The sequence below is a fragment of the Phalacrocorax aristotelis genome, chromosome 1 (assembly GCF_949628215.1).
Source record: "Phalacrocorax aristotelis chromosome 1, bGulAri2.1, whole genome shotgun sequence".
NCBI classification, from domain to species: domain Eukaryota; kingdom Metazoa; phylum Chordata; class Aves; order Suliformes; family Phalacrocoracidae; genus Phalacrocorax; species Phalacrocorax aristotelis.
In genome coordinates, this window is record NC_134276.1 from 172,141,401 (window position 1) to 172,395,502 (window position 254,102).

The following is a 254,102-nucleotide window of genomic DNA, read 5'->3' on the forward strand; positions in this document are numbered from 1 at the left end:
AACTGCTCCATCATGGGTCCTGCACAGGCTGCAGTGGACACTTGCTCTGGTGCCTGGAGCACCTTCACCTCTTCCTCCTCCTCTTCCTCTGATCTCTGCTATTTCTCTCTTTATGTTACCTCCTCACCTCTCTGTCCAGCAATTCTTCCTTTTCTCAATGTTTTCTGAGAGATGCCCTCCAGCTTCGCTGATGGGCTCAACTGTGGCCGGCAGTGGGTTCAGCACGGGGCGGTCCCTGGCCTCCTCCCACAGAGGCCTCCCCTGCAGCTCCCTGCTGCCAACACCTTGATGTCTACACACAACAAAGTTGTCAACAAGGGAAGGACGTAAAATCCAATGGCTGCTACTAGAGTTTGAGAATCAGCACTATGACATTAAAATTTTATCTATGGTAACAATATCAACCAAGTGTTCTCATCTAAGCAAGTGCCAACTACCAATCAACCACTGCTTCCACCCAGAACTCGTAATTGTTTACACCATTTAATTGTAACCTCTTCGAAATCTGAAAAATAAAAAACATATTTTTATGGAAGGCAAAGTCAGAAATTAAGTTTAGTTTCTGAAATTGGATGCAAATCCCACTTTAAGGTTTGTAAATATTGCAGGTTCAGGTGATTTTGACTGATCAACACTTTACTGTAAATATCACTTATCTTGAAAAAGTCACATAGTTTCAATTTCTGCATTTTAATATCTTTCACAAAACTTTCTGCTGAGAATTTGGCATACTGTTTAAAATACATGTAGAGAAATTCAAACATAAACATTTTATGACAGTTAAAATATTTGCCTGCATATTTGGAATATATCAACAACATTGTGTTATGCTGCCTTTGAGTACTGAAATATGATAACGCAGTCTTGATGTCCTTAATCATGGTAACACTGTTTTATAAATATGGTGATAAATATTAAAACGTATGTAATGCACATATGGAAAACATAGACTTTTTGAGAGATGCAGGGTCATTGCTTTGCAAATCATGAACCTTAAAGAGAAACATCACTTAGAAGAGACAAAAAAGAGAAGAATCTGGGAGCAGAGTCAAGCATTTATGACAGATCCATATAGGAATGGTGGAAGATTTAGGCACCTAGCTGTCATTTTATATGCCTAAATCTAAAGGTTACAACTTCAACAAACTATCTAAGATGAATCCTAAACCAAGAGGTACTTGTGTCTTCAACTTTAAAGTATTCCAGGTGTGGAGAACTCTCCTGGGCATGTCCTTAAAGGTCAACTTCTCCCTGGGTTTCAGCAACACAAAGCATAGCTCACAGCTAAAACTTTCAGGATTTGCAAACTCCTTTGCAAAAGGTGCATCTGAATTTTCAGAGCATGTGAAAACCTCACACAGGTGGGATTATCACTGGGCTCTGCTTTTTATAAGATCAGTCTTAGCTCCTTCTTCTACCTGAAAAACTATAAATTTTACCTCAACACTATTCTTGCAAAAAGCCATTGGAAATTTTAGGGGGAGGTGTCCTTCTGTTACCTTCTGTTGAAATCAGAAGCTTAAGAAATCACCATGCAAGCGAAAAAAGAGAGCAAATATGAGTGGGAATTACTTTTATCATCTGATAAGTAGACTCTCATCTGAAAAAGTTCACATCCTGTTTCAGCAATATTTGCCCAATTCTTTCATTAAGTATTTATGGGAGCAAAAACTGGAGTCCTATCTTGAAATACTTCAGGTAGCAGGCCTTTGATGGCCTTGAGCTGAATGATAGCTCTGTCATGTCTCCTAATGATGCTTTCCATCCTAAAGAAAGGTTCCTCTGCTTCAGATGTTAAAGTCTTGTGCCAGGAGCTGGAAAGCCACTTCTCACCTCCTATGATCCAGGCAAGGTAAAACTCATTGGGAAGGTAAAACTCTTAGGGAAGAACAAACAGTATAGAGAGGATGGTTTCTAATTCTATCTTCAAAAACCTTATTTGTATTATTTATTTAGAAAGGTGGAAGGACAATACAGCTTTATGTATCTGCAAAATAAGGCAGGAGATAAGTGATGGGTGGGATCTTTACTTAAAATTCCCAAAAAAAAGGAAAATGATACATTGTCACTATTAAAACTAACAAGAAATCTGTTGTGTTCTGTGACATATGCAAAATCAATCTGTTCTATATGAATAACATTAAAAAACAAATGAGTCACCTAGAAGCATATAGAATCACAGAATCATAGAATCATTAAGGTTGGAAAAGACCTTTAAGATCATCAAGTCCAACCATCAACTCAACACCACCATACCTCCTAACCCACGCCCAGAAGTGCCACCTCTACAGGTTTCTTGAACACCTCCAGGAATAGTGACTCCACCACCTCTCTGGGCAGCCTGGTCCAATGCCTGACCACTCTTTCAGTAAAGAAATTTTTCCTAATATCCAAACTAAACGGTCCCTGACACAGCTTGCGGCCATTTCCTCTTGTCCTTTCACTAGTAACTTGGGAGAAGAGACCAACACCCACCTCACTACAACCCCCTCTCAGGTAGTTGTAGAGAGCGATAAGGTTCAATAAGGCTAAGGAGAAGGATATAGTTCTTTCCTTTCCACTAAGCTTTCCATATTCAGTATATGAACTTTTTTCATGTGTTGGGCAATCAAAGAGAAAGCTGCGTGTAAAGGATCTCCTCATGAGATACTTCTGCAGTGATGAAGGAATCAAGTATTGTTTTCTTATTCCCCCTGAACTTTGCAGAAGGGCAGCTGATAACGAGCAAACCAGATCCAGCTGATAAACATTGCTTCTCATTCCTCCAGAATTCACAGGGAAAAATATATAACTTGTGGTTAATTCACTTCTACCATGGTTCTCCTACTACCAATATATTTGCAACCAGAGTACGTTGATAGTAAAAGCTAGAGACTGACAACACTTCTGTAGTAAACACTGAATGGAAGAAGTCTTTGAGTATGAATCACATATGAAACAGCATTAGCACAGGCAAATAATGCACACACTTACGTGGAAAAATACATTGGCCAGTACATGGAAACTACTTGAAGGCTGCAAGCAGACTAATGAAGAGAAGACTGTAGCTGAGAAAGACAATGGAGTCTGTATAATAATAAAGAGGACTAGTGCATGACAGTCAGGTAGCTGAATAGGGGGAAGATATCCACTGGGAAGTGAATATGGAAGCTTTGTTCAGGATGAGAACTAAAAGTGAGGAAACTGAGAGGAAGTCCTAAACCTGGTGGCCTACAAGAATTATTTTACATAGCTGTTTGTGCCAATCATTATACATAAAATTATGGACAATTTCTGCTTCAAGGAGTCACAAGCTGAACATTCAGGAAAATGAATGACACTAGATCATTTTTATACAAACCCATACCATCTTACAAAAACAAGGAAGACAAATTAAAAGCACTAATTTTTTGGTCAGCCAAATCTTTGCATGAGAGGACTCTAATACTCTATCAAGGCTATATAAAAGGAGCATATAAGTTGCCATACAACAAATTTGCAAACATTGGTGAAGCAGAGATGATAGGTGACAACCAGCTTGCATATTAACAAAAGAAAGGCGAAGATGTGTAAAGCCTTGAAGAGTTACAACAAACTTTATTTTGCTTTGACATACTACAGAAATGTAACAGAACTATTTTACAGAAAAACAAAGAGCTCTAAATTCAAACTGGAAAGTAGCAGCAACACTTTATATATGCATATTGGATGCCAAAGAGGAATGGAGGTGGAGAAGTTAAAATAAATAAAATGTCTTCTGTAGCAAGCCATTGCAGTTTATAGAATTCTTGCCTCTGACAACTTCCCAAGGTCCCTCAGCTGAATATTTACACATAGAATAAATGGAAAAATAACACTTTTTATCCTAGGCTATGGTTTCCAGAAAAATCAGTAAAACTGAAGTACAATAGAAACGTAATTACCCCATTCATCCAAAGGACTAAATTTAAGACAGCAAAATATAATCTCTACAAATATCCTAATGAATTTTCAGGCAGAGCAGGTTAATTTCAGGATCAATTAGTGATTTTAGAGAAATTTTGAGACATAGCAGAATACCTTTCACTAAGTATCACCCATCTTGTATGCTTCCTGCCTGGTGCAAAAATGGAGAGAGGGACAGATTTGTTTTTGTTTCATTTAAGGCAGATAGTAAACAATGTTTTCTTCTTAAAAAAAAGATAAATCTCTTCCCAGGGTAATAAAAATTCTCTGTGAACTCTGATCTTCCTCTTAAAGAGTGTAAACAGATGCATACTTATAAAAAATGTGAGTCAAGATAAATAAGTTACACAGTAGTACTCAATCACTTGTTCTTGGCTATGATCTTTTCCTTTTTCTGTAAGTTGTATATTTTCATATGCAAGTATTTCAAGTATACTGGGTCCAGGGCCCAAGGTCCTGTCTCTGTTCTTCCTTATAACTCTGGAAATCAGAGAGGAAATGTGATTATAAAACTAGGAAAATTAACATCAGAACTGGGACCCTCATCTCCATCTTAGACTCAGAAACACCTAGCATACACTGAAAGAGAGAGGTGCATGAATAATAGCTATAAGAAGTAGACAAGTGGCCTTTCCTCTTTTCTCAGCCTAATAGCAAGACCTTGAGAGCTTGACCTACCGATGAATAAGTCATAAATCTGCTAAGCAGCTATGAATATATGCAGTATAGTGCCTTCGAAGGACTTGGGAAATTCTTTTCATTGTTCTGACCTCAAGAGGGTCAGTATTCTTATCTCCTGGCAATGAAACATAGTTGAGACTGTTGTCTTGTTTTTGAACATTAAAGAGATTCTATGATGAAACAGGCAAGAGCTGGACAGCATAGATTTCTCCTGAGCTAAAATATGTATCAAGCTCTTGGCTATTCACACAAGACTTATAAATGATGGAGGCTCTATGCTTTCTGAAAACTTTGGGAAATTTAATGGATTGAAGGACTCCACATATAGTCTCTTAAAGCTTCTATATATTGGAAGAAAGAGCTCCTCCTCACAGTCATCAACCCTAACTTTGATATCTAAAGCAGTATCAACAAAAAGTGCAATAAAACATTATCACTATACACAGGTTTATGACTGTAGACTTTGAGGTAAGTAGTAGCTTCACTTCGTTTGTTTGGATAGATGGCATAGGAAAAGTGAATATAAAAGGGTAGTGAATGTTTGGTCAGTTCCCTTCTACAAATGTTCCATGATTCCCATTTTGGAGACAGAGAAGCAATTATAACACTACCAGTTCTGCTGGCAAGACTAAGGTTGATACAGATGAGAAAGTATGTCCTAAGAGTCATGGTGAAAGCTTTCTTATTGATGATATGTAGCTTATATATCAAGTGAGTCTTTCTTCCACCATGCAGCCCCTCTCTTGGGTTGACACATAGTCTTCTCTTCCCACACAACAGGGCTGTCTCTGAGCCACTGAATGTCCTTATTTTTCTGCCTTATGATTATTGGACAGAACAAAAAGATACAGGCCATTGTGCTTTTGTACCCATTGAAACATTGCTCCCACTTAAAAAGTATATGTGGCACAGGCTTGGGAGGAGGAGGATTAAAATTCCTACCTGCCGTTTAAGAATCCTATTAAAGGAAGAAAAGGTATTAGTAGAAATGGGAGTATGAGCTCCCATTGGTCCAAACAACTTTGTAAAAAGCTATTGACTCTTCATATTCTTCTTCCAACACTGGAAGTAAAATAGACACACACTGAACTGCTTTTGTTATTCTGCTAGTGTTCTGATAGGTAGATGCCATTCAATTTCTTATTAGATACTATCTTCCATATGGGTGTTGCTTACACAAAAAAAAATATAATAATGCCGATTTGAAGTATAAATATGGTTTTTGATACATATGTTAAACATCAAATGGAGTTTTAATTTGGGTAGTGATCAGCGGCTTTTGCCAAGAATGAGAAAGCAAGGTGGGTGGACATATTTCTATACAGCCTCTAGGGAGGGAAGTAACCCTATGCTATCCCAGTGTTTCTAGGTACATCTGTGATATCTCTCAGCACCCTATATTTCAGGAAGTCAGCCTGTTTGTGAAGTTATTGTAAGGTAGCAGTGGGCATAAGTAAAACACTGCTAATATAGTACTTGGCCAAAAGTAGCCTCCCCTGTAGGAGTTTGTTTATAAATTGCTTTGGTCCACTTGACAAGGTCAAATCCATTCTCTTAATGATGAATCTCATCTGTTCTGGTGCAGAAAGAAATGTTTTCTTTCACTTCTACGTGTGGTAAGAGCTCATTCATCTCTGTATGTTCTAAAGGGAAATCTAGCTACATCAGAGAGAGAAGGAGTATTCAGAGGGCAACTGATGGCCAGGAAGATATATTGAATTCACTTTCCTGGGACAGACATTCAAATGGTAACAAGTGATAGAAAACAGCTCTATATTTCAGCATGATGTGTGTTCTCTCTCTTATGATTAAACCCCCTGTGGGCCATCTGCATTTAATGGGTTAGAACTACTTTGTAGCTGCAGTTTTTTCCTTCCATGGCTCTTATTTATTTGAGAGGAGACCAAACTGCACTCTTAAAAGTGCAGCATGTAGGAAACAGTGCCAAAAGAATGAGAACGAAAAGGCAAATTTATGGGCCAGTGTTGTTTTAAGCATTTAGCAGTATAAATAGGAAGTGTAGATAAATGTGGACATATAAGTGACTCTCTGTTTATCTCAGTTACATCATTTGCCTAAACTCCAGAAGAGAACTAGCCCAATTAGTTTATATAAGTGTTAATGCTCTGCCTCTGGACTTGCAATTCAGCATGTGTGTAGAACTGTTTTCAAACTAAAACTAACACTCCTTCTTAGAACAGGTCTCCCTAAAAAGAAAAAGCATTGCTAAGTTTATCCTTCTCTCTCTGACCCTTTTAAAAAAAAATCAGACACAAATATGGAAACTACTGTAGTAAATTAGATATAAAACACTCATTTAATAAAGTTTGGTATTTTAAGAACAGTAGAATGGACTACCTAACAATAAACCATTAACATAAACTAAGTAATGTTGTTCCAGGACAATTCAATTTAGCATAATAAATCTATTATGTATTTATTAGGGATCATATTCTGCTCCCAAGTGCCATCACTAGCACGTTTCCCGTTCACTTCAATTAACTTCAACAGGGAGATTTTTGGGTAAAGTCAAGGAAATTTCATCTCTCTGCCAACATTGAGTTTTCTGGCTCTAAATATTCAATAAACTCCCAGCCAATGAGTGTATTTTCCTCTCTTCTCATTGTATATATTACTTAAGCATTTGCTGAATAATACTCACTAACTTAGATGTCTATTCCAGAACTTTTTCTAAAAGGCTCCCAAAATCATTCAGTATTTTATTTACTTTTTGTGTTCAAGTAACATCTGACAGATTTTTCCATATGTAAATATGCATTTCATTATATATTAAAATGTTTATAAAGACTAATGAGAAAATCATTTTTAGTACTCTAGAAGCTGAGTTGTTCCCTTAGTATCACTTTGAAAGAAAAATGCAAAGAACATGTTTTGTATTGTCATTTTCACAGTTAAAGATCTCAGCTGGTTTCCATTTTTAATGATTAAAGCAAAATCATTTGAGTAAATACACCTGAGTAAATACACTCTTATACAGATTGAGATACTTCTGTCTCTCTTTAAGGACACTGTTTAACAAAGCTTTCATTTTAACTGTGCCCTTCTCTTTCTCAGAAGGGCAAAAACATTGTGAAAGTGCTAACTAGGACCTTATTCCACCTACAAGCAGTTTGTTAATCATAATCAGACTGGATTTAACAAAAAAAAAGAGTTTTGGTTTTTAACAAAAAAAGGATTTAACCTTCCTAGTTGTCCCTCTCCATACCAGTAAATTGCTCATTCACAGAGCAGTTTTGGGAGCAGGAGTCTAACCTTTTGCAACTACTGGATTATAGCAGAAGACTTGGCCCAGCTGTAATGATAGTGGAACTATACTGAACTGTGGTTGGTATGCACACATGGGTATTCTCACAGGAATACAAGGCAGGGAGGATCAGGTCTATTTCAATTATTTTTAATAATTAAAGTATGCAGCGACCATCATTGCCTCAGCTTCTGAGAGATGAAGGGGACAGCTGTTAATTTATGGAGGATTGTTGTAGTTAGAATTATGGCATGGAAAAGCACTCATGTAAGAGCATGTTGTGAGCCATCAAGTTCCACTGTCTAAACGAGTCAGGAAGTATAATTTTTGCCTTGATCCTATAACCTATATCCATCTAAATGAGCTTTTTTTATGCTAACATCATTGATTTTGCTCAGTATTATTGCCACTACACTGATGGATTTATTAGTCTAGCCTACTGCTTATTCCTAAGGGAATAATCATTGTTATGAAGATGGGCAGCATGAGCTAAGATGAAGTTTTGACCTGTAGAGTGTGAGGCCTCACAACAGCCCTTATTCTTTGAGAAGTTAATAAAATTTGAAGACTCACCAATTTGGGGGTTTTTTTCATATATTGAATAATCACTGACATCTTGTGTGGACTGCATTTAAACAAACAGATTTCGTTAGGAACTATGTAATTTTTATATTGTTATTTAAATAGACCAAAAACAACTCACAGAAACAGGTCAATGTCTCAAATACATTTTATGTGAGAGTGTCGTGATATGTTCCTTCATTTGCATGCCACAGCTCTACCGGATTTAATAAATTTGTGGTGCAAAGAAGAATGACCATGCTTCAGGAATTTGGTAGACTCACCTATCCAACTGTCACTGTGCTTTAATGGTCTGCCCTCATGCTGCCTTAAAAATGCAGGGGAAGAAAACCTGAAATTCATTATTAAAAAATGTAGACACTGGATGCTTCTTCCCAAAATTATTCTTTGATTTGCCAGTATGCTTTTATTGCCAGTGATAGTCATACACCTACCAGTCCTGCCCCTTCAAGACTTACTTTTTGGGTTCTTTATATCCCACCTTAAATCCATACTGTTCTTGCAAATAGAGATAGGAGAGGTGGCAATAAAATAATTCTTATTCTCACAGGTCCTGGTGAGATTTAGGTGGGGGAATTTAGGCAAGAGAGGGAAGGAATGGATGCCTTGGCTTGACGTTTCCTCCTTACTCCAGCACTGCACCCTGACTCTCCTCCCAGAAGGTTATTCTGCCATTCGCAGCCACCATACCCCCTTATTCACTGTACCCTCCTTCTTTCATACCCGCATGTCACTTTTAGCACTTGCCCAGCCTGCTGCTTCTTTTACACAATTCAAATCTAAAATATATTCTTACAACTTTACATTCTGGATGTTTACTTAATAAGTTTGCTTACACCACAGGTATTTTGTATGATAATTCACCAGTGTACCACAGCTGGTTTGTGTTGCACTGGCAATACAAAGCAGCTGTAAACCTAGTTAAACTAGATATATACTTCAGCTTCTTTGGGCTACTCAAAAGTGGTATAAAATAAATGGGTACTGAGCTTTGGGTAAATCACAATGTCTTACTATCATTCTGATGCCTGCCAAATCTGAAAAGATCACTGTAGAGGGATAAGAAGGGTGTATTCTTGAGATGAGTGGGTCATTCGTTAATTGAGTATGAAAGAACTGGGGGAAAAAATCACTGCCTTGTCACAGAAAGAACTTCCCCTGGAAACATCTTGAATTTTAACAGTATAGGTGTTTTAAATGAATTCTAACTCTGATCAGCCTGATTTAACTCTGATTAATAATTAATTTAATTAATTTAATCAATAAATTATTAATTCATCCTTGTAATTTTGAAAACACTGTAATATTTTATTCTGTGCAAACTAAGATCATTTACTTCTATCGTGTTAAAGTATCTCAGTATTAAATGCACAGTATTGGTAGTATTTGTTAAATTATGTATTTCAAGGCCTTACCTTAAAGTTCACAGTCAAAGTAAAATGCTTTTAACATATTGAACTGGATTTTTTCAACACTTGACAGTGTAAAATATTACGACTGTGAAGAAGTGAAGTGAGAAATATAGTTCATTTCAGCTTATTCTCAACAACAACAGATGCCTTCATTGATATGTTCCTCTGGTATGTAACTGTTGATTAAACTGTAGGTAGAAATCAGTTGTGTCAAACTCTTCTATCTTTACGGTAAGGAGACTGGGTCTTTAACTGCTAAACGCACTGTTGTCCATCACTCACGGAAGTCTTTAGAAATCTTGAAGAGGATTTTTAATTTTCATAGATAAAGTTATGTCTGTTCAAAAAGTTGTTCAAATACAGGCTTAACATTTTCAAATTGTTGATCAATCAATCATAAGAGAAAAAACAACCCAGTGTTATGTCATCACAAATTCTTCACAGCAATAATTACAACAATATTTCACTTTCTCTTTTAACAGGATAGGGACTCTTTGCCCAGAAGTTCTATAAATTTACTTCTAGACATTGCATGATGATCACATATCTCAAACATTAGTTAAAGTACTTGGCAGGAAGGCTATGTAAATCACCTTCTTTTGTTTATAGTGCATTTGCCACATGTTGAAGAGGCATCGAAAAGATTAGTTGCTCGTGCTAAGAAATCATTAAGTGGATAAAATCAAAGCACAAGAACACAAGTCCTGTCAAATGTGGGAGTATAGTCCAGTGGAAAATAAAATCATTTACCTTGAATAGAAACTTGCTTAAATTATTTGCATATACTGAAATGCTTTTTTCCTAGAATTTTCTTTTAAAGAGAGAACCCTACAAATAGCCCTGTTGGTTCTATTTGCACTATTTGTGGAATAAGGAGTTACTCATCTTGGTTAAAAAATCTGAGTCTGGCCTTAAGCCAGCATGGGCCAGATTCTGCCATCCCTACCAGAGCTGAATAGTACCTTAAGCTGCGCCTGATTATGAACCGATTACTCATGTTGTGCTGAGCAGCCCTTTTGCATGAATGGGGCCATTGTGAATAAACATTTACAAGTGATTCACAATTTGGCCTATGTGAGTAGTCTCACTCACATCAATGCGTCTACTCATGGAGTAAAGCCCTACTAAATAAAAGTGGCAGAATGTGACCCTGTTGTAATACTTGACATCTAACACGAAGATACTTTTTCATTAGCTAAATGAAACACTGCAACCAGCAGACTATCATTCATTCTTTGAGACGAGGCTGATGCAAGAGCATGACAAGCTTAATGCGGGCCTGCAACTTATCACACCTCAGGTTTAATGAAGGGTTGAATACCTGTTTGTCTAATGCAAAGTTATGCTAGCAACATGTAACAAATAATTTCCATTGCTAAAATTGAGGATGAAGAATTAATTAGAACTGTATCCCTTTCACTTAATTAAAATCAGCAGGAAGATGACATAGTCTTTTATTTTCCCCTTTGAATTTGGAGGCTTCAAGCATCTAAAAATGTTGCAATGTTTTGAGAATGGATGTTCATTCTCCCCAAGTATTCTGTCACTGCAATAAATTCCTATGAATTGTTTAATTTTACTCTTGACGTAAAAAGCCTTGTAAAAATGAAATTTCTTCTGGATTTCAGAAGACAATAATAGCAAATTCTGCTATCAAACTAAATAAGTAAACTGAAAGAGAGACAACAATAAAAATGTCTTCAAGTATGCCAGCTAAGCTTTTTCTTCTTTATCCACTAATGATGGTCTAATAAAAATTATCTGGAAATCACTTTGGCATGTTCTAAATGTTATACCTTAAAAATTATTATGTGGAAATTATAAAAATAAAAAAAAAAAAAAACACTTTAGAACTGGAAACTGTTTGACCTGCTAAAAAATCCCTTGTACTTCCATCACTTTCATCCTTCTGTGTGTGGCACAATTGTCCATATAAAACTAGTATCTTTACCTGTACTAATAAAATTCTCTTTTTGCTTTAAATCTTTACGTTCATTTTACTGCTGTCTAAACAGACCATAAAAAAGCAAAAGATAAATTCTAGCCAGAATACTCTTTCCCAGTTCCTCGGGCCAAAGTTGAAGTTAATTTTTAGAAGGAGAATAAAATTAGGAAACCACAAATTGGAGTATACGTATGTGTTAAACTTTAAGCTTATTACTAGTGGCAAATAGGACAACCTTCCTCTCAATAAGTTGTGTATGAATATGTTGTAAAATTCCCATTTTCAGCTGATCCTAATAGTTTCAAAGTTAACCTTGTTTACTCCACTGAAAAGTTACAGAATGGACCCATTTCCTATTTTTGTTTTCAAGTTTAGCATCCTGAGTGGGAGCAGAGACAGTTTGGGGATTCCTGTGAGTTTGTTTTTGTGAGTATTTGCAGTCCTGCAGTTGTTGTGACGAAATGTGCTTCCCTGATCTTCCCTTCTCCCCCCATCTGCCCTGTGTTCCTCACTAACAGCCAGAGAGAAAAGCAAGAAGGAGCAGGGGGTGCCCAGAGAGTTGTATCCTGTTCTAATCACAGCCATGCAAGTCCTTCTTTATTTCAATTAATTTACTTTGCCTTTATGAACCTGAGAGACTGACTGTTGCTTTCAAAGAGGCTGACATTTCACTCATCTGAAGGAGCTTGGAATGTGACAGGGGAAAGGGAGGAGAAGTAAATCAAAGCAGATAGCAATTCTCCAGATGTAAAGTATTTTTCTTCTCCTCTATTTTTTTTTCCACCAGAAATGTCAGAAAGTCTGCTGACATTTTAATTCCTTTGTGATAGGCTGGGAGCTGAGAGCCAAATCCTGCTGCCACTGCAGACGAAAAGATTTTTCCTATCGACTATAAAACTAGTCTTACACTCTGAAAAAAATACAAACAAAATTAAAAAAAAAAAAAAAAAGAAAAAAAAAACAAATAAGCAAAGTATCAACAAGTTGTAACTAAAACTAAATTAAAAGTACTCTTATAACATCTTGAGATCAGTTACAGACTGAAACTGGCAAGCCTTGTTGGACTTTTTTCTTTTCAATTTGACCATAGTATGACAAAAAAGAATTAGTAAAACTGACTGACTGGATTGGAAGTAAGACTTTGCTACTACTGTGGTTTTTTCCTAAATCTGGATTCTGTTGAAAGTGTTGCAGTACTATTCCACGCTGTCTTCTAGTCACCTAAGTTTTAAGACACCCTATCTGCAACCTTATGTTGACTTACATAATCTGTGCAAATCTTTGAAAACTCTGTTAAACACTGTAATCCTGCTTTTAGTGATATGTTTGGCAAAAAAAAAAAAATCTCATTATCTTTAACAGGAATATACTCAAGTTCATAAAATAAAGGAGAACCTTCTATTCTCATTTCATTAGTTGTGCATTGATGTAACTCCAACTAGCTCAACATGCATTTAGCAAAACAGCAGAGCTGGCTCAGAGCAGCAGCACAGTGCTGAGGGACTTAGGTCTACAAATTCCACCTACAACATGAATGATCGTATATTTCCTTCTCTGCGTGGTGTGCTTAGAGATTTACTTCATGGGTTTAGTATAATAAATTTATTTGCCTTTACAGAGTTGTTCCCTTATGAAGTATTAATTTGTAAAGCATGGATTTTGTATACAGGACTGCCAAAAACCAATGGAGTAGACGTATTTGCTTAATAGTTTTATTCTTTTTTGCAGGTTTTATAATCATATTTCATCAACTGGTACAACAAAACATATTTCTATATAAAAACCAAAACAAAGCCCTCTTGTTGAGCTTGATGCATGGTAAATCTATTTGGTTTATTCTTGTTTTATTGTTAAATATTATATTGCATTTGTTTAAGCAGACATCATGTATATTGTGACTTCTAGCATTCCACACACAGCAGCTTATTGTTGTGTCCTTTAAATATAGGAAATAAAAATGTTTTCAGTTTGCTATTAAAAAAAAAAAAAAAAAGGAAATTAAGAAAGGGTACTGCTATATTACATGGCCCAGGAAATATTGGCAGCATGCTCTTTGGCTTTCATCCGTAGAACTGCAATGCTGGAGGACCTCCTTTCAAATTCCGGCTTTGTTTCAAAAGCGTGTCCATTGGTTGCCCCAGAAAGTAAAGAGTCAGTGAAAAAATTATTGAGGGGCACGTGGCTGAACTGATTCTGGTGGTTTGAAAAGCCTGTGTAGCCAGAATCTGTCCGGGGTGAATGGGAATAAGGTGTCATACAGGAGGACGTATCTCGTGGTAGCATGCAGGAAGTAACCACAGAACCGCTAGCTGCATTCCCTGCCCACAGATTGTTCTGAATCTGGAACATATAAAATGAATAAGATTAAATTTAGATAGGTCATCTTTTGTTTTCTGCAATGCTTGGTTTGCTCTACTTAACACATCCACTATTAGTTCTCTAAAACAAGCAACAAGTACTTTAACAGCTCTCTGCAATCATAATAGAAAATACCACGAAGACATTACAGGACTCAAAAACCTGGGTCATTCACTTAAGAGCAAGGGCTGCTGAATCATTCCTTGCTCTGTCATTCGTTTGCTCTGTGGCTCTGTCTTGAGCGTTTACCATTGAACCTCAGGATGCCATCAGCCCAGCCAGTCAGTAAAATTAGTGGAAGCACACAACTGACTTCAAAGAAAAGGTGACAATATTGTAGCTGTTTTCACCATAAAAGCTTCTCCTCATCAGAATTCTTTCTTAATGTAATGGTAGGAAACAGTGCAAAAGGGTAAACAAAACAAACCAGGATTTCTCAAGAGACATAGCCCAACAAGTTTTTGCAAAATTAAATATTGAGAAGCCTTGCATAGTTACTTTAAAACAAGTTAATCCATTAAATACAAGCATGGTTGATAATACATCCAAGAGTTTTTCCTACAGTTGTTTCAAAGATGGTTTTAAGACAAAAATTCTTTTAATGATATTTTTATATGAAATTATACTTGAGGGCATTTCTGCTTCAGCTTTCAGCCTTAACTGGCTGCACTGTGCGTCCCTGGAAAACGTTGCATGACAGACTAGGAGACAAACTTTGTGGTTACCAGCAATGTCTGCTGAAGATCTGGAGTAACCATGTATTCAAGCTTTGATGTGTAATGCCTTCTATACTTGGCAGTCACTTAAAGCTTCATTCTGAGTCTCAGGCCTTCTCCTATCGTGTATGTATAAATGCTATTTATGGATAGGTATTTTTCACTTATTTGTTACTAGATGAACAGATGGAAAGATTTTCAAGGCCTAACACAAGTCAGCTCCTGTCATTATCTCAGACTGTACATTCCTTCATTCCTGCTCTATTTACTTTGCTTTACTCAAACTTCACACTCAGCAGCTGTCCTTCCATCTTTTCAAACTCTCTACTGTTTATATCTCTCTATGAGTACTATTGGATATAATTTCTGACATACTCTGACTTCCTTGGTCATTTCTCACTTGTATTCACCATTATACAACATAGAGCTTTATATTTCTTCTCTGCCTTTACTTACATCTCTTTCCTGAATGCTGATTTCTAAAAAAAATATTTACAAATATCATGATACAAGACATTTGTAGCCCTCATTCACAGTACAGAACTTCTCAGACAGTAACTGTATCTTTTTCTTTTTGTTTTACTTTGCTAAATTTGTCTTCATCCTAAAAATCCGTTGTCTGTTCAGTATATCATTGCTCTGATACACTGGGATTGAGCCCACATGTCTTTGTTCTCTGCTGTACGTTGGAGTAATTGCAATTACTCTTCAGTTAGCACTGCAAAGTGAATTCCCACTTCAAACTTAATTTTGCCTTCACGTTCCAAACCCATAGACAAAAGAATTTTGGCTTTAAGATATGTAGGTTATCTCTCTAGTTGAGTGATCTTTTTCTGCCAAATTAGAGGTCAGGGGAAGTAATGAATTATGACAGACACACTCATACACACAGAGAGAGGGAAAACATGTTTCTAATGCTGAGTTGTTTTTCTCTTGTTGTCCTATTACTTTGCAACAGCACATACCCACCAAACCACCAACAAGCTAAAGAGATAAATTATGGTTCACTGAACTCATCTAGCTGAGACCTAGTGCAGATAGCAAGGATGAGATAGAGTCTTATTTTAAAAGTTAATATTTTGAACAGCTGTTTTAGCAGAGGTCATCAGGAGCTGACAAACTAATTTGGGCCCCTTGTCAATTCCAGCAGCAAAAAGGAACCAGCAAATGCTCCATTTTGTTTTCCTGCAGAAGGCTGGGGAAAAGTCACAGTAGCAAGATGTCTCCCCAAACTCTTGGTCTGCCCAGCTCCTTGTTCACACAGCCATGCATACACACAGGCACACACACACTTCCACAGCCAGTCATGTGAATGAGCTTGCCTTTACACACACGCACACATATACACAGCTAGCTGGACAAATCTCAGGTATCTGCTTCTGCATATCTCAGGTGGTCTGCTGAGAGGTAATGGAGTGAATAAGGTGCCTGGGGAAGGACATCAAGGATTTTTCCTCCTTCTTGTGAGCCTACTGAGATCTACAGGAAGAAATATAGTCTAGCGAAAGTTTCAGAACTTTCCAGTTCCCATCCTTCCCTCCTCCTTTCAGCAGTTTTAGAAAACTCTCAAACATCAGCCCATGGGAAACCCTCTGCAGCTTGTCACGATCCTCAGCTGCCTTGTTACTCCTTAATTAGCCCACCTGAGACAGTTTTGTCTTAAAATCAGACAAACTTTTTTTGATCTTCAGAGGGCAGGTGGCTTATCTGGGAATTAAAGGACATATCTTATCTGGACCTATTTGAACTATTTTCTTACTTACAAAAGTTTGTTGCATTCAGCCACACAGAACATTCCTAAACAGAGCAGTACCTCTCTTATGGCTCAGGATTCTGAGTGTCCTATTGCCTGGACGGTTTCTCAGATCCCAGTACAGATTTACAGAATATGACAAGAAGGAAACAAGGGACCCTGGAAGAGCTGGAAAGTGTGGTAGGTAAGCATACAGCAACTGGGAAGTCACCCACTAAGACTCATAAGGCTTGCTGCCTTCTCAGGCTTCATGAGTTTGGAGACACATAGCATGTGATTAGAATGCAGAGGAGATTATTAAAAGCTGAAAGCCTATGAGATCCAGATAATATCTCCACTTTTTCTGAAAGCCCAAACTGCACACAGTCTGCCTCAATCATGAATGGGGAAAATCAGAAACCCAGTCATCCATATAAAAATCATGGCCTTTTTTTTCTTTTGTTCTAGACTAGACACCCTAGTGTCTAGGGACACTAGACACTTTTAATTGTATTTCATTGCATTTCATGGTTACATATATATTTCTTGCAGCAGCAGTGACAGATTAAGCAACTGATGGGGTTTTCTTTCCCTTTCTGCCTACAAAACAAGCCACCCATTCCTATTTCCATGCTGTTCCACTTCAGCTTGTTTTGCTGGTACAACTCTTTACTGAACTGAATCAGGGAGCTGATAAAGCTAAAAAAGAATCCAGGAAAAAGTAATATATATATACACACACACATACATATATTTCAAGCACATGCACACAAAAATCCCTTTCTTTTTTTATGGTATTTCCAGGCCAAATTGTTAGTCTCAGAACCTTTGCAACAGGATGAATTTGCCCAGGGAGAGACTAGTTCATCTATGCAGATTCTAATGCAGAACTAATTCTGAAGGAGCTCATCACCCCTGAAGCTAACTCCCACACAACAAAGTCTCATTTATCTGACTTACTAAGATGTCTTTCTAAGAAACAGTATGCCAAATGCTGCAGTCACCCAGGCTGCACAGATATAATTATGGGAAGAATTTTCCAAAAAAATCTGCTTAAATAGGAACATGCACGAGTTTACCTTTAATACAGTCATGATGGGAAGACTTCAAAAGGTTCAGAGGCTCAGTTTGAGAGTGCCCAATGACCTATGTGGTCTGGACGTATCACAAAATCGCTCTTTACTTCTGTATTTCTAGTAGTTTCATTTGCAGTAAACTAAGTTTAGTACCACCAATTTTCCTGATATTTTTATCCTAGACAAATCTGTTTCAATTTAGCTTCAGTGAGATTGCACAGGTGTAAATGAGAACTGAATTCAGCTGCAAATCTTAAAATACACCGATGTCTTGTTAAAGGAATACGTGAACAAGCTATTCATTCCCAAAACTTTCAAAGGGGTGCCCTAGGTTTCTTCCTTAGAGGAATTCCTTAGAGGAATTGGATTCCTTAGAGGAAGGAATCCAAATTAGGAAACTTCACTTCAGAAATGCCACAAGATGCTAGGAAAGCTTTACATCTTCTCTCATGAGGCAGTTACACTTTTCAAAAGAATGTTTCAGTCATATCAATTTTCTGCTCATTTTAGTTGGTTGAGTGACCTCACTTCTGATATTAGATTTTCATTTCTTAGCAGGGATTTACAACATAAATATCTTATAGTGAAATTTACGTGCAGAAGCTATTCCTGTATTAAAAATAAATACAGTAATGTTTTACAATAAGTCAAAATTATCAGACCTTCTTCTGGTATGTTGGAAGGAAAGGGGACATTATGTACATGAATTTAAAGAAAATATTTTTCCTCTTAAACTCTTGTGTGATCCATGAACTATATAAAAGCCAATTCAGAGTCTGTGAATGAGGCTATACATACAGCACATCTCTGGTTTCTGTTAACATCACAAACAACTTGAGCTTTGCTCTTGTGGTTACCATGAAATTACCAGAGCCCTTCAATATATTTACCTACTGTATGTTTTATACACACACACACCCCCCCTTCCCGATAGAAGAAGAAGAAAAAAAAACCGTAGGATTTCACAGCCGTGACAAGAACATAACTGGAGAGTTATGGTTGTTAACATGGTTATGATATCATTTCCTAAGCATATGACCTTCTGCTTGACACTGCAGAGGAAAATTAGACTGTAATGAGGTAATTGGTCATCCCACTTGGTGTCATTGCTTTTTTTCTGTTAAAATTTCAAGTTCCTGGAGCTTCAGCCTTTTTACACAGGACCTGGAGAAATCATATAAACTCAAATCTCCAAATTTTCTGAGAGTTGTACTATCACTTACCCAGTTTTGGTTCTCTCATCACCAAATGTCTTGTCTCACGCTACTTGAGCCACCTGCCTATCCAGACTGGAGTCTGTTTCCAACAGGCACACCTAAAAGCACACACAGCTTCTATTTGAGTGCACATGTGTTCTAGTGCTTCACATGGGAAACAGAATGTTAATCTCTTTGAAGACCTCTAGATATGAAGTGACAAGTTATTATTACCGTTGTTATTATTATTATATTACATATGTTATGTTATGTTATGTTATATGTTGTTATAAATACTCTAGTAAGTAATTAGAAGCTGCACGTTGAGGATTTTCCTGGGCATTGCAAGGGACACAACAGTGGCACTAGCTGAAGAGTTAAAAATGAATCTAATCAGAGAACACATGTGAATGTCAAAGAGATTGATTTGATAAATTTTCATCACTCCTCTTTCAGTGAAGCAACAATCCTTGCACTGCCGGAAAACATGAAACCTGTGCTTGCACAAGGAGCTACTTCAGGCAGATTAAACGCAATAACTCTTAAATTGCTCAAAACTGCTAGTTTACAATTCATTATCTGTAGGCTGTTCCTAGTCCATCAGCATAGCTAATTTGGGCTGTCACTTGCCACACTACTTTTTTTTTCTTGGGAGTCTCTTAAGAACGTCCGAAGTATGGGCAGAAATTTACCTGTACTTCCCAAGTTTGCAGATATGTATATTCTCAGAATAATTTAAACTGAAAAGGACCTCCGGGATTATTATTCCAAACCCTTGCTTACAGCTAACTTTGAATTTAGATCAGGTTTCTCAAGCCCCATCCAGTCAAGTTTTGAGTAGCTCCAGCTACAGAGATTCAATAACTTCTATGAGCAACTTGTTCCAAGGCTTTACCACTCTCATTCTATTTTTTCCTTTATAACTAGACAGAATACTTCTTGATGTAACTAGTTATCATTTTATAGGAGCTATTGGACCTAATGAACATGTGAAGATCATCTGTACTGTATGGAGTTCAGGTACATATAGGAGAGCTGCAGCACACCATTTTCAGGTATGTCCATAAATGCAAGTTGGCCCTTGGTATTGAAAGGCTTAATGCTACAGCTCTAAAATATATGATGGACCCATTCAGTCACATTTAGGCCTTACATAAGGTGAACAAAATAAAAACCTGTTCATTTGATCCCATGCTCAAGACGTTTGCTAAGGTGCAAAGTAACACAGGATTTGAAAAGTCATCAAGCTCTCATTCTTGTACAGGATGTTATGTGGATAAACTGTAACTTCTCCCTGCTGCAATCTCAGGGCCAGTTATGGTAAAAATTAATTATATTTCACATTTATGATACAGTAAAGACAAAATTTCATTCTTTGAAAAATACTATTGAAAAGAACTTTCTAACTCAGAAAAAAATGGATTTTCCTTATAATTAAGCCCCAGCTAAAGTCACTCACAGAATTAAAGAAATACACGTTTCACAAAAAAAAAAAAAAAAAAGTTGAAACCGCAAGGAGGACCACAGTGAGTGATGGTTTAGAACCAAGAAAAAAATAAAAGCACAGTGCACAAACTACTTCGTATGGAACAGACACCACCCAAAAAGATTAGAAGTGTTATTCTTGTTGGAAGATCAGCCACAGCAGTGCAACAGTCAGCACATATGCAGCAAGCAACATACCATCCAGGTGGTGGCCCAGCCTGAGCTCCATGCTGTCACAGCTAGACAGCATAAGTATATGATAAAACTTCTTTGAAGCTAGCTCAGATATGTCTACCACATCTACTCCTACTTAATCAGTATCCCCATAGCCTTAATGAACTATTGTGATTAACTGTCATTTATATGTCTACTACAGTTAAAAGAATTTTTAAGTCATATAACATGTGGTGTCTAATATATGCCATATGAAAGATTTAATTGGAGCATGTAACTTTGATTATTGCTAATGAGAATTACCCATATGTACTAAGGCTAGAGCAGAACTGTAATCTTGATCCAAGGACTTAGTACATAACACATGTATACTGATACCACTTCTACACTCTTTGATTGCCAAAACAAATCATGTGATGCCATGCTATTCAACATATTTCATTTGATTTATCAGTCCGGTGGATGGAATGTAAACTTCAGCCTCTTCCTTCTTCTATTTTTGAGATTTCAACATTCTCCCTTCTTCCCATACCTTCTATATTACTCCATTTCCCATACCTTTGAAATGCTTTTTTCTCATCAGGATTCCCACCTGAACTAGGCTCGGTTCTTCCACAAAAAAAAAAAAAACAAAAAACAAAAAACACCGGCGTTTTCAAGCAAATAAGAGAAGCAAATAATACATTTCACACTTGGTAATAAGAGGGAAAGTATAACGGTGTGACAGGATAAACCCTTTCAAAAGAACTTAGAAGAACAATGTCAACAAATGAACTAGACTCAAAGGACAAGCAAGAAGAAAAGATGCAAAGTATGGAAAGAGACTAGGTGGGGGAAAAACGTTGCCCCTTATATCCGCTTTTCAAGGATACAATTTAATGTTTATTTACATACTGATGCACTTACATTTGCAAAGATGACATCTTTATAATCTGACTCAAACAGGGAAAGCTAGAGCTCTATGTGATAATATCGTAAGCTTTTGATGAAATTTCACTCCCATGTGTGTAAATAAGGAGGGGATAAAAATGAAAGTTTGCTTCAGGTTTTTTGGTCCCTTGTTACTTCTCATACTTAAACATTAAATCTGACAAGTTCAAGTACCCTCTGACACAGTAGCCTTCTCACTAAGCATAGGACAGTAAAGGTAGTCAAGTAAAGACCAATAATGTAAGAGAAGAGCAAGGCTAAGCAACCTTTTTATTGTTCCTCTTTCAACACATAATATACAGATCCATCTAAGATAATTATAGATGTCTGCAGCTGAACCAGGCACCAGAGAGAAAAATACACTTTTAGAGATCATCTTACCTATTTCATACTTTATACTTTACGAAGAGAAAACTTAATTGACCAGATTTTTACCATCTTTAAAGGGAACCCATCTCTGGCATAAAATACCTTTGTTTAAGTTTCCTAAACACAAGTGTCTAATATCTATCTGACCACCAGGTGCCTCCTTTGAAGGGTGCATGTTTCTTGTATGCCCTGTCCATCAGCACAATAACAGTGTCTCAGATATCCCAAGACATCTTAAATAACACCGTGTTTAGATGACTGAATCAAGTACTGCTTGTTCACTAACATTTCCTTAGGTGAGTTGAAGTAAAGGTCTCCATGAAGTGAATCTGCACTCATTTCCTCACTCGTGTTAGGATGCTGCCTCTGAGCTTTCGTATCAACAGCAGAATACTGCTGGCTAATGAGGCGCAAGGTGCCTGGGATAAGAGTTTTAACCAGTGAATTTTTGTTTCTGAGTGCACTTAAGACGACTTATGTGTTGCATCTGCAAGAGAAACTTGAAGCTTAAGTACTGAAACTAATGAAACTGAAACCTTTTACTAAAATGAATGACAAGTACGATACAAAAGGTTTTCCCAGAAAAAATCTGATTTTCAGCATAATGTTGTCAGAAGTTAAATATTTCATCTGAGTGAAAACTACTCTATCATATTTTTAATGTTAAAACCTAGAAAAAACCATGTGAATAACAGATGATTATCCTGGAATATTGTACTAACTGTCCTGCTCTGCAGTCCAGGTGTTTCCAATATAATTAATGGAAGATATAGTGTGCAGAATTTGGAGATACTTAACTTCTTGGCAGTCAGCTGAGCAACTATACTGCACAATAGTAATACCTAAAGTCAACACACTAAAAATAATTAAGGTTAGACTGAATTAACAAAGCAAACAATTATGGTCTAGAAAGAAAAGAACCTAAATTGCTTACTATTTTGAAGATAAAGATGTGCAATTTAATTGCAAATCTAGACTGGATTATAGAAATGCGGGTTGGACCAGGCCACCTCCAGATGTCTGTTCCAACCTCAACCATCCTCAAATTCAAAGCCAACCTCCTATCTGAAATAAGTTGAGAAGATCATTTCCTCACAGCAAAACCTTTCAGGTTTATATTGTCACACAAGGCATAGCAACATCATGTTCTTAATTTGTATTTGATGAAGATAATTGGTAAAGAGACTAAGCAGGGGTCTCCACACCCTCTGTTGACTGCAGAAGAGACTGGTGTTTCTGCTGGAATGCAAGTGGGCTGTCTGTTTTGGGAACGTATCCATGGTGGGACTCAGAACAGAAATCTTCAAACTGCAAATTCATATAATTCACACCAGAAATTCACATTTGTTCCTGTTCCTTCTGTCACACAGCAGTAAATATCTCAGCTTGATTTTATCCTTTTTCAACATCATCCTATATTTTTTGCTAGCAACAGAGAGTCTGTTTTCCCCCATGTTAATAAAGGCTTCATAAACAAGCTGTAGTGATCTGTGTTTCACAGTGCCCAAGAAAAACTAGTTACTCAAAAGTATGGCAAAGCCTGTCTAATATTTAGCGATGTCAGTGTCACAGTAAGAGTGTTTGTACACAGGGAAAAAAAAACAAAGGAAAGTGGGGGGGGATAAAAAGGATGTGTTGTTTCCTTTCTTGCATTAACTGTACTGAAATAATGGAATTGTTCTGGGAAATCAACCTATAACACTAAAACCAAACATGCAGAACACAATTTTAAATATCTCTTTCTGCTTGAACTGTGGGATAGATTAATGAGTTTATAGCAAGTCATGTGCTGTATATTTGTTTTCCATAAGAGAGGCACTTATAAATAGACATCTAGTTCAAAAGATTTGAATGCAGTGATGCTAGCAACCATTATGTTTTTAATACAGATTTTCGTTGTCTCAAGCATTCTCACTGGAAATGTTACGTATATGATACACACATGGTTTTACTCAAGGTGAGGATTTAAGAATGTGAAACTATGAAGAATTACTACCAGGTTAGTAAGAACATGAACTTATATTGGCTGTTCTGTGATAATTGCCTGGATACCTATTCATATTCCAGTGTGCAGCGAAGCAGCCACCTTCTTCACTGAGGAGTGAGTTGCCTTGGTTTTGTCATGTAGCCCAACTACGCATGCGAGCACTCGGCTGAAACAGCCACTGTAAAGTGGACTCACACCTTCATTCAGCTCCTTGTTCCTGTTCACGAAGCACAGTACGGTGCAATGCAGCCTTCTCATGCAGGTGACCAGACTCAATTACATATTTGTGCCTGTCTGTTTACCTGCAGTTTGTTAGTGCATGGTTGTAGGCTGGTACTACATATTTATGTTTATGCATGAGTATACATTTTATATTTCTACACGGTTTAGAGAAGCATTATTTAAGATTATGGTACCCACATTTCCATTTCAATCTCCTGTTCTTAAAAGCTTATAAACTAACGATAGAAAGTTTTGCCAGGCTGAAACTTAGTTGTGTCATCAGCCTAGGAAAGATGTTTTTTAACAAATTCGTAAGTGGAAATGCAGTGCATTCACTAACCATTTTAATAATCTGAAAGAACAGAACAAATATTTCACTGGGTTTAGATTTGTATGGATGATATTCTCATATCATTCAAAAGTGGTTTGTTTTTTAAAAAAATATTAATTTTATGACAACAATTTTAAGTGCTTACCAAAGGCTTGCATTATTCCATTACCTTATGCTAATGAAAATTCTGACAACTGGGAAAATTTGTGGATGAAGTCCTACTGAAAATACAAGATGAGCTTTGAGACACAAAATTTAGCCTAGAGAACTGAGTTAGGGATACAAAGCCCAAAGCTTAAATGCTATCCTTTGTATCATCTGTTGTGATGTTATAGATAAGTCAGAAAGGCCTTCAAAAGATTCTTGAACACCTTGAGTGAGAACTGTGCGTGACTGTGCATCTATGTCTTTGCAACTCTGCCTAGGAGTGCCTGAGGTCTTTTTGCACACCTCCAGCCAGGTAGGTCTCAAACAAGTATTGTGTCCTGCTACTTAAACACAGAGTGTATCATGCAGCAGTTTCTGATGTAATTTGGACTAATGCACTATTACGTTATGATTAAAAAAAAAAAAAACAAAAAACAAAAAAAAAAAGGCAGACTGATAAGTGTACCAGATGTGAAATGTTGAACCCAAATTCTGAGCTGCTGGAACACAAAACATCTCTGGCTCAGGCACCAAATCTAGTAACATGCGACCTCCTCAGAGGTAAAGCACTTTAAGCTGGGCAGATGACATATGGGCCCAAGGCCTCTGGTGCAAAACAAATCTCATACAGCCAATGCAGAGCATGACCAAAGCAAGCCCATGCAGAATTGGAGTATTTTCCTAAGTCTGGCAGAGACCCTGCTACCTAATGAAGAAGAGCACCAGGACACCAGCAGTGAAAGGACTCTACCACAGGGACCCATACAAGATTTTTGCTTTGTATAGTGCTTTTTCTTTTATTTTATTGTGTGGTAAAAGCAATGGGAAGCTAGAGACATGAAAAACAATGGTTTCAGAACAAAAGTATTCAATGTACTGAAACAAGCAAGCAGAAAAACAATAGCAGAGAGTGAGGCAAGGCAGCAAACCAAAGGACTGGAGAACAGAAACAGAAGATTCTGATCTTATTACACAGTAATACCTTTCTATATACTAATGGAGAACTGAAAAAGAAAAAAGAAGAAAGAACAAACTACTATTGCCTGAGAGCTCCTGCCTCCCTCCCCCACCCATATACATTCAATTCTGATTGTATGTAGCCATAATACGGTTTCATGCTAGTAGCAGTCTTGTATTCAATGGTCTATTGAGGTCCATAAAGAAATTCTGCATGATTAATACATCAGAAGGAAGATGCCTAGGGATCACATAGTTTATGCCTCACCTTACCGACACATACAAAACTAGAGCTGTTAAGACAGTTGTGCCTGTGAATATAAATATCCCAGAAGTGAAATTCTGGTCATATTACATAAAATTACATAGATCCTGTCAATCTCAATGGGTCTAGATGTCATTCAGAATTTGTGTATGGACCCAGAAGTGATTCAAATCCCCACATAATTTTATGCACAGAAAAGATTTCACTGCACAACCACATTGCCAGCCATTCTCAGTACATAACTTCTGCGAAACTCTGCAGCTCCTAAGATTGTTCTTTAAATATTACTTGTATTTTTAGAGTTAATTATTCATATTGGATGTCAGAACTGTTTTTCACAGTGGCAGGTCCTGTTGATGTGTCTAAAGAACACAGAAAGCTAAACACAGGAAAGTCGTCGTGCATCTTCTGTGCATGTGTGTGCCTGAGGATGGAAGAGAATGTAAATGTAGAACCCAGGTACTGCTTGGTCTTTACCATACCTGAGGGTAGCTGTCAGTCCTTGGAAGAACAGATATATCATAGGTCGCAGCAAAATGGCTCTTAGCTTGCTGGATCTGACCATAACGTTCTCTTTTCCTCCATTTCGCTCTTCGATTCTGGAACCAAACCTATAGTAAATGAGGAAACAGTCATCAAGGTAAACTCAATTACATACTGTGCAAAGAGTCTTAGGAAAAAGCCAAGAGATTTTGGACAGTAGCTTTGAAAACTTCTGTTTATCTAAGAAAGGGAAGTTCTCTGTCTGAGGAATAATTTCTTGCAGTTTCAATATTCTCAGTGTCAGACCTGCTGAAGTTATTTCTGGCTATTTTTAAATTATATGCTATTTCCCTTCTACTGCCTTAAAAAAAAAAAAAAAGAGGCAGAGGAAAGATCAGTTTGTCAGGCAGTGCTACTTTTGACAGAGTTCAGTTCTGTAGAGGAAATCACCCAGCACCAGCAAGAAAAATTGTAAAGAAACTTTCTCTTAATTTCATGCCCACTCATTTGATATGACTACCTACGATCTGCCTCCTATAGGTATACATAACCTTTATCAAGTGCAGTACTGAAAAGGCAGGAGAAGCTGGCACCAGGACAGTAGTCTGTGCTGCAAAGTTTCTGTAAGGAAGGTTTATAGGGCAGGAAGACAATAAAAAATCATGAGATCACAGACAGTTTTAAAACTATTGTGGCATTTTTTCACATTTATGTTAGGAAATATATATGGTTCTGACAATGGAAAACTAAAGAATGGCACTTTACGTTTAGACTATGAAATAATTTAGACCTGAAACAATGCCTCTTGTCAGCTAAAAGCTACTTTCTTTATGTTTAAATAACCTTTGGACTGTTCTGTAATATTTTCAGTGTCAGGTGTGATCTTAAAACCTATTATATACACATTTCTTGCTGTGACTGATATCTGCCATTGTCCTGCGCCTCCAAAAACAATTTTTCTTTCAAACAGTTTAGTTTGGACTGGCTAAGACTTATCCTGATGCATTAAAGGAATTGCTGAGAAAAGTAACTGTTTCTTTATAAAAGTAATATTATCCAACTAAGTCTTTGTTGATCAGGTATGAGTAAACTCATTCTTTTTTAAAGACACATTTTTAAAGAAGTCACACTATTAACACAACCTTTCTTTTTTTTTATGGAAACAATATCATCGGTCAGTCTTCCTGCTAAATGGATCATGAATCCATTTGGATCGATACATATATTAATAATTTTTTAGTGTATATGAACATTGACTGTGAATCCCATTTTGAGGGATATTTTCTGCTCCCTGATGGTGGGATATTTAAAATAATGCTGTTTGTTTTATAATTCAGTTTTTGCCTTGACCTTTGGAGAACTCAACTGTCTTTTGATGCTGCTTAAGCAACCAGGGCATAGTTTTGCTCATTTTGATTCCCAAGGACATGTTGCATATTTAGTATGTACAATCTTTTAAAATGTACTCAGCAATCAAAGCAAGGCCCACGCGTGTAACTGCTGAGTATATATTGTTAGGGACCTTGTTGGTAAATTTGTATTATTTATGATGCCTGAGGCTCAGCAAAAAGAAAAGAAAAGGAAAAAAAAATTCTCCTGTCTCCACAGGAGGCATCAAGAACACGCTAAGGGAATTTAGTAATGAGGCTCTTTCATTGAAAAAAGACCCTGACAATCTCCTTAAAATGGGTGCCAATTACTTCACTGACATGCAGCAGGAAAGAGAACAACTTAGATAAATTAGGTTCAGGTTGGCTCTCTCTGCATGGATGCAGGACAAATATTAAATTTCTTGATGAAATGGCGGTAAAGGGAAATGTGGGTAAGGTATCCAGCTGATCATTCTGCTAAACTAAATCAAACAATTTGCTTGAATTTATAGTAACTAAATGAGGAAAAAAGCACACGTTTTTATTTTTCCTTTGACAATCCCCCAAAATGTTTCTGTTTACATCACTTTACTAGAAACTGACTCTTGGCAGAGATAAAGTAACCATTTGCCCCCACAAAGCAGCGTAAAAATCTGCTGCTTGTTATCCTTCCATTGCCAGATGCTTGCCTCTAATGATGTAAGGCCTTTTAAATTGCTTAATCTTGTGATGGAATACTATTGCTACTCTGGATAAAAATGATCACCATTTCCCTTCATATTTAGCATATGAGAAATGCGAAGATCAGTTATCTTTTAAGAAAGGGGAGAATATGTTTAAATAAAATAGAAATAGTTATTCTGTGAAAGTCTGGTGAAGACATATATGTTTTCACATTCACCCTCTTATTTTTAATACCTTTACCATATGAAGCCTCTAAAACTTAGAAAAAAAAAAAGTGATAAGAAGTCAGTTCACACACTTTAGCCCAATTCTCCCCTCCCTGTTCTGAATATGAATTTATTCTTGGAGTAGTTCCCATTATTCCAGAATTATGCGATTGTAAGAACAGCATTTTAACATTATGCAAGGCTTTTTTTTTTTTTTAAGTCAAGACTAAATCCTAACAAATGGAAGTCATACTTGGAAAACTACCAAATTCAGAGGGAGAGGCATGGCACAGACCCTGAAGAGTTAAAAGCCACTGAACTAAATTCCATGGGCATCACCGATATCGTATCGATGTAACTGACACAAAATTTTGGATTCTATTTTCCGATGACAACTGTGAATATGCTGTCTGGTTGAATAGACATGAAAAGAACACTTCTGTATAAAATTAATTAGCTGAGCTCGTTTCTGAAAGTGATCCTGGTTTAATTTCAGTTGTATGCATGTGCACCGACGTCTATTTCTCTATATGCATGTGTGAGCATGTGTTTAATTACAAGTTGTGAAGTTGTTATCATATTCAAGTCACTAAATTAAAAAAATTAATCCCAGTCTGTAAGAATCAACAGGACTGTTATTCCCTATACTGAAATGATGAGCATTACCAGAGTGGGGAAGATCTCTCAAAGCAGGATAAACTCACAGAATGCAGCTCACACCCTTTTCTAAGGGAAGATGTCTGAACAGGGGAAGGGCTGCGGTTCCTGGATATTTAGCTTCTTTTCTCACCATTACACATCCAAAGCCATAAATATTGTTGAGATTACTGTGTGAGCACATACTGAATGAATCAACTTTGTACGCAGTTAGGATACTCAAATACTGCACTAAGTGGTCAACAGTATGTTCCGTTCCAAAAAATTATAATAACATTATCCATCGGTTACGCGCATTTTAAAAAACAGCAAATGGACTTCCCAATTTTGTGATTTTTGAGCTCATTCTGTACAACAGAGATGAAAGGATTATGTCCTTGCTGTACACAGACATGAACACTCACACGCACGCGCGTGTGTGTGTATACATATATATTTATACAGATCCATGTATGTGCAGTTTCCCTGAATACTCTTTGGATCTAAACAAGGAATCTGGTGACTTTTTAGACTGTACTTTTAATGCCGTAACACACACAGAATCCTCTGAGGGCGAGTTCTGCATTGTCATCAGTCTGAATTACATGCAACACATCTCTTTAATGGGATCTTTACGCGTAACACTTTCTGTATTCACCACCTGGAATTCTGACAGTAAAACAGGACTACCAGAGATCAAGACGGCTTTACTATTGATGTTGTTTTCTCATCCTTTAAACAAGTTTCTAGAACAGCAATACACGCTATTTAAAAGACTAACAAGTTATTTTAGTACTGCAGCATAGCAGCTCATATCCATAAAGAAGTAAAGCAAAAGGAGCTATTTACTTTAGCTTTATGGGCTTTTGTACAGTCCCCAGGAGTGTCATTTACCGGTTCCTACAATGCACAACTTGTCGTATAAACGCCAAAGTTTGGTTCCTACCTGGACTCTGGCCTCAGTGAGCTCTGTTCTCAGAGCTAGCTGTTCTCTTACATAGACATCAGGGTAGTGAGTTTTCTGGAACACTTTCTCCAGTTCCTCCAGCTGCAAACTGGTGAAAGTGGTTCTGTGTCTCCTCTTCTTACTGCTGGAGACATTGCTGTCACACTTATCACCAAGTTCATCCAGTTCCCCCTTCTCCTGCATCCCTTTCACCGGAGACATCCTGAGATTGTTGCAATTGTCCATTGGCCTGCTCAGCTCCGTGTGAAGAGGCTGTCCTTCCACTTTAGTAATCCCATAGTTCACTGTACAGAAGGTGGGGGAGGGAAATAACTGGTTAAAGGGGGGGGTTTAGATTCAAGGGTTCATATAAAACAGTTTCACAAGGAAACAGATTCTATGTGGCTGCATATTTCTATACGAGATCGCGGAAGAGGAATCTTTAACATTAACCACAAACAGAGTAAAAGTACTAAGCCACATTGAATTTTAACTGAGAATTGTATCTGAAAATATAATGTAAAGCCTTTCAGTGCAAGGAGCTGCATGAGAATACTTAAATATTTTTACTCTGCCACTAAAGTAATTAATAATCCATGAAATCAGCTTCAACTAGAGTTGCACAGATAAGGAATCTTAGCCCAAAACAGATTTCTGTCTAAGACAAGTGACAAAAAGCTACTGACAAACGTGCCCTTAAACTTGGAAGTAGATTTTAAAAGCTTTATTTCTATGAAAATACAAAATAACTGTAAAGTAACCCAAACAGTTGTAAAATGACAAATCAAGAGGCAAATGAAATAAAAAATTAACTTCAATTTATAAACTAAAAAGATTCCATACACCTTCTCTTGGATTTGTAAAGTGGAATTGTTTCTAATTAAATTTGTTATGGTTACAAAATACAGCGAGTTTCTGCAAAATGTTAACTCGTTAGAAGAGATCATTTCATATACTTTGTATAAGGATTGCAGGAACTATTTGTCTTTAGGTGAAGTCTGAGCGGTAGAGATAAGAAAAATTCCTCTGTAGCTTCTTAATGAGAAATGAAAACTTTTCCTATTTTTTCTATTTTTACACATCTCAAATCACCGAAAAAGTCATGCGATATGTCACAAGATTTGTAAGGGCTTTTTTTTTTCTCTCAGAGACAGGCAAAAAAATTGTAAAACTTTACTGGAATTAAAATCTACAGAGGTGGCACGTAACATACCATAAGAATCTTGCTTTGGGATTTTTCTCTCACTATCGGTAATTTATTTTCTTTCAGTCCGAGCTGATTTTAACCAAACACAATTTTTAGATACTTACCATCAATACATGCATAGATAGGAAATGCCCCAAAGCCCCCAAGGCACACATTAAATGAGCTAATTAAGAAAAACTTCGATGTATAAATCAATTTTCGGCATTTTGTTTTTAAGTTGCACTTGTAGAAATCTGTCATTATTTCTTACAAACTGTTTCGTACAGAAAGGGCGCTCTCAAAAAAAAAAAAAAACTTCAATGCCTATATGAAATTACAAAAATGTAAGATATTGTTAGTCTCATTATTGCAGCTGGTCTTCTTAACCATATTTTCCGATTCTGCTAGGAAAATATTTTGTAAATTATTTTCTCTGTACATGATTTATGTCATGTTGGAGTCACGGGTAAAATTTTAACTGTTTATAAAATAAAGTATTCCACGTTTTCCTTGCCGACCAGCTAGGGAAAAAAATAATATATATCTGCTATTTAACACGGTGGTTTGAATTACCCGAGTCGCTTTCGGTCGGCGCGAAGAATCGCTGTTGCGCCCTATTCGGTAACGCAGCAAACACCCGCCCCGCCGCCCCGGCAGCGCGTTATCGGGAAGAGCCAGCCGTGACCGGGCGACCTGCCCTTCCCGCCCCGCACGGCCACCGCGCCGCCGAGCGCCGGCCCTGCCTCCCCGCCGCCCGAGGGCTTCGCCGGGTGAAACACCCGCCGCCCGCAGCGGCGGGACGCGGCCCTCGGCGCCGCCGGGAGCGGCCGGGGCCGGCCCGGGGGGCGCCGCGGCCGGGGGGCGCCGGGCCGGGGGCGGGGGGCGCGGGGGGGTGGGGGGGGGCCGCGGCCGAGCCCTCCCGCACCTCCGGGCCCCGCTCCGACACGGCGCGTCCGCCGCGGCCCTTCCCGCTCCGCTTCGCCGCCGCCGGCCCGTCGGTGCCGCCGGCGGGCCCTGCCTGCCCGCTCGGCGCTGCGCTCCCGGGTGGCGGCGGCGAGGCGAGGCGAGGCCAGGCGAGGCGAGGGAGCCGGCCCGGGGCTGCGGCGAGGGCGGCGGCCGGGGGGCAGCGCCGCAGGGGAGGGAGCCCTTCGGAGGAGGTGATCGTCTTTTCCCGGCGGTGCTGCTGTTGCTGCTGTCGTTATCACCGTTACCATTATCACCTACTAGTACCTGACAGCCCCTCGCATGCCAGCACCCGAAGGCTGCGCAGCTGCCTTTGGTCTCCCCGGGCAGGAGGAGCCCTGGCCTCCCCCGTACATCTCCAAGGATGGCGAAGCGCAGGAGCGAGCGTAACCCCGGGATGGCGACTCACCGTTGTTGTCCTGGCAGGGTGATGTCCTCTCCAGCCTCACATGATGCTCAGCCCTTTGCAGAGGGTTGAAGGCCTGCACACATTTGCTGCCTGGCGTTTTGCTATAAAAGGACTCATTGTCCAAAGTTTCCATAACGTGCTCCAAAGTGCCTCCTGCTCCCATGTAAAAGTCACTGTTCTTGCTCGGCTGGCTCTTCAGGGCAAACTTCTCGCTCAGAAAATCCATAATCATCTAAGGCTGCTTGAGAGCCTCTTCCCTAGACAGAGGCTGGACTGTGAGCAGGGGAGGGAGGGAGAGGGTGAGTGGATGGGAGGGAAGGAAGGAGGGAGGGAAAGACGTTCAGAGCTCAGCGAGCTGTTTTGTCTCTGAGCCTTTGATTTGTCTTGTCTTGAAAGGGGGAACCCGAAGTTGCTTTTATATCTTGAAGCTCAGCAGGGCTCCTTATGCAACCTCCCATTTCTAATGAATATGAAAATAGGCAAGCAGTGTAACTCCACCCCAGGTCCCCCAAGACCTAATCCCAACACAGGAGGGAGTTCCAGGCCCATTTTCGACAGACAGATCCCTTTCAGACAGACAGACACACACAGGCGTGCGAGGAGGGTGAGGGGAGGCAGGCAGGGAGGGAAGACACATGAAAAGGACATTTCCCCTCTGCAACCTATTCACATTTCTCCAGGGATCCTGGAAAAAGGGTAATCCCTCCCTTCCCTCCTTCTCCCCCCAGCTCCCCGAGAGCTTAGAGCAAGGTAGTTTCAGGGGCACATTCCCTCAAGTAAAGGATCTTCTTTAATTAATTTGACTGATACCTCAGAAGCTGCAGTCCTGTTCTCTGAAGCTGTAAAATTAAGAACCGGTGTTCCTTCTTTATTAAAACAGCTCAGAAGTTGGGTCCTAGAATTAAAGAAAGAAATGTTATAGGCGGTTGATTGTGTAGAGGGAATGGAAAATAGAGGAACATAAAACTAGAAATCTCTCGCATCAGAAACCGGCCTAAAAGAGAATTTGGCTGCTATCAAACAGACCTCCGGTCTGCCTCTGCGCGCCTCTGTGTGTGTGTGCAAAGCGGTTAGAACGGGTCCTTTGTTTTAAATCTCCTGAAATATTATCACTACCGACTTGAAAAAAAAATAAAGTTTCTAAATGAAAGTATTAAAACAGAGTCTTAGGTAATAAAAAGAAAAAGAAATGAGCCATATATGCACGCATTCCTATGGATATTGAAAAAGCGGGTGGTTTCACCCAAAGTGTGTCCTTTGAAGTGTTGAATTCCTTGGTCCTTTCGCACATAGACAGGCTTTAAAACGCAGGCAAGAGAGAGATGGGGAACTATTCAGAAAATGCCCAAATTATGGAAGAGCCGCTCCCTGCTCCCCGGTGAAAGGAGGGCTCCTTGGAGTAAAGGCAAACCGAGTCTGCGATGAATTCAGATTAGTATCTCAGCATCGTGGGCCCGAGCTTGTCTGTTCGATCAAGGCTCTTTTAGAAATCAGTTCAGCGGGCCCTTCCCCCATGTGGTGGGAGAAGAAGTGGAGCTTTAATGAGCGGTTGAAATATAGGTGCGGTAACGGCCAGCCGGGACTGCTGAACGTCTTAGGGGCCTTTCCTGTGAACCCAGCCAAAGGTGAAGACAAGGCCGGTTCAGGTCCAGCGCGTTTCCCAGCGAGCAGCTCCCCTCCTTCTTCACCTGGTCTCTAGTTCGATATTTCCCTGGAGAAAGGGGCAGCGAAGGGAGGGATGCTTGTGTCAGCTACAGCCGCGTAGCTGCGGGCATCACCCGACACGGGCACACGCTCAACCTGCCCTGCCCTGACATCCCGCAGAGCCGGGCTGACATCTCCGCGTCTCCGTTACCCGCCCCCGGCACCGGCCTGCGGCTGCGGCTGCGGGAGGTGCGGGCCCGGAAAGGCTGCGGGCGGTGCGGGAAGGTTGCGGGCGGTGCGGACCCGGGAAGGCTGCCCCGGCGTAGCCCGCTGCCGCCCCGCGGGGATGCTCAGCCCCGCCACCCCGCAGAGGTGGCGCTCGGGGTCTCGGGGTTGGCTGGGGATCTTTACGGGGACGGGCGTGCTGCTTCGCCCGCCTGTGGAGAGGGAGAGGGGGAAGCGGTTCCGGTGAGCTCCCGGGAGGAGGGGAAGGGGCGCGGAGGGCGAGCGGCGGGCACCGCTGTGCGCGGCCGGCTGCGACGGGGGTCAGCCCGCTGCCTCGCCCGGGCGGGGGCAGGACCCGGCCCCGGGAGCCGCTCCAGGGGCCGTTCCCGTCCCTGGATTTTTCCTGAAGAAGCGGCACGTTTCCTCCTTATACTTTTTGGAGCAACGCCCGCTCCAGACCCGGGGAAATAGATCCTCTCCCTGCTCCCCGCCCCCGCCGCCCGCATCTCCGTGTGCTGGCGTTTCGGCAGCTTGTTTATAACTATGCCTTAAAAGCACTAAATGCCTTGGGGGAAGGAAAAAAAGAGGAGGGAAAAAAATGAGGTCTCGGTGTCTTTTAAATGAAAGACACATGCAACGTTGTTGCAGCCTGCAATCCACTTTCATCCCAATAAATGTCCCTCTTTAAAGGCAGCTAGTAAACTCCGGGGGAGCCGAGGACAAGGAGCATCTCATGTGCCCGTAAAAACCCGAGAGCTCCCAGCAGCAGCAGGGCTTTTTCGAGAGAGGCTGTCGGAAGCGCGGGTGCCCGCCCGCGGGGACACGCGTGTCCCGCTGGCGGCAACGAGCCGCCTCGGCGGCGACGGGGCTCGCTCCCTGCCGGGCCGCCTCGGGCGGCCGCGCACCCCAGCAGCGCTCGGCTCCTCTCCCTCCCTCCCTCCATCCCTCCCTCCTTCCATCCTTCCCTCCCTGCATCCCTCCCGGGCGGAGCGGAGCGGGCCACCCCGGCGGCTGCGGCTAACCCGCCGTGCCGTGGAAGCGCCGGCCTCGGCTGGGGAGCAGCATCGGGACTGGCTGCCGCGTCCTCCGTGCACTCCCCCTCCCCTCCACCACCACCCCTTTCCCCGCTCGGCTGAGGAAAAAAGCCCCCTCCCGCCGCATCTGCACCCCACCGGCGATTCCACTCGCTTCGCGCCCCGTCTTTGCAAGGCGCTCCCCGACGAGGTTAGCGGCGTGGCTTATAGAGGCGCTCACGATATTTGAGTATTAAAGGTAGAGCGCGACACAAATTATAACCGGATCTTAAAATCCGTCCTTCCTCCCCGTGAAAATAAATAAATATATAAATAAATAAAGTCAGAGTGCTTCCACATCATCGTTAGCCCCAGGGGCCAAATTCTGCTCTCCTTTACCTCTGCGCAACCCAGCTGACTTCAAAGGGAAGGAGAGATGTAACCTAGGGGAGAATTGGCGCCACGTATGGCATTCGTTCTCCTTAAAAGCTTGAAAACAGAAAGCTGACTTCAGCGGGCCAGAACTATTTAAAAGGGGTTGGACAGATCCCGGGGGAGAAGGCGGCAAAGGGGAAAAAAAAAAATCCTGTGCTGAGGTGAGACAGCTTTGAAAAGCATCTTTCTTCAGGGAGCGATTCCCTCCGCCAGGCAGCCCGGTTATTAAGAGCCGCGTGCAGATGTGCCGCTGTGTTTCCAGAGATGGAGTATCTCCTAAACCTTCTGTGAGAGGGTGTTATGTGTGATGGCGAGACGTTTCGTGGCCAGAGGTGGTGTGAAGGAGCTCGCCCCCGCCGTGCATAGGAGCCCCTCGGGGGAAGCCTGTCCCCCGAGATGAGCCGGGGGCGCGCACGGCGGGGGGCTTCCCCGCCCGGGCACCCGCGGGGCTGTCCTGCGGGGAAGGCGGGTCGCTTTCCTCCCGCCGCCCTCGCATTCCTTCCCTAACCGAGATCAGAAGCTCGGGAAGCTACGGAAGCTACACACCCGAGCGCAGGGATGAGGATCCCGCATAAACTGCAAGCGCCTCGCTGCCGAAAAGGGAACAGATTTCGGAAAAGGAGTGCGGGAGCGCGGTGCCGGACCCGCAGGGTGCGGGACACGCCGCCCAGGAGGGGGTGGTGGCTGCGGGGCCCCCGCTGGTGCTGCCGCCGCTGCTCCGGGCGGCGGCTTCCAGCGCTACTGCATGTCTGAGGGACCTCCTCAGCTGCTCTCCTCGCGCTCTTGCGTTTGCTTAAATAAAGTGAGAACGGCATCACTACGGGCGAGGATCCCCCTTCCAAGTGCCCGCGGATCTCCATCCCCCCGTGCCTCCTCCCCATTTCTAATACCGGCTTTTAACTACGGATGTCAGGACACAGAGATGGTATTTTAATGTTTTAATCCATTTTACACCCCCACGTCTCTCTCCCCCAGAAAAGTTGCAACACGATATTTATTTAGGGACTGAATGGGAAGAAATCAGCGCTACCTGGGACTGGGCTAAACGAATTTTGGGGGTGTTATTCGCTTCCTTCCACATACACACCCTCCAGTTACCCGGGACAATGGAAGGGGAAGCTAGGAGGATGAGAGCGGGGTGTCCCCGCGGGGGACAGCCCCCGCGGCGAGGGGCGGCTGAGAGCTGGCCGTAGGGGAAGAAGAGGGGAGATTCCCTTGAATGGGATCAGGTGCCCCAACAGCCGCGGGGAGAAGGGTCCCTGAAATACGAAGAGAACTGGGTATCTGGTAAAACAGGTGCTCAGACGGTTCTGTATTTCCCCGAGCCGTCTGTTCTCTTTGCTGAGGCTTTACTTAATTGCTCGTTTCACGTTCAGACCCAGAGGTTTGACTGCATTAGGTCGGTTCGGGAGGCAGGCTGCGGGGAGACCCTCCGAGAGAGGAGCGCCCCGGTCTCCGTCGCCCGGTCCTGGGAGCGACCGACCTGATCTGCCCAGGCGAGAGGTGTAAAAAGACTCCCCGCCACCCGCTCCACATCTCCCTCCCAGCTGAACGTGGCAAACTGCAAATTACAGATTCAAAATCTAGCTTGGCTGAGTTATAATTTTCCAGACATCCTGTTTGTGAGAAGAATCATGTGAAGTATTCTTACTGCCAGCAAAAAAAATGTGCACTACATCTCAATGAATACTGAAAGAAGTTGAGGTTTGGGGGCTGTTATATTCCCCCCCCCCCCCCCCAAGTATGTTAAGCATCGTTATCCTAATGCCTAAAAGTAACGATTGTGCTTCGGATCTCCGCAGCCAGGCTGCCAAAAGGTCCCGATCCAAGCGTCGTTTAACGAATTTCTTCCTAAAGGGCAGTTTTTGTTCACCTCAGAAAACAAACAAAAATCGCTTCTGGTGTAGGTGGGTAGCCTTCAGATTTTCCGCTCGGAGTGGAAGTGTTTAATTGACATTGTGTGACTTTACCAAAAGCCTGGGATCTGTATTTTCAGAGATCAGTGAAAGTGCAGGAGCAAACCGACCCTTCTTCTGCTCGGCGATTTAATGTTAATTCTGCGTGGGCAGAGGGGGAGAACCTGAGCCTCGCTCATCTCCTAAGAGTGCGCTCAGGGAAAGTGATGTGTCGTTTCTCATTACGCTGGGCCCGAGCCTGGAGCCTCTCCCAGCCAGACTCGAGGTTCAGACGCTCCCATATTTTGTCCGCAAACCGGCCAAAACGTTAATGACAGGAATCATCTCCCGGTTCCTGCAGTTTGGCGCTTTGACAGCCCCTCAGCTGTTTGGGAGGGTTCCTGTACGACACCTGCACAGATAAAATGAAGATTTCATATGCCTCAAAGGCACATTCAGGAGGAAGACAAGGGACTGGTGGATGGGGAGGTTCCCGCGTCCCTCTCCGCCCGTTAGGAAAGCGGGGCTGCTGTCAGAGCGGGACGAACCTCGACAGTTTTCTTCTTGCAACAGTTAATGACGCTTCTTAAACCGTTTAATGTTTCTTTCAACACAAAATGGAATGAGATAATATTTAGTGTGTGGATTTAATCTTAGCCCCATAGGAAATCTCAGCAGAGATGCTCTATAAAAGCACTAATCCCTTATCTTGATCTAGTTCACATTATAATGAATCCTACTTACATATGTGCTATAAAAACAAATCCTACAAGAATTTAATCTATGCTTTACCGAGCTGCTATTGTAGCCCTTTATCAAGTTTAGAAAGGATTTGAAAGTCGGGCCGCGGGACTCAAAGCCCCGTGCCGTTTGGCACCGTCAGGAAGAAGAGATCTCCTAAAGATGCTTCTTGGAGCCGATATTTTTTTTTTTCCTTTTTCCGCGCTTCGTGTAAGACTAGGATCCACCCGGGATCACCGGAGAGACAGGCGCAGCCTTCCTCTGCCTCCAGCAGCCGAGGACGGCGCGGCTCCTAGGGGAGGCGTCCGTCCCACCCGCTTTCACGGTGGGACAAACCTGCCGGCGGAACCAGCCGAGCCGGGCTTGTGCTCCAGCGGCTGGATCTTCCCTTTGAAACCCAAATCCTGGCCCCGCCCGCTCCGCCGTGCTTTCCGACAAATTATAGAGATACACTCAAGGCAAAATGCAAACACGGCTCTTCACATCGAAGGAATGAAAAATCTTTAGGAGAAAAACCAAACGTAAAAAAAAGCTCACTCATAGGTTATGCAGTATGTCACGGGCGAACATTTGCTTCTCCCCCCCTCCCCGGGAGTTTAATTCCAAGAAGAGGGTGGGTGTCCCCCAAAGGAGCTGATTAAGACTTGGGGTCTTTTTTACCGACGACGCCTTCTCGCTGCCCCATCGCCACCCGACCGAGAGCTGGCTGTAGGGCACCGAGCAGCAGCGCACCTCTGCAAACGAGCACACCAAAAGAAAAGTCCCCCCTTCGCAAGTTGCGCCGTCTTCCCTGCTGGCAGTTTGATTAATATTGGGACAATCCCGAAAATATACGGGCTACATTACCGGAGCGACCCCGAGGCTCTGAATGTATCGAGGGGCCTGGAGAGTGTGTGGGGAGCTGCCTTGTCATCTCAGATGAATTGATTTCTTCTAAGGCATGAAATATGGGTCGACATTCTGGTTTCTAAGCACGAAGCTGAAGGAAGGTGTGAGACAGAAGGGACAGGGGCTAAGAAATAGATCCCTGTTCAAGTTGGAGGCACTAACAAACGGATGCATTGAGCTGCTTTGACAGGGACTGCTGGTTTTCAAGACTAGCTCGTTTCAAAGAACCGTTGCTTTTTCTTTCTTCTTTTTTTTTTTTTTTTTTTTTTTAATGCGATGTGTGCTAGATCCCATTAAAAATGTGCAATTCAGCGATGCCGAAAGCCACAGAGCAATTTTATTCCGGTCTTTGAGCACCCGGCTCTGTACAGTCTCAGCCTTATTTTGTCCTTTGCTGAGAGCTGCCTATATCTTTTCAAACGCTAGGTGCATTAAGGAGCATCTATCCCCGAGTCTTTAGGCTCCCTGCCCTTCTTACCAGAAACGGCCAGATGAATACAAAAAAGGACTTAGTGGTTAACCGATATGCTGCTAATATTTCATCCACGGGCCTCCTCCTCCTCCTCCTCCCCTTTTAAAACTTCAGCTCTTGGAAAAACAACATATTTTAAGCTTTCCACACAAATATTGATATTGGCAAATAAAGTCAGCCCCCAGCCTATGGTTAGAGACAGTCTTCTTTTTGTTTCTACCCCGGGCAATCAAAATTAATCCACTGTATTACAAATTGCCTCGGAATATTTCACTTTTCCTGACAAAACGCGTACCTGGCATATGTCACCGCCAGAGAGCTTTTCCCTAGCCCGTCTGTGGGGTGGCTGTTTCCAGAGGGAGGGTATCGGGCAGCGATGGGCGGCGGCGAGGGGGGACATCACCCAGCAGGAAAGTCACTTATTTGTGTCTGGGTTTGAGCCGGGGCAAGGCGGGGGGACGCTACCAAGGGGTCAGGCAACGCGGCGGAGGGCTAAGCCTGAAGGATCTCCTCGCCTCCCGCTCGCAGAGCCGGAGGTACCCGCCGGGAGAGGGTCGGGGCGGCCGCGCCTCCCTCTGCAGCGGGGACGGGTCCTGCCCCCGCCGCCACGGTCGGGCCCGGCGGGAGCGCAGCAACCCCCGGGCAGCGCCGGCGGCTAAAACCGAGCGAAAACGGCCCCGACCCGACGGGGCTGCACAAAACGCAGCTCTTTGCCATGGGCCTTTTTTTTTTTGTTATTTATTTTATTTTATTTTTTAAGGCTAAAGGCGCAGATAAATCAACGGGGCCGTGATGGAGAATGAAGCTCGTAGAATGGGAAGCGACCGTACGGAAGGATTTCTCACACCCACCCAGAGGCACAGACGCCCCTGTGCTCCCTCGGAGCGGGGCACAGCCCCGCCGCGCCCGTGGGCCGACACGGGCTCCCGCGGCGCGGAGCCCCCGCCCCGCCCCCGCCGCCGCCGCTCCCACAGAAGCCGCGAGTTAAGAATAAACTGCGACGGACGAGAAAAAAGCCACCAGAAACTACCACTTATGGAGACTGCGTGGTCTATGCATTCGCTTCTTCTCCCTCCTGCCGCTCGCCCAGCCGTGCTTCCCCCACCCCGCGGCACGCCTTCTTTTCTCACATTAAGGAAATTGTCGCTTAAAGGAAAATTGCTGCAGAACGGCATTAAACCGCGCGAATGACAACATATTAGGCAAATTAGAGCCAAGTTTATGGCTGACTTGTGTTTTTGCAATGAGTAACCTCTCGAACCTCCTACACGTGGTGACGGTGGCAGAAAACATGCAATTTTGAAGGGACGGCTCTCACCTAATGACCGAAATGTAGCAGGGAAATAAAGCTTATTTTATTTTTTTTTTACTCCCTCCTTTTCAGACGTGGCTCACAAGCACAGAAAATTAGGCTAATTTGAAATAGAGGCATTTATCTTCATTAGAATTTTAACTAAATAGCTGTAGCGACCTAAAAGGCTGTCTTGTACCTCAGGGTACCGGCTGTGGCTCAGCTGACTAACTGGTGCCGCCTATTTGCCTTCGGGCTTGAAGTAATGCTTCACGGAAAAAAAAAAAACAAAACAAACCCCAAACCCCCAAAAAGCTAACTTCTGGTTTCTTTGTCTAAGAGAAATTTAACAAATGCAAGCGCTAGGAATAAAGAGAACCCGACCCTCAGCCGTTAACAAACATATTTTTATCCCTTCTTAACTTTATGAAATTGGCATTGGTTGTTACCAATATAAAATGCTCTTATCTGCTTATTGTTAGAGATATCAATTGCATTTCAGCCAGAAGTAATTTTGCATTTACCTGGGTATTTGGGCTTCTTCAGTGTTTGGTGCAAAAAAATAACCAGTATGTAAACGGCAATCAATCAACTAAGAAAAGGTTGCTAACTCCAGACAACTCTATCTACCATTCAAGTGAAGACCAGGAGAGGAACAAGTGCTAGTTAGCAGCTTGTTATGTGCTAACCTGCTGTATCAGCACCTATGTCACCAGAATAATGGGGAAAGTCCATCTGTGCTCATGAAGAACAATCCGTTTGTCCAGCTGCATTGTAGGTAACAGTGCAGTTCATAATGTCATTTATTTAAACTTCCAGTCCTTGTGAGAATGGCCATTCTGGGGCAGTTACACAATAATTCTGCTAAAAATCTCTTTGCAAACCCAGTCCCTGTCCATCGGCCATTGTGGAACTTCATGAGCATCCCTCCAGTAGGGATTTTGGTGCTAACAAGCCCTCACCACAACTAGGCACCCAGCAAGTGCCTTGAGGGTGGACCCAAGGAGATGGGGTCAGCACTTTCCCTGTCCACCATCTACCTTAAAAACCAGGGAAGCAGGTCTCCACAAGACCCAACAGTTGCTTTAGACTGATCTATATTGTTACTTGCAGGCCATACCTATGTCTCTTTCTGCCTCTGTGTGAGATGAAAGAGGTGTCCCGTTCCTACTTAACCACAGCTACATCCATGACAAGCTGGCATCCCACTTTCATACATATATATCGCATAAGCTCTTACAAGTGCTGCAGTAGTTCATTGCAGGCCAAGATTTCCATTCTCTAAGACCTTATGAAATGACAAAATCAGCAGTGGCTGAGATTTGACTGGTTTCCACAGACTACTAGGCAAAACTCCTGTGCTTTTCACAACTCCTATAAAAATAAAATTAGTTAATTTTTCACTTATGACTATAAAAAGGAACAAAAAAAAAGCAACAAAGTTTGCGGGTGTAAGTTGCTTTTTTTCAGCTAGTACAGCTAAGTACAAACAGCTTGCATCTCAGATGTGGTATCAGGCTACTCGATCTTTTATAATATGGGTGAATTCCTTTCCTGTCTTTTTGGGGCCATGTGGTAACAGCTACTTTTCATACGTGTTTTTCTCATCACAGAAAAGTATCTTAAGATATCGCAGTGTCCCAGGATATTAGCCTGGCTTCCATTAACGCTAACAGAAGCAACTTCAGTGTGCATCATGGAAAGACTGCACCTCCATAAATATACATTGCCACTGTCATGATGATATGACACTAAAATCAAAAGGATAATAATCCAGTATATTCCTCATGGCGTGTACAGCATTTGTAGTGGAAGACCAAGCAGCAGTTCTGCACCCATGTGTCTGAGGCCAAATTTGGATGCCACCAGTGGCACATTTTTAAAAACTGTAAACAATACATACAGCGGACATTCTTTTAATGAATGCATGTTTGATTATTAATAATTAATTGTAATGATTTACTAAGTCAAAATGTGACACCAACTCACCCTGCATCACAGGAATGTCTATCCTATAGATGCATTGTCTCCCTGCTATTTAAAGGTCTCTTAAAACAAGAAATACATTTGAGCAATAATCTTTTGAGTCAGCATGGTTACTGTTTAAGAGTCTCTAAACAGGTAAGCAGGAAAATCTGCCCATTATTCAGTGAGAAACATTTCCGCACAGTATTTGGGCATTCAGGTGTGGGTTACCTGAGTACCATTAACACCTCGTTGTCATTCAGAATATGCATTTTGGGGAGTATCTTTTCTGTTGCAACAGGTAATGATGCTCCTAATGCCATCGTTCAAATGACAGAGGATTTAAACAACTACTGTGCAGACATTCAGGTAAGTTGCACAGAAAAAGACACCCCAGGGATCCGTTCAGGAGAGCTCACAGAAAGCTTTTCAATTTGATTTGGTAAATGACACCCATCAAAGGATCAATGCATTAAATGCACCTCGGTTGTTTCATACTTAATTTTGTATGAATGCTCTTCTACGTTTCTGAGACTCGAGCTTCATACATGAAAGGAAGATTTTTTAAAGAGTTTATTCACCTGAAGTCCCTCCTCCTTCGTGTTAAAGGATCTGCAAGGACCAGAGAAAAGTGCCGAGGAGATGATGCTAGTGAGCTGCGAAGAGGTCTGGAGCACTGCAAAGGCAGTAGCACGTCTAGAAACATGCAGTTTCTGGGATTTGTGGTGCAGGTTTTGCTGGGCCGTCACTGTGACTCACATCTGCTCTGACATCAGAACAGATTGCCAGAGAAACTTACTTTTAAGAATATGTTCCTGTCCTAAATGGGAATTGCTGTATCAGGGAGTAGGGGCGGAGGGGAGAAAGAAAAGAAGGAAAAATTAAAAAAAAAAAGAAAACAAAAAAAAAAAAAAGAGAGAGAAGGAAAAGAAAATCCGAGAAAGACACAAAGGAAGCATGAAGCAGCTTTCTGCTGCACAGAATAGGGCTTGAAAAATTTACGTCGTAAATATATCACCACGTGCAGCATTCGTGTTACCTCTGACCTTGCATACTGTAAGGTGTGACTGTGAACAGCAGGCATTTGCCCAGATTTAGGGTTGCTTCACCTTATTCCTGAAAGCCATAAAGGTCTTTCTGCTAGCTGGAACAGAAATCACACCTTGCACTTTTATCCATATTTGACCAGACACGCTGTACTTTCAGCACTGCAATTTGTGAAAAATGTGCTGGGTACAATAATAAGACATAATCCTATTACATATTGCAATGTTATATAATGAAAACAGCCACATATTTTGGCATACTTTATAATTTAATTTCAGTTTGGTATGCTACTTAACCTATGCATGACAATATCAACTTATGGAATAGCAGTCTAAGCATATTATGAACATGAGAAAGCATGTCAGCAAATATTGTCACTCCAATTTGTAGTTTAGTAAATCGTATGTTAAAAAGCTACTATTTTCTCTTTGCAAAATGACTTTAAAAATGTGGCCAAACCATTTTATTTAGGCTTGGAAGTATTTCTCATTCAGAAATACCTGGAAAGAAGGAGAGGTCAGGTATGACGAGTTTGATACAGCAGGTCTTTTTTAGATACAGAGGTAGATATAGAAAGATTTATGAAATCTGAAATACAAGTGTCTAATTTACAGTGGTGGTGATGTGCAGTGTACTATGGACATTATAGACAAATAGAGGGGATAATCTGCAAGAAGCGTTAAAATGTGAACTGCTTGATTTTGCATTTTGACCTCCAGTTAACACCCGTAACAGTGTTGTATCTATTTACTGACCACACTGACACGTATAGCGCAGACATTTTTAACTAATAAAATTTTTCCTACAAAACTTACATTCTTGATGATACATTTGAAACCACAGAAGCTCCAAGAAGTCTTTGGGGGTGACATTTAAAAGTCATTATATAGCAGATTTGGAAATTCAGTTTAACATTTACTACATACGTTGGGAAACTAACTAGATAACATAAGCACCTACTGACATTTTATACCCTTCTGACAACATTTCTACAGCTAGGCTGAGAAACCTTCACTGATCATCTTTCCTCAGAAAGGTAAAGAAATCTTTGTGAAGTAGGCTGCTGCTGGCTTTTCAAAAGTAAACGGGTAATGAAAAACAGCACGCCGATTCAAACGAGCAAGGTTATTTACTGGACGTTTTCCATGAGATCAATCATCCTTTAATCTGAAAATGTGTATGTGAATGAGTATTCACAAAAATGGAGATAACTGCTTTCAATCCATAGTCATATATGTATGTTAGCATAAAAAGCACCTCACGAAACAAGGTCGTATGTAATTTAAATCCATTTTAAAAACAGCCACAACATAATAATTTATATTCTTCACTGACTGAAGTTTCAAGCCCCATTACCCTCCCCACCTCTCTCTCAGTCTGTAGGGGGTTGAGGCTTCACAATATTGGACAGAAACAGATGAGGAAAATACCAAAGACAGACTTCTCTAGATCCAATTAGCAACTTCTACCCTCAAAGTGGAAAACATTAAAATAATGTTAGGCTTTGAAATCAAGGAACATTTTCAGTCCTTCATGTTGATGGATAAAGCATTTGCTAGAAGTAATGAGTTAGATACCCGTGAATAGCTGAGATAGTATTTCTTTTCTTTCTCTAAATCTCTTTGCACCACAAAACTTTTACACATGGGTCTGAAGGAGTCTGGCTACACGAACAACTGAAGTTGTGTTAAGAGTCGTGTCATGTAGATGTAATGTTACATTAACCCAGAACAAAATGAGAACTTAGTAAATTTACTTTTTTCCTTAACCCTCTAGGAAAATTTTAGAAGTCCTTGAAAGTATAAAACTATAACAGGTTGCTTTATCATATTATGATCATAATTCAGGATGAAAGCCCTAGAGGACTTCTCATATTACTTAAAAAAAAGATAAGTGCATCCTCACCATTTGTAGGTTGCTGCTGATTTTTGCTACTTCAGTAAAATATTCTAAACAGACTTCTCTACGAATGGCATCGCTGGCTGTCACAGCTCACAGCACGGTTTGCAAGCATATATTTTATTTGTGAGAAAATGAGAATTCAGTGTTTTGATATGTGACATACATCACATGAGCGTGAACCGTTACTACATTTGCATATCCCAACCAGTTCTTATAAGCAAGCCTAAACTTACTCACCGTACAACCAGCCTTGTAGGGCTAATCAGTTCCGCATTCTACACCACAGGAACGTATAAGCAATTGAAAACACAAACTATGATAACTTACTGACAGGTATAGAATACTTTGACCCAAAAAAAAAACCAACCCCAAACCACTGTAACCATGTATAATAAAATAACTCAAATGTAGTTAACCAAAACTGTTTATATTGGTAATAAATGAGAATCCAAAAATTTATATTCACAGGCTTAAAAAGAAGCAGCTCTCCATATGCTCTTCATATTTGATTAAATCAGCTAGTTAAATTATCTCCAATATTCAACTAATATTTTTAAGCTTTTGCCTTTTTTTGCCTGCTCCCCATCCTCCGCTGAGCTGCACTGGATGGTCTCGAAACGATATCCGTTCTTTATGAGATGGACCCAAACATGATTTTTCTGGAGAAGACATATTCTTTTCTAAACAATAAACAGACATGTGAAATTAAAAAAACAAACAAACAAAACTCCCTAAATTTCACTGATTCATATTCTTTTTAAGATAATAATATACATTAATATGTCTAATCTGATGGCACACAACTTTTATAATTATGTACTGCTTGCTGTTCTAAAAGCAATAGAAGAATTTTCACAAGGTAGTACTTCTTAAAAAACAAACTTCTTATCAAAATAGACAGTAAAATTATTACATAAAATTATAATATTTTTTAAAGTGCCACTATCTGTTCATTTTGAACATATTTTAAACACATAGAGAGATAAGCAATGCTTTTGACAGAGAAACTGTTAATGTCATTCATCCGTCAACTGGGTGAAGAACTAGTTCAGAAGATATACTAATTAACAAGTTATTGTTTTAGTATGGTAGATCAAATAAAAGAGAGATTTCTTTTTTTTTCAAAGCCTAGGAATACTTAAACTTTGGTGCTGAATGGTGCCACAGCAAGTTTAAGCACACAGAGTAATACGTGGAATAATCACTTTCGTTGTCATGCATACAGATTCTTGAGTAATTTAGACAATAGTTTCTACAAAATACTTAAGACAATTATTTAAATAAAACAACCAGTAGACCTGACCAAAGGTATGATGTTTACTTTAACACTTAACAAACCAACATTTTACAGACGAAAATTTCTTTCTTAGACATCTGTAAGGAAGAAAGCATCTATGGCAGACAGCTCAAACTTTGCAAGAGAACGATATGATGTTCACAGTACAGGAGTTTTACCTATATACATATATATACACACACACAAAATTAGCTTGCTATCTTAGCTTATCGAATAAATATTTTACAAACATCTTTTTGCTACTTATCAAAGGAAGATTACTAACAACATATTTTTAGTAAGTATTTTTGATATTTTAACTTTTTAGTACTTTTTAATAGCAAAATTAAATTTCTCACAAGAAATATTCCCAAGGAAATAAAAAAAAAAGAGCTTAGATCATAGGACTGAATAGAATTCTATCTACTAATATATACAATGTAACTATAAATTTCCAATAGTAAGAACTTATATTTTTTCTCAGGGATGCTTTTCTGTAGTCTGCTAGATCTAAACATCAGGAGCTCTTCCCAGCCTACAGTTCCCTTTTTAACAAGGTTTTAAATTACTGCGAATATATCTTACTAAATAGTTCTCTCTTTTTGTAGTCAAGAGCTTTCAAATATTTTTAATGTAATCTCCATTTGTTTTCTTATGGCTCTACAGATGTTATAAATTGTTTGGTTGTTTTTTTTTTTTTTTCTTAAAATGTATAACTTACTCTAGGTCTGCTTGACAAAGGTTTACAATACTAATGTCTTGCATTTAGAGTATTCCCAGTTTCCTTGCCTTTGGATATTTTCAACACCTCAAAATGGTAGCAGGTATCTCTGGTGCAGAAAGGCTTTTGTTAAGGAGCAAAGAATAAAGTTATTTAGTCAAGTAGTAAAGTTTCCATTAATTCTTTTGACTGGCAACCATAATGTATTCACTAAAGGCTGAAACCCTCAAATTAGTAAATTAAGTGGCTAATGCAGTGAAACTTCAAAATAAATCTAACATGGTAATAACATTTAAAAAAATTGCATCCCTTCTTTAATTTAAAGAGAAAGTTTCTGAAGTTGCAAATGTTAAACAACAAAAAGAATTAAGATTGTAATATGTTCTTTGTTAAAAAAAAGGGGGTGGAATAGCCATGGCATATTTGGACTAGAAAAGAAGTTTGGGGCTAAATTACGCTAAGACTGATTTTCCTATGCACTCATCTTCAAGGTCATATCAGTGATAAAGGTAAACTAGACATACCAGTTATATATTTCTATATTTTGACAAATCAAATATTTTTTGTTACATTATTTTTAAAACAGAATAAATACAAATGCCAGAACAAAAACCATGATTAATACATGTGAAAATTAGTTTTAAAGTGATAGAGTCAATGTAGCAAAACAGGAAGTCACCTGCATCCTAATTGCCTAATCTGGAATATTTCTGGGCTAACAATCTCAGTTGTTTATGGACCTGTCTGTAGTGCTAAATATTATTTTCATGATGGATTTCAGAAATCTGTAAATGTAGGCATTCTGGCTTTCCACTTATAACTATATGCAATTCATTGGAAGGAATATATTGTCCTTCCATTAGTATGAAATGTATATTATTATTCCATTAAAAAATCCCCCAAGACTTGCTATAATTTGCTACAAGAAACTTGTGAAAAGTCTTCATAAATTACTAATATATCTTTTTATTTTGGCAGAATAACAGCTGTATCTGTCATAGCACAAATTGTGCTTGTCTAAACTTCAGAGTCAAAAGTTCACAATTATATTTTTTATTTTTAATTGTAACTGATTTGTGCATTGTTTGGAGGATAGAGTAGTCGAATATTTTGTGAGTAAAATGTAATAATTTATTAATCTTGAGCGCATATAAGCTGTCTGACAAAACAACGTTTCAAATGTCTGTGAGCATTATAGCTCAGGATTTGTAGATCCTCAGTAATAGAGTAGGATAACTTCTTCAGCCTGAAGGTATTTTCGCAAAATCCCAAATACTTTAAAGGTGTAGACTGTGTGCTCCCTTGAATGCAGGTTTAACAAATCAGAGGCTATCTCAAAGTCTGACAGTCACAGCTCTCTTTCTTTATCTAGCCTGAAACGCTGGTTAGATGTCCTAGACCTAGACAAATTGAATCAAAGCATAAACTACTCTGTATTCTTTCTTTCCATCCTTCACACAGTTCTCAGCACTTTCTGCCAAGTAAAATAAAACCATTGTAAGGAATGACCAACTAATCTAGATTGAAATATCTACAAGACAGGTTTGTTGTAAATCACCAGAAATCACTCCCTTTGTATCTCCCGTCTTCCCAACTTTGAAGTGGGCATAATAATGCTTGCTCTTCTGATAAGGACTTTTGATATCTACTAACTGGTACTAAAAGATGGGTATTATTATCAGCGCTGGTGTTTCAGTTATCGGTCTAACTGGAGTGATGAAAGACAGAACTGGCATGTATATCCAACCGCCTATTCCCCAAAGAAGAATTCTCAAACACAGGTATGAATCAGACTGGCATATAAACACGGTGAAGTTTGCTTACTCCTATTCATACTATACCTAATTCTCAGATGTTACGCTCACAGACTACTAGTGACTTAAATATTAATTATGATTGAAAAATTGTGTCATAAAGCAAAGAAACACCTAATTTACAATGAAGATATTAGTCAAATATGAGAAAGGTTTTTATTGCTGCTCTTTCTCCTAGAGTTTAGTGCAAGAACAAACAGAAAGAAAAATGAAAATATAGGAATGGAATACATTGCAAGTATGGGACTTACCTGATTTATTATACACGTGCCCACAAATTACTATGCTTATTTTAAATTCATGTTGTTTGCAATTTCAGTGAAAATCTAGGTATGAACACTCTTGTGGTCAATTAAGAGCAGCTTTGCTCTTAAGTACGAAGAAAGCATCTAGGTAGAGTCTTGCAAGAAGTGAAAATATTACATATAAATTAAAACTAAAACTCAGTTATTTTGTTGTCAATACCTGTGTTTACAACAGGTTTTCTGATTCTATATTACTCAAACAGGCAATTTTTTCCTTCAGAAATATTCAATAAAGACAGCTCCATTAGCAAATGGTTAGAATTTTGTCTAGGTCGAGGGTATGAGGGAGACAAGAGAGTCTGGTAGGAGATAACAATGTCACTTTGAATGAAGAGACTGAACCTAGAAACGTCCCTTAAAAATACAGCCTTGTTTTTCTAAACAAGCAAGCAAACAAACAAACAAACAAACAAACAACAACAACAAATATTAAAATGAATAGGTAACTGAATACTTATTATATTTGTTTTACTTGTATTTGTTGTCTTTACTTAGGTTTATTGTTCTTTACTACTTCTACTTGGACGTAAGTACATTTATACCTGCTCAGGTTGTGCAATTTTACTGCTTTATAAAATCTTTCAATTTAAGAAAAGGGGAGAAAATAATAAAAAGTGGGGAGGATACTTAGTTTAACGTACAGAAGAATAAAGCAAAGATTCACCAGAAAGCAACGATAGATAGCAAATGAAAATATTTTGCGTTTTCAAAATGTTCTACCAAGCATACAGCTGAAGTGCTGCAAGGTCACATACTCAGGTATTATGAAGAGATTAAAAATCTCTGTGAGATCCTTTAACAGTTCTTTAGGGTGTACTTTATTTGAAAGTCTTACTCAGTAGGTTTTTCTGAGAGAGCTTACAGCTTTCTCTTACAGCATTACTAATGATGTGAACAGTTTTTACAGCAAGCTTGGATTTGCAATTTTTCCCTAAACTGCAACGTGTCTTGCAAATGAACGGTTCATGTATTAGCATATATGAGTGAACAAAATTACTATTATCAGAACTTTTTGATTGGTAAGATAAAAGGTGACATTTAAAGCTGTATTTTGCTATGAATATTAAGAGATCTGTAAGGCATATCTTTCATTAGTGTGCACACATACACACCTAGGCATGCACATGTGTACTTGTGATTTATGAATACTTGTAAGCATGATCATAATACTTTCTTTTCATGTTATGTTCCATAGTGTATTTGTAGCAGGCTTTACCCAAAGACAACAACCGAAAGATTCATATTGTTTGAAGCCCATAGACAAGTATCTTTGTTAAATATAAATTAGAACTATTACATTGGTTTTACTCTACAGAGTACTGATATTTTTGACAACAACAACAATAATAATAATGATAATAATATCATCTACCATTACTGGTACTAGAATTAAATAGAACCTGGCAAGTGTGTTAAATATAATTTAACATGATATACAGTTATTCTAATACCCGTTCATATGGGAGCAAAATCTTAGCCAAGAAAAGCAATTTAATTTCTCCTATCCCAAACTAGGCTTTGGAAGACAGGCTGTAACAGTTATTTACTGTACATTCATTTAATTGTAATATTTGACTATATGAAGCTCCAGGATAGTCTGAGAGATTTCCAGGTGCCTTTATATATCAAATAACCATTTCTTTTGAGAATGTGCTGAAAGCTTGTCTTGGGTTAAGTTAACATGCTTCTATTTCTAAGCAGTCATATTTCTGTTGTTTAATCTGTTCTCTGCTATCGATTTGTTCTGGTCTTTTTTTGTTAAGGCCTGGGTTTTTTAACAAATGTCAAGGTTTACATATCCTCTGTTTTGATAAGTAATGCAATATGTAAAACGCTTTGAATGAAATTCTTGGTGTCCAAGAAGAAAAGCTTTGTTAAACAGGTTATGATAGAAATTTTATGATGTAGAGTAGACGTCATAGGGCATTTATCGATCCACCTAACATTGTGTGTCTGGAGATAGAATTAATTTCAAAGTCCTTACCATATTGTATTACTTAAGAGCAAATACAGCATAAGAAGGCATGGAGAAAAAACTTCAACATTTTAATGAAAGTGACCAGAACGAATCCTTAGCAGCAAAGCGTTTACATCAATTTAAGCTCTGTAGAGAAGCTAAGTTCAGCAGGTCTGTGAAAAAGATAAATGCTACAATCTCAGAAAAGTTACTTTTTAATATTGTTTTAATATTGTTACTTATGCCAATACCAGTCAGATTAAAAAAAAAAACATTTTTAGTTGAATTGTTTACATAAAAAAAAATATATTTCTTAAATTGCAATTTTAAATTCTATTTTAGTATTTCACACCTATATTTGAATAGCATTGAGAAGCCTCAGGAGCATCTTATACAAAATCCCACATAATGTGTAAAGATAGATCTCCTTTCCATATGGAGTTTTGAAGATAAAAGCAAATAATTAATTTTGACTTGACCTGAAGTTGGTAAGACTAGAGACTAATCTTAAAATTGTACAGAAACAATGAACTCTAATATCTTTATCAAACATTGATGCTGTTCTAACCACATTATGCTGACAATTACATACTTGAATAATCTGAACTCTAAAATGTGACTCGTTCACATGAAGGAATTCACATAGATAAGCAGTTAAAAGAATAATTTATAAACATTTATTAATATCCATTCTATACACTTAAATAACATAATAAGCATAACGCTACAAAAACGTTCCTGTGAAACATAATATTTTCCTAACTATAGACAGGACTTCTAGCACCATTGGCTATTAAAGCCCCATATTTCTTTTGGTTATTAGTTCCTTATCTATTTCCTTAAATTTGACCATTTAGGATGAAATTTTACATACTGAGCATCTGCCTTTGGCCAGAGTTTTCTGAAAGGTCTGTCACTTCTAAGAAAATATGTGAAGTATTTATGTTGCCCTTTGCAGAGGGGACTTGAAGTCGGCCAAGTAACAGAGACTTGCTTTTAGGATCTGCCCAAATTTGGATCAAGCATATACAAATTGAAGTTTCTACATCATTGGAAGAGAAGTTCTTGATTTTTTTTGGCTACATTTCCTAAAATATCAGTCAGCATGGAAACACACTTAACCATGATGTTACACAGAGTTAAGCAAGACTATTCCTAAAAATAATGTTGAAGATCATGCTAGGTCAGGGAACTTAAGAGCCTGCTTGTTTTGTGCTCTGTGTGGCAGATGGAGCCTAGCTATAGGAACCATGGAGAGGATAAGAACTAAGAACCAAAACTCCTATAGGAAAGGGACTGAGAGAAGAGGCAGAGGGCTGGAATTAAAACCTGAGAGGAATGAGACTTACTTGGAGTTAAGGTGAGAGAAACTAAGGATAACTTCGTAAACAATACCCTGACACAGCAGGCACAAGAGACTGGAATGAACTGACAAACGGACATTGAGAGCAGCGAGAAAATGTTGGGAAAATGAAAGTTGTGAATTGGCAAAGGGGAACTGAGAATAAAGAAGACAGATTAAGGGGTACTAGATGTACCCTAACTCTCAGAACTTACATAATTAAAAAAAGTGAAAATACAGGTGATGATAAGAAGGATACAGAGAATAAGTAGATTAAGAGATTGGACTGAAGGTCTGCCTAAATAGTACACTAAATCATGCTAAATTTGGAGGACATTTAAACTAGGAGATGATGAATCTGAGGAATACTGGCAAAGAGCAGCTGTATACAAAAGGGAATAGAGAGACAGAGAGAGGAAAAACTTAATCAGACAAGGATCTGTGGAAACCAACATAAGAGTCAATGGCAACTGTGGAAAGGAAGTCCAAGAGTAGGTGGGAGAGGAAGCTTATGCTGGAATAAGAAGCTGAAGGAGCAGAAACATGAATCATTCCTAGTAAAAGAGAGGATTAGGGAACACAAGTGTGGAAAAATTAGCAATGAAAAAGAGACAAATTAGAAGGAAAAAATCAAGAAAAGAAAGATTGCCTTGGGGAAAAAAATCTTAAACATATCTTTGCCACCCAGTGCAACATCTCTGTAGTAGCCCAACATTCATTAGTGGGTCTTTCTGTGCAATGACTTGAGAAATATTTTTGAAGCTACTTGACAAATATCGCACAGTAAAGGAAACTTAAATTTGCTGTTATTTACTCATACCATATGACAGAAATCCTTGTGGTGGGTTTAATGGTTCCAAGATTCCAAGTGGGTACCTAAGTTACATGTAAGTCAGTGTCTTTGAATGGATTTCATCTTTTATTTTAAGCTGGTTTCTCTTTCAAAAAAATAAACAACACCCCCCAAGAATGCCCAAACCCTTCTAAAAGACTATCAGTGTGTAAAATTAAGTACTTAAAATTTAGAAATGCCTCTGTGTATCTGTTATACACAGTTCTTGAATTATTTGCATAACTCAAAACCCAGATGATGAAATTGCATCAGATAGTGTAAAATTTTTGTCCCTAGCCTGCTAAACTTAATGCAAGCAAGTTCTAAGTGCCTTTTAAAATCTGCATTTAGGTAATTTTTTAAATATCCAACATCAAAGTGAATTAAGCAGCATCTTGTAAATTATTGTTCTTTAGTCCGTTCAAAAAGATTATGTATGTGCTGTTTGATAGTTAACTAATACATAGAAAAATATATATGCACCTCCATAATAATTTCAAGTGGTTAGGAAAGCAGTATCTTTCAGCTGTGTTTAACAAATAGAAAAAAGTTCTGACCCTTCAGAATATGTCAAATTTGCATGCACGAGTATTCTCATTATGCAAAATGATATACAAGTACTTTCCTGGTCCCGATTTTTTTTCTGAGGCATATTTTGTATTCTGGTAAGATGCACATAGGTATCTGTGTGGAAAAAAATATTATGTTGAAAGGATGTTCAAAACAGTATTCATGCTTTTCTACTAGGTATCAAAACCTGGTAAATTTTAATTACTTCGGAACTGTATAACTCTTCCTCATCCATTTTATGCCTTCATTTTTTGAGCACAAAAATATTAATATTATGGAATCATGACATTATCTTTTTTTTGGACAACATGCTTGTCCACTAATATTCGTGTGGTCATATAACCAGATGTGGCTTACAGAAGAGACAGCTTAATTCCTAAAATTGTGGCAGAAGTTGTGATTTCTAAGGTAAATTGGGTTCACCAATATACTGACAATAAAAAGTAATTTGTACTGTAAAGATCCTCTATAAATTTACAGCATTTCTACATATTTCTAAGGAGAAAGCATAAATTTTGCCATTATCTTCTAGGAAATCTACTAAGCAGGTAAATGACAAGAAATTGAAAGGACTACTACGGAAGTACTACCGTATTTGATTCCACGTTTCTAAGATGTTTCTGACTCAGTTTCTATAACATGGCAAACTTCTAATTCAGACTGCATATGCAAAAAAAAAAGAAAAAAGGAAAGAAAAAAACCCCCACTAGAAACCCCTCGGTAAAATATGAGTAAAGGCATGAAAAGAGAGCTTAAAAATTAGATGTTTACTGCACACAGCGAGTTTACAAATCCTAAATGAAAGACAGCAGTTGTAGAGCTAGAATACATAGGCAATACTAACGGTAAGGAGAAAGGAGCAGAAAAGCAGGAATTTTTAAGAAAGTGAAGCTGTACCATACACTGCTAAAACAAAGTTGAAGACTTTCTAAAGGACTCTCATTATCAAAAGAAAGGAAGGCAAAAAAAATCAAGGTGGGTTTTTTTGTCAAGAGGAAAAATAAGAATTGAGAGAAAGATGTAAAAAGGGAAGTGGAATAAAAGGGTTTTTTTCTTTGAGATTGAAGTCTTTCCACTATAAGAAAGGAATTATTAAACTTCACTAATTTAATATCACTCAGCAACAGAATGGTAAAGTTTGAATTTATCTGAGAAATGATAAATGTTTTGTGGTGGACATAGTATTTATGGGCCATTTTTTAAATTAGGGGTCATTAATGAATTACAAGATTCAGGTCTAAATTTTTTTCTATCTTTTCCTGGAAAGCAGTGTTTTACTGATGTTAGGGGCTCCCTGAAAGACTAGAATTCAGAGAAGAGAAGAATTAAGAAGTCTAGGCAGTATTTTAAATCACAAATAGAGGCACAGCTCCCATTGCATTCCACTTTCAAATTCTGGTGCTTCTGGAAATTGCTGTCAAAAGATTGCAGTTAACAAGACAACAACTACAATGAAAATAAAGTTCAAGATTTGCAGGGAAAAGAAAAACACAAAATTATGATGATAGGTAGACAATGTAAATATGTAGGAGACTCATTTAAAGGCCCAACACTGTTTGGCCAGAACCAGGTTAGGATGATAGAATGGTGTTGATGATTGTCAGCCTACTCACATACTGGACATTAGTATAAACAAATTCATTCTGTCTAGATATGTATAAAAAAATAATGACTTAACTTTTAATTCGTGCAAAATATTTCTATGACCATCTTGTATGTTAGTGTTGACTACACTATCAGTGTTCAGGAAAGCATTAAAAAAATATAACCAGCAATTAACACCAATATTTATGGAGTTAATAGAAATAGCAATGAGTGTAGGGCTGATACCTGAATCCTGCATAACTCTGACTGTATGCCACTAACCATCATGGCCCATTTAGCTGTATTACAGAGAAATTATACATCAGTGAAAAAGAACTTTTTCTGTCAGTTTTTACAAAAGCAAGGTAAGTTTATATGAATTTGAAAGGCAGAAAATATAATCAGTAAAAGGTCATTCTAACACACCTGTTTTTGCAACTTATTGGCACTAGGTATGACAGAGATTAAGATCTTGGCAGTGGTCAGTCAAGAATGGACAAAAAAAAAAAATCACCCAAAAAACCACCTCAAGAAATAGAAAAGAAAAATTGGTTACCAGGGATCATAAAGAAATAACTATGATTTCTGGTAGGAATATAAAGTAATATGTTCGTACTGTCCATCAATAGAGGCAAGGTCCTAAATTAGACAGGTAACTAATTAGTCTAACTGAACAATTGCTACTCTTTCTTTAGGAGATATATATATATTTAATACTGGGTGAATTTAATGCACAGTCAATTTTCCCTTTGAGCATATAACATGGCACCACATCAAATACATTAAGTACACAAATGTTTTCCTTAAACTGAGATATACTATGTCCACAGCATTTCCTTTATTCCTTAATTCATTTTGTTTTGTCAAGGAACAGAATTAAGTTTAGGATTAACCTACCCCATCCATCTTTCTTAGAAAAAAAGAGTAAAACTGGGTGATAAAAACCTTAAAATTCTTTAACCAACTATTCTAAGAACCTACCTTTGGAAAATAAGATCTGCAAAAAGTACATCGAAGTTGAGCAGTTTCCAAAAAATATTTCTGAAAATCTTGACTTAGCCTTTATAAAAAGCCTCTGAATTAAAGGATAATGACTTTGAAGCATTCTATGTTTTGTCTTTATAAAAACATGATCATTCACATACAGTCATGTCCCTGCAGTATATAAAATGCATTTTATTTCAGTATCAAATATATTTGAGGATTTTTTTGGAGTAAATGTATCTAAAAATCATTTATTCTGCTTTTTTAGTTCTCACTTTTCAGCCTGGAGGTTCTCAACAATTGATTAATGCAATTTCTGAATTATAAATTATATATAAGAAACACATATGATACACCCAACTAATATGTCTGATATGTACTAACATCTCTCACAGTTGTATAGCAGTCTGCCAAAGACTTCCTATGAATAATTAAATTTCTGAGTAACAGTCAGGATTATGGATGTTGCAAAGTGAACTTAGTAACATTTTATTAACTAAAGCTTGTCAAACCATTGAGGCTGAATTTTCCTGGAAAAATGGTACAAGAACTCGATTTAACAATTTATTCAAATGGCAGCACGTCTAAGGTCACAGCATCTTTTCTAAGCTCTTCTGTAATACAAGCGCAGGCTAACTCAAAAGGAATGCACCTACTAAATCACTAAAATAGTTTCTAGGCTTCTTCATTAAATATTTCAGAAAGCAAAACCAAAGGAGACAATACAATAGGAAAGTATTTTATAATGAATAGACTATAAATAAAGGCTAATTTCTAAGGTTTTTAGATTAAGGATACCACAGGGCTAATAATGTATTTTCCATCATTGAAAAGCAACAGCCTTCGGGAAACAGATTTAATATAATAAACATGTTTATACACTGCATATAAATTGTACAAAGCTAATAGTAATGTCTTGTTTTATATACAATATACATTAAAATTGAATGTATCATCACTGTCTAATTCCTCAAATACACGATCAAAAAATTTATATAGTTGCACATTCAGAAACATATGTAGAAAGATGTAAGATCTGGGCTTTTTTTTCCCCTTAGTTCCTGGGCTACTGAAAGGAAAATGAATATGTAATTGTGCTGTAGTAGAGGTGTATTTTATGAAAATACATATATATTACCACATTGTAAACTGTCTCTGTCTCATGACTCTGTCAGTTGATTTTTATTTCCTGCTCCTTTCCTAGTCTCTTCTTTTTGAAGGAATAATACAATGACACTGTTTTTCTTTACTATTCCCAAGCTCCTAACATAGGCAAGTTCTACATGCCTGTCTTTGTCGAAAGAGTTTATGCTTATCTATTTCTCTGGATGGCGATATAGTGTAGGTTACAATCTAGACAGCAGTTATACATTAATATGAATGCAGTGTACACTATTTAACTCAATTATTCAAGATATGCATACATTCTATTCTGAATATGTTAATATAATGATAATTTTGCCATTGACATCAGTAGCTTAGACTTGCCTCTCCTAAACTGAGGATCTTGGCAGTTAGTAATCTCATCTAATTTAAATGGTAGGGCTTCATCACTAGCCAATGGAGAGAAACAGGAAAACTCATGATACAATTAATTTCTTTCTAAGATGGCAGGCAGAGAGAAAAAATCATATTATTTCTCCATGGATGCAGTTAACTTCAACTAGGATGATAAATTTTATCTAATCTAATTTTAGGAATGTAAATCAAGTGAATAAGCATGGACAAATTGTATTCACCGTTATTTTTTGCCTGTGGTGGACTAATATGATGTAAATAAATCTTTATTCTAAAGCTTTTACTAAGTATGCCAGAAAAATAGAGTATATCAAGTATTTTTACATGTTTTGCTTGAATTTTGTTTCTCATTAAAAGTAAAAAGTCAGTATATATGAAAACATAATCAAAAAAGCAAATCCAGCAATTACTTATAATTTATGAAACAACCTGATTTCTATTTTGACATAAAGCATTTCAAGAAACTTCACTACTTAAAAAGTTTTAGGAATTTCAATAATTTTGCCAAAGTTATTTAATACTGTTTATATTTTCTGTAACATACATTTTTGGGGTTTGGAGTTTCATTTCTTCGGAAAAGACATACACAAATGACAAAATATACTATGTCATATTATTAGAAATACATTAACGTTTTCTTCAGTTATATTACGCAAAACATGAAACTTAAATGCTATCATTTTATGACTTTCAAGTATTATTTTTTCATTTTTTCCAAATCTACATTCTTTTGTTATTTTCTATGATATTAGAGAGGTAAAATATCAGGCTATAAAAGGATCCTCTGCCACCGAGCTATAGTAAGTTCAGTAGGATGCATATACTATAGCATAACTGGTAATCAAGATGACAGAAATCTGTGACTTGATTAGGATATGTGTTCTGGTATTCAGTTAACAAAACATATATTTTTCAAACCTCTTGGAAAAAAAATTAAGGAGAACGTTAAAAAAACCCACTCTGTTTTCTAATTTAGATAAAAGAAAATCTTTTAAGAACTCGATCATCAGAAGACCTAGCATACGTCACTGGGAACTTCCCAAGGGTTAAAATCACAAGAGGACAGCCTATTGATATTAATGACGCAGTTTTTATACAGAACTGTAGACAATGTATGAAAAGGTTTTAGGTAAGAAAGAAACAGAAAGATAAGTAGCATGTGTAATTAGGGATTCCAAGCATGCTCAGTGCCACCTAGCATTTTAAAGTGATCTTTAAAACTGATATTGAAAAAACCCATAACTTACTTGAAGATCTTGCTGAGTGTCTGTGTGGCTGCTTATTTTTTTCTCTGTTCTCAGTCAAAGCACTTCCACTGGCCATGGAAACAAGGTCTAAATCCGTGTCTTCTCTGCTTACAGGACTTGCCTGGAAGCAGTGGGAGAGAATGTACACAATCATGAAACAAAATATAACATTTTCTGAATGCAGCTCACATTACCCCAAATAAACAAACAGGGTCTGTCAAACAACCTTCTTCGAAATGATACCACAATCCTTTATTGTTGCCTAGGCTGAACAAATGCACTATGTCAAAGCATTTCTGTAAATAAGAGCCGATTTTAAAATTGTGGTTTGTGATCTGAGTCAGTGCAACAACAAAAGAAAACATTTTAGTACAGTAATTTTGAAGAAAATCAATCTTGCAGACGGCTGATGAAACCTTAAACAGCTTAAGATCATTTACTGACCAGTCTATAATTTAAGTTACAGTTGAATGTCAGAGATGTCATATTGGATTATTTTCTGCAATATTTATGTTTTATCCAGGACACGTATCAGTTCAATCAGTCAAGGGCCCAGCAAGTAATTTAATCTTTTAGAGTTTTGCTAATTAACCATAACCATCAGACAGCATTTTAATTATACTTTAGGTAAGAGTATTATATTAATTATAAACTTCTAACATCCAGTGGTGGTACATTTTGGCATGAGGCAATGTACCTGCACATAAATATCGCAAAATAGAAATGAAAATCATAATTCATTTTAGCAATGGGTCCTTGTTTTGGGAACATGTAGGGCAAAGGTTAAAAATACTGACCTGGACGATACCACACGCTGTAAATGGTGGATTGTTAGTTTTGCAGAAATTATTCACATTTACTCAACAAGAACTCCCTTTCCTTGAAAGGAAAGCTATTCAACGTCAAAAGCAGCTATCTAACACTGTTGACTAGATACGGAGGGCCAGTAACAATGATGGAGAAAAATCAGACACTGCAGAAGAGCAATCTACAATCCTCAGTGTAGAGCCGGTCAGCTGGAAGTACTGAACATTAGGACATACTTAAATTTTCTAGTCTCTGGACATGCAGAATAAGTCATTCCTCTACCTGGGTTGAAAAGCCCCAAATCCTTTTAGAAGCTAGGTGTCTAAGCGAGTAGAGTCCATTTAAAAAAAGAAAAAACCAAACCAAACCAACCAACCAACCAAACAACAAAAAAGGGAAGACTCTGCTAGTGGTAATGTCACCAAACTTATGCATAATGTCATAGCAGCCAGACTGCTCGATCAGCGATAGAAAGACTGGGTCTCAACTCCTTCCTCGGGGGGTTGAAGCCTGCAGTTCCCTTTTTCTCAGGAAAATGCCATTACTATAACATTGTAGGCTATTCTGGAGGAGACGATCTCCAGACTTCCTGTTCAAACCAGCTCACTGTACCAAGAGCAGCACTGCACCAATGCAGACAGGCTTTGTAGTCCAGTCTAACTTAGAGAACTCAGATGAAATGGAGACCTGTTTCATTTCTTTGTCTTTACCCAGTCACTGTTTAATGTAAAATTCATTAAAAAGTTCATGCATTTTCAAACCAACAACTCCAAAGATACAGAGATTTTAAGCTCTTCCTTAGTGACTGTGTAGCCTTTGTGCAGCACAGAAAGTTTATCCCTTGTTTTCTGATGCTCGTCTTTTATATATTTAATGACCATGATTTTAAAGTGTGGCTTTGCACAGGTAGCAGACTGTATTATTGCTGTTAACGTCAATATTTTATTTTCTTTTCCATAGCAGTGTCAAGAAACTTTGAAAAGAGTAACAGTTCTATCCTGCCAACTCTTTTTATTTTTGGCCTTAATATTTACAGTCACTTTAAGCTTGTGGCAGCTCCATGTGTTCAAAATCTTTAAGTATAAAGCTTTTAGTCTTTCCTTAGTAGAAATAATGCAATCATTGTGATGCTCAGAGAGATTCAAACCAATGGAATTGATCATTCTTACTTTCATCTAACCTATTTCAACACACAGCAGAATTTTTCTAATGTCCCAGTTCCCAGAGACCAAGGAGGCCACAGTATTTTAAGCAACTAACCTTTCCACGAAATTTTTATCTAATCCCTGTCATCATAGAATCTGGGGCTTCATAATCTTGTGGACAACAATGTTCAGTGTTATATGCTAGATTTCAATAGGGCTGTCTGGTGCTGTGATATAAAATATTTGTTATTTTCTTTCAAATAAAGATAAGTATTTTCACCCAATTACAGTCAGAGTAATATATAAGGTTGTATTAATCACTGGAGCAAATTTAATTTCAGGTTTGTAAAGAACCTGATTGAAAGTCCTCTGAAGCTAATTAAACCCGTCCCTTTTACATTTATAGCTTAGAGCCAAAAATTTGGAAGAAATTTAAGATACTGGTACACTTTTTCACCGAGTGCACTATTGGACCTCCATCTGTAGCAATCACCGTACTTAACTCTTCAGACTTTTTGCCCTTTAGTTTTATTACTACAAACCTTTTTTTTCTGATTAATTGGAAATTAATTTCAATGAGGAGGAATCTTTGCCTTCAATACAGTTCTGCATCTGAATATTTGTCTATTCCTATGTTAAATTATCAAGATATTATGTAACCTTCTGAGGTAAAAAGTGTTTTTAAATTCAATGATTTGGAGATACTGATTAACAGTGAAGTAGTTAGTTCACTATTAATCTACTACTTCACTAGTAGTAAGAATACATAAACACTTATGTACTAGCAGTAGTAAGCAAAATCATCAAAATGATGAAGATTAACATAATATGGTCTTAGATTTACTGCAGGTTACTACATAGGGTATATTCTGCAATGAGAAGGGCTAAGATGTTATTGTTAATATGCAACCATTGAAATACCATTTTGTATCCATGAAAAAGAATGTATTAAATTCTTGGAATGTGCACAAATACCAGTTAGAAAATTATACTAATCTAGTACTTTCAGAATGCAGGTTTATGTAACACATACAAATTAGGGACACTATTACACACCAGGAAGCTTTATGATTGAGCATATGACATACGAATAAACTACTGGAAATATCTAGGAATGCTTTCTTCTTGTAATTATATATATATATATTTTTAATAATTTATATTTTTTTCTTTCAGTTTACCAGAACTTCTCCTGCTTTTCCATAATGGTCGCAGGTAAGTGTTACCTTCATTCTTGTCATGATTTCATAGCTTTTAACTGAGTTTCTGTGCAAAAGCATGAGGAATATGCTCACGTTTCACATTTCAACCTTTAAATGTTAAGAGAACCCATATAAATTTTAAAAACATAATTCTCCAGCCACCTATGTGTACAAACCACATCATTATTTCATTGCCTATATAATACTGCTTTCTGCACTAGAGATACATTTTATTCCTTTTTCTATTTTTTGACCTTCTATTGAATTTTCCTCTGTATTTCATTCATGTGGAACAGCTGTGTAATTACGTGGCACAGGCTGTGACAAGCCCATAACATTGCCAGTTATGTGGGCACACCACATAATACTGTTGTGGGATTGCAGCAGTATTTTGTGGACAGAACTGCTTACTGCAAATAAGATACAATCTACCTATGTGCGCATATGCTTACCAATAATTACATAATGTGTAATTTAGATAACATTATTAGATTATGATTTTGCTCAAATTAAAGCAATTACTGTTTTAGACTTTACTTAACAAATAACTATTAGTGCTGCTGCAACCACAACCCATCACAACAGTCGCCTCGTTCATGATTTCAGGCACTAAACTGTAACAGCAACCTAAGAATTGGACATACCCCACACCAGAGAAAAATCTTAGAAAAAATCTGACTTAAAGAAAATAGTAATAGCAACGTCTAAGTCTTAAAGGCATTATTTCAACAGTGAATTTTAGAGGAATTTGTGGAAGCATTTCCAAAGCACGCACATTGCATAGGTGGTGAAGCTAAGGAAGATAGAGGTTAGAAAGGGCCAAGACTGCTCAGAGTACAGTATGAGGCATATGACACATCATCTAACTGGGAAATACTTTTTAATGTAACATTTGGTATAGTTTGTAAGTTTTTGTGCCATTTTTTTAAACCCCCACATAATTATATCAACAAGAATATTGCTAATTTGGCAATAAAATGTAAAGAGTGTGTGCGTATAGTATAAATTGACGTGTAGGCATCATAACACTGCTGTCTATCAGAGGAACTTTTGGGTATCTCTGACATCGAGTCTTTTCATTTTGTGCATCTTCAGATTGTTGAATCGCTCATGTTCTCCCTCCTGCCAACCTACAGAACTACTCATTTCAGAAAATACAATTTTTTTTAAATGCTGCAAAGAAAAGAATGAATCATGAAAAGAGTAGAGGGCATTTTATGATGCAAAAAAACTCTAGGAAAGAAATTGTAGGGATAAGTCTGATTTTATACACTGTTTTTAATAATGTCACCATATTAATACACTAGTCCAACTTACTGTATTTTAATAACTGACACTGTGGGCATATTAGAGTGATTTAGGTATGTGACTTACAGAAATTAAGAACATTTAAACTTGTGTGATTGACAAGAATACATGTTTTCAGTCAATAATGCAAATAGTGCTAAACCATACTTAATTTTTTGAAAACATTTTTTTAAAGGTTGACTTATAAGCTTTAAAAAACACACAGTAGCATTTGATGTCTTAAAAACGAGTATCACATTATGAAACTCGAACCCTATGCACACACATTGGTTTGTGTGCTCAAATGCTTTCTTCTGATCTCCACCAATGGGCAACTTGATTGCCAAATAGAGACAACATTAGAGAACTCTATCCAATCAAATAAATCTCCTGGTTGTTTTTACACCAAGTATGCATTTGAAAACACCATCAAGGCATAACTGAATTCTGCAAAATCCCACAAGGAAACAAGTTCTTACCACAAGTTGTACTTGTCTACAGTCACGTATCGCAGGATCTATCTCAGGCAAGAAATGAGAGCTGGGAAAAATGTAGAATAGAAATTTCAATAAATCCCACTGTACTGGGTTCACTAAAATACCTACACAGAATCTGTTCCTTGAAACACTCCTGCTTAGGTCAAAATGATACTATTTAAAGTAATTACATGGTTAAGATGTATCAGAGTAAGTAATATTAACTGATACTGTTAAAGTATCAGAGTAATTAATATTAAAATATTTGTACTTAAAATCAAGAAATTGTTAACAATATTCCTATGATATAATTCTAATTTAAAAGTATAAATGTCAAGAAATGCAACCATGTATGAATTTTTGCAGGTACTGACATAAATTATAGCCAAACCAGTTGTCACATTACTTTACGTAGGAATAAAACTGCTTTCAGTTACACGAATGTACCAGCTGTTCTAAACAGTCTAACAGTGATGTACCAATGGAGATCAGCGGGACTTTTGCCACATTCAAAAATGGTATCATACCTTAACAAATGTCAGTACAAATACTAGTGCATCACACACACCTGCAGAGGTAACATAATAATGTTTAAAAAAATTATTTTAGAAATTTCCATGTCTTCTTACTTTCAAACATCATTACATGTTCTGTTCCAGTGTTTTCATTCAAATTAAAAGTCATGACAGTTATCTTAAACAAACACTTGGATTTTCACTATTACAGAACATGACTGATAGACAAATATTTTCTAAGGAATATGTGCTGCATATACTTCCTACAGTCATTCACATAATTTAGAAATGTGGAGTATTTTTCCATACAAAACATATCAATACGCAGTCCATTTCATTACAAATTAATTACATTTTTAATGAAAAAAAAGTTAAAATGCTTACACTAAATTCATTGCTTGCCTACTGACACCTTGTTTGGTTTTATTAGAGGTGCTTGGCATTGCATCTACTAATGACTTCACTAACATATCAATGGTTTAGATTGAATTTATGACCAAAATATACTTACTATGTCTTCATGTTATTTTAAGGAATGAGATTAACTTTTTCTTTAACTGTATTGATATTTTACCTGTTTAATAACCAAAATTAAATATAGAAGGAACATATTTACAACATTTTACTAAAGTATACTATGAAGATGTAAAAGATGGGTTTATGTTTTGAAGAGAAGCTATAAATTCATACTATCTAGTTAAAAAGTGTTTTTTTTTGCTTCCTTAATCAAATCTAACAATATAGGTAATGTTACAGTTTATCTAATTACATAAAACCATAACATATAACAATAAAATTATAAAATACATGACGAATAAGCACGTTTTTCTGTACTCTTTACAATGTAAAAAACACTGCATTGCTAGCAAAAAGCTATGTAGATATTTATCATAAGATTCTGCATTGTGTATCATTTCATTATCACTGTGGAAGAAGTATCTGCACAATGACTACTAAACTAATTCTAAAGGGTACCATGTTTGGCACCTGGAAATACGGTGTACTGCCTCCTAGCTACAAAGTCATGTTTGTTTTAGAACTATTAACCTAGGTTTCACTTTACAAGAAAAATCTAAAATTTAAAAAATCTAATTTAAAGGCAATGACCTCACCACTTTATATTTTTGGAACTGGCTGCTTCATAATCCAAAAGCTGGGTATGAAGCCATCGGTATGTAAAGTCTTCTCTCCTTTGTAATTTCTCATCTAAAGTAGTATCCAGCTGAGAAAATTCTTGTTTTTTACCTGAGAAGGAAAAAAGATACTCCTGTCTTTCATTATTATTTTAAAATATATATATTTTTTTAAGATTCCTCAGATAAACTTTGAGCATATTGCCTTTTACAAAACAAAAATGTAATTACTTCCTTTTCTTGCAGAGTCCAACTACCTTGAATTTCTTCAGATATATTTGAGAAATACTTTTAAATTGATTTTGAATTTTATGGTTTATTTTATCTTTTGGGATTAAATATTGGCCTTCTGAATAAATTTGTTTTTATTGGGCAATAAGATTCTCCTTTATTCTGAAATATATATGGAAATATATATCATACATAAATTGCTTGTCATAGCATCTGTGAATGTTGCTTATTGTACTATCTCTATGCTTAAAAATACACATTAATATATATTTATAATTCTGTTAACTAATCTATAAGGTAAAAAAAAAATCACCTTATATGCAGGGTAGACACATGGCAACATTATTCCTCTGTTCTACCCTTTACTGATATGATTTAAGACACTTTAACAACACTTTCTGATATTGGATTTCAAAACAATCACATACATAAATGAAATAATTTTTCACAAATTACTACCTACTTTTGGATCACAAAAGACACCCAAAGACAGAGAATAAAATAGTGACACTATGAAAAAAAGCTGTACAATTCTGGAGATCCTTCAGTTTTTGGGACCATCCTGGTGAATACCAGATATATTTTGAAGCATAAGGAAGAAGATGGCAGAATTGGAAGAGCCTGCAGAGGAAGCATCATTGTTGCATGGGGACATTAATGGATTAGAATAACTATTTATTTTCTGTCCTTATACATGAACTTTATAGGTTATGTCTTTTTGGCACCTTTGACTCAGGGCTTTTACGAGACATCAGAAAACTTTTTTTTTTTTTTAACAAAAGTACTTTGTTTTTCTCTTTAATCTCATTTCAGATGACATTGAGTTATTTTCCCTCTTGCTGATTATTCCTTTTTTCCTTTCAAAGATTCTTCTTTCTCTCAGTGATAAGTAAATTCAGCAGCTATTAGAAGTTGCGTAGTAAACTGTAGGAGCATACCTTTCCTTTTGCACCTGAAACAGCAATGAACATAGGGCACTCCACTTTGTATTAAGTCAATTTGCCCAATATGAATGATTTAACTACTAATGACCGTAAAGGGTGGGAGGAAGGGGGAATATCAGAACTGCCTTAGAGGTGGTTTCCTCATATTTTAAGCTTTAGTTTTCATTCATGGTTTGACAACATAAACTGAAGTTACAGGATGCTCACCAACTCACCTTTGTAAGAGGCTTGCTACATTACCTGTAGTATTTTTTAAACTTTTCCTTCTGTAAAAAATATAACTTGCTTTGCATAAGCTGCAAAATGTTGTTGCTCACTTGCATTTTACCTGGCTTTACATTGAGCTCACTGCTTTCACCTTTTAGCTCTAAGGGAATATTGTTAAAGTGTGATAGTATCTTATTTCATAGTCTGAAATACGAATGTCTTTTGGTTGTGCTCTCCATTTACCTTGGTACAGAGATTATTCAAACTGAATCCATTCCCTAGCCTAATGTGTTCAATTGACAAATCCATAATTAAACTATTAATATTAGGCAAGGTCCTGGTCCAGAATATGAAGTCATACATGTCTTGCTAGTGACTCACAGACTAGAAGTTAGGCAGAAGAATTCATCCTCAGTTGATGTAAAGAACCCTCATTTACCTCCTAAGGAAGACAGAAAATGAAAAGCTTGGATTGAGAGTCACTGTATCTACCCAGGTGAGGCTGTGAGGGCAGACTAAAAAGATCAAGCAGTGAATTGCTCAATCAGCCCCAAATATTAAAATTCTATAAAGAGTCCTAGTTGCAGAGTTAATCACCTTCGTTCGTCAAAGTGGGGGCCATTTCTTCTTTTTTAAGTTCGTGATATTGCCTTCCCCTGTTCCTCGTTCAGGAATAGGGCTTTCTGGCCTTCAAATTTTGAAAATCTATAGGTTCCAAGTCTGCAACTACACTGGTACCCATCTAGCTCTCCAGATGAAGAAGATGCTGATTTGTAACAGAAGGGAGAAACATTCTGCATGACTTCGTAAGAGCAGTCCTGGGGATTAAGCTTTCTGCTCTTCAGCATATATTCTCCAACAAGGAACAATTCCACAAGACATTATCTTCAGTTTTTTCTTATCCATATTTAGAGATAAATTGGTCCAGTATTACCATCTTTCTCAGGAGAATTATTTCTTCCCATTAAAAGGATCAGTATTATTTATGCATTTAGTAAAATGCTTTTTACCTTTTCCTCCATTAAAAGGAAGAACTATGTAGGGATTTAAAGCCAGTATTTAGAAGTTCATGTCTGAGTCTGTGTGTCAGTGATTGTCAAAAGACGACGTATATATAGTAAGCTATGATAAAGCTTACAAAAAAAAGAGAATACTTTTAACTTGGCAAGTTATTTTTCCAAAATGATTGTTAATAATCTGCCTTAGTTGCAGTTTGAATTTTTGACTGAATTATGTTTCAAACACAACTGGGTTTACTTAATGAAATTTTATTTTATTTTGATTTTTTCATTTATTTTCCATGCTAGTTATTGAAACATTATTGAAACAAGAATGTGACCAAGATAAAAGTGTACACACGATTTTTTTTTCTTAAAATGATATATGCTATTAATCAGCATATGCTTGTTCTATACCAGTGTTAATAGTGGCTTTTTTTCTCAAATGTTCAACAATTTGTTTAATAATGGTGCAGAAAACCGAATTCTATGTTCCTATTTGGAACGTACCCATGTTCTTACTTTTTAGTAGTAACAGCTCTCTTTTTTATTCTTACAAAAAAAAATACTATGTTATGAATTAAAACACAGCATTATCACTTTTCTGTTCCACTTATGAACATCACGTGTTTGAGGATATGGTGTACCCATATCATTAACATGCATTTGCTTGATAGCTTTCTTAAATTAGGGCTCTGGGTTCTTAAAAACCTGGACCTGATTTTGTAGTACTAACACTCACAAATTCCACAGAAGTTCCAAAAAGCTGCAAGCATTCTGCATCTTTGAAATGGATCAGACCTATAATCTTTAATTGTTAAACCCAGACAACTCTTAGAATATCAAAGAAAGAAGGAATACATCAAAGAAGGCATAACTCTGTCAAAACCCAAATTAATCACAGAGGTATTTAAAGTATCGTACCCTCATTAGATTATCACTTCTAAGCTTTCAATCTTTTTGACTTTTTTTTGCATGATACACACATTAATAATTTAAGATTAGAATAGTCGTACATTTGGCATCAATACAGTAATGATTTTTAGGTGTTGCCAGTTAATCAACCACACACAAACTGTGCACTTAGGCCAGATCCAATGTAGCTTTCAGGGGCACCTACTGCCATTTTTCTACAGCATTTGGGTATCCAAGCAGAGAGAACTTATTCCGAAGAGCCTGGGCACCTGAAATATGAACTATTCGTAATGCTGAACTCAACATTACAGGAAAATAACAAATTATTTTCTAGGTCCCCAAATCAATATGCAAACCCATAAGAACCTGAACTTTGGGATGCAGAAAAATGTCATCCTCTCTCTGACATATTTGTTTGCTGGGCATGCTCTGAGACAGTGCGACTCATGTTCACTTTCATATATGGATGTTACTTATGTAATTTAAATTAGATCTCTGCAAAATCCATTGAGTTAAAGGAGAACGGCTAAGAATCTGTGAACTACTTCTGGCGAAGTGCCCTGGGTTCTAGATAGTCCGCTTTCTTCTCGTAGTTTTTTCTTCAAGACGGATGCGTCTTGTGCCCTCAGCTGTAGCAGTCAGCTTTATAAAGAGGATTGAAACATACCCAAAGGGAATAGCTTGGCATGTGGAAGCTAGAGATTCAAATCTAACCAGGCTAAGGAGTACCTGAAACCTATGTTTCCCTCAGCCTACGGAGTACCTCATACCCATGTTCCCCAGTGCAAGGACAAGTGTTCTTAACAGCAAGCCAGTATACAAAAAGAAAAATGGTTACACAATGTCTGCATTCACAGTGATCTTTCAGATTCTGCATTTTAATTTTCAGTTTCTCTGCCCAGGAAACATTGATTGTGGTTGTTGTAAATCCCAGTTAGCTACTCAACTCTTTGTCAATTTATATGCAAGAGGATGCTGAGGAACCTGATTCAATGCTGTGATTTTTTTTTGTTTTAATGTATTTGTTGATGATGGGAAGATTAAAGTTCTAACTTTAATATGTCATATGTTTCTTGAAACAGAGTAATATGTGGAGAAGTCTGCACTGTATCCAACCTTTCACCAGCCTTAAATTTTGTGCTTAGAGGGTGATCTAGTTCACTTCAAAACTTGCTTCATACAGAGTAAAATACAAATAAAGTAAGGGGCTAAGAAAACTAAGACCTACAACGTGAAAAAGGGCTTGGAATTTCTTCAGCATTCTAAGTTTTCCTCCCTTAATATAAAAAATATGTGACCAGAGTTAATTTTCTCAATATGTATGCTGGAAATAGTGCTCTTAATATAGGAATTAAGTAGTTGAGCTTGGTATAAAATTCATATCTATTCTATTAATACAATGCAGTTTTTCTTATCTGTCAGTATTCTGGTATACATGACTGGTCAGCAATATATATATTATGAGGGTGTGTGTCTGTGTATGAGTGCAAAAACTATCAAAAGATTACTCTGAATTAAAATCAAAATTATATATACCCTGTGAGGATTTTTATAATTTCTTCTATGTCTTCTATAAAGTTATGTTATAGAATCATAGAATCATTTAGGTTGGAAAAGACCTTTAAGATCGAGTCCATGTTATAATACACAATAATACATAATCTTGAAATCTCAAACCTAAATCCAACTTTATCTCATTTTCTCCATGTGTTAGTCAACAAACGAAATGGCATTATTTCTGTCACAATCTGTATAATACACGCAGAACAGAAAGCAAGAACAACATGAGTAATAACATTGCTACCAAGGCAAAAAACTGAAGAATTTGGAAACAGTCAGGAAAATAACAATAATAAAAAAACCACTACAAACCCCCCCCTCCATCCCTAAAACCACCCAGAAATTTATAGCAGAATGTAAGAGAAATGAAAATAATTTATTCCTCTTACACGAAAAGCTTGACACATTTGTCAGAAATCTACCTTGTCAGAAGTCACTAAATACACCTAAGCATTATGTAGCAATCACCACATGCCCAAAATACTAGTTCTGGAAAAAGAATGGTATTTACAGAGGTCTTTAGCAAGCTCACAGGTATTCAGTAAATACATTTATACTAGCAATATATGTAAGACTTCCAGACAGTAGTATCACGTGGCAGTAATTGATACAGAGTCCTTTTCACTTAAAATTATAGTATCTCCAGGTAATGTTTTTTATCTATAACTCAGGTCTGGAATTTTCAGATGGTGAAACACAGACACTTCTACCTTAAAAACACAGAAACTTGTTTGTTACTTAAGCTATACTGTACAGATTAGTTAATTTTAGATGTTACTTCTTCATCTGAGTAACTTTTGACTAAATCAACCTACATCTCTAGGGCTAGAATGAATGAAAAAAAAATTTTAAAGCAATGACAGAGTGAGTTCACATCTGAATAAGAGATGAAACAGAATTTTTTCACAAGAATACCACATCAGGTTATGACATGCAAAATTTCTTGATGATTAAAAACGCATTATCAATTACATCACAGGGGTTTTGAACATGGGAGTGCAGGTAAACCCACAAAAGCACATCTTTCAAAAATTATAAAAGCAATTACTGAAAGGAAAAAATATTTCTGAGGTTTTTTCCTGAAACTTATGCCCTCTTTCCCTTTTAACCAGGTATTTCAGATTTTTTTCAGGTCTACTATAAATAAGGTCTACTATATTACTATTCCATCTGCAAACCTCCTCTTCTTCTCTAATCTCTTCATCTGCTATTGTAATCATCTGCTTTTTACCACAGGACTGTTCATGACCTCACCCTCACGCTCATTCTTCCTGCAACAAATTCAGGTAGTCACCACACTCTCTTAAGACCACAGTCTTTATTTTGGCTGTCCTTTTTCTCCCTGTTTTCATTTCTGGTTTTTGCTGGCTTTTACACTGTGCTCTATTTCTGGGTGATTAACACCAGTAATAAAGCTTCACCTACTTAGTTCATCCTGCTTCAGTGCTTACCACATTTCAGCCTGTGCTTTCTGCGGTATCTCTTTGATGTCTTTTTATTAGATTATGTAAAAGCTGAACGCTTCCATTGAGGTTCCTGAACCACTGAAACTGTACAAATTTCAGGTTCTGAATTAAAGGAAAACAGGATTTCATACTTGAGACTTCCCACACATTCTTTTCTATTTTGCTACTTGTTTCTGCCTCTGCAGAATACACCACCACTATTTATCAGTAGTAATTAGTATTTATCCCCAGCTTATTACTTATGCTCAATTTGTTCCTTTCCCCACACTGGGGCAAATCCAAGTCTGTCTTAATTTTCAATGGTGTACTTTTAAGACACCTCATTTAGAGTTATTTCTCTCTATTCATATCACAATAGTGTTGATGCAGTTCTCCCAGTATTTCCTGATTATTGGACCTCTTTCACTGCAACCCTCTGATCACACAAATATATTGTAACCTACTGCTCCATATTAAATTGCTTGTGTCTTTTACTGTTCTTGTGAACGTGGTACATTTTCCTTTGAATTGCTTCATAAGCTTCACTTTCCTGGCACTGACTTCAAGGCAGCATTAAACACTATTCCTTCCAATTTATCCAGCTTTCGCAACTTTTATGGGCTGTCACCACTTTCTGTACTCCTCCATTTACGTTAAACACAGTTTCTCATGTATCTATTATAATTTCCTTCATAACAATATCAGTTTCATATCACAATATTTCCTAAGACATACAACACCTTTCTGAGCTTATCTATAAATCTAAAGAAATATTTCACCTGAGGTGTGTACAGGAAGCTGCCACGCACGCAACTGCTGATTTTATTTTTCGCTAATTTATGACTGTTCTGATCTGATTCAGGCAGTGAATCTTGGGATAAGAAATCGAAGATCTAATTGGAAAAAGATATAGGGATTGAATAGTGAAGGGCTAATAACAATAATAATGTAAGAACAGATTGCTTGGGTCAATTAAAAATAAGTCATAGAGATGGGAAGAAAAAATACAGGAACAGTAGTGCACTGGTTTAATACAGGTCCACACTCTCTAATAAATTGTATGAGATTCCCTTGTCCACCAAAAAGAATTATTTCTTTAAAAAAATAAGCCAGAAAACAAAACAATAGTCTGCCATTTGATTAACCTGGTTAATATTTTACCTTTTAAACCATTACATTTAGAGTTACGTAGACTACTGTTCAAACACATTCATATCAAAGAAATATTCAGCAAAATTGGTTTATTTCTTCAGAATGCTACAGCAGTCACTTAACATTGGAATTACACATATAGTTATGGTTATTTATTTTAACCTCAGTGAATGGTAAGGGCTATGTGAAATTTTTTTCCATAGAAAAGCAGAAGAAAAAGCAGAAGAATAAACTGCACAAACATTTGGCAATGTTAAGATTCTAATTTCTTTGAAACCTTCCAGGTCTGGAAATGCAAATAGCAAGCTCTGGTGACTGAGTCTGATTTTGCATTTACTAATTTTTTTATTAAATGCTATACAGTTACTGACTCTGTTCAGTTGAAATGTATCAGCTCTTCTGGGTATTTTTTGTTTGTACTAAGGCAAGTACTGAAGGCATCCAAACATCAAACTCTTCAGCCCCCGTACGTTGGACTCATGTATTATGGTAATAGTATAATAAACAGCATTACTGTTAGGATAGGCAGAAATTTTCATATTGGATTAATGCTGTGGTGGAAGTGAAGGTAGATTGTATTTTACTGAGGAATAAATGTAAAACATGTGACAACAGACAGGATGAAGAATATATATAAAGAAAATTTTAGTATCTCAGCACCTACTTACTCACAGACACAGACACACAGCTTCCTCCGGTTCCCAAAACTTAAATTCATAGAAGTTGCATTACAACCAAAAAGAACAGACTAACATTTCTCAGTCCAGCCACCCAAGGGCAGACCTCTTTCATGTATACATCGGGAAATAACATGAAATAGCTTCATGTTTGAAAAACTGAGTTGGTTCTTTCTTAAAAAACAAACAAACAAAAAAAACCCAGAACCAAACCCCAACTCTACAAAAATGGAGAAACTACAGGGATGATATTCTACCCACATGCACACAAAGAGATGAGTTCCTGATGTAAACTACTCCTTCCTGCAATCAGCACTCTTCAAGATCCACTCAGGCTTTTACATGTTCAAAAAGCACATAAAAAACCTTACAGCATTATACTGTACTTTCACATTATTCTTTTGTGTAGTCTTCTATGAAGGGTGTTCTGTAGTCTGCATACTACCTGCTTCAGCCACTCAACATGGGAAAATTTCATCAACGGCGCTGCTGAGAAGTAAATTTGGAGTATAGCCAAGAGTTACCCAGAGCTCTTTGGATAGTCAAGGCCCTTGAAAGACCAAAGAAATCAAGGAGGAGTAAAAAAATATTTTGAAATGGTATGTTCTGCATTTCCACGCTTACTTATCCATTAGTAAATGTAAGGAATAAATAAGATGGAAGCAGATTGAGCCTATTTAGTTTATCCTTACTGCCTACACTCTCACATAGTATCTGTCTCATCCCCCAAATCTGCGTAGTACAGACCATAACTCTAGTTTTTCTCATAATCTTTGGGAATTAATAAACCCCCTAATGATGAACATTCTCTACTGAAAAGAAGAATGGATTTTATATTGCTCAGGAGGAAATTAAGAGATGCATAACGTCAAAAATTTTTTACAGAGTCTTTTGATAGATTTTATTTCTATACATTCCAGTTCTTAAGATTAACTGAGAGAAACAATCAAGATCTTGAAGAGAAGTGCTTAGTTGCTCAGTAGTGAAACAGCATTCCCAAGCAAGAAAAGATTATCACTTCATATGGAGTCCAAGCCAGAGGAATACCTTTCTCTAAATTCAATAAACCAAGCAAAACGATTTAAGACATCAGATCTTCCAAAGGAATTCTCAGAAAAACAAATACAAAGGAACATTTTGTAAGAGCACAGGAGGTCTAACTGCTATGTTGTCCCCTGTCAAGAGGGCAAAAAATACAAAATACAGTAAATTTTATTGAGTGTGACAATGATAAAGGTAGGTTTTGTTTGTACTGAAGGACTTAGAAGTACACGAAAGGGACCAAAAAAATCCAAACCCAACAAAAGATTTGTTCAGAATAACAATTTGAGGTTGCTATGTGACAGGAAGACACATATGCCAACCATTAAAAAAAAAATCATTAATCAGGATTTGCATGAAGTTAGTCAGTAAAGCTGACATATTACATTAATAATTGTCTCATAATTTTTATGAGCAACTAATTAAAATATGTAGTTTTGTATCAAAGCTTGGGAATATGCATTAAAAAGAGACTTTATTATGTTTACTCTTGAGCATAAACGTTTTTTCTAGACAGTTTTCTGAATAATATATGAACTTGTTTTTAAAAACTTGTGTTCATCAATACGCATGATGAACCCGAGTACCATATGTGATTGGTACTTATCAATGCAGAATAACAATGGAAGTGAAATAATGAAATTATTGCATTAATGTCAATATGTAGTTCAGATATGAATACCTATGAATTGGTCACCTATTCTATTATGGATACATATAATTTTCAATTTAAAAGTATTTTATTTTGTGTGGGTGAAACTCTCTCTGGCTTACTTTCTGATGACTTGAAATACCTGTTGCTATTTGATGAAGGTACTTGACAACAACACACAGCTTTGTGTAACAGCAGAACTACTCTACATTGTCAAATATACACACAAAGTCTACACAGACTAAGAGAAAGGCTGCTGTCTATTTTACTTTATAGTAAAACCCAGAGGTACCACTGAAGATCAGGCCTGTCATTATGCCAAACATTGTTTAAACAAGGCTTGATTTAATGCTCACTGAATTCAATGGAAAAGAAGTCTCAGATAGACATGGTTCTTTTTCTTAAGTCTCTCCATCTAAAGTGAGTTAATCCCAAAGTGTGTACAATTCTTACATATTTATATCCAGCTTAAAAATAACCATAAATACTAAACTTACAAGTGACTATAAGTAAATGTAGACACAAAAGTACTAATCTTTCTTATTAAGTTATACTTAATTGGTTGATACATCTGGAAGAAAATAAACAATCTGGAATTCCAGTGTCTTATGGCTCTATTAAAAAAGGAATTCCATTTGTAAAGAAGGACAGGTAAAAATATGAAAATAAAACCACAATTTGCCTGTGAGCTGCCCCAGATTAATTCTTAATTCATATGGCTCAAAGAGCTTACTATTTTTATAGATTTCTTGATTAATTGAACTGAAATTTTCAGCTTGTAAACACACAAAAAATGCAATAATTGAAACAGTATATAATTTTAGAGACACCAACACATATTCAAGAGACTTCAGCCCTGGGGGAATTGAACTGACTTAATTATATTGACTTTGGATCAGTTATAGTTACAATGGCACAGGTTTTTTCTATCCATGCAGAGAAGGTTTGAATGATTTACAGAGTTGAAAAGGAATAAATTAGCCCTGACTCCTCCTGTTCTTTTACAGAAGTTTGTTCAGACCTTTAGTTAAACTCCATTTTTAATGATGAAATGAACAAAACAAAAACCCCAGTTCTTTCACTGAACATAATCTTCTTTAAGCTTGCTTGTAAATGTTTTATTCTTAGAATAGATATCTTTAGTTTCTTTTTTCTACACTTTTAAGCTAAATTTGCTACAAAACTCTCCAACAGACTTACATATATATTTCTATGTACATATATATGGAATTCTTTTGAAAAGGAGGGAATAAGTTAAATACCATGATGATTCAGTATAGGTGAATTTGCCTTATGTGCATTTTGTTTATATTTGCAGTAGCTTTCAAGACAGCCATAACAAATTAACTTAAAAGTATAATTTGTTTTACCTGTTGCATAACAACAGGTAAAACAGTTGTCCATTTCTAACTTTGCTTGTTTGCAACCAATTATCTCAACTCCTGCAGACAGCACAGGAACTTACAGAGCATTAAGGTCTGATCCAAAAAGGAGTGAATTCCCATAAATTCCAATTAGGTAAGCAAACTCCCACTTGAGATTAAGGAACTTCACTAGCTAATCTTACACTATTTACTCCAGAAGAAGGGAACAGATGATTATATTGAGTTTTACAATCTTACAGGCTATATCAGGCTATTAAAATTGCATTCAATTACCAGGGAATATGTACATGATTAAATACGTATATGATTAAATATGATTTTGGGGGGGGGGGGTGTACGTGATTTAAATGTGATTTAACTTGCCAAACCAAGATTTTACTTCCACTGTAGCAGTCACTTTCGTGAAGAAGAATGAACAGCATTTCATTGCCTATTTTGAATGTAACAAGAAAATACCTGCTTTTGGCCTTATACTGGAGAACTTATTTTAGGAGAAAGATCCTAATATAGTTTCCTTTTCATACAAGTTATAACAATTTAAACACAAAGTAATCTAAGTGAAAAGGCAAACAGAATTCTTTAAAACAGTTGAAGAAATAGAGAAATATTAAATGGCAATTTTAACAGAAATTTTTAAATTTTAAATACAAAAGTGAGCACAAAGCATTATTTTGTTTAGCAAGATTTTTCTGCTTTTTTGAAAATCTAAATACATTGATTAGAAGCAGTATGTTAGAGGTACTGATACAGACTAGAAAAACGTACATGTATCTGCAATGAGAATACAAAAAAATTATGTAAGTAAGTAAATACAGAAGCTCATCTGTAACTTGTACCACGGTTCTTGAAACTCTCTTTCAAACCTTTGAACTTCTCCATATTCTGGTTCAGTGAATGTATCAAGGGATACTAAAACTGGAGAAATGTCTGAATACCATCATCATCCTCAAGGCAGCCAGGTCTCTGAACAGACTCTCCTTCAGGATTCTGGCTAGAAGAGGAGGAAAACAGGAGAAAAGAATGCAATGATGTAGCACAATAGTCACTAAAACCAAGATATCTAATTTTTAATGGTATTTAAAAAGTTTTAATTCTACTCACCTTCTCCTGGATTCCAAACAGATTCTTCAGCTTTCACCTGACTAGTCCTGAATAAATACATCTCAGTGCTCTGGTCCTCATCAGTACTGTCTCCTTGTGCTACTGTATTAATTATGCAATGAGAAAAGGGCATTTGCCCCTACTGTTTCTATAATGAACAAATATATTGTTGATGGGAAGTCATAGAAATATATAACACTCTCATAGGTGAAATAAAACAAATTTCAAACTAAGGAATTAGTATGATGCATTGATAACTTACATACTAGTAATACAGTACAAAGGTATAAAAACCAAAAATCCTGAGCAGTCATAACTGTGGAAGAAGCAATTTTTAAAATTTATTCCAAGTAAGCTTTTATAAATATTTCCATTTGCAATAAATGAGAGATGTTTGAAGGAGAATTTTGAATATAGTGCACACAACTCACATGGTATGATGACAGCCTATGCAGTGTTTTAGCATATGTAGACCAGACTACAGGCAGAGTCTGACAAAAACTAAGAAGGCAGACCTGGCTAAGAGTCAGGAGTCACGCTTATTAAATTGAACTCTCAGGGGTATCATGCAATCAGAGGTCACAATCGAGGCAACAGAAGCAATGTCACGATATCAGAGAAAGGGCCAATTCAGACCTGCTCCCTGACAGGCAGTGAGGTCACGGCTTGCGGCAAATAACTGTATTAAAAGGGAATATTCTCTGCACACTTTTAGAACTGTCATCTGAACAAACAAAGCCAGGTCATTGGTAGGTTAAATCAGAACTTTCTGCCTCACTAGCACATAGCTTCATTTCTTTTTACATTCACTACTAAATTCTCAATTACAAAATATACAGCAGCTACTAAAGGAATTTCTTAGTAAATTTAACTTTGAAATACACAGTAGAGGTTAAATTCCCTCTTTTTAAAAGTTAAATTCTATCTATATTGACAAAAGGTATCCCTGGTCTCTTCATAAACTGAGAATTGCTAAGCTTGCTTCATATTAGAAAACAAGCATGCAAGAGCTTTAGACAAATTACTTTGCACAATTTCTTAGTAATCCTGATACACAGTCTGCACTGAGAAACCATTTAAAAATTTAAAGTAATTAATAATATACTTGTTTAATTATGATTGCAAAAGTGAAATAAAGTTTTTTTGCCTGGCTACTTGGATTTCTTTATCTCATTACCTGGACTGGGTTATCTACAAGGTTCTACAAATGTAGCAATTTATGAAATTATAACCATGTTGGATTAGTTAACCTGCCAATAAACCTGCAAAGGAAGAACCGTTCTACCCTGTCATGCAAATAAAATTTTATTCAAAAATATTATCTCTGTATGCATCCTTTCTTAAGAATATGAGAAAAAAAAAAAAATGGAAAATTCAGTATTTCTACTTTTCTACATAAGGCAGATAAAATATCTGCAGTGCACACATCAAAACAGTACAAACCTATGAATTTCAAACAACTGCTAAAATGTTTCTGTATTGCACATGGTAAGAACAGAACTGTAAAGTTATGAAGTTGGAAGATGTACATTATAGAAATAACACAGCATAGACGTTACACAGATATTACTGCATGATTGTACATTTTTATTAAAATATTTGAGTTACTTGCAATTCCATGTAAAATCATCTAGGTCTGCCATACCCACTATTTTACAGAATACATTAAACTTGTAAAGGCTATAAGACTTTGGATAAGTGTTAGTACTGAATAGCGTAAAATTTTCAATACCTAGATTTCAATTTTAGAGGCTTATTTTAATGTTTTGCTTGAAAAATATTGCACATTACCAAAACATATTATATACCTGAACCTCAACATTATTACTTATAAAAAAGATAGATACTTAAATGCATGTTTATTATTAAACACATGAAAATGGCTTTTTTGGAAGGTTGTAGATTTCTGACCTCATTAATAGTATTAATTCTCCATAACACCAAGGTTCCCATTATAGAACAGGAAAAAAAGGATTCTTTTATATGAAACTTTAATAAATTACATTTTCAAATCAATTAAAATATCTGGGATGAAGGCCTTCCTTTGATTCACCTCTAAAAGTACTTAAGATATACAGAGGCATTGCTGTAAAATGTATAGCTACAGGAAACATTGTTTTAATTGTGATTTAAAATGTATCATGTTGTCCAGCTGAAACAAGATTTCTACCTATAAAATATTTCTAAGAATACATTATATTGCTTGTTCCTAGCTCCATACAACATGGAAATTCTCTTGCAAGATGAACAGTTGTGCAGTGCAACATTCATGATACTTTTATGGACACAGAACATACATTTTCTGTGGCCTACATTAAAATACCATTTGCATACCAATATGATTTTAAGGCTTGAAATACTCACTTTGGAAAATGCTTGGAATATATCTGAAAATGCACTTTAATGATCTTTTCATTAGCAATTATTTTTTTTAGGTGTCAAAAGAGTATTGGGTATTGTTCAGTAAAAGCAAAACAAACACACCACCCCAATACAGCCTACAGTCCCCAAGCATCCAAACAGATGGCAACAAATTCAGCAATTACTTTTAACTAGATGTACTAAATCCAAGTGCTGTAACACCTTATTTTAGAGGAATTTAGCCAAACTGATTTTCCCTTACCCCTTCCAACCAAATCCATTTGGATTTAACTTGTTGCTAAAATTATCTGTCTTTTGCACTCTAAGACCTGGGTCACAACCTTACTTAGGGACAGGAAATAGTTATCAGGTCACTGAATGGTCAAATGAAAAAGGATTTGAAATGCTTCGGTACTCAGGGGTCTATTCATCCAAAATGATTGCCTTATGTAGTATTAAAAGCTGTGAATGTGGAGTCAACTTGTTTACGTGCACATTGGCTGAGATGCAGATATCTACACTACCTAGCTTTTGGACACAATATATAAAGGCAAGGAGAAAAAAGAGAGGTAGAATCTCAAAAGATGCAAATAAAACTATTTGAAATATTGTGTTGCCTTATTGAATAATGAGAAAAACTAGATTTCAACCTCTGATGACTTTTCGGATGAAATCTCTTTCCCACCAAAGTCATCATTGGGTAGTTATTAGCAAAAAGCAGTAAGACTTTTTTTTTTTTTGTCTTACATGGAGTTCCCTTTAGGTTAAAAAATACTATGCTCTGAAAGCACAGGTGATAGCCTACACATTGTATAAAATTCAAGTTTTGGGATTTGTAACAAACAAACACTCCTTCTAGCTCAGAGACCACATTTAAGTCTGATGCACTAATAAAGTCCTGATACCACCACCACAAATGACAACAGTCTGCAGAACAGTGGAGACGTGAACAAAGAGGTAAAACACAGGCAGGTGAAATATGTGGTCAGAGACCTTTCCCATGTGAATACAGGAACCCTAAAGACTGGAACAACAGTGAGAATTCATAATATTAAGTTGGCATGTACCTACGGCAAATACCCAAATACCTCCTGTTCAGGAACTTCAGGCAATTCAATTTTTCAATTGAATGTGAAAAGCAGGAGTATTACTAAATATGTCGTATGTCTAGATCATTTATAAATATTCAGACACTGAAGTGCACTGCATAAATGCACATCAATGATGTTTTACATATTTATTTTTAAACATATACCATAATTTCAGGATTGCTTCATTCCACGAATGCTGAAAAAATCCTACAGTATCATTGACGGACAGGAGGCTAGAAAATTAGGCACAGATTTTATTTTTTAGTTTTCTTTTATAATAAGAAACTGGGCCACTAGAAGTATGTAACTGAAGCTTGAGTGTGTGCACTGTAAGGCCCCTGCAGTCTTTTACAACTTTTCAGCGTACCGCTGTTGTGAACTGGGTTTGCACTCTGCCAGCAGAGCAGCTCTGACCCATGGAGAGCACTCCTTCAGATCAACACTGCCTCAGGCTTTACTGCTTTCTCCAAGAAGTCTTACATTTCAGGCATCAAGTTGAATTTCTTCTGGAGATGATTAACCCAAACCCATGACAGATTTTTTCCAAGATATCCAACTCCTTATGTTTATTTTATCCTGGCTCTTTTTGGATGTACTGGACACAAGTAACCTACTCATTTTACATGTTAAAGGGCTGGTGGAGAGCCATTAATTCCTTAAAATGAGAAAATATTTCAATGCGAGAGTTCTGTTGTGTGAGCTCAAACTAAATAATGAGAAACAAAGCCATAGAATTCTGGTCTTCCACACTACAGGTTTCTGTAAAGCATTTTCATCACACTTCAGGACAGATCTGACGTTCTCTGGAAATGCATTATTCTGTCATTTTTGTCAGTCTGTATGACTTAGAAATTGCTTCCCTAATGTGGCATACAAATTTAAAGCCTGAGAGAAATGTAATAATTGTATTTTACTGTAAACATGGGCACTGAGCTAGCAGAATTGCAGCAAGGCCGTATTTAGAATGTGGTTATTAATCCTTTTCAGATCACAGCTCAATAAAAGACTACTTAATTTAGAAATGGATGGTTACAAACAATGCGATTCCAGGGAGTTGATGCCATTTATACTTTTCCATTGAAAAAAGCTAATTTCTAAAAGATGAAAACAGCTAACATGAATTATTAGCTATTGTTCAATGTCTTTTTAAGTGCTCTTAAATAGCAAACAACAAAATATTTAAAGCACAGAAAAAGATGAATATTAGCATTCCACTCTCAGTACCTTCTCTTAACTCTAATGCAGATATTTAAAACCATCGGTGATTTGAATCAACATAAACTGTATTACCACATATACTTTTTCTTCATTGTATTCATATTTTGTAATCCTGAAAATCTAAGAAACTATGTTGATCATTATGTAACAATATCTTAATGAGCTCACATAATTAACTCAAAGGTAACCTTAAATTACCACTTTCCAAAGTCTCAAGTTCACATTTTTAATTAGCGCTTCTAATAATAATCTATAAGAATGTTTTGCAGCATTTCTTACTTGAGACTACAAGGAGTTTAATAATTGTGAACTATCAGAAAGCTGGAAAACAGACGACTTTAAACATCTTTGATATTTATCTTCCAATCATATGACATAATCACAAGATCACTTTACCTCTTATTCTTGTTCCAATATGAAAAATAAATGTTATTTCTACTGACAATTTAAAGAGAAATGAATAAATATTTCCATAATTAAAAGCCACCTGAGAAAGCATAATCTGTACATTATCAAATTTGTATTGGTGAAATCTGTTTTAACATTATACCCATTATGTTTTCTTTAGTCACCAATGAGCATAAAATGACCGGAAATACAGTACTGCCAATTAGAACGACAGTAAACATAACTTTATAGCATTTTTAATATAGTTAAACTTCCTGGCATTGGTCTTTGTGCACATTCCTGCGTGAAGTCAAGTTATATTGTCTCCACTTCTTTGAAGTGTATGGTATAAATGTGCCACTGATGGATATGACTAAAAAGAAACGTACTATAGGTGCCAAAAAAATCAACTAATCTATGTAATTAATTAGAACATAGTCTACAAAATTCTGAGGAACTAAGTGAATCATATCCAAATAATACTTGGATAGTTTGATATCTTAATACTGATAGTTAGACAGCTGATAGTTTGGACTCTCAGCTGATCTACTGCATTCTTCTACCTTGCTCTACAACTTGGAATCCATCTTCCCTTTCCACTGAACAGAAATTGTTTGAATAACCCACCAAAATTGTTGAGGTGGATGGATTAAAGAGGACCCCAAATGATATATACTGTTCCCAGAGCTTGTAGCAAAACAATGTGTTAGGTCTGGGGACTCCTCCTATAGTTTTGAGCTGCTGTACCAGGACAAAGCACTCACACTGTTGGTTGGAAAAGAGGGTATCCTTCCCCTGTGAAAATGATATTACAGATCTTATAATTGCAGACCCACAGCTGGCAGAGATGCACATTCAGTCAAGAATAATTGGAACTTCCCAAGAAAAAAGGTGTCAAGGATAGATTCTTCCTTCAATTCCTGATCTACTTTATCCAAAATTGTCAAGGCTATTTTACATTAAATCAATGACTGAAATAGCCTCTAGGCAACAAGAGGAGAAGCAACCAGAAAGCTTTCTAAAAATATGCTTTGCTGAAAAATGGGAAATCATGCAAATTACATGTGCTCCTTATAATGTTTCCAAAATTTTGAGATCTTTGAAATATCACCATGTACAAAACACACAAAAAACCTCCAAGAACGTTCAATAAAACAGGAAGCAGGCATATTTTGTTTATCAACTAACTAGCACTAACAGAAACTCAACAACCGTGCTGGAACCATAACCCTATCACACTAAGAAAAAGCAGTGTAACATCATTAGCCCAGGAAATGTCCAGCAAGTCATCAGAAGTGAAAGTACGTCAAGTCAGGCTTTCATCTGTTTTCAGGTTTTTGATCAGGCTATAGTTTCTTAAGAGAAGCAGTAAACACCTATTTACACTTGCATATTCTGTGGCTTACTTAATAACCTACTGAAGTTAATGCCACAAGATATAATTATGATTCAAAAATGTTATTTATTTAAATAATAATTTAAATGAATCTCTATTATACAATGACCACATGCACTAAGTTGATTTTAAAGAAACTATCTGTGCCCCTGCTCTAGGTGTGCCTGCTCAAGCAGGGGGGTTGGACAAGATGATCTCCAGAGGTCCCTTCCAACCCCTACCATTCCGTGATTCTGTGATCATCTAGACAGAAAGCATTAGGATTAGAAAATTCACATTGATACTACAAATTACACCAGAGAGCAACTGTTCATAATTTACATTCCTTTCCAAATATACAAATAAAAATGCATAAGTGCTATGTTTATTGAATTCACTCATACTTACACTCATAGGATATGCATATATATTTATGTGTGTATATACACATGTATTGTAGGCATATGTATTGACACATATATATAATCACACACAAATACACTAACAAATACACAAATACACACACAAATACACTAACACACATTTAATTACATTCCCATGGTTCGTGCCTTTACATGTTGTTTGTATTTTTAAATGGCAAGTTCTTGTCTGCCAGAGTAACACTTCCTCATGCTGTTGATGAACAGTAACACAAAGGGGTTTGTCTGACTAACTTCTGTGCCCTATCGTGATACAAATGTGAAACAATTGTCTCCTGTGGGGATTTTTATAACATCAGTAAGTAAACATGGTGACTCTTCTAAAATTTAATATACATTTATGAGGCCACTAAGTTTTGAAAATTTATTTTCCTACAGTATGTCTGTCAAATTATAGATATGTAAATTGTCGCATGAGATCAAAGTTATGCACAAGTTTTCAAAATTAGATATCAACAGTCTGCATATTGGCTTCTCACAAGTTTTGTAACAGGAACATAGTTGAATATTGCATCAACACTGTGTCCACACTATGTTTAGATACTGCTTTAGAGATGCTGCACGATACAACATTGTCAGTAGAATGCAGTAGCTTAGACGAGAAGGTAAATTATGACAGAATATGAGGTTTATCCCAGAAACTCACAAGCATCAGATATTAAGCTCATTCCTTTTCACTCTTTATTTTTATACCTTTGATTTTTTTATTCCTTTTTGTCTTATTTGTATTTTTTTAGCACAAACAGATGACACAATGAAGACAAAAGACGTTCATTGTACATTTTAACTAGATTACTTCTTAAATATTCACTACCATGACGTGTTCCAATTTGAAAATCTAAAACTGTTCTAATTGTTTCACTTCCGAGGGCATCCCCTTTCAAAAGTAGTGATTCTGTTATTTAACAGATAACACATGTGTACTTGGTGTTGATGCTATGGTTTCTCCCCCTATTTCACAATTTAAAGAAATAAAGCAGGAATATTTAGAATGTGGGGTGGTTTGGGTTTTTTTTTAAAAAGATTTATTTAGTGGTTTACGAGGGAGATGGATTGGTGTTCAAATTTTCTACCAGACCACTGACTACCAGTCTGTCGAGGTAAAAGGGCTTGAATGGAGGAAGTTTATTTCCACCATGCAATGGACTGGTCTGTGTTCTCTCTTGACTTAAAATACAGTGTCCACAAGATTTAAGGATACAGACTGAAAACATTCTACCTTCTTGTAACAGAAAGAACTCCCATCGCAGAACAGACCCAAAGAAATCTATTCCAGGCAAAAGAGGAAGAAATGGTCAAAAGGTGAGAGAGGGGAAATGGGAAACAAGCTTTTCTGTGAGGGAAGAAATGACTGATAACAAAACTCTGTGAAATTATCATGCAGGTGCTTTGTTTTGTAGTAGATAACATGCAAAGTGTTACCAAATTCTAAATTTAGAAACTCTTAGTTCTGTCTGTATCTCACATACACATAACGAATAGCTGTGCTGCACTCTAGGTTCTAACTCACAACCTAGTATTTTCTGGCCATACCATCTGAAGTAGCAATGCCTCAGGTAGAAGGATAATTTTATGTTGTGGTCAAGTATAAGAGTATTGCTTGTCTTCTTGAAGGCTCAGCAGATTGAATATAAACACCCAATAAAAGACTGCTGGAAAAAATCTGGTTTTTAGCTGGCTAAAGGAGTACAATGATCCTTGAAATGGAAGATGTGCCACTGCAGTACTCGCCTTTTGATAGCTAATATGCCTCGGTGCCTTCCCTCCATGTATTCAAAAAGTAATTTCAGTAATATTTAGAACACATATATAGGCTTTCCAAAACAAAGGGAAATCTCTCCAGGCAGGAACAGATAAGCCAGTGGCAGGAAAGCTAGGCTAAACCTACACTGACTTTAGGGTACTGAGCCTGGGATCAAGCTTCTCTCTTTGACATGGCTTTGAACATTCACACTTCTGCTTGTAGGCTTTGGGCATCCAGAGTTTTGCAGGCAGTCTGCATGTCCTATTTCTTCAGCATATGATGCATTCTGGCATATAAGCATATGCACAGGAACAGATATGAGACACTGAGTATGCTAAGTCAGGCGCAATATATACAGCCTTTCTATATTCTAGGTAAGCTCATGCTTGAATCCAAGGCAAATAATAGTGCAAACATTTTTCATCTTCAGAATTCACCAAGAATTATTTCTAACCACAGTGAGCATGGGCTCATGAACGTGAGGCGAATTTGGTCTTTCATATGGCTGGGTTAATTGACTGAATTGCAGTTCAGGTATACTCCGCACACCTGTCTCAGAAAGGTTCTAATTTCTATCCTCATTCAGTGAATGTTATTATAGTATTATTATTTTTAATTTTACTTTGTAGGATTGGGACTAAATCAGATAGCATGCAGCCATGTCTTTGAAAAAAGATAGAAAGACAGAGGTGACAACTTTCTGAGGACACTACTGAGTTGCAAAAGGAATCAAAACAGTCTAAAAACAATGCCTCTGGAGATGCTCAGATTCTTATAACAAGGGTATTTTAAATAGACTTGGCCTTATTCTAATTGTACTGAAGCCAAGGAGAGTTTTAACACAAATTTCAACAGTAAAAGAGCTACATCAGTATTTAAATGCTTTTGTAAAGCCAATTTTATATTTACATGCTGAAGATTTTTTTCTTGTCTTCCACCAAATGGTGGGTTTTTATGTAACACTTATGAAAATACTTCCTAAAAACATGTTAATGCTCATCAGAAATTAATAGCTAACTTGAGAAAAGATGACAATGAGTGAAGAATTTGAAGTGATATTTCATTTATAAAATTTTACTCTAGTGCTTTTTATTTTATACCTCTGTGACATGCTTTGATGTTTTTTATGATGATTATTTTTATGATGAAGATTTAATAAAAATAAATAAATAAATAAGGCACCAGATCGTTATGAATTAATCTCTAGGAGTCCCCCTCCCCGACGAATGAATCGAAATTGAAATATTTCAGTGCTGTAACTTGAGATAGGAAGAGATAAGAACTTTAAACTCCTGCCGCCTTCTATTTGTGCATATTGTTTTACATTTCAAGTAGGTTTGCTTAAAAGACATTAGAAGATATATATGCTTACATGCATAAAGTGAAATACTTGTTCATACCTTCAAAGTAACCAGCATTTATAGGCTGTGTCTTCCTTGGTGGTTTCACATGGAGATGTTTATTTTCATTGTTTTTGAACAACGCCAGGCGCACAGCTGGGTCTAGACGTCAAGAACAAGTTAAAATCAAAGGTCAGACCTGGCTCATTCATTCCTTCAAGCAGTTTTTCACCTTTTAGCCACTTAATAAATGAAAATACCTTTAAAAGTAGGCTTTATATTCACAAAAGATTACACTTTCTAAAATAAAGCAACATAAATACATGTGCAACTGAGAACCAAAGCCACTTTTTTTGCAGGATCTTAACACTGCTGATCTTTAGCTAGCTCACCTCCAAATGAAAAATAAATTCTAAAGCACATGCTTGCAGAAAATATTTTTAAAATCTGTTTTTAAAGCTTGAAATTAAAGCAGAAATATTAACAGAATATATGCCACACACTGTTTCTAAAAGCTTTGGTTCAGAATTTTCAGCAGTCTAAATGAAGTCACACCTAAAAAGTTAACAGGAGGAAGTTTATTTTTTGAGATTAAACTTGTAGATAACAAGCTAACCTTCTTCCACGTCCCAGCCTTATTGAAATAAAAAATACTCCAAAAGTCTATAGACTCATCTTTATGCTGCAGTATGAAATCTTGATTAGTTTCCTTACTGTTATTTTGAAAACTTTGCAAAGAAGCAAAGATGAGCACAGAACTGTCTATAAATCTAGATAATACATGCTCCTAGACTGGGAAAAATATAAAGTTTAATTAGCAGAAACTAAACTAATGCAAAACTGCACAAGTCAGGAAAGGTGATTTTCATGCATTATTTCTTATGTGAAGGAAGAATTGTTTGCTTGACACCAGAGGAAAGTGGGAGTTTAAGGGAAACAGTGGGTTAGAAAGAATGTGAAAATTCTACACACAGTGCAGAATAAACCAGTCAGTTATTAAAAAAAAAAAAAAGACTGAGAAGAATGTAGAAACAAAAGCAACTATATAATGACGAGCAAAAGTATATAGGGTTTTGTAGGTATGACACTGAGCATAACATAAGTAACAGAATGCCAAAGGAAAAATCAAAGAAATATGTTTCATAGGGTTAAAAGAAGACAATAGCACAAGCAGACAAATACACTCTCAGGAATATCTGAGAAACAATGAGGCAGAAGAGGTTTGTCTACAAAGGTGACTACAAACTGTCAGAAAAGAGTAGAAATTAATAATGAGGGAAAACAGCAATAGAACAGCAAGAAAGTAGATATGGCAAGAAAAGGATCTAAATTTTCACAAAGAATGCAAGCATAGCAAAAAGGAATATGCGAGACACTGCCAGAACAGATAGAGCAGGGAAACAGAGGAGATGGAAAGGCTCAAAGAACATTCAGACAGAAAAAATTTACATGACTAATTGTGTCTGATGCTTCATTTTGAGCTTGTTGCATGACCTTGTTGGTGTTTATTGAGAGAGTTATAACAGCATCTAGAATAGTACAGCAAAGTAAGTGGCTTTTTTTTTGTTTTGTTTCCATATTTATGGAAATAAAGGATCAGAATGCTCTGTTGTCAGTGGGCAATTTCTTACGAAGTTTAACAGCATTTATAAAGTTGGTTTTTACTAGATCCCTGTATTTGCAGTAGAAGCTTCAGTTACAAACTAACAGAACATAAAGGGATCCTGAAAGCTGCACTTTTTCTCAGAGAGTGATCTCTTGACACAAGCAAGACGACGAAGACATACTGTATCTTTGCCTTACAAGCCCAGAGAAGATCTCTAATGGAGTGTGGAGGCTTTAAGAGATAATTCACTGACAAAACACGTCAAAATGTTATGGTATTCTTGGTCAGCCCACACTGCAGCAGCATTTGGTTGACAGAATGTTCTTAATGGTGTTAACCTCTCACAAAGCAGCAAACTTCACTAACGAAGGAATCATGGAAAATATGGATGGAAGTAATTTAGGTCATGTTTTCTTTCCAAAGGCAGAATCAGTGGTACCTTATACTTTGTTATCTCCAATTGTCTAGAAGAACTTCTGTCATCTTGTTGTATGATCATTATAGCTTCCGGATTAACCCAGAGGATGTCAGATTTAAAGTCACTTTAACCCACTTTTACTAACTAAAGTATAAGTCCAATGAAACAACCCAAGAAGCACAACAAATAATAACTACACCCATTAGTTTTAAAGGTAGATTATTAGAATGATTCTGACAATGGGATCACTTGATTCGCAAACTGGATTACCAGGTTTGAAGATATTTTCAGTCTGATGGATAGAGTAAGCCTATTCTGGCATGCCTCCCAGCTCAGAAACAAATTTGTAACAACCTAGTGTTCTTTAGGGTAGCAAATGCTTGGGGCAGTAGATCACACTAAGATATGTGATAAAAATATCTTGAAATGGTAATACATTATATTTTAAAAGTTCTCTCTGAAATTTTAAGTAACAGAAGTTATGAAAAATATAATTTTTTGTAATTATAATTTTTCCAACACCATCATACAGTGTTGATAAGATACAGGGTTGATAAAAAGACTTCTAACTTCTTTCATTATGCTAGCTACAAAAACAGTGTGTTTCTTCAATAGAAGACCAAAGACAAAGAGATTAAGTTGATCAAAACCTTTTAAGACAAAATGCAATTAAGGATTTCTAAACTAATTTTGATTAACTTAAAATAATTCCTGAAATATCACACTTTTTTCCTATTGTTCCAGAATGTTTTTAAAATGTCATCTTTCCTTAATCCAGCCTCCCACCCAATTCTATGAAAACTCCAACCAGTCCAAGGTTACACTATACCAAAAGCTTTGCATGAAGTTATTAGTGCCAACCTAGATTTTTCAAACATTTATTTGTGCACAAGGATATCAGCAGTAAAGAAGGTCCATGAAGTGGGAAAAGAGGGAAATGATGGAAATTGTTCTAAGAGATTTCTATCAGAAGATTTATCTTTGAGTCTTTGCAAAATAACTTAAATAATCTACAGGGATTTAACACAGTGCCAGACTACTTGAATTTGTACCTACCTGGATCACCTCAACCATTGCCTACAGCTCTTTTGTTATTAAAAATGAGCCCTTTTCTCTATCTGGTCCCAAATTTAGGCAATATTACATAGATTACTTTATAATACTAGTGCTTTTCAGTCTCTGAGTGAGCTAGGGAAATGAACTGCATGTATGCTTTGATGACAAGCAATCAAATGTTTTAGATTTCACACAGAGAACTGTGAAAGAGTCCAATAGTTCAAAATCATACAAATATCTTCCTGGGTTCTGGCATACTCATTTAAATGTGTCTTATTAGTCGATGATCTGTGCTGGCAGTCTAGGAACCAGGGAGGTAATTTAATGCACATTGCTTGGCTGACTCCAAATATAGAAGATAAGTTGGACAAACACAAGAAATTTTATAGGAACAATATGGAAGGAATAGTTACTGCCTGATGTGGCACCACATTTGCTAAACAATGTCTTGATAATATGTGAAACTGAAAAAACTAAATGTTTGTCATTCATTTTTGTTGAGCAATATCTGTAATTAAAAAACCATAAACATATCTGTGCCAACTTTAAAGTGTTGATAAATCAAAGTAGCACAGAGTGACAGATGCTTATCTATAAGATAATTCAATTTGTAAATTCATTTGGAAGAAAGACCACATTTTGTTCCATAACTTAACATCAATTAGAACTGCAACTCATCCACGGCTGGAGTTCCCGTATGATATTGCTACATGGAATAGGCAACAACAACAAAAGTAGCTTCTTTCTGCTGCTAAGAAAATACAGATCAGTGGTCATTTATGTAATGTGCAACAAGGAATAATAATACCCCCCAGATTTTTATTCAACTGTTGTTAATTCAACAAATCAATGTTGCATAGTCAGATCATCTGTTTTGGGGTTGTGGGTTTTGAGGGGGATGGGTTGGTTGGTTTTTTTAGTTTTTTTTTTTTTTTAATTGGTATTGCATTGCTGTCTTAAGTTCTGAACTAGAACTAAAAAATATTTGCTGACCTCTCTGAAATATCTTTATCATTGTGCTCTGGTTCTAGGAGTCAAGGCCCACTCCAGCTGCTTTTTACCTTTTTTTTCTACCTATGTGGCAGCAAGAATTACCATCTCATGCTGTCAGTCACTGACAAGAGAGCTTTCCTTTGGAGAAGAAATGGTTAAACAAGAAGTAATACAGCAGCGTAGGAGAGAAAAGCTGAAAGCAAGACAAGGCTTCCAGCCATCTTAAAAGAAAAAGAAGTTAACTTTCAGAGGCTAAAATCCACAGACTCAAGGAAATTCAAAGTTAAGCAAGAAATTTTGTACTGCTGTGCCAAGACGTCTTTAGGAAGCTAGGATTGTTATGAGTCATAGATGCTTAATTTTTAAGCACAGTGAGGTGCATTAATGTCTGCTGTATTTAGATTTTTAATTAGAATTTCTGTAGAATTTTATGCACCCATGATAAACAGGAATATTTCTGACATTATGCCAGTTTTACTTGGCTGCAAAATTTCTGGTTTCTTGCCCACACTTTTTGTATTATCTTACTGCAGAGTAAAAATAGTTGAAGCAGACAGACCCTACATTTGGTATCGTTAAAATACAGGCCACAGCGTTATTTAACTACATAAACAAGCATACATAACTGTAGTGGATTAGGGCATAACAGGCCTTAAGGACATTAGTTAGTGGGACTGGTCTACTGCAATATAAGCATTGCCTGGATCACTCCCTATTATAAGGTTATGCTCCTTTAAGCTCTTCCTTGTAATACAAACCACAGGATACAGTGCACTTGCTAGTATTTTCCATATTTTTTTTCACTACTGAGAAGGTACGTGGCCAGACATATGAGGTAAGATATTTCTCAGTTACTTCTACATATCTATGGTTTAACTCTGTACGTCAGCCAGTTGCTCTAGGTTTTGTGTATGGGCAATGGAGAACTGTAAGTGCTTTTACAGTGAGATTGAAGTAGCCTGTTTTTGAATTATGTTTTAGGAGGAAATTAATAGCATTTAAGGTGGCTATTTCTTTCCATAAAGGAATGCAGAAGACGAGCTCAAATCTGGACTTCTATAATTAACCAAATGAATCCCATCACTGTTGCACTAGAAGACAAATGTTTTAGATGAAAAATGAAACGGAATAAATTCCCACACTTAAGGATGTTAAGAATTGAAGCCGTTCATGGCTGCCCAATCCAAGTTTCAATCCAGCAGCCGTCTTGACTGTATTAAAGAGCAATTTTACAACACTCTGAATGGAGGCTGATTTAACACTTTGCATTTGTGAATCTCAGGTCTAAGGCAAAGGAGTTTGAGAGCATACAGAAGAGAAGCATACAGCATTCCCTGACAGGCCATTTGTTCCTACAAAATCCATCAGTATCTTGGCATTAGTTGCAACTAGTAAGATTGTTACCATGAAAGAGCTCAACGGCACATAAAAGATGTTCGGGATGATCCTGAAACCTTAGCATAAAAATTATCAGTGTCTTTTTTAACAGCTTCTAATTTATTTGTATCTAGAACCTTTAGATCTTGTTGCTTTGCTTTTTGTCAGAACTTAAAATTTTGCTCTTAAGTTAAACATGTAATAGTAAATGGATATAACATGGAAAACCACTTTTTAACACCTCATATTTCACACTTTTAAGTGGATGCTGGCTACTTATTTTCTAGTGGTTAGGATTCTGTATCACTAACAAAATTATTTTATTGTAGTTAGCATACCTTCAACTATTTCAAATCAGAAAGCTAAAAAGGAAACAGTAGCAATTATAACACTAAGAACCTGGAAATTCCAAAGAAAGAACAGGAATAATAACACTAAAAAATAAATCCTACAGGATTTCATATGCAGCTTCAGTAAGTACAAGATGGATGAAGCTCCTTTCAGAGCAGATGAAGGTTGCAGAATGCTAATTTCTATGGAAGCATTAAAAGATAATGTGGACATCTACTTATCCAGATGAATTTCAATCTGCTTTTAAATATTAGAAGGAATGAAGTCTCTTATGGAATTCCTGCTTCAGTAGGGTTAAACTCACAGCAATGGCCTAAGACTGTGAACTCTCTTTCTCTCTAGTTATACTAGAATTTCTGTAAGTATTCTAGCATGAGCCGTACTACACAGAGTTCCAAGAAAGATACCGGCAGCCTAATGGATCTGGTTACAGTTTCCTGAGCTGGGGCTGGCTAGCCTTGGGGAAAGGTATATCTACTCTGAAATGCTGTAAAGTCCCTCTGTTCAAGCAGACCCTCAACAAGACCCTCACTTGCTCTCACCACTTCAGAGGAGGTAGCTGATGTAAACACAATTATATACGTGGAGATTTTTCTTACATAGGGAATATTCCACCAGGATCATTTTTTAGAGCAACAGCCGAGCTTTAGCATCAGTTTAAGATAAGAGTACTTATTTTAACTGATAATGTCTGTTCGGTCCTTACTGACCAAGGAAGGGCTGCCTTTGTCAGTGTGCTGTATCAGAAAGAATAGTTGGCTTGTGCTGGTTTTGGCTGGGGTAGAGTTAATTTTCCTTCATAGTAGCTAGGTGGGGCTATGTTTTGGATATGTGCTGGAAACAGTGTTTGTGCTGGAAACATGGGGTTAAACCACGACAGGTTTGATAATCTTTGTACTGAAAAGGGACTGAATGTGCATTATTTTCATTCCTATTTCTTGGTTCTGGAAATCAGGTTTTCTGCTTATCTGAGAAAAAGAGAAAAGAATCCTTTAGCAGAGAAAAGGACATGATTTTAATGGAAATTTAATGGAAATTTAAAGGAAATTATATATACAGGTTATTTTTGTGCTTGATGTAATAGAAAAAATTTCTTATATGAGGTAGCGTCATGAAGAGAAAATTTGAACCTATGAAAACATTATGCTAAAGTTTTGTTAATTTTTTTTAAAACTAGTAACATACTTTGAGAATAGTCCAAGAGACAATTAAAAAGCTTAACACACATATACCATATTGAATAATCTGAACAAAATGAATATAAACATATCCAAAAAATTCATTAGAACTACAAAAAAAATAGGATAGCAAATTTGATATGCTCATTCAGACATTTATGACTGAATTAGTTACTACTAACATAAACCAGAGAGCACATGGAGAAAAGATGATATAACCTAATAAGCTCTATTCATTATAAAATGATACAGAGGCCACCAAATGGAACATATGTAAAAAACTAAGCTGCACACCAGATATTTACTACTTTTTGTTCTCTTTTTAGGTAACATGGTAGGGCATCATGGGAAGCTATCAAGATGTAAATATAATCCCTTTAACCTCTTATCCATTTTTTTCTCCTTTCCATAATAATAAAGCATGGTTTCTTGATTACCTTTCTCCCTTGCTCCCCCCCCCCCCTTTTCTTTCTTTAACTAGAGATCTTTTTTGTCATGTTTAGTCTTTGGCATGATATTTAAAGTAGAAAAAATTATACAGAGAAACGCTTTTCTTAACTTTATCTGTAGGCTGATTTTTTTACCTTCCAAGAGCAAAATGTCTTTCAAAATTTTCAACACTTAATACAGAAAAGTTTTGTAAAGTTATACAAAAGAGGAAAACTGATAGCTTGTGATATAATAAAAAAAATTAAATGTAAATAAAAGCACATTTTCCAAAAACCATTTAAATTTAGGTCCTATTGTCAACCAGGCCCTTATGTATTTGAATGTTTCTTATAGTAGCAGTATTTTATTATTATTTTTATTAACATATTCCATTAACATCAGTATTAGTGTATCATACTAACAGCTGACAATTCTAAGAAAGGTTCATTGACATAAGAAGTGTCTGAGGAGGACCAGAAGACAATCACAGAGAAGCTAGAGAAGCATTATCGATCCCCACAGTGAATATTTAATTAAAAAAAATTTTAAAATTTCATTTCATACATATCAAACTGTAATTTTCATAAATAGTTCTTGCATAAGTCAATAATTTTAACCTGAGATTCCCCCAAGAGAAAAACATGAGCACAAAATGCAGAAATATAAATTCTACATCTAGATAAAGAAATACATGAACAAAAAGAAACAAAATTTCTCTTTAACATAGCTGTCAAATATTCAGTTTCAAAATCCAGTAGAATGTTTTTTAAAACCTGAATATTTTATCGCTGGCACAAATTGATTTCTTTACAGAGATTTAAACTGAGTTATTTTTACTAAATCACACTCTACCTTTATTCAAATTAATATTCAATGTTAACTAAGCAAACTTTTTTAAAAAGATACTATTTCGAGATTTAAGAATAGAAACATTACATTAATATAACAATTTTTAACTGTTGACTTACCTAAATCTTTATTACTATATTTTTTGGGCTTCATTTTATGGGCCCTCTTCAGCATTAGCTGTGCAGTAGAAATATCTTTAAAACCCCTAGGGAAAGAGAATAACATAATAAACATTTCACATATATTATGTTACACCAGCTGCATATTATTGTATAATGTACTTTTCAAAAGAATACAAGTGTATACTACTTCTTATGTATGGTATCAAACTTACTGAATTACACAGCTGCAATGCTTATCTTAATATTATATTATTGCAATTTATTAAGCTGCTCTCCCAGACACCTGTAGAAGTAATTACAGTAATTTTCGCTTTGGTAGAAAACAAAGATTCTTGAAAGATGGAACTCAAAAAAGTAAGCAACAACAGCCAACTCTACTGTACCTATTCCTGGAAGTCACTATGTCAGCAGAATAGCTTAACATACCATTCTTCTGAAATTCTTTCTTCTTTTTCAGACATGAATGAAAATTTCTTTTTTTCTTTCCAGTCAGAGAGCTGTGACATTGTTCCCTTCCTAGAACTGAAAATAAAGTATAAGAGCGGTACTGAAATGTAGGTAAATAAGGAAGGGTCTTGGGTGACTATTTTGCAGCCTTTGTTACTCTGCAAGTTGTTTGTGCCTTTTAAAGGCACTTTGGAAGCTTGGAAACAATACAAAAAAATCTATTTTAATACTTCAGAAAGGCTTTATCTTGGAGAGTAATAAAAGTCTGCCATCAATTTGAAATGTTTACATTTCAATTACTTGAAGCATATTTCAGTCCTTTCTCTCCAAAAGAATGCAGCTGTGTATGAAATCCCTTTTAATCTTTATCTAGTCTTAAAAATCTCTATTTCAACATCTATGTTATGATATATGTGAAAAAATACAAGTTTTACAATTTTTAGTCAAACCTAGATGAATAAAAATACACATATATATTCTTAGATTCTTAATTCTGGTAGTCAATGAAAAATTACAACTGAATTTTTGGTTTTAACAAGTAAATACACTTTAACTCCAGTAATATCATTAACCAAAAGTAGCAAAAACATCAGAAAACAGTCTCGAGTTCTCCTTTTGATTTTTGTCAAATCCAAATTAATTAAATATAATGAAAAATCCATTATTTAACTTACCTGCTATGAAAGTGTATATTTTCTGCTGAGTATGAATACGGTCTGTTAACACACTGCCAAACTTCCTGTGGTGACAACAGCAAATTATTTGAACGTTCACTGGAATTTGAAGGCCTAGAATACTTCTAAGTAAGAGAAAAAAAATGCAGTTGATGATTCCTCCAAGTTTGAGTTTAAAATGTGTAGGTAAACCTGCATCAGGGATTGCAGAGTCTATTACTAAACCAGAATGGATTCTTAGTGGTGATAAGCCCGTTACAGGCCTTACCTTCAACTAACTAAATTGGGCAAAAAGGTGACTTTAATTATACTTAACATTCCCAAATATAATGAATTATACATTTATAAGACTTTAATTTTAGGAAATAAAATGTTAGTAATACTATGCTTGTAACAAGAAGAGAAAACCCTACCAAAACAAAAAGCTAAAACTTCAAAGTTTATCAAATAACTAGCAGACATTACAGTTCAATGACCTTTAGCTGTTCTGAAAACATTCAGCTGTTGTCATATAATGCAGATCTTAGTATTTTAGTGTGTCAACTAGCAATTTTTAATCCATTGCCAAATGTACAGATGAAGCACATCATCTTTTTTTCTGCTACTGTGAAGTAAAGTGTTGAAATAAATCCAAAATAAAGAAAAAACTAAGTAAAAGAAAGAAAATCTAAAAGAAAAATTGCAACTGGGGATAAGGAGGAAGTCTGAGACTTCTAAAAGTAATTGTGTTTTTCAAGTCAATAGATTGTCATATTAATCACCCCAGAATAGCATATCCTTAAGGAATGAATAAAGACTGAAGAGTAAGAAGTTTCTGTGACATGTTACCTTTGGCCAGTGCAGCTGGTTTGAGAGCAGGAGTGTTTTTGAAGGGAAACGGGTGGAATCTAGAGTTAGCCATTCCTTCTCTAATGCAGCCTGTATGAATGAGTAAAGTCAAATAGTGCACTGATAAAATCAGTTTAGTTTTGATAACTTTTGCAAAGTCTCTTTTAAATTGTCCTACATACTGTTTCAAGTGTTTTCAAGTCATATATCAGAACTGTCACCTGCAGAGCAATCGCACTTAAAATACCTTTGGAGATGCTGTGTTGCACTGTTTTACTTTAAACAAATCAGATTAACAGTATTTGTGGATTGTGAGGTTTTTTTGGGTTTTGGTTTTGTTTTTTTTTAAATAAAATGCATCCCCTCCTTCTCAGATTCTGGTAATTTTATCCCAACGTTGTTGGTAAACCCAAGTGATTAAAAAAGACTGCCAAACTTGGAAAAAAAGTAAGGTACTTAAAGGCCTAAAGAACATGAACAGTTTTGCTTGCTGTTTTTGACTAATTTAGCATTTTATATCCAGGTGTAGATGTCTCATTCTGTCAAACTTGCTTTTGTTGAGTTCAGCTGAATTGGTGAACAGTTTTTATTGAAATCTGGGGTCAAAAAAGTGAATGCTATATGTACTTCCTTCAACTAATCAATTTTATTTTGATATAATAGAATAATTTGCAAACTAAAATAACAGCTTGGAATTAAGAGGGGTGACAGAATTAGGTTTTAACTGGTGTCTCTGTCACTTCAAGCCACAATTCAGTTTTCTTTCATAAAAACAAAATTTAGATTTTGTTTCAAACTCAACCTGTATATGACTTACTTTTCTCATACGTCCTTGAGTTTTTTGGCCACATGTCCTTTTGTGGTAAGTGAAAGAAGTAAATTACTCCCACCCAGTAGGTAAATACCTCTGAGGAATTTTACTTCACTTACACAGGGCTCAGTCATTCAGGCTGTTCTTACTTCAGCAGCAAAGAGCCTGGGGTTAATTCTTTTAAAAATGTCTAATTCATAAAACCGGACTACTTGTCTTCCATTCACAGAATATTTCAGATTTCTGACCCTGAGAAATTATCCTGACTTTGGATACCTTACTGTCTATTTGTGTAAACAGGACTTTGCACAGCCTTAGACTGGTGAACAAGAAGGTCTTCCAAGCCCTTTGAAATTCTGAGAGATAAAAGGATCACATTCCACCTGTTTTGAAAAGGTTACTTCAGGTACTGGTCACATAATTTTGTGACTTTAAGACCACTCTTTTCATTTATAAGGTAACTGTGAACCAGTATTATTATTCTTCCATTCTGACCTAGCTTTTCAAAATAAATTTTCAATAATTTTTTACTTTATTTTCATGTCATAAAAGGGATGCATTCCTACATCTTTGATTCTTGTTTCTGAAATTCCCTAGTCTTTGTTTACAGTATGTTTTGATTTTCATTCTTTTATTTCATAAATCTAGACACATTCTATTCTGTTATTAACAGATTATAACTTTAGCACTCTTCCCCCTTCTCATCATTTCACTTTATGACATATATATATAACATAATCCTTTTTACCACACCTCCTCTCTCAGGTGGTTGTACATGTTAAGAAATCTATGTAAATAAAATGTATCACATTCTTTAACTGTTACATTTACCTACAACCCACTAGCCTATCTCTCCTCCTTGATAACCACTGAGTGGTTTCTTCAAACAATTTTTATTAAAAAAAAAAAAATCACAGACTTCTCCAAGGCCTTTGATACGGTCCCCCACAGTCTCCTCCTGGAGAACTAATGCATTATGGCCTAGACAAGTGGTCTGTGCAGTGGGTGGGGAACTGGCTGACAGGCCGCACCCAAAGGGTGGTGGTAAATAGCTCTTTCTCAAACTGGCAACCTGTCACAAGTGGAGTCCCCCAGGGATCGATACTGGGCCCAATGTTATTCAACATCTTTATAAGTGATCTGGATAATGGCATCAAGTGTAGCCTGATGAAGTTTGCTGATGACACCAAGCTGAGTGGGGAAGTAGAGACTCCAGAAGGGAGAGCTGCTCTCTCTGCAGGAAGACCTGGATAGGCTGGTAGAGTGGGCCAGCAAGAACCTTATGAAGTTCAACAAGGCCAAGTGTAAGGTCATGCACCTAGGAAAACATAATCTGTGAGTGCAGCACAGACTGGGATCCACCTGGCTGGAGAGCAGCTCTGTGGAAATGGACCTGGGGGCCCTGGTGGACAGGAAGCTCAACATGAGCGAACAGTGGGCTGCTGTGGCCAAGAAGGCCAACAGGATGCTGGGCTGCATCAAAAAGGGCATCGCCAGCAGAGATAAAGAAGTCATTATCGTGCTCTACTCAGCGCTTGTCAGGCCACACCTGGAGTACTGTGTACAGTTCTGGTCCACGCTATACATAAAGGATGTGGACAGGCTGGAAGGGGTCCAAAGAAGGGCCACCGAGATAATCAAAGGACTGGGAAGCCTGCCGTACGAGGATAGGCTGGGAGAACAGGGTTTGTTCAGTCTTGAGAAAAGGAGGCTCAGAGGGGATCTCATCACCACATACCAGTACTTAAGGGGTAGCTACAAAGAAGATGGAGACTCCCTTTTTACACGGAGTCGCATGGAGAGGACAAGGGGGAATGGACACAAGTTGCTCTTGGGGAGATTCCGATTGGACACAAGAAAATTTTTCACAGTGAGGACAGTCAACCATTGGAATAATCTCCCCAGGGAAGTGGCTGACTCGGCCACGTTGGACACTTTCAAGAGTCGTCTGGACAGGGTGCTGGGCCATCTTGTCTAGACTGTGCTCTTCCTAGAAAGGTTGGACTAGGTGATCCCTGAGGTTCCTTCCAACTTGTGATTCTGTGATTCTGTGAAATCAAATCCCAAAGGTGATCATTTAAAGATATGAAATTGGTACAATTTGGACACAGAAGACTGACAAGTTAGTATCTCGGCAGAGACAAAGCAATGACATGTTCAAGTTTTGCAATTGCCTGGGGCCTACAGTCAGAATGGTCAAAATGAATACCTATGGAAAAGGGAGACAATCTGACCAAAAATTGCCAGTGAAATTGGATATTAATTCCTCCTTGTCCTCCTCAAATTTACTCTTCAGTTGCACTATGCGAACCATATTTCTAGCTTTTCACATGAGAGTTTTTCACTCATTTTCTGACTGTGGATGTGCAATCCTGTCACAGGGAAACTCAATGTCTGCAAAAGATGTGTCTTCAACTTTGCTTGTATATAAAGGTATATGAAAATGGCAAAACTCTGATTTTATTTCCTCTATTTGCAAAAGAATCAATACAGCTGGGAGAGAAGTAGACTTCCCCTTCTTGTACAGTTTAAATGTCAGTCAACTTAATTGGTGTGTGCAATGATTACACACCAATTGGTTCATCCATTAATTACCTGAGTACTTATATATCTTATGTTAACAGCGAATATTACCCAAGCTCTACTGTCAGATTTCAGGGCAAGCTTGCATCCTAGCTATTTGAATTTCCACCTCTCTGATTAAATTGTTTCTGACAGAAATCAATAAAACCATGGAACATGAAAACTAACACTCCAAAGCTGTAGTCAATTTTTTGGAATAAGAATCACTTAAGCAGTACACTGATTGAATCTTTTTGCTTTATAGTTGTACCATAACCCAATTAAAGTTCTTTGCTTTTAATATTTAGGTTGAAACTTTTCTCACAAATATTTTCTTAGCCCAGTGTTTGCCATCTATTAATTTAATATTCTCCACAGTGTTTTTATTTCTTTCGCAGCCTATAAAATGTCTTTCAGTGCTCTAAGTGTTGAAAAGAAATACCAATGAAAATATAAAAGCATGATCCAAAGGTATAAATATGCAAGATGAAGAAAAAGATAGCTAATTTATCATTAAGCACATTTGGCACTCCTATGAATGTGTAGCATACCACACCGACATTTGCTTTGGCAAAAAAAAATAAACACATAATTGATTTTCAAATATATGCTCTTCCACTATGTTTATCCCTGGAGATTTTGACAGATTTACCAATACCTAAGGGTGAAAAACAGATCAATTTCTACTGACATTGTCCACTAAGACACAAAAAAAAAAAAAAGGCAATCTGAGATGAATTACAACACAAGTAAAATGATGAAGTTTGATTGTATGGTCTACAAAACCAGTTATAGGCAGACTATATTTATGTTCATTTTTAAAGCCAAATTAAGGAACTGATTTCAAAAATCCTGAGGTATACAATGTAGTTTTACACATATGTGTAAATCACATACAGTTGATTTAACACATATTAGTTCATCTGAAGGTATCTTTCACGCTTCTCTATCCTCCATACTTTATTTCCAGTGTTTGTTTCAAATCAAAGACTGTATTGATTACTTTTAAAAAATTTCAATTCTCAAAAGCACACAAAACATACCTTTCTAATTTTTTGTTAAAACTTCACAGAAATAAATTTAACTTACTATTTGAAACACATTTTTAACACTTGGCAAATTTTTCAAGGGTTTCTTGGTTTTTTTTCTCTTTTTTTTTTTTTTCCTGGACTTTATGTTAGTTTTCATTTAGCTCCTGCTTGGGACACAAACAAGATAATTCCAAGACTCGAAAGAATACAAACCACCAAATTCTCTATTAAACACGATACAGTTATCCCTGATGTCATCATTCCACAAGAAGAAAGTGTGAATAAATTTGGGTTTGGGGTTTTTTTTTTCTGAGTTTTAATAATGAAATTTCCATAGTATTAACTATTTCCATTTATCCATTAGGATCAAGAACTTTTTATCCTAATTCACAATGCATTTTTTACCCTTTGAGAGTCTAATCCTACTTGCTTTTTTCTCCCCTTTGATTTTGTAGCTCATCAATGAACTCTGGAGGATTTCACAGCATATTACATGTAACATTTTTCATTTTTCAAATACTTATTCTATACCTTCCTTTGCAAAATGTAATGTGTATTTACCAAAAAAGATTAAACTGTACTATGGTTAGAAGCAGAGGATCCAAGAAGGCATTAACAATACAGGCTGAAAAGAAGGGCCGGCTATATAACAGCTCTGCGCTGGGTCAAACCAAATATCTGTCTACATCCATACTCTGCTTCCAGAAGAGTTCAGTAGCTGATACTTACGGAAGGAATGAAACAATCTGGACATGCTGAGCACAGTCCTTCCCTTAATATATTCTTTCAAACCTTGGAAATTGGTGGTTTAAGGGTTTTCTGCTAACATCTAGGAAAAGATTCCTCAACTTAAAACAGTAATCTAACTTCTTATGACAAATATAACCATCTAGTGTGTGTGTTTGCAAGGTCACCTCTATGTCAATCTGGAAAGAGTGCAAATAATTTACATTGGTCACAGCATGTAACTGCTGAAGTGGTGTAGTTTAACTCTGAAAGGCCAACACGTTGGCTGTCATGGGAGCTGAAGCTACCCCAGGTTTCCAAACATGGTGGACCCCAGAATCACAAGGTGAATCATCATCTGACAAAACAGTGAATCTGTTTTTGAAAATCAGGGAGAACTCTTTATACCTCTTTCCTTTCCTCTTTCATTTCCTCGTTGACTTACTCACTGTTTGATATTTATGTAGTGCTTTTATTTATATAGTATCTTAAGATAAAAATAGGAAAATTACCCAGAATATAAACAAGCAGAAGAAAATTAATATCCAAAACTCACTCTGAACTCAAGGTCAAGACTGGCCCTTGAGCATTACAACAGCATATGAGGAATGAGAGGGGGAAAAAGAAAAGCAGCTTTTATTAAAAAAAGGTATTTCAACATCACAATTTCAGAGAAACAGTGTGTGGAATTCCCTGCTTTTAAAAAAAAGATTCACTCTGCAGTTCACCTGCCTGTTTTTGTCTAACCTGTTTTTCCAGACTTCCGTTCCCCTCAGTGAAGCAGGCCATTAGTGTCATCCTCAGTCAGAATGGCCCTTTTTCAATCAGATTTTACAAAGTATCTGCCCTTAGATTCGAATTTGTTTTTAATAAGAATAATATGTAATAAGAGTAAGTAAATAAATAAATCAGAATGAATCTTTGCACTAGTTTTCTCTATTGATTACAAGTTTAGGTAAAGTTCTTCAGGGTGGTGAAGTCCTTGATTTCTACTTTCCTAGTTTTTAGTGAGTATACTTGAATAGTGTAGTTAAAGCCTAGTTCACTCCAACAAAATAAAACAAAAAGTTAAAAAGACAAGTGAAAGACAGTACTTTAATCCAAGGCAGAACATTCAACAGCATTTATGACAATTTCAAATAAGCTGACGAAATGTCTTCTTAGGCAATACATGCCACATGAAGAACTACCTTTCCTAGTGTTAAGCATCCTGAAGGTTAAACAATTGCTCAGAGACTGGGAGGGAGAGTGGTCAGGGAGAAGGATCATATGCTGAACGTTAACCCTGTGGATATTCACAATAGAAAAGGGCATACCACAGCCAGCCATACGGTACTGTCTTTCATCTGGCTGAAAGCTGTAACTTTCTCTCTTGATTCCTGGCAAACATATTTCACTCTGTGGTGTATTTCATTCAAATATCATGCTACTCCATGACAACATCTTTCATTTCTTTTTAAACTAAACTTCATTTCTGCCAAGGCCTAAGTATACTTTGCTAGTAATTTCTTCTTTAAAAGCATAAGTAAGTTTGACAAACTTCTTAAGAAAGCACACATTTTTAGCTCTTACAGTTGATACAGAAGGACTAGAACACTCTTTATGCTCATTTATATTTTGTTGATAGACTGTGATTGAAAACTTCTTTTGAAATTGAAGATCTGAATATTTTTGTGCATTTAGCCTTTTCTGTCATCCAGTCTTTTTAGGAATCAGATTACTCTATGGGCCAGCTTTTCTGAGAAACTCAAGTTCATGTATAAAGCTTAGTTCAATGTTAGGAAGCTGAATATCCATTCAGAGCCAGACTTTCTATTTAAATTCCAAAGCTAAAACAGTATCAAATACAAACATCCTTAACTGAATTGTCTATTAGTTGCATTATTATTCCATTTCCAACACCACAAAAATTCAGCTTAAGTTCTGCCATTTTAAAACTATATGTAAATGTGTTGATTTTACCAATTTTATAAAAAACTGTGTACAGACTACTTTTTAATTAGTTTAGTGGATATACTTTTTATAGAAAACAGACCTCTGAACTGCAAGCGGTAGGAAAAATAGCCTTTTTCTCTGGATTTGTCTTTCATGATTTTTCACATATTTTATGTGGTGAAAATAAATAAGTTAGCACCCTAATAAAGGTTATTTTAACCTTTGGCAAAGCTTCTTTTTCAACCTCGTCTTTATATAAAACAAGAGAATTAGGAAGGAAAGCTGGGCACGGCTGCATTCTTAAAACTGCTAAAACCAAACAATGTTTCAAGCCAAAAAAAGTATTGAGTATCATATGGATTCCAGAGAATCACACAGAATCACAGAATCACAGGTTGGAAGGGACCTCAGGGATCACCTAGTCCAACCTTTCTAGGAAGAGCACAGTCTAGACAAGATGGCCCAGCACCCTGTCCAGATGGCTCTTGAAGGTGTCCAACGTGGCCAAGTCAACCACTTCCCTGGGGAGATTATTCCAATGGTTGACTGTCCTCACTGTGAAAAATTTCCCTCTCATGTCCAATCGGAATCTCCCCAAGAGCAACTTGTGTCCATTCCCCCTTGTCCTCTCCATGGGACTCCGTGTAAAAAGGGAGTCTCCATCTTCTTTGTAGCTACCATATCACAATGATTGATTGACCCCAAGAGATTTTAAAGACTTATGGAAACTGGTTAATTATTAGAGAACATTTTTGTAGGAAAATTAGAGGACAAGTATAGCTGTGTAGTTGTCCATTTATAAGAAGGATACATTGACAATTACTGGAAAAATCACAACATTCTGTTAAGAAAAACACTTCAAGAAAATTTTACTGGGGAATGTCTTCTCCAAATGTCATTTTCCCAAACTGTTTAATAAGCTCAGAAAACTAACCATTCTCTCAAATTCTAATATATGTATATCTATGTAGTATATTTAATAAAACTACCTATGTGATTTCTTTAAATATGTATGACTAAAACTATAAAAATAATTTATGTCAGAATATAAAAAAGTAAATGAATAATGAAAATTTTAGGGACTCTGAAAGTTTTCATTCACAAAAAGTTTTAATGTATACATACATAAATAATTCTCCAAAAGTCTGAATTTCATCGTAGTTCATGTTAGTCATTCATGACCTACATGACCCAAACTTTTCTAGAAATGTATTTTTGTCTTAAGCCTGACAGTATTCAAAGGAAGCTCTGGGTCCTGCATCTTTTTCTGAATACAGGAATAAAAAATACAGACGGGTAAACAGTAACCTCAGCTTCAGAGGTTAGATATGGTTGAGGTAAGCATCAGAAATGTATGCTTCAAAAATCTTTTACGGTGTATACTCCCACCCACCTCAATAAACATTAGGCTCCTGGCAACTTCAGGCCACCCCTCAAATGGCTTTAAGTCCCCAGATGCAGTCTTTCCCCTTTAAAATGACAAGTATCTTCAGGTCTTCCCCCCTCTGATTCTGCCACACTACACAAACTTTAGCTGGTATGTCCCCATAAGCCTTTTTCCAAGTCCTTCTACCTCTGTGAAACTTTCAAGGGGCAATGAACTAAAAAACCTAACAAAGAAAACAGCCAAGGGACCCCTCATTCCCACCCCTTAAACACCTTACATTCAGACATTACACAATTTCAGATGAAGATAACCCAAATTATTCTATCAAGTGTGTGGAATACTAAAAACACAAAAGAAAAGAAAGCTGTACTTTAGCTTGCAGTTTTGTCAAAGGAAGGGAAGTTAGGCTGAAGCACAGAGTAATAAAAAATAGACTGCTCAAGTTTACAGTTATCTAACCTTTAATATGTCTCAAAGTTCATGCCACATGAGAAATTTTATTCAATTTCAAGACAACTTTTCCTTTTTGTTTAAAATCTCTATTTCAGAAATAAGAATAAAAAGTATTTGGAAGATAAAGAGCAAAAAAGGACTAAGTTGTAAGCATGCATTTTTTGAAACTGATGATAACAAATCTCTAATTACATTACAAATGCTTAATCTTAAAGAAGATGTGTCTTAATCATGTCTCAGCTTCACTTATACTGTCCTTCTTATATGCCCCTAGCACTAACTCTATTTGAAATAAATTATGAACAAATGATTTCACAGGTTGAAATCTGCTGATTCATAACTGTAGTCTCAACACCTTAAATCTTTTGCGACCTGCACTGCTACTCCCTGGGAAATTCAAGAGCTTCAGGAGCTGATTCTTTGGGATGCTTTCCTGTTGTAAACTCAGTTTTGTGAAATGATAAATAGCTACTGCTAATTCCATATTAAAATAAAATTTTCCAGTATTTTCCATAGAAATAAAATTACTAGACTGAGAATGCAGAGATGGTTTTAACAGTATTTAGCATTTAGGAACCCTTAGCCCACTCCATTCAAGGACAAACTAGACACAAAGTTAAATAGTTTTTAGCTAAATTAAGATTGTGTTGTAGGGTATGGGATTTTTTTTTCCCCTTCTCTGTTTCCACTATTATAAACTCAAGAACTGCATGGCAGAGAAAGTTAGGACCCTCAATCCTTTTCTGTGGTGCTGCTTCCTAGACAGTCAGCCCCTAGCCAACAGTGTTGCATGGGGTGATTCTAGCCCATATATCGGACTTTGCACTTGCTCTTGTTGAACATCATGAGGCCCTGGTCAGCCTGTTTATCTAGCCTGTGCAGGCTGCTCTAAAGAACACCCTGGTCCTCCAGCATACTGACTGCTGCTCCCAGTTTGGTATCATCTGCACACTTGCTGAGATTGTACTCTGTTCCATCATACAGGTTGTTAATTAAAATACTTACTATTTTGGTTCCCCTACTATCCATGATGGGCTCTATTAATTACTGTCCACAAGTTGGATTTTGCACCACAGAACACAACTATTTGAGCCTGGCAGTCCAGTCAATTTGCCACTCATCTTATGGTCTACTTGTCCAGCCTCAACAAATTTTGAGAATAAGACTGTGGGAGACCATCAGCACCCTTGCTAAAATAAAGGTATGCAATATGCACTGCCCTCCCCTTATTCACAGTGCCAGTCATTTTGTGATAGAAAGCAATGAAGTTGATCAGCCCTTGATAAACCCATGCTGGCTGCTCCCAATCACCTTCTTTCATGAGTTTAGAAATGGCTTCTGAGAGGATTTGCCCCACAACCTCCCCAGGATCTGAGATAATGTTGATTGGCCTCTAGTTCCCTGAATCTTTCTGCTTGCCTTTCTTGAAGATGTGTATTTTCCAGTCATCAGCAACCTCCCCTAGATGTTCAAAATGACATCAGGCAGACTGCTCAGCCCCCTCGGATGCATCCCATCTAGTCCCTGGGACTTGTACGTGTTCAAGTGTGTTAAGCTGTGCTGTGGCTGGATAACAACTGCTATGTTCGAAACTGAAAGGACTTCAAGCTCCAGGCAATGAGACATCTATGGATTTAAGCTTGGAGGAGAAAGGAAGCTGACATCTCAGTTTCCTCTGTGGTTCCTCCAAAAGTACTGCTATTTAACTCAATTACAATATTGGCTGCATCAATGGCCCCTTCTCACACAGCACAGACAAATCAGGAGAGCTCCTGAAATTTGTAAATAGGCATTACTAAAATATCTTTTTCAGTGGAAATCAATGTATGTGGACATGCTAAATATCATACATTTAACCAGATCCTTTAAACACAATCTATACCTACACTAAAATGTCAGTTTTAACATTGCACAAAAATTAAAGAACTTCTCTAAGTTATATTCGATGATTTGAGATCCTTAGCTCAGCTTTCAAGAGACTCCAGATGCAACTCATTGAGAACTGATGGCTCTGTTACTACTTTCATTTACAATGATGTGTTTGGCTTAGAAGGATTTTCCTTTGAGGGTAAAATAATGAGTCTAAAACTCCACAGAACTAAGACTTTTTAAACTTTTATTCATTTTTCCATTGCTTGGTCTTTTTATTTAATCCCAATGCTTGACTTTGTCTTTAGAGAAATAAGACTACGAAGTATAATTAATGACATCATTATATTTTGATATGTCATACAAGCTAAATATGATTTAGAAAAATACTATACCATTTGGCTAAATACAGGTTCCAAATGATATCTTTAGTGCCATGCGTCATTAGTGGGCTTTGCTTTGGAAAGTATTTGTTTGAATCTGGCTATTTAACCAAGAATTATACAGAGACAAGCCGTGAAGATAGTTTCTGTTTAAAAATTAAAAGCATTTCAGGTGGCATTAAGAACTGAGATCTCATAGTGGAAGGCCAAAAAGCAATCAGAGCACATTCTGCATGATCTGTGAAGCTGGGGTATTAGTGATGGCCACAACTCCTAATAGCTGTGTTTGTTTTTATTTTATCAGCTACTGACTGAAACAACCTACTTCCAAGGCCAGGATATTTATCAGATAACTAGAAAACAAGATTTTGGCTTTTTAGATAAGCATCATTGCTGAAAGGGGCAGAAAAGAGTCTTTATGTATCTAATGATGCCACAGACTGAGAATGGCATGTGATTAATTAACTTAGCAGTTGAAGAAGCAGGATCATATCAAGAGATTGTTGATACACACTCACTGAAAAGATTGATCTTCCAATATGTTACTTAGGAGAGAGTACTTCCCTCCTTTTTGAAAGAGGAGGGATCTAGTGAAATTTTCATCATACACTTTTTTGCTTTTCTACAACACTGTAACTTTGTAAGAAATTTGATGTAAAAAGGATCATATTCTTTGCAGTATACAATACAGAAAGGCTGGATTCTGCTCTGACATTTATAAGCAATTACAAGAGCTAGACATGTGTAAAAGCGTCAAGATACAAGAAATGTTATGGGGACCTTCTAATCCATAGGCTACACTTATTTCCTGGCACTAGGCAGAAAACAGCAATCACTGTCACAAGCCCACAATCACAAGCTCACAGCGTGAGACAAACCACATCATGAAGGATTATCTAAAAAGAAAACAAAACATATTGTATGTGTCTAATTTGGACATGTGATAAGAATATTAAAGATGGGAGATATAAAGGAATTTTTGCTCTAATTGCTGTTTACTTTTCAAGAGTTAGCACATACGAGATTGTTTTTATTCTTCTCGCCCTGCTCAAAACAAAACAAAACAAAACAAACCTGCAAAACTGCTATCTAGCTGCCATGGAAGACAAGTAAGAAGTAGGAACAGCTATGTGTCTCAGTGTGGATACGTAGGAAAATGTGAAGGAAACTCATGGTCAATAATTTCAAAAGCTGTCAAAGGCTGGGATTTTAAAATTGTACATAATCAAGCTCAGAAGGAGAACAACACTTTGTCTCAGGGCAACAGATTTATTCCCTTTGATGAAGGAAGCAGTGATGGATATCATTTTAGCTTGGTCGCAACTTACAAAATTACTTTCTTTTTGAAAAAGTATGATTAAACTAAACTAAAAAAATAAAGCTTTGAAAACTACAGTACTTACTTTCTGTGCCATATAACCATCAATATTGGTACTTATCTTGATGAAAATAAGAAATATGTCCATATGCTGACTCAGTGTAGGAAAACAATAATTTATTCAATGGCCACTGTTCTGAGTAAATAATTGTTTTAAAACTGGTTGTATGCAATTGGTTCATCTTTCTGGCAAGTTCAGCCATTTTGCACTTGGCTCACATATTCTCATCAAGAAAACAACAATGCTGATGGTACATAGTACAGAAAGTAAAAGCTGTGTCAAGCAAATGTGTTGTCAGATTTTGTCCACCAGAGGTAAAGTGAGCTCTCCCTTGTAGATCATTTGCTACATGGATGGACTGCTGATGAAAGGTTGCCTTAAGATCAGCCTTCTGGAGCATATAGGCTGGAATTCTCCAAAGTCCACATGAAAGACATGAAAATATCACTAAATACCAGGCTCATACTTTCTGACATCTGTTGGCCAGATCTTTCATCTCATCTGGGATAGCCTGTTTGACATTGCACAATACAACAGACACAAAACACTGCTGCCATCAATTGCCTCTGAATGTCTTTGGCAACGTATGGGAGCTGATATGAATACAAGAAGATACCAGTAATTGTTCAGGTGAAATGATTACTATTCATGCTATTGTGAGCAAGATAAATGCCCTTCATCCAGCTCAAGCACATCCAATCTATTTTTTCATGCGATATCGTGCCAAACTTGTACTAAAAATACACCACTGCTTACTGTGCATAAATCAAGTAAACACATGATCTTTAGCAAAGACTAGAGTTTCCCCTATGCTGTTTTGCAGCCTCACCTTCCACAGAGCACTGGGTACACTCAGTTTATAATAAGGATATTAAACAGTAATTTAATGAAGACTGGTGCCTAATGACTTATTTCATTGTGATATTTGCAAATGGTTTAAACAGGTACTTGCACACCAGTGATTTTGTAGAATGCTAGATAATACTGAATAAAATCATTATGACTGAAATCTGCATAAAACCGGTATTAAAAAAAAAACACCAAACAATGACTACATCACAAAACAGTGGACCATTCCAAAAACTTTTTGACAAGATTTAGTATATTTGTATTGATTTGCAATAAGGAAAGCTTTTTCTGCCCTTCTCTCTCATTTCCCTCACCCTGTCCAACAGTGAAATCTGCAGTACAAAATGGTGTCCAGATATTTTTCTCTTCCTTCACACCCTAGCATATGGGATCTCTTAGCCCGGCAATATGTACTCCTCCCTACACACTTGTTTGAGGCCCAACAGATAGCCACTGATATCATGTGTCATTATTTGGCTCTGCTTCAGCACTTTGCTATAAAACACTGAGGCCAGAAAGGAGAGAATAGGAAATATAGACTATTCCAAGCTTCTGCTGCTTTTTTCTGCAGAAGTAGAAAGTCCATATGATTCGGTATTGCCCAGCTGCAGAGAACAGAACAGCTGAAGTCACATGGAACCAGGCAACCTAGTATTGAGCATGGCTAATCTGGGCTAGGCAGAAGAGAGTGTAAGGCAAGAATCATGGACGTTTTAGCAGAATATTAATATGTTTGCAGTAAATATTCCTTGGTATTGCATAGCTAATAACACAACATGGCTGTATCATATATCACTGTTTCGCACTCCAGTTCCAGTAGCCCTATTACAGTTAAGCGACACATTTCTCAATCAAACTCTTCAGCACAGACAAGATATGTGCTTGGAAAAAAGAAAAAAAAAGAAGGACAAACATGACAAGTATTGCAGGGTATAATTCTAGTTACAGACATCAATCTTGAACACTGAAATGCTCACTCACTGAACAAAGTATATCTTTCACAGGCATAGACATTGCAAATTTATCACATACATTGCTCTGTATAAAACAGATGTTCTTTTATTTTTCGTCACAAGAAGCTAAGTGCTTGACTAACTTTTCAGTCCCCAGTCCAGCCTTTGAGCCTGCCATGCCAATTAAAAAGTTAGCTCATGGTTCTCCTGTCATAATCTGAACCTAAACACTTTCTCTGAAAATTGCTCCCTAAAACCATGCTTACTTCTTTCCTAATAAACTCAATAATAATTTGGAAAAAAAACCAAAACAAAACAAAGGAAGAAACATGTGGCAACACCAGAGAGTGCAAGCCTCTCTGAAATGAGCTAGTCTTTTTTTCTTGCCTTCCCCACTGCTTCGTTTTTCCCCTGGCCTCAGGAGCACCTGTCCAAATGCAGACAGATGGAACAAAACTGACTACGTACTCTTCAGTTTAGCAATTAAAGAAAAAAAATCACAGGATTATTTGGGCCAAACAGAGTGAAACAAGACGGCTCAATTGAATTACAGTATATAAGACTCTGGCCTACTGGCTGAATAATTCAAAACAGGATATTTTCCTTCTTTAATATACTTCCTTCCTGTGTGAAGAAATAAATCCTTCAACTTTCTGCTTCTTATTATTTTAGAAAGACGCCAGGGATCAGAGAACATCAACTAATGAGACTGTTCTTTTTTGTATATATATTTCAAATTAAAATGAAAAAAATCCTAAAATTTAAGCCAGATCTCTATGTTTACACACACACATTTCCTGCCTACCAAATGATTCCTGGGACTCCTGCCTCAAACATTTTGCACGCTCTTACAATGAGACAGTAATTCTGAAAATGTATCTTAAAATAGCTGCTGAAAGGGATAAGAAAAAATAAAATTACTCCAAGTCATCAAATCATTGGTAATAATTTCATACAAAGCCCAACTATGTTCTAAGGCGAGAGGAATGGCAAAAGAAGGCTGATACTCAGATGCCCAAAGACTGATCAACTGTAAACTGCACTGCTCCAACTAACAACATATTTGATTTTATAACTCTTTATGAGCCATACAAACATGTAATCATAAGTAGGACCTAATCCTGCCAGTAGCAGGGTTATCGCATCAATCTCCTTTGCAAAATTACAGTAGAATATTGACAAATGGTTCTTGCAAAGATGCAGCAGCTGAATAAGCACATTCAGGGACAAGGGTTCATGAAAAAAACCTTAGTCATATCCTTTTAGGTCTCAAACGGCCACATTGCTATCAGTTTTCTTTGCTTTACCTGAAAACATTAAAAAAACAGAAGCCAATGAATGTGAACAATTAGAAAAAGCAGTGGTCCAGACAAATATATAGGTAAGTCATCAACAGCTGCCTTACTATGCACACTGAGTCTAGAACATCCCATGTAGACTCTGTCTTTTGAGGTTATAAAAGATAAAAGTAGTTTAAAGAATCTCTTCCTTGCTTACTGAATGACAGGATTGATCCTATAGACATTTTTATTTTTTACTTAATTATTGCTAAATTCAGTTTTGAATGTGGAGTTGTTCCTCAAATTCCTTTGGAGCCTGCTTTTATTTCTTAGAATGGAAACTTCTGAGCCAATTCCAATCCTTTGAAACTAAAAGGACATTAGTAACTCTGTGTAACTTGTAAAAATTACTAGTGTGTTTTTTTTCTGATTTAACTATACTTGTCTTCATAATTTACTACTGTATTCAGACTTGCAATCTTTTTAGCACTTTACCTATAAGACAAAAGAAGAGCTAATAAGCCTGCTTCACCTCTGGTTTTGGGGTATGTCCTTTTTACTGGAATACTGCAACACTGAATCTCAGCTACACTTTCTATATATTCAGCTATATTATTGTTCTCATTACATCATGAAAATGAACAAAAGACATACTCAAATATCGTTGACGTTATAATCTGTTACTAAAATACTAAAAAAGCATTTGAGAACAAAAGTAGCTGTTTCCTTATTCTCATTTGATTGTCCTTTAACTGCAGAAATATATGCAGTTCTACAGTGGGTGTGACATTAATAGCACAGTAACTGCCAGAGCATCTCAAAGAGCAGGAAGCAATTAATCCATGACAAATACATTTAAATGAGCTACATATAACAAATGCTTCTGTATTTCTGGACACCAAACATGTTCAATCTAGCCCTTGTAGTCCTTTCAATTTCTTTTATTTACAACACCTACACAATCGCTTAAGAAGAATAATATTTATTTTCTACATTAAGATTTTATGCTAAAGACTGTGCTTACTTCAGAAAACGTGAAATCGTCCACATTTATTTCTTCATAGTCATCTTCCACTTCATCACTTTTAACAGCTGCAAGAGCACTGGCCAGTTTCTTTCGCAGAAGAAAACCCTTCCAAAATGCCTAAACAAAAAATTTAAAGCATTTTATACAAAGCCATAGATCAAACCCAATTCCAGATTCTCTATGTTATCCCATTAGGAAGATAAAACATCTTGGGCCTTGGTTTAATAGCTCAATGATCTGTTTTTTGAACTTTATGTGACATTTAAAACTACAAGACAAATTAAATGCCAGCATATGTCTAAAGCTTAGAGTACTCAGGAGGCTCTCCACAAGTAAGCAGAAAGGAATCCTGAAACTCCCTCAACTACAAACCTGGGTCAACTAATTAATTATTTGACAATTCCTTCAGGGACTATTATAAACTGAAAGGAAAGGCTACATAAGAAAAAGCTGAGTGTCAACTTTCAAATTACCGAGAATAAAAATACAACTTGTACTAAATGTCTTATAGTTTACAAGTAGCAATTCTTGGAGACATCTCATGCAATTGACCTAGGTCAGTTGCTCTTTCTTAACTGTCTAACATCTTTATTAAAAAAATATTACTAGTAGGCATAATCATATCTAAGAAAAAGGAGCACATTAGGAATTAACTGCTAGAAAAAGAGGAAGGGCGTTAGGAACATATGTCAAGCCATAGAATCAGATCCAGGAAAACACTTCAGAGATCAAAATTACATAGACGGAATTAAGAATTACCTAAATTCAGGACAGCAATTTTCCCCCAAATAAGTGTCTGACATCATTAGAGTTCAAGATGCCCTAACCATTTAAAAGACCATGCAAACAATTTCCACTGTCCTGAAAGATGCAGCGTTGTCCACATTTAATGGCTTTGCAATGGAAGCACTAAAATAGGAAGGGTAAATCTCATATTCTGGCTTAATATTTAGCTTATTAATTTTTAGGAAATGATTGTCTAATTGCAGAAATAAAAAATTTTATGGTTTTTACACACACAACTCATTATTATTATAAAAATGATTAAATGTATTAGAACTGCTTTTTTTATCATTTCATTGTTGTTACTTTCCTGCAGATCTTCATAATCATCCAGACAAAATCTCCTCTTATTACTGAGTGATCAAATGACAAATATATTTTAGTCAACAAATACAATTAGTTTTTACAAATGCAAAGGAGAAACACAATCCTAATGGTATACGCAGAAGGATTAACTGTAAGGCAGCTGTTAACATGGATCTATGAAAGCACCAGGTCAGTGCTCAGTCATGATCAAGAAGAAAAATTATATGTTAGTAGTTTTTAAGAAATTGGATTAAAACTGTCTTACTGTACAAATTCATTATATATCTGCCCATGGAATTCAGTTCTAGTCACTTCTTTAAAAAAGATTATAACAGAATAAGGTGAAGATCCAGGGAGGGACAAAAAGATAAAAAAACATGTACAGAGTAATGTGAAGAGAGACTAACTTTTATTTACAAAAGAGTGACTATAAGAATAGATATAAGAGAGAGCTAAAAATCCATAAAATGCACAGAACATAAATAGTGACAGGCTCTTTATTTTCATACTAACTTTGGAAATTATCAGGTCTGAAACAAATGAAAAGAAGCACATTTTAATCACTATATACATTTGTGTAACTCATCACTTCAATATACAGTAGAGGCTAAATATATAACTAAGTTCAGCGATGGTTTAAATAAATTTATGGAGGTCAACTGTTAATATACAAGCTACACGCTATACTCCAGAAACAAATTTTAGCGCAAATTCCCAGGTAACTGCTGTAGTATGATTCTGCACTTGTCCTGTTTGTTAGCAGGCACATTTACTAAGCATTTTGCTACTGCCCATTTTTTTAATAGATACCAATGAATTACTTGGATTTTCAGTCTGAAAATGGAACTTAGGCATCTTAATCACTTTGGCACTACTGACATCGTTATAGAAGACTTACAATATCGAATGTTTATAAGTTAACCTGAAGTCTGAAATCAGTACAGGGTCCATTTGCTTAAAAATGTAGAAAAACCCCATGAACCCTGGCAACAAGGCAGGTAAATACTATATCTGGTTAGCAAACTAAACAGAGCCACACCACGGACTTCAATTCTTGCACACAGTATCCATCCTGTTTAACTGTTAGCTCAGTATCTACGATAGGACAGCCCAGGCCATGGTCTGTTCCCAACAGCAGTACGGATGAGGCAATCCTCTTTTCGGGAGATGGGGAGAGAAGGAGGGAGATGGATAGGCAGGATAAAAGAGATGGGAAGAGTATTTAGTTGTAAAGGTATCAGACATGATGTACCAGTTATGCAGCATCTGTCAGTGTAGTAGGGTAGACATACCCCAGTAAGAACGTGGGCACAATATGTCTTAAATATAATATTAGAATTAAATCAAGCAAAAGTAATTCAAGGAAATACTTGGTGAAAATGTTTTTGTAAAGAAGGCTCCCTTTTAGAAACATCAAGGTTATGCTGATTAAGTAAAACAAAAAATGTTTAATTATGAAATTATTAATAAAAACCTAAACAAAAATAGAGAGATGACAAGTGCACAAAACTAGCAAGATTTTTTTTCTTATTAAATTTGCAGAGTAAGTAAAGACAATCCTATAAACCAACCTGGATTAGCGTGGCAGCTTCATGCCTCTGTCTCAGAGCTTCTATAAACTGGTGATTCCCTGTTTTGGTACAATCAGTTTTCCTCCTGGCACGGTACTGCCGCCAAAGAGACTGGATCACTGATGCTGCCATATGTAGCCTCACAGAGAAATAATAAATACCTTTATGAATGACATAGCCTTACCAGTACAAATGGATTATCATAGCTGCCAAACTATAACCATAAAACATAGCACTATGCACTGAGACAAACGGAAGGCTTTGCCATCAAACTGTAAAGAAATTAAAACCCAGATGTGACATATATGTTCAGAAACATTGGAGGATATCCACAATACATAACTTTGGAAATCTAGTTGTCTAAAAGGACTAATCTCCGCTCGGCTCTGTTCCCTGTATATTGACTAGAGAGGAAGAGTCTCCTCAAAGGATTAGGAGCAGAAGTGGTTTAACAGTGACTGAATAAACTGTTGGAGGAGTCAGCTTATCTCCACTGTCCACAGAAAAAAAGAAACATTTCAGCTAAATGCTGAAAACTGCATGAGACAAATATCTCCAATGGAGCAGAAAGGAAAAACTGAGAAAGTGCAATTTCATCTTTTGCCTACTTTTACCCTTCATTTAACACCACTGACCACTCGTTGTATGCGCACATTTTCTAATTTGCTCATTGTTTAACAAGCACTGATTACAGAATATTTAGATTTGTTCAGCGATTGAGCTTTCTAAATATATATTAAATTAATTTATACTGATGGAGAAAAAGTTTAATGGCAGTTCTCCATTACGATTTTACTATCTTAGAATGCTTTCTCCACAAAATTCTCATTTCAATTGGACAGTGGGTTTAAGAAAAGATGTTTAAATTTCCCCTAAACTTTACATATTTTCTTTCCTTGTGCAGTGCATCTATTTAGATAGAGGAGCACTTTTCAGCAAAAAAGCACACTTCAGAGGTTAAGCCACATTTATTTCCTAAAATGTGTTTATTAAGTTTATCAACCCCAAAACATGATTTATAAGCTTTTCATCTATAAAAAGCAGTAGCTGCATTAAAAAATAAACAAAATAAACCCCCCACCTCTAATGGTTTGTATTCTAAATTGAAGAGAACTGTCCAACAACAGACTTGGAACATGCATTTGCAACATTAAGTAAAAACACTAAATGAACTATTTCAAAAATATTTTTCTGAAGCATTCACCTTCTGTAACAGACTACTGTACTCTTACTTTCAAGAGGCAATGAGGAATTCTGTAGTCTTCCTGAATAATAAATTTTATGACAAATTAATAGTGTGTTAAGTACCTACTAAGAACTACTGCCTATTCACCGTAAGTCTAAATAGCATGAAGAAGCAGACCTTCCATGCTTGCTCTTCATAGCATTCTCGAGACATGTATTTTTGAAACTGAATTCTTACGAAAACACAACTGAATTTTTGTACCTCTAGGGGAAAATTTTCAGCTTCTGTTTTCCCTGACTGTACATCCAGAACCATACAAACCAGCCGCAAATGGATTCCAAAGAGGTAATAAACCAGTCTGTTTCATGCGAGAGAATATTTGGGGGCACAGAACAAGTTGAACCGCCCCCTCACCCCTGCCTCTACTTTTAAGAAGCAGGTTGAGGCATGTTGGAGGAGTACCAAGGGCAGGGCAGGCTCTTAGCTCTTCAGTCATCACAACAGCAGGAGACTGGCCTAAGGTCAAGGGAGTAGGATGGTAGATTTAAGCAACTTCTCCCTCTTGCCTTCTAAATGATACTGACAACTCTGCATAGATGAATCTTGAATGTCTCATGAATAGTACAGCAAAAAACTACACTAGTTTGTAGTTTAAACTGCCCCAAAATTCTCGCAAACCATCCAGCATTTTCATCCCTAACATTGTATGCATCATTGAATTGACGTCATAAATCTGTTGCAAAAAGGAAGGTAAAGGTAGGAGACCAAGCAAAAGCTTTCAAATTCTCTTACTACAGAGTATTTTTAAATTATTTTAAGTGCATACATATCTATTTTCTAATATATCAACTGACAGAATACCACAAAGGATTTTTTTTAAATATGGAAGTCTAGTGTGCATCACTTTAACTCTTTTATTGTCTAATAAGCTTAAAAATATTGTTTTCTTACTACAGGTTCTGTGCCTCTGTTTTAAACAAGAAATCCTCACTCCTATTGCCTATTTGGATAATCTGTTTGAAAGCAATCTGACATCTGTCTTACCTTTCTGTATCATTTGGAAGATCTTTTCCCATATTACTTGCTACTATCACTGACTGCTGCAACGTGAGTTGGGCTGACATGTTATTGTTGCCTTTGCTCTCTCCACTGTAATTAATACAAGATTCAGTGCTCTTCTGCTTCACTCTCTGATCTTCTTTATTTTCCTTTCGGTGCACAGGTATGGAGGAGTTAATGAATGTGGCCTGAATATGGTCAGCAGTAATCCATCTTTCAGAAGGATCCAACAAGACCTGTTTATTTTCTGTCGCACCCATGATAAAGAGGTTATTTTCCTGTAGGCAGCCAGTGGATGTTTGCTTTAAATGATTTTGCAGTGCTTCTGGTCCATCTCTGTCAGTAATGTTTAGTTCACCGTACTCATGTGCATATCGATGTTTAATACTAAGTTTCATCAACTGATTAAAATACCAGCATTGTCCCAATGCAGAATCGATAGAAGAGGCAATTCTGAAAAAAGATAAAACATTTTTACATGTGTTTCAGACTGTAAGAATGCTTTTTAAAAAATATAGTCTCTCTGTTATTTTCTAAACTACCTTGCATTTTCAAGTCTCCTTACATGTTTCCATATTCTTACAATGAATAGCAATTACTCTGATTGAAAACCAGTTTCAGTATTTATAAATCTTAATTGTATTTTTCTTTTTTTGACAGCATTAAAAACATACTAATATACATTAAACTGCTTATTTTACTCTCATTTTTTAAAACAGGTTTCATTCTGTTTGAAATAGGCACTAGGGCATGCATTTCACTATTAATTTTCTGTGTGGTTAGAGGCATATGAAGCCAAAAAATTTACAGGATTTGAGGCAATTTTGTTGTAAATCCTGTAATAGCCTTAATAATCCAATTTTATATGGAAACTATGAAAGCTAATATAAAAATAACAGTATTTTTAAAATTTAGGTTAGAACTACAGAAAAAAACCCCAAACTTAGATTCAAACCAACAAACCACAATGCCTAGAGAGAATTTAGGAAAACAGAAGCTTTTAAGTATAGATATTTTTATCAATATAAGGGAAGGTGCTAGACTGAAGCAACATCAGTCTATGAAGTCTGGCTCTCATTAGTTCTGTATGTTACACCATATAAATGACAAGGATGAGTAAGAGCAAATATGAACTAACTGTTACAGATTCAGAAGGCTGCTGTATTTAGGCAGTGTTTGTCCATTGTATTCGGTAGCAGGTACTTTCAGAATCAGGAAAACATTTTCCTTTGAAAGCACAGACAGATGCAGAGATCTGCAATCTGGCATTATTTTCAGAGGAGCACAAAGTCAGTTCTAGGTCAGCAACGCAAGAGAAAAAGTAGAAACAAGATAAATTCTTTTGGGAGCCTGGAAAAAGTCAGATCCTAAGATTATAGTTTGAATAACAGAATTTTCCTTTCCGTTCATCATTCTTAAAAGGGGAAGCTTTTATAAGGTTTTATTGCAAAAAGACTCTTTACCTATGTAACTACTTCCTCTAATGAAGTTCAACTAAGAACTTTTTAGGTTTTTAAGAACATACAGAATCAGGTCTTACAAGAGAGAAAAAGATTCCAACTCTTTGTCTGCTAGTACAGCTTCGGTGTTATCGCACAAAATATGAATGGCTAAATCAGAAGCCAAATCTAAATCCACGCAGCCTGATTACACAACTCACTGTGCAGTTGCTGTACATTTGATTGTCCATTATACATTACTCTTACTCCTGTTACTTCCACAAATATGACAATTCCTAAAAATATTTAAACCAATGCATGTATTTGCTTAAAGATCTAATAAATTCTAGCTGTCTCCTACTACACAGTAAGAATAGTAATTTCTTCAACATGAAATACATAAAGCATTAGTTAAATGCTTTAAATACTTTAAGTTAGTGGAAGTATTTAAGAAGATAAATTTGGTACAAGATCATTAGCAAAGTTCTACAAAAGAAATTATGATGAGAAGGCAAAAAAAAAAGAAAAAACAAAATAAAAAAAGAAAAAAACCAAAATTCTTTCCCACCTTTCTTTTTTTTCATTCAGTTTTAGTTTTGTTTGTTTGTTTATTTGACAATTAAAATACTGTGGGAAAACCCAGAATGTTTTATATATTGGGCAAAATAAGCTTCCATATGAAAAGTATATCCTGAGTGTACTTGTTCATTCTCAGAAAACAACAACAAAGAAAAACAAAGCACCATAGCAGTGAACAGGGTATTTGTGCATCCTCTCCTTTGACAGGTGCGGGGCCATCTCAAGCAGCTGTTTCACCCTTCCAGTGGCTATGAATGTGGCAAGCAGAAATGGGAGGGGAGGTTGAAGGCAACTGAAAATTCAGGCAGGGAATAACTGTGTGATCACCAGGGATCATGCGTTACTGTTTTCACAGAAGCTGCTTTTGGGCAGCTTTCCTAAATGGTTTTGCAAAATAGTCTTGTCACTGTGGGCACGCACCCCAGCTCCTAGCTGACATATTCCCTGGCAATCCACAACTATACTCTGATTTTGTAGTATATTTAGGCTGCCCTCTGTGTATCAGTGGCTTTCCTTGTAGGCTGTCGGATTGGCCTAAGTTTCAAGAAACTACAGAGGAAGCTGTAGTGACATCTCAAGAGAAATATGAACAAGGAAGTGGCTTGGTAACTGTATTTGGGATTCTCCTGCACAGGTGATGTTCCAAACCACAAACAAATATTAAGATGGGCCCTGAGTGCTTGGTGGCAGTCAGTTTGGTGGTTCCCTTAGGTGAACAGGGATTTCAGGCAGCTCTGGAGAAAAAAAGAACTATTCAATAAGCTTGGGGTAGAGCTGTCCTATCAATGTACTGCAGCTTTCTCAGTGTCTCAAAAGGACTGCGTTGTTGATAGCAGAGACGTGCTCCTGAAGATTGCTTATTCCAACCACAGAAAGGAAGCTGCTCTAATGGAAAATACGCAGGGCTGATTTACTTCTTCAATGGAAAAAAACACAAATGAGGAAAGAGTGAAGACAAAGTAAGAAATATGACAGTACTAAGACTTTTGATACCACAATATTTCCTTTTCAGTTAATGTAAATTGGTTGTTTGCCTTTCAGACCTTTTTTGGCATTATAGGTCAAGGGGTCTGGTCACGCTAATTCTTCTGGAATTGCTTCTTGGTTAAGACACAACCAAGGTTTTAAGCATAAATTGGCATCTAGACAAAACAAAAAATAGGATTATCCTGATGGAAGCACCAGTATCCACACTGCCTGGCAGTATGTAATGAAATGTAGATGAATATGGGAGTCTGGCTATAGCAAAATTTTAATGGCTTCCAGCTTTGACCAGCACGTTCCCTCATGTTCTATGGCTACACACAGCTTTGTTCTGATCTTAACAAGCAAAAGTAATTTATGCCATATGTAAATTTTAGCATAGCTACAAAGGGTGCACTGCTTTTGCAGTGGGAGAAAGGGATAATAATCCAGAAGAAGAAGGGATGGGTCTTTCGCAACAATGTGTACAATTCGCGTACAAATGTGCTAGAATATTGGCCCCGATAGTACCTAAAGACCAAGATAGCATTTTTTAAACAAATGCTAAGAGCAGAATGCTACTTGTAGCTTTCTTACCAAAAAGATACCTCTCAATTTGTGCTGGGATTTTCCAGGGATTTTGGAGAAAGGTGAAAGCATTAGAATCAGGTTTAAACCTATTTGGAAAGTCTAGTCAGGCATTTATTAATGACTGCTACAACTTCAGTCCAAGAGCATCCATCAACTGCCTTCTTCATAATTTTAGAGCAAACCCTGCTCAGCTTCACATGCAGTGTTTGGGGAGGGAAAAGTAGAGGTGGGGAGGAGCAAACCCCCAATGACACCACCCAGGAAGTGTAAGGACCCAGGCACAGGCTGACTTAACAGATACGGAAAATGGCAAGTTATTCATCCTTAAAGGCCTTTCAGTGGAGTTTAAATCAGCCAAAATGTTGCCAGTTAGAAAGTTTAGGGTGGCAATGGAAGCTTGCACACAGAGCTGACACATTTTGTATAGAATTCCTTACTGCAATTGCATCTGCAACGACTGCCAGGTTATTGAAAGAGCACCGTTTTGTCAGCATGAGACAGTAAAAATTATATGGAAAAGTCAGCAGAACAAACCTATTGGAGGCAAAAGGGAGGGTAGACAAACAAGCTGGTTCTCATCAGCAATGGCAGTTTTCTCCTCGCCACTGCAGCTAAAACATAAATAATATTCTACACCTTTGTGTGCTAGTTTGTGTGCTAGTTAAAATTTTGCTTAATGTCATGTTTTTCCCTTTGCAGCTCTACTGTAATTTTCATAATTCTGATACATGTAATATTCAAATAGTACACTCGAATTGTAACTGAGTTTTTGTTTGTAATAGTGTGGTAAAATCTAATTTGTCTTCAGGGAGACTTCTATAAGCATCATTACTGATGTTCATCTGCAGGTTACAAAAGTCCCTTACATACACATGAAAGAGGTCACTGTTTACATATTCTATCCTGCAATAGCATTTATGAAATTCCTGTAATTTTCATTGTATTATACAAACTATTTATAAAGTTCAAGTTCCACTAGCCAGACATCTGCATATCTGAGGACTGCAAGTTACTGCAGCCAAGGTGTCATTTTTTTTTTATACTATTACTTACTACAAGGCATCTGAAGATTATGTGACAGGAAGCATTTATTAGAATAGAGAAATTTAATTTTAAGATACATTTCATTCTTAAGCGTGGCAAGAAGAGTGAAGTTTCAGGCAGAAACAACACAGACAATTTAATTGGGCAGCAGTGGTGTATGAAACATGGATTAGGGAAGCAAGCAGTGATTACTTTTGGCAGCTTACATACTTGAGGTCACACCTACAGGGGCTCATAACTTAGCAAGATGTAAAACAGACAGAAGTTTGCTCTATTGTTGGCCTGTTCTTTAGCAACGTCACATTAATTCAAAGTATTGCAGTAGGTAAGTATAACAGCTATGCCGCTAAGGCTTACATACAAACAAGCTGTTTGGAGTTCCTTTTATGAACTGCAGTTTTCAACAGTTTTCAAATCATCCATAAATTTGTACGTTTAGTCAAAATAAAACATAGAGGGTTTTAACACCTAAGAAATTAATTTTGAGACTAAATTTGATACAAGATGGTTCAACAATGTCAAAGTTACCAATTGAAAATATTGTGAATGAATTCTCAAAACATTAAAAAACCCACAACCCTCCCTCTCCTTCCCCCCAAATGCCCAAACCATACATTCAGGAAAGAAGAGACGTTTACATAATTTCTTTCCACCATTCTTCGCAAATATCTGCAACTTGTTTCAAACAAAACTTACACAGGATCATAGAAAAATTCTCAACTGAAGTAACCTCAGGAGGTTTCTAGTCTAACCTCCTACTTCAAAGCTGGGTTAGCTCTGAGATCAGACTAGGTCACTTAGAGCTTTATCCTGTCAGGTCTTGAAAACTTCCAAGAATGGACACTGCACAACCTCTTTGGGCAACCTATTGCAACCCATCACCGTACTAGCAGTGAAAAGGTTTTTCCTTATGTCCAGTTGTACTGAGTCCAGCTGGGATGGAGTTAATTCTCATAGCTGCCCATATAGTGCTGTTTTTTAGATATGTGACTGAAACTGTATTGATAAAACACTAATGTTTTGCTGAACAGTGCTTGGACAGAGTCAAGGCCTCTCTGTCCCACTCAGCAAGTAGGTTGGGAGTGGGCAGGAGGCTGGGGAGGGACACGTCCAAGACAGCTGACCTGAATTGATCAAAACTATATTCCACGCCATATAATAACATGCTCAGCAATAACACTTGGCAGGGAGTCTTTCCAAGGTTGCCATTGCTCAAAGAACGGTTGGGTATCAGTCTGCTGGTGGGAGGTGGTAAGCAATTGCTTTGTATCACCTGGTTGGTTTCTTTTTTTTTTTTATTCCTGTCTTTTCTTCACTTTTTAAACTGTCTTTATCTCAATCCATGGGTTTTTCTTGCCTCTGGTCTTCTGATTTTCCCTCCCATCCTGCTGGAGAGGGAGTAGTGAGCAAGCAGCCGGTGGGTGATTAGTTACCGGCAGGAATCAATCCACCACACCAGTCTGAACCACCCTTGTTTCAGCTAGGTCCTTGTTGCTCATCCTCCTGTCATACACCACTGCAAACAGCCTGGCTCCGTCTTCCTGAGTATGTGCTTGAACCACCTGACCATCGTAGGCCCAAGCACCAAAATTGTTCCAGTTTATCAATGCCTTGTATGTATTGGTGACTCAAAATACGGGGCATGGTATTCTAGACGCAAGCTAGTAAGGGCTGAAGATAGGGAAATAATAACCTCTCTCAACCTACTGGCTATGCTCCTGTAGATTCAGCCTAGGACGTTCTTAACTTTCTTTGGTACCAGGACACACTGCTGGCTCACATTCAGTTTCTGGGTAGATACCCAGAACCAAAGGTACTTTTCAGCAGAGGCATTTCTCAGCCAGCCAGTCCCAGACTGTATTGTTGCAAGTGGTCACTCTTTCCAAGGTAAAGAACTTTGCACTTGCCCTTGCTGAATTCACAGGGCTCCTGATGGCCTGTCTCCCCAGCTTGCCTAGGTTCTTCTGAATGGTAGCCCTGCCCTACCCCAGGCATGTAAACAGTTTCCTCCAAATTGTTGTCATCTGCAAGCATGGTAAGTGTGCATTCCACTTCCTGCTCCAGGTCTTTGATAAAGATGTTAGAAGGACAAGTCCACCTCCAGAAAGTAGCACGATCTATTAACTATTAATAATTAATAAATGATCTGAGCCTGACTACCTAGCAAATTTCTTACCTGTCTGGCTGTCCATTCATGCAGACCATGGTTAAATAAACTGTTAAATTTTGTGAATATCATCTTTCCCTCCCATTTTTTACCAAATTGCAGAAATGTACATGAAAGGTAGGTCCTTAGATTCTGCTACAGCTCTCTCACAAGTCATATCCTAACTACAGATTGGAATTTTTTTCTGCAAAGGAAACTGATGAACCAGGTCCTAAATCTCAGACATAAGAAAATTTTCTCTACCGTAAAGGAGGAGTACTTTTTTTGCCTCTCCTTTTTTCCTTTTAAGAAAAGGAAAGGAAAGAACACTATTTCAAAACTGTAAATAGATTAGGAAGTATCAGCTTCCCACCTGCAAACCAGAAGCAAAAACAACAGAAGTGGAGAAAATATATCTTGTGGGTTTAATGGAGAAACATGAGTTCTAGGAGTCACCTAGACATTACATCTGTCATAGAAAACTGCCCTATAAAATTTCTCCCAAAATACTTTCAATTTAATTCTTAATACAAATGTCTTTTCAAATAAATCTGTTTTGTGAGCTATGAATATTTTATTGCAGCTTAGTAACAGCCAATAACACATCAGTGTAATAACCTGTTAGGTAATAAAAAGACACCGTGGATATACAGGCTTACATGTAAATGCAGATTCTGAAAAAAATGTGAGTACTTTTCCTGAACCAAAAAGTACACAAGAAACTCAGACTAAAGTATTGTCAAATGTCACATGCTTCACCTGTTCTGGGATAATGCTCAGTACCTGGCAGGATCAAGGAAACTATGTTTCCAAACATCAGCGGACAAGGATATTGTGATCTTGCTAGGAAATGAAAAGGAAGTAAGAAAGAAGAAAACATGCAATATTACCAAGTGGGAAAACATAAGATTGTGCTATTTAGATATTGCAATGTGACGAAAAGATAAATGATAAAATACCACTTCCAATGTCTAAGCTGAAGTCACTGGACAACTAACCTGGTAATAATGATAAAGGTAGTAAGTATGACAAAATCAAAGACCTGTAGAAAGCGCCATCTGATGCACTACTTTAAGAGAAAAGAGGTCCTATATTTTGTAGTCATTTCGAACATGAATAATACAAATATGGAAAGCAAATACAGGAAAAAAAAAAGAGCATATTGCACCAATAGCCAAACTAGGTTTGATTAAGCTGAAGCTGGAAATCATGTTAAGACGACACTTTCAGGATTTAAGCTAGTATTCCTGCATACCACTGTACTGTGTTGAGTGTATAAGTTCATTCAGCTGCTTCTAACTGAAGGTTTTGAACCACCTGTTTTCTCAAACAAACAAAAGTCAAGGCCCACATATTTTAATATCTGTCTAAAATACTCTTTGCACTGAAGTCAGTGATTCTAATCTCTTTCTTAACATAATACATTTCTAGGCAAAAAGCTAAGTAAAATACGTTAGACACCAAGAACTAATAATACATGAAAACATATTTCTGAACACATTTTATATTCACATAAATACATACCCCAGTTCAACAGCCTTTTTTTTCAGTAGAACACTTTCTTCAATTTGAACTTGACAAAGTTCTAGAAAAGTTCTTGATTCTGATCCTCTGATTCTTTCAGTTGTGTGTAAAGTATGACAGTTTAAGATTTCACCATCAAGAAACTGTAAACTAGGAAGTGTCTTACACAAGGAAGGCCTTAGAAAAGAAAAAGTCATAGTTTTACAAAAAAATCTTGATGCTAAAACTCCCATTTTATTGATACAGTAATACAAGTAATACAGTAATACAAGACAGAACATGATGATAGTTATCTAAGTGTATGTATTTGCCCTTACTTTATATGTTAATATATTAACTAAAACTTTATTCTTAATAAACCACAGAAATTAGCAAGAGTTCTTAATACTTGGTTGGTATAAACACCATTGCTGAAATACTGACCCCAGGGAGGTCAATGGAAACATTCTCAGTTCAGCAGAGCTAGCATTTTACTTACTTAAACAACAACGGGAAAATTTGATGCACTTGTGCATAGGCACCCGTAATGCATTTGATTACTAGGCAACTCAGCAAACTAAGTCATAGGATTAAGGCACAGCACTGATTTGTTGACACATTGAAAGATTTAGATTTAAAAACTGCACTGAATACTAAACACTGTCAGTCTTACTCCCTTTACCATTTGCATATACCACATAAAGCAATATGATATTCAGCATGACTGACAGAAGAAAAATCCGCTTTTGAAATATTGGATTTCAGTGAAAGGGATATTGATTAGGGAAAGGGATTACAGTAGAGGTGACATTTCTTTGCTATGAAAAGGACAGCTGGGGCCACTGATGTAAGAAAAAAATTGTATGAGAAACTTACCTACTGATTTAAAAAAATAGTATCATCAATGCTTTCTCTTTCAGGTTATTGTGACATATAATCTAGTGCTGCAAGCTTGTTTCACTTACTTCTTATACCAACCCAAATTCGTTGAAAATTTCAAGACTGCAAAATTATTTAACTCAATACTTAATATTTTGATTTTTAGTTTTATGTAACACTCAAGTACTCTTGAAAGAATACTTACTGTAGGCTGTAAGTCCCCTTACTATTAAAAAAGATAATACTGTTTTTAGAATTTTAGAACTCCCTGACTATTCCCTATGAAGGTAAAGGACTATTACTCAGCTCAGATAATATACACTAAGTTTAGATCAGAGAAAGTTTCTATGACTGAATTAGAATATTCCAAAATGTAGCTCAGTAGATTAGAATATTAGGTTTTTTGCAAGTATAAAACTTTCCTTCTCTACTGCCCATTAATGTAATAATAACACTGTCTGAAATACATTTGGAATAAAATGATGGATTTAGATAGACAGTCCCTGAACACGTAAAGAGAAATTACCAAAGCTGATGTTGAATAGTGATACATTGAAAAAGTGCCATATCAAAGCTGATTGATGCTGGAAGTATTGTGTCTTAGAGCTATGGGATCTCAACACTAGTTTTTCCAGCTGGGTTTCTCCTGGTGAAAGGCTGAGTCAATATTTCACTTAGTGAAAACTTCCTGGTGAATATTCTGTCACTTAAGAGGCTCTATTAATCATTACAGCATTGAAACACATTCCCCTAGGAGTGCTCAGACTGATCCCAGGATTTAATTTTTAAAAAACAATTTCTTACTACTTCACTTTTGTTGGTGTTATCGCTGGCTGGACATGAAAGTACAAAACCGATTGGGAAATTTTACAACTAATTCCTTTGTTGGTATCAAGGGGTTATGTAAAGTTCACTGGAACATATTGCCTGAAGTTACAGTCAATGCTGTATTCAGCAAATCCATATTTTATAGTATCCCATACTTTAAATCCTTTAGACAAATGAATCTCTTGTCTAATCATAAAAGCTCTATTGGGTCAAGCAATCTAAAGTGTCAGTTCTTATAGTTAAATCAGAATTCAGAAATCTTTTTCTCTCTAGGTTACAAGTGAAATAACAGTTCTGTAAAACAGTGGGAATTAAAACAATGCAAATGGGAATTTAAAATAGTGTCACAGTTGCTGAATTTATTCACAAAATTACCTGAAGGAAAAATGGGAGTACAAATAAGTCTGTTCATTAAAAAACAAAGAAACCAACCAAGAAGGTATTTCTACAGCTATCTTTTAAACTACTCAAACATTTCCAACTGAAAGTTTCAAATAGCTTTTTTTCCACTGGAATACTAATCAGATATTTGTACAAAAAGATCTTGTAACGGAAGAGTGGTTTTGTTTTTGTTTTTCCTTTTAACACAACACATACTCAAAACACACATATCCCAAACTTTGCTGCTGTTGTACTAGGTAGTCTAATATAGCAAATGTGAACATGATTTATCTAAACACATTCATTGTGTAACATTGCAGTGTAAAGCCTCACCTTTAACTGACTTGAAATTATACAAGTAACAGTTCTGGTCATTCTTCAAAATTGCTAAGCTTAAAAAAAATATTTTTCTAATAAAAACATCTCAGTCACCTGTTTTAATTACATCCAAAACAAAAGTCCAACTGTTGTGTCTCATTTCATTTCCTCAGACATTTTATTATGTCAACACTTTCCTAGGTAAATACTTGATTTCCTCAGCTGAAAGAATTGGTAATGATTTAAATTCTTACTGATTAAATGCTTCTTTGTACATTTAACGGAATTATAGTAAGAGTTCACTAATAGACACTCTACCATTTCAACACATGTATTCTGGAACATCATCTAAAAATCTAAAATTGCATTTCCAACTTGTCATTCTGCTCTTGAAGGCCTGTAGACTAGAAAGTATTAATTCTAAGGAAGATGAAAGAACACTTCACATTAAATTAACAGCACTACTGTACATTTGCTGAGCAATTCTTTCAGACAGCTTTAAGTCTTAATGGCATTGGCTCACATAAGGGGTTTCAGACCACAGAATTCTCAAGAGAACAGAAGACCTACTAAAATACAAAAAACATACAAAAAAACCTATCCATGCACAATTTTATTCATATGGCTTACAAATACAATCCTATCACAACTACTCATTTCAGGGACTTTGGTTACTGCATCTCATTTCATACGTAAAGTTTCCTTTCTACCCTATACAGTGTATATATATATATCTATATCTATATATATATCTATATATATATATATAAAAAATAGTCTCTAGGACCAGCTCTTTAATTTTCTTTTTATTAATATATCAGTATTATACATGACTGGAGGGAAAGAACAGCATTTTAAAATTGTTGGTGTCAACATAAGGAATTCTCAGAACAAGAAAAAAGTCTAAGCTTCAACTACTAAGGAAAAATCAACTATTTGTTCCAACTTTTATTTCTTCTAAATTTTTTTTTCCTTAAAAGATGCTAGACCAAGGATTTCTTGATATATTTATTATAGGCACCACACTGTATCTAGCTATGTGCAGTGTGAACCTGTCACAGCAGCAAGACCGTTAAGCAGTGAATGGATGAAGTGATGGAAAGGAGTAAATAAAAAAAAAAGACAGCAAAGCAGAAAGAGAAACATTCTAAGAAACTGTGTGATAGACAGAAACTGATGGTTCTAAGAAGGGCAAGTAAGCTGTGTAAGAACATTAATAATCAGAGAAAAAATAAAGGTTTTAAACAGGGCAGATGAAAGAGAAGGAGAAAAATGTTGAGTGGATGGCAATGTCTTTGTGCAAAAGTTCTAATGAAATGTAAAATGGGGTAATAAAGGTCAGACAAAACCTCAGTCAGAAAGTTAAAGTTACCAAAGGTGGTAAACTTGTCAGTAAAGAGGAAGAACAAAACTTCATGCTGAAAAAGAAGATATTGTGATCAATGGACAAAGAAGCAGTTAGAAATAAACAGCACAAAGAAGGCCTATATCATCTTTATTATTTCTGCTTGGGTCTAAAGAAATCATCATAAAGAAAAACACTCATTTAGAATAACAGCTAAATAGCATCGAGAGACCGCTGTCGAGTTTTCACAAACTGCTTCTTATCAAGGTTCCAAGAGCTAGGTCAAACATCAAGATTTTTGTTTAAACAAAACTACAAACTGGAATTCTTAGAAAAGATCACAGAATTGAATTCTATTTGTTATTTTAATATAATTCTCTTCCAATTTGTGATAACGTTCATACTTACCTCATTTCTACTGTTTAACTAATGTACACACACCAAGTGTTTGCCTGATTTTGATTGATGAGCAAGATGTATATACACCTAGTTTCTTGCTGATTCTGATTTTTTGATTTAGCAGATTAATTTATTTTCTTACCTCCAGTTCCTTTCTTGGAGAAGAGGATTTCCACTGAGTGACAACTCCCTTAGTTTATGACATCCGCTTAACCATGTAAGGATGCCTTTAAGGTCTGTATTGTAGTAGGAAAGAAAATTAAATATAAATTTGAATGCAGAACCATATTATTTCTCATAAAATCTTACATGAAAGTAAAGTGTACCAAAATCATGAAGTACTACAAGCAATTCTGCTACCTATACAATACAGTTATAATTAATACCTCTAAAATCCATGTTTGGAAAATTTTATGTTTTCTGTAAAATATTTCATATATAAATGGGAACAATCACATTCAAATAAGTTTAAAATTTAATTAAGAAGTTCTTGTTTGGATGGGGTTTTATGTTTTTTATACAACTCACCTGACAAGCAGTTATTTTTGATATCCAGCTTTTCCAAAGATAAAAATGAATTTAAAGGCACGAGCTCAGTTAACCTAGGAACAAAACAGAAGAGGCTTTTTTTCAACTAAATAAAACAGCAGTTCATAAACAGAAAGGCACCAGAATCTTTTATAATTATGACAATTTGCTTATTTACATAAGGAAATACTCATTTAGCTATCCAAGGTGCTAGAACTAATTACTGAAATTTTAGTTTGAAAGCATTTCTTAGTCTTCTCAGTAGCTCAGTTTTTAATATTTACTCATTAATGTTTTGTTTTATGTGGTAAATATTCCATTCTGTTTGTTGTATTTGGTGCTGAGGATCAGAAGTCTTGTAAAATTTACACCATTCAACTGGCACCATACCCAGAATGAAGCTAATAGAAGGCCCTGAACCTGGAGGGAAAATAAAATCTGCTTTTCCTCTTTCCTCTTCCTTCATTTCTCATTGCTCAAACTTCTTGTCAGTTTGTTTCTCTTCTCCACCCAGCACATTACTTCAGAGATTCTAAAACTAACATGATCATTGTTAAGAAATACAACTGTGACAGGTCAAGGCTGCACTGTCCTGTAATATATTTTTAGTGCTTCCTCTGTCTTAGTACTTCTGTAAGACAGTGTCAAATAATTGCCTATTATAAAGACAGTTATGGAATTGCTCTTCTTGTGTACCAGAGCTTTTCTTGCTCAATAAAGCCGCAAATCAGTAGTAAAGTCATGACGAAATTCTTATTTGTAGTATTGAAGAGTAAGGAAACTCAGCTGACATTCATCTGTACAAAGGATTTTGGACTGTAAGATGTATATTAACACTACTGTTAAAACATTAGCATCCAGTGTTATTCAAGTTTCTTTACTTACAAACTTTCATTGGTGGAACTAAGAATGAATGTTGAATCGTTCAGTCAGCTGTCAGGCTATTTCAAAATATTACCTTTCAGATTAAAAAGTTTATTTTGTTTTATGTTAAATATGAAAGAGGGAGGAAAAATTAAAATCAAGATGCAAAAAAACCCCAGTCTTCAACTAAAAGTAGAATGTTTATGTATAAGCACATACTAAATCAACTGTATTTAAAAAAAAAACAAACCCATATTTAGGTAACTTGTTTCATCCCTGTAAGGACAAGACCTAAGCATAATGAGAGAATAGTTACACCAATGGCAATGTGTGTGGTCACTTTGTGACTGCTAATGTTCATGGAAAGCAGTATTTTCTGAGGATTATAGTGTCTTTGAAAGCTATAAATCAGAATTATTATGGTCAGAAACATGACCATGCACAAAAATTAAACCCACTCCATAAACTTGCAACTGGTCAGAGCCAAAAATGCTTATTTGTTGCTGAAATGCGTGACTATGTTGTGTTTCCAGCACAGGCATTAAAACTGAAAGACAGAGTTGAATTTAACTCTGGTACACAAATTCTGGACCAAATGTTGGTTGTTGATTTTTTAATCTTACTGAAAATTTGACCATATGCAAAACAAAAAAAATTCATTTCCACGGTCAGTTGACAAGTATTTCTATATGACAACGTAACATTTTAATAGTAAATTAAGAGAAACAGATATAAAACCAATCGACTATGTGTCACTATACTTCCATTTTTATCTCAAAACACACTGTAAAGTTATCCTAGGTTCTAGTCTATTTAGTTCTATTATCTCCTTGCCAGTTTTCCATGGAATCAAATAAATATGAATAAGTATTAACTCTAAAAAACATTAAGCCTTATACGTAGATCTGTACATAGTACTACAAAGACCAGCATTTTAGGCTCTCATGACCAGTCGATAGTACATAAATATACTTAATATTTGTAAGAAATATCATCATAGATACTAGTGGCTAACAGTGTGGTCACAAAGACTGAAAATCCATGGTTCAGATTACAGATTCACATATTCAGAAATATCCAGGAAAATAAACATCGTACTTTGCACAAGGGATGAAAGATAATGCATATTTTTTTTATTTCTAGTGAGTGAGTTCTCTGGATCTTCATCAGTATATACTGTGGTGAATTAGAAATTGTCTACTGGACTATCCTTGCCTGCCGTTGGCATTATGAGAGTTAAAACGTTTCCCCGTCATTCTATAGCTTTCCCTTTACTGACATTCTTTGTTAATTTTTTTCTAAGAAAATTCAAACCAGAAAGACAAAGGACATTACTGAAAACTTAATACTACTTGACCTTGTCACATTAGCCCTGGGCATAAGAGAGATATAAATTACAAAGAAGACACAAAAGTAAAAGATATTCACAAAAAAGCAAGCCATAGCTTCCTCTTTCTGCTCCCATTTAAGGCCGTAGCAGGACAGGACACAGATAATCACAGAAACTCAATGCCAGAAAACAAGATTTAAGAGACTAGAATAGTTGCAAGTATGTATCAGAGAAAATCAAGATTGGTTTTCTGAACATGAATAGCAGTTACTGCTCAGGATGGTCCAAATCAGGCTGTCCATCTGCTTCTCCCCAGAAAAATTATCACTGAAGTTAACGAGAGGTTAGCAGGAAAGAGGGCAAAGTAATTGAAGATAAAGTTATATTAATCTAGATCTTTAAGTAAAGCCCATATTTCTTCTTCATTCTTTAAAAATAAACATATTTTAGTTTGCAATATTCACTATATTTGTTAGTAGTAATCATATATAATGGAGGAAATCTGTCAGTTAGCCACTTGTTTCTTGAATACTCCAGTAGGCAGTACTTCAGCTGTATTGCCCATGGTGCCACATACTTAGAGGTAAACTTATCACCAGCAAAGAATTACTGAAAGTGATCAAGAAAATCTAGGCTGGTAAGGATGAGATGGGGAAAACCACTATATGTAAGTATAGCTTTTTATGACTGACTTAACATCCAATGACATTTAGTTTTATTACGACGACTCTGGAAAAGCAGTCAAATTCTCAAAACATGACGGCTTGCAATGAGTTCAACTCTTACATCTGAGAAATTAGGTTGAAAACATAGCTAGCATAGTTAAGTAGGGAGAACAATACATACTAAGAAAGAATTGAGCTGACTTTTTAGCATTTCTGTTATAAGCCTTTTCGGAATAGTATGCATCTAGTTGCCAAAACATGGGAGCAACTTGTTCACAAAGAGTTTGATTCTGGTCAAACCAGTTTCCCCCCCCCAAAAAAATGGAATTTTTGCAGATGACTGCATTTTTTAAAAAAAATATTAATTTTTTATCTATCACACTTAAATTATCTTAACAAAAAAGAAGAGATAGCAAAAAAAGAAATTTGCTGTATTAAAACAGAAATTTTAAGAGGTATAGGTTTGTCTATTTTGAAGATAAAAAAAAAGTAATGGCTACCTGAACAGCAGATTGATTTAGGGTCTCACTGTAAAACTTTTAAATGAAAAGACATTAACAAGTAAGCTACATAATTAAGTGGGATTACCTGTAAATGTCAATGCCACATGAACTCAACACATATTAAATATGTATTACTTTTAGTCCCAGGGGCAAGGTTTTTCTCTCCTACACCTAAATCTTTATCCACAACAGAAGAAAAAAGAAAATGTGCCTTGTTTTTAAACTAACTTAACAGTTGTGTTCTCCAGCTGCTATAAAATAGAGCACAGATCTTCATAGTCTCAATTCTGCATCAACAAAGTCAAGAAGGATATTAATCATTGGCTTTGGTCAACTGCACATTGACAAAGTATATTATTTGTATGTGAAAGCCACAACAAAACACTTAATATAAGCAGTAGTGGTGAAAGAGCTGCCATTTTGATATTTGAAGGAGTTAATCGCTACCTGTTATAATTCCTTCTTGCTAGATTGTAGGTTTAAAACAATCAATTTTTGGAGTTTTTCTTTGGCAACTTCTGGTTTATGATACAGACAAAGCATCTCAGTAATAAAAAAATCCTGTAAATTAGTGTAAGAAGATTTTTTTTCACGGTACTGCACTTTTAGAAAGAATATAGATTCACAGCATTACCATTATATGGGCTTCCTGCAATCAGTAGAAAGGAAATGGCACTCAGTACACACTTGAAAAAATCCACAAAATTGCACTAGGTGTAGGATAAAAGTAAAGAAACAGCTTTTCTTTCAACAGCTTACTCCATCACTTTACTGTTTCTATAGAACATCGAGTTACTTATGCTATAGCACGCACATATGGAGCTACTTATAAGTGTACATAAAGTGCGTGTAACAGAGCAGGCTACTGAAATGCCAGGAATTTTGAGACTTTTAATATGTACTTAAGGGTATCTTGTCCTGTTTGTCACAAAGATTTGAGAGAAACTATAGATACATCATGGAAAGGGAATTGTTTGGGGAGAAGGTGTGCATTTATTTTCAACACATCCAGACTGCTGATGCAAAAATAGGCGCTTTCTCCCAGTCCAGCAGAAGAAACCCAGTGGACCAAACACTGCATCTCAGCTTGGCCACTGGAAAACCAGAATAAGCACTACAATGCACATTAAAAACTGTAAGATAACGGGAGTGACATAAGGTATATCTGTATGGCCAGTCCAGCACAACCTAGATCCAGAGGCTGCATTCAGGCTATGCCTGAGACCATGCTCCTGAGTTTGCTCTTTCCCTAGCAGGCACATGAGGAACTGTTTGAAGAAACAGGTTTGCATACTTACTACACACAGCATAGCTACACCTTAATGTTAACAAAAAAAAAACAAACTGGAGGAAGACGAGGAAACTACAAGATAGAGCCACATTACTGTGTGTTCCACAAAAGGCTGAACAGAAAAAAAAAAAAAAAGGGCGAAGAACATGAATTAAATCAATACGTGCAATTCAGAATCTAACACTAAACAAATAATTCTCTTGTTAGTCACAGGCAGGAAGCACCTTCTCCAAACTCCAGAAGAAGAACCAAAACAACCTCTATAAGCCCAGCAACCTGAAGATTAGATTCTGTAAATATAACTGTTATATTTACATCCAAGAGTTTACATGCATACAACTTCCCTAGAGATGATATAAAAACAACCTGAAAAGCTATATGAAAATATAGGTTGTATATACTCAAATAATATTAATTTTCCCATAAGGACATTCATTATAATAACAGGACTCAGTCTTACAGATCTTGCCTCACACAGGCTCCCAGCTACAGTGACTCTACTGAACTAAATGTCACATAGGATAGGATTCATCTGTTCAAATGTAGATACCTACATGTGAGCTGGTCATTCTGACTCTGTTAGTAGTCAATGAAGATGAACAGGCACTTGTAGGGTATGATTAATCTCAAAGCAAATGGCTAAAAATGGCAGAGTAATCACTCTAAAAGCATCTCCACTAACAGGAGAGTTAAGTGATTAGTTCAGAGTGTATATTCTGTATATTGTGTGTAACAGAGTATATTCCATTTGTTTAGCTGAGTCAATCTCACTCAGTGCGAAATGGTCACATTATAGAAAAATAATTAATTTATACTAATTTTAAATTCTTTTTACTACTAATACATTGTAAATTATAATTGTTCCTTATGTTTTTAGCAGAATTTACATTGAGAAAAAGCGAGCGAGGAAAATAAAAAATTTGACTCCTGAATATCTGCTCATTCTAACTCTACAGATGTACAGATTAGTTTAGAAAATGAACAGAAAGCTGATCATGGAGTACTTGTGTGTATGACCTAGTTTTATGCTCCTGGTCTTGATCCTTCCCTTTTTACTTTTTACCTTTCAGACTGAACCATAAGAGTGAAAAATTAAAGTAAATATGTCTGTTTTGGAGGGCATTAACATATGTATGTAAAATAAAAACCAACATTCTCATTTGTCCTTTTTAACTCTAGCAGTTGCACTTAGTAGAGCCTTCAAAGTCTGTTTTGAATAAGCTAGCTGTGAAATATGAAGTTTGACAGACATATTCTAGAAACAATTGCTAAAGAAAGGAAAAACAAAAGATACACCGTGGTTTTAATAATGCCCAGTCCTCAAAAATTATTTTCATAGAACATCTAATAGAAAAAATTACTTTTCATAGTTAATGCTGTTTCAAATTTTCTTAGCAAAAAGTACCCAATGCCACTGCTTGTCAAACAGATACTTTCCCAGAAGATCTGCTCAAGATAGTGATATATTAACCATACTATGAATTATACTTTTCAGATAAATGTTATATTAGCAAATTCCTCTGTATTGGTTTTGTAAATGGAAGAATGTTTCTTGCTTACCTATTCTGAGACAGCAAAATAATCTGCAATAGAGGCAACCAATAAAAAGAAAGCATTCTCACAGCAGCAATGCTATTGTCGTCCAAATATAGCTCTCTTAGAAGAACATGATTTTCCAGTCTTGGAAGCTGAATAGAAACGAGACGGTTATTTAAAATTAATATAAATTAGAGAAACAACAATGGAATGCCTACCAGATGCTTTTCATAACTACTAAATAGAAGCAAAAATCACATTTTGGATATATACATCATTTCCTTATGTATGTACCAGTTGTCACATGTAATTTCTACATATCAGGTGATAAGTATTTTTTAGTGTCTTCTACCTACTCTGAATATTCAATATACATTAAAAAAAAAAAAAAAAAATTCAAGAGCCCAAGAGCCACAGTCTTACTATTTTATTTATGCAGTTATTTGCTGTTTATTGACAATGGTTTTCCTCTCCTGGATTCACAGGAGAATCATTGTCAGTAAATATGACTAAGTGTACAGCTAGCAAACTACTTTCCTATTTTAAATGCTGCAGCACAAACTTCAGCTTTCGGAGGATCAGCATACATTAAATCAGCCTGAACTATTACTTATATATAATGATAATAATATTTTGTTACATTTTATACAAAGAATCAGCATCACATAACATAAACTGGAGACTAGATGCTATAAACAAAGGAGGGAAATATAATTACTGAGGGGCCAATTTCTCAAGGACTTAGGAGCAAGAAAATACTTAACTGCTAGCCATTTGTTTCTTGGAAAAATCTCCCTCTAACAGGGTAAAAAAAAAAAGCATACCTAAGAGCATGAAACATCCCAGAGCAAACAAAGAGCGCATGATCAGCATTCTGAAAAAATGACTGTTAACAAAGATGTATGCACAACAGCCACTGAATTCAAAGCTTTTACCTCCTGGAGGTTATTGCCTTGCAGCTTCAGAATTTGAAGGAGTCCACAATTCTCAATGCCTTCAACTTGTGTGAGATGATTAAAAGAGCAGTCTAGGTGAATAAGAGTAGGTGCCTCACAAAGACCTTTTGTGCTGATTAACTGATTGTGGTCCACAATTAATTGCTGAAGATTTTTCAACGACTCCAGACCACCTGAAAATTAAAGATTTTAGCTGACTTGAGCCATTGTGAAATAAAAACCTGTTGGTTTTTATTCTAAGAACTAAGTACTAAGAAAACTCCAAACTTTCAATATATTAATATTATCTATAGTAAAAATTAATATTAGTCCTATATAAGGTTTAAAAATAGTGACTGTAATTTGACCTTATCAAATATACAATGCATACAGTTCACAAATTTCTGATCCTGTTAACCAAGCAATACTAACAGTTCATAACCCCTTTAGCACTTCTGTTGCAACAGAACATTCTTTTAGTGATAAACTATTCTTTAAGCACTTCATAACTGCGACTCAGAACCTATGGGCTCTGTGAAATGCTAACAGCCCTCTCAAAATTAACCCTCTCAATGAAAACATTATTTCTGTTTGAAAGTTAATTTTCATTACTTCATTTTTAAGTGGTTTTTTTTTAAGTTATCAGCAAGGTGAGAACAGATTCTGTTAAAACCTAGCACAGCACCACCTCACTTATTTAAGTGCATCTTGTTTAAGGAATTATGTTATATCTTTAATGAAGAAATTGATAGAGAAAATGTAGTGGTTTTAAGTATAAAGCTATACTTCCATAGCCATTATACTCTGAACAAACTTACTCCTGCCAGTGACTGTAAAGAGCAAGACTGTGTGAGACCTCTATCCCAAAAAGATGCAAAAGAAAAGGCTCCTGTCAGCATCTGTTTTTTTCACAGAATTTTTCCCAAATCATCCTCCTACAACGGCAAAAATCACACCATTTTTCCAGTCTTGCACATGCTAGATGTTCTGCAATGGCTTCCTTTCTGGAGCACTGCTGCATCTGATTTGCTACATTTCCAAGCAGTTTTTTCTGTACCTTTGTAGTAAAACTTCTCTGAAGGGGCACCCTTTACAAAACATACCTAAAATAAGGAATTTCTCAATTTACTTTTTTCATGTATTCTTCACAGGATTATTTGAGCTAACACTTTTTCTCATCTTTATCTCACCCAAAACTTCACAAGTGCCCAAAAGGAAGTTGGGTGAGCTTTACAGAGGTGATTGTCTTTGTGATTGTCCTCTGAGAATAAACCGGTTTATGAGACCAGAGACCAGTGTGCAGCATAGATTATTGAGAATACATAAGAGAATGAAAAAAATTAAATTAGTAAGGAGAAAACAGAAGTAAAAAATTAAACTACTGCTAAAACTAGCAGTATATTTAAAAAAAAAAAAAACAAAACAAAAAAACATCAAATATAGGCCTTCAAATCACAGTAATTCAAAAATGGAAAGCACCCAGTGGAACTAACACAATTGCCTGATATTAAGAGAGATATGCTAAGTCTAAAACAAATGTCCCATACTGTAACTTCAAAACTGTGCTTTAGGAAATAAATATACAAATCTTCAATTATTCTGAAAGGATTTCAAACATACCCAAGACATACTATCCTGGCTGCAAGATCCTGGTCTGGATTTTCTTTTATGCTTGGATAAAAATAAAAAGGAAACAGCACCATCTAGTGGTCTCAAAACAATTTCATTCTAGGCAGTGTTAAAATCCCCAGCTTCCAAGATTTCCTCACAAGAGCAGTCCTTAAATCTCCGGTTTTAATTTATCAGCATAGAAGTACTGGAAACTTTAAAAGCACTGAATTAGTCTGGAGTGGGACAGAGAGGAGACTGCACACACGGTAAGAAAAGGCAAGGCCTTCATACAGGATCTGGACATTTCCTATTCAGCATGCTGCACAAAGTACGGGTTTTTTCATCTCCTCCTCATCTCTCTTCTTTAATTAGACCAAATGTCATTTGGAACAGACATGCCAAGGCTACATACAATGAGATCATAATCTATTCTGAAACTATCAAATGCAGTCCAACAGAAACATATACAAGAGAGAATAATGTAATACAAACATACGGTATTTTAATGTTTCTTCTGTACACATGCAAAATTTAAAATAAGTATGAAAGTCTTCTGCACATTTCCAGAAGATATTGTCTGGTTTACATGTGATGCAACCAACAGCAGCTACAGCAGTATATGGGAAAATGCATTCTGCTGGAAAACAGAGAGTTTTAGGAAGATTTGTGGAGAGCCTCTACAGAAGTAGCTCTTAGCAATTTGCAAAGTGCAGCTGGATTCTGTTAGCTAGGGCCTCTGCCTTAGCAATCAATGCAGTTCTGAAGTAACTTCTATGTGTGACAAAGATGAATGACAAGAGAGGAGTGACAGCTGACAGTGAACATGAAGATGAAAAAACACATACAAAAAACCCCTCCAAAACTGAAAGGTGTCTAATAAAACCCCTTTCTTAAAAAGAGGAGGTCCAAAGAAGCATTTATGACTATCTACTGTTATGCGTTGCTATTCTTGCACTGCCAGGATTTTAATGAGCATGCTATGGCAATATAGACACCCTACAAAAGCGTATCCTATGACTCAAGTCAAAATGCTACTTTCAGCATAAGAAAATTTTTAATCCACCTTCCAAATAAAAATACATGCACTGAAAGTCAGTATACTACTGACACAATTACCTAATTTGTGATCATGCATCCTTAAGTGGAAAAGCATAATTGAGATATATTTCTCATACTTTTACTGGCAACTGGAGTTTTCTGGCAACTTTAATTTTTCCCCTACTGATGCTATATTTCAATGAAAGGAGTAAAAAAGTAAAAAGAAAACGTATTATGCTTGAATACCTACAATAAGTTACTGAAACAGAATTATTACAAACACAAATAAGCCTTACTTCTCAGGAAAAAACCCACAGCCTTTGTTAAAGCTGAATGAACAGAGAACATTGCACGGTACTGCAGCTTCCAAAATTGCTAAGGGACAACCTGCAAGATTCACAATGCGAGGGACACAATAACTTCTCAAACCCATAAATCCATTTTTGTGTATTCTACACAACTACTTACAACCAATATGTTGTTGTATTAATAAATCCTGTATTATGCCTCTGTTTTAACCAGACATCCTCAAAGCAATTCTGGAGAGGAGAAAGACAGATTCCAACCTGATTTACGTGAACATTCATTTACCCACTCAAATTCATTAGACTTATTAAACATAGAACCACACTGCACAAAAGAGAACGTACAAGAGGGTTTTGCTCCACTTAGGCTGTACAAAGATACTAAATTCCACACAGATGCTACATTCCTAAATGTAATCCATTAATACTATGTCATTTTTACAGTAATCTTGCAGACATTTTTATCAAATGAGATAAATCTGAGTAAAAATCTTATCCAGCAGTATTGGCCACAAGGGTGTAGATGAAGCTTCTTTAACCAGTTTTTTTTATTGTTTCTCGTTAGGGTACTGATATGCTTTTACAGTAAATATTGATGTGCCAACACCCTTAACCTCAGGTATAATAAACTCCATTCACAAATACTAACATTCCAAATTTGCACACATTAGCAAAAAATATTAAAAACATCAACATTAAACCCCTAAGTGTACAGATTTTTTTTTTTTATGCTTTCCCATTTCCTGTTTGCTACACCCTTGTTATTTATCATGGAATTGCATTATCCATGTTCATACTGTTTCAGTCGCCTGTTTTTTAAATAGTGGAAAACATTTTTTATATAAATGTCTTACATGAATGTTTTTCATCTATCAGCTTAAAAATTGTTTTATATTATTTTCCTGCCGTCCAGCAGTTTCACATTTCAATTTATAAAAAATGAATTATTTCATGACATGCAATTTTTTTCTTTATGATAAGATTTTATTTCAATGGACAAATCTCTGAAGATTCATCTTTGTTAAGATTAAAATACTGAAGTTATACAGTCACCCATATTTTGGTGGCCTTTACAAATTTCACAGTATGTCATGCACCAAAACCAAGTCCCTAGGATATATATAAGGAAGCTGTTAAATCTAGTTCTGTTCTATCTGCTGTGCTGCCTTCTTGATGGAAATTTGCTACTTTCAAGCCCTGAGAGCTCCCTTTCAAGTAATGATCTGGCAATTAACTACTACTTTTTCTCAGCTGCTAATGTTGCTTTTGAGGGACCACTAATGGTCTTTGCTCTGTACATGATTCTAAAAACAAAAAACTGGCTTCTCCACTTACATACAGCAGAGCCCTTGGTTATTTTCACTGCACTACACTTTCCTGACCTTTTGTCAGTAGAAAAGGCTCTGGATCCTGATTACATCTATACCAAATCTACACAACACAAGGCTTACAATGCAATATTTTTGGCTTGCCAGAAGCTGAGACACAATATCTACCCCTTAGCCTGTTTACGGTCCGAGTGGTAGTAAAGGCAGAGAGGCAAACACTTGTTCACTACATGAAAAATTCCTGTCTGGCCAACAGAAAACATCTATTTCCTGGCACAAAGATTTCATGTACTGATGCATCTATTGAGTGTTCTGGGTGTATGAAAATTCTAACTGGTTGACTCCACACTAGACGTTTTGCCTGTCCACTGTCGGACCTAACAAATATTACAAATTGCCTTTGTAAATATAATATAATTGTGTCAATCGTTTCAACAATTTTACCTTAGGCTCATTTCTTTTTTTCCAGCTTTGGAGCACTGAGCAGCAATGAAGAGCCAGAGTGGGAGGGAAGTATAGAACTATAGTTTGAAGGCAGAATGGGCAGCATTTTAGTAGAAAGAGAGGCTGTGGTCCAGAGTTAGCATGGTTCATAGATTCAGACACATAATATGTTTTCTATATAACTAGGTACTGTGTCAATCAGGAACACAGAGGAACCCTCTGCAGTTGCAAGGCTAGGCTTTATGTTTGTTGCTTCTGTAGATAAACGGAACTCAGGTTACTCACATATTCCAACTGAGTTAGTGCAGGTAACATTAGCAGCCCTTCTAGAAAGATTTTTAGCTCTCTTTGGCTGACAACAGAATATGATCTGGTAGGTGGAACACATGGCAGCAGCTAAACCATACTACAAATAAATGTGAAGTTTAGTATGCTTTAAAATGCACGTCTGTTCTAAGCCTGTTTCCTCATTCTTCTTGGGCTTAGCAGCTGGCTGGACCTGAATCCAAGGATAGTATGATTCTGAATATAAACAGCATAAATACTGTTATACAAATTGGAATACTTTTTTATTAATCTTCTTACCAATTCGAGTGATTCTGTTGTAGGAAAGTTCAAGATTTTGGAGACTTATGCAGCTGTCTAAGCCACAAACTGATGAAAGATGGTTCTTATTCAGAATCAGAATACGGAGATTTTCTAGTTTTTCACAGTCAATTATCTGAATGTTGTTTTCCTGCAACAAAGGAAAATAAGAATATTAAATAGCATCTGAAGTAAAATAGCATAATTAAGTGTAAAAATATGGTAGACCGTCATCATTGCTTATTTTTATCCTAAACTTCCAGCTAGGAGTAAGGGTATCTCCATTTTTTCCATTAGGAAAATAAATCGATGAGTCATAGAAACTACCTTTTGTTTCCTGCTGGGATAGAACAAAAATATACCTCAGACTTCAGTCTGGCTCTGAAAATGCCCAGAAGTTGAAACAAAAAGTGTAATGAGCAGTTAAGGACAGAATGATCTTTTCCATATATGCTTTCCTAGCTTCCCAACTCCTGGGGGACTGAACTAAAAACTGCATAGAAAGCTTCATATTTACTAGACACTAATGAAGATCACTATGACTTTGCTGGAAACTTATTTATTAATAGTGAATCTGCATTTAGAGGTATTTTCGTCACAAACATTAACACTGTTCTCAGCTAACGTTCTTCCCCCTAGAGATTTTGTTCTTTTAACATACCCCTCCCCAGGACATTTTAATAATGCTTCTTCAGACTTTTCTTTCACTATTTGCTGCCTTTGCTGTTTTCTTGTTTTTCACCTGCAGATGCTCAAACAAACAAAACTGAAATTACCTCCTTTGTAACAAATTGATTATGCCAAATAGTTTAATTCCTGTTCCAGAATTAAGATGCTGACTTGATTTATGTGCTACCTCCTGCTGCAGGCAGAGGTGCGTATGGGTTTCCTTTGGAAGCCATAATACTGATTCCTGAACAGCCCCTTCAGTTGCAACAGTAAGTTAAAGCAGAGAATTGATAACAGTTTAAATGTTAGCTTTTGTATCAACAGAAATGAGGGGCAATATCACATTGAAATGAATGTCCAAGGCAAACAGAAGCAGCTGCTTTAGCTATGTGAGAAACACCCATGAAACAATCTTGGACTGTTTCAATTGTCACAAAAGAGACTGTTTCTTCATTCCAGTTGAATGGAAAATAACTGCCACATTAGCTGCCCCAGTGGAAGTATAAAGTATTATTATTAACAATTTATCTAATTATTAAATTATTACTAAAGCATACTTAAAATTATAGCTAAGAATCTTCTCAGCTGAATTATCCTGACATATCCCAGTGAGGCAATCCTGTATATCATTTAAAGTATAACAATTCAGAATTAAGAAAAAAAGCCAAATCACAAACCCAAAACTGTTCTGTAAGAGACAATATTTGATCTAAAAAATTCACATATAAATACTAATCTTAGTAATACTGGCAGCTTAAAGATACATATTATGCCCTTACACTAATATTTTCTCTTGTATTTTGAGCAAAATTATCAAATCCCAGAAATTACGTTCTGAATAGCTAAGAAAACTGAGAAAAGGACACAAATATTTCCACCTGACTTATTGCAAAGCTCTAATTACTGGACAGGCAACACTCCTTTATAACTATTATCAGTTCTCTTCTCCAAATTTTATTCAAAAACCCAAAGCCAACAAAAATGCCATACAAGAACACCAGTTACTGTGCAAGCAGAAACATTCAAGCTTTCTATGAATAATACAGGCATATTAACTTTCTCATGAAATGTTGTTGCTAAAACACATGAAATAAAAAATGTGAACCAAGATTTTTCATGGGAGTTGTCAAGTTCTGAAACTAGGATGCATCACAAAGCAAAACATTTTCTTTAGTCATTAAATTTACAAGGCCATGTAAGACCCTGTGCAGTAGCAAGTACCTAGACATTATGCCTCTAGTGTAACTCATCACACTGTTCCTTGAGCATATATGTGAGTAATTTTAACTAATATTCAAGGTGTGTATTCCAGAGGACTCTTCCTTCTACCTACACCTGCTTAAGCTGAGCACCTGCTACGGTGAACAGCATCTGCCCACTCATGAATCAGATAGACTGAGGTAAAGAAGATCTATCACCATGCCATACCAATGCTAATCCTAGACTGATACTATAATGCACTTTTTAGTGTAGCTTGATTCATTCGCAGGATGTTGCTTTAGTACAATGCAAATTGCTATATACAGTGCAAATCTGCTGGTATAACTTCATTCACATTTGGGAGTATTTTTTTGATATTCCTATGCTCTTAAGGCAACAAAAATTATATATTCATTTGGATGCAAGTGGATAACCACCTAAGCAGCAAACTTGGCAGTTCTCCCTGAGTTATAATAAAGAATCAAACATGCTTGGTACCTCCACATTGATATACTTTAGGTCTTTGCAGTTACTGAGTCCATCCAGTGCAACTAGTCCACAGCGCCTCAGGGTCAAAACTTGAAGATTTGAACACTCGGATAACGTCGAGAGGCTACAAGCTGGCACATCTTCAAGTGTAAGCGTTGTGACCTACATGCATTATTGATAAATAAAATTATTTGTATATTGAACATCCATTGTATAAAGTCACATTATGGTTATTTTCTTTAAAAAGAGACAGAGACCAAAACCACATTCTACTAACACTTTAAGAAAGGCAAGTAATTAATATGTTAATCTTTTCACATAGAAAGGCGGGTTTGATCTGTTGAATGGGAGAAGTTATGAAAATAATGTTTGATTTTTAACATCCACCTTAAAATAAAATTAATGCTTTGCTAATGACATTGAATTTGAATGGATGGAAGACTAACACTAAGCAAAGCAATTAATAGTGTGAATTGTCTCCGATTACACTATCGTAAGTAATGAGTGAGTGCGTAAGAACAGACAAAAATAGTTCAGACTCAAAGTGTGTCTAGTCTAGTATGTCATCTCAGAGTGGATACCAAGATGAGAGTACAGAGCAAGCATACAGTGATAAGTTAGTAAGTGGTAAGATAGGAAAGTGCTGGGAAGTAAAAGATGTTCTTTATGACAAAACACCACTTAGAAACTGATCAGCACTTTCTTGCTTCTGGAAGAAATTTGTCTTCTCAAAACTCTGAAGGGGCTAGATGAGCAGGAGCTGAAATGTGGGCCCTCATACAAAGGCAAAACCATGTTAATTTAGCAGAAAATAGGAGCTAGGAGCTCCTGCCTTTTACAGGCTTAAGATACTATCAATCAGCTGAAGTCTAATACCACACCAGTCTGGTCCACAATGCTCACAGAAACTCAGAAGTCATTCTCATCGCCCTTATTCTGCATTTGTGCAGAGGAACTCTCAATGAGATCTATATCCTGCTCACTGATAATCTCCTCTTCCAAAACAACATTCCGCTAACACACCAAATTGGGGGGGGGGGGGGGCGAAGTGATGGTATGGCTTCCCATTTCATTCTAAATCTTCTGTATAGTTACCTGCTGCAGAGTACTCCAAGGGCCACTATCAATTATCTTTTGTGTACTTAATGGAGGCATCTTGCTAACCAAACTTTTCCTTGGACGTTTTTTAATAGTTGCTCCCTTTCTTTGGTTTTCTTCATATATTTTAGACCAAGATTTACATGTGTTCATCCAGTTTATCCTCTTCTTTTCAATATCATCAGGAAGAATTAGTCTACTGGAACACTCAGCTACATCTTGAATTCTGTCCCAGGTCTCTCTGACTTCCTTATTAGCATCTTCCTTTAGAAACAGAGTTTTCTCCATTGTTTCAGACTGAGAAAACTGATCTTTGACTTTTCTATTACTAGCGTGTGGCTGGACATTTGGTGGACTGCTGTATGTATTATTTGCCTTATTCTCTACCATGTCATTAGCTCCAAAATTAACAGATTCATCCTTTGAAGTATGACTATCTGGAGCTTTATTAAGATCTTTAGTTTGTGAGTAATTTTCTTCTACATGTGTTACTGAATTAATGTATATGTTCTCATTATTTACTTGAGAAGAGTGTTCCTTCCTCTCAGAGACTAGCATATTTGGTGTTGGTGCCAAATTTGTTTCTGCTGGAGTCAACCAATTATTTGTTTCATCCATCATTTCAGGCTGTTTTTCTTTTTGTTCCTCTACTTGCTCATTTATTTCCTTCTTCTGTTCTCTTACTACTTTTGTATTTTCTGTCTCCTTATCCTTTTTTATGGTTTCTTTGTTGTTTTCTCCACTTTCACTTATCACAGCTTTTGCTCTTTTCTCTCCTAGTTTTCTCTGTTCTTCCCTTCTTATTTGTAGCTGTTTTTCTCTTTCAAGTCTCAGACTTTCTTTCTTTTTCTCATATTCCTCACGCCTCCTCACCTGTTCCAAATATTCCTGTCTTTCAAGTTCTTCTTGTCTCTTTTTTCCCTCTTTCTTTTGCCTCTTTTCTTCCATTCGCCTCTTCATCTTTTCCTCTTTTTCTTTCATTTCTCTCTCTATTTCTTCTAATATTTTCTGCTTCTTTTTAATTTTATCTTTCCATTCTTTTAAGATGGGAGCATATTTTTTATGCACTAAAAATGATCTAAATCTAGCTTGGATTTTCACAGCTGCTGTATTCCATTGTTCTGCCAAGTGTTGTCTTTCTTTTGCTTTCTGCTCTTCCAATGCCTTTTTTTCCTCTTCCATTTGCAACTGTAGCTTCATGATGAATTCCTATACCAAAACAAGCAGGATAGACTTTAGCTACTTTTAAAATAAGACAGGGTTGGCACATATTTATCATTAAAAAACAGAATCTGGTGTATTAACTGTTCCAGAATAACATATATTCTCAGATATATGACAGTAACCTCACTCATTTCACAAAAGCTCATTGCACAACCTCACCTTGTGTTGCATCATTTTGTCTCTCCACGCTTTCTTTTCTTTCTGTAACTCATCTTCCATCACAGTTTGTTGTTTCTGCACAACAAATTAACTTAGATGAATATTGTGCAAACCCCGGGACATCATAAAACACCCTCTCTGCAATCTCCCCCATCTTGATTTTCCAACAATCCACTTTTGTGAATGCCTGAATTAAAATGAGAAACTCAACTGTGTGAGGATCAAAATAAACAACGGGACACTCGGATCAGTAATGCAGATTTGGTCATGTACTGACAGATGCATACCTTCAGGGAGTCAGTATCTCAGTATTGACCCAAACAACTGCCACCTTCCCCTCCAAATTCTGCATTACTATTGAAGATGAAAACTAAGCTTATGAAACCAACATTCAAAAAACAGGTAGGTAATAGCGACATAACAGAAACAAAAGCTCTGAAAGTAGCCTGAAGAGTCCCCTTTTAATTGCTCTGGTATTACTGATAATCATATAATCTTTTAAACAGGAATTTTGTTCAATAAAATTAAAGAATTTTTTTCATTGAAATTGTTTCTTAATGGAAAATGAAAGTTCAAGTCTATTTTCCCACTATTTGCAAATAAAAACATTTCTCCCCTACCCCAGCATATTCTCAATCAGAAAAAAAAATACAAGCTATCTGGAATTACATCTGACTGAAAATTAGCAGAAAGCAGAGTACCTAAAATCCTGAACCACCTAACTCCTGGTGGAACCAAGGTAAATCAGTATCAGTCAAATGAAATACACAGCAGTATATTAAGGAACCAGTATAAACAAACTAGCACTTCCAACTTGGACAGTCTCTCAGGTGCCTAAGCACTGCTTTTCATGCATGTTCAGAAGCATTCTGTCCAGACAATAGGAGACTAGAAGTCTGGATCCTTCTGTAATGGTGGAAATTAGTCTCCATCTCTCACCTCCACAAAGAGTGTGCCAGCGACAGCACTACCAAAGTGTCCAAATGGGAACATGCCCCACCTTTGCTAGAGAAAGCAAGCCATTTTACACCCAGAAATTATTTATGACATCAAAGAGCAGAGGAAGCCTAATCAATTTGGTGCCCTGCTGAAAAGGAAGATATCTCAGACACTGAACTGGCCTTCAGACATCAAAGGTTTTTTCACTTACTAGGGCTTTCCTTAATTTTGGTGACTTGAATTACCTTGCTGGGACCAAGATGCTCACCTCTTCAGGATGCTACAAATCAGTTAACTGAATATGTAGTGTTAATGCATCTCCTAAACCAGAAATATTGAGGCTAAATAATAAGATATTGTGGCACCACAAGTATAATGAGTGAGGGTTATGCTTTTTCACCTTCCTATGCTCCTTTGTGAGAGTCACCAAATTTTATCCTTCACTACACACTACGCACTATAGCAAAACACAGCTAGACACTCTGAGAATGCAACCAGTCAACATACGGAGTCATGTTTTGTTGTGGCAGAACTTAGTAGATTAAGCCTGACTCAGTCTCCCAATACAGACAAGAAAAAGGAGTACTGTATCTTTTACCCAGATGAGGCACACCACCAGCATTTCTGAATGGAATGATTTTGGTCCAGATTACGTCACCTGTGATTTTTTTATCTAACTCTAAAATTGGGGTGGGAGGTCTAAAGTAAGTATTTCCTATTAAAGCACAGTGACCATTTTTCATTTGTGAGTAATTTAGCACAACTCTCATTTCTGGTACTTTGGCTGGTGTCATAATATAAAAGCTTAGTAAGGGCAAAGCCTAAACAGTAGTTTAACATTTAGCAGAGCAAATCCATTCACTGTTGACCAAAGCAGTATATGCATAAAACCCAATGGATCATAGTCAAATATGTCTTACATCTCACTTCGGTATCAAAAGTAGACAGAGTTTAGGATAGTCATACAGTTTGGGTAGTACCCTCTTTTCACATTAGATCTTGAATTGAGATAATCTAGATGGGAACAGCTCAGCTTCAATATCATTAATTACCTTATGAAGAAGCTCTAACTTTATTCTTTCAGCCTCAAATTCCTCCAGACGCTGCACCCTTCTTGTGTGTTCCTCTTCATTCTGTTTTTCCTGTGCTTCCCTCTCAGCTTTCCACTTTTGCCTCTTCTCATCTTCAAGCTCCTTTTGTCTCTTCTCCCACTGCTCAAATTCTTGTCTACACTTTTCTTCTACTTCATGATGAGTAAGGCTTAAGCTCATTTCAACATCAGCTATGAATTTGTAATCAACAAAGCAAACATTTTATTTAACTTCCTAGTAAGTATGGGGGACATTAAACAGTCCTGAAGTTTTGACAATAAAAGGATTCTGTGCTGATACAGCCAGCAATATGTATCTCCAAGGAAATAACTACAACACGAGTCTTTTCTATCAGAAATGTCATATTATCATGACGCACACTTACTGACTCTGCTACAATCGTGCTTATTCTACCAATGTATATTTCAGGATTACACTTTGGCTTCAGGATTAATGTCTTCTGTGGTCACCAGCAGGGGTTTTAAAACTGCAGTGCTCCACCCGAAAACATGCAAAGGCCATGGCAAAGGGAAACATTCCCAGACAAGGTGACTATAAAAAAGTAAAAGAAGTTGTAGCCAAAGCACAACCTGCTTAGTGCCTCCAATCTGGCTTCCATTTGTATTCATAATTATTTAAAGCATTTTTGGGTATTATTTTTTAAAAACAAATTTCTGACAAGACATTGAAGGCTAGCGTAAGCATTTGCTCATGTCCAATTTATGAGGCATCAAAATCTACTGTAACATGTAATTCTCTACAAAGGATGTTATGATACTCGTGAAAACAGACAAGCAAGAAATAGTGATATGACACTAAAGATCAACTCAACCAAATAACTAGCATGTTTGCTTACCTGTAACAAAACGGTCGTCCATGACCACTTCTTCACTGGTGGACTGGCTATTATAACTAGGTGTTGTAGCAATCTGCAAGTCTTCACTTTCAATTTCAAATAGTACCTAATATTGTCATTAAGAAACAAGAAACAAAATTTAAAAGCAGAATGTCATAAAAATCTTCCAGAACAAGGATAAGCTTTTCATTGTATGACAAATACAATAATACGAAACATATCACTGACTGGAATCCTTAGACATTGAATAATGCAAACCCGTCAGTTAAAATACTGTTTTCTAGAGTAATAAATATTGGAGTATTTCCTAAAATACATAATATTTCTATGTGCTTTTTCAATATATTTTACATTTTGACTTGGAAAAATGAATATTTTGCATTTGGGATTTGTTTTACTTTCTGTGGAACTACACACCATACTTCTGCACTAAAACTGTTATGCATATCCCTATGTGTTCTTCCCCTGAAGAACTAGTTACAGAGTAAATTTTTAAGAAGTCTATTTGAAAATAATGCTATGGGCACAAAGGTTTGCCATATTTCTTTCATTTTTCTTTAATGGCAAGAAGTAATCTATTCCTGCTCATTTATCATCTGTTCATCACATGCTTGCAGCATATATTAATATTTGTAATGCCGCTGAAGTCACATAAAGTAATTGTACTGTTCTAAACAATGGTCTTCTAAAAACAAAAAAAAATCATGTTTGCAAAAGTGGTCACTAACAAAAGCCAGGTAACAAATTAAAAGTGATTAAATTAAATATGGGTTTATGTTTTTCTATGAACTTCTGCAAGTTATTCAGTCAAATCCTATTAAACTCAAAAAGAACCCAGGTTCATAACTCTTGATTTGTCTTTGAAAGTTCCAGACATTACTATGTTTGCATTTTCTATAAAATAATGGAATATATTAGGAGCAAGATTAATAGTAGCACATCTTCATGTGCTACTTCATGTGCTACATGATCATCATAAAAAGAAAAATATTAGAGAAGTTTAAAAGTATTATCATACTATTGAGAAAATATTCTGCAAACAATTAACAATAAAGGATTATTCAGTTTTGTTTAATTTTGTTGATTTTTGTGCTCAGCATCTCAACTACTCGTATGGAGAATTTATTCCAAATTTTAAAACTTATAGACACGGTGTATTATAGCTGATACAGAACAGCATACCTTAATGGCACTCATCTTAATATTTTATGGATAGTCCGACAGAGACAAAACTGAACACATCTATAGGTGTCCTTAGGAGATCTACAAAGCAACTGTAAGTTATCTCGATTACTAAATAGAATTTTATTCACAATAAGTATTATTTAAATAAAGAATACCCTCTTTTTAAATTGTTCTGGATCTTCATCATATTCAGAAGGTAATTCTGCCAAGTAATCTGAAGCATGGCAAGATACTACTCTGTAAATGTTACCTAAAGAAGAAATAAAAATATAATCTAGTACACAGAGAGAAAATCTCTTACCAGTACTCAGTTCTGCTCTATACTGCTTAGCTACTACATTTCTTTAAACTAAAATAAAGCACTTTTTTTCTGTTACAACTCTTAACCCCCTCCTCCACCCCAGTTTTACTCCAATATATATGGGAGTCATTTATCTACATTAAAAGTAGCAAATATGTGTAACTGAACACACAGAGTAATATTGTAAGAATTCAGTGACAGCAAATATGAAAGAGAATTCCTCAGCATAAAACACAGCAGAACATTTTCTGGGTAGAAAAATAGAACTTCTATCAGATAGGTCAAAAACTGGCAGAGAACTACAAAAATAATGAAAAAATAGTAAGTGTCCATTACAAAAAAAAGGTAACAAACCTTCCTCAAATATGAAAATGTATAGACAATATTGAACTTTAGTTCACAAAGACTGTTACACTAAATGAGTACAAAACCCAAGACAATATGAAAACTAGAACGGAACCGACAATGCCAGCTCTCTGGCATATAAACTATGAGCTTGGCTTCAGTCACACAGCTGACACAGCAATATTGTTCCCAATTACAAAATCATCTCATTTAATGCTAGCTTGGATATCTCTAAAGACAGACTTTAAACATATCCTATGGGGTTCCATTTTATCTGAACTCGTAATTTCAGCTCCTGGTGGATTAATTTTAGATTCTCATTAAGAATCTGGCCCAGGTCCTTTTTCAGAGAATGATCCTGCAACTCGCCTTGATCTACAGTTTAGCATCAGTTCAATTTTTAGAAAAAAATCAGTTCGTATTCAGATGTTAATCCTAGAAGTCAGCACTGCATGGTTTTATTCCTAGAGATTTTCAGCATGCATTCAGAAGCTGTTTGTGCTGGTTTTGGCTGAGAAGGGGTTAACTCTCCTCACTGTGGGGGTCGGCTACCTTTCCAGCTTCCCGCGCTCTGCCGCGTGGCGGGGGGGGCTGGGAGGGGCAGGGCCATGGTGGGGGCGGCTGACCCCGACTGGCCAATGGCAGGTTCATTCCATACCATGTGACACCATGACCAGTATATTGAGGGGGGGCAGTGGCAGCGCGGTGGCGGCACGGCGTCGGCGCATGCGGTTTGTTTCGGCGGTTCGTTCCCCCTCTCCCCTCCCTTCCCCCCTCCCCCGGGGCTTTGCGCCTCTCATTGTACTCCTTTACATTGCATTTCTGTTGTTGTTTCTTTTGATTTTAATTGCTAAACTGTTCTTATCCCAACCCACGAGCGTTACCCTTCTGATTCTCTTCCCCATCTACCGGTGGGGGAGTGAGCGAGCGGCTGTGTGGGGCTGAGCTGCCGCTAAACCACGACACTGATGCAATAGGTTTCCCTGCTTGCTCTGCTTAAAATTTTGCACTGTTTTACTGATGATTGTTAGTCTAACTTCCACTGGCAATACAAGGTACATAAATATTTTAACTGTGATCCTTGCTTACTTGTAGTTTCTTCATCTTCCAAGTCTTGCAGTATAAGTTTTTCAGCTTCTTGATTTCTGCTCTTTATGAAGTTTAAATAGGAGAGAACTGATTCTGGCAAGTCATCTGAAATCTAGAAAAATACAACATTTGTCATAAATTCTATGTTTTCATTTCACAGCCAGAGGTAACTATTTGACAAACAAGAGTCATATCAAACATATGATTCATGGTCACATATGATCAATATAATGTACCCTAATATCTTATAGACCAATCCTTGAGCTATGAGTCTGAAGGATTAAAATAACTGAAGAGGACACAAATAACTGATTAGAGTTCAGAGGAAAATCTTCCCCTAAAATAAGTCATCTGAAAAAGAGGACTTGCACCAATTTATATTAAATTAATACCAGGAAGTCTTCAAACATAATACAATCTCCTGTAAGATTTAAATGAAGAATCATTGGCTTATTCATCCAGATTTAATCTACCTCATTTGTTTTAATAAAATCTTCCAGCTTCAGAAGATTGTAAACTAAGTCATTATCTATAAATCTCATCTTCTCACTTAAGCACAATGCTGATATTCATCTCTTTTATTGTCTTGTCACCATTGCAGGTTATATTTTTCATGAAGCAATACTACCAAGACTACTTTTCAGAAGAAATCCTCAGGTTAGGTGTGTCAGGAAAAAGTTCATTCATCAGACAGGCTTTGCAATGCCTGTACTACTTTCAAGCAGAAATAGAGGCAGCGTTAGCTCATTGAATACTTACTGTCTCACTGTCACTCAAAGCTTCGTCGGATACCTCTGTGTCAGGATCATCTGCTTCACAGGAAGAAACACTGATTCTGCTTAATTCAATTTCTATTTCTTTTTCAATTCTTTCAATATCTTCTGACATTCTGCCTTCCCCAGTGTTTTACCTGCTTTCAAAGCTACACAAAGAAAATACTGTCAGCACTGAATGAACCAAAATAAAGAGGGTGTTCGTTTAACATAAGTTTATTCAGATGTATTTATTGAACAGTTGGCTTAAAACATGAAAAGGAACAGCAGAAGCTTGTTCTGAGCACCTCACTCCATACCAACAAGTCAAATGTAAGAAAAACGTTAGTTTGTGATGAGAATCCCCACAGCAGTCTACCCCACTAAATTTTGCAACTGTTACCAAACTTGAATATTGAAACCTCTGCCTGCTCTCTACTCCCTGTGAACAATATCAGTGCTATGCCCAAGATTCACAAGGTTCTTTCTAGTCCTAATAGCTGCACAGAAAAGAAAGAAAAAAAAAAAAGCTTTAAACAATAAATACATAATAACAATTCCAAAATAAAACTACGAATCCAGAAAGCACTCGATGAAGTTGTAATGATACAGAGAAAGCGGTGCGAAATGGCCTAACCCACTGAAGTACAAAACATGTAGATGGATCCAGGCGGGAGGGAGGGGGTACCTCGCCGCCCCCGCCTCCCCTGGCAGCCTGCACCCCTCTCCTCACCCTCAGCCCAACGAGGGGACACGGGAGGCAGCCCAGACCCGCTCCGTCGGGGGCAGCGAGCAGCTCCTTGCCCCTCGCCCCTCGCCGGCTCCCGGTGCAGTAGAAGCCGCACGCTGAAAGCACGCCGCCGCGGAGGCGCGAAGCGGTCCCTCGCTGGGAGAAACTACAGCTCCCAGAAGGCACTGCGGCGGGGACAACGCCCGCCCCCGCCACTGTCCGCAGTGCATGCTGGGAGCTGTAGTCCGCTCCGCAGGGCACCCGGAGCCTGCGGTCTCCCCGATCTACTCCGTGCAGCTACTCACTTCTCGTTCCGCCGAGCTCCTACCGCAGCCCCCGCCTTCCCGGCCGCCTCAGGAGCCTGCCCGCCCCTCCGCGCCCTGAGATCCCGCAGCCCCCAGCCGCCCCCGCCGGGCCCTCCGCGGTGACGGCCGGAGCTCCGCCGCCGCGCGGTGAAACCGGCAGCGTCGCCACGGCAACGAGAAGCGGCGGCTGGGACGGCAAGCGGGAGGGTCCAAACGTCGCCAGCGGCTGGCGTGTCGCGCCCGGAGGGGCGGGTGGCGGCGTCTCAAGCAAGGCCGCGCCGCCGCCATCGCTAGCGCGGGTGGAAAAGTCTTCTCGCCCCGTCGTGGCCGGGACAGGCCAGCGGCCCGCCGCCGGCCGCCGGCACGGGGAGGCGGGCTGCGGGGTGGGCAGCCTGGCCAGGCCTGAGAGTCTCGGGGGAGCGGCGGCCCCGCACGGCCCGCTGCCTGCCCTGCGGGCGGGGAGCGAAAACTCGTACGTCAAAAAATAAACGGTGAGAGAAAGGCACGTACGAATTATTGGAGAGCTGGAGGAAATGTCCTGTCGGAGAATTAAAGGCTGCACACAATTCAGTCGTGCAAAGTGGTGCAGGGCAGGGACGGTGCAGACAACATAATTTAAGTGTGTAACGGTACGTACGGGGAATGCGCCCGTCCCTAACATCGGATCAGGAACACCAAGGTGTGAAGACAGGTGTAATAGAAAAATAAGAACTGAGAGGTAGAGACAGGTTTTACACAGAAAACGAGGACTTTTGTGAGCAATGGGAAGGATCTGCCAAGGATAGTAGGTTTTTTCCCCGTCTCCTGAAGGTTTTAAAATAAACTGAGTACCTTTCCAAAAGACCTACAGGTGTTAAACCACAAAATACTGGATTCAAGGGCAACCATTTACCATTTTCTCACCGGTGTTATGGATGAATAAGACATTTAAATCTTAAAACAATGGAAACTCATCCATTTGAAATCCACCCTGTGATGTCTTGTACTTTGCAGAATCATGCAACCAGTGACCTTTTCAATGAGGTCAAGTCTTCAAGCACTGAGTTGGATGTGCACTTGGTGCTTGTTTTGTAACGTGAGTTACACTGTGATCATGGTGACTGAACGCTGCAGGCACTGTGTCGTGTATTTAGCAAACAACTTTGCCAACAAAAAAGACGTTTCTGTAGGCTTGTTGCCTGTAACCAGGAAGTCAGGGCTGACAAACAAGAAAATTTCTGTTGTAAGGATGTGGTTAAGTTGGATTTCAAGAAGAAACGTATCACTATGAGACTGTGCTCTTTAAGGTAGGATGGAAATATTCAGAGCTGGTAAGGATTTTCTTATGAAGTAATGTAATGTAAAATATTCATTTTATAAAGATTTCTATCTTTCAGATAAAATAAAATGAATAATAATAATTATTATTATTATTGAAATGGCTCAAAATGAAGCATTGAAGCCACATAGTTATTAGAACAGAACTATTGCAGATGCCAGTTTTCAAGTGAAATGCGTAACCGTTCATGCTTTTTACTAGAACAATGTATCGCTGCAATGCTTTAATATATTCTGCCTTTGAAAATTCTGAAGTTTAATTGCTCTTAAAAGTAGTGGATCATCTTCATGGAAATTGCAAAACGAGTTATCTAATATAATCCATAAGTTTACATGGTGCATTATTGACCCAAATCCACTGCCGAGCTAGTTTGAGAAGCTTACAGCTTTCTTCATGGTGTGATTCAGCAACAGAAGTTTTATAATCCTGGCAATGAGGATCTTGACAGGGCAGGCAAAGCTTGTGTTTGCTGAATCTTTCCTTCTAATCAACAAATTTGATACATATGTAACATATGTTTTGTATGTAAAATAAGTTGTTAGCACAAGATATTTTTTGACCACAGAAGCTTCATCTCTGTCATTTTTTTTTTTTGTTTTACAAATAACAGAAGACATAACTTCGTATTGTAATCAATCTGTAGTAATTCTGACAGAAGACAAGAACAATTCCATTCAAAAATCCCTTTGCATTAGAAAATATTTCCTGAAGAGTATGGCTATGGTCGTTATGTTCATGCATCTGCACATATTTGTGTGCCTGACTGCTTTACACAAGAAGTGTAAGACAACTGCAGTCGGCTGCTGTTGCAGAAATTGTCTTCTGACACTGCTCTTGGACTCCTTTTGGCTTGTACCACGAAGTCAGGCAGACCAAACTGCCAGAGGACGTTTACAGAAGAGGAAAGACAGAAAGGGAACATGAGATGGGGGACAAATATATGAGTTTCACTCTGTGCAAAAATCTTGATAGTCTCATAAGATATGGTATCCAATAATGATAATGATATATAAAAAATAAGTCTTTCATCAGAGAGTTTACGGTGCTAGGGGTCTTTTCTGCTGAAATATGCTAAACTGCACTCAAGATGTGAATGCCCATGTGACTTCACTGCTGTTCTCTTCAGGTTTGCAAGCATTTATTTTCAAGGGCGGTACAGTTGGTACTCAGGTTCTAACACACACTTCGTGTGTATTTGGGGGCAATTGCTATGGGAAGGGTCTGTGCTTGCCCTTCCATTAACTGAGTGCCCACTTGCTATTGATGACCAATGAAGCGCATCTTTTGATTTAGTTTCACTTGAAAAGAATTCAACTTTTCACATCCTGTTACATTCTGGAACAAAAAATGGAGGAAAAAAGTGGGGGTGACTGGGAGATTCACTTAAAAAGTGTAAAGTGTACCCTGGAGTTTAGTACAGGACAGTTGGTAGCCACAGTTGAGGGCTCTCATGGCTTTGCTAGAGCTGTGTGCTGGATACACTGAAATCATCAGGCAGTATCTGCTGTTATCAACAAGACTTGACTCAAGTTGTGTAGACAAGGGAGGACATATCTCTCCTGTGGTTCTCCCTCTTCATTTCAGCTGGTAGCCTTAATAATTAGTAAACTAAGTATACTGAAGAATATAAGGACAAGTGTATGCCACGCTATGTAACTCTTGCTTCCTACATACATGTTGCCTCCAAATGTCTTTAATAGTTAAGAAAACAAAGATGAAAAAAGAAATACATGTGTACAATATAACATTAGAGGCAATTGAGACCAGACACCATCTTGATGCTTCTGCTGTTGCCACTACTTTTTGTTCAATGTATCAGGTGACTGTTTAAATTGATAAAACATTATCTGAAGAAAATAAATCCTGTTGTAATTAATAGGCTTAGTTACATCTGTTTCGTGTTGAACTGACTATATGATTATACTTTCAGCTGTGATTCAAAACTGAAAACCGAAGAATGAAAATAAGAGATAAAATACTAATACAGAAGTACTACTTAAATGTCTTCAGTGGAATTTTTATGGTAAAAATTGTTTTTCTTATTCAGCAGCTTCAAAATAATTTTTTAAAAATGTTTTAAATTAAAACAATAATCCTCCTTTTTTTCCAGGCTCTGGGTCTTATGCTTTTGACATTTGGCCTGTGGCTTTTCTTTGACAGAAACAATTTATTCACTGTGTTATGTAAGTATAAATAGAGTTTTTCTTTTGTTTAAAATGATTGCAAGATAGATCAACAGAAACTTCAATAGAACCATTTTTTCACAAGGTGGCAGTGTTGGATTGAAATGCATGTTATTTTTTTCTGTTGCATGTCTTTTCCATCATTACACAGTATGATTATCAAAATAGGGGAAAATATATATCAGTATATTTACTATTTATATATGATTTTCATTTATACAGTTTATTTATTTCTCTTGGTGTACAGCTTATAGATGAGTCACTGAAATATAAATCAGCTCTATTGATCTTTTCTTTATATAATTTACCACACTGCATTTGGCCTGCATTTGACAAGATTATAGATCTTGTAGTAGGTGGATATTTGGGTGAAATGAACACAAGTTGGATCTTAGGCCTCGCTCTCTATATATTCCTTTTCTCCAGAGTGTCTATCAAATTATTTCACAGAGAAGTAGGTTTTGGGTCACATAACATCATCTGTGCTCTTAAAGAGTAGCCTGCCTTGGCTGCACCAAGGAGCATCAGTTCCCCGCTGGTGGAATTGGAATCATCCAATACAGTCATTCTGGTATGAAGCATTTGAGGTGGAAGTAATGAAAACCATGACAATCCCTGCTACTTTCCATATCTATATAAAAATGGTTAAAGTGGAAAGGGGAAAATGGCCAGTCACAAAGAGGGAGGGTAGCTTTGAATCTAAGCCTGGAACTACAGCTAATTCCATGTAGGATTTGTACACGTGCTACTAATTTTTGGCAAACAAAAATTCTGTAAACTTGTAATTGTTCTCTGATTTCACTGTGAATGGTTCACATTGTTCAACTGAGTATGTTTTGTTTACATCTCGTATGTTGTTACCATCCTCTGAATTTACGAAAATAGATCTTTTTCTTTCTATCACTGTAGACAACATAATAATAATACCCTTTATCATTCTACTGTTTCCATCCTTTCAGTAACAGCATTGCAAAGGTTTAATTTTTTTTCTGGAATAAGTTTTGTGAGTGGAAGTCTCAAAAAAAAAAAAAAAAGAAGTGACAGTATGAATGCACTGTGTTACAGTTTCTTCAGGTGAGAACCAGCTGGTGGCATATATTTCTTGTATGTTACTCGGAATTGGATCTGTTATTACTTTTACATCAGCCGTGGGATTCCTTGGAAGTGTTAAAGAAATCAAATGTCTACTAGTTACAGTAAGTGTAAATCAGGCACCAACTTTCTTGTAAAATGAAAAGGAGTTCTGCATGCATGAAAACTGTGATCCTGTCTTGATGTTGTGATTTCCACATACAGTGCTTAACAAATCTTCTGATAGAAAAGTATTTTTAGATGAAGTCCTGGCTCAAATTAAATCTGAACAAAACCGGAGATCCATCCATATCACTGCATGCAAGTTTTCAATGACAAAATGCTTGCAGCAAAGATTTTAACCACTGTATTTATTAACCTAAGGTTTTAAAATTAATTTTATTGAATTTTGTTGAATTTTATTGAATATTGAAATATGCAGCATAACTATCTCTTAGTATGTGGTCGCATGTTTAGTATGTGCTGAAGAAATAAAGAAAAACCTGTCACAAATATTGCAGATTGAAGGCATAAGTACCTACAGTATGGCTACAGTATTGAAATGGAGTGTACGATTAAAAAGCTGTTACCTATGTAGACCTACTTGGATACTCCATATTTATATACCATTCCTGCTTTTTAAGGGAAGAACACTACGATTTCTGAAAAATTGCACTACAACTGTACGTTCTTATGATCACTTTGATTAAGTTTTTTCCTTTGTCTTTTGTTTATTGTCACCCTTTTTGAGCAATCTGTTTTAGACCATATGAAGGCTGAAGCAGAGAACTGTGCTACTGATTTGTTTGTTAAGCACTACAAATATCAACTGGCACAGCAGTGAGAGGAGCCCAGAGCCAGTTCTTCCTTCCTGACACTGCCCTGGGCATGTAGTGTTTGCCTCACAATTTGTTAGACGATGAAAGAGAAAGAAGAGTCTCATTTCCAACTTGCATGGAAGTGTCTAATATCAGAATGTCTAGATACTGTGGGTGAAAATTTGGTCTCACTGAAAACAAACAAAATCAACTATCTTTTTGTTTTGTTTGTGCATTTTATAGCTCAAAGGAGTCCTTGACTAGGCATGAGACTTAGGTACCATGATAATTCAAACAGGAAATAATGAAATAAGAGTTTTCTTCAGTGGAGCACAGCTGCTTAACAGCTTTTGTTCTTCACTTCCAAGAAAGTTACGGCTTTGTCTTTAAGCCCAAAACAGTGAGTTATGCTTTGTCTGAAGCCTGCCTTTTAGACTATGATATCACTTTCTGAGGGTTTCCAGGAAATTATATTTCTTATTTTTGTTGGAATGACTCTAAATAATAGTCATGAAGGTTTATACGTGAGCTTCTAGATTTTTTTCATTGCATTGCTCAATGGTTCAATATTATGTTTATACATAATTTGGGGTTTTTTTTCAGTATATGAGCTTTCAGTTCCTGGTGTTTGTTACTCAGATGGCAATATTGGTGCTGATATTCATGAAGAAAGAAGAGGTATGTAAATAAACTATGCGAGACTGCTGACAATTTCAAAATAGTTCTGGCAAATAATTAAAAAAATTCTAATAGCCAGTTCTCACTGTATGCTGTATCACCATTTGTTTGAACTCGAGTATTTTACATGTCAACCAGGCATAGCAGAAGATGTTGAAAACTTAATTTGAGGAATTCAGCATGGTTCAATAGTTGTAAAGGCGAGTGCATGGAAATGTATTTCCAGTTTCTCCTCTGCAGCAAAACATACTTTTCCTGTTCAGGAATGTGGAATCACAGCTTTATTTCCTTTTGAGGGATGACCCAGAAAGTCCCTCTTTCCTGGATATCAGCAGAGGTAGGAAAAAGCATTAGGTGCTAACCTGTGTCTGCTAGCAGGTGATAGCAACAGTCCACTGTGCAACTGATAGCAGGAGTCATTGGTATCATAGCATGCAAAGTGTGCTAATGAATTATTAACGTTATTCTTTAAGCCTGTGTTTTAGGTCCAAGTAGAGATCTAATATGAGGAATATATATCCTTGCTTTTAAAAACAGGAAGCAACAATAAATAGCAACATAGCTGTTGTCTCTAGTAACTGTACTGCTTTGAAACTTTATTCAGTCATTTATTTTTCTACATATAGCAATTCAAATAACTTCAGCACTCCTCACAGTATTACAGAGGAGGTGATCTGTACTGAATGCATACTGGTCTGGCCATCTCCTTCCATAATTACAAAATCTATCATTTGAGAAAACCTCCCATGACACCAGTCTCATAAGGTTCATACAGTTCTCCAAATCCTGCTGCTCTTCAGGCAGGGTACACCACAAATAAATTAGTTTTACTCCATCAAAGTGAATCTGTCTCATCAAGATTTCTTCACTGAAAGTTAATTTATAATGATGGAGTTCTCCTTGTTTCATATGATGGTTTTACATATTGAAAGATCTGAACTGTCAGGAATGATGCCTTCTGGAGTCAGCTATTTGTGCTAGGAAAATTGCTTGAAAGATTGCAGTTAAATTTATTTTATATCAAGTGTAATTGCACTTGATCTCAACCTTAATTAAGTGTTGCTGAAGTATAATAAATGATAGTAACATAATCATTCACGGTACAAGCTTTTGAATTTTGTTTTCAGGGTGGCTGTAGCAAGGGGAATGAGTTGGAGAAGCCTCATTTTTTTTCTTGTTTCATAATGAAACCTTTCAGTGGCCTAGGAGTTCTCCTCTGCATGCATTCCCTGCTACACTGTGTATAATCACACTCTCTGTGATCAGCTTGTCCATTTCAATTACTGTTGAAGGTGTATTTTAACAGTTTCTGCAGAGATGCCTAATCTAGGGCTAACTCCCCTAGCCCAAAGCAATACATGTCTTGGACAGATTGTATGGTGCTCACACAAGTTTGTATCACATTAGGCGTAGAATCGATTTTGATTTTGTGCTTGTTATTATATGGTGCTGTGCTTATTAAAAATAAGTATGAGAGGTAGGATTTAGTATTTCACAGCAGATCAGGTGCATCTAAACTCTGTTCCCTGGCTCTTCTGGCTCCATTTGGGCTAATCACCTTGTGTCTGCCTGGGCTATGTATGTGATTTGGGTCACTTCATTTATCTTCCCCTTTTGCTTTCATCTTTCCCGTTAGTGCAATGGCTATGACATGCCTTAGATCATACTTAGCAAATTTATTAGAATGCTACTGCTTGCAAGTAACCCTTGAAGAAACCTGAATATCAATGAAAGATCAAGGACTGTACTATCCATCCATGCTCTTATCAATATGCATATACCAATTTTATAAATATTTATGAACAGGTCCACAATCAGTGGAACAACAGAATAGATGAAGTTATTTCTGAATACGGGAATGAGAGTCTGGCTGAGCAGGAACCTGTGTGGAACATTCTGAATGCTGTGCAGCACAATGTAAGAAAAGAACCCCACAAAATATCACCACCAAATATACTGCATTGACCAAAAAATGTTTCTACCAACCAGAACTTAGTTTAAAAATCCCAGCTCCTTTACTAAAGGATTAGTTTTTCAAGATACGCTGCTAATATCTGATGTGGGTGGGCAGATTCCTTGCTGTTGTATTATGAATGAGATTAGGCTTTTGAAGAGCAGACAGTTCTGGTCACTGCAGCTGAAAAAAACGATGGGTTCCCTTATATCTTCGACAGTGTTAGATATCATAAAACACTTGGTCTGCTTAAGTCTCAAGACTGACCTGAACCATGGACAAGCAGTGATGCTATGAGGCCAAAGCAGAGCTCCTACTATGAAACCGTTTGAATAGGTATTGCACTGAGAGTCTCTCAGAAATAATGCCTAAAGCCTCAAAGGAGCTTGCAAATCAATACTTTCAGCATGCATAATATTCATAATAATTTTTGTGGCCTGGCAGCATGTAATTTGTTTCCTCTTTCAGAAAAGTCCTTTAAAGCATTTGTATGGGATCAATTATTTTGGAAGTTGTTAGCAATTTTTTGACCAGTGGCCTTTCAAATTAATTCTGCATCATGAGCTTTTAATTAAAACGCTACAGCTTAACAGTTTAATATGGTCTAATATGCTCCGATAGACCAGCTGTGAGTCCCTTAGTATGACTTCTTGCAGAGGTGAGTTTTACAGTTCTTGACAAATGTTGAAGATAATTTATGATTCCAGATAACTCTCAAAGCATATATGTCTAGACTCAAGATTACAAATGGATTTGTAATATATATTTAAAACCTGTTCTTTGAAAATCCAGTTGTCATGATTTCTTCTGTGATAAATGATGACCTAATTATGTCAATGGTAGGGCTAGACTGTATGCTGGTACACTTGAGCTCAATTTCATTGAACTGTTGTGGGAGCAGAGATTTCAGCAAAGCTACCTACCCACCACCTACTCTGGTGGTCATGTTTAAATTGTGACATATCTCAAAGTACTGTGGTTATTTTGCTGTTGGTACTTTAGCCAGATAAAATATTAAATCTGCCAAGGTGAACTGTAATCACACTTTTGGCTGAAAACTGCCATCCCCAAGTCTTGTGTTACATGTTTCCAGATCTTTACAATATCGTCGGCATCTGCCATGAGAAAAACAAAAAGCCTAAGATCATGAATAGTATTAGAGAAGAACTAGATTTTTATATATTTATGGTAAAATTTAATGGACTGCTTAAACCTGGTGATTTTTTTTTAACTGAACTTATAGGGTTGTTGAAACTGAATGTTTTTACAGGGAAAGGACAGTTTTGGCTAAATTGTCTGATTTTCCCAAATTTAGAAGTGGCATATTTTGGATTGACTCTTCAAAATACCAAAATAAGATGCTTTTATCTAGCATCTCTAAGCCCACAACACTACCCCCCCCAACAAAACCAACCATTTCTGAAGTTTCATCCTGATTAGTATGAAAAACTGCTTGAATTTCCTGTATGACAAGAATTCCGTTCTCCACGCTGTTTGATGGCTTGGTTTGGTTTTGTCTTACTGGTATTGAAATAGATTATTGGGAAGAGCTAGCTGAAAATCCATTTGAACAGAGCACAGTATTTGCTTTGTGCGTTGAATTTGAGCTATGTGTTCACAAGAGATCAACTGCTGCTAAAATACAAGTTGGAATATACTTTCTAAAGATCTCCTCTTGCTAAGGCTGAGAATTTTTGCAAGTACAACATTAGAAATGACACAGGAATAACTAAAAATATTTTCAAAATCTGGTCCTTATTGAAGTTCCTAGATCAGAGTAAACCAGTGTCTGTGTTCTTAATTTTATTTAATAAAATATGTTTTATAAAGTCTGTCCGCATTTACTGCATTCATTATGAAACAACATTAGTTATGTTGTTTCCAATAATGTATTGTTTTCTTTCTTCTTTTTGTTGTGCTTCACAGTGAGCACATCCTTAATATATCTTACTGCTTGCACACAATTTCTACACTGAATTTACTTTGGAAGGTTAAGGGGGATAGTCAAAATGTTTTGCTTCTTTTGGGTTTGTAGTGTTTCTTTTCTATTTACATGTGTTCTAGAATAATTTAGAGTCTAAAAGAAAGTTCCTTTTGAAAGTATATTTTAATATCATATCCATACTCTCCAGTGCGTATCATGGGAAATTATACATACACAAGGGTGAAACATCCCTTGCAGAAACCTGTCTACTGAATACAGAGGAAACTGTCTGGCTAATTTAATCAAGTGAATCAAATATCTAGCACTGGTTCAGGTGGAAATTCCTCTGTGTTACAGTGTTCATAGGTGTTGGAGTTACAAGTTACAGGATTTCTGTTCTAGATGGAATGCTGTGGAAGATACAATGTCACACAGTGGGAAAGGAATAAAAACAAGGAAAATAGAACTCAGATCCCATGTTCATGCATAAAATCAAGTCTGAAGAAATGGTTTTGTGATGTCCCAAGGAATTCAACACACAGTAGGGTAAGAAATAAAAAATGTCTTGAAACACGTAACTTTTGCTATTAAATGGTCTTTGGAAAAAATATACAAAGCATGTTTTCCACTAGGACTTGGCTTACAAATGCCAAAGTATCAATAATATTCATTGTTTTGTCTTTGGTCACTCTGAAGTGACCTTTTACTCATTAGGCAGTTCTAAATTAAGGATATTTCAAGAAAACAGAAGTTGTGAATATCACAGGTCAATATCACAGGGACTTTTAGTAGTGCTTTAAGAAGTAGTAAGCATCTTGGCATTCAAAAATCTGCTGTGCAAATCAGTGATGGCAATGGAAAGTGACAGTACATAAAAAGTAGACAGTACATTTTCCACCAGTAATTACTATTCATTACTTACAGAATGTCAGCACTGTCTCCACCTGTTTGTATTATCTGTTTCCATAGCATCTTCAGTACTTTACAGGATAAGAGGAATGAGCAAGGCATTGATATATGAGATATGTTTCCCGAGGCCAGTTCGTGTTAGCATTTACATGTCTTAGCATCACGGGACCAGTTTGCATAGGGCCATCAGATGTCATCACCTGACAATAGAAAGCTGTAGCAAAGTGGTACATATTATGCTTTTCTATAAACCCTCCAGTGTTAACAGGGCTATCCCATGAGAGCAAAAATTCAACGGGCAAAGGTTGTTTGTTGACAATGCAGTCAGTGTAGTAATGCAATATTAGATTGTAAAATGCAATAATAGAAAGGCTGTTGTCAAATAGCATCTGTTATTGTCCTCCTTCCCTCATTGGTTTGGAATTGTTCCCTGTTTCTACAAACCCTTGTCATTATTAAAAGATCACCTCAAAACATAAAAAGCTTTTAATTATATGTTGTATTATATTTATAGCTATTTTAAGCTATGTAATAATTTATAATTTCATTTTAAAAGCAATATAATAAGAATAGACTATAATATGGAAAATATGCACATCCATTTCAAGATGCATAATGTGTGAGAATCCGCAAAAACTTGAAAATATTCTTTCAAGCATTTACTTGTAAGATAATCTCTCAGTTATACTCACACAAAAGCAAATTCCCTTTTGATTAAGTCACAAGCTCTGGAACATTTCCATACAAAAATATCAGATTTACTTAAGAACAATCTGTTTAGTTCAGATAATTTATAAAATGTTATAACTAAATCTCCGCAGTACACATTACTGATGTATTTAGTTTCTGGCAAGTGAATATCAGCACACATCATAACATGCAGAAAGTTCTATTCTATATATTTTTAAATTATGTTCTTACAAATTTGCAGTATGAATTCAAAAGATAAAATTATTTTTCTTGAATTCTGTTCATCTGTACTTGCTTAGGGATGTGAAGAATTTTTAAATACATGGTTTGAAAACAATGTTATGACCTTAACAGCAATTACTAACAGCGTGCTAATTATACAGGTAAGAGTACTTTTAAGCAAAAAAAATAACAAAATATTGATATTCTGCTGGGGGTAAAAATCAATTTAGTGCCATTTGGCTTTGGCATGCTCTCCAAAATTTTGTAAAGCTTTCCATCATTTTTAGTTTGAAGTAAAATCAAACAATATTTACCAACAAACTCCCATATATTCAAGCACCATCATAGACGTTAGTGTCCAGAGTCTGTTGAATGAAATGTTTGACCTGACTTGTGAAAGCAAGCAGCATTGCAAGGACAGGAAGCCGCTAAAGGGAATGTAAAACATGTGGAGCAAAAGACCTTTTTTGTCCTCTATTTGTACAAAACCTAGTCCATGAATGTGCTAAATCAAGCAATGTAAAATCATGAAACCACTCCCCCTACATATCTATGAGATAATTTTATTGGGTAAAAAGGAATAAAGCTTTCAATATCAAAACAATATCGTATGAATAATGGCAACAGGAATTGATTGTTCACTCCATAGACACCCTGAAGTTTAAATACCATCAAGCAGGCAGAAAGATTTTTGGTAATATCTGAAATCATGATGTTGAAAATGAGATTACTTCATTTTTACTTTACCTCTTCCATATGTAGTACCTTCCAATAGACAAATGTAGTAAAAACATTCCAGCTATGGAGTGGGCCAGCTCAGTAATGAAAATGTTTCTTATTCATACTCGCCTAATCCTCACTAGTGCAGTACACGGGTGTCTCATGATCTTCAATGTACTATCATTGACACCTTCTTGTCAGGTGGGAAAGAGCTGTGATCCCCGTTCAGGAGGTTAAGACCAAGATTCATAGGGCACAGAAACACTTAACTGAATTACGTGCCACTTGAAATCAATTTCAAGATTTCAAGTAGATGTGGATGTGGGCCCAAGTCACTTGCTGGAGGTCACACAGCAGGCCTGTAGCAGAGCAGAGAATTCAGTTTGTGTCACGACAGGCACGTGTCGTGATTATTCTCCTTTATATCCTTCTGTGTTGTCATTCATCAGAGCCAGGTTAACAGGCAGATTGACTCTGTCATAAGTGAGCATCAACACTTCCTTTGTTGTTTTTAAAACACCTTTTTTCCTTTCACAGCTATTTTTGATCACACTATCTGCTCAGCTATTTAGAAACATCAGAAAGAATAGTATTTGGCCAAAAGAACCGTGAACTCTTCTGAACATTGCTGTGGTGCAAGGATTATCTGATCTGTGCCTGTGACAGTCAATGAAATTACTTCCACTAAAATTTAGATCGTGGTCTACCTGTTGTAATCACTAGGATATTAACATTTGGCCTGTAATATGTTTGTTTGTTGTTCATGGCTATGGATATTGCAGTATGCTACAAAATCATGTGTTAAAGTCTGAAATACTATGCCATTTACTAGCTGGTTAATAAAACTTCCTGATAAACTGAATATTAGTTTCCTGAGTCTCCAGAACAACTCGTTTGGAGTGTTATAAATAATACTGTATAGTATACCACACTTTGCGGAAGAAGGAACCTTTATCAGGTTCAGCTGGGAAACACGTTCACTAAACCTTGCTGATACTTCTTTAGACCTTTACCTTTCCTTCCAGTCCTTCTCCATTTTGTCCTTGTCTGTTGTACAATTTAATCTCCACAAATTTCACTCAGTCTTATAAATATTGGACTCTTATTAGCTCTTTTCCAAGAAGTGTTGTAGTAGGCATCTTTCATTCTCGCTGAATGGCTCTTACCATTCATTTAATCAAATGGCTTCAGTGGTTTAGGTGGAATAAGCTTGAAATCCTAAAACATCCTCTGAGCAGTGAGGTCACCTGGAATATCTTGAGGAAAGCAGAGGAAGGTGTGGTATTACAAGCGTAGGTGGTAGCACTGTTAATTATTTTTTGTCTAAAACTTCCCACTTCTGTAATCCATTTTCCGATGCTTTTAAATTTGGTAACTTCTTTTTATTTAGTCTAAAAAAATTCCATTTCAAGTGCCTGCCAAAGGATGAATTTCTTCTTTAGAGAACTTCAAATAAAATAAACGTTAATTCAGAAGTGAACACTATGCTTGGAACAGAATCTGAATTCCAAACTTGTATTTTTTGTTCTGCCACCAGCAAAAATATAAGGAACACAGCAATGAAGTTTCTCATCCCACTCCAAGGTTTATCTGCATTAAGAATGGCAGATACCTGTTACCTTGATGTCTGTGATGGTTTTAATCTTGTTAGTGATATAATTCAGTCTGAGAATACAATCCTAGGATTTTAAATAATAAATAAATACATAAATAATAGGGGGTTTTTTCAGTAATCATTTTGCAGTTTACAAAGTACTTCAGAAAATTAAGATCAAGAATCTGAATTTTAGTTCTTGAACATAATTCTAAAATATAATGATAACCTAACTTAACTGTAACAAACATCACGTTTAAAAATCCTAACAATCTGGTAAAATCACAAAAGCTACTTTTTCATTAGAAAGTAGATCCGTTTCATTGAATATGTCTGTGATACAGAGCAGGATATAATATTCAACATGGAAACTGAATACAGAATCACAGAACCATACAGTAATATAGGTTCAAATGGACATTTGGGGACTACATAGTCCAGACCCCTGCTCAAAGCAGATCCACTTAGATCAGGTTGTTCAAGGCCATGTCCAGCTGAGTGTTGAATATCTCCAGGGATGGAGATTCCACAATCTCTGGGCAACCTGTTCCAGTGTTTGACTACTCTCACAGTGAGAATCTTTTTTCCTTACATCTGACTGGAACTTCCCATGTCACAGCTTGTGCTGTGCCCTTTGCCTCTTGAACTACCACTGTACACCTCTGAGAAGAGTTGGTTCCATCTTTTCCACTGCTTAATATGTGGTAGAAGCTAGCATTCTCTCTTCCAAGCAGAGCAAATGCAGTTCTCTCAGCCTCTCCTCCTGTGTGCTCTGGACCACTAACTTGGGGTTCTTCTGCTGGGACTGCTGCAGTATGCCAATGTCTTTCTAGTACTGGGGAGCACAGGACTGGATGCAGTGCTTAAGATATGGTCTCACAAAAGAAGAACATTTCCCTCAGCCTGCTGACTGCACACTTGCTAATATAGCCCAGGATGCAGTTGGCTGCCTCTGTTCTGAGGGCACTCTGCTGACTCATGTTCAATTTGTTTTCTGGCAGGACCCCCAAGTATTTTCTGCAAATGTGATTTCTCCCCATTTGGCCCCCATGCAACCTGTACTGCTGCACGGGGTTATTTCATCCCAGATGTCTTTACTGAATGTCATGAGTTCCCTGTCAGCCCGTTTCTCCACCCTGTCAAGGTCCCTCTGCACAGCAGCTCTGCCCTCCAGATTATTGGCTGTTCTTCGCAGAAGTTGCTGTCATTTGCAAGCTGCTGAAGGTGCAGTTCATCCAGGTCATGTTAATTCAGGTCATTAACAGAATTGCCACCAGTCTTGATCCTTGAGGGGTAACATAATTAACCAGCCACCACCTCAGCTTTATACTGCTGATCACAATCATTTGAGCCAATTTTCCTCCCAATAGTCCTCTTAACCTGTTCATGTATCACCACTTTGGCTATAAAGATATTAGGGGAGACCATGCCAAAGGCCTTGTTAAGGTAATTAGTGGTCATTACTCTTTCAACTCCTATTAAGCCAACCATCTCGTCATAGAAGGTAATCAAGCATTGTCAGACATGATTTGCCCTTGGCAAAGCCAAGCTGGCTGTTTCCAGTGACTGGAGTTCTTCATGTGCTTCGAAAGAGTTTCCAGGAGGATTTGTCCCATAATATTCCAAGACTGTAAGGTGAGGCCACCCTGTAGTTCCCCAACCCTCCTTCTTGTTCTTTCTGAAGATGGATGTGATGTTTGTTTCTCTGCAGCTATCAGGAATCTCCCACAAACACCATAACTTTTTGAAGATGATGGAAGGCGGCTGCTCAGTGATATCAGCGAGGTCCATATGGATCCATGGACTTGTGAATGTCCAACTTGTTGAAGCAGTCTAGCTTCCTGTACCATGGGTTATTCTTCCCTCCCTCAAGACCCTCCTACTAGCCTCAAGGACCTGAGACTCCTGAGGACAAACACTGCCTGTAAATACAGACTACATCAGCCTTTCTATGTCATTTACCACTAGATCCCCTCCCCCATTGATTAATGGGTCCACATTTTTCTTAGACTTACTTTTGCTGTCCATCTACTTACAGAAGCCTTTCTTGTCATTGTTCACATCCTTCAATAGTTTCAACTCCAGCTGAGCACTGCCTTTCCTGCATCCATCCCAGCATGCTTGGGCAGTGTCTCTCTTTTCCTCTTGGGTAGCCCAGGAAGGTATACTTCCTTTTTGTGTTTGAGACCAGTACCCAGTTATGCCAGTTTTGTGTTTGAGACCAGTTGGCCATTATCCATACTAGCCTTCTGCCACGCTTGTTCAATTTTCTGCACATCAGCCTGGACAGATCTTCCACTCTGAAGAGTTTGTCCTAGCAAATCAGCCAGCTCTTTAGGGCCCCTTTTCTCTTCATGGTAGTCTCAGGTATGATCCTGCCAAGTAGATACCTGAGCAACCACTTGCTCACTTATTTTAAGATTTTTGAAGTCCATAGTCTCATGGTCATTGTAGATGAGACCCTTGATCTTTGCATTTCCAACCAGTTCCTCCTGTTTGTGAGTAACAGAACCATCAGATTGTCTTCTCTAGAGAGACTATTGATCACCTGCAATGACCCAGTATCATCAACACACACCAGAAATCTGGGTTGATTATGCCAGCCATATTGCCCTTCTAGCAGATATCTGGTGGTTCCCCTGAGTGCAGGGGCCAGCAATCATGAGGCTTCCTCCTCCAGTTGCCTAAAGAAGACTTTGTGGACTTCACCTTCCTGATCAAGCAGTCTCTGGTAGACACCTATTATGGCATCATCTGCATTAGTTTGTCTTCTGATCCTTGCCCATAAACTCATCTGGCTCGTCAGCCCTTCAAAGGCAAAGCTCTGTGCATTTTTCCTGAGATATCAGGTCAAGTTGGCAGACGAGTGCCTCCTTCCCTCCAAGACCTACATTTTCAGAAATACAGAATGCTTCAGTCAGTGTGAAGTAGCTTCTGCAGATACACAAATCCTTCTGTTCAGTCTATGTGGGATGGTTCTTCACTAGTCTAGTGCATCCAAACCTACTAAACACCTATTCATGTTTCACTGGTTTGTTACACTTAAAATAATTACTTATGCACTCCCCCTGTTTTAAAAGGATATTAAGAATGGGATTATCTGGGTAAATGCAGGCATGTAAAAGCTATACAAGTATTCTAGCACATGTGGAGAGTAAGGTACTCCTGTAGAGTAGTTCATCCCACTTTTCCTAGGTGGGTATTATAGAACAACATCCTTTAGAAGTACAGCTATTTTTCTGGTTTGAGTGGGAGCCTAGTTGCACTACCTTATAGTTTCTACACCTGGAAATGGTTAACGCTAGATTAATTGGATCCCACTGTAATATTATAGAGTCAAGAATTCAGAAGACCCCAAATAAAGTCACATGTGGAATCTGAATTTGTTCCTAATGTATCTGCATTATAAAATGGTTGTCAATTGTGTGCTCACATACTGGCTTTCCACAGTAGGCTAAAGTCCAAATTCTGTAAAAATGTACTGTGGTCTGTACCCAAATATTATTTTAGGATGAATAGATGCAGCTCCTGTTGTCCTTAGTGATGGTTTGGCGTGCCCAAGTGAGAGGAGAATGTGCTTCAGTATTTAAGAAAACAGTGCACAATACCTACCAAGACCTGTCATCAACATTCACAATAAAATGTACATACTGAGTGCTAAAGTCTCCAGCAAGCACGTGGCTAATTAGATAATAGACATACGTGTATTGCGCAAGATTATATATAAAATTGGCGATACTGCCACACATGCTGCTGGTGCTTAACAAGAATAATTATAAAAACTTCATTAGTAATACAGTACTTAGTAAAAAAGGAATAAGAAAAAATAAAGGAAAAATTTATAGGATGGAAAGTTTAAATGTTTTTTTTTAATGTTTCAAGATAAGAAAACAGAAACAAGTATGTTTGCCAGTTTGTGCAATGCCAATAGGTAGACACTAGAGGACACAGGGAGCTTAAGAATTATACAGGACATAAAAAAATAAACACAGGATTTACAGAATGCCATAACGTACACACCTTATACATAGTCCACACTTTAAAACATATTGAATAAGTCTGAAGGTGATAGCCACATGATACTGCAATTTCAGAGAAAATGATGTTCAGAGCCAGTGTGCTTCACAGGACTGCCATGGGAAACGACTCAACGGCTGCCGTGTTAAAGCTCAGTAAGGTGGTAAGTGAATCCAGTTCCGCTTCTTTCAAAGTTGAATCACCAAAATTAGGAGATGTCACAAAAGGGACTATTGGTGTGTGAGTGCAGGAGGAAATCATAACTGCATAAATTCCCTGTACAAATCAGTAAAGGGAGGAAACAAAGAGTGTGGTTACATAGTCGCTTTCATGTGGCCTAAAAGCACCCTACTGCTAAAGAGATGGTCCCACTGTCTTCATGTTCTTAGCCTTGCTCCCATCCCTAGCTGGGCACCAGCACGGTACCTGTGCAGCTTTGTGGGGAACTGGTCCAAAGCCCTGACTGGTCTAAAAAATAATCCTGCAAAAAAAGGTGATGTGTTTAAGGTTTTTTTTTATGGCTTTTTGTTGTTGTTGTTTGGTTGGTTTGGTTTAGTTGTTCGGTTGGTTTTTTGTGTTTTTTTGTTTGTTTGTTTTTTTGTTTGTTGGATTTTTTGGCCCATACTAATCCAGTGTAAAATATATATACATTTCAGGGGTTGGAATTTTAGCTCTACCCCTTCTTACATAGAGTATACTAACCCCTAGGCTAAAAAAAAAGGCTCCCTCTTGCTTTCTTAGTATCTGCCCCACCATGTTATGTGCCTGGATGCACAATGGTTAAGCTTCAGTAAGAGGATACCGAGTGCTCTCACTCACAGTGACTCAGGACTTGAGGCCTAGGATGTGTCTTGAAATTTCAAGGTGGGTTCAACCCTTTGAAGAGAATGAGAATGAAAATTCATACTTCCTATCTCTGTCATGGGTGCTCCAATTATTACAGCACTAGATAATATAAGGGGATGGAACCACTGTCAGTATTACATCAAACAAATAGTCATAGTGTTCACTGTGACTAATGTTTGGGGATCTTAAGGTGTCTCTAAATAAATCCTACACTGCTCGCTTTAAATTTGATTTTTTTATAGAGCTACAGACACAAGCTAGATGCCAGGTAGCAATGAAGCAGGCACCTTGAAATTGAATAGTGACTGAAGGTCCCAGAAAATTTTCCGACAAGGTAGGAAGGCACAAGTGTATTGCATGCCTGCCTACATGGCTAGGGAGTCCTAGAAAAACAGTGGTGTGAATGCCACCTGGCTATTTTGTTTTCATATTCTGAAAGAAATAAAAATTAGAGTTATTTGGTTTGCACTTATGTCACCATACTGCTCATCTCCTGAGGGAACAGAATCTGGAGTTCCCGCGGGACATTTGCAATTTGTGTTTGGTACTTATCCAAAGCTAATGTAATCAATGTCAGTTCTTCTGTGAATGTCATGTATATGTTCTGAATGGGAAGCTACTGTAACACTATAAATAAAGTTACTCCATTATGAAAGTCATGGGGAACAGGTCCAGATATTTTAAATATTAGTATGGGCTAGAATAGATGGGAACATTTCAGGTATGACCTCCAAGAATTTGAGGATGCAAGCTCAAAAGAAAGGGACAGATCAAAGAGATAATTTGTCTGTAATGAAAAGCTCTTTATAATGAAAAATGGAAACCACCTTTTAGTAGAAGAACACTAGCAGCTAGGACACTATCATCCATCAACAAACAAAAACGAAACACCTAGCATGAAAATCTAAAGGAAAAAAGTAAGGTGTTAACAGCCTTTTTTCTTGTGGAATGAGTCAGAGTTTCTAGGTCTTTGAATAATCACTAGCCAAGCTCCTGTTCTTCATTCTAACAAAAATATTTAGAATTCTAAAAAGAGTACATTAAATAATATTCTTTTTGTATTAACAGATGTAGTGACATTAACATATGATCCCAGTGATCTAATGATATTTCAAATGAAAGGTGACCTTTCTGTCTTTAAAGAACATTCTTAAGCCTCAATTATGCTAAATACACATGCAGACAGTCCTGCACAATGCTTTGATCACAGAACTTATGGAATTTATCCCTTATGACAATAAGATGATTAGAACAATCTGTATATTCCATATTTTGTAAAACAAAGCTTCCCAGCTAGATTCCCGTCGTGTATTTTCCCTTGGAAATAATATATGTTAATTTTTCAGTTTTCCCCAGTCTGAACTATTTTTAGTAAATCATATTTATTTAATATTGACTTACATAAACTTATTTATTATTACTTACTTATATAAGTGTACTTATTTAGAAAATCATATTTATTTAATATTGACTTAAGTAAAGAGTTTCCAAAGACAAAGGATCAATGTTTTATTCCAAATCAACTGGATAAAGCATTTCAATACCAGTAAAAGACACAGATTTTTTTCCCCCCTCTAAATTACTGGAATTTGGGGCTCATTAAATGATCCTTTAAAATACTTCTGCCTGTAAATAAAAATAAATTTTCACATAAATTGACAGTTTCAAAATTTTGAACTACTGGAAAGTAAATATAAAATTAGTTTACGGTAAGTATTGTCTTTTATGTAAACACATTTTACATTTTGGCTTCATTTTAATTAAGGCTTTTAATAGCCTTAGAGTGTGATGATTCTTAGGGTTTGTTAAATGTGAGATAACCCTTGATTTATTCCTTAAAGTTCTAGATTCTTATGGGAGAACAGTGGCTTTCATTAGAAGTTCATTTGTAGTCATCTTGGCTGAAAAGAAAAGCAAACAATAAAACATACAGGCTTAAAAAATGGAGGGGAGCCACAGATTGAATTTTTTTAAAAAGCCTGTAAATATTGATGAAATCTTGTATTTTGTGGGCACTTGGCTTTGCTGGAATTGGCAATACTGCGTCTCTTGGGGTTTTGGTCTAGCTGCAGCTGTTTTAAATTCATATTACTGTTTGGGTTCCCAGCGGCATCTGAATGTTTTGCAGGCACAACCCTACTCATTATTGCAACACCCAACAGGGCACCTATCGTATATGAAATGTGAGTTCAAATCCAGGAAATGAAAATGAAAGCTGCGAGAGAGATCAGTGGTAATGCAAGCCCCTTTTTCTGCAAACACTATATTGGGATTATCATACAGAACATAAAATTCTACCCAAATTCAATTCCATTCCAATGTGCCCAGAGATCATGAAGTGCAGGGGGAGCTTAAAGGACCTCTCAGGGTAGGCAAAGAGCATGGCAGCTTTGGAGGAACAGTCTGCTAATATTAGACATACATAATGCCCTTGGGAAGTGCAGGGAACATGAGACAATTCCCACCTCTCCCCTTCTTGTTGAATGTAGGGTAAAGAGTATAATGATTTCCCAAATGGCTGGGTGGTGCAGCCCCTATCATCTCAACTGTATGAAGTAAACACAGATGGTTTACTGTTTCTTGAGACTTAGTCCTATCTATATCTCTGCCTGTAGTTCCACACTTTCCCGGGGCTGGGGAAGCCACGGGTTTGCTATCTGGCTATCTTTCCTATTTTGATATAGATTGCAGATGTCAGCCTAAAGTATTGAAGTCTAGTACAGCACATCATTCTTAGATACTATATTATTTGTAGACACCATGAACTGACAATGAGTGTATGATCTTGAACAACATAATTCTAATTTGACTGTGGATCATAACATCCATATTTTTGAATGGCTACATTGAAACTGGTTGTGGTTCTTGAAAGTTTGAAGCACAGCTTGGGAAAGCAGTGTTTCATTTAATAGCTATATTTTCTGGAAACAAAATATTGTTACAGCATGTAAATGAAACATTTCACAATGGCTCTTGAACGTGAACCAGGATTCAGTGCTGAACTATTTGATGAACGTGACTGTTACAACCTTCACAACCTTCACCTGTAGCATTCCTGGGCTGGTACCTGTTCCCTTATCACATCCATCACACTCTTATTTATAAGTAAATCCATTCATCAGTCATTATCAGAGTGATGGAGATCTTAGGTTTTCTGTCATATTTTGAATAATGCTTCATATGCTTAAGTGGATTAGATACACTTCTAATGCTTCTGTGAAACCGTCTTGCTTCCGTGACAAATTCAGACACAGATACACATAATTAATTGAGCAGCTCAAAGGAATGGAATAAAAACTTTTGGTAACGTCCCTACATTCACCACAAAAAGTAAAGGCAAGAGGAAGTACAATTCAAATGTCTGTAGCCTCGGTCTCGCATGCATTTTGCTGCCCTAAGCAAGCCCTAGTTGAACCTTCCGAAATCTGCTGCTCTGTAGCTCTGCGTGACATGATCTCCACACTCATTACACCGGGGTATGACTATATGTAAATGGCTTGAAATACTAATACTATTAGCAAGGAAACTATTATTTCTCATTACCTCTGACAGATGGCTGTGTTCACTAATAATTTTCAAACCCTCATCATAACCCTGGTAAGTTCAATCATCTGTGGGAATTCGCACTATCTAAAGGTCTGATCCATATGCTAGAAAGTAGTTATGTTTTAGAGAATATAAATGAAAAATAACAGAGGTAGCACAATGTTTTACAAGCAAATAGCAGAGTTGCTGTATGCTCTTTCCAAAGTGCTGTGTCATGTCACTGCTAAAGATCATAGATTTCTTAGTGATTCTTGCTTTTGTGCACTAGCTGAAAACCTCCTGGCAGTGATTATTTTTTTTTTCCTACACAGGCTTATTATGTTTTGCAGAATAATAAATACAAATGAAAAATCTAAGAGCAAACACATTTAGAATGTTGGCACGGCTCTGCAAACACAAATGGAAAAAAGGCCACTGGAATATTTCTCCATATTTATTTATAGCCTTTTCAATTTTCTCCCCCTCAGAGACATATTTATTTTAAGTGCATCATGAATATATATATATATCTTTCAAATAATGCTGCAGTTAGCTTCTTTGCATTGCACACATTTCATTTTGTCCTGTATAGATGTAAAAGCCAAAGAGGAGTTCTTCAGGAAGATAAATGCCAGGTTCCTTACCTCACACCAGTTCACATAGGTCTAACTCCACCACATTTAAAACTGAAGGTATGTATTCCCTTTGCTGCCTTCAGAACAACAGATGAATATTTGTGCATATGTCAATGGGATGAGAACTCCTTTAGACTGTATTTTCTATAAAATACATAATGTATTATACTGAATGGGTTATGTATAGAAAGGATATACTATTGTGAGGATTATTAGAAATCTAAATAGAAAGGAGACCTTTAAGCTAAAAAAGTTATCTGAGACCACACTTAGCTGGATCTTGATTTAGAAATAAAGTGTTGAAATCAGCTTTGGAGTGAGTGCTGTACTTAGGACAATAGAGAGAGACTCAGAAATTCATGATTCATCATTCTTCTCTGCCATTGACATATTGGGTCATTGTAGGCAAATCTTCTCATCTCTTATTGTTCCAAATCCCGCTCTGTAAAACGGAATAAGAACAGTTCCTTTTTGTCTTCATTTGTCTGACTTATTTATTTTAAATCGTGTGCCTTTTGGATATAGGGCCTGCTTTTTAACTCTGTGTGTTTGTTTAGTGGTCTTTGTTGAGAGTCACTGGGCACTACTCTAATAAATAGTTCCTCTGTTACTAGTAATGTTCCTTGAGTCGGGTTCTCCAATGGTAAAAGTCAAAATTCACATGCTAGGATCACAATAAACTCATTTATAAAATTCAAGAGAAGCTGCTTAAAATCCAGTCATCAGCAAGCTATGTCTGCTCCTATTAGCAACAATCAGTGCTTCTGGTCTCTATCAGTGAGAAAGGTGTTCAGCTCTTTTGTTGAAGCCGGTTAAATCCAGACAAGGGCCAGACAGCTTCATCCACAGATTTGCACAAAGCTTATACCATCAATAGTAAATCCAGTCTAAAAAGACACAAGTTTAGATAGCATTTGTGTTTATATTACCAAGGTATTTTTACCAAAACATTTTAGTACTCTATTGTTAGGGGAAGTGTTTGTAGACATTTTCATTAGTATCTGGTGGAGAAGAGCAAGGAGTTTACAAAAGTATAGAAAACGAAATTCTTCTAAAGTATGTACTGTCAGTGACAGTACAGTGGAGTAAATTTTGAGATTAATTTATATTTGCTGGTTGGAATCTCTAGTATTTTAAACTGTTTGCTTTTGATTAGTTATGCAAAAGTGCCTTTAAAAAACTTTTACAATAAAGAGATTATTGATTGCAATATTCCTTCCTATGCTGACAGAGGACTCTGGTGGATGAGATCTTTTTAATGTTAAACTAACTTACTTGTGGTGGGTAAAATCCAGATTGGTTTCTAACTGAGTTTAGCACTAAAACAAGCCCAACTCAACAAGACACATTTTTACAGCACATGACTCAAAAAGAGTTACTCTACAAGATACCAAATGATACATAATCACTCACTCTTGTTATGAATTCTGACATACAGTAAGGGCAAGGGAGAGGGATTTTCAAGGTTAAATCTGAGTCCTTGCCTTTTCATAGTTTAAGTCAGACTTCTGACCTAACATCTCTTAGAAATTATGGATATTTGTGACATTTCACCTCAAAGAGTGGAGAACTGGGTCAGCTAAGCTGTCCAAAATACAAATTCTTAAGGTCATCACAACTAATTAGGTTTACAGAATTTTTCTAGACGACTCCTGAGTCACGAGAACTCCTCTGGAAGTGTGAACACTGGGAAACTGGGAAATACTTTCTTTTATATATGAGCTAGCCCTATTAGGATGATTTCATGAATAGTGGCCAGATATGATTCAAATCACAAAGGCTTTGATCCCATCTTTCAAGTTTGCTGGACTTTTTTGCTTAGTTCTTAAACAGACTTTTTCCTCCACAGCCAGAGAAATACATGATCTCAGAAAGAGCCTCACACTAACAGTTACTTTTCAGTTTTCCTCCTGTTCTGTTTCACGCAGGAAAGGGAAGCCTGCAGCTCAGCTCTGCCAGTTTAAAGGCAGAAATCGCCAATAATTCTTTTTTGCTTCCTACTTGTCTGATCCAAGGTGAAGGTAAAGCAAGCGCTCAGGATGTAACTAAGAGACATAGGAACTGAAATCCTGTTGAATTTTACTGTTAGAACCTGCTTATTTCTATAACCTCAGGTCTAAGACTTGTATAGCTAATAGAGTGCTATAAACTTACACACTTTTTGCCTCTTTTACTTGAGTGTGCCGAATGGCACGTCAGGACAAATATTTCCCAAATCAAAGGTGTATTAGTATTCTATTTCCTAGCTCTGCAGTTTTGAGTTCTTTACCGTAATTTGTGTCATGACTGGGTTTTTAAAACTTTTTTAATTCTAGTACTTAAGAAATGGAGACATCAATTTTTAATTTTTACACCTATAAACTTTATTTTTTTCTTTTGACATTTAAATGCACTTAAGCATGCTGCTTCGTAGAATAAATAAATTTATTTAATCCCCAAACTTTTACTTCATACAAAATGAAAGAAAACATCTGTGAAATCTGTGTGAAACGAAGCTTCTAAATGTGAGAAAAGTCATCAGTCAGAAACTAACTCAACAGGATAGTTTATTGAGCTGTGGTGGAAGGTCAGCCCAGCTAAGCACTCAATAGTCATCTACAAAGACCAACCTTCAAGACAAATTGTAAATACGCATCATAACAAAAAGTTACCCTGCACTCCTTGATGACTATGAACTGTTGTTCAGAGAGTGTAAATGATTTCTGTAAGATCACATGCAGAGGCTCAGGCCATGGCTACACATTATGCAAGAGTCGGTGCAGCTGGCAGAGCACAGCAAGCAATGTGGCAGCAAGAACAAGCAAGTTTCAACAGGGAATGAAGAAGCAAAAGAGATTGAGGCCATCGCTACCAAGAGATTGTTTCCTAACCTACACCTTAATGGCAGTGAAAGGAATTATAACCTAAATCTAATGATTTTGAATTTATACTTAATCCACTTGGCCATGGTTGTGGGCCAGTGCAGTACATGAGAGGGTGTGTTTGTAACATCAGAGAAATTTGCTTATGACACAAAAATGCGGTACTGGACTGTTTCAAGGCATTAATGAAAAAAGTTTTAATGTGGTTTCTAATGGGTTTTAACCTGTTCAAATAGCATCACATAATAATTTAACATATCTTGTAATTGTCTTCAATAATTATAAACTAGCCTTAAGGGCAGCTGACTAACAGCAGCTCCCAACGATTTTCTTGCATCAGCAGCTGTAGAAACAAATTCAAACCCTAGGATGAGAAGGTCAACTCTACTGAAACAGAGGAGGCCACATTCAGCCCAGGCTTCATAGTTAACAGAGAAACATCTGTATGTTTCCTTTCTAGCTTGAAGTCATTTTCCTAAACAGGAAACAGTCTTTCTTCTACTCTCAGTAATGTAGAGGTACAGAATTCCTGCGTGATTTTTGTTCACATGGCAGACTTGCCACAGTGCTGTTGGATTCTCTGCCATTAAAGTCACCATTAATAATTTTAAGGTTTGCTAGAAATTACTTTGAAATTAATTTGCACTATACCTGTCCTGTGCATTAAACCAAGATTGGGACTCTGCTGCATTTCACTGAACTTTAGTATATGACTCAGCCATCCTGTGGTGGAGTGAGGGCCTTGGATCGTGATATTTTTTAACGATTGATTGAAACATCTGTTGACAGTGAACAAGATTTTATCTCCAAGAAACTGCTTAGCCATTAAACCAGCCATTAAACCAGCAAGTTTCAGTTACCTCTGGCTATCTACTGAAAATTTGCAAATCCAGAAAAATGGAATAATAAGCTGCATTTCTTCCAGTGAGTCCAAGAAGTTCTAATAAGCCCCCAGGTTTTTGTAAAACACATCTGAAATCACGTATGCATAGACATTTCTCTTGATCCTTCTGCCACAGTCCTGCACTCTGTTCACCATCAGGGGTCAACAATGAATTTCCTGTCTTTTAGGAGTTAAAGCTGAAAAATTGTGCTTACCTAAAAACATAAAAGGAAAGTCCATGAATAGCTGAGGGGGGAAACATAGCCCTTATTTAGCTGGGGGAGAGTTCTGCTTTTGGTTTCAATAAAGCTACGTATTTTAAATGGAGTTGAAATAGGTCAAAATCCAGAAATTGTGCTGTCTCATGGATAAAAAATCCTGTAAAGTAAAGCAAAACAACCAAAATCTTGAAAACATCTACCATCAACTTGTCCTACTTTTCTAAATCCCTCCGCAAATTCATTTCCAATTGATTTAGGAATTCAGAACAAATATTGGATTGATTTCTGAATGTCAAAGAGGGAGCTCATAGCTTTAGTAGCTCATTTTATTCATGTTCTTCAACAAATGAATGACAGCATGCATCTTGTATTCTTAGTGCATTTTCTATCCTGTTATAAATGGGGTTGTGTGAGCTTCTTCATATAGATACTTGCAGTAGCTTGATGAGACTTCATTATCATTCAAATAGTTTCAGTTATAAAGAACTAGGACTAGGAAATGCAATTTATTTGTAAAAAAAATACAAAACCCAAATGAGTTAAAAACATTTACTACAATATGCCCGCTGGCAGATGTGTCATGAGACACATTGTTTCACAATGGTTCAGCATATCATTGAATATTTGACAACGATAACACTTGTAACTACAGGAAAAGTCTTTTTTTTTATTAACAGATCAAGCAATAACCAGGCTTACAGGGTCAGATGAGTGCCCTCAGGTTAAAAAAATAACATGTTAATCCAAACTTTAAACAAATAAATGAATCTACGTTTAACTGAGGTCAATATCAGAAAAAAGAAACAAGCATAGACACTTCAGAAGCCCAAAGCTGTGGCTCTGAAAAATCATTAGATTTTTCTTGCTTTCTTTTGTTTTATTCTATCTTGTGAGGTGCATCCATCCCCATAACCAAATCTCAGATGTTTGCTTGTCTCTAATCCTGGTCAGAATTCACCATCTAGGTCTTGTCCGTTGAGGGGCTCACCCAGCCAGTGTCCTCAGAGCTCACTAGCCATGTGGGGGTCCAGCCAAGCACGTTTGTGGGTGAAACTGCACACTCACCCAGCATGTGGAAGACCATAGGTGCTTGCAAACTGGATACTGTGGACACAGACCAGGGAGTGGAGCTCAGCAGAATGGGAGAGAAAAGTAGTGGGGTCACGGGTTTGTTTTGTGCCAAATAAGAACCTCCTCCCTTCTCCACTTTTCTTCTGCTCTTACAATGACAGATTGGCATCTGAAAAGGGAAGGAATAATCCAGACTGAACTCAGAGGTAGGGACATGCAGGGCAAGAGCAACAGAGTTCAACAAGGAAAGGGAAGGATAAAAAGCTGAGAAGTTTGAACAGGTTCAGTGGCTAATTTTGTATTTCCTCACTGTGAGAGAGAAGAGAAGAAGAGCATCAGAAGTTTCCTATGCAACTGAGTACTCAGAGGTGGTGAGAACTTCTGGAATAAGATGCAGCATCAGGTAGAAGTAAATAAGTAGGTTTAACAGCCCACTAAAGAACTGGATCACTCCTGGGAGACTGTCCCAGTCACTGGGTGAGAAACTGAGCTTTCACTTGTCGCCTTCACGCCTCCACTGAATCTGGCATTATTTTCTTTCAGAGCATTGCTGTTGCAAAGGTAGAGGTGAAGTTTGCCCTCTTGCACAGTCTCTTGGAGAACTTAATGAGTGGTGGGCAGGGCCCTAGATGCAGCTGGAGGGTTGGTAGGTTATAAGACAGCCCTCAGGCAAGTGACTGTAAGTGCTCTAACCACTAAATTATCACCATCTACAGCTGGATCTTAGGAGGAAGGAACAATCTCTGTTCCATCTTTGAAAGAAGGACATAGGTAACTATCTTTAGGGAAAGGATTCAGGAGCTCTGTCTCCCAAGAGGTAGATAGTGCATTTGGGTAATGTTAAATAAGGTGAAAATGTAGACATTCAGCTTCCTGGCTTTGGCCAGGACCACTTTCCCATGTGGTGTTTTCAAGACTTAACTGTGGGGGGCTCTGAAATGTATCCTGGCAGTGGGCCAACAACCTGCACCCGTGTCTGGATCTGGGCTGACTCATTCTTCACTTATGTCAGACAAGCTTGATAATAACACACATTATAAAAATTAGCCTCAGACATGGTGTCTCTACCATGGAGGGACCAGTATTGTAAGACACCAAAACAGATTCCTTATAGACACTGCAATCATAATTAATGCTTTAGACTGCTTTTCATATGCAGAATGCCATTGTAATTTTGCTTCAAGTAAGCTTCATGTACTTGCCAACAAAATCTTTTTCACACTTATCACAGAGATAAGGAAAAATTCAGAAAGCCCAAGTAGAGTTCTCATACATTCAAACTTAAGCAAATAGGTAAATGTTTTCTGAGTAAGAAAATATGCAATTTACCTGTGATAATAACAGGAGGTTCTGGCAGAACACATATATTCTGGAGTGAAAATCTGAGCCCAGGAAACAAGTAGTAAAACTTTCTTTGACTTCAGCATACTTCAGCTTTCACCACACATCTTTTAATATCCAATACTTTGCCTTAATCACATCATCCTTCCCTGCATGTGTGAGAATGAAGCATGTATTTATGCCCGAGCACTTGATTTGTAATTTTTTAATTTTTTAAAATATATATAAAAGATTTGACATGTACAAGGTTTTTCAGGTCAAAAACTAGCTAATATTAGAAGTTTTTCATTTTTTCTGTATTCACAAATGTATCATATTAAATCATTCCATGAAGGGTAATCTCTTGGATTTCTTTTCTCTCCGGCCACTGAATGTTCACAAGACAGTGGTTCTCTTTACAGAAGTGGTGCTGTTGCCATGATATAAATTTCCTGTGAGGATGATCTAAAGCTTATAATGACTTTCACTCCCAAGGAAAACCTTACAGCAGAATTAATGAGGAAGTTTTTTGTCCTGGGCTACAGAGCCTGACAGTGGAGTAAACAATAAAATGACACCCATGTAGTCCTCCTTATTGGTCAGCTATCGTACGTATGTGTGTGTTTTATTTTTTCGGCAAATAACACTAGGCCAGAGCTACTCAGATCTCTTCATGCAGTGTTTTTCAAGGGGGTCTCCCTATTTTTCAGAAATAAATGCAAAGATTTAACCATTCAATCCCTCCTGACATTGATTGGATTTTTGTATTTCAGCCTCAAGTACCACTTTTGAATTACAAATCCAAACAAATTCTAGCTTTGTCCCAGATTTTTATCTGTAAAGTGTGTCTGAGGAAGAGCTATTACTCACTAAGAAAGTATAGTATGGTATAAACTTGTATAGTTTCTGAGGCAGGAGCCGTTCCTGTAAAGATAAGAAAGCAGTAATGTTCAATAGTTTGAAGCAGAACCTCCTACTAAACTGTTTTCCCTGTCTATGCTCAGGTTTTAAAGGTAGTTTCCATTTTAGGAAATCTTTACCCACCTGGGATCAGGAAAAGAAGTTCAACCTCATGTTGGCCCTGCAAGGCAACACGTATAATGCTGGGCCCTGGAGGTAACGTAAGCAGTATACCTGCTGCTCCCTTGCTCTGGTGCTGCAGCTGGACAGGAAGTGGGTGGGTGGCAAGGGAGGTTAATTTTACTGTCTCCAAGCATGTGAGAATCATGAGTAAGGCCTGAAAATACCGTTTGTCTGACTTGATGCTCACGAGATTAGAAAAAAAAAAAAAGGAAAAAGAAAGAAGCTGTTTTAATTTGGTTTTGATTTATGATTTCTGAGTCTCCAGACTACACACAGGTTACATGTTCAAGCTTTTTTTCCACATATGGTAGGATGACAGCAGTATTCTGTTACAAAGCAGAGCTTAAATTCTCACCTAATCATATTGTTTTGGAGCAAGAACTTGAAAAGTAGCAAATATCATGAAGTTTGCAATAAGACAATGGGAACCGACAACATGGAGAGAGAGCAACAGGCTGCTAGCCAAGCTAAAATGTCAAGAAAAGGGGACAATTTGTCACTACTACAGTACATTACTATCTCTCAGAAAAAGGGAAAAGTGAAAAGCTATGCTTGTCACTCTCAGAGGAAATTCTGCAAGATCAGAAGAAAAATCTCTGCTTTCATGACAGCTCTTACAAGCTAGGTCCCAGAGGCTCACCCTGTCCTCTGCCATGAACTCCTTCCCCCACGGCTGCAGCAGCAAAAAACAGGTCAAACATCATCACCTCCATGCTGGAGTTACTGAAGCATAGTCAGCTATCCCATGGTCTGCTGCACCTGCCTGTCCTCGTAGCAGACACAGCAGAGAATGGGAAGTGGAATCTGGGACCAACACACTTCCCGCTCCCCTTCAGAGTCTGTCCCGTCTGCTTCAGCTGGAGCAGCGAGCAGAGAATCACATCTAACGCAGCAGAGAAGATGTATGCCTTTTTCTCTGCTACCCTAATTATCAGAGTAATTATTTTCAGCAGCACAACTGAACAGATTACATTTTAAATCAGTGAATTCAATTTGGGGTAGAATTTGCATATTCTTTTTGTAATGTATCTTCCCTATATTTATAGGAAAAATGTATGACAATATTATTCATTATCCCAATTTGAAAACTCTTCTTTACTTGATCAAGTACTGGAAAAAAATATAGTTGCAAAATTTCCTTTTCCTAATAAAAGCTTTCTTAAACCAGCACTATCAAAATGGCTAGGGGTTTATTTTAAATTGAATTATTATATCTTCATTTCTCTCATAAATTTTTTTTTTCTGAATGAGGCAAAGATTTATTTGAGTGCATTTAAAATACAATAAAATTCATTACTTTTTTGCATACACAAATGCAGAAAAATCTTATGTAAATGCAGATATTCTCCTGCAAGGACTGGAATTATATCCAACAATAAATATTATCAAATGCCTTGCCATCCCTAGCAGTATTCTGGATCTGACTGTGCTGTGAGTTTGTGTTATGAAAACACAGGAAGACATGGTCCTTAGCCCAAAGGATGCATAATGTGACAGTAGGCTGAATATTTAGCTCCAGCCCTTAATGTGAGAGAACATATCATTATTCGTTCTGAAATATTAATGTTTGGATTAATTGTAATTCATATTCTTGTCTCTCCTTCAGGAGGAAGTATATTGCAGAAGTATATATGTTTGGTGATGATTATTTACCTTTTTTAGTTCTTGACTGAGCTGTAGTGGTTGGTGCATTAGATTGGAGAAGAATCAAATTTCTTTTACATCCTGCCTTTACCTGCAAATGGAAGTTGATGTCTTCTCTGTGTGCGACAGTAGGTAATCTTCATGTGGTCATAACAGGGGAAGGACTCATTAGGGCTGAAAAATAATATTAGGGATTTCATTCCATAAAAAAAAAAAAGGTAATTATACCCAGGGGGTGACATAAATGGCCCAGAAAGTCCATTCCAGCACTATATCCTTGTGTTTGCAAATGAACATTACAAAGATGGAAAGCACAGCATATATGAGAGATAAAAAGAATTGTGGAAAAGCAGCAATATTCAAAGCTAGAAGTACTGTTCTCAAAAAAGGTTCATACTAGGTTTCTGCAGTAAGCCACTAATATCTTATAAGTGGCTTTGCTTGAGGCATTTCTGAAACACTTCTATAAAAAGAAAATAGGAAATATTTATCTCAAACTGAAGATTATCCCAAATTAATCCTTAACTTGAAATAAACTGGCTTAGGAGGGGTTTAGGCATGCAATTTGCATCTGAATTAGAGACCGATCGAATGTGTGTTATAAATCTAAAACCATGGTTCTAAAAACACTTCAAGTTTTGGAGAAGCCCAACAGACTGTTCTAAAACAATACTACACCTATATTACAATTATCTTCTTAATTTCATGTAATAATCGCTGTAATAATGACTGGGAAAATACAGTCTATTGTCTTACAGAGAAGCTTAAAATGGAAAGAAGAAAGATCAGACTTCATAGATACCTTCTCCATTTTTGTCATAATAACATGAATCACAAAAGAATTGTGTTACAAAAATACACTGTCTCACTGAGAAAGAAAGCATAAAGTCTTAAACCCATAGCTTCTTAAAGATTCAGCAAACATAAGCTTCCTAATAAGCAAGTGGTGATGGGGCCATGACCTTTTTTGTTGTACCTGTAATGCAGACAGATGAACTAGGTACTGCTTTGGAGTGCCTTCATGTGCTATTTCCCAGACTGCTTCACCCTTGCCACAGCTCCAAAGAGGTTTTGTCATTTTAACCCCTTCCCAGCTGCTACTAATTTGTGCTAAGGTTGTGGATGGAAACGTCCTCAAGCCTGATCTTTTTCTCATGCTGTCCCAAGAATTATTCCCGTCATAGACCATGAGCTTTTCTCTTCATGTGTTTTCTTTAGAGCACTTCATGAACCATCATCTTTCGTCCCATGATATGCTCTTCTTCTGAAATCTCTTAGCTCTATATTACTAAGACAAGAAGATCCTCTGAAGAATTAGGGTAATGGAGCGGAGCAGTGGGGCAGGGAAAGAAAATATAACAGTAGTTTCTTACATATTACTCACCAGTTGCCTTCATCAAGTACACAAATCACTAAGTGGACTGAGCAGGATGCCCCCATGTTTGTGTCAATACACTGTGCTCTCATTGTGTTCTGTGTATCTGCAGTGGTTCTTCTACAGAAGTATTTAATTTTCAGTGTGATTCATGGAATTTCAGTCAATTTTAGCTATCGACCCTCAGTAGAAAATACTTTTTTTAATCCTGGGCATTGTGTTAGGGACTTCAGTCCCTAATACTTTCACTGAGAAGGTCATTTAAAATTTTACATAGTTTGCATTTATGTTGTGAGCCACTATAGCTCAGATTATGAACCAATTAAGACTTCTCAAGTCCTAAACCTGCATGAAATGTAATAGTCACTTTCTACAAAGCAGTCTCTTTCCCAGTCCTCTGTTTTGGTTTTTTTTTTCCCAAGAGTTGTTCTTACTCCTCTAATAGGATTATAATTTACAACACATTATCTGAATTTTTAACTGCTATGACCCTTGAAAATGTCTGGGTTCATCAACATTGTCAGATCTACTTTGTACCGATTACTGAGTAGGATGAGGAGGCTTGACTAGGTAGTTGTGTCATCACTAATATGAACATTCAAGCATGGTGTACGTGTGGGCGTCTGTGGATTAGAAGAATACAATACGGTTTTTCAACAATATGGATTTTTAAGGATGCTGAGTATCTTTAGTCATTGCCATACTTAGATTTGAGAGTGGAGAAGTATAAGTACTTTTTTATTTTGTAGTAGTAGTTTGCTATACTTCAGGGTCAGACCTTTTAGTGTCTGAACTACCAATTTCTTAGGTCCATTGATCTAATACAGTGATTTGAATTTACATGGTGACTGTCAACTGATCTTTACAAGGATCTTCCCAGAATTTGTTAAAACTTCATCTCCCTGTTCACATGGATAGATTATACTTAAAGGTGAGATTCTTCATATGGATAACAAATAAAGCTGCAACTGTATACAGGTTACCTACAAAAGCATTATAAATGAAACATTAACTGTGTAGGCACTAGTCAATTATCACAGCTGCACCATTTGATTCTGTTGTCATTCATTGTATTGGCACAATAGTCTTTCTCCAATTTTTAGGTTTACTGGAAGTTTATAAATTTATAATATTTTAAATGAGGACAAATTTCAATAACCCTTCTGTTCATTGGTAATGGAGAACAAAAGAAGATTTTAAAAGAATTTTAAAGAAGACTTTTAAAAGGTTGTAAAATAGAATCATAGAATCATAGAATCGTTAAGGTTGGAAAAGACCCTTAAGATCATCGAGTCCAACCACTAACCTATCACTGCCAAGTCCACCACTAAACCATATCCTCAAGCACCATGTCTACCCTTCTTTTAAATACCTCCAGGGATGGAGACTCAACCACCCCCCTGGGCAGCCTGTTCCAATGTTTGACAACCCTTTCCGTGAAGAATTTTTTCCTAATATCCAACCTAACCTTCACCTGGTGCAGCTTGAGGCCATTTCCTCTTGTCCTATCGCTTGTTACTAGGGAGAAGAGACCAACCCCCACCTTGCTACAACCTCCTTTCAGGTAGTTGTAGAGAGTGATAAGGTCTCCCCTCAGCCTCCTCTTCTCCAGACTAAACAACCCCAGCTCCCACAGCCTTTCCTCATAAGCCTTGTCCTCTAGACCATTCACCAACTTCATTGCCCTTCTCTGGACATGCTCCAGCACCTCAATGTCCTTCTTGTAGTGAGGGGCCCAAAACTGCACACAGTACTCGAGGTGTGGCCTCACCAGTGCTGAGTACAGGGGCACGATCACCTCCCTGCTCCTGCTGGCCACACTATTCCTGATACAAGCCAGGATGCCATTGGCCTTCTTGGCCGCCTAAGCACACTGCTGGCTCATGTTCAGGCGGCGGTCAACCAAAAATTTTTAACAGGTCTTTTTAGAAAGGGTATAAGGATTTTTACAATGTGTTACATCGCTGAATATTTCTCCTGGTCAAATAGGAGGTTTAAAAGAGTCATACCTTTCCTATAGAACCTTGACCTATACATCTTTAAGGCAATAAATACATATACACATGTGTATATATGCATATTTATACACATAACGGCTTTTATTTCCTGGATTGTCTATTCTGTTATGTTTGCTCTGTCATTCATGAATAGCATGTTTCTAAGGCAAATAAACAATAATAAGACATGTTTTCTGTCAGCATATCTACTGCTATTGAAGGAAGCCATAGATCTTCTTTTGGTTCATATTAAAACTACATACATTCTTTGCTTCTACTACTGTATTTAGAAAACTGATGCAGAAACTTCTGTCTAATCTACATCCAAAATTTATTCCTGGCTGTTGGTGTTATGCCAACATGCTTTAAATAACGAAAAAGACCACTAGGCTCTCACTGAACTGGAAAAAATTAAACAGGTAAGTATAATGGACCCAGAAATCTTTTTTCTTCCTTTTTTTTTTTTTTTTTTCCTGAAGTGCTTCTTTTTTGCCTAAAAAGTATTCCTGAAAAGAGAACTTGACTAAGGGATGTCAAGTGTTGTATGAAGAGACATACTTTCCTATACATTTTTTTTTCTTTTCACCTAGCACAGAGTTAGGGTTTTTAAATTAAACCAACTAAAACAGGATTTAGGACCTGAAATACCAGTGGAATTACTTTTGTCTTTGAAGTCTGACAATTCAGAACAACTACTTATGTCTTTAAAATTAAATACTGCAGAACTAGGTTAAACTGGCATTTTAATTATGTTTACTGACCAGAGGTACTTTAACTGATTTACTAAAAAAAGTTAGAAAATCAAAGCCATCTATGCTGAAGAAAAGCCACTTTGGTCAAACATTTGAACATGCTGCCTAAGAAGTTGTGAGCACTCTAGCCTTGGAGATTTTCAGCACTCAGCTGGACTAGATCCTGGACAACCCACACTAACAGTGATGTTAGCCTTGCCTTGGGAGGCACGGTGAATCTCCTGTGGTCCCTTCCAGACAAAGTTGGCTTTTCACGCTATGAAATCTATGAAGCAGTTTGAAAGAGGATAAACATCATTAATGTGCAGAGATGTCTCAGACAATTTCCAATGCTTTTAAAGGACATAACAACTAAGGCATATTTTTAAAGATCCATTTAATTGAGTTCATAAAACTGTATGACCAAATAAACAAACAACCAGACATTTCTGTATGTAAAATTTTTCAGGAAATCTGAGGTCTTCAAAGTTTTACAGGGGAAAATGCTAATTGTATTTCTTATATCTTAACCATGTTTTTCTTTCATGGACATCATTAATGCAATGAAAGTTGTTTCATATGCAGAATAAACTTTGAAATATAAATAAAAAGTCAATTTATTTCTCGAAAGTAAAAGAGCAATCAGGGATTTTTCTAATATGTTTGACCATTTTAAACATACATGTTTTATTTGAAGCTTATTGAAAACGAATCCTAAGAATCGACTTCTATGTTAAATCCAAATACCCCTGTGGATGGAAACAGAATGGATGAACTCCCAACCTCCACCACTAGAAGAAGCCCCTAGTAATATCCCAGCCATTTATTCTGAGAACTCTCTGTATATTTTTTACTGCCTAAATAAAGGTTGACATTTCAAATGAGATCCATTTCATAAAGAAAAACATAACTACCCCTTTTGGAGACTTATGATTCAATTCCTTGCACAAATGGTCAGAGAAATTCCTCTTTCAGTCTTTTCTGCTCACCATTGTATCAAAAGAAGCAGATTTATAGTTTAATATTTCACTGTACGTAGACTCAGGAGAAAAAATTGTGCAAGGTGCAACCAGTAATCGAATAAACAGTCAATTTATCATTAAATAACTATCCTTCAGGAACTCAGCTTGCCAGTCATCTACCAAATACCAGTATTGTGACTCCCTGCCCAGCCCCAGCCATGCTAGAGATACAATCCCTGGGTAAGACAGCTATGAAGGCCAGTCAATAAGCAGAGTCCAGACTTGTGCATTTCAGTTACAGCATTTTATATCTACATTTCCCTTGTGCCCTGGAGACCAAATGGAGGATGTTACTACCCACCTTTACCTCTTTTGGAGACATCACCTTGGTGAAGAATTCACACATACAGTGAGTCCCCCACTCCTGCCCCTCACTCCTGAGTGACTTTCTGGGGTTAAAAAACCCCAACTCTTGGTCCTCCTGACAGCCATGTATGTATACTGTAAATCTCCCAGTATCAAACTCTCCAAGACTGCATGAGACAACATGGAGCTACTTTATCTCTGAAAAATTATTTTTGGGTATTTCTGTCTTCTGAAATAAGGTCAAGGTAATAAAGTTAACCTCTGAACTGTTTATTGATGTAGCGTGATATTATGACTTATGGAAAACCCAAGTACTGTGAAAAATGTGTATTTCTTCCATTTGAATTAACCTCTGACAGGTAAGTGCCAAATACGCACTGACCTGAAAGAACTGATATTGGAATAAATAGCTACCAGTATTCCATAAAACCAGGCAGAACCCAGCTGTGACTGTTTGTTGAAGACCTGTCAAATGTGGTGTTTGAATTAAGAACAGTCTGAGAGTTGCTCAAGTGTTTCTTAATTTTTCTAAAATTTAATTATCTTACTACAACATAAGTTAGTTGGTAATGAAATTGCTACGGATTTTTTTTTTCTTAAGGTGACAATATTTCAAGTAATAAGGATGATTTTACAGTTCATTTATACTTAGCCTTGTGATATGTTTATAAAGCTCTATCTCAGGCAGTGCAGACTATGTTTTCCCTTTCTGTCTCGTTACTGTTCTCTCAAAGATACAGGTGAGAATGAAAGGCATTTTATGTAGTATTTTTATTTCTCAAAGAAATTTTGAGACTCTACTTCTCAAGAACAACAGAAGCTTCATACACAACTTAAATCTATTTTTCAGCAACAATCAGAACTGCATTCTATCCCATTCGCATATCACTATTCACACTCTTGGAAATCAGTAGTGTTAAATGCGGTGGACCAGTTCAACATGAGTGATATGTTGTGCCTTCCTCTCTGTAATGAACCAGAATTTTAAAATTGTCCTTGTGAACAAAAAAACTGAACAATAAATGCCCAGCTTTTCTCTTATGATTGTACCTTCCCTATGAGCTTTTTGTCCCTATAAGCTTTTGCTCACTCATCTCTGTCCCTCAGACTCTCCTGTGCCCACCAAATTTAGTGTGGACATGGTCTAAGGGAGCCAGCCAGGAGCAGAAGGTGGCTACACTTTGTCAAAGATCCGGTTCATGCCAGCTCTTTCCCAGTGCCTGCTTGGGAGCAACCGGTGTATCCCTGTTGCAGCCACGGAGGACAATCTCAGTAGTTGGTTCTATGCCATCATTTGGGGCTACTGTGCTGCCCAGGTAACAGTATAAGGCAAAAGGCCAGATCAAGACTGCAACAGTCCATATCTTTCCAAGAATGTTTATCACTCTAAGCATTTAAAATCTTCAAGTTTACCTGCTACTTCTCTAGATGTCTCATTCTAGACAATTTCACAATGAACAAAAATATCCTGTTGTAGAGGTGTGGGTGCCTATTTCCCAGCTAATAATCTCTGTGATACACATTTAAGCACATAGCTGCTGGTATTTGGCCTTCTTCTGTGGGAAAACCTGAACAGTTAGCTGCAATTTGTGGGAAAATTATTAATCTGATCAGTTATGCTTATTCATTTGAAAACATGGCTGCCAGGGTTGATGACCACCTTTGCATGATATCAGAGCACTTAGAGCATGAAATATGACTCCTGTTATAAAAGGGTGGGTACTTTTTGGGGTGCAGCTTTGCACTGTTGTCTGGCTGCAACACCAGAAGGATAAAAGGCATAATTTATTCTCCTTGCTTATTATCTATTGTTTGTGATGCCAGGCAATCCAAACGTTCTGAGGTCACTCTTGAGAGGAAGCTACCTGAAAAAATCTCTAGTTCACACCACCAGGGCTTGGCATAGTTCTCTTGTTTAAGCCACTAATTATCATCTAACCTTCTACAGTTAGCTGCAGCTTACTACTGTTGGGCTTGAGAAAATGGTCATGGAAATGAGTTCATGAAGCTACTTAGTTGCACCTCCATACTAAAGTAGTAGAAGCAGCTGCTGTATAGCTAATATCTTTTTGTCCTACTGAAGTACCATTTTGTAGTCAAGCTCTGTTCTCTTGGAGAATAAACAATGTTATCCATCACTAAATCACTTAGTAAGCTTTTAGCAGTATTATTTCTCTCCTTTTCCAGATGATTACAAGTATATTGATTAAAGAACAGTGTTGCTTTAGAATCACAATGAAAATTCTGGCACTGTGTCAGGTTAGAAAAGGATAATACTAGAAGGGTTTCTGAAAAGATATTATGAAGATGCAATGGCATAAGGTCAGCTACAGTTCTCAAGGTGAAACAAAACATTAAAGATTAAAAAAATTGAAAACTGGAACAGGGAAACTTCAAAAACTTCAAAATTTTGCCAAATTTGTTTAACATTCTTCACTTTGGAGGAGTGACTACTTCTGCTTAGAAGAGGAAGACATTTTGACTTGTTTTATTTTCTGGAGGTGTACAAAGTACTTTGCGAAGGAATATTTCAACATTTTCAAAAGTAAGAATGAGAATTTTCCCAGTCAAAAAGATCACAATTTACAAGCTGAAGGCAGATGTAAGTACAAACTTAAAAAAAATTTATAACTGTCTAAAAAACTGATTTTTTTCTCTCTCTCTTTTTTTTTTTTTATTTTGAGTATTCATTCTGGATTGGGATAGAAATGTGTTTACACTCACAGAATGAGAAGTATGGCACTGAGGTCTCTGCCTGGCTGCTGCTGTATCTTAAAACACATCTAGGAAAATGTAGAAATGTATCTGAATGACGTCACAAGATAAAATAGCAGGGCTGGCACTGGCAAGTCCAGATGGTCAGCGATCACAAGGCAGTAGTAGAACAGCAGGTGATCAGAACAGTCGTAGGAGATACCAGCTGAAAAGAAAGCAGAAATTTTCAGCTACTACACTGCTTACTATTCCAGCACAGCAGTTGCAAAAATGGCAGGGAAAATACTCAAGGTACCTCCATAGCCTGGTGGGTATGTCTGGAATAAGTGGGTGAGAGTTGTCCTGCAAAAAAAGAGCAGAGTGGAGTACAGAACTGAAAGTGTGTGTGCTGAAGGCATTCTCAGCTGAAATGAGGTTACTGCTTAAGCAAACTGGAATTAATCAACAGGAAGCTCAGAAGTGCCAATTTTAATCAGAAATATTCATTTCAAATACAATTTGCAGCTCTGGCATGGTGAGAAGTGATTCTCACTAGGTGATCTCTCCAGGTTATCCATAAAGTTAAATAAATCAGCTCTTATGTAGTACACATTTCTAATCAGACATAACACCTTTCTGAAGACTTGAGTTTGACTTCTGGCAACATTTAGGGATGAACTACATTTTTAAAAGTTATCTGCTTTATAGCAGAACACCTACTTAATAATGAAAATAATAATAATTTAAAAAGTGTTTCTTCTATTGTCAAGTCAAACAATGAGAGAATGGGATTTCAATTTCCTCAAGAAAAAAGTTCTATATGGTCATACTTATCGTGTGAGTACTTGTGAAGGCACATTCCCATCTTTTGAATCCATTTGTAGATATCATGTATGAAAGAGAGACAGAAGCCTCAAAACTGTTGTGTTCATAGAAATCCAAGTTTTCTGAAAATAAGCAACTTGCACAGAGGAAAGTTCCCCCAAACCCTGCTCTCTCTCCTGATTAGACACCAAAGAATCCAATCCTCATACACAAATACATAAGAAAACTGTCTCTGTAATTTCTAATTCAGATAAAATATTAAGCCCTAATAAAAGGGCATCACGCAATATTTGTGAAAATATCTAGCAGCACTGCTCTCCCTGTTCCTGCCTTTCACCGCCACTGCTGAGTAGAGTGCATACAATATCAAAATCAGAAAGTTAATGCAGACTAAATGTGGGTGGCATCTCTACTACTTAGAAGTGATGGACTAATGATTTCAGAAGTGGCTGAACATAAAGACAGCATAAAAAGTGCTCTATCGAACATTTACAATAAGAAATTGAACTTCCTTAAGCAATAAAGACAGCACCCATGTTAGTGTTGTCAGCAAACTTGGTGAGGGTGCTTTCAATCCCATTGTCCAGATAATTTATGAAGCTGTTGAACAGTGTGGGGGCCACTATCGATCCCTGGTGGACCCCACATGTGACAGGATGCCAGCCTGAGTAAAAACCATTGATCGCCAGCCTCTGAGTGCAGCCTTTGAGCAAATTTCCTACCCATGTTGCCACCCCATCCATCCAGTCTGTGTCTTGCCAATTTTTCTAGGAGGCGGCTGTGGGAAACAGTATCAACTGCTTTGTTGAAGTCCAGGTATTAAAAAACTGCTTTAACTGCACTTCCCAGCCTGTGAACTCTGCTGCATCTCTAAGAAACCTTAGAGAATTTGAGAGGTCACTGAAATTGTAACAGAACAAGTTAATGAAAATAATTTTTTCTGTTTTGGCAATTTCTAACATTACTCCCATTTGGGAATAATTTGCAGAACTGGGAACAAAATCAAGATTTTTGATACCTAGTCCTGTGTATCTGGAGAAGATGTTGAAACTCTGAACTGAAATCAGGATTGTGTGTGTTGTGTTCTTTTCTCTCTCTCTCTTTTATTAACCCATACTTTACTGTAGCTCTAGTTAAGTCCCTCCAAACATTTGGCATGGGTTGCTCCTAAATAGCAACTATTATGATTATAGTCTTCAAATCTACTAGCTTGCACTTTGCCTATATAAATACAAATCACAATTATGTTATATTTTTTGGCCAGGATCCCCTACAGCTTAAAATTCCTAAGCTGTGAGAAATAAATTCAGAATGCATGTCAGGGAATGTTCAGGTTCTTTCCTTGTAAATTATTTCATCTGTAGGTTTTCCAGTAAAATAGGCTAAACAATAGATGATTTAACGATATCATTTTGCCTAGCAGTAGACTCTTCAAATACCTTTGGCTATTGTTCATTCACTCTAAACGTTATTTTTCAGTGAAACAACTATCCAAAGGTACACAATGACACCTACATAAGGTAAGCCAAAAGTCAAGATTCAGTACAAATTTGGGGGCTGACCAAAATGTTGTCTATATGAAACTAACTATTCAGACTTTATTTAAGGATATGAATATACAGAAACAAGAAGTGCATGAAGGAAAAAGGAAACTACCTGTCATGTGAATGCAAGTGTATGTGTCACCATCCTTCTGTTATATTTCTCTGTATGGAATAGGTACTTACATGCTCATATACCTGTATGTTCATTCATGTACCTACATGCATGCACGTTGCTGTCCATTGTAATATTGTACCATTTAAATTCATTCAACATCTCAGTGCTAAACTACGTAGAGCTTTTATAACTATTTGACTTATTACAATCATACATTTTTTTCCTCCTTTGATGGCTTTCCCAATTATGTGATACCATGAAACAGGGAAAATGTTAACAAAAGTGGTGATGGTATATTTAAATCAAAGCACTCTTTCAGACTCCCTCTTTGCTGCTCTGAAATCTGTGATCTGCAAACAATCAAGAGAGTAACCTTGATATGAGATACACAAAGATTCACAGAATTAAACTCCATAAGATTACCGTGATTGAGTGGATGTGGAGGAAAAAAGATATAATTCAATTTCAGACTGGCATCTACTTTCATTGTAACCAGCCATTTGAGTGTAAGTGGCTGGAATTACAGATTTCTCTTACAAGTGACTTCCATTAATGATGGCACTGAGAAAGAAAGCCTAGAGAGGACGTTGTCTAATTTAGAAACTAATGCAAGGCTTTTCACATCACAAATATTTAGTTTACATGTAGGATAATATTTTGTGGGGTTTTTTTTATAATTACTTACTTTGCATGCTTTGAGCATTCAGCCAGGTTCTTTCCATTTCTTGAATCTCTGCATTTAATGAAAAATTATGTTTAATAAATTAGCTCATTTTTAGGCATTTTTTCTTGGGGTAAACTAAGTTTTGAGCGAGGCACTTAGGCTTCCTATGAAGAGGAAAAGGAGAATTATCTGTTTCAGAATGGGATCCAGAAAGGAGAAGACACTGGGAAAGGGCCAGTCTGCACAGTGCACTGAGGAACACTACATTTGAAATAGTAGCGTGCAAATGATGAGCAAGGGCTGCAGGAGGACACTTCGTTTTCAAAAGGTCCAGGTGAGCACTATGGCAGGCACTTCCATCCAGTCTTTTAAATGGTTGTGGGGCTTACTCTTCTTAAGAAAGAGAAAAAGGAAGAGATGGAGTAGTTTCTTCTCTCTTACACCTCTGTTAGAAAGTGTCCTCCACTTGGGTTCAAAATTCTCCTTTGTAAGAGGGGTTCAAAGCCATAAAGCTTCATTATATGGCAGCAAGGCCACACATTCACCGAACAATTATTATTAAGCATGCATAGATCCCATTTTGCTGTCCCTCTGCTGTGTCAGCACTGAAATCATGAGGCAAGTGAAACAGGGCCTCAGTGACATAAGTTGATGGCCAGGACTTGAACAGTGCCGGAGGATTTTCTAGGTCCCTTCTCTGAAGACTGTTTCTGTACTTCAAATCAAACATGACACAGGCTCTCCATGCTCAAATAGATGCCCAACTAAGAACCTGTAAACCCATCTGACTTCTCTTTTTAACCCACAGAGGTAAAAATGCAGGTGGAATATGCAAAGAGCACCCCTTCACATACTTGCTTTACTTCTGTTCCCTCAAATAACCTACAGCTGCGTTCTTACATGACTCTCCTGGGAGGTAGATGTTGTGGGTTTGAGTCCCTCAGGCAAAGGAGAGAACTCGATCCAGATTGCCTGTTTCCTGGTTGAATGCTTGAATCTCTGTGGCTATTACCTCCCCCCTCAGCTGTAATTGGAAAGCAAGCAGCCACAACGTTTTTGTGAGGTCCTGTCAGCCTGTGTCAGACCCTGGAGGTGCCTGGCAGAGAAACACCTCCTTTCTGGATCTTCATCAGGCTTAGGCAGGAGAGATAAGCATCTCCCGGGGCTGGGGAAGACCTGGGCATGCACTGAAACAAAATTTTAAGAGTTTGGAGAACTTTAAAATCAAACAGGGAGGAACCAACTGATCTTAACAGCCTTCAGGTTTAGACACCATTAAGGGGAAGTATGAGGGGATTTTTTGTTTTAGTCATCTCATATATGCCCAGGTCCTGTTAGGTCCTCTACTACGTCTAATGGAAAGGTCCTGTTGTGGACTGAATTAGGCTGTTGAATACTTGTGCAATGTGATGGTCAGCCGGCACAGGCTTCTATGATTTACATGTAATTCTTTTCTTGCAAAAAGAAATTTCTGACAAAAAAAGTGCATTTCTTCAGAAATTATTTCTGTTTTAAATGACAATAATTAGCGTATAGCAAATAAGCCGTTACTATTAGAAATATGGCTCAGATGAATGCAAAAAACTAAAATTGCTCCAATCCAGTGCTTTGGAGAATTTTACTTAAAGTACCTTATCCGTCAGACTTCTGAGTGATTTTTGCTGCTGTTGCTGTTTGCACACAGCCTATAATAAATTATCGTACTATATACACACTAGCGTATACTCATAACAACTGCAAAGGTGTAGGACTTAGGTATTCCTGTCAAATAGATACATTTTACAGGAAGAATAAGGCAAAAAGACAACATATCATTCTGATTCATAATAAACAAGTAAACCTTTGCTGCAAATATAAGGTTATGAGCAGACTCGGGAATTTTAATTTTTTTCTGTTTAGAAAAATAAAAATAAAAATGAATTTATATGAAGTGAAATTTCAAAATTATTTTTGAGTTACTCGAACATCTGAAAAGTGTTTTGAACCAGCACTGAAGGTAATATATTATCCAGAATATAACTTTTAAAAAATGGATTTAAAAATTCAAATATGAGAAAAAAAGTTGAAACACTGAACCATGCAGCATGGAAGAAATTTCCAGCTTGTGGCACTACCCTGAGTTGTTATATTTCACGTGATATCTCATCAAAATATACTGTGTAACATTTTCTGATATAACAATTTTCCACTTGGAGATTTTTAACTTGCTGTGCACATAAATGCTTCTAGATATCTACTGGAATTATGAAATGAATACTGAAATGAATGGGTTTGAGTTCCTAGGATATGCCAGAAGCATGCCATTCTGTCAAGCTGTAGAAGTATGGCATGCACATAGTGGACTAACGCAAATTTAATATCTGGATATATTGACTTGAAGCCTATAAGCACTATTTCTCAGCTTTGTTCTTTGTTTTATCATTATTTTAATTCCTGGGGAAAAAACAACTCTGAAAAAAATGAGTAAAATTACCTTTTCGTCTTAAAGGCTTATACATTTTGCTTCATTCTTTATTTTCATTACTGAATACACAATAATTCCTCTATTAATATCTTGGTCATTCTTCTCTTTTTTTACATTATTATATAGTAGACATATATGAAGAAAAACAAGCCGGTGTTTTTTATACTAAGATAAGTGCACCTGCTTCACTTTCTGTGGTATAAATAGTTCTTGGAAATAAATCTTAGAAAATTAATTAGCACTTCTGCCCACAGGGTTTTTTTGATACCTGTCCCCTTTTCCACCAGAATTATCAATCCGCATTATCACTGCAATACACTGGGAAACTCCAGCTGTCCAAATCAATATTTCCACCTCTCTCATTTAAATCTGAGCTCTCACTGTTGCTGGGTGGCTGTAACACACCAGAGCCATCACGTGCCTCCCTGTTGCTAGGGGTAACAGTGCGACGGGCGAGAGCTGGTCCCTCTACATCACATGGCGAGCTCCAACATACTATGGTTTTAGACGGCCTCTCCCTGAATTGCTTAAGCTGATGTTAAGATCACATGAGCTTCCAATAACTGTACTAGTGCCAGTCAAAATTAAATTTGTATTTCCTTTGTTGCTGTAATAGACATGTAGCAACTGCATCAAAGCACATGTTTGACTTTCTGATAAAAGGAAGGGGCAACAAGCTAATAAAAATTTTTTGTCCTTCTTTGACTGTATTTATTCATGCTGTGAAGGTATCTCAGATTTGGTCTCATCAGCAAATCATATTTTTGGAGTATTCGCTTCAAAATTACAGCCAGCCAAACACCAGTTATTAGGCAATGGTGTTATAGTTTGGAGAATGCTGGGTTACCTCCCTAAGCTATTTTAGCTGGGTTTAGCCCTTCAGGACACAAGTGGACATTAATACCTTGATGTTACTTTCCTATTAACTGCCTACAGGTGCAGATCACCATAGTGTGCATGACTATCAGAGTTTGCTCAGGGGCTGCAAAGGACTGGAACAGCAAGGGCATTGCAGGTCAAGCATGCTGTGCATTGGCAGAGATACAAGACCCAGTTCTAAAATGAACTTCTGTCACTACCATGAAATTACAGTGTGTATCATTGGAAAAAATCTGTTTTTCGGATTTATATTCTTACTTTCCACACCAAGGCATAAGTATGTAAATAAAAAACAGCAACCAGATATATCAATAAATGTATTTTTACTGTTTGAGGTGGTTAAAGGTTTTCTAAAAAAGATCATGTTTCATTTGTTAATACTGGCTCACTTGAAACGTTTTATTCAAAATATCTTTGGGTTCACCAACTTTCAGCAAATCTAGTGCCACTCAGAGAGTTCCCAGCAGGTGACTCCTGGTATGGGGGTCCCAGGAGATCTGGCTCTCCTTACCCAGGGCAAAAAGTACTTAGTCTACCCCAGACTGGGGATGGTAGGGGCTGCGTTTCTGGGGTTTCAATTAGGAAACTAAGCATAGATTTTAGAATGCTGGAAACCTTCAAAACAATGCAGGAATACATGAAGTATTTAATTGTTTAGGGTGTGTGGGTGAGTACTGAATATTTTTAAAATTCTACACTGATTTCAAGAAATGTAAGCATCTTCTGAATGTGAAATCCTGCTTTTGAAGAAATGTTCTTATCAAATCAACTGAACAGCTCATTGCAATTCATCACACCTAGTAATCATCATAAAATAACCCCTTATACTCCAGATTATTAACCCTTGTCTTTTCAAAATGCTTGGTTGAAATGTCAGTATGGAGTTGAGTCTGTACATAGCTACAGGTAAGAATGGGTATGCCCATGGCAGGAAGACTAGAAGACTTCTTATCCACACTGAAATGTTACAGTCATCTCACTTCATACATTTTAAAAACATGTCTCATCTATTCTTTCTCTAGTTGAATTCTACAGGATATGGTTATCCATATAAGGTATAGTTATCCTGGGGGAAGAAATGTAGGAGGACTTTTCTTTCTTTCACTTCAAGACAAATGTTGGAAAATGTTAAATAGTCGCAGAGTCTCTGAATTAAGCCATAACCCCAGATTTGGCAAACAAACAAACAAAAAGCACCAACTAAAATCATTGCTCTCTCCAAAACACAGAAACCGTGGGTTAAATTTGCGCCTTTTTAACCATTCCTGATGCATGCCGGGGCACATGAAAGCCATTTCTCTCTATTATATTTAAAATTCATTCCGCAAGCTTCCAATAAAAAAGAACAAAACGTAGAAAGAAAATCCACTGTCCATAATTAACCACCCACGATGCATTATCAGAAGTCCAGCTTTATTCTTTCATGTTTGATTTTATAGAAGTTATTCCATTTCCTTATCAAGATGCTCTGTTGATAAAGAAGTGAGATTAATATTTTCCAAAGCCTTTGGAATACAGCTTTTATAACCTAGTTAAAGAAATTAGGCTCTAGGTGAGGCCGCAGAGATGGCAGGTTCTAAACTGTATTTATTTCACTAGGATATTCACTTCTCATTCTACATCATTTTAGTTATATTGCCAATATCAATTGTGGGGAAATGAGTGGTAAAATTCAGAGTAAGGTGCATGGTGAAAGGCCGAGACTTATCCACTGGTACTGTTGAATGTCCTTCACAGAAACAAATCTCTAGGATTTTTGCTTAGGGAACTTATCTTTTCCTTGTAGTGTTTTCTGTAGATGCTGTCACTATGGCGTGTAAGTAGTCATAGATAAATCCAATTAGCACAGGAGCTGGACTTGCTGAAGGAATCTGGATTTCAGCTCCCCAAGACTGCAAAAAGCTGAAATATGAATTAGCATTTTAAGGTAGAACTCTTTCAAGCGTAGTCAAAAAACATAGTAGAAAAGACTTGTTAAGGAATTTAGTTATTTGAATATGCTGTGGAAGTTCTACACCTTATGAGGAGGTATAAAAGAAGACTTTGTCCAAGTTTTGTGTTTACTGTAGTGAACTGTACTTCCCTTTTGCCTTGATGGATCATAGGGGAAGGTACAGCCACTGATGTACTTAGACTCTGTCTAGACCTGACTGAGAAATACTGATTATTTACTCATAACCTATAGCTCATAGCCTTGTAGTAAAGGCATTTAACTATGATATGGGATTCCCAAGTTTAAGTCTTGGTTTAATGATTTCAAATGAGGACATGAACCTGTATTTCTTACATCGCAGGATCCTATGATTGGTATCACTCACAAAACAAATTATGTATGTAGCCTGAGAAACTGGGGAACTATATAGTCTGAATCAGAAAGAACAGAATTTTAAGTCCTGTCCCCCTTGGACAAGACAAGTGTGACAACTGTAAAACTATTGCTTATTATACAGAGAGGAAAGAAAGAACACTCTTATCATTATAACACTCCCCCTACACCCCTACCCCCCCCCCCCCAAAAAAAAAAAACCCCAACAACCACCAAAAAAACCCCACCAAACAACAGAACAACAACATCTCCCAAAACAGTAGGTCTTATTCCATTCTGGAATTCTGAAATGCACTGCAGATCTGGAAATACTATTGCTGGAGCCAAAGTGTTGATACATTCTTGAATTTCCTAGGAAGCTGAGCAATGCAACTTCTTGAACAGGGAATGATTAGGAGCTGATGGATGAATTAGAGCTACAAGGAAAAGGTAGTGACTCATCTAACTGAGGAGGTGGCTGACCCATCCCACCCAGATGGAGCTCTAGCCTGCTCCCTGCTAGAGCCAGAGATATAATGGCTTATAGTAATCTAGCCTAGAGATGACAAGCATGTGGAAGTGATGGAGATTTTCGATTGAATATGCTATCTCTTTAATAAAAGTGCATGGGAAAAGCCAATTAAGAATTTTCTACTCAGTTATATAAAATCCTAATTTAGACACCTGTGTTGGACAGTTGCTCTATTCATAATGAGAGTCCACTGTAGCTATAGGAGTTTTTAGGCTTAAAGTTGGAGTACTGTGTCCAGTTTTTGCCCCGCCCCCCCCAATTTAAGAAGGACAGGGAACTGCTCGAGCAAGTCCAGCAGAGAGCTACAAAAATTATCAGGGGACTGGAGCATCTCCCTTACGAGGAAAGGCTGAGAGACTTGGGTTTGTTCAGCCTGGACAAGAGAAGACTGAGGGGGGATCTCATCAATACTTATAAATATCTGAAGGGTGGGTGTCAGGAGGATGGGGCTCTCTTCGGTTGTGCCCAATGACGAGACAAGGGGCAACAGGCACAGATTGGAACACAGGAAATTCCACTTAAACATGAAAAAAAATTCTTTACTGTCAGGGTGAGAGAGCAGTGGAACAGGCTGCCCAGAGAGGTTGTAGAGTCTCCTTCCCTGGAGACATTCAACCCCTGCCTGGACACAGTCCCATGCCCCCTGCTCTAGGTGTGCCTGCTCAAGCAGGGGGGTTGGATAAGATAATCTCCAGAGGTCCCTTCCAACCCCTACCATTCTGTGATTCTGTGATTCTGTGATGTGTGACCTACCCTACTGGGATGGTCACTGGAGCAAAAGTTATAGAAGAAGATAGCAATTGATTGCTCAGGTTGTAGTCACCTATTGGAATTAACTGAATCTTTTCTTTTGTTCAACTCTTCATTCCAAGAAAAATTGTCTGCAGTAGAATAAAAATATAACTTACAGAGGTAGAGATTTACAAAATGTATTTTCACTCATACTTTTTTAATTAAAATGAGCTCAAATGTGAAATACCTAGATGTTTTGCTCTTGACACTAGCAGAACTAAGATTTGACCCTAATTTTCTGTATAGTCCTTTGATTTGTTGCTGTTGTATTGATTTTGATTTGTATCTGCGATGTTCTGTTTCATTTTATGGTGAATCTAAGATTCTGTATAAGGAAGAGAAAGGTAGAGCCTTGAGGCTTCTAATTTTAACCTGTGGTCATTATATAAATTATATAAATGGACCAGAAGCCAGAAATGTTTCATCTTGACCCACAGCGTAAGAAAATCTCTTACAATTGTTGATAGAGACAGATTTAATTACGGCACAGTTTCACAGAAGCCTGAGCATGTGAGCACAGAGTGGACATGAAGTGTTGTCAAGGTCCATTTGGCAATGTTTCAACTGCCAAGGGCAAGACTGGAGATCAAAGGAAAGAGTCAAAACTCCTAATCTCTCTATGAAAGGCTCATGCAGTCCAGGCTTGCTGGCAGACCCTAGTCAGATTATTAATCATTATTAATTTTGCTTTTTCTACTTATAGAAGAAAAATGAGGCTTGCCTATGGATTTTTTAACAGGAAAGACAAAGAAATTGTCAAGAAAGTCCTATAGCCAAGAGATGAAAGAACATTTTTTTCCCTAATTTCTAACTCATTCAAACACTGAGAGTTTACATTTTAGAGGAAAACTTAGTCCCTTGTGAACAAAAGGTTCCATCAGATTTTGCTTGTTTGCTCCAAGTCTGGATGGCTCCAATGAAAAAACTCCTTGTTGACTCAAGTGGATTCACTTGACAGTTGAATTTTGGAATAGAAAAATAGGTGTTTCCTTCAATTGTTGGTTTCAGCATAAGCTAGCAGCAACCTATTGGTATCAGTCTGCTGAGCTGTTTTTGTGTAAGCACTGCGCTTTATTAGAAGGCATGCATTTCTTTAGGGACAGGGAAGACAAAAGAACTGCTTGCTTCAAGAGACAGGGGAGAAAAAGAGCTGTGTCTCCTCTCCTCTCCTCTCCTCTCCTCTCCTCTCCTCTCCTCTCCTCTCCTCTCCTCTCCTCTCCTCCCATCCCCTCCCCTCCCATCCCCTCCCCTCCCCTCCCCTCCCCTCCCCTCCCCTCTCCTCTCCTCTCCTCTCCTCCCCTCCCCTCCCCTCCCCTCCCCTCTCCTCTCCTCTCCTCTCCTCTCCTCCCCTCTCCTCTCCTCTCCTCTCCTCTCCTCTCCCTTTTCCCCATAAAAAAAGGAGGAAGAGGAATACGCGTGTACTTTCCCCCTACATTCCTCTTTCTTGAGGAAAGCCTTCAGAATCAGAAGATGAATACATGTGTGTGTAATCTACACTTCCTTTCCCCTGAATCAGAGAATCTTAATCTTTGCTTAAGAGGTTTTGGGGTGCCTCAGTCTTCTTTTAAAAAGAACTGAATTTCCCAAAATTCAAAATAATTTCTGAAAACTAAGCCACTATCATATTTTGGAACATAATTACTCAGGCACAGTTTTTGGTAAGGAAGTGTAAGATACAATAAGCTGCAGCATTGCTGTTCTTATTTGTTATATAAAACCTTTGGCATTCAAAGGCCAATGTCAGTAGCTTGGCTAAAGCTATGCAAAGGCAACTATTTTGTCAGAAAATTGTTTGAGAGTGCCTGCCTATGTGAAGGTGATTTTTTCACCAGGTTCTGGAAATAAAATATCAGTGAGACTCTAGTCTTTCTATATTGTATGAAGTCCAAATGACCTTTCACTATTGCTAGAAAGTTCTCTGAAGGCATTCTTTGTTTCAGATATTAACTCACCACATTACTGTGAGAAGAAAGAGTAACATTTTATTGTACACCAGCTATACTAACAAGATGTATCTGATACTTCTCATGTCTTTCAATAATTACAACACTGATGCTTTTGTCTTCTTCTGAGCATATGAGTAAAATTACATGGTCATTAAATTGTCTTATTCTCCATATCCAAATCTTTTTAATAATCCCTTATTATCAACTTTCTGAATGTTTATATAACCTTAAAACCTGAAATTGCAGCTCTAATTTTTTAAGTTATGTTTGAAAATGAATCATGAAATTTCAATGCAACACACTTACTCATCTTGTAAAATAGGTTCTGGTTCTGTTTCCCATGAAGCCAGTGGGAATTTTGTCATTTGAGTTCAGTGGGAGTGGGACAGATATTCTCTTTTCCCTGGGAATAGTTCAGAATGTAGATTTCCTAACTTATTTTATTATACAATCTTTGGGTTTTGGCTTTTTTTCCACATAACCAACATTTACTCTAATTGGCACAAAACTGTCTTTACTTTTGCTTTAGTGGTTCTGTCAGCTATGAAAGGAAGAGGTGGGATGGGAAATTGCTGAGGAAACCTGCTGGAGCTGAGAAGGGGGATGCCCTGTAGTCATCCAGTCCAACTTTCCCATGCTTCCAAGGACAGTATATCCACGTCTGCTCTTATTCCTACCCTTCCATGTTTCCTTTACCTCTCTTTACTATGGCATAAGCACCCTCATCCTGGTCCCTCATTTCTGAAGTTGTGAAATCCTGTTTTGGCCACACCATTGAGAAGCCTTGAGACAACTCACTTTCATAAATTCTTATATGATTTTTTAGTTAGAGGATCCGTTGCTGCTGTGAAAGTAGTAATCACTTGATTTTTTATCACCTTCCCTTTAAATGTTAAAACAACATTTATGCCTTCCTTCGTTTTTGGTGTTTTTTTCTTTTACTTCGTAATTTACAACATTTCTAGCCAAATAATGTTGACATATAAAATATATCTGGAGCTTTCAAGACAGAACTGAAAACCTGATTCTTAGTCTGTAGTTGAAACCTGATAATCAGGTGACAAATATCCTTTGACAGATGCATATGCACACACCAGACCAGATTATAAATTAGTCTCCAAAAGGGATTTTTTGTGGTTATGTCTGAGCCGCTCAGGCTGTACAAGGAGACCTGGGAGAAGGAGTTTATATTAGCTAAGTATTAAGAATAAATCTTGTGATACAATTGGATTTCATTTTCACTAACTGAAAATCTCTTAAAAAAGGCAGTTTAAAATATCCTAGAAGGTGTGAATTTTGATTACAAAAAAAAAAAAAAGACTGCATATGTTTATAATGAGTTCTATTTTACTGTTTAGGGTATGCCTTCATTATGTTTTTTTCCTACAGCGACTGGTCACCAGTTGCAGCAGCAGGCTATTTCCCATGTATAGCATGGGAGGATGTCCAGGATACAACCCCAGTGACTTTCCCTAGGCTGAGCAAATGTGTCCTGTTGTTGGGTCTCCCTCCCTGGGCTGTGTCACTGGATGATGAGTGCATAAGCAGAACTGAGACACAAGAATGGTGTTCAGCTATGAAGATTAGCAAGAATATAAAAACATTTCCACAGTTACTTTAAATACAAATAGTTGGATTGCCATAGATTAAACAGAAAGATACTGAAGTTGGTGAAGGGTCTAGAGAACAAGTCTTATGAGGAAAGGCTGAGGGAGCTGGGGTTGTTTAGTCTGGAGAAGAGGAGGCTGAGGGGAGACCTTATCATGCTCTACAACTGCCTGAAAGGAGGTTGTAGCGAGGCGGGGGTTGGTCTCTTCTCCCTAGTAACAAGCGATGGGTTGAGAGGAAATGGCCTCAAGCTGCACCAGGGGAAGGTTAGGTTGGATATTAGGAAAAACTTCTTCACGGAAAGGGTTGTCAAACATTGGAACAGGCTGCCCAGGGGGGTGGTTGAGTCTCCATCCCTGGAGGTATTTAAAAGAAGGGTAGACATGGTGCTTGAGGATATGGTTTAGTGGTGGACTTGGCAGTGATAGGTTAGCGGTTGGACTCGATGATCTTAAGGGTCTTTTCCAACCTTAACGGTTCTATGATTCTATGATTGAAAAGTTTTAGTTCTGTATCTTCCAAATACAGTTCTGCAGAGTATGAATTTTGTTATTTGTTCTCCAGAGATTACTAAAATATCACATATGTTCAACCTTCCTCTATGACTGTACAAGATAAATGCTTGAAAAGGGCACAGAGGAACAAATGAGAGAGCTTAAATTGTGGTCTCTCAGAGGAATGTTGAACATCATGTGAATGTCCACACTGCAGAAGAATAATTATTAATATGACCTTAGGAGAACACTTAAAAAAATCTGCTAAAGAATGATATTTTTCTGTGGCCATACTGTCTGAGAATGATTAACTCATTGTGTTGCAGGGGAAATGAAGGAAAAAATATGAGAGAACAGTATGACAGAAATACTCAGTTCAAAAAAACTCAGAAGGGAACAAAGATTTTATGTTCCTCTTATGACCCCAAATGATGGAAAGAGGTAGCAAACACCTCTGAATTGCAGATGACCCATAAAAAGAGAGAGTTGCTGTAAACATATGTGGTAGCATAATTCATAGCATATGCTGTAAATACATGCTCAGTTCATCATATTATTTAAAGATGCACACACTTTGGGCATTAAATTACACTTTTAATACCTAAAAATAGGAGTCTTCTAAATCACATTAAGTGTACTTACTGAATCGAAACCATAGTCAGAAACACCAAACCTAGGGAAGCCATCTCTAAAACAAAAGCTCTATAATTTCTACTGCAAAGTGCTAGGTGGGCCTGGTTTTACATGACTGTAATATCAGCTGAGGTATTTCAATCTAACATTGATTAAAACAACACAGAGGACCCTTTCAAGTGTGGCTTGTCTCGGGTTGTAACTAGCTGGCTGAGGCACTACTGGCAGTGCACCCATGCTGCAGCTGAGCACAGTGTGGGCGGGTTATTCATTCTGCTTCTCAGGAGATTTTCCATATGTGCTAGGTTTTTATTTCCCCAGTTAGCTAGCCATTCAGTAGTTTCTGAAAAACTTGGAATGACAAGAGAGAATAATTAGAGGTATCTTGCCATTTCTTTTTATTGTACAGAGGATGACAGAAAGATCTGGGAATTAGGATGGCAATTTTGTACTGAGAAACTTGCTTTCATTATTGCTCAGCTGGGGAGCATCACCCTTGACTCCCCAGCTGCACAGTGCATCAAATTCAGGATGAGTGCCCCAGAGCATCCATACTGAAGATACCTCATGGGCTACTGATTAGAATTATCTCCCAGGTGGAAGATGTAGCTTGACTCATTTTTAGGTTGTGTGGAGTCTACAAGCCTGGTCTCTCACTTCCCAAGAAAGTGGTCTAACTTCTTCACTGTGCTGCTGCAAGGTACATAGAGTTACCATATGCCTTCCCCCATGCTTCTCTCCTGGCAAATGAGATCCCAAGTAGCTAAAGGTTCCTTCCACCAAAAGCAGTTTCTTCAGGGTAAAAAGGAATTGTCCAGTTTAGCAAGACTTCTGCCTCCACTGAAATTCACAAGGTTTATATTGCCTCATCTAGTGTATTGTTCAGGCTGCTAGTTAAACAGTAAGCCAGCCACCAAAACTGTGAGGGAAACAGTGCTTCACTGAAGCAACGTAACCAGGAGACCACTCTAGATATATTCTTAAATTTATCATTCTATACCTGCATAATGTATCAGAATATAGTGATGTATGGAATGGACATGAGAGCTATACTGTAACAGCAAAGATCTGCACACACTACAGCAAAAAAACCTGTGCTTTTTCTACCATTGTTATAATAGTTCCCCAAATGAAATAAGCTGTGTGACTGAAAACCTGTTTAAACCATGACTGCTCAGGGATCTGTTCTAAGATTTTTGTAAAAGACATCCCCTCCCTGAAAAAAAGTTATAACAACTAACTTTTCTTTCCTGCCACAGCTTGTGTCATAAACACAGCTTGAGACAATACAAGCCATTCATATCGTGTTCTGAACAGATGAAGAAAGAGTGTGATAGAATGGGCATTGCCGATGGACTGTCAGTGTAATAGGGAACTTTTCTATCTCTGAACATTGGGTATTCGTCTTAGCAAGCTCAACAAAATGAAGATTATTTTTTAAGTTTGCGGTGAGAGGATTAGGTTACCTCCTGCATTTACTTGTTTCAGTGTTTGGGTAGATTTAATTTTTTTTAAGAGGAAGCGTGATGAGAGAGATTTACCTGTAAGATGTTTTTTTAAGGTACTCAAGATATTTAGGAATGAAAAAAGCTCAGCTTCTTGCCACCTTGACTTCAAGGAACCAACAATAGAATAAAATTTCTGCCATAATGCTGATCTAGTTTTAAAGTTGTATATTTTCCTGTGCTATAACTACAAGTACAGCTGCAACTTGTCAAGAGCTGTAGACATGTTAAGATACTGAAAATTATATTCAATTAGAAATGCATAAGAGTAGAAGTATTTAATTATTTTGGCAGGCAAATTTTCCTGAACGTGTAGCTTCATGCACCAATAATGCATTGTAATCAATCCCAATTATCTTTTGTATCTTTAATCCACATGTTAGGCCACAGATCTGTGTAAATGTTTTGGAGAATTCACTTAGTAGACATTTGCTATGGAAAGTGAGTGACACATGAATATTACATTGTATTTAGGGCATTTCCTGAAAGGAAAGAGTAAAAAAGTCACAGAAAATGCAGCTACAGTGATAAATGCTGGCACTGAACAACTGTTCTTACTGTGGAGTCAGTAATTAAACAATTCAACAAGCCCAGGATTATAAGGAAGAATTCAGGCAGGTTAAGGTAGAGCAAACTCTGAAATACCAAACTGCCTGTTGCAACCTGCCTCTAGCATGCCATACTGAGTGTTGCTGTTCCCCACTATACTGGAAAGTGGACGCTGCGGAGTACTGCTCCATGCCAGGACAGCATTGCCCTGGCCTCGACTTTTTAGTTTCCATACCTGAGTGGGCTAGTAAAGCCAAATTCCTGTCATATGTGTTCATTCTCTTGCACCAAAAGACAAAAGAGTATGAACCAAAAACCCTTGAAAAACTGGTGCTGAGGAAAAATATGGCAAAGTGAAATAGAATAGACATTTATCCTGAAGCAAAACAGATACCTCTGCTGTACAACTTAGCCAGCTGTGCCTGCATATGCAATTTTCTAATTTTCTTGTAGATATGAAAATATTTTGCTCCCAGAACAGCTTCACTATATAAATACTGCCCCCAGCAATATTGAAAAGTACTACAAACCAGCAATGGAAAATTAAAACAAAACCCAAAACACTAAACCAACAGCCATCAGCATACCTTTTCCAAATTTCAGCTAAAACTGAATAAAACGCCTGTAGCGATTCAGTGGTGCTCTCTGTAATGACAGGTTTACGGAGTAGGGTCATGTGTGTCAAGCATTTATTACCAGTCTTGGTCCACCTACAAGAAAAGCTTCCTGGTGGTTCTAAGAACTTCTGCAAGAGTTATCTGGATGAGGTCTCATGAATCTCTGTTCAAAGGATCTCTTGAAAAACTAATTAGATTTTCTGGATTCTTCAACACAAAGCAAACTGAAGTGCATGTGAATTAATTCCAACTTGCTGAGTAGAGAAGAACCCAGGTGATCCTTAAACATGTACAGGGGAAACAGAACAGCCTGGCAGTTTTTAAAATTATACGTACCTAATTGCATACATACATGCGTGAACGAAGTCCTGGAAACACTAGAAGACCTATTAATAGAGCTAATAGAGCAAATTCTGGCCTATTCCTTGCAAGGCCACTCTTCATAGCTTGTAAATGACATCCATTTTGGTACAAACTTTAAGAATATCAGAACTGTAGATATTTCAAAACATTTTACGTATCTTTAAATTGCTGCTTTCTACAAGTTGCCAAAGGGCTGCAATAGAACTCATTGAGGGGTAATATACAATTCAGCATGAGTCATGGAGACATAACAAAGGAATAAACATTTCATGGATGAATGATGACAATGTTTATTCTGTTCTCATTCAAAATACCCACACACACTTTTATTTTATGTAAAATGAAATTGAAATGGCATCTACATACTAATATTGACAATAGTTAGCATATATATATGAGTGTAAGGTAATTAAAATCTTATGGGTAAAACTGTTTGGGATTATGATTTCATGTGTCCTAGTCAGGCTAAGGCACTATTAAATTAGAAACAAATGTTGTCATGGTACATAAGCACCTCTGTCTCAGAAGAACTGCAACAAATTTGTGATACACAGACCACCAGCAACCCATTTGTATGAACTTACATACTGGTAAAGTCTGTGAGAAACGGAGTAGGGTGAGGAATAGAGAAGTCATTTTTGAAACAGACAAAAGGAGAAGTTAAAAGTCTGAAGGATCGTGCTGAGACAGCTAAAACAATCAGGAAGAGATCCTAATCATTTTTTGATGTTTAGCCTCTGTACACTGATCATTAAGTTTATTTCATTCCTTGAAAATGAACATTCTTGTACAAGTTTTTAAAGATGAAATTACAGCATTTTTCCCCTGAAGATACAAATTTCATATCTTCAGCTGCTTTTGTTTGTTTAGTTGTTTTTTATTTCTCAATATTTTTAATATAATTGTTTTAAGTATTTTGTATTTTATGTTTATATGGGATTCACTGAATATCATTTTTGGTGTACTTTTGGCATGGCAGCCATACAAAAAAGCTTATGCAAATCCTAATATTTCCTAATGCTTTTTTTGGTGATAGAAGGTGCCCTAAAGCCATCTTGTACCAGAAGTTGAAGTTTGGGTGTTGGAAGCATAATTAAGGAAACTGGAGGTGAAATATAACTGATTTATACAATTTTTCCTCACTTGCATGTCATGTAGCATAGAGTGATGGTGCCCAGGGCAAACATCTGAAGAAGTCTCCAATTAATACACAATTAATCAGGATGAATTAAAGGTACACCTGCTAATGTACACCACTTGCATTGGCGGTAAAGTGACCCATGCAGTGACTGTTGCTCATTGAGCAGTGACTGAAAACAGTGTATTGTAATAGCTCTAATCAATGAACAGCTAAATGAATAGACACCAAGGGTGAGAATCAGCTCACCAGATGTACACGATGCATCTCCTCTAGTCTTCCATACCCCCCTTATAATCAATGGAGAGAAACTGGGGCATCTCAGGAAGAGTTCACCTTGTCCTAAGGTCAAGGGACGTCTACTGCAAAACTGACTGTGTCTCTCATTTGGTTACAAAGGAACAAATCAGCTGTCAGTGTCTGTGCTGCAGCCAGCTAAATTCTGCTGGGAAGGATCCCATCAGTGGTGTTCGCCTTTTGGGTAGCTGTCACCAAGCTCTGTCATCATCCATTTTCAGGCATGAAAGCTCCATTTTGAGCTTATATGTTATTTTAGCAGAAGGATGCACAAAAGGAGTTGCTTAGCTTTACAGTGGAGGAACATGTTCCTCAAAGCTCTGTTACGGTCCATTTTTTTATGACAGGAAGGTGGTGGAAACAAGTCACTTCTTGAAATGTGCTTGTGTGGAAACTAAAAACAGATTTCAAATGAAATGCAACACAGTATTTATGTTAAAGTTAAGTTAAATATGTTAAAAACATATGCAAGCATAATATAAATAGTATATATGCATACTTTTTCTGCATATCAATTCAAACAGCCACCAGGACTGTTTATACTCGCATATACAGAATTATTTTCATTACAATAAAACAACAAATGTTTGAAAATCATGTACAAATACCCAGCCAAAAAAAAACAACAAACCAATGCATTTAAAAATATGTCTTCCATTTTGTACATTAATATCTGTGTTTCAGCATTTTTGGTCCTCCCAGCACAATGAGGTAATCTTTTCAAGTCCCAGCAAAAGCTGGAAAAATTCTACAGGATTTTGGGCAAGACTTATATTTTCTGTAAATCCTAGTCCTTTATATGCAAAACTGGAGTAAAAATTGTTATTTGTTTGTAATTTATCTAGTTGCAATATATGCTACTTATGCCTGGGACTGTCTTCCTGTGTCATACATATTGACAGAGCCTCATTAAAGACATCTTGGATTTCAGCTGCAATTGTTAGGAGTGTTTGTAACCCAAATACAAAATCAGAGTATTTTGAAAATTTGAAGTATAATCTAAGGTCATGAAAAATATTTACTGGATTACTCAATTACATGTGTGTCCCCATGCATTACAGCTCTTGAACAAAAAGAATATTTAAATATTTTTTCTGACATTTCATTTCTTTAAAAAAAGAATCTTTATTATATCAAAGTAGTTCTTAACTGAAATGCTTTATATGATTTACCTTCATCTAATAACTACAAGAAGGGAATGAAAGGGACATCAAAGACCATATTCACTACTACATGCCATCTCCTTCACATCATTTCCTGTAGCAACAAGCAGTTGGAGCATTGCGGTGCATCTGGGCCTCAAATCCTTTCCTGTGTATCATTTCAGTTTATGTCTCCCATGTAATACAGAAAACTTAATGTCCACTTCAATATTTTAATATCATGGATGACCACAATTAGAAAACTTTGTGAAACCATAATTAATATGCATGTGACTATTCTGGATTTTACAAAGAAGGGACTTGCTTTTTAAAGGACTGACAGATCATGAGCAGAAAGAAAAGGGAAATAAAGTGCTTAGAACATTTCTTCTGGAAATGGCAGCATGTCGATATAGTAAATTGAGATTTGAATTTGTGCATTGCTAATTTTTCTACAGGTGGGAACCACTTTTGATTCAATAAAAGGGTTTTCCTTTATTTTGTGTTATAAAAAGAGAGGATGGCTTTAAAATACCTTAGCTTCAGTTTTCATTATAAAGTAAGTGATATATTCCAAAATGAAATCATGTGTCCTAGCCATTCAGTATGGCTGAAAAGCTGGCTTTCTGTGCAGGAGAGATATATCACTACTAACCGATATAAATCTATATGCATGGACAATTTTCCATGAAAAGTCACATGCACTTGTCATCGTATATAGGTTGACAAGGGACATATCCTCTTCTGAAGACCTAATGATTAACCAGAGAAATTAACTAGAAAATACAGGTGGTTGTGCCAGAATTAGTGCTTTTACAATAATCAAATATCAGGTACGTTTCTACAAGAAGACCTATAGGGTCAGACTCTTACAAAATAAGCAAGTATAGCCTTTAAAAAGATCTATCCAGCTATCTGCAACATAGTGATCTCTATAGTTATTGTGGACTAAATGTGGAAAAAATGCACATGTAACAGATAGGAAGTAGATAAATTATGCATGCCTAAGCTTCTCTTTGCCAAAAGGATGGTTACTTCACACAGCACTTGCCAGGGAATGCTTATTTTTCCCATGACTTCTCAAGATGTGAAGATATTAAAAGAAGATAATACAGATGGATTTAAATTTTCAAAGGGACCTCATTTTCACAGGATAATTGCTCATCACTTTTTAATAAACAGAATACTTTAAAATAAACTATAAAAATACAAGGATTGCAGAAGCCTGGTCACTTCTAGACTATGAAGCTGTCACAAGAATCATTCAAAAAACCCAGCAACATACTACCTTAATCTGAAAGATATTTCATGATCAAGAAGATTAAAGATTCCTCAAAGATTCAGTTGTACTCAAATATATTTTCAGAGACAGCCTCGTGCACCATCTGCAAGGTTCACTGAACGCAGCAGCCTTTCTTTGTCTTGGGCAGGTTGCAGGCTTGAGTAAAGTGAAAGATAACAGGATAAAATGATGTCTCCATTCAATAACTAATTCAGCTAAACTGTGTATGAAAATCACTGGCACCACATAAGTTAGCATGCAGAAATGATGGCATGCAGAGAAGCAGAAGGGAGTGAGCAGAGACTGAACATCAAATCTTAAAGAAACAGTGAATGATCAGGGAGGCAGGTGACCCATGTCATGGTCAGGAGGAAGCAATAAGTAGAAGGACTATAATTAAAACATCAAGGTCTTCAGGTCACAGAAATACTCACTTCCTACATTTCCCAGTTCATAAGAATCAAACTTAATGTTAACCCTATGTCTGCAGTACTTAGTGGGAATAGATGTATTGTTGTGGTGCCCAAGCCTTGCAGCTGTGTTTGAATTCAGTCCCAGAGGAAGACAATCCCAAAATCTCAAATGCAAAGATACTCCTAAAATAAAAAAACCCCAAACAAGTACAGAAAAAGAAGCAAAGAAAACACTATCATTGTGTAGAAAAATGTTCTGCAAAAAAAAGGGTATTTGTATACCACACAATAAGTCAGGGTGCAAAGCAGTCCAGGATAGCTGAGAGACCTTCTGAGAATCTGCAAGTTGTTTCGTTGCATCAGCCTGATGCTGCTAACAAACTTGGACTTTCAGTATGGGTAATTACTCTGTGCCCCTCATCTTTTCAAGGTATTTTGGATGTTCCTGAACTGTGATTGATAGTCATATTTGAAAGAGTAGGTAACAGAAACTTAAGAAGAGCCATATGGACCAAAGGGCCATCTATTTCAGTACCCTTCCTCCAACAGTGGCCAAAAGTGGGTATCTAGTGAAGGGTGAAAGGACCCAGGAAACATGTACTTCCCCAGAAGAGTGTAGCAGTCCCAGCCATCCTCCCCGCTTCTGGGCTTCATCTCCTGCATCAAAGGCTTTGGGCTTGACCTGACTCTCCCTGCTCCTGCCGGTTCCCAGCCAGCTGCTGGGGCTGCTCAGTTGCTTCTGAAATAATGAACCACAGCAGTTTACAGCCTGTCATATTAAGGTAAACCACCCTCAATTTCAGTTTTCCGTAATATGTTAGATTGTCTTTTGTAGCAATTCAAAAGCAGCTGCCTGAGCAGCCTAATGGACTCTGCCCCACTGACCCCTGCAATGCATCCGTACTCATGGTTTAGGATTAACTGGCAATGTCCTATGGGCTGCACATGTCCCAGTGTGGAACTTCTTGGCTTCTTTAGAAGTAAGTATGCTGCTAGCCAAGGGCAGTATTGACATGTACATATGTGATGACTAAAAAAAAAAAAACCCACAACACATAATGGCATTGCTCTGCCACATTATTTTTGATGAAATATTTAGTAGTTGATAATGCCTGGTAAGTGTAGTAGCTCAGCAATTGCAATTCTCTGTGACAGACATAAGAATTAATATTTTATCAGCTATAAGCTGGCAAGAGGCTGAAATATTGTTGCCAATTACAGCTATTAACTTTGCTTCAAAATAAGGTATTGTTGTTATTGGCTTTAGTATACATTGCAGTGAAATGGACATTATTGACTGTATGCGATGGTGCCATATAATTTAAAAAGGATTATGATTACTAGCAGGAATAAAGAGGTATTATAAAACAATTTAATGCCAAATAAAATTCCACATTCCTTTGCCTTGAAAGAAAATTCAAAAATATTTCAAACCCATCAGGCTTCCCTCTACTTACAGTTTGGATAAACTGTATAACTTCCTTTTCTCCTTTTGTTGTCTTTAAAGTATGATGTATTTTATAGATATAAATGACTTCTGAACTATAACAGTAAGCAAGTTCCATATAAACATATAGCACAAAAAGATACAGCAGAAGTATAAATGCAAATGTTGACTATTTCTCAACAAATTGTCCATTAAAATGTAGTTTCCTTTATTCCTTATTAAAATGTACATATAGAAAACTAATATATGGGTACTTACCTATTTTACCAATGAAATAAAAGATATTTAATAACACAATGAAATCTACTAAAAAATAAGGACAGAGTAGTAGCATGTGTAAAACCAAACAGAAACTGGAATTTAATTGTATGCTTAAATGTGAACCTCTACTTAAGATATTTTAAGATCAGTGAATCACTCAAAATTTTAAGGTCTATATTGAATTGGAAATGAGTATTTGATGTGTGAAATGGAATATGACAATGTTATTTTCTGTTGAGATCATTATCTGAGATGTATAAATTATTATATTTTGAACAGTGTATAAAATCAGTCTGTGTCTGCCTCAAAAATGTAAGCCAAGAGTGAGAAGAAATTACAGGCAAGTTTATTCTTGTATCATTATTTTCTTCTCTTTGTGTTTTAGCTCACTTTTATAGTTCCTGTTTCTTCTTTCCTTCTATTCCTTTTACATCTATTATTATGTCTTTTCTCATAAAATACTAGCAAACATTTCTTGTTTTAGCTGTACTTTAGTAGAAAAACAAAGTATTTGGATTTCTATAGATTTTGAGTCTAAGATTGGTCTTGTGACACGAGTACAACTGGAAAAAGAAGTAAGTACTGGTTTAAAATATGAAGGATAGTGTAAATATTGAAAGAATATATTTATGAGGTATAATGTTATAATGTGATAATATAGGCATCAGATTTTCTGATATTTATTTAACTTATAATTTGTGTCCAGTTTTTCTGGTAGTAGGAGCAAAGCCTTGAAAAAATTAGTCCCAAAGATTGCAATTATTTATGAACTACATGAAATATCACAAATCTTTGTGTCTTCTCTATGCCTATATTCAAAACCAAAAATAAACTAGATGAAACGAAGAGCATAATTTCCTCATATCTCTCCTGTTACTGTTAGCTTATGTTATTCAGTATGTTACTGGGTGAGCTAAGTATCTGGGTTAAAGAATACTAAGGAAATATAAGACTTCAAAGTAATTGTTCAAAATTACTTTGTCTCAACAGCTTGACCCTTAATCAGTTTTGGGGCTTCCAGAAAAAAAAAAAAAGGCAAAAAAACACCAAAAAACAAAACCCCCCAAACACCCCACAGCAAAACAACCAAAAAAACCCAGAAAGAAGGCCAGTCAAAATACTACAGCCTAATACCATCCTGTGAAAATAATTTTGAAAATACCTAGAAATTTTCTTTTTTCTTGTGATGAGAAAGAAACCAGCTTTCATGTTACCTGAGAAGTCATGCTTGGAATGTGTTAAATAGAAAACTGAAGGTGAAAAATTCTATTTCAGGATGTTTCTAAATTAACAGCCAAGTAGGAGATGGCCCGACTGGCAAATAGAAGACTATTGATCATATCAGAGAAAAGAAAGAAAAGGAAAAGTGGAGACAGTTCAAACTACAGCTTTTAAATTAGTTACTAGAGGGGATTACATTTTTCCTGTTACCTGTGAAAGGACTACAAAAGCAGCCTAGTCCTCTAAGATGTAGATAAATCAGTGCACCTAAATATAGTGCAGTACACTATAACTGTTATGGATCACAACACAAGATGGAGGAGCAAAAACTACCTTTACATGACCTCGCTGAGGGAAGGGAAGAAGTTCAGCTGCAGCAACCTGGGGCACAGTGCAACTGGCCAGGGACGCAGGCTCATGTAGCAACCGGAGTTGCGCCAGACGTCTGTGACTCTGGCTGTGCCAGGAGTTCTCACACCCATAACCCAGGATGAAGTATTTGCTCCCTAATTATGGTTGTGAAAAGTCAGCTGGTCAAATTGAACAGATGACAGACAATTTTCAGCAGAACAAATAAATCAATAAGCTACATGGCGGAAGCAAAAATCCATGAAGAACCAGTTTGATAAATACAGATGACCCTTTAAATATTGCTTATGAAGCTAAATAAGACACAAAGAAAGTCCCCACATCCCACCCTTTATACTGGGATATAAACCTAAAATTCAAGTTTTATCTTAAACTACCAAATTTTAGCCTTAAAATGCATTAACTAAAATGATGCCAGATGGATAGATTTTAAGGCAAAATGAATCTTGACAAAAATTAGACATAATATGCTTTGTCTACACCTTGAACCAAAGGGAACTCCATCCAGGAAAAAAAAAAAGATTTTAGAACAATACTTTTCTGTACATTAGATATTAAAAGGTGTTTTAATGTAGGTTAATAACAATTTATGAGTGATCATATTAAAATTCAACTTTTTTTTAGGGTGAATAAATGCAGAAATTATGCCTTCAATTTTTCTATTAGCTTGGTATCCTTTGAAAATTCTAATAAAATTCTTTAAGACAACACAATTACCATGAATCATGATTATAATTGACATAGGTTGCTGGCTTCCACCAATGAAAATATTATGGGAGTACATTAAAAGATTGATAAAAAGGTTTAAATATAATATGTATTTATCTATTTTAAGCAAAATTGCTTAGATTTACTTTTGCTGGGTAGTACCTTTTAACAGGAGATTTTTTCCCTCCCTCTGAAAAGTTAAATGCAAGAGGAAACCTCTCTCTTCTCCACATTTTGGTTTGGTTTATTTACAGTCTTTTCCTGAAATGAAATTTTTATTTGCAACATTTATGGATGAAGCCAATCTGGTACAACTCTTGAGTCTGGTGGGGTTACACACAGAAAGGTTGAAGGACTAAGATGTGCTTGGTTTCTTTGACTTGCCTGTTATTAGAACTACCAGTTTTATTGACAATATAGGACAGCAGTCACTTTGATGCTTACTGCATTTATCTTCCTTTGGAAGTGATTGGAAGGCCAAAACCTCTGAAGAGGTGTATTCACTTGCACTCATTCCACTAATGCCCCACAGAGAAACAACATTTTTTTTTAACATAACATTTTACTAAATAAAGCAGTAACAGGGAAAGTGGTACCTTTCAGGCTGTTATCAGTCAGAAACAGATGGAAAAATTGTGACTGTGATGCAGAACATACCAAATTGTGGAATTTTTTTTTTTGAGCATGTTTTGCCCCAAGTTCATCCAGTTGATTTGATTGTTTCATCTAGTATTTATGTCTTACCCTCCAGACTAAAAGCTTTTAGGGACACAGACTTTCTCATCAATTATGTTCATGCAGTGTCTAGCACAATGAGACTCAGACTCGTTTTTAAGTGGTAACAAAATAAAAATTAATGGTAAATACAGATAATAATAATTTAGCAGGAGTGACTACAGGCTGTCCTAACATGCATGCATATATACAATTGGAATTTGAGTGAGCTCTAAATTAGCCCTGTGTTCATTTTTCAATATGTCTGCTGGCATGCTCAGTGTTTATTTTTGAATATATCTCCATGATCATTTGCAAGCCAACATGAATGAGCATTGATGGACTCTGCGTGAGTCAGGTGCAAGCCTGCACTGACACGGAAGCCACATAGCTGGGGAACTGGATCACAACCTGCCTGTTTGGACAGAGATCATGGTCAACTGACTCCAAAGGACGTGAGGGGAATTCTTGACCTGCTCTGAGGCAAAGTATTCCCTGTTCTTTCTTGGTTTTGAGAGGGCTGGCTTGTACTTGACAAGACGAGATCAGGTGGGCTGTCTGGAGGGAGGTTGCATCTTTCCTATGGGAACTACGGAGGGGAACAGGCAACAGCGAGAGCTGCTTAGTCTCACATGGAGATGAAAAGGACTGCAGTGGGCAGCAAGGAGCAGACAGACCTCAACCTTGTCAGAAAGTGCTTCCCAGGGACCAGAGTAGAGGTCACTGAGGGACCAAGAACAAGGACTGACCTTTAAGAACACAGCTGGCAAAAGGAGAGGGGTGTAGCAAACTTGTCACTTCTGTTTTCTTCCCTAGTTTCAATTTTATCTATTTTAAAGCGCACGCCTAGTTTCAGAATGGAATTTCCATTCTCACTCAAATAAAATTTTGATTTTAAAAGTTTTTATGTCCTTGTGGAGAAATCTAAGTGCCTCTAAATCAAGTTTTATTAACCTACTGGAAAATATACAAAAGAATATGAATCTGTAACTAGGACTATGCGAAATGTATAAATAACGAGGTCAAATGCTGTAGGACAAAGTTTTTACAGAGAAAGCCAGAACCAAAACACATAAAACTGGTCAAATCTGCACTCTGTCTTGCACCTTAAACATTGTCAAGGCTATGGCTTGCACTTGCTTGGCTGAAGAAATACAGGCTTGCTCATGTACACTCTGGCAGTGTTAAACGGTCTAAGAATTAACAGAGAAACCATTGTTTTCCCCTTGACTTGGAAAATAAGTAATTAGTAATAATAAAAATATTTTAGAAGGACAAGAACCTGCATGAGACTGTTAGTAGAATAACCCATCTTCTCTTTGCTTACATGCACATTTTAAAAGATAGTGCCTTCATCTTTGTGTAGAAAGTCCTATTAATTTGTATTGTTTGATGTCACATTCTGATGATTAATATTCATTTTATATGGCTAGCGGAAAAAAGAAATTATGTCTGTGTAGTTAAGATAAACATCTGCTGCCATTTTATAAACCGTCCTGCAGTTTGTGCTCATGCTGTTTTGTGGAAGAGCACACTGCTTTACCACAGTCCTTTCATCACCACACGTCTCCGAATTTCCATTCTCACTTTACACACAGGCCACCTTTGTAGCATGTTTGAGAGGAAACTGTGAACTGAAAAGTACTTTACTAAAAGGATAGCAGCTTTACTGAGCAAATACACAGACTGTGTCATTTGCCCTTTGGAGCGATAGCTATGATAGAAGAAGGGGAAATAGAGCTTGGCCTTCCTCAGATGCCAATAAGGATATTGGTCTGGAATTTGCAAGATTCAGTCCTTTAGACCCAGGAGCTCATCAGGTGAAAACAACGCCAGACAGAGAGGGAGGAGTTGGAAAAACACACTGAGCTAAGTGGTAAGGATGGGTAAATAGTTTATGTACATGAAATAAATATAGCTGTTCTGTCCTCTTTTCTTACAATGTAGCTTTAGCAATACAAATTTCTGTCTGTGCCTTTTCTTTTTTAGATATGAAAGGTGAGAAATCAAGGTGTTCTCAGAATTTCAGAATGAACTTGATATAGTTATCTGATACAGGCATCAGGTATGATCTCCTGTAGATGGGAAGGAGAAAAACTAAGCAGACTGAAAAAAGTGCTTCCCCAGGCTGTCTGTGTGATGCCGCGAATAGTATTTGCAAATTCCTATTAAAAACAGAGGGGCAGTCTGTAAATCAGGAAGCCCTAAATTAAGAATTGAAGGTTATGTAGCTAGTGAACTCCTACTGGATTTCTGTGAACTAAAATCTAATTTTGGAGGGTCAAGAAGGGTAATACTCTTGCATAAGAAGTGCGGCACAAATCTATTTCTTTTTACTCTTAATGAGAAGCCAAAACCACCTATGTCTGTGCAACCTGGAAAACCTCTGTGGCAGTGTAGCACCAAAACAAACCTAGCCCCTGCAGTTCTGGTATGTCTGCTGAATGGAAAACATGAAGAAAAAGATCAGCAGAGAAGCTTCCAAAGTCACCATACCTTTTGCATGTCTCTTTTTGGTATAGCTTCCTCTACATAAAGGTTGGTTTCGCAGGCAGTCATAGCTCAGTTCCTCTGTACATGTGCATTATACTCCGTGCTTCAGTCACATGATCAATAGAAATTTTAATATCGCATTATTATCTGCATTATTTTAACTACTATAATTTTGGTTTGTAATATAGTGAATAGAACAATAAGAAACTGTTTGGGGTTTTTCCCCTGAGATTTTTCCATTTAAATAATCAGAACTTGCAAATGATGGGAAGGGAGTCAGTGAAAAATGGGTATTTTGCTGGAGCCAAGAGCAGAACCAGATCTCTTTAAAGGTAGTGCCCTCTGACAGGGAATCAGGCTTCCTCTCAGTATATTGTGAACTACTTAAAATAAAGTTTCTTTTTATCCAAGTCAGGATCTTACACCCTGCTATTTATCTAGTATATGAGCACCATGACTTCTGCTGTTTTACTTCCCACTCTTCCTCATCTTCCCTGCCCCCCTTCCCCGCATTGCTAATCAACACTTAGTGCTGCAAAATTGATTTGCAACAATAGCCAAAGTGGCAATTTTTCTGGGGCCTTTTAAAAATTAGGTATCTGTAAGGTTACTTACAGATTGCTTATATAAATGGCTTTGAGCAGTAGAAAAATTAAGTTCTGCTCTTATGCACATGCATTTTCTTACAGCATTTTCATTTACAAAGCAGCTAAAAAGAAAAGGAATCTGTTGTACATCAAGCTATTTTCAAATATATGGCTATGTTACTACTTATTGCATAGATTCCATCAGTTTTAAACTTCTATTATTTCTATTCAATAGAATCTCACAGCATTTTCTACAAGATGGCATGTAACAAAATCTACATTTTAATTACATTATTTATTGTTACTTTTCCATTCCTGTGACTCAAAAATGGCTGAGCGTCTCTTTATTTCGCATCTTCCAGAAATGGCCACTATAGCAAGTGAATCTTGGGAGATATTAGTAAATATGCCTGAAGGAAAAGAAGGTAAACTTCATGAAATACTAGTAACAGCACTGCAAAAAAAATCTTAAAATTATGCTAAATCCAATCTAAGAAAAGACATCCTGGGTGATGACCCTTATAGGTTTGTTTCCCACCAGGACTTCCGAAATCTCCAAATAGCAATGTTTCCTGTAGCTACAGCTGAGCTTAGCAAGAGTCAGGTTCTAATAAAGGATTCAGCTAGTCCCATGTGAGAGAAGGTTTTCTGGGCCAGACTTCAGGCCTCTGAAGTGTCAAGCTCCATAGTCAAACAAATTGTTCCCTCCTAACATGCATCCTTTCTCCTGCTTCAAAAACAACGAGTTTTTGCACTCCTGTGATCCACTAGCCAGATGGACCTCATCAGTAGCGTCCTGAAGGAGGGCAAGGTGGTGTTTGGAGCTATGTTGGTGGCTTCCCAGCTGCATATGGTCCCTGCACCAAGCGAAAGAGCATATAGCCGAATGTATACTGCCTCATGATTTAGTAAAGAGGAGAGTCAAGGGGTATGGGCTATGATGATGATGATGAAATCTGCATGAAAAAGTGCTAACTTATCACATACTGGTGTTTGCTTGGGATTTACTTGTTGACATAATGTGGCAAAAGATGTTGCTAGTTTTTGTTATTTGGAATGAAAATTACCTTGTAAAAAGAGATGTATTAACCAGGGTTTTTGTCATATCGATGGAGAGTGGATTATTTCTCCCTCAGTCTAATGTGTCTGCAGATTGTAATTAGAAGGCAAATATATTCAAAGTCTGAAAACTGGATTCTAAATTTTATTTGAAAAGGAAAATTCTCAAATAACAAGATAGAAACCGAGGAAAAGTAAATCAAAGTGTCATTGTCTTGTACTGATCAGAACAATACTCTTCCCTGATTCAAAATGTGGCTTGCTCTAGGCTTATTCTAATGTTCAGGTCAGAGCAAGTTTTGACAGTCACATAAGGAAGCTGAACAAGATGGGAGGAGTGAATGAAGAGGAGATGACTTTAACTGTTAAACAGAAATAGCACCAGCCTAATTATTGAACCTCACAGGGGATAAAATATTAAATAATGATAGCTGAATATTCACCTGAGTTCAACTATGTAATAGTTTTAACAGGTCAAAAATAGGCTGTAGTCATATAAGCATATTAAAACAGGCCTCTCCAACCTGTCAGCAAGATTCTGAAATCGCTATCTAGCTGATCAGATAAAACACTGCTTTACTGATTCCTCAGTCCCTGTGACCTTGCCATTTTTTCCCTACCACTTCTGTTGTTCCACAAGCTCTGATCTAAATTGAAAAGTGACTTTAAGATAGTGTGAAGTACCTTCTAAACAGGAAGCTGTAACAAGCCACTGCACTGAAAGAGAAATTTGCATGTTAGGAGATGAAGTTCATGAGCAACAGACCGCAAGGGCATGAAGCTAAGTTAGTGTCATAGTTTCTGAAAAAATTGCTGTCTCAGACCTAGGTTTTTCAACATGAAATCAAAACAATATTGAAGTGGTAATATGGTCTATAAATGTAAGTTTGGGTTGTGTTCATTCCTTTCTTTTATCTATTTTTGCTTTTCAGAGCACAGTTCCACAAATGAGTTGATCTCAAATCAGTATTTCCTTCTGCCTTTCTTACTGTAGTTATTAGGGCTTATGGTATAAATCTTAGCTGTGGAAATGAAAAATAGATTCTGTGGAATGTGTCAGGTTATTCTCTGAAATCGCTATTGACTTACGCATTTCTGTACCCCTTCAAGCAACTATGTAGTAGTTTGGGTTTGTAATTTTTGGTATACTCTATATCTGCTCATCTATCTTTCTTTTAGTAAAAGGATGCTACTGGGACATTAAATGTTCTAGAAATTAAAAGGCAAAGCCATCTGTAATACCTGGAATACAGAAACTATAGAATCACTTTGAGTTTCTGACTACGCACAGTGAAATATTCCCTTATTTACATTTTCAGCAGAGGTATGCAGAATAGATTATGCTTTGGACAATGAAACCTTTGGCTCTAATTCTCATACCTGGGCTGAATTGCTCTGTGACTGTTGGCAACTCACACTTGCTTTGTGGGAACAATGAAGTAAGACATTCTGCATATTGTTGTGACTCAAAACAATAAAACCCTGTAGAAACACTTAACAATATATTTCATGATTATCTGAATTTTCTTTAAAATGCTTGACAGGCATTTATCTAGCTGTGATGGGTTGACCTCAGCTGGACAGCAGGTGCCCACCAAAGCTGCTCTATCACTCCCCTCCTCAGCTGGGCAGGGGGTAGACAATACAACCAAAGGCTCATGGCTCAACATGAGGACAGGGAGAGATCACTCACCCATGACTGTCACAGGCAAAACAGCCCCATCTTGGGGAAATTAGCTTATTTATTACCAATCAAATCAGAGTAGGGTAATAAGAAATAAAACCAAATCTTAAAATAACTTTCCCCCACCCCTCCCTTCTTCAGAGGCTTAACTTTACTCCCAACATTCTCTACCTCCTCCCCCCACATAGATCAGGGGGATGGGGAATGGGGGTTGTGGTCAGTTCATCACACATTGTTTCTGCTGCTCCTTCCTCCTCAGCGGGAGGACTCCTCACACTCTTCCCCTCCTCCAGCGTGGGATCCCTCCTGCAGGAAAGAGGTCTCCATGAACTTCTCCAACATAAGTCCTTTTCATGGGCTACAGTTCTTCATGAACTGCTCCAGCATGGGTGCCCTGCAGGGTCACAAGTCCTGACAGCAAACTTGCTCGAGCCTGGGCTCCTCTCTCCACAGGGCCACAGGTCCTGCCAGGAGCCTTCCCATGGGGTAACAGCCTCCTACAGGCATCCATCTGCTCCAGCATGGGGTCCTCCGTGGGTGGAGGTGGATATCTGCTCCACCATGGACCTCCATGGGCTGCAGGGGGCACAGCCTGCCTCACCATGGTCTTCACCACGGACTGCAGGGGAATATCTGCTCCAGAGCCTCCCCCTCCTTATTCACTGACCTGGGTGTCTGCAGAGTTGATTCTTTCCCATGATCTCACTCCTCTCTCCAGCTACAGCTGCCCAGCAGTTTTTTTCCCTTCTGAAATACATTATCCCAGGGGCGCTACCACCGTCCCTGTTGGGCTTGGCCTTGGCCAGCGGCATGTCTGTCTTGCAGCCGGCTGGCATTGGCTCCATCGGATGTGAGGGAAGTTTCTAGCAGCTCCTCACAGAGCCACCCCTGCAGCCCACCCCTCTGCTACCAGAACCCTGCCTCACAAACCCAATACAATAGCATAAATAAGAATGATTTACCTGTTTAACATACAAGAAATTGTGTCCCTTACTACTCATTTTACCTGCTCTTTGATCTTTCAGAGCCATAACTGCTTCTACCTTTGACTGATTACTTCACTTGTTTCTACTGCACCTCTTGCACAAAGTGCATAAAAAGCAATAGTATAGGCTTTGTATAGTATATAGTATATCCTACATTGAAAGCAAAGATTGGAAATGATAGTACTCGTATCAGAGATACATGAATTAATTTGAAGACAATATATTTCAGTGCAAAAGGGTGTGTTATTTGATATGCAATTTTATTAATCTTATTCAGGTATATGTTAAACTCTCCAAACCTAGAGCTTAAATTAATATGAATTATTAAAACTGGTGAAGCCTTCTGGGCCTAGTCCTTAATCACTTTGCAACATCTTGCTAGTTTGAAGAGCTCTTAAATTGAGCATGAGTTACATTTGCTCACTTCAGGCTCCTCTAACACCAACTATGAATGGAATAAGGCCCTATTAATTCGATATTTCACATGTACGTGAGACTCATACAAAGATAATGAATTCAAAGGTTTTTTTAGCCAGTATAAAACTCATAATCCTTTTATTCTATGATCTGCTGATTATAGCTTTGTGGCTGCTTTTACTTTTTTTTTATCTGCCAGGTAAATTTTGTATTATGAGGAAAAAAATCCACTGTTCCAGGTTCAGGACCTCAAAGCAAAACTTAATTAAAGTCAAATGGAGACTTGTAAAGAAAATATGTCAAGGAAAACTAAAGAAAAAGCTTATGTTATTTCTTAATTATCCTTTGAGGTTTCTTTTCAGTTGTTTCCCTTCACTGCTAAGCAGAATTACTCAGAGAGTACTGGTGGTGTAAATGGGCTAGAAGTGGCACACATTAGGTTGTATATTGATGTTTGTTTTTAATTTTTACTATCATCTTGGTAAGGAAATCCCTCCGAGTAAGAAAAAGGGTGCATGTATGTGTGTGTACGAACACGTGTGTAAACAGAGGAACAGACCACAACAGCAGACTCACTGCGGGAGGTAGGTGAGTCACAAAAATTGCTCCACTTGTTCTCGGTATGATTGCCTGCAGGTATCATGCCATGGGTAACTGTGGGCATGCTGATGTTCACACAGACTGCTGCGCTGCTGTGAATGATGGTGTAATATGCAAATCAGCGTAAAGTCATGAGGAAGAAAAGTGTGCTGCTTTTCTGATCCAAGGATGCATGCTTTGTACATTTAAAAGGTAAGCATTTAGGTTGTAGGTTCTCTACTTAAACAGATCTTAAAGCAAGATTTACTTTCTCTGTATTTTTACACCATAAATCCTTCTCCCTCCAGTGAAGACCTTTACAATTAATGCAATTCTGCTAAGTAGCAGCAATAATAACATGAAGGAGGATTGCATATTCATAACTTGCTTTTGATTGCTCTTCAGTGCTTGAAATAGTTTGAAGTAGATGTCTAAAGAATACACTTCTAGATCCCAGAATTGTGCCACTCATGGAAAACTTTGAGTACCCTATACCTGTGTGTATGTAGTAACTGTATAGCTGGGTAGTGTCTTTAGTATCTTAATATATTTCTTAAAAGGGAAACTTAAAAAGCAGAATTTCTATACTGTTAAACCAGTGTCAAAACTTCAGGATGACATGGTAATTTTTTTCTAGACCTCAGATCTCTCTCTCTCTTTAATTCCCTTAAACCTGAAAATTGAATTCCAGTAACATTTTTGGAATTGTTTCTCAACACACATTTACATTTAGTATCCTGCATGTAGCAAAAAATGCTCTAAGTAACCATTTTGATTTGAACTTTTACTCAATTTCACAGACCAAGGTAGAGAAGAGGTTGAACATCATTTGAAAAACAAATTTTGTAATAAGCAGAGAAAAGAGAATAAAAGAGAGGAGGATGACATGGGAGGAATGGGCATCCATCTGGTTTTCTGCCAGTAATAATGGAGCTGTACCAGCAACCAGTTTACTCTTGCTACCAAAATGCACAGCATCAGCCAAACATAAACAAACCTTCAGTTTTGGAAAGGAGGAGCAAATGGCTAAATGGAATTAGTCAGTTGGGAGGGGAAAAAGAAAGTAAAGACAAAAAGCTCTTTCAGCACGCTAAGACATGCAGAGTAACATGTGACGATGCCCTGAACTTTGAACATAATGAAACATTCCTAACAAGAAGTTAAAGCAGAAAAAATTTCCAAAGCTAAGTGAAATATTAATTTAGATGCACTCTGAGATTTTTCACAAAAGTTTATAATTGATGGACTTGATATGAAGTATTTCACTAAATTATAGCTTTAATGAAATATGTTTTACCTGACAAATTTATGTGAATAAATATTGAGTCCACAATACTGCTTTTATCTTTTGCTGATGGTTCTTCTCCTCCGTCTTTAGAAGACACTCCTTTCCTCCGTGCTTATTAATATCTGAAAATGTCTTGTATTTTGCCACCTCCATTATAGCACTGATCGTCTGGTAATGGATTCGATTATCTCCACTTCTCATTGTAGTTACCTGTGTGCACAGCCATGACATACGGGATTTTCTCTGCCTTTGCATGTGTTTGAGTATCAGGTTTTGGAGGGAAAGAATATACATACTCTGACTTAAATTTTGACTACCTTTTGGCCACAAACACTTTCTGATTAATGTTTTTTATTCTGTTTTCAGGCTTAATTAGGCCTGATACAAAACAATTTGTGATTGCTAATTAAGTGTAAGCTTCCCTGACCCTACAATGCACTTTGAAACTGATGGATTTCTCTTTTCTGCTTCTGGATTGATATTACTTAGAGAACCATTGTTTTGTGAAAATATCTGAGTAGCTAGAATTTTGAAACCAGTTTTTTAGTGCATTTCTTTTGCCTGCCTTGTCATGAGGAAATAGAGCTGTATGTGGAGTGTTAATTTGCTCAAGGGTAGGAGGGCTCTACAGAGGGACCTGGCCAGGCTGGATCGATGGGTTGAGGCCAGTTGTATGAGGTTTAATAAGACCAAGTGCTGGGTCCTGCACTTCGGTCACAACAACTCCATGCAACGCTACAGGCTTGGAGAAGAGTGGCTGGAGAGCTGCCTGGAGGAAAAGGACCTGGGGGTGTTGGTTGACAGCCAACTGAACATGAGCCAGCGGTGTGCTCAGGTGGCCAAGAAGGCCAACGGCATCCTGACTTGTATCAGGAATAGTGTGGCCAGCAGGAGCAGGGAGGTGATAGTGCCCCTGTGCTCGGCATTGGTGAGGCCGCACCTCGAGTACTGTGTTCAGTTTTGGGCCCCTCACTACAAGAAGGACATTGAGGTGCTGGAGTGTGTCCAGAGAAGGGCAATGAAGCCGGTGAAGGGTCTGGAGAGCAGGTCTTATGAGGAGAGGTTGAGGAAACTGGCATTGTTTAGCCTGGAGGAGGCTGAGGGGAGACCTTATCGCTCTCTACAACTAACTGAAAGGAGGTTGTAGCGAGGTGGGGGTTGGTCTCTTCTCCCAAGTTACTTGCGATAGAACGAAAGGAAATGTCTTCAAGCCGTGTCAGGGGAGGTTTAGATTGGATAATAGGAAAAATTTCTTGACTGAAAGGGTTGTCAAACATTGGAACAGGCTGCCCAGGGAGGTGACTGAGTCACCATCCCTGGAGGTATTTAAAAGACGTGTAGATGTGGCTCTTCAGGGTATGGTTTGGGAGACATGGTGGTGTTGGGTTGATGGATGGACTTGATGATCTTAGAGGTCTTTTCCAACCTTAATGATTCTATGATTATGATTTACAGAGATAAAAAAAATTGTGGAATTCAAAAGTTTGTTAAACGGAAAGTCGATTTTCACTAAAGATAAATTTTTTTTATACCTTTTTACCTCTTTTGCTTTTGAATGGGCTAATAGCCATATGCAGAGCAGAAGTACCTGGCTACTTTTTGAAAATGAGGCAAAGGAAAGGAAGATCCTGAATAGCTGTCATTCTAGTAATTACTTTGGGGTGCCAAAGATGTGAACTTTACAGAAACAGAGGAATTGCTTACTTATCTAGGCTATGACCAAAGCACTTGTGAATTTGCGCACCCTAAGCTGATCACCAAAAAACAGTTATGAACCAGTGGTGAGCAGACTTAAGTGAGGAAGGTGACTACCTACCTTGGTACCAGGAAGGGGACCTTGTACTTGTTATTGTGGCACTGCAGAACGTGTGTACCCTGCCAGAGCCCTTGCCCAGGATCTTGAACCTGGCAGGTGAAAATGAAATTCTGGACCTCCTGGTTATCTTATGCCTGAAGGATGATGTATCCATTTGTTGGTGCTTTTCTACTCCTCCTATATTGTCAGTCAAAAAAAAAGAGAGTAAGTCTGAGCTCTGAGTAGTATCTGGTTCATTGGAGAGTACATGTGGAATCATCAGGGAGGCAACCTCCTTTGCCCAGTGTCCATGTTTCCAAGGTTCGCCCGTCCTGTTATGTATTGCCTTGCTCCATCCCACAGAGTTGTAGTCCTAAGACAGTCCCTCATGGTCCAATTTTTCAGCATAGACAGTAGTGGCAGTAGATTTTTTCACTTCATAAGTCAAGGTCAACATACAAATAAGAGAGAATTAAAAATTGCTGAATTATGTATTAGGAAAATATAGTATATTTAAGTTGACATAGAAAATGTGTCCTACTCCTCACACCCTGAATGGTGAATTTTTCATTGAAATTAATCTTCATAATAAAAGCAAGTTTGGAAGTTTCTGTGGTCAGAAACCTGTGTCTGTTTTAAATAATAAATGCATCTGCTTTTAGCTTATTGGACAATTCAGTCATTTAAACAAATGGTTAAGTAATATTTTCATTTTACCGTCATCACTTTTTTATCCAAGATGTCGTAAAAAGTATATTTTCCCCATGGAATAAGAGTGAGAGTACTTTCTATGCTATCATCCTAAAATGATATATCAGCCAAAAATTTGTTTCTCAGATAATAAAGCAAGGAGTGTGTAGTATCAAAAAAGGGATATGTTTTCTCATATGTAGAATTGGTTCAACGATAAAAAGTAATCTGTGTTCATATATTAGAGAATCTGACTGTACTAAAGTGAAAGGAAAGCAATTTTATAGTATCTCCATAATTCGGAGGCACAGCTCCATTTCAACCTGATAAAAACTGTGCTTTGAAGTAACTTATATGCTTTTGAAAATCATAGCCAGAAGCAAATGACCTATTGTCGGAAGAACAGGATTATGTCCTAAGGGAAATGAACATAATATATACACCAAAACATGCCAGAGGAATGTACAACTTCGTTGCTTATTTCGGACAATTTTATTTCAGATTTCATTTGGCACTGATCTTCATCCCCAACAGCTTTCAGGAAGACTTTCTTCTACTCCACAGGAAAAGAAATAAGTGAATAATAAAACAATAAATGGTACAGTTTATACGTAGTCTAACAGATGCAGAAAGTAAATCATGTCTACATATTTGCAAGTTATGGCAACATTTTAAATTTGAGTTTCGTGTAGCCAGAGGATAACATTTATGGCTCACAACTGGGAAGCTGGCAGCATATAATATTCCTGATTATATACAAGAGACATAATGTCGTCCAATATATGCCCTAGAAACTGGCATTAGCTGCTCAATTAAGCCAGGCAAATAAATGCAGGCAAATATGTCAATTAAGTAGATTTTTCTCATGCTGTTTTACCATCACTCTACTTTGACCTGTTTTTAAGTCGTACAAGAATGCACTCACACAGACACTGAAAACATATAGCATTTCTACCGTGCAGAATGAGCGAGGCACTACTTTATTCTGATGACATTTTTAGGAGGCACAGCCACTCCAGGATCCCTGTAGTTAAGGGTAGAAAGATGCTTGTCCAGAGGAAGACACAGAGTTCCAAATTTGATGCCATCCTTGGACTAACTCCATTGACCACACTATTAGCCCTGACTGATCTCCTCCTGAGCATCCGATGTCACCACATGATTCCTGTGGCAAATCCATACTGTGCTTAGCGACAGCACCTTGTCAGTCCTAGTCTTCACAGACAAGCAATTCAGTTGTGAGTGTTGGTGGACCTGACAGATATGCACCTGTTTCTCCCTCTCTCTGTCTGTGATATATGATTTATCTATAGGCGAGTGCATGGATGTATACATACACACGCACAGATATCCATGTATATATATGCAAATGTATGTATACAGGTGTACATGTATATGAACAGTTTATGTATGTATTTTTCTCTATATAAAATACATGTCAGCTCTAGTAAAAATATATATAATTTTATAACTATTATAAGAACACCGGCCAGCCAACAAGAGTTAACTTTTGAAGCTGTTTTCATGTTAGTCCATAGTTTGTAGGATGATTGATCTGATCACTGCCAGACTTGCAACTAAGAATAAGAAGCAAGCGATACGATGATGAGTAATACAATAACTATCCATTTAAATATCCCAAATCTACCGTCATGCTCTTTCTTTTACTCACCATAAAACAAAGTCTGTTTGCTCAATTAAAACACTACATGCTAGATTACCAACCCATTTGTTTTCAGTGAACTTGAATTTGAGCCACAGGTATTTTATTCTATACAGAAGAATTTCATAACAATATTTATTTATTCAAAGACTTAATTTCAATACAGAGTTCATAATTTTCAAAGATATTACATTTCTAAATGCATTTGTAGAACCTTTCTTTTGTATGTACTCTCATGATATTTTACCAGCCTCTCACGTTATGAATTCACATCTACTAAGTTTCCTTTTATTCTTCTTTTTACCTGCTAATCTGTGCAAAAATCTTTCACGTCAGGCATTCTGCACATAATAGCTATCATCCTTTGGCTGGTGTGAGGTAGTAAGAACTCTCGCTTTTTTCTTCCTAGAACACAAGCTGTTTGAGTTTGGGTTTCACAGTGGTACATCCAAATTAATTTACACAGTTTTTCCAAGGGACTTAATAGATCCTATTTGCAGGAATTCTCTGATTTATAATCCTTCTATTTTGCACATCAAAGGAGATGACATAGAAAAGATTACAGTGTTTAAGCTCAGATATAAGACAGAAAGTTCTAAAGAAAAAAACAAACATAAAATCTGCTAAACCACTGTAAAGAGAAAATAAGATCTGTTGGGGTTTTTTTTAAATAAACTTTCTAAATAAGCAAAGCTAAAAATGCTGAAATCACCCTTCCCTCCTCTAACCCCATTTTAGTTTTTAACTGAAATGGCCAAGCCCTCAAGTATGTACTCTAATATAACTCTAGCCAAATTAAAACTGCATGAACTAAGGAGCTGGCCTAGTGAATTTATATATCAAATAATTTGCTTTTTTTAAAAAAAGACGGATAAATTCTTAAAGACATAAATATTCTACTGCTATAGAAAGTAATTAGGGTAAAATAACGCAAGACATTCAAATTACCTAAGATTTTTAAAGTTTTGTCTTTAAATTTTTGTTTTCAACAATTGTCTTTTTTATGTATTGAACGTCTATAACCTTGTTACTTAAAGCAGTGATCATTGTCAAAATAGCTTGAGATAAGGAAAATAATCAGAGAAATTCCAATGACTGGAAGATTCTCTCTGTTTGTGAAAATCCCTAAACGAGCACATAATTTCTACTGATGAATAAAAACTGAAACATGGCACATTACATTTACACAGAGTGTGAATACATGTACATATCTATTTGAAGAACTAGACTTGCTAAACTAAATCACCTTCTTCAGCATGGTCCACTTTTGGCTCTTCCACTAAATGCTGGACTGAGCCCTGTGTCCTGTGGCTTCTCCATACCCATCATTTGTGCTGATTTTCCAGCGAGTGCTATACTTGTTATACATATACATATCTGGCTGCGAAAATGACACAACACCCAAGCTGGCATCATGAAGTATACAGCAAACCCCATCCTCCCATGCCCTGGCATATTAATAAGCTTATTTGTTTAGCAAGAAGCTCTGTTCTCTATTAACTTTTTTCCAGCTTTTAAGAAATTTATGAAAAGCTTCTGGAAATACATAATCCCATGTAAAACAGCTGGAAAAATACTTAGTTTAATTTAGTAGCATTCATCAGTCCTATTGGATAAACATGGTTGTAATTCTGCCCCCAGTCTGAATAAACATTTCCCATAATTAAAGACTAAAGTTTGATTGTGTGCAATCTGTTTACTTTTACAGGTAAAAGAGAATAATATTATTTGCATGCTTTTTCACTGGGATCCCTTAGGAAATCAATAATATTTTTTCATCTTTTAGAACAAACTCCGTTCTTTTCATTAATTAAACAATGGTATCAGCACTATGAAGTAGACAAGGCTTGTTTTGCAGGGTCTTGTGGTCCCCATTTGTCATGTCCACATAAGACCATTGCATTTTAAAGATAAGAGACCAGGAAAATCAGCCTCCTAGCTGGTGCTTTCATGTGAATCCAGCACTAATTGTCTCTTTGTACATATTCACAATAGATTCATTACTTTGGACATACTATTTTTGTGAACAAAACCTGTATTTGTAAAGAAGCTTTCTGTCTGTTTAATCATATACTTCACCTGAATAAAGATATCAAGCTTGCCAAACTTTCTAAACCTGTAACTGCTGCCTGAAATGTTGGTTTTGTGTACTGACTTCCTTAGAGATTTTAGCTTAAAGCAAGTCTGATGCACAAAGCAGCAGTGCTCACAGGTACCATGACTGTCTGCCCCGAGGCACACATCACTGTGGTGCACATTTCAGCTTACTTCTCTTACCCTGGGGAGTTATTTCTTGCTAGTTCACACCTGCAGTGAAGTAAAGCTTTTATTCACATGTACTTACACATTGTCAAGGATGGGGAGACTCTAATTGTTACTTACCATGGAAATTTTGCAATTGACTTCACTAAGCACAGGATCAATCCCGGCTGCATTAGCCCTGAACCTTTTAAGATAGGCAGGATCATAAGAACAGCACATTTACAGAGAATTAAACTCATGGCCTACTCATTAGTCCATGGCGTAACACCCCATCCTGCTCTCAGGTATACAGTAGTGTCCAGGCTAAATCAACAGCTCTAGGAGAAAGAACCAACCAAACAAGACCTGCCTCCCTGCCCCCCGCCCCCAACTCCAGACCCTAATCTTGCATACCAGCACCTACAAATTGCACTAGCACCTCTGCAAATTGCATTTAAGGTTTGCTTTTGAGTGACAAGCCCTGTTATAGCTGAATGTTTCTCATTTTGAAACATTAAACTGCATTGTTAGATGACTCTTCAAAGTCTAGGTATAATTTAATTAAAAAATCTTACCGAAGTAATAAAAATTCCTTGATATATCATTTGTCTAGCAGTAAAGGGGAACCAAATTAGAGTGCTCTCTAAAGAAATCATCCTACAAGAATATTAGTGTAAATACTGCGTATTTTGATTTCTGTACAGAGGAAATAGTGTTTACTGTATTTTCAAGCAAATACTAGTTGATGATTTCTAGCGTTTGTAAACATATATTCAGAAAAATGTAATTGGAGCAAGTTTTATGACCAAATTGAATTACAGCAGTTTTGATATAATATTCATATTCATATGATACATAGAATGGAAAATTATATGTAGAATCCAAAGTAGTCTACACCGCCAATTTTTCTACAGCCTGTTATTTTTAAACCATCATTTTTACATAGTCTACCATTAAATGTCTTTCTAGCTTCACCATCTTTTTATTCCTTGCTCTTCATAAATTCATAATATGGATTTAAAGTGTACAACTAGTTAGTCTGAATCTCAAGCTTATGTCAAAATATTTCTCTCATCAAGAGACTAATTTAAGGACTTGGGATCTCAAAGCTGTACCTATGCAAGGTGCGTGGGTGAGGGATGGAATTTTTTCAGCTGCCTCAAAGTTAGGTCTCTGGATTAGGCTAAGCTTTTGTCTTCTTTTCAGCTGCTAGACAGAAAAGATATCCACAGGGCAACTTATCCCATCCCACCAGAGGAATGTAAATAACAAAAATGTTGGGATGGCTGACACTGTGTTAGATAAACTTTGCCTTTGAAGTAATTGTGATACACCCATATATGATGCATTTCCTGTAACAAAAGAAAAAAAAACAAAACAAAAAACCTGAAGAAAGTATCTGATTTTCAAGAGCAAGCTAGTGTTTGATGTTCGAAGGAATTTTTGGTTTTTCTAGTCCAAACTAGATCTTAAAGGCACCATTGCAAACTAGAATTTGGTTTAAAACTCATTATAATGAACACTAAGCAAGATATATAATTAAAAAAAATACTGGATATGATTCATTCTGGTTCACAAAACTGAAAAAAACAACTACTAAACTCAGCAGTTTTAAAGAATACAATGTATTTTCCAATGTTATAGCTTTTACTCATGTTAGTAATTAAAACAAATGCATTTGTTTACTATGAAAAATTATTTTCCAATGTTACCAATTCTGCCTTGCCTTGTGATGACATGATGCTAACCTTTTGGTTAAAAAAAATGAACTACCATCCTGTAAAGGAATAAAGTACTAAAGCATAAAACGGGCCTTTAAAACTACATGCAAGCAGCCTTAGCTTGTGTGTAGCCGTAGCAACCACCTTTATTCACAGAAAAATGAGTGATTGTGTAGTTATATCGTTTTCCCCACCAAAAAACACTTCTAAATTAATCAGCATTACTACTTCATAGTCTTTAGAGAGTAACTTCTTGCTAACAAAATAGTTAAAACACATAGATCAAATGCAAAATCCCAATCCTTTATGTGTCTGTTTAACTCTACTTGAAGTTTTCCAGTAGTTTAAAGGGAAAAAATTGTTGTCTGAATCAAAACTTTATTTTCAGTATTGTTCTTTTAGGCCAATGAAAATAATGAAAATGGAAATAATGTAATAAAAGTAAGATGATCAAAACCAACTTTTGGATAAATAAACTGGTTTTGACATTATTTACCCCAAACCTTTGATTAATTAGTATAATGTAAATCAGTACTTTTTCGGTTATGGTTTTACAACAGCGGTGTGATTAATATTATGTGAAAGACAGGGGAACTGAAAGACAAAAAAAAGTTAAAATGCTTGTTCAAAAGACACACAGCAAAGTGATTAAACCAATAGTCATATAGAAGGGGTAAGAGATTTTTTTTTTTTTTAAGTAGCACCATTCAGGAGGTTAGAAGCACTGGGAATTTGCTTGAAACTGCAAAGTAGCTTTGCAGATCAGTAGCAGTAATGTATCCTCATCTCTACCAAACTAAGAGAAGGTGGTATAGATGGGAGGAGGGAAGCTCATCTCAGTAGTAAAATTTAAGGAAGAGACAATCAGGACCCAGATGAAAAGCAAAGACAGGACGATGCATAGGAAACGTGAGAACGTCTACAAGGCAGAATGATCCTTAGGCAGGAATAGGACAGATGGGAGAGAGTCTGCTATTCACTGCAACATCAAAAGAGTTGGGCCTTTGTGGTTAAAAATTAAGAATAAAGAGGCTTGCCCATTGAGCAGATTCAGACACAATAAAGATTTAAGATATTGACTGTGTACTGAAAAGGATTCAAATGCAGAAAAACCATTGACTGCTTTTCATATCCGGCCAAACAAATTCCTGATTTCCACTGAAAACCATGAATAAACACCAGATATGGGCAAAATTCACAGAAGTGGAAAGACAGTGAACACAAGAGTGCTGCTAGTCCAGCAGTCCTCGTAGCCGAAATCTGACCACAAATGTAGATTTAGGACTTTTGAATGAGACAGCAAAGACTCACTTTGATTATTTAAATCAGTATTTGTGGTTATAAATCCTTCAGAAGTGGAGCCCGCAGGCAGCAGTTTTTTGGAAATCCAGATCTAGATAACGAGGCTGAACAGAAGGTTTAAGGGAGATGTCCAACTTCTGGGAGGTATTTGCAGGAAAAGGACTCTTCTCAACAGATGGAGTCCATTCTAGGCATGTAAGTAAGCCCAGTTATCTAAGATCAAAGCTGGTCCCTCAGATTTTTTTAAATCTGAGAGTCTCAGATAATCAGTCTACTTAGATTTAGTAAAGAAGAAGAGAAAAATTGATAAATGGAGTGTATTCTAGTATTCTAGGAGAAAGAAAATATGAACTGTGATGACAGTGACAACAGCAGAGGTCAGGGATACAAGGCGGAGGAAGATTGCCTATTTCATGCAGGAAATTGGATGAACTCAGGAGAAAATAACTAATATATCTTTACATTAATGCAAAGAACTCTGAAAGTAAAATGAAAGACTTAAAACTGCTGGTGTAAAATATGGAAGAGACACAAAGTCAAAGATGTGTAGTATTCTGAAAACTGCTGCTGAAATCTTTAATTAAATCAGAATTGAGCATGAATAAAACACATTCTGGTTAAAGTCAGTTTTGGGGTGGTGGTAGAAGTCTTTTTTTTGTTTTGTAATAATGGCATAGGTCTGCTATAAGCCCTCAGAATAGGACACTAAGATGAAGAAAATGTTACTGGCAAGATAAATACCACTGAAGCCTGTGTCATACAGCTAGAAACTATAGACAGTTTGGAGAGGAAATATTACTATCAACAGCAACTATTCCTGGGCAGGACATATGATAGTTTTTTTTTTTTTACAAATAACTAATGAAGCAGAAACAGGTTAATATTAACTTGTTTTGGAGAACAGTGAAGTCATAAGGGAAAAAAATTAGTAAAACGAAGAGTTGAGTGATGACTAGTTAGTTCAACTGCATAAAAAGAATGGTTAAGTAATTCTGTGACTAACATTTTTGGTTTCAGAGAAGCCAATACTAATAAGTTCAGAAACTTACTAGGGACGTTTGTGGACTTACGCAGTGAGGAAGTACAGAATCTCCTTAAATAAAATAGGCAAAAATGGTAAGACCTTGCTTGGGTCTTCAGCAAAATTGGTGGTGTAACTCTTGGTGGCAAAGGGACCTTTGCTAATGAGAATAATTAAAATGGAACAAACCTCAACAATAAAACTTCCATTTCTGTGTAGCTGGACACAGCTGAGGGAAGAAAAAGCCACATTATTTCTGTCCCAGAATACCAGAAGTACTATGCATGATATGCTTTAATACATGTTTTTAAGAAATTTCTCAACAATTTTTGAAAATTAATAAACTAAAGTCAAGGATTGCAAATATGTCTGGAAATAAACAGTGAAACTACTCATTTGGCATCAATCATATACAGATTTTTCAATCAAATTTGAAAGGTACAAAAGGTTTTTACAAAAAGGTAGTCAAAGAAAGAAATAAAAATCAGTGGGTTCTGTATAAGTTTACTAAAGTTAATTCATGCATATTAGCATCATATTTTTCTTTGATAAATTAGTATTTCCTTTTAGCTATAGGACATTTTGTCTGAATTTATTAAGCTTTTGATATAATATGGGAAATCATAACTGCATTGTTCTTAACAGTCTTTTGTAAACATCTACCTAATTTACCACTGCTGGAGTCAGACACTGTTCAGGTGGACCTTTGTTCTGATCCTAGATATAAATGGAAACAACATACATCGGCGTTGTATTGGGCATGAGCTACTTAGTCTCTCACAGAGGTGTAATAAATTACCTCAGCGATAACACTTCACTATTACAATATTGTAGTAAACTATCCCATGCCGCCTCCTTTTAAGATCCAATCTCTTCATGATGTGCATGACTAATATGCACGAGCATAGGTCTGTATTATCTTTCATTGCTCTAAAAGACCTGTTTCATACACTCTGCCAAAACAAAGGGAGAAAGGGATAGCGTTACTTTCCACAAATACATGATGACTCCTAAAATACAAAGACAGGAGACAGCTTAAGAACTTTTTGGCACAAGAACAAATGATGATGAATAGGCAGTGACTGGATCTTCGGAGACGGTCTCTAACCATCACAGGAGAGAATTCTGGAGAAACTTTTCAACAAGATGCCGTGGTGAAATCTAACTAGTTTTAAGACTGAACATGATAAATTTAGGGATGAGTTTATACAGGTAGGTTGACTAGGATATCACAGAACTGGATCCAGTCTCTTACTGCTGTGAATTAAACACACAGCTTGGTCCTCGCTCCCTGACCTTAACTGATGGCCGACAACTAAATTCTATTTCTATGAGCATCCTCTAAGCTTACATTTCCTCAGATGTGCTTTATGGTTGTAATGTTTTAAAATGAAATTATTTCAGATGAATTGCTTTTGTCTTTTGACACAAGAATCTAGTGGCGGCTGATTCATAAGGTGTTCAGCTTGAGGCATACGGAATACACCAGTCCCTTATACCACAGCTTTTTAAGAAAATTCCATGCAGGAGTAAAAAAGTAATTTCCACCCTTGCCCATCAATAACTAAGTATGAAACAGCATGTGCAAGACTTGGGCAAAATCTAACACGGATTTCATATGATTATGAAATAACCCAGTTAATTAGGCTGCAAGTAGAGAATGATGGCTTCTGCGGGCAGCAATGACCGTTAGGATTACAGGCATGAGTGGAGCCTTACGTTTGCCCTTGCCAGTCCTGAGATTAGGAAATGTGTTTGGATTTTCTCAGGCCAGAAGCCTGTGATCTAAGGTCATATGTTAAAATATATCGTCAAACTGGTTTGCTTTGAAATCTCACCGAGACAATCAACACAGCCACAGACATTTTGCAACTTTCCTTTAAACCACAATTTTCTTCAAGCAACGTACAGATTAACATAGATTTAGCCCATGTTATCCTAGATCCATTAGTTTTAGCATACGTTTTGGCGAGGCTGGGATTTTGTTCTGGTTTATTTCATTATGAGATAATAAAACCTACCAAAGCACAGCCAAAGTATATATTTAAAATAGCCTACCTAGTTCAAACATAAGGAACAATTCTGAGTATCATGTGCAGTTTCAGGCAAGAATTGAACAAAAATACCATTTGGAACTGAGTCCTCAGTATAATACTCAAAATGTGGTATATAGTGTGGCTGTACAAGCAAAAATAACTTTCTTTAGAGGACTATTCTGCAAGCTTTAAAAAAACCAAACAAACTTCCTGCCATTTTATAATTTTATCCCTTCATTCAAGACTTACAGTGCATGTATGAACGGATCACTGTGCTCAGCTGTATAGTGGACTATTATGTGATACTTATGTGCGTGTGGCCTAAAAGATAATAATAATGGTTTATTCTAAATGTGCTAAAGCTGAGTATATAACAAGGTGAAAGCACTAGACTTTTATTTAAACGTTGAATTTTTTGAATGCTGTGATGCAACATAACTCTACACAGATTTCTGGTGTAACGAAAACAACTCAATGAACTGCTGGCCTCTTCATTTTCAGAGTAATTATTGTCTTAGCCCAGCCTTAGCAATGACATCCATAACCGTGACTTCTGTTTTCTGGAGCAGAGGATTTGTTCTTTTCCCCATGTCCTGGATGGCCATGTAGAACACACTACAAATGTGCATTTACTTGCCTAAATGCATTTAAAAATCTCTCATGGATGGCTTGCAAGTGAACATCCTATGCTATTTATTCCTTTCTGTCACAAAAATTAGTTTATCATTGATTCAATCTGTAAAAGAGTCTTTTGGGGATTTCTGAAAATAAACCATCTTCTTTTGTCTGAATATTACATTCAGCTATTTACATGATATTCTGAATTGCAGCAGTTGAAACAATAGTCCCTACTTGTTGCATTCTATCATAAAAGTATTGATTTATTTAAAAAACACATCCCCAACAGTTTTCTGGAAAATGTGCCATCTCGAATACAACACGAGAGGCATTTATTTTTACCTCATGCACAGTTTGGAGCTGCTACAATCTTGTTCTTCTAGTCTCAGTGAGTTTTGGGAACCAGAAAGTACTTCCCCTGGGTATGCTTTTACTGGTAGGATTTTATGGTAAGCATATCAGTCTCCTGGATTTAAATGGAGAATATAACTCTCATAATGTCTTATATAGATGAGCATAACACATGGAATCATTCCTTGGTAAGCAGTACGTGCCATATTATTTTCAAAAACAAAATGAATACATTTATGGCTACACTTACACTTTACATGACACTTTGTAGCTATCGGAACAATATTTTCAATGTTATTTCTTTCTTCTCTGAATAAAATAAAGTACTTATTTAATTTATTCTGCTGAAGAAATGATGGTCAATGTACGTACCATTCCATTAATTACACCTAAACCTTGAATTTCGTTAAAATTAAATTTTAAATACACACTTCAAAACCTAACTAGCTAAACCCTCTATTCATACTCTTCCTGAAACTGAATATTTTAATCTCCACACCCACCCAAGTCTTGCAATGCACTTTGGTTCGCCCCAGACTGGGGAGAATAGGGTGCCTTTCTAAATATCTCCAGAACACAAAAGCAGGTGCCCAGTCAGCAAATCAATGCTCGCTATGTCCCAAGGGATAGATCATGTCCCAAGGGATAAGGAAAAATCTCCTTCAGAATCCTGACCAGACACCATCTCCTAGAGAACTAAGAGCAGCCGGCACGATGCTGTAGTTAGAAGTCGTGGTGACTCGTCAGTGGTTCTGTGCCGTTCAGCTGAAGTTCCTCAACATGTTCATTATCACAAAATCAGTGAAAACAGGCAACTTACATCTTTTACTTTTAATCCTTCTCCTACTGTTGGAGACAAAGTGTATTTTTAATTCCATGAATAGATCACTGAAGTTGTTAAGCAAACAGGCTATATTTAAAATAAAAAATTTAAGTTGAAAATGGTCATAAGTGATGTAGGATTACTTGATCATGAGGTTTTTTGAAAAATATGGAAAAAATAGGAACAATAGCTTCTTGAACACTGTAGTTAAGATTCTAATGTATATGTTAAAAAGTTCACATTTTAGCTTTGTCCAGGATCTCTTTCAGTGTTTTGCAGTTGTGGCTAATGTTTGCATAGCCTATTTCATTTTTCTAGTTGCTGTGCATTTGCCTCTTTAGCCTTAGCCTCATTCTCAACCCACTCAACCATATTATTTTTAAAAGCTTGGTGTCTTGAAATTTGATTTGTATAGACATAAATTCTTGTAGTTATTATATCTGTTGTTTTATATTCAAGAAAAGAAGATGTAGCTGGGTGGTTTGGATGCTAACTTAGTATATGGTTTACCTGTAATGAACCAGGTAGTGCTCTGAACATCTGTGATTTGCATACCCTTCCAGTGTTCTGTTTTATCACTCAATACAATGCCACTGTTTCATATTTGGAAGTATCTACGATAGTTTTTTTTATTCAATAGGTGACAGAAGGGCACATTTATTCTGGCCATATTTCTACAACAGCTCACAACTTCCAGGACTTAATTTCTCATTTTATTCCCTGCTAGAACGAGGTACCCTGCAACTTCCTAAATTAGCTGCCAGAGTTGCCTAAATATGTATATTTAAGAGACAAAGCCTGAAGGTAAGATTCAACTTTTAGGACGTTCCTCACTCACCATGATACAGACAGCAGTGATGGCAGGAATCACACAAGACCACAGCTGAGAGATTATTAACATATTGCAATTCTAAGCAACAGAGAACTGCTGTGACCACTTCCTCCCGCAGTGCTCTTGCAGAGTTACAGAAATCCTATAAAGTGAAATCTTCACGGACTTTGCACCCAAAACCAGCGAGTGTGGGAATATGAGTTCAGTAGCTAACCCCGGATACCCCCTTGCTCTGCCCCTATGGTTGAATGTGCCACTGGAATACTCAGAGGATCTTTCAACTGATTTTTCCTCTTATGTTGCCTAGTTTTTAGTAACTTCTGTGTGCAATTCTAAAAATGTTTCAGTCATCTTCTCAACAGACTTAAATACTGCAATGACGTAATACACAGAGTAACAGACAATCCACATTTTTGACAACATGCAAACATATGTGTCCCTTGATAAAGCCAGCAAAAAGTAGCAAATCTCTTATATCTGTTAATATTTTAGATAGTATTTAGAGATGAAAATGTAAAAAACTGAAGAAGTATAGCCAGACTTTAAGGACTCCCATCAGTAACACGACATGTAGGAGCAACTACTGTGGCTTTCAACTGCTCACAGTAGTTGGCAATATCTCAACAGATCACTTGCTATACAACCATTGCCTGGTATTTCTTAAATTTCTTAAAACCTCACCTGATCTAAGATATGCTGACATGTTTTTTGTAGCTCGTCATTCATGAAAGAACCACATCAAAGTCTACAATAGTTTTTGTAGATTTGGTAAGAAAACTTAGGTCTACAACTATTATGCGCATTTGTTTGGCCAAGGAAGTCTGCTCTTGTCATCAGGTTGTTCTACAGCAAAAAGCATTGTAGGGTCAGATTGAAATGTCATCCTGTCTGAAATTTTCTCATTTTTGAAGGGCAAGTTAAGTTAGATAAAAACCCAAGATTGTTCTCTCTTTTCTATCCAGCAGTTCCCATTAATGCGCTCAGAAATGTGATCATAATAATTGGGACATATTTTAATAAGCTGAGAAGCTATTCAATTGACCAGAAATGGGGTTTCAAATCTAGTTGAGAATTTCTGTTTGATGATAATCACAAACCCGAAGAGACAGATTAAATTATGAGCAGGTTTGAAGGGTGAACAGAGGGGTGCTAAAAACTTGGGTTGGTGGTTAATTTGCACTACGTTAAATGCTCAACCGAAAAATACAAATGGCACCCCAAGGTGGAAAATCTAAAACTTTTCTATTTTGACAGCACACTATCAAGTGATGCTGTCTGAAACTGATGTTGGCATTGGCAACAGGCACTGATAAATTATATTAACAAAGTCAAGCAGACTTTCTTCTTCAACTTCTGAGTTTGAAACAAACACAGGATCAAAATTCAGGTTGAACGTGATCCTTAGAACAATCACCTTGCTGTGTAAGCACAAAGCTCTGGACTTGCTATTGACAACGTACCTGACTTTTTGAGGGGCTTTGTGTGTAGCACCTGCATGTTTACTGTGCCTCAAATCCTAGTTTAAAATCTGTGAAAATAAAGTATTGGTGTAAAGCAGAGACTTAGGTCATTATGGTACAGCTGTAGGGGGCTGGTCAGATAATATAGTTGATACTTACTGATGTAACTCAGCTTACAATCCACAATATTCTGAATTGCAATAGCTTAAGCTAAATTCAGTGCTGAGCTAATACCGAGACAACGAGAGAACATTAACAATAGTGACAGATTCAAAAGGCGCAAGAGGCAATATTATCTGATTTCACATTTAGCCAGCATGTGAAAAAGTGTCATTTATATGCACTGAGAATATTAATGATACTTGTATACGAAAGGCCCATTTAACAAGAAACTGCCATTTTTAAAATGAAGAACTATGCAACAGATTTTATAGAGAAGTCCGAAACCCAAAATGGTTCTGTCCAGGAAGTTCAAGCCTTGGACTATGAACCTGAGGTATGATTTTTAAGCAGTAATAATGACAATCACTTACCATTCAAATGTTTGAATGCTTCCATTCAAATTTACTGGTGTATACTGACTCATATTTATTCCTATTTTGGGATGTACTTGTCTACTTCATTCTAGTCACAGGAGCGTTATTCCTAACTTTCACCTATTACTGAATGGCACACCACCAATCTAAGGAATACAAATAGTTCAGGGCAGAAGAGAATTTTAAAGAACTCGGTACATCATTAATTAAGATTGTGATTATTCAATAGTTAGAAAAGGTGTAAAAATATTAAGTGGCTTATTTCACATGTTTACTTCCAACAAAACTATAAAATAATGCTATAATCTCTATGCAAGTGACAAGATAGTAAAGCCTAGCAGAAAAATAAAATTGGCATAACCGCAACCTAAAACATTTTCTTCCAAACAGCATATACGTGTTTTCGCTGCTTGTGCATTTTTTTTTAATGTCAGTTTTGACAAAGTAGAGGTTTCCTACACCAGCACCTCAGCTTTGCTTTAGGATGTTTTTTCTCATGCTGGCATTTCTTGTTTTCCACTTAGATTGTTCCCCTCTGTCCTCAGACATCCTGAGTCACAAGCACAGATACACTGAGAGTCTGATCAGCAAATGAGGCTTTTGCTCTGTGTGTGTAGGCCCGTAACTCAGCTTAGAGAGCTCCCCTAAGTTCCCCTCCAATGTAGCTCAATCTTACAATGGCTAAACTGCAAACCTTCTCTCCACCGCTAGTTTCTTCTGTTTAAAAAAAATGGCAAAAATTAGTAAGCTATTTTTGTATCCTATTTCTGTCATTTGCACCCAGAAGCAAAAGTGGAAATCCGTCTACACTGGAAGTAGAATTGCTTCTACAGTTTCGAAGCCAGAAATATCTGTACTTCAAGGATTAAACCAATGTGGAATTTAAAGAGGGTTCAAGCCCTGGACTATGAACCTGAGGTATCATTTTTAAGAAAAAGATTGCAACTGAATCATTACCAATGTGGTATTTTACATGGTATTTGAGGAACTGCAAACTCCTCAAGGAACTGCAAAAAGCTGTAAATATCTGATGATGTTTGGTGGACATAAAAAATTGAATAATACCTTTCCTATGGTAAAAATAAAGGCATCAAAATAATTGGGAACATGATTACAGATCTAAGCTCATGATTAGCTGTGCACAGACTTCAAAGGGATCCAGGAATGACCTTTTCCTGTGTCAATTAATTATGCAGTCATGTGATTACATTATTAATTTCCTAAATAAAAGTATCACTCATGATCTGCCCATAGAAAGCATAAATTCTTCCTCTCATTAGTACTTAGTATGAAAGCAGTTAAGTTCACAGTTAGAAACTTACTCAAGGTAAGTTCATTTTTACTGAGTCCAAATAATATTCACTCACTAGGTGCAAAATCTATTGTTTACAGGACAGTTTTTACACATAGCTGAAACACGTTGTGGAAATTATTACTTAAGTGTACTAGCAACAGTAATGAGAAATGCACAACTCTGTGACAAATTGCTTTTGATAATGAAGTAGAAATACGAAAATAAGTTTGCATCACAGCTTTCACAGTAGAATAGGAAGGAAATGCAAATCAGTTAGGCAGACTAACTTCATAACTCTAATAAAAAACTCTCCTTGATTCAGGCGGTTTAAGAAAGTTATGTATTTTTATTCAGCATGTGTTGAGATTGAAGTTGTTGCAATAATTACTCACAAAGCGAACATTACAGCAGCCCACTCTCCATTCCATCGTGCCTATCTTCAACCAAAGTCAACACGCTTTTCCCGCCCGCCGCGCCTTTGAACAGCTTACTTTCTCATCTTTACTACAAGCCTTCCTTTCTAGCCAGAATCGATCTGCGTGTTTTTTCGAAGAAAAACGCAAGCAAAGAGAAAAAACAACAAAAAACAACAAACCACAACTTGTGGAACGGAAGTGGACAGACTTAATGACAGTAAGTTTGGGGAGGGGTGTTGAAGTGACACA

General features: G+C 37.0%; 3 protein-coding genes across 7 annotated transcripts; 1 reads left to right on the forward strand and 2 right to left on the reverse strand.

The window, feature by feature from the left end:
- Positions 1-13,787: 13,787 nt before the first annotated feature.
- ALX1 (ALX homeobox 1) lies at positions 13,788-33,078 on the reverse strand. Its single transcript, XM_075107896.1, has 4 exons — positions 32,638-33,078; positions 30,080-30,384; positions 26,237-26,365; positions 13,788-14,149 (listed from the first exon to the last, which is right to left on the reverse strand). Exons 1-4 carry the CDS (start codon positions 32,867-32,869, stop codon positions 13,829-13,831), a joined length of 987 nt encoding a protein of 328 aa, XP_074963997.1. The 5' UTR covers positions 32,870-33,078; the 3' UTR covers positions 13,788-13,828.
- Positions 33,079-45,436: 12,358 nt separating this feature from the next.
- Positions 45,437-158,796, reverse strand: LRRIQ1 (leucine rich repeats and IQ motif containing 1). The gene is made up of 26 exons (XM_075080708.1): positions 157,795-158,796; positions 157,036-157,147; positions 155,456-155,550; positions 154,116-154,221; positions 153,221-153,450; positions 151,230-151,304; positions 149,844-151,055; positions 148,758-148,910; positions 146,391-146,541; positions 141,080-141,273; positions 140,169-140,296; positions 133,956-134,029; positions 133,570-133,663; positions 129,299-129,475; positions 120,998-121,465; positions 118,768-118,906; positions 116,105-116,224; positions 99,463-99,552; positions 98,635-98,759; positions 97,940-98,035; positions 97,511-97,596; positions 89,195-89,296; positions 66,850-66,982; positions 65,226-65,286; positions 60,306-60,426; positions 45,437-46,835 (listed from the first exon to the last, which is right to left on the reverse strand). Exons 1-26 carry the CDS (start codon positions 157,921-157,923, stop codon positions 46,696-46,698), a joined length of 4,611 nt encoding a protein of 1,536 aa, XP_074936809.1. The 5' UTR covers positions 157,924-158,796; the 3' UTR covers positions 45,437-46,695.
- A 55-nt stretch (positions 158,797-158,851) lies between these two features.
- TSPAN19 (tetraspanin 19) lies at positions 158,852-172,165 on the forward strand. 5 transcript variants are annotated; one of them, XM_075080703.1, is made up of 9 exons: positions 158,852-159,313; positions 162,071-162,163; positions 162,251-162,323; positions 163,389-163,519; positions 164,816-164,890; positions 166,697-166,807; positions 169,171-169,314; positions 170,667-170,750; positions 171,847-172,165. In XM_075080703.1, the coding sequence occupies exons 2-9, from the start codon at positions 162,098-162,100 to the stop codon at positions 171,919-171,921; spliced, it is 759 nt and encodes a 252-aa protein (XP_074936804.1). In that variant the 5' UTR covers positions 158,852-159,313; positions 162,071-162,097; the 3' UTR covers positions 171,922-172,165. The 5 variants fall into 5 exon arrangements, with proteins under 5 accessions (XP_074936804.1, XP_074936807.1, XP_074936808.1 ...); XM_075080705.1 differs by lacking the exon at positions 158,852-159,313 and adding an exon at positions 159,320-159,451; XM_075080704.1 differs by lacking the exon at positions 158,852-159,313 and adding an exon at positions 159,460-160,108.
- Positions 172,166-254,102: the final 81,937 nt, after the last annotated feature.

Excerpts from the sequence above, each read along its gene's own strand:
- ALX1 (XM_075107896.1), bottom strand. The coding sequence starts at position 32,869 with ATGATTATGGATTTTCTGAGCGAGAAGTTTGCCCTGAAGAGCCAGCCG. Across the intron at positions 30,385-32,637 it reads ACCCTGCCAGGACAACAACG|TGAACTATGGGATTACTAAA; the intron begins GTGAGTCGCCAT and ends CCTTCTGTACAG. Across the intron at positions 26,366-30,079 it reads TCACTGAGGCCAGAGTCCAG|GTTTGGTTCCAGAATCGAAG; the intron begins GTAGGAACCAAA and ends CATTTACTATAG.
- LRRIQ1 (XM_075080708.1), bottom strand. The coding sequence starts at position 157,923 with ATGTCAGAAGATATTGAAAGAATTGAAAAAGAAATAGAAATTGAATTA. Across the intron at positions 98,036-98,634 it reads AATATACACTTTCATAGCAG|TTCTAGGAAGGGAACAATGT; the intron begins GTAAGTTAAATA and ends CTTTATTTTCAG. Across the intron at positions 60,427-65,225 it reads GTAGACAAGTACAACTTGTG|GCAAGTCCTGTAAGCAGAGA; the intron begins GTAAGAACTTGT and ends CACTGCTTCCAG.
- TSPAN19 (XM_075080703.1), top strand. The coding sequence starts at position 162,098 with ATGAAAATAAGAGATAAAATACTAATACAGAAGTACTACTTAAATGTC. Across the intron at positions 163,520-164,815 it reads TCAAATGTCTACTAGTTACA|TATATGAGCTTTCAGTTCCT; the intron begins GTAAGTGTAAAT and ends GTTTTTTTTCAG. Across the intron at positions 164,891-166,696 it reads TATTCATGAAGAAAGAAGAG|GTCCACAATCAGTGGAACAA; the intron begins GTATGTAAATAA and ends ATTTATGAACAG.